The sequence below is a fragment of the Phacochoerus africanus genome, chromosome 9 (genome assembly GCF_016906955.1).
Source record: "Phacochoerus africanus isolate WHEZ1 chromosome 9, ROS_Pafr_v1, whole genome shotgun sequence".
Classification (NCBI taxonomy): domain Eukaryota; kingdom Metazoa; phylum Chordata; class Mammalia; order Artiodactyla; family Suidae; genus Phacochoerus; species Phacochoerus africanus.
In genome coordinates, this window is record NC_062552.1 from 95,442,432 (window position 1) to 95,665,835 (window position 223,404).

General features: G+C 47.9%; 2 protein-coding genes across 4 annotated transcripts; both read left to right on the top strand.

The window, feature by feature from the left end:
• Positions 1 to 2,582: 2,582 nt before the first annotated feature.
• Positions 2,583 to 62,443, top strand: EXD2 (exonuclease 3'-5' domain containing 2). Of its 3 annotated transcripts, none has more exons than XM_047796168.1 (8): positions 2,584 to 2,677; positions 42,244 to 42,500; positions 47,370 to 47,496; positions 53,785 to 54,116; positions 55,436 to 55,542; positions 55,793 to 55,928; positions 56,479 to 56,835; positions 60,981 to 62,443. In XM_047796168.1, the coding sequence occupies exons 1-8, from the start codon at positions 2,603 to 2,605 to the stop codon at positions 61,195 to 61,197; spliced, it is 1,608 nt and encodes a 535-aa protein (XP_047652124.1). In that variant the 5' UTR covers positions 2,584 to 2,602; the 3' UTR covers positions 61,198 to 62,443. The 3 variants fall into 3 exon arrangements, with proteins under 3 accessions (XP_047652125.1, XP_047652124.1, XP_047652126.1); XM_047796170.1 differs by lacking the exon at positions 2,584 to 2,677 and adding an exon at positions 23,667 to 23,829; XM_047796169.1 differs by lacking the exon at positions 47,370 to 47,496 and having other exon boundaries at positions 2,583 to 2,677; positions 53,859 to 54,116.
• Positions 62,444 to 85,133: 22,690 nt separating this feature from the next.
• Positions 85,134 to 197,441, top strand: GALNT16 (polypeptide N-acetylgalactosaminyltransferase 16). Its single transcript, XM_047796136.1, has 15 exons — positions 85,134 to 85,650; positions 157,617 to 157,774; positions 162,316 to 162,414; positions 164,040 to 164,107; positions 164,756 to 164,821; positions 168,464 to 168,585; positions 171,871 to 171,958; positions 173,717 to 173,801; positions 174,093 to 174,196; positions 179,908 to 180,034; positions 182,017 to 182,109; positions 184,725 to 184,808; positions 188,384 to 188,525; positions 189,173 to 189,295; positions 195,307 to 197,441. Exons 1-15 carry the CDS (start codon positions 85,474 to 85,476, stop codon positions 195,442 to 195,444), a joined length of 1,674 nt encoding a protein of 557 aa, XP_047652092.1. The 5' UTR covers positions 85,134 to 85,473; the 3' UTR covers positions 195,445 to 197,441.
• The last annotated feature ends 25,963 nt before the right edge of the window (positions 197,442 to 223,404 follow it).

Sequence of the window (223,404 nt, forward strand, 5' to 3'; positions counted from 1 at the left end):
TGGTCAGAATTTGTCAGTGAGTCAGCTTCCTTATATCTTGCCCCCTCTGCCAACACAGGACCAAAGAGAGAAAGCCAAACCAGTCCCATAAGAAGCCTGGCTTCTGGTTAACCCACTGCAATGACCTCCATTCAGAGCATATCTAAAGCCTTCCCTTTTTTTCTGCTGTGAAGCTTTCCCACTTCTCTGCCTGCCTTTGAGTCTTGGCCAGACGCAAGTGATGGTGGCGGTTCCCTGCTACAGCAAGTTCTGAATAAACAGCTTCTGTTTTTTCTCATTTGGGTGTTCTTCATCTTTTTCTATACCTTTTTACCTTGAAGCTCTATGTTTTCTCTCTTTTTTTTTTAAAGAGGGTTTTCAGAAGGAAGTGGAGTTACAAGTGGCTCAGTCCATCATCTTCAACTGGAGATCTCTTTTTGTGCTCTTTTCTCTGGGACCTAGATGTCAGAGACTACCCTTTAGTTCCCACCCCCACCTCCAGTAAGCTCCCCACATAACCTTTGTTTTTTTCTCCTTCTTGCAAACCTAGATGCAAAACTCAATACCATAAATTCAAATTCCTCCAAAGAATCTACTGGAGGCATTCTGTCGTGGCTCAGCAGTTAATGAACTGGACTAGCATCCATGAGGCTGCAGGTTCGAACCCTGGCCTTGCTCAGTGGGTTAAGGATCCAGTGTTGCCGTGAGCTATGGTATAGGTCACAGATGTGGCTCGGATCCCGTTTGCTGTGGCTCTGCTGTAGGCCGGTGGCTACAGCTCCGATTTGACCCCTAGGCTGGGAACCTCCATATGCCACGGGAGTGGCCCAAGAAATGGCAAAAAGACAAAAAATAAAAAAATAGAATAAAAATAAGGTCCTGCTCTGTTACACGTTGACTTTTTTTTTTTTTTGGCCACTCCATTCTGTATGGAGTTCCCAAGCCAGGAATCAGACCCCAGCCACAGTTGCAACCTATGCCACATCTGCGGCAATGCTGGATCCTTTAACCCACTGTGCTGGACCAGGGATCAGACCTTCAGTCCCCATTGTGCTACAGCAGGAACTCCTACACATTGGCTTCTAACAGCACAGATATTTGGGTAGTTCCAATTTAGGGCTATTATTAAGTACAGGTATGAGATTTTTTTTGTGCGTGTCCTTTTAGTGAATGTATGTACACATTTCCCATGGATATATACCTACGAGTGAATTTGTTAGTTCAAAGGCCATGCATATTTTCAGGAGTTCCTCTTGTGCTACAGCGGAATTGAATCCAACTAGTTACCATGAGGTTTCGGGTACGATCCTTGGCCTTGCTCAGTGGGTTAACGATCCCGCGTTGCTGTGGCTGTGGTGTAGGCTGGCAGCTACAGCTCCGATTCTACCCCTAGCCTGGGAATCTCCATATTTCATGGGTGAGGCCATAGAAAGCCAAAAAAAAAAAAAAAGCTTTGCATATTTTCAGCTTTAGTCGATACTGTGAAACAGCTTAACAAAGTGACTGTACACTGCAGCAGCGCTGGTTGCTCCCGTCTTGCCAATACTTGGTATTTTTTGTGTTTCATTTTAGCCTTTCCGGTGGTATATAATGGTATCTCACCGTGGTTTTAATTTGCATTTCCTGTTTACTTTTTTGTTTGTCTTTTAGGTGTTCAGGATGGAGCAATGAAATGCAGGGGGTTCTCTATACCTCCCAAAATATTTTCCCTTATGGATAATAATCTAATAATACGTAGAACCTTTTTCCTGTATTGGAGGCAAAACAATATAGAGGATGAGGGCAACAAGCTTTGCAGTTAGACATACTGAGGTTTGATTTCCAGCTCCAATTCTTACTTGTTGTTACCTGAGTAATTTATTTGACCTTTCTCCATTTTATGTAAAATGGCACTAATAATAGTACTGTCTCATGAGGTTGTGAGGATTAAAGAGATAAAATATGTAAAACGTTTTGCAAAGTTCCTAGTACACTGTAAGCACATAATCACCAAGTGGCAGCTATTATTATACCTTACATCGTTTCTGTGCAGCACATTACATTTCTCCTTCTATTTTACACATTCTATGACAAAGCAACAGCACATGGCATACATTAGCTGCCTCACATATAAAAGTTAATGATAAAGACTGGTTGAATTAAAGATTTTAAATAGAAATAGAAGGTACTGTGGTTATCGTTATAAAACATGGCATAATGGCTATAGTAACAAAATGCACTCCTAATGAGGAATACATTATTTAAACAAGTGTTTCTTCTATTTACCTTCATCATTTAACAGTTGAGGAAAATAAACGCGGTAGAGAAACACCGCTAATTAGTAATTAGTAATTACATATCCCATATTGCATTTGTGAGGGTTCCAGAGGCTTCCTTAAAACCAAAACTCTAAAATACTACCCAGAAACAAACGCAAAAGCCACTTTTCTGAAAAGATTTTTAAGCTTTTCTAATTTTAACAGACCCTTTGTTCAGCAGTGGAGAAACTGGGGAGGCAACAGCTGCCCCAGCTGCTTCCGTACAAGATGGCGTCGCCCAATTGTACACCCCAGCTGGGGTTACGTCCTCTTAGCCGGTCACAAGACCGGAAGTGGTTTCGGTCCTAGTGGATCCGGGTGGGTGCATGCAGGTGGCCAAAGAGGTTCCAGTGCTTCAGCGTGAGGTGCCGCAGGTGTTCCAGTCGAGTCCGGGGCCGCAGGTAAGTGAGAATTAGCGGCCGGCAGGGCCTTTCTCCACGCTCGTGCAAGCAGCGGAGAGGGATTCCTGTGCAGACTAAGGAGAGGGCTCGTGAAAGCTGGCGACATCTCCGTGTGCGGGGGCGACTGATTGCGGGGACCTCGTTGTCCCCAAGCGACTTGGCCCTGCCCCTCTCCCCGCCCCCCGGCGCGGCCTCCGCTCCCTCCTCGCCCGCAGCGGGGGCGGTTCAGGGTCCAGGTGCGGTGCGGGGGCTCTCTCCTCCTTACGTGGCCTCCCATGACCTTCCCCGGGCTGCCTTTTCGGACCTCTTTTTGTTCTCTCTAGGGATACCTGCTAAACCTTCGTTATTTCTTGACCCAGTTAGCAAAAAAGGAAGCACCACCCGCAGCTTGTGGCAACTTATTGGGCGCTGCATGTTGCAGGCGTCCACTGTTACAGTTCCGTCCCCTTGGTTCGTGGGGACCTACCCCCGCCCCCATTGTTTTACCCCTTTTCCCCCAGACCACACCCGCTTCTCTGGGTCTTGCTCGGAGCCACTTCTTTCTCTTTTCATATCCCTGGGATCGTTGAAAATTAAACCCTTAATGATTATTTATTACAAAATTGATACATGCTTGTTGAAATAGAAACACCCAAACCTTTATAAGCTTTTGATATACGAATGAACACAACCTCACTTAGGTATGCACTCCTTGAAAACACTTTATTTATACTGTGATTTTTTAGTTCTATCTTTATAAAGATAGAAGAAACTGCACTGAAAGGTTTTGTTAATATCAAAGTTATGAAGTGTAAGAGAAAGAGGTTTAATAGGGAGAAGGAATTACTCATTTTCGTCAGGTTGAGCTTGTTTTTTTTTTTTAAGTGTTCTTTTATATTTATTTGAATTGTAATCAATGCATACAATCGCGTCAAAAATTTAAACAAAATAGATCTTTTTTTGACCCATCTCTTTCCATCTCCATCTTTTCTTCTTTCCCCTCAAGTAAAAACTGCTATTTGGGGTGGTTTTTTTGTTTGTTTGTTTTCTGTTTCTTTTTCCTTACATCTGTTGACATGTGTTTGTATATAAGTATGTAAGATTTTGTGTTAAACTTTTACAAGTGCATATTTTGCAAATGTGACCTTTTGTACCTATCCGACAACTATTCTTTTTATGCCTAAAAGTGGGTCTTGGAACACTTTCTTTGTCAATATGTAGACATCGACCATGTTCTTTCTGCTTGCTTTGTAAACTCCAGAGTATGTTAAGATTCCGCAGGGAGTTCCCGTTGTGGTGCAGCGGAAATGAACTCTACTAGTATCCATGAGGATACGGGTTCGATCCCCGGCCTCGCTCAGTGGGTTAAGGATTCGGCGTTGCCATGAGCTGTGGTGTAGGTCACAGACACAGCTCAGATCCTGTGTTGCTGTGGCTCTGGCATAGGCCAGCAGCTGTAGTTCCAATTCAACCCCTGGTCTGGAAACTTACATATGCCGCCACGGGTGTGGCCCTAAAAAGCAATACATAAGTAAGTAAGTAAGTAAGTAAATAAATAAATAAATGAAATTCCATGGTATGTGAGATTCTATAGGTTGCTTGCAGTTTTTCACTTTTAGACACTTCCACCCTCACACTTGCGGGAGCATTTCTCAAGGCTAGAAACCTGCAGGTGGACTTGCTGGGTGGGAGGGTGTGGATATTTCATGCCGAACTGCCCACTAACAGTGTATAGCGATATCTATTTTCCCAGCTCTTTTACACATTTGATATCAGTATTTTTTACTTTTACCAATCTGATGGGTAGATAATGATTCTAGTTTGGTGTTTTAATTTGTATTTCCCTAGTTATTAGTGCAATTGAACATCTTTTCATGGTTGTTGGCTGTTTGTATTTACTTTTTTGAGAAAGTCTCATTTCTTTTGGGTTGTCTTTTTCTGTATAGTAGTGTTTTATATGTTCAGGATATTACTCGTTTGTCGCTTAAATATGTTTGAGATATTTATTCACAACATAGTGCATTTTAAAGTTACTTATCTTTTAACCATAGGGCGTCTTTGTTGAACCAAAGTTGTAAATTTTGTGTTGAAATGTATCAGTCTTCTACTATTCGAATTTTGTATTTTGTGGCTATCACCCCACCCCAGTGTTCTTCTCTCTCTCTCTCTTTTTTCTTTTTTTTTTTTTGGTGGCCCTGCCACATGTGGGATCCAACCCACCCACAGCTGTAATCATAGCCACAGCAGTGACAACACCGGATCCCAGTGAGCAACAAGGGACCTCCTCCCATTGGTTCTCAAATGGGAGATATTTTGCTTTCTAGGAGCCATTTGGCAGTGTCAGGAGACCTTTTTTGGGCTGTTTTCTAGTGGGTAGGAGCCAGGGATGCTGCTAACCCTCCTGAGTAAACAGGAAAGCCCCTGCAACAAAGAATTTTTCTGGCCTAAAATGTCAATAGTACTGAAATTGAAAAACTCTGTTCTACCTTAAGGCAGAGCTTTCTCTTATAACTATGCTTTCTTCTTTAATTTCTTATATGTTAGAGTTTTTTTCTAATTCTCGTGTGTTTGTGTGTGTGTGTGAGAGAGAGAGAGAGAGAGAAGGATGTGTGCATAATTGTTCTTTTCTAAATAATGTCACTGAATATTCAGTCCATTCTTGACCTATTAATCTAAGATTCCACATAAATCGTGTACTAATTTCTCACCCCATGCACACAGATTCTGGAGTCAATCTTCTGTTCTTTGTCCTAATTTCCTATTTTGCTGGATCAATACCACAACATCTAATATTCAATATGTATTATACTTTGATATCTAAAGTCTATTTAGGTCTATAAAAACCTAAGTAGGGTAAATAGTCCCTAATGGTTATTATTGTTATTTTAATGGAAGTCATATGCTTTTTCAGCTCACAGATTTATTCTTTATGGTTTTGGGGATAGTCTTACAGTTTCTTTGCCAGACTAATTTTAGAATCAGGTTGTCAAATTCTTCTTCCTTTTTTTTTTTTTTTTTTGGTTTTTATGGCCTCACCCTCAGCATACGGAGATTCCCAGGTTAGGGGTCTAATCCGAGCTACAGCTGCTGGCCTTACACCACAGCCATAGCAACACAAGATCCGAGCCGTGTCTTCGACCTATGCCACAGCTCAAGGCAATGCCAGATCCTTAACCCACTGAGCAAGGCCAGGGATCGAACCCACAATCTCATGGTTCCTCGTCAAATTTGTTTCTGATGCGCCACGACGGGACTCCAAATTCTTTTTTTTTTTTTTAATGGCTTTATTGAGATGTAATTCACGCGATTCATTGTTTGAAATGTACGATTCAGTGATTTTTAGTATATTCACAGTTATGCAGCCATCACCACAATCTAATTTTAGAACATTTTTACCATTTCGCATGGAAAGCCATACCTATAGCAGTCACTCCCTTCCCATTCTCCAATACCCTAGCCCTAGGCAACTGCTAATCTCTTTGCCTTTGTAGATCTGGGTATTTCCTATAAATGGAATCATACAATTTGTGGCCCGTTGTGACTGGCTTCTTTCACTCAGCACAGTGTTTTCAAGGTCCATCCGTGTTGCAGCATGTGTCTGAACGAGTCTTTTTTATTGCCAAATAAAATTCCATCCTGTGGTGTGTTTTCCCTAGGGCTGCAGGATCAAAGTAAGACAAACTATGGGTTAGAATAACAAAGGTATTCTCTCACAGTTCTGGAGGCTTTAAAGTCCAAAGTCAAGGTGTGTGTAGGGCTGTGTTCTCTCTGAGAGCTCCGGCAGAGAATCCTTTCTTGCCTCTTTCTAACTTTGGTGGTTGCCAGCGGTCCTTGCCATTCTCTGGCATTCCTTGGCTTGCAAGTACATAACTCCAGCTTCTGCCTGTCCTCACATGGCCTTCTTCCCAGAGCATCTGTCTTCACATCGCTATTGTCTGTGTACAGGTCTGTCTCTGTGTCTCTTCTCCCCTTCATGGAAGGACACCAATTATATTGGATGAAAGGCCCTCTACTCCAGCATGGCCTCATTTTAACTTGATTAGGTGTGCAGAGGCCTTTTCCAAACAGGGTCACGTTCATATGTACTGGGGGTTAGGATTTCACTGTTTCTTTGGGGAACACAGTTTTGGGGGGAACCCATAACTTGTGGATATGCTACTTTTTAAATTTTTTTTAAAATTTTTTGTCTTTTTAGGGCTGCACCTGTGGCATATGGAGGTTCCCAGGCTAGGGGTCGAATTGGAGCTGCAGCCACTAGCCTACATCACAGCCCACAGTCACTTTGTCGGGTCCAAGCCGAGTCTGTGACCTACACCATAGCTCAGCAACACCAGATCCTTAACCCACTGAGCAAGGCCAGGGATTGAACCTGAGACCTCATGGATGCTAGTCAGATTCGTTTCCCCTGAGCCCTGACGGGAAATCCCCATGTTACATTTTATTTATTCATTCATCAGCTGATAGACATTTGGGTTGTTTCCATATTTGGCTTTTATGAATAATGCTGCTTTGAACTTTTGTTTGGACATGTATTTTCATTCATATGGCAGCTCTATGTTTAATTGTTTTTTAAAGGAACTGCCAGATGATTTGTTCAAGCAGCTGTGCCATTTTATTTCCCATCAGCAATGTATGAGTGTTCTAATTTCTCCATTATTGCCGTTCTTATCATCGGGTCTTTTTAATTAGAACCATCCTAGTGGGTGTGAAGCAGTATCCTTTGTGGTTTGATTTGCATTTCCCTAATAGCTAATGATGTTGAGCATCTTTTCATGTGTTTATTGGCCACTTGTATATCTGCTTTGAAGACATGTCTATTCAGATCCTTGCCTATTTTTAATTGGTTTGTCTTTTTATTACTGAGTTGTAAGAGTTTTTACATGTTCTAGATACATGCCCTTACCAGATATATGATTTGCAAATATTTTCCCCCATCCTGTGGCTATTTTTCATTTTCTTGATGGTCAATTCACTTTTTTAAAAGTTTTTTAAAAATTAAATTTGTGTTTAATTTATTTACCTTATTTTGAGTATTTCTGTAAACGATCTTCTTTATTAAAGAAAATAGGGTGATTATAGTACCTTATGTAGAGAGTTGTTGAAAGGATTAATGTATACATGAATAAACATGAGCATACATGAGTATGCACCTAAAGAGCCCGGCACAGGTACATACTCTGTAAGTGATAGCTGCCGTAATACGTCTCTGCTCATCCGTAAAGTTTACGGTAAAGTTTTCTGTTTTTCTTTGTATTGATCTTGCACATTTCTTGTTGAGTTTATACCTAGGTTTTGTGTGTGTACATGTGGTGGTTGTTTTAAAACATGTAGTTTGTATTTTTATTTTATTTTTTATTATTTATTTATTTTTGCTTTTTAGGGCCGCACCCACGGCATATGGAGGTTCTCAGGCTCAGAGTCTAATCGGAGCTACAGCTGCTGGCCTGCATCACAGCTACAGCAATGCCAGACCTGAGTAGCGTCTTGGACCTACACCACAGCTCACGGCATCACCCGATCCTTAACCCACTCAGTGCGGCCAGAGATCGAACCTGCGTCCTCATGGATACTAGTCAGATTCTTAACCCACTGAGCCACAGTGGAAACTCCAGGATTTTCTTTTTTTAAGGTTCCAATTTTAATTTTTAAAAATTTTTAATTTTTTTTTTGCTTTTTAGGGCTGTGCCTGTGTCATATGGAAGTTCCTGGGCTAGAGGCTGAATCAGAGCTGCAGCCACCGGCCTGCACCACAGCCACAGCAGTGCAAGATCTGAGATCTGTCTACGACCTACACCGAAGCTCAGAGCAACGCCAGATACTTAACCCACCGATCGATACCAGGGATTGAACGCACATCCTCATGGATACTAGTCAGGTTCATTACTGTGGAGCTACAACAGGAACTCCTAATTTTTTTTTATCATGGAGTATAGTTGATTTATAATGTATTAGTTTCAGGTGTACAGCAAAGTGATTCAGTTATACACATAAATTGTCTATTCTTTTTCAGATTCTTTTCCCATATAGGTTATTACAAAACATAGAGTGAAGTTCCCTATGCTATACAGTAGGTCCTTGTTGATTATCTTATTTTATATATAGTAGTGTGTTTATTTAATCCCAAACTCTTAATTTATCCCTTTCCCCTGTTATGAATGGGATATATATATATTTTTTTCCCTTTTTTGGCTGTCCTGTGGCATATGGAATTCCCGAGCCAGGGATTAGATCCAAGCTGTGCAACCTGTGCCACAGAGGTGGCAACACTGGATCCTTAACCAACTGTACTGGGCCAGGGATTGAACCTACATCCCAGCACTGCAGAGATGCTGCTGATCCTGTTGAGCCACAGCAGGAACTCCTTCATATTTTTATAATGGATTTGAAAAGCTTGATTTTGGAGATTTGAATCTGACTAGGAACCATGAGGTTTCGGGTTCGATCCCTGGCCTCGCTCAGTGGGTTAAGGATCTGGCTTTGCGGTGAGCTGTGGTGTAGGTCACAGATGTGGCTCAGATCTGGTGTTGCTGTGGCTCTGGTGTAGGCCGGCGGCTACAGCTCTGATTAGACCCTTCGCCTGGGAACTTCCACATGCGAGGGTGCGCCCTGGAAAAAAACAAAAAGACAAAAAAAAAAGCTATGGGTTTTATATTCATCAGACTTTCAAAACTTCAAGTTGTAAAAGTTGTGACTTGTTTACTTCTCCAGGTGATTCTGATGCCGCCATTCTCTTAGGTTCTTTTCCATTCTGCCTTCTTTTGCCCTGATTTGGGTCTCCTTCCTCTCTTGGCTCTACTATTGTGAGTCTTCTAATGGGTCTGCCTACCTCCAGCCTTGCCCTCCTCCAATCTGGCAGCCACACTGCCACCATGGTGTTCTTTAACTATGAGCCTGAACTTGTCACTTCTCTTATAGGTCTGTTACTGGCTCCCCACCACCTATAAGGTTTTATCTTACAGGGTAAGATAAAGCTCCTCATGACTTGGCCTGTATTCACTCCTTCCAGCAGCATCCGTCTCTGTTTCCTTACTTACACATTATGCTCTTGCAGGGCGCTATCCAGGAGACATATAATGTGAGCCCATAAGTAATTGAAAGCTTTCTAGTAGCCACATTACAAGCAATTTTAACAGGGTTTAAAGTTATAGCCAGTATATCCAAAACATTATTTCAACGTAAGATGTAAGAATTTAATATGGAATTAATTGAGATAGAAAGTATAATGGAGGTTACCAAGGGCTGGGGAGGGAGGAATGGGAAGTTATTGTTTAATGGGTACAGAGTTTGTTTGGGATGATAAAGCAGTTCTAGAAATGGATAGTGGTGATAGTTGCATGATATTGTGAATGCAGTTATGCCACTGAATGATCCGCTTAAAAATAGTTAAAATGGTTCATTTCGTGTTATGTATATTTTACTACAATGAAAAAGGTCACCTTAAAAATCAATACGGAGGAGTTCCCGTTGCGGCTCAGTGCTAACAAACCCTACTAGTATCCATGAGGATGCAGGTTCAATCCCTAGCCCTGTTCAGTGGGTTAAGGATCTGGAGTTGCCATGAGCTGTGTTGTAGGTCGAAGACGTGGCTTGGATCTGGCGTTGCTGTGGCTATGGCGTAGGCCAGCAGCTGCAGCTCCTATTCAACCCCCAGCTTGGGAACTTCCATATGCTATGGGTGCAGCCCTTAAAAAAAAATATGAAAATTATCAGTAAGATATTCTTCCTTTTTTTCAAGAGTAAGTTTTCAGAATTCAGTATTTTATGCTTAAAGTACATGTTAAATTTGCTTGAACTTTTTCACCTGTACCATGATGCTTCGTGCCTTTTGTATCCTTGCACATTCTGTTCCCTCTGCCCAGAGCACCCTTCCCTCTGCCGGGTGCACCTGGAGAATGTTTGCTCATTTTTTAATGCCAGTCCCAATCTCAGTCCCAATCCACCCACTCTTTCCTCTTGGCCATCCTTGTACTCGCCTGTGTCTCTGTAGTTGGTGTTATCCCACTGTATTGCAGTTTCTTCAATATACACGTTTCTACTTTTCTGAAGCCTGCATTTTTTTTTTTTGTCTTTTTAGGGCTGCACCTGAGGCATATGGAGGTTCCCAGGCTAGGGGTTGAATCAGAGATACACCACAGCCACAGCAACACAGGATCCAAGCCTCATCTTCGACCTACACCACAGCTCACAGCATTGCTGGATCCTTAACCCACTGAGCAAGGCAGAGGATTGAACCTGCATCCTCATGGATGCTAGTCAGATTTGTTAACTGCTGAGCCAGGACGGGAACTCCTTGCAGCCTGCATTTTTGAAAGCAGATTGTGCCTTTTAACTCTTTTTACCCAGAGTCTAGCACAATATCTGGTTTATTGAAAGTGCTACATACATGTTTGCTGAATAAATCCTTTGGGAATCTCTCCCCCAATCTCTCCATATAAAAATGAAATAGTCAGGTCTTTTTGTGTTGCTAAGACTTCCTTCACATGGGGGTACCCCACTTGCTCCTTCCATTTCTCCATGTGGCCCTTGTTCACAGGCCATGCATGATCAAGAGTAAGTAGGAACCTGACTGTGTGCTTTGGAATTCCATGTCTGAGGGAGCCCTTCTCAGTGGAAGCAAATTAATAATACTCTGTTTTTTAAACTTTTCTGCTTTAATGTAACCTCATTTTAGTGTTAAGTATAGAGATAGAATGAAATACAAAAATAAATTTGAAAAATGAATTAATAAAAACATGTTAGGAGATGATAATTTCTTTGAAAACAGAAATTCACTTTTTTATACAAAAACATGTTTAAGTTGGGAGGGAAGGTGCAATCAAGATGTAAGTTGGTCAGGGTTCCTGCTGTGGTGCAGCAGGTTAAGGACCTGGTGTTGCCACAGCTGTGGCATAGGTTGCAGCTGTGGCTCAGGTTTGACCTTTGGCCCAGGAACTTCCATGTGCTGTGAGTGTGGCTAAGAAAAAAAAAAAAGATGCAAGTTGGTCTCAAGGGATAAAATGTTTGGATAAAACAAACAAAAGGAAATTTAGAAGAAAGAAATGTAAAATTTATTTGTTTATTTGTCTTTTTAGGGCTGCACCTGAGGCATATGCAAGTTCCCAGGCTAGGAGTTGAATAGGAGCTATAGCTACCAGCCTGCACCACAGCCACAGCAACTTGGGATCTGAGCCACATCTGTAACCTACACCACAGCTCATGGCCATGCTGGATCCTTAACACACTGAGCGAGGCCAGGGATTGAACCTGCATCCTCATGAGTTCCAATCAGGTTCATTACCACTGAGCCATGACGGGAACTCCAAGAAATGTAAAATTTTGGATTTAAGTGCAAAATATAAATTACAAACATACAAAATGTAAATGCAATCTGATTTCAGTGAATTTTAATTTATCACAAATTTGATATGACTTATCAGTTTAATTCTTATCTTCAAAAATCTGTCATTTCATCTAGCATTACTAAAATATAGGGTCCAGACACTGCAAAGTAATAGTACCCAGGAAGTCCACACACAGTTAAAGTTATAGCCAGTATATCCACAAACATTATCAAGAATTGAATACAGACCTGGGTGTGTACATGTGGTGGTTGTTTTAAAACATGTAGTTTGTTTTCCATGTCTCAAGAATTGAATACAGACCTGGGTGTCACCTTTAAGAAATTCCCGTTGTGGCTCAGTGACTAGTATTCATGAGGACTCAGGTTTGATCCTGGCCTTTTTCAATGGTTAGGGAACTGGTGGCGTTGCCATGAGCTGTGGTTTCGGTTGCCAACGTGGCTCAAATCCTGGGTTGCTGTGGCTGTGGTGTAGGCCAACAGCTACAGCTCTGATTCGACCCCTAGCCTGGGAACTTCCACACTCCACCAGTGAAGCCCTAAAAAGCAAACAAAACGAAAACCAAAAAAACAACCACAGGCTTCAGAAAAGTAGAAACATGTGTATTGAACAAACTGCAATACAGTGGGATAACACAACTACAGAGACACAGGCGAGTACAAGGATGGCCAAGAGGAAGAGTGGGTGGATTATATCTGAGATTGGGACTGGCATTAAAAAATGAGCAAATTCTCCAGGTGAACCCGCAGAGGGAAGGGTGCTCTGGGCAGAGGGAACAGAATGTGCAAGGATACGAAAGGCTGTTTAGAAGATCTAGCCACAACGGTGAGTGGCCTATAAACTAGTGATAAGCTAGGTCACAGGGAGGCTGGTTGGGTTAAGTAGAAGGTACTAAGGGCATCTAAAGCTGTCTTCACATGTTTCACATGCTCTCAGGAGGGATGAACACTTTTGTCATTTCAGAGGCCGGCCGAACATCAAAAGAGCAGTTTCTGTGTAGGGAACTTTACAGAATGCAAGGATTTTCCAAAAAAACTGCCTCATAAGATAATGAACTCTCTCTCTCGAGCTATTCAGGTAGAGCCCAGGTCATGATCCGTCAGGATTACCAAGGAAGGAAATCTTGAATTGTGTGGGAGCTGAATCTGGCTCCTAAATTTTAGCTCGTGATCTTTTTTTCTTTTCTTTTTTTTTGCTTTAAAAGAGTTCTCTAGTTTATGGAGCCCCAGTAGTACGCCAAGTGCTAGGTAAAGTATTCTTTTCTTTTCTTTATTTTCTTTTCTTTTTTTTTTTTTTAAGGCCTCACCCTCAGCCTATGGAGGTAGGTTTCCAGGCTAGGGTCAAATGGGAGCTACAGCTACAGCGTACACCACAGCCACAGCAACACTGGTCCTTAACCCACTGAGCAAGGCCAGGGATCTAACCTGCGTCCTCATGGATGCTAGTTGGGTTCGTTAACCCGAGCCATGACAGGAACCCCATATTTTGATCATCTTACTTAAGCCTCACCATATTCCTACATGGTAGATATGATCTTCCCCATTTTACTGATGAGGAAACTGAGGCTTAGAGAAGTTCGTAAATTGCCCAAGTTTATGAAGCTAGCACATGGCAGAGGCTGGATTTGAACCCGCAGTATTTGACTCTAGGGCTCATGTTATTGTGCTACTCTCTGAACAACTTAACATATTTAATTCATTAAAATGAGATTTGTTTCAGGAATATAATCATTATCTTAATGTTAAATGGGATATTTACATTGTCTCTCTCTCTAAAAGCACCACTAAAAAACTTATATTTTTCTGGTATGGAATTTGAAAAACCAAAACTATTTATAATCCTGCTCCCATTAGTACCCTATTGTCAGTTTGTGTTCAATTCTTTCTACAGTTTTTTTTTTTTTTTTTTTTTTTTTTAGTAAGCAGGGCAATTCCTTTCAGTCACTGGAGATGGCGAGCATTGAAAGCTTTGGATCCCAGAGCAAGTCCTTGGGAGGTGTTTAATTGGTTTGGGTTGCTGTAATAGAATATGAAGACTGGGTGCCTTATAGACAGCAAAATTTCTCATGATTCTGGAGGCTGGAAGTCCAGATCGTTTGCCAGCGTGGTTGGGTCCTGGTGAGAGCTCTTTCCTGGCTGAGACTGTCCACACTCTTTTTTTTTTTTAAAGGGCCGCACCCATGGAATGTGCAAGTTCTCAGCGTAGGGGTTGGATCAGAGCTGCAGGGGCTGGCCTATACCACAGCCACAGCAATGCAGGATCCAGCCATGTGTTTGACCTACACGACAGCTCATGGGATGCTGGATCCTTAACCCACTGACAAGGATCAAACCCACATCCTCATGAACACTAGTCAGATTTGTTGCCACTGAGTCACAATGGGAACTCCTATCCACCACTTCTTTTTTTTTTTGTTTTTTGACATTCTCGGGCCGCTCCTCGTGGCATATGGAGTTCCCAGGCTAGGGTGAATCAGAGTTGTAGCCGCCGGCCTACGCCAGAGCCACAGCAAGCGGGATCTGAGCCGAATCTGCAACCTACAGCACAGCTCATAGCAATGCCAGATCCTTAACCCACTGAGCAAGGCCAGGGATCAAACCCGCAACCTCGTGGTTCCTAGTCGGATTCGTTAACCACTGGGCCACGACAGGAACTCCCCTGTCCACCACTTCTTATTGTATCCTCATGTGGCAGAGATCAGAGGGTAAGCAAGCTTATTCTGAGTGACTTTTTAGGCACTCATCCCATTCACATGCCTCTTCTGGTCTGAATTACCTTCCAAAGCTCTGCTTCCTATACCATCCCACTGGAGGGTGGATTTCCATATAAATTTTGAGGGGCATAGACATTTGGTCCATAACACGAGGTTTGATTTTTTTCACTCTAGCCCATTTGAACCATATTGCTTCTTTTAGCATCAGACTCAATAAGGAAAAAAAAATTTTTGTTTCCTATGAATAAATAGATTTTGATGATTGAATTAGAAACATTTATCATAAAATGTTAACATGCAATACCTTGAATTGAGTTTTTTTCATTCAATAATATTTATTGTTATTAGCTCTGTGCTTAGTTGCGAGGAAATTAATAATAAATAAGCCATGAAGCAGTAAGTGGTGAAAAGCAGTTAAGGTCCCTGTTTTCATGGGGTTTACATTCTGTGGGAAAGACAGAAAGTGAATAAACCAACAGTCATTATTCATCAGGCCAGCGGGAAAAAAATCAGAATATCCCTAATTTTGATAATTACATACAACCGTGTAACCCAAGCCTCTTCAAGACATAAAACTTTACCACAATTCCAGAAAGTTCCCTCATGCCTGAAATGCTTCTCCTTAGAATTTGGCATCCCTGGCTCCTTTTTGTCATTCAGTGCTCAGCTTTTAAAAGTCTCTTCCCTGTATCCACCCCTCCCGAGGCAACTACTATTCAGATTTTTTTCCCCACCGTTGATTGGTTTTAGCTGTTCTAGAACTTTATATAAATAGATTATACAGTATCTCTTTTGTATCTGGCTTCTTTCACGAAGCCTGATGTTATTTGAGATCCATCCAAGTCACATGGACCAGTATTCATTCCTTCTTATTACTGATTAGCATTCCATTGTATGGATGTACACTTGGACTGTTTCCAGTTTGGGCGTTATGATATTCTTTTCTTTTTCTTTTTTTCTTTTCTTTTCACATCCGAGCCTGTGGCATATGGACGTTCCCAGACTTAGGGGTCAAATCTAAGCTGCACCTGCTGGCCTACACCACGCCACAGCAACACCAGATCCGAGCCACATCTGTAACCCAACCGCAGCTTGTGGCAATGCTGCATCACCCACTGAGAGAGGCCAGGGATTGAACACAGATACTATGTAGGGTTCTTAACCTGCTAAGCCACCAGCGGGAACTCCTGAATATTCTTATACAAGTTTTTTCGTGGATAAATTTAATTTATCCAGCTTGGGACGCAGAGAACTGGACCAAAGCTGACCTCCTCATATTCCAGATCTCATTATGTGGATACTGAGTTTCTCATCCATCCTCTGTGTCTCTCCTCTCATATTTGCTGTCTCTTTATCTCTGTGTGGCATTCTGGGAGACCTCCTCAGATTTATCCTCTCAGTAACTCTTTATGTCTGATCTACTGTTTAACCTGTGAGTATTGAGTTTTTAAAAAAATTTAACAAGTACTTTTCATATCTAGAAATTCTACATTTAGTTGCCTCCTGTTCATGTTTTTTATCTTATTTTCCTGATTGTTACTTTGAAGTCTCTTTCAGGTCTCAGTATAGATTTTTTTTTTTGCTGGCTCGTGAATGATTTTTATTGGCTTTAGAGTCTTGGGGTTTTGTTGTTTGATTTGATTGTTTGTTTGTGAGCACTCTTCCAGGGGCCGATCTTCGTAAGAGTCCCGCATGTCTCCTGCAGGGCAGAAACACAGCATTGAGTGGTCAAACAGTTTTATGATCAACTCTGCCTTGTTCCAACAGAACGCACCAGTTCTGAGCATTTTAGTTTTAGTTCCTTGGCAGAGGGTTTCATTTTGCAAGGATAATGTGAACTGGGGCCCTGTATCAGTCCAGAGTGCAGATTTGAGGGGGTCTGCTCATGAGGAAATTGTTCATCTTAATTTTTAAAAGTAAATGAAAGATTCTTTATGTTCTCTAGTCTTTATGATTATTAGAAGTTTCACATACATGATTCCATGTGTAACTCCTCCTTTTTCTCTCCTCTTCCTCTATTGACCCCCTCCCTTCTTTCTCCCCACTGGTACCCACTAGTTTGTTGTCTATATAATATGATTCTGCTTTTTTTTGGTTATAGTAACTATTGGTTGTATTTTTATCATACAGTATTTGTGTTTCTCTGTCTGACTTATTTCACTTGGCGTAATGCCCTCCAAGTCCATCCATGTTCTGCACATGGCAAAATTTCCTTCTTTTTAATGACTGGGTAATTTCCAATGTATATACCATATCTTCTTTATCCATTCATCTATTGATGGACATTTAGGTTGCTTGCAAACTTTGGCAGTTGTAATAATGCTGCTGTGAACACTGGGGTGCGTGTATCTTTTCAAATTAGTGTTTTTGGCTATATCCCAGGAATGGATTGCTGGGTCATATGGTAGTTATTTTTTAGTTTTTGGCAAAACCTCCATGCTATTTTCCACAGCAGCTGCACCAATTTACGTTCCCACCAAGAGTGTATGAGGGTTACCTTTTTTCCATTATTGCCAACATTTGTTAATTGTGTTCTTTTTGATTTTTTTTTTTTTTTGGCTATGCCAATGGCATGCAGAATTCCCAGGCCGGAACTGAACCTAAGCCACGCAGGGAGGTAAAAGACCCAAATAAACATCCTGGAGTTTCTGTTGTGGCACAGTGGAATGATCCGACTGGGAACCATGAGGTTCGGTTTCGATCCCTGGCCTCGCTCAGTGGGTTAAGGATCTGGCATTGGCTGTGAGCTGTGGTGTAAGCCAGATGTGGTCTCAGATGTGGCCCGATCCTGCGTTGCTGTGACTGTGGTGTAAGCCAGCAGCCTGTAGCTCTGATTCGAGCCTGGGACCTACACCACAGCTCATGGCAATGCCAGATCCTTAACCCCCTCAGCGAGGCCAGGGATCGCACCTGCATCCTCATGGATCCTAGTTGGGTTCGTTAACCACTGGCCACAAGGAAACTCCATGTTGTCATTTCTTTCATTCTTTTTTTTTTCTGTTCTGCATCAGTGTTTCCACTCTCTGTCTCCATATCACCAATCAGTTCCTCTTTATTCATTTAGTCTATTATTGATTCCTTCTAGTGTAGCTTTCATTTCAGTTACTGTATTCTTCATCTGTTTGGTTGGTCTTTATAATTTCTAACTCTTTTGGTAAAAACTTTTGATTTTTGCTCTGGGCATCCATTCTTCTCCTGAGTTTTTTCATCTCTTCAGGTCATTACTCTGAACTCTTTGTCAGATAGGTTGTCTCTCTCCACTTCACTTAGTTCTTCTGTTTTGTTTTGTTTTTTTTTTACTCAAATGAATTTATCACATCTGTAGTTGTAAATGATCATAACAATCTGATTTCACAGGATTTCCATCCCACAGCCCAGCACATCCCCCCACCCCCAAACTGTCTTCTCCGGAGACCATAAGTTTTTCATGTCTGTGAGTCAGCATCTGTTCTGCAAAGAAGTTCAGTCTGTCCTTTTTTCAGGTTCCACATGTCAGTGACAGCATTGATGTTGGTGTCTCCTGTATGGCTGACTTCACTAGCATGATAGTTTCTAGGTCCATCCATGTTGCGAAAAATGCTGTGGTATTGGTCTTTTTATGGCTGAGTAGTATTCCATTGGTGTATGTACCACATTCTTGATCACCTCCTCTGTCGATGGACATTTAGGTTGTTTCCATGTTTTGGCTTTTGTAAATAGTGCTGCAATGACATTGGAGTACATGTGTCTTGCGAGTCATGATTTTCTCTGGATAGATTCCAGGAGTGGGGATTGCTGGATCAATGGTAGTTCTATGTTTAGTTTTCTGAGGCATCTCCATAACTGCTTTCCAGTGGTTGACCAATTTACAGTCCACCAACAGTGACTAGGGTTCCTTTTTCTCCACACCCTCTCAGCACTTATTTTTTGTAGACTTTTGGATGATGGCATTCGTCTGGTGTAATGGTGGTACCTCGAGTGGTTTTGATTTGCATCTCTCTAATAATGAGTGATGTTGAACATCTTTTCCATGCGTTTTTTGGCCAACTGTTGTCTTCTTTGGAGAAATGTCTGTTTAGATCTTCTGCCTTTTTCGATAGGTTGTTTGTTTTTTTGGTATGGGCGCTGCAGAAGTGTTTATAAATTTTGGAGATGAATCCTTGTCACATTATTCACTTGCAAAGATTTTCCCATTCTGTGGGTTGTCTTTTTGAGTTGTTTAGGGTTTCTTTTGCTGTGCTTCTGGGGTTTTATCTTTTACCATCTGGAACATGTTCCCCACCACCTCATTCTTAGTTGCTATTTGTATTTTTATGTCTGCAGTAGGTTAGTTAAAATTCTTGATCTTGGAGAAGTGGCTCTCTGTAGGAGACATCCTGTGTGTCCCAGCCGTGCACTCCCCTCTATCACTAAACTATGTGCCTAAAGGGTTCCTAAAGAGGGCTGCATGGGTCCTTCTGTTGTGGTGGGTTGACTCTGTGGCTGGTCTGGTAGGCTCGTTTGGCCTCTGATCTGGTTATTGCCAGGTCCTGCCTTGTGTGGATGCTGCTGGCTGCTGTTTGCAGGACCTTGTCACAAGTGGCTGGCGCAGAACCTAGGGTGTCCCAGGGCTAGGGCTGGCTCACTGGTGGGCACAGTCAGGGTCCTGAAAGCTCTGGGGCTGTTGTCTGCCCATTGGCAATGAAACCAGTTCCCAGGGTTAGTGCTGGACTACGGCAGGCAGAGTAGGTTCCTGGAGTCGGCTTCAGGGCTCAGGGATCCCAGAACTTGTTCCATATCATTGGTAGCGGGGAAGGGAGATGATCTGACACAGTCGGGTGTAGGGTTCGGGGTGTCCTGAAGCTTGCATTGGCTTGCTAGTGGACCAGGACAGGGCCCAGCTGGTCCCAGGTAGGGTCTGGCCTGCTGTGGGCAGGCTGGGTCTGCAGACTGTGGGAATGTGTTTTCCTTGTGTCTGGTGTCTGCTCCTTGTGAGTGAGGCTTGTCTGACATAGTGCTGGCTTCCTGAGGGCAAAGCTGTTACTGCCCCTAGTGGGTGGTGCTGGTCTTGACCCTCTGGTGGTCAGGGCCATGTTTAGTGCACTGTGGGCCCACAAAGTCTTTAGCTAGCCTATCTGATGTGGGTGGGACTGTGTTAGTTGTTTGGCCTGAGGCATCCCAGTTCTGGGTGGGGTCAGGTCTCTTGAATGAGCTAGAAGGAGAGCCCCAAGTCATGCCCATGGGCACTGGCTCCCAGATATGACTGCACGTATCTGTGTCCCCAGGGTGAGCTGCAGCGATCTGCCCCTCTCCAAGGCCAGCAGGTGGGTCTGACCCAGGCTCCTATCAAAGTACCTGCTTTTGTCCTGGATCCCAGTGCGTGTGCCTTTTGTGTCCACCCTTTAGGAGTCACGTCTGTATTTCTCACAGTCCTTTGGGACTCCTGAAATTAAGCCCTGCTGGCCTTCAAAGCCAAATGCTCATCTTCTGGCACAGGACCCCCTGGGTTGGGAACCCAATTGGGGCTCAAAACTTTCACTCCTGGGGGAGAACTTCTGTACTTATATTATTCTCCAGTTTGTGAGTAGCCCACCTGGAGGTGGGACTGGTTATAAGGTTGGCTTTCCTACCCATCTTTTTTTTTTTTTTTTCCCCTTCTTTGTGTCTTTAGTTGTGAGATAGAAGATATTTCTGGTAGGTTTCAGTTTTTTCGTAGTGGTTCTTCTGCAGATAGTTGTGGTTTGGTGAGCTCAGGGTCTTTCCCACCACTCTGGCTGATCTCCAAGGGACTTTTCTATTCTCAGCCTTGGGCAGGTGGCTTTCCTGGGCCATATAGGTAAATGTTCAAGGTCCTTGCTCATGGACAAAGCAGCACTTTCCTGCATCCCAACTGTGTCCTGGCCTATGGGCCAGACTTCTGTCCTGGCGTGTTGATATACCAGCATTGGAGGTGGTATGGTTCTGGTCTCTGCCCGCTTTATCTCCTACCTACTGTGGTTCCTTTCTTCCATTTCTGGCACCTTTCTTTTCTTTTTTCTTTTTTTTTTTGTCTTTTTGCCTTTTCTAGGGCCACTTCCCTCGCATGTGGAGGTTCCCAGGCTGGGGGTCTAATCGGAGCTGTAGCCCCTGGCCCTATGCCACAGCCACAGCAACTCGGGATCTGAGCCACGTCTGCGACACCGCAGCTCATGGCAACACCGGATCCTTAACCCGCTGAGCAAGGGAGGATCGAACCCGAAATCTCATGGATACTAGTCAGGTCTTTAATCTGCTGAGCCACAGTGAGAACCCACCTTTTTTCTTTTAAGATTAACTATATATTAAACTTTTATTATCTTTATAATGTTTTCTCAACATTTGTATGTTTAGAGTGGGAAAGGAAGGGTTTTCATATCTTCCAGATTATTTTAAGAAATCTCTCTTGCAGATTCTTTAATCTCGTTAAGTTTCAGTCTCTTCAATAAAAGTATTGGGGAAAGTACCTATGATACTTAACCATAGTGTTTCTGCAAAAATAGATATTTTACTTTTTTTATTGTCTTTTTGCCTTTTCTAGGGCGATCCCATGGCATATGGAGGTTCCCAGGCTAGGGGTCTAATCGGACCTGTAGCCCCAGCTACACCAGAGCCACAGCAACACGGGATCCGAGCCGCGTCTGCAATGACGGATCCTTAACCCACTGAGCAGGCCAGGGATCGAACCCACAACCTCATGGTTCCTAGTCGGATTCGTTAACCATGAGCCACGCACGGAACTCCAAAAAAAAAAGATTTTAAAAAGAGCATAGCCATTTTATATTTTCCTTGTAGTGTAATAATTGTTGTCAATCCATTTTTCCTTCTCCAATGCTGATATCTTTGTAGGCATAATTATAGCCCAGAAAATTATTTAAAATTTTTGTTGTTGAAGCTTTTTAAACTTTTATAAACGAGTACACACTTAATAGAAACCCTGTCATAGAGGAGTGTAGGCGGGGTCCTGCAGATCACTGTGTCTTTGGGCAGTATAAGTTTTAGGTCAGGGCCTAAGATGGGTAGCCCAGAGCCCAAAATGTATTTGGCTGGCACGGTGTTTCCAAAAACTGTAAGTTTGTTGATGACACTTAGAATGGTGACATAAATTCAGATATCTGACTTCTCTTGAATATGAAGATTTATATTGGGCCTTCTTCACAGACAGGATCCAAACTCATACTGAATGGTTGCTGTCCCATGTTTTCCCCCTTTCTCTCCAAAGACCACTTATCATGTATATTTACACTTTTACTTGTTTTTTTAATAGTACAGAAATATAGTATATACCTATTTTTCTGTCAAAAATAGGAAAAGAAAGATGGATGGGAAAAGAACACATGTGAGTGTCACAACAGCAAAAAAATCAGTCAATCTAGAGAGAAATGGAACATTTTATTCAAGCAAGATTTCAGATTTGACTTGGGAAGAGCATCTCAGAAAGCTCTAGAAACTGTTCCACCCCTTAGAAATCAAAGCACAGGCGTTCCGGCTGCAGCACAGCAGGTTAAGGATCCAGTTTGTCTCTGCAGAGCCTCAGGTTGCTGCGAGGTGCAGATTCAATCCCCAGCCTGGTGCAGTGGATTAAGGATCTGGTGTTGCCGCCGCGTGGGCACAGGTCAAAGTTGGCCCAGAGTCGGACCCAGCCTGGTGAGGCCAGGGATTGTACGGAATCCTTTTTTTTTCTTTTTTTTTTTTTCTGTCTTTTATCTTTTTAGGGCCAAACCGTGGCATATGGAGGTTCCCAGTCTAATCGGAGCTACAACTGCTGGCCTACACCACAGCACCAATGCCAGATCTGATATGTCTGCCCTACACCACAGGTCACGGCAAACCCCGATCCTTAGCCCACTGAGCGAGTTCAGGAATCGAACCCGAAACCTCACGGTTCCTAGTCAGATTTGTTTCCGCTGTGCCATGACGGGAACTCCCAAACAATCCTCATGGATTCTAGTCGGGTTCTAACCTTCTGGCCACAATGGAACTCCTCTTTTTCTTTTCTATCCTGGCTTCCCGTTTTACTGCCCTAGCGTACCCTCAATAACTGAGTTGCTTTCTATGGAGAAAACTAATGAGACTTCTGCAGCAATGGAAAATCCATGTTTACTCAAGCCTGTTTGCTCCATCCCCTACAGCCCGTGCCTCCTAGACAAGTAAAAACAAAACAAAACCACTCCCTGACAACTTGCTATGAGTAGATATTTTGATTTGAAAAGCAAAGTCTCCATTTAACTGAGATTGAAGGTTTAAAAGTGCCAACACCCTAAGAAAGGTCTCAATACATCAACAAGTAGAAGTGAAAGTTTAGTTTATTCTATTTTGGTTGATAGGATTTCATAGCATTAAGAGAGCCCTGGGCAACTGGCAGAGGGTGAGGGATGGAGGGGGTTCTTAGGTGAGAAGAGGAGAGAGAGATGGAGGAGTGCCTTTTGGGGCTCAGCCTCACTCAGTGGCTTAAGGTTCCAGCATGTCTGCAAGCTTCGGTGTAGGTCGCAGATGTGGCTCCGATCCGAGTTGCTGTGGCCCTGCCTGGGGACTTCCATATGCCGCAGGTGCAGCCCTAAAGGACAAAAAAAGGGGGGGGGAGATGCTGGAGTACAGGAGGTACAAAAGGAGCAGAATTAATATCACTGTTTCATGTGGAAATTTGTAGCAACTTTTTGTTGTGTGGGCATGTAGATTGGACTGGACATTCCCCCCAGGGAAACTTGTTCCGTGTACTTTCATTCTGTATGTAAATATGTTATTGCCATTTGTTTTGCAGATTGTGGGATTATGTGTATATGCTTTCCTTCAACAGCAGAAAAGTTGAAGATGTCTAAACATTTAGTGGCTTTGAACTGTGACCACCCTTCTTGGCGTGGCTGTTGGGGGGTTTGTCCTGTGGAAAGGCATCCAGCGCCGGAGGAATAAACGAGCCATGTGACCGGCAGCAGCTGCCACCACCGCCCACAGCCAAAGCGCCAGGCAGGGGGAGCTGGCCGCCCCCGAAGAGGATCAGCCCCACTCGAGTGCCCCCAGAGCCTCATGGGAAGAAAGGATCCTTAGAAAAGGTGGTGACTGTGTCTCAGGAGGAGGATGGGATCCAATCGAGCCTTTGCTTAGGAGGGAGTATAAAAGATTTTCCAGTACTTGGAATCGACTGTGAGTGGGTAGTGAAAAGCAAAAATAAAACAAATCTTTTCTGCTTTTCCAGCTAGGGACCTTGACTAGTCAAATAGAGGATAGATATTAAAGGAGAAGTAGCTTGTTCTCAGCTTACTTGTAAATAGATTTTAGCAGAAGGAGAAGCAGCTTCTCAGGATAGGAGAGTGCTTATAATCATGGATTCTGGGGTCAGAACTCTATCAGTCCTGTTCACCACTTCCATTCTGATCTCGGAGAGACAGCAGTGACTGTGGCTTGAGCGAGATCTTAATTCTCTGCTCAGGAATTGAACCTGGGCAGCCTGAGTGAGACCAGGAATCCTAGCCCCTAGACCGCTAGAGACTGAAAGCAGAATTGCCCTGATTCTTGCCCCCATTGAAAGCAGAATGTTTCAGAAAGCAAAGACTGTGAAAACAGGTACAAAGTTTCTTAGAAACACGTACAAGCTGTGGGAGAGCACACAGGGCAGTAGTCTGCTTATCTGAGGCAGAAGCACAGCATAATACATGCCCAAGGGGGCATGGGTGCAGGTGGGCCATCTGAGGAGACCACCTGAGAGGTGATTTAAACCACTTAATATGGTGCCGTTTTTCCGGGTCTTTGTTTCCTTTGGCCAGTTTTTTGTTTTATTTTCACACCTGACCAGACCCAGGGCCCTCCCGCACTTGCATGCACATCTTTTGGCCAAAGCAAGGCAAGATTTATTGTGGTTGGCACCCCTCCCCTTTCTGACCCAGAGTGGTTCTCTTGCGCATGTGTAGTTGGGTCTCCCTGACCCCATGATGGAAAGTATGTGACCTCTTGGTCTTGGTCCAAGTAGGGCTCAGTCCCCTCTTTTAATCCTGTCATTACCACTGTTTACAACTCGAAGAAGACAAAGTACCAATTATTTGCCTTGTGCCTGTCCTATTGTATCTTGAAGTCAGGTGGCTGTTATAAAGTCTGTCCTGGAGCCCACCTATCTCCTGCCTCAATTCTGTGAACTTGGGACAGCTGCTTAACTCTTTGAGCCTCAGTTACTTATCTGTAGTAGGGATGTAATGTATTTGCTGGCCCGGCCTTTTTAGGATTCAAATAGATGTCCGTGTTACAGCTTCAACACACTTTTAACTATAGTAATTGCTCATTAATATTAGCACTGTTTATTTTTATAATATTTTTCATAGGATGCCATGGCGAAGAAGTTGGAAGTCGGTTAAAGAATGAGTACACATAATAATGTTTTAAAAAATAATTTTAAAATGTTTTTTAAAATATGTAAATATGATTTAAAATAATAGTTAAAACGAAAGAGTTATTACTCTAAGCCGGTACTAGGCTTTTTTTGTTCATTATCTCTTTTTTATATTTATTTTTGTTATTTTCTTTATCTCATTTATTTTTGACAGTAATCCTCTGTAGCGAGTGCTTATTGTCTTCCCTTTAGAGATAGGAACATAAAAAGATTTGTTTTACTTGCCCAAGACTATAAGCTAGTACTAGCATTTGCGCTCTCTTTCTAACCATATGATTAATTTTTCTAATAGCTGTTATTTTGGGGGAGTTCGTTCTCCTGCCATCTTCTAGGCCCTGACTATCACCTCGACCCAGAGACAACCCCAACCTCTCGAGCGCACTCGCCCCCTCCTTCGCCCTTCACCTCCCTCTTTCCCCGTCTCCACCCTCGTACCCCCTCTTTCCCCCGTTCACTGCCATTGTTGTCCCACCCCCCCAACTACCACCCACGTTCCACTCGCCCCTGCAGCATCTTCACCCATATCCCAGCACGACGACGACCGACAAACACGACCAGACATCTTACCCACACCAACACACATGTCCAAAATCACCCCCACCCCTAACCCAAACACAACCACCAACATCTTAACACCACCCCACCACAAAAGGACAACAACCAAACCACCCCACCCAACAACCCACCAAAAACAAAACACCAAACACCACAAACCACCAAACACCCCAAAACCCAAGAAAAAAAAAACACCACAAACAAAGACCAACCCCACCCAAAACCAAACACACACACCCCACACCCCCAACCACCCCCACCCACCACCCCCCAGACAGAACCCTAACTCCACCCAAAACCCAAAAACAAAACTCCACAACAACCCCCAGCACACCCACCACCATTTCCTGACCTCATCGTCCTCCTACTGGCCCCTGTCTCGGCCCCTCCCTCCACCCCCCACCACGCCCTCCACCCCCCCAACCCCCACCCACCACCGACCCACACCCCCCCCGACAGGGACCCCCTCCCACCCCCACACCCCCCCACCCCCCCCCCCCCCCCCAACCCCCCCCCCCCCCCCCCCCCACCCACCCGGGCCCACTAACCACACCTGAAAGCGGCCCCTAAGCCCCCGCCTAACCCTCGCACCACACCAAAATCCTGACTCTCGCACGGTTGGCTATAGGAGGGACCTCCGAGATCGCCCACTACCCACCTGCTGACCACCAGACACCCCCAACCCACGGCCAACACACCCCTCACGACCACCATCGCCTCGCCCCACCCCCACAACTCGCTCCAACCCCCCCCCGGTAAGACCACCCCACCCCCCCCCAAGCCTTTTACCGCCGTCAACACGTCCTGACCGATACTACTGCGATGTTTATATCCGTAACCACGCGACCCCTCACCGCTCACGTCAGCCTTCCCTACCTACCAATGACCTTGCCCGACCACAACTTACACACCGCCGCCACACCCCACACAGCGCCCTCGCCGCCGCCCCCACCTTTTAGTTTTCTCAATACCTGCCATGGCCCCAGCCATAGGCCTCATCTGATCATCCTATATCATTTTAGAAATAGTAACATATTTCTATATCATTTAGAAATATTTACATGAGCAATAATAGAAGAAAACATCGTAAAACAATGAGCTTTAGTAGATTAGGAAAATTCACATTGCCAAACAGCTTGATTATTCCAATCAAATGAAGTATAAACTGCAGCAAAAAACGTAAGGTAGTCTGAAGTGATAGTCATTACCGTAGTGATTTATATAATAATTGTTTAATTACCATAGCAGAGGCACAGAAGTGAAAGTGGCAAAGATCCAAAACCCACTTTGGTTTTTTTTTTGGTCTTTTTTGTCTTTTTAGACCACACCCATAGCATGTGGAGGTTCCCAGGCTAGGGATCTAATCGGAGCTGTAGCCGTCAGCTACACCACAGCACAGCCAACGACGACTCTAACCCACTGAGCAAGGCCAGGGATCGAACCTGCAACCTCATGGTTCCTACTCAGATTCATTTCTGCTGCACCACGACAGGATCTCCAGATTTGGCTTTGAATGTATTGAGCTCATGCTCATGCCAAATCTCCCTTCAGGTGTGATTGCATTTTCCTGATTGCTGCCACAGAAAAATTCATTTATCCCTCTTTCTTCATTCTTCATTTTTAATCCCCTTTTCTTTCATTCACTTCTGGGTATTTGCTTAGGTGTTGTTTTTTTCTTGTTTTATATTGTCATGTCATATTTTAGATTTACCAAAATGTTTACCTTTTCTTTGCTCCTTTCCTTATATATCAGATCTTTCTGGCATCATTCTCTTTAAAGTCGTCCTTTAGAAGTTCATTTCTTGAGGGCTCATTGATAATAAATATTATTGTTTTGAAAGTGTCTTTTTCCCCCCTTTTTGGAAGCCCTGTGGCATATGGAGGGTCCATGGCCAGGGATCAGATCTAAGCCATAGTGCAACCTAGCCAGCTGTGCGAAGTCTGGATCCTTAATCCACTGTGCTGGGCCGGGGTTCAAAACTTGTGTCCTAGCACTCCCAAGATGCCGCCAATCCATTGCTGAGCCACAACCGGAAACTCCTGAAAGTGTCTTTTTTTTGCTTTTGATCTTGGAAGTTATTTTCATGATAGAAAATTCTAGTTTAGGAGTTCCCATTGTGGCTCAGTGGTAACAAACCCAACTAGTATACATGAGGATGTGGGTTTGATCCCTGGCCTTGCTCAGTGGTGTTAAGGATCTGGTATTGCTGTGAGCTGTGGTGTTAGGTCACAGATGTGGTTAGATCCCATTGTTGCTGTGGCTGTGGGCAAAGCAGGCAGCTGTGGCTCCAATTCGACCCCTAGCCTGGGAACTTAAATTGCCTCGGGTGTTGCCTTAAAAAGCAAAACAAACAAACAAAAAATTCCAGTTTGCAATTTATTATCATTTTCAAGATTGAATTCCTTTCTTCTGGCTTCCATTGTTGCTGTTGAAAATAACTGTCAGTCTAAATGTTGATTCCTTGTAGGTAATCTAATTTTTTGTAGCTCTTTGTAAGATCTTCTTTTTGAGTTAGTGGTTTCAAGATTCACTGTGATGAGACTAGGTGTTGTCTTCTGTATTTCCTGTTTGGGATTTAGAGATATATCTGCATGTAAGATGGATATCTTAAGTCAGTTTTTAAATTCTCTTTGAAGATTGCCTTTATGCTGTTTTTTCTTCTCTTCCTCTTCTTCCCCTTCCTCTTTCACCACCTTCTTTCTTGCTGGAATTTGATCAGCTATATTCTGAATTTTTTATGCTCTCCTACATTCTTGGTAATCTCTCTTTTATATTAACATACCGTGGTGTCTCTGATTCATTCTGTCGCAGTTGCTTCAGGTTATTTACAGTTTCCTTTTTCTGTCTTTAGTTTTTTTGTCTCATCTCTTGAACTTGTCCCTTGAGTCTTCTTTAATCTTTTTAATTGTGAAATAAAATACATCAAGAAAAGTGCTTGAAACAAAAGTAAACAGCTAAATGATTTATCTAAAGAGAACAGCTTTATAACTAGAAACTAGGTCAAGAAAAATAATTTTCTAGTGCCCCGAACTCCCCTGTGACCCATAGTAACCCTCAGGGTTACGATTATCTTGTTTTATGGTATTTACTTTCCTGTTTTCTTTTAGTTTTACTACTCAAACATGCACCCCATAGGCACTGTAATTGAGTTTGTTGCTTTTTAAATTTAATGTAAGTAGGGAGTTCCTGTTGTGGCACCGCAGAAATGAATCTGACTTGTATCCATGAGGATACAGGTTCAATCCCTGGCTTTGTTCAATGGCTTGGGGATCTGGCGATGCTGTGAGCTGTGATGCAGGTCACAGATGCGACGCAGATCTGGTCTTGCTGTGTCTGCGGTGTAGGCTGGCAGCAGTAGCTCTGATTCAACCCCTAGTCTAGAAACTTCCATGTGATGCAGGTGTGGTCCTAAAAAGCCAAAAAATATTTTTTTAATGTAAATAAAAATATCAATTGTGTATTTTTTCAGCTTCTTTTAACATTATGTTTGTGAGATTTACCCATGTTGTGTATGACCGTGATTCATTGCCATATGTTCACTGTGTAAATCTATCATGATTTATTCATCTATTCTAATGTTGATGGACACCTGGGTTGTTTACATTTTGGGGCTCTTACCAAAAAATACTGCATGAACAAATGTACCTATTATTGTTGGGCTTATGTATCTATGAGTGGAGTCCTGGGTCATAGTTTGTATAAATGTCTCAATTTTTATAAATAATGCTGTTTTCCAGGCTTTATTTTTAATTTTTTTTTTGTCTTTGTCTTTTTAGGGCCGCACTCACAGCATATGGAGGTTCCCAGGCTAGGGGTCTAATTGGAGCTGTAGCTGTGGGCCTATACCACAGCCACAGCAACACCAGATCCGAGCCACATCTGTGACCTACACCACAGCTCACGGCAACACTGGATCCTTAACCCACTGAAGCCAGGGATTCGACCCGAAACCTCATGGTTCCTAGTTGGATTCATTTCAGACAGGAACTCCTTTTTTTTTTTTTTTTCAGGCTTGTTTTAGTGAGCTACCTTTTATCAGCAGTCTGAGTGTACCCACTGTTTCCAGCTGTTTTCAAAAGTGGTTCTACTAAGCAACCTCTCATCAAGTCTATATGAAAAATGGCCTTTGTCTTATATTGTGATCCACATTTACTATTCTCAGATTTTAAAATTGTAGTCATTTTATTATTTTAAAAATTATTTATTATTAATTTTTTCAGCGTTTTCTCCAGATATCTAATGCAAGATGCAATGTAGCCACAGTCCAAGAAATGTAATTGCCATTAGGGAAATTGTAGCCCTACTGGATTGTGAGATATTGATATTGTGATACAGCTAAAAGCCTTATGTATTTCTGTTCTAATTATAATGTAGCCAGTTTGATAAATAAGGCTGCCTCTTGTGCTTTTCTACTTTAGGTTATATACTTTATAGATGAGACACACATCAACTTTACTGGTTTAAAATGAAGTCATTTTATGGAGGTCCTGTCGTGGCACAGTGGTTAATGAATCCGACTGGGAACCATGAGGTTTCGGGTTCGATCCCTGACCTTGCTCAGTGGGTTGAGGAATTGGCGTTGCGTGAGCTGTGGTTGAGGTTGCAGCGTGCTGGATCCGTGTGCTGTGGCCTGGAAGGCCCGTGGCTGCAGCTCTGATTTGACCCCTAGCCTGGGAACTTCCGTATGCCGCAGGAAGCAGCCCTAGAAAAGGCAAAAAGACCAAAAAAATAAATAAATAAATAAAATTGAAGTCATTTTAAATGTATGCAGAATATTTCATTGTGGTTTTAATTTGCATATCCCTGATTACTATGATAGGAACAAAGGGTGAGAGGGGGGCGATATAATGAGAGTGGCGGAGGGCGAGGAGAGGGGAGGAGAGTAGTGGGAGGGCAGGAAGAGGGAGAGGTCGGAGATGAGAGAGGGAGCGTAGAGATGGAGGCGAGGGAGCGAGGGAGATGCTAGATGTAGATCTAATTGGCTACGTGTATGGAGATGAATAGGGATGACTGTATTCTCTCTACTCTGGAGCTCTTTTTATCGTAGCTTATTAGTCGTTTATATATGCTATATGGTATCTCTCTCTTTCTCTCTTTCCTTCTATTTTCCTTTGTGTTAACGATCTTTCTTTCTCTCTCTTTTCTTTTCTTTCTCCCTCTTTCTTTCTCTCTTTCTCTCTCTCTTTCTTTCTTTCTTTCTCTCTTTCTCTCTTTCTCTCTCTCTCTCTTTCTCTCTCTCTTTCTTTCTTTTCCTTAGGGCTGAGCCTGTGGCATTTGGAAGTTCCCTGGCTAGGGGTAGAATTGGAGCTGCATCTGCTGGCCTGTGCTACAGCCACACCAACGTGGGATCCGAATCTCATCTGCCACCTACACCACAGCTCATGGCAACACCAGATCCTTAACCCACTGAGTGAGGCCAGGGGTCGAACCTGTGTTCTCATGGATACTAGTCTGGTTTGTAACTCGCTGACCCACAACAGGAACTCCCTTTTTTTGTTTTTTTTAGGGCTGTATCTGGGACATATTGAAGTTCCCAAGCTAAAGGTCGAATTGAAGCTGCAGCTGCTGGCCTACACCATAGCCACAGCAACATCAGATCTGAGCAGCATCTGTGGCCTATGCTGTAGCTTGCGGCAATGTCAGATCCTTAACACACTGAACAAGGCCAGAGATTGAATCTGTGTCCTCAGGGATACTAGCTGGACTCTTAACCTGCAGAGCCACATGGGAACTCCCTAGATATCTTCTTGTATTGAGTTCCTGTTCAAGTCTTTTGCCTCTTTTTCTTACTGTTTAATAGCAGTTCTTTAAGTATTCTGGATATGAATGCTTTGTGAGTTAAGTGTATTGTAAATGTCTTCACCCATTCTGTAGATTGCCTTTACATTCTTTTTTTTTTTTTGTCTTTTTTGCCTTTTCTAGGGCTGCTTCCCGTGGCATGTGGAGGTTGCCATGCTAGGGGTCAAATCAGAGCTGTAGCCACTGGCCTACACCAGAGCCACAGCAACGCGGGATCCGAGCCACGTCTGCAACCTACACCACAGCTCACGGCAACGCCGGATCCTTAACCCACTGAGCAAGGCCAGGGATCGAACCCACAACCTCATGGTTCCTAGTTGGATTCGTTAACCACTGCGCCATGACGGGAACTCCTGCCTTTACGTTCTTTTAATGTTATCACTGCATGATCAGAATATCTATATAGTGCTGTTTAACAAATCTGTTCTTGCCCCTTGCATATTTAGATTTACAATCCACCTAGATTGGTGTGTGTTTGTGTGTGTGCGTGTGTGTGTGCACGGGAGATGTGAGGTAGGCTTGAGTTTCATTTTTTTTCCCTTATGGATATCCAATTGTCTTAATGCCATTGATTGAAACGATAACCCCTTCCTCACTGCTGCACAATGCCACTGTATTACAAAACAAGTATCTGTATATGATTAGATCTATTTCTGGGCTCTCTAGGAGTCTATTTTTCTTTTTTTTCTTTTTTTTTTTTTTTTAGCTATTTCTTTGGGCCACTCTTGCAGCATATGGAGGTTCCCAGGCTAGGGGTTGAATCGGAGCTGTAGCCACCGGCCTACGCCAGAGCCACAGCAATGCGGGATCCCAGCCTCGTCTGCAACCCACACCACAGCTCACGGCAACGCCGGATCCTTAACCCACTGAGCAAGGCCAGGGACCGAACCCGCAACCTCATGGTTCCTAGTCGGATTCGTTAACCACTGTGCCACGACGGGAACTCCCTATCTTTCTATTCTTCCACAAGTGATCACAAACTTAGTTACTGTTGCTTTATTATGACTCTTGATATCTGCGACAGCAAGACTTTCTATCTAGTTCTTTTCCTAGAAGGTCATAGTCCTTTGCATTTCCTGTGCATTTTAGACTCAGGTTCTATAAAAAAATTTTTGATGTTTTGAATGAGATTGCATTGGATAAATAGATCATTGTGTGGGGTATTGACTTCTTTCCAGTATTGAGTTTTCTAATCTAAGAATATTAATTTAGATTGTCAACTTCCCTTTTCAAATAATTTTTAATTTTTATTCAAGTATACTTGATTTACAGTGTTGTGCCAATTTCTGCTGTTTAGCATAGTGACCCAGTCATACATATATATATACATTCCCTTTCTCATATTATCTTCCATCATGGTCTGTCCCTAGAGACTGCATGTAGTTCCCTGTGCTGTACAATAGGACCTCATTGCTTATCCATTTTGAATGTAATGGTTTGCATCTACTAACCACAAACTCCCCATCCATCCAGTCCCTCTTTCCTCCCCCTTGGCAACCACAGGTCTGTTCTCTATGTCTGTGAGTCTGTTTCTGTTTTGCAGATAGGTTCATGAATGCCATATTTTACATTCCACATGTAAGTGTAGATCTTTAACTTCTCTTAATAATGTATTTGTAGTTTTCTGTGATTTAAAAAATTCTATTATAAATGAAATCTTTAACAATGTGTTTCTGGAGTTCCCATTGTGGCACAGTGGAAACGAATCTAAGAACCATGAGGTTGTAGGTTTGATCCCAGGCCTCGCTCAGTGGCTTAAGGATCTGGTGTTGCTGTGAGCTGGGGTGTAGGTCAAAGACGTGCCTTGGATCCTGTGTTGCTGTGGCTGTGGTGTAGGCCGGCAGCTGTAGCTCCAATTAGACCCCTAGCCAGGAATCTCCATATGCCGCGGGTGAGACCCTAAAAAGAAAAAAAAAAAATGGTGTTTCTGGTATATAGAAATGTAATTCTTTGATATATATATATTTCTTATAGTAAGGAACTTAAACTCACTTATTAATTCTAATTGTAGGTTTTTTGGATTTCTCTATAAACTATTATATCATCTGTGATGTGACGGTTTTATTTCTTTCCAGTCCTTATACTTTGTGTTGCTTTTCTTGCCTTGCTGTACTGGTCGGGGTCACAATATAGTGCTCAGTAGGAGTGGTGATAGTAGGCATCCCTGACTCCTTCTCTATCTCAGAACGACAGCGTTCAACATTTCAGTATTTTCGTACTGCGTTGATATCTGCAGTAGATTTGTTTATGAGATTAAATACATTCAGTTTGTTAAGAGGTTCTTTTTTTTTTCATTTTCTTTTCTTTTGTCTTTTTAGGGCCACACCTGTGGCATATGGAAGTTCTCAGGCTAGGGGTCGAATTGCAGCTGTAGCTGCCGGCCTGCACCACAGCTGTAGCAAAGCCAGATCCGAGCAGTGTCTGTGACCTACGCCACAGCTCATGGCAATGCCAGATCCTTAACCCACTGAGCGAGGCCAGGGATCGATCTGTGTCCTCATGGGTACTAGTTAGATTCGTTTCCGCTGAGTCATGATGGGAACTCCAAGGGGCTCTTTTTTAAAGAATGAAATATTGCCATTTGCAGCAACATGGATGGACCTAAAGAATATCATGTTAAGTGAAGTCAGAGAAAGACTAATATTATAGGATATTACCTATATGTGGAATCTAAAAAATGATATAAATGAATGTATATACAAAATAGAAATAGACTCACAGACATAGAAAACCAACTTATGTTACCCAAGGGGGAAGGGAAAGGAGAAGGATAAATTAAAGAATTTGAGACACACAGACACAGACTACTGCATGTACAATAGGTAAGCAACACGGATTTATTATATAGCACAGGGAACTACATTCAGTATCTTGGAATAACCTATAATGGAAAATAATTTGAAAAATTGTACATACTGCATCATTTTGTTGTACGCCTGAAACTAACACAGTATTATGAATCGATTATACTTCAATTAAAAAATAGGGTTTTTTTTTTTTGAAAAGTCATGCATGGTTGAATTTTATCAAGTGCCTTTTCTGCATTTCTTGAGATAAGTGTGTAGTTTTTCTCCTTTATTCTATTGTGGTAGTGAAATACATTGATTTTTGAATTTCTGGAATAAAACCAACTTGGTTATGATGTCTTATTCTTCTTATACATTACTGAATTCATTTTGCCAGTTCTTTTTAGAGAATTTTAGAAATAATCTGTGTATATGAGGGATATTGGCTTATAATTTTCCTCTGTAGAACTATCAGATTTTGATTAAGAAATTGTGTTGGCCTCATACAGAAAGTTAGGACTGTTCCTTATTTTTCTCTGGAAGAGTTTGTATAGAATTGTCATTCTTTTTTCCTTAAGTGTTTGATTAGAATCTACTGGTGAAGCTATCTGGAGTTTTCTCTTAGGGGAAGTTTTTGAATTATGAATACAATTTAAAAAATAGTTTGGGGGCTATTCGTATTTTCTATTCTTCATGTCTGTTTTCATAAATTATATTTTTCAGATAAATCTATCTTCATTCAAAAATTTAAAGTACTGACATATATTTGTTTATAATATCTTGTCTGGTAGATATGTAAGGATGTCTCCTTTTTCATTTTTGACGTTGCTATTTTTTTGTGATTATTCCTTCCATGGGTTTATCGATGTTATTAGTCTTTTCAAAGAACCAGCTTCTGGTTTTGTTGATCTTCATTGTGTGTTTATGTTCCATTATGTTGATTTTGGCTCTTTATTATTCCTTTTCTTGTCATTTGGCTCTAATTTGCTATTCTCCATTTATGCTTCAAACCTTCTCTAATCTGACATCCTACCATACTTCTCCACTGAAAGTGATCAGGCTGATGGCTTTCTTTTTTTCAACCCAGGGGTCGCTTTTTGGACTCATTCTAGCTCTCAAAAGCATGTGCCCTATTGCTACATGAGACATTCTCTTCTTGGCTTTCATGCCATCACACTCTCCTATCTCCTATCTTACTGTTCTCTCCTCTTTTTCCTTTTCTGATTCCCCTTCTACTTCACATCTAAATATTGAGGTGGCTTTGGCTTGGTCTCTGCTGTATCCACCCCAGGGATTGCAAACTCAGATGTCTACAAGGTCCAGATGGGAAATGCAAATGAGTGATGTAGAGTGACTGCATTTTTGAACGCATAGGGATATTCTTCAATTTCATAAAGAAATATGCACCCTCCCATTTTTCTTTAAACACAAGACCTCTGTGGTTTATCTTCCATTTTCCTAGGTTTGTTTTTTTTTTTGTCTTTTTAGGGCTGCACCTGTGGCATATCGAAGTTCCCAGGGTAGGGATCAAATCGGAGTTGTAGCCATGGCCTACACCACAGCCACAGCAACTCAGGATCCGAGCCGCATCTGCCACCTACACCACAGCTCATAGCAATGCCAGATCCTTAACCCAGATCCTTAACCCACTGAGCGAGGCCAGGGATCGAATCTGCGTCCTTAAGGATGCTAGTCAGATGCATTTCCGCTGAGTCACAATGGGAACTTCGTTTTTTCCTAGTTTTGATAGACCTGTATCCTGAGAAATATTTCTTTTTTTTTTTTTTGTCTTTTCTAGGGCTGCTCCTGCGGCATATGGAGGTTCCCACGCTAGGGGTTAAATCAAAACTATAGCTGCTGGTCCTACACCGGAGCCACAGCAACACGGGATCCGAGCCGCATCTGACCTACACCACAGCTCACGGCAACGCCAGATCCTTAACCCACTGAGCAAGGTCAGGGATTGAACCCGAAACATCATGGTTCCTAGTTGGATTCGTTAACCACTGAGCCATGACGGGAACTCCATGAAATATTTCTTTGTATTAGAAAAACAGTGGTTTGCAAATACAATGATAAATGGAAAATGACATTTGGCTTCAGTGTTGAGAAGACATTGTGGAGAATTAGAGAATTCATGCCTTATGTAAATGAGGAAGCTGTTATACAGTTCAAGCCAAGTGTTGCCAGATTGTCCAGTTCTTTAAAAAGAAACTTGACATATAGATTTTTTTAAAATGTGAACTCCACTAATTTTAAAATTCTGGCACAAGTTTTAAAAAAGTGGAGACCAAAAAAATAATAATATTAAACATATAGGTGGGTCCGCAGATGGGTCCATGGACCACTGATTCATGTCCTCTAATTTGTATTCTTTTCCTAAGTGATCTCATCTAAGTTTATAGTTTTAAATATCATTGGTAGGCTGACGGCTCTCAACATTAGAACCCCAGCCTTTTATATCTACCTGTCTACGTGACATCTCCCTCACATGTCGAATAGTCATCTCACTCATGACATGTTCCTAATAGTCCTTTTGATTTTTCTTCCCAAACCTGTATTATCCCTAGTCTTCACCATCTTTAAGATTAAAATCAGGAAGCAAAAAAAAAAAAAAAAGAGAGAGAGAGAAAATGGAGTTCCCGTTGTGGCTCAGTGGTTAACGAATCTGACTAGGAACCATGAGGTTGTGGGTTCAGTCCCTGGCCTCACTCAGTGGGTTAAGGATCCGGCGTTGCCGTGAGCTGTGGTATAGGTTGCAGATGCGGCTCAGATCCCGCATTGCTGTGGCTGTGGTGTAGGTCAGTGGCTACAGCTCTGATTCGACCCCTAGCCTGGGAACCTCCATATGCCGCAGGTGTGGCCCTAGAAAAGACAAAACAAAACAAAAATTAAAATCAGTTCCCATTGTGGCACAGCAGAAACGAATCCGACTAGGAACAATGAGGTTGCAGGTTTGATCCCTGGCCTCACTCAGTGGGTTAAGGCTCTGGCGTTGCCATCAGCTGTATTATAGGTCGCAGGCATGGCTCGGATCTGGCGTTGCTGTGGCTGTGGTGTAGGCTGGCAGCTGTAGCTCCATTTGACCCGTAGCCTGGGAACCTCCGTATGTCACAGGTGCGGCCCTAAAAAGACAAAAGACCAAAAAAAAAAAAAAAGATTAAAATCAGAGTGGCATCCCCTCCCTTAAGGGTTTTCTAACAGAAGTGCTAGGAATGGAAATCACAAGCAGGAAGTTACATTAAATTTCTTTTATGGCAAAATATTTGGAAATTCAAAAGAGTGGTTTCAGAAAGCAGGAAATAGCACAGCGTTCTACCAAATAGAGGTATGTGTTTCCAGATTCCTCTGAGTTACCCGTGGTGATGTATAATTACGGATAAATTACCTGTACAAAATGAAGATTCTCCGTGTTTCAGAAGCTGTTATTGCCTTTCTCCTGGGAAGTGGGGATGGAGATGTTAAAAATCTTTCTGGCGCCTGACTTCTGTCTGATTCTTTTTTGGCGTCTCTAGCTATAGACTGCCTTGCTTAACAGGTGCAAATAAATTAACAGGTGCACTAAAGATTGAATGAAGCGAAGGTCATTTTCCCAAGAACATCCTTCTGCAGGTCCAGGCTTCTGACTTGCCTGAAGTCCCTTCCTTTTCCTTACTGTTAACCCTTCCCTTCCATTTAGGAAGTATCACCGGCGCCATCTCCAAAAGAGATTCAGCATCTATCTACTTCTCTACACCTCTCCCAGTCCAAAGCTTCAAGTGTCTCTCATCTGGACCTTTGCAAGAACCTCTTGACTGGCCTCCCTTCTTGGACTCCTGTATACCTACAATCCCTTCTCCATACAGTAACCAAAGAGACCGTTTTTGTTTTTCCTTTTCTTTTTAGGGCCACTCGTGCAGCATATGGATGTTCCCAGGCTAGGAGGTGAATTGGAGCTGTAGCTGCCGGCCTACACTACAGCCACAGCAACACCAGATCCTTAACTCACTGAGTGGGGCCAGGGATTGAACCTGCAACCTCACATATACTAGTCAGATTCCTTATCGCTGAGCCACAATGGGAACTCCCCAAAGAGATGTTTTAAAAATGCACATCATGTCAATCCCCCGCTTAAAATGTTTTTATTGCTTCCTGTAAAACAAAGATGTCTTGGGACTTCCTTGGTGGTCTAGCAGTTAGGAATAGTTGGGGTTGTCACTGTTGGGAACTCTTTGATCTCTCCCCTGGGAACTTCTACATGTCGGACTTAGCTAAACCCCCCCCAGACAACCGGGATGTCTTAATTACTAATTTAAGGACTCACACTCTCTCCTCTCTCAACATCTCTGATTTTGTCTCTTGTTCTTTTCCCATCTTCCCCTTACTACTCTCTGGCCTCCTTGGGCCTTCATTCTGTCACTTGAACAGGATAAGCTCATTCATGTCTTCAAGCTATGGTGTAATTTAACTGATAAAGAAACTCCACAGATGGGGTGCTCATTAGCTAACCTTGTTCCAGCCTAGGATATGGTCCCAGATTATTCTTTGCTCCCTGCTGCCATCACGTGGTCATTTAAAGAATTATGGGCTTTTCAATAAAGTTTTTATCTGCTCTGGACTGAAGAATCCTGAAGTTAAAATGGATTATACATTGGCCCTCAGAAAGAAGGATATCTAAACTGATCCCCTCTAAGGATCACTGAAAAACAGAAAAAAAGTGTTAGAAATTTTGTCCACAATGACTGATGGCATCATTCATTTAAAATTTTTACTTTTGTGTGTATTTATGTCTGTAACACATTAGTATAGTAGTACATTTATATGATTTATAAATGTGTATATATATAGCGTTATATTGCAGACATTTTTTATGAATTGTCTAATCAAAAAAAAATCTGTGACCACTGGATTACATAATGCTAACAAAATTAAAATGTGTTTTTTCTTCCCCTATTAAATATAACATTGGTAAGCCAAGAGTTTTGTTGTTTTCCATGAGTAGTAAGTGGTGTCAAGGCAAAAGGATGTTGCCAAAGGGGTAAATATGAGAAATAAAGACTAGATAACTTATTCTTTTCTTTTGTTTTGTTCTTTGTTTTTGTTTTTTCCAGGGCCATACCCGCGGCATATGGAGGTTCCCAGGCTAGGGGTCTAATCGGAGCTGTAGCCGCCAGCCTACGCCAGAGCCACAGCAACGTGGGATCCGAGCCACGTCTGCGACCTACACGACAGCTCACAGCAATGCTGGATCCTTAACCCGCTGAGCAAGGCCAGGGATCGAACCCACAACCTCATGGTTCCCAGGCAGATTCATTAACCCCTGCACCACGACAGGAACTCCTAGATAACTTATTCTTTAAGCCAGACTGATTCTGCTAGAAGCAGTATTCGTCCAATTATATATTTAGTATACATTGGGTACCTCTTGGAATCATAAACATTTGGATTCCTAGTGGAAAAACCTTAATTATATAATACAATGTATCTTAAGCACAATCCATAAAGAGTTTTAAAAAGACAACTCACCTAGTTAGCCAGCTATTTATTTAATGTATTTTATGGTTTTCGTTTGTTTGTTTGTTTTGGCTGCACCTGCAGCATGTGGAAGTTCCCAGGCCAGGGATAGAACCTGTGCCACAGCAGCCACCCAAGTTGCTGCAGTGACAACACTGGATGCTTAACTGTGCCTCAAGGGAACTTGACTGAAAGGATTTTCAAAGATCCGGCCTTAGGAATTAGTAGTAGGTATTATGTCAAACTAGCAATGCTAAATATTAGAAGTAGAGATTTACAGCTTTTTCTTGGAAAAGACCTTAGGAAATAGACTCTTTTGCGATCAAACTGCTATGCTTTCATTTTAGGATACAAATAGCCTTCATTGATAAAGCAGTGCCTGAGAAGGGAAATCCTAAGTCTTTTGCAAGTTAAACCATAGTTATTTAGCATCAAAGCAGAGTTGAGGTTGAAGGCCCTCCTGATATTTTTTTTTTTTTTTTTTTGCTTTTTAGGGCCACACCCTCGGCATATGGAAGTTCCCAGGCTAGGGGTCGAATCAGAGCTGTAGCTGCTGGCCTACGCCAGAGCCACAGCAATGCAAGATCCGAGCTGCATTTGTGACCTACACCACAGCTCACAGCAATGCCGGATCTCTGACCCACTGATTGAGGCCAGTGATCAAACCTGCATCCTTGCAGATCCTAGTCGGATTCGTTTCTGCTGCACCACAGAGGGAACTCCCTGAATTTTGTTTTTAATAGCAACTCTCTGTGATCCTGACTTGACTGTTTCTTCTCTGCTCTACAGATTTGGAAATTAAGGTTCCAGTACTGACTTTGCCATTATCTCTCCATGTTTAGGCAAACTGCTTCACCTGTAGCCCTTAACTTCCCTCTCCTGAAAAGTGAAAAGGATTGGAATTTATTGGGTGCTTAACCTGGGTTCCATGGATAGCTTTAGGGAACTTTTAATTATATTGTATGTAAATTTTTCTGGGTATAATTTCCTTAGCTTTCAGCATTTTCTTCAACTTACTATTACCTCAAAAAGCTTAAAACTAGATCAGTTAAGGAGTTCTTGTCATGATGCAGCAGAAACGAATCCGACTAGGAACCATGAGGTTGTGGGTTTGATCCCTGGCCTCCTTCAGCGGGTTAAGGATCCAGTGTTGCTATGGCTGTGGTGTAGGCTGGCAGCTGTAGCTCTGATTCGACCCCTAGCCTGGGAACCGCCATATGTGCTGGGTGCGGCCCTAAAAAGAAAAAACAAACAAAACCTTATCAGTTAATATATAAAGTTATTTTTATCTCTTAAGATATAAGGATCCTAGCTTATGTTCAACATACTTTTTTTTTTTTTTTAAGAACAACACTTCTGACCATAAAATGCTGAGAAAACACTTTTTGTGCTACCAGGATTTATTATATTGGCAGGTACCACTTATTAATAGTACTATATTTCCTACCTCTTTTTAAAAATCAGATCTGGAGGCAGTGAAAACAGGTAAATGAGTCAAGTTAAAGAGTACATTATCATTTGGCATGCTGCTCCTTAGCCTTTTATTTCCTTAGCTTTTTATTTATATTTTTATTTTTGGTCACACCAATGGCCTGCAGAAATTCCTGGGCCAGGATAGAACCTGTGCCACAGCAGCAACCCTATGCCACAGCAGTGACAATGCCAGATCCTTAACCATCAGGCTACCAGGGAACTCCTTAGCTTTTTAAAACCAGTGTGTTTCACGTGACTGTCAGCATGTGTCTCAGAGCTCCTCGGTGCCAGCCGTTATTTATGGCCTGCTCAGATTTCAGGCTCGTATTTGGGTTCTCAGTAACCTCACTTTAGGCTGCTGCTTCACAGAGGCCATTGCATTTGTTAGGAGAGGATAACAAATCCTTTGGTTTGAGCCAAACTCCGGTCACCTGTTCCCTTTGGGAAGTTAAGATGTACTTCTTGGAGTTCCGGTCGTGGCTCAGAGGTTAACGAGTCCGACTAGGAGCCATGAGGTTGTGGGTTCGATCCCTGGCCTCTCTCAGTGGGTTAAGGATCCGGCATTGCTGTGAGCTGTGGTGTAGGTCGCAGACGTGGCTCAGATCTGGCGTTGCTGCGGCTGTGGTGTAGGTCGGCAGCTACAGCTCCGATTAGACCCCTAGCCTGGGATCCTCCATATGCCTCGGGTGCAGCCCTAGAAAAGGCAAAAAGACAAAAATAAATAAATAAATAAAGATGTACTTCTTATGGAGTCCCCATTGTGGCGTAGTGGAAATGAACCCGCCCAGTATCCACAAGGATGCGAGTTTGATCCCTGCCCCCGCTCAGTGGGTAAGGGAACTGGTGTTACCGTGAGCTGTGGTGTAGGTCACAGACCCACCTCAGATCCTGGAGGCTGGCAGCTGCAGCACCAACCCTCCTATCCTGGGACCCTCATATACCTCGGGTGCTGCCACAAAAAACAAAAGGAAAAGAGAAGAAAGAGGTGTACCTCTTAGATATTTTTTGGCCATAGTTTCATGTCGTATTTGGTGCTGTGCTGAGGTGTGGACTGTGGCCCTGTTTTCCTCTGTTGCAGGTGAATTTGGAAGGCAAAGCCAGTCCTCTATCACTCCTTCAAATGGCCTCTCCAAGTGGCTTCTGTGTCTTGGTTCGCTTGCCAAAGCTGATCTCTGGAGGAAAGACACTACCAAAAACATTACTGGACATTTTGGCAGATGGCACAATCTTAAAAGTTGGAGTAGGATGTTCAGAAGATGCCAGCAAGCTTCTGCAGGATTATGGCCTCGTTGTTAAGGGGTGCCTGGACCTCCGATACCTCGCCATGAGGCACAGGTATGGTTTGTATGAACACTGGGACTCCTGTAGCTGTGGGGCAAATATTTTAGCAAGAATTGCAGATTGCTGAGAATCAATAATGAAGCCTCTAAAATTCTGTAGAAACCTAATGGCTTCTGAGATACATATTGAATTTGTAAGGAAATATTCCAACTTCTGGGAAAACTTCAGTTACCTAGAATTGGTCTTTTTAGATGAAATATTAATAAGGTGTTGCTATAAGCTACAGGCTATAAACTGATGGGTCCCCTTGGCAAATTAGAGTTGCAGATCTTTTGTTTTTGTTTTTGTTTTTTTCCCCATATGGTATTTTGGGGAAATTTTAGATTAAATCCAGAAGATTTAATATAAACGTCTGTATTTCTGGCTTCTCTTGAAAAATTAGGAGGAGTTCCCATCGTGGTTCAGTAGAAATAAATCTGACTAGTATCCATGAGGACGCAGGTTCGATCCTGGGCCTCACTCAGTGGGTTAAGGATCCAGCATTGCCGTGAGCTGTGGTGTAGGTCGAAGACGTGGCTCGGATCCAGCGTTGCTGTGGCTCTGGTGTAGACCGGCAGCTACAGCTCTGATTAGACCCCTAGCCTGGGAACCTCCATATGCCGCGGGAGTGGCCCTAAAGAGGCAGGAGACCAAAAAAAAGAAAAAAAAATTATTTGGTATCAAATGAAATTTTATTTTAGCTTAGTAGTTTGGCTTATGTAAATAAAATTCGTACACATAAAGTAATTGATTTTTTTGCAAGCAATGCATTAAAATATTTGCTGTAAAAATTGTTTAGCTCCGTAAAAGCATTTGGACCACAACAACAAAAAAGCCACCTTTCATTTCGCCCTCCTCCCTCTGGCACCGCCTCCCCTGAGGCACCTGCTGTTCCTCTGCTGTTAGAGGCTGTATGTACCGTGGCCACGGTTGCCTCTGGAGAAGACTGTGTGGGTGGGAGTCCCAGTGCTTCCTGTTACCAGCTGCGTGTGACCTTTGGCAAGTTACTGAGCCTCACAGTTCCTCAGTTCCCTCCGCTGTGAAGTAGAAATAATAATGCTCCCACCTCGTAGGATGGATACGGGGATTAAATGAGTTAACCTACAAAGAGAAACTTAGGAGTAGTGTTTGGCAGACAAGGAGTGTGGTGTACCTTTCAGCTGTTGCTGTCAGTCGGCAGCATCGTTGTCATTACCACCTTTACCGCTGTCCTCATCCACTGCTTTTTCCTTCCAGAGCTCTTCCTATCCAGTTACAGTTCTTTCTAAGAGTGTATCCAAATTACGAGTGCCTTTCATTATCTGGCTAAGTGCAGAGTGGCCAAATGTCAAAGTAAAAATTCGGCCACAGCCGAATATTACCATGAACTTCTCTAGAAATAAGAATGAAGCAGTCATCAGGTGTTTGACATTTTTAATGCTCTTTATTAAAATGGCCAACATTCTTAGTTTATTACTGAATACTATAGTAGTAAAATTAATTTTTTTCGACATTATAGTAGGGAAAATTTGACCTTATAGTGCAAGAATTATACTCCGTACTTTTATTTATTTATTTATTTTTGTCTTTTTGCCTTTTCTAGGGCTGTTCCCACAGCATGTGGAGATTCCCAGGCTAGGGGTCTAATCAGAGCTGCAGCCACCAGCCTACACCAGAGCCACAGCAACTCGGGATCCAAGCCCGTCTGTGACCTACACCACAGCTCATGGCAATGCCGGATCCTTAACCCACTGAGCAAGGCCAGGGATCGAACCTGAAACCTCATGGTTTCTAGTCAGATTTTTTAGCCACGGCACAACAGGAACTCCCCATACTCCGCACTTTTAGCCATAGGTTTACTCCCGCCGTTTGCTGTAAATAGTTGTTACTTTCATTTGACTTTGGAGTGGAACACACATTTTCTTGCTAATGTCTTCTTTTCTTCATACTCTTTATATTTTTTATTGTATGTTAGCAGAAGATAATATATTTAGAGATTGCTGTATATTATTTCGGACTCTTTTCCTAGGGAAACTTTGAAGTGACAAAGGTCACATCTTTAATTCATCCTTCAAAAATGGAAAACCTTCCCAAATAGGATGTTTCAAAAGACTAATGACCTAAATGGAATTAAGTAACTAAAAACTAAGTGCTGTAATTGAAGGAAGGTAGTGATTTCAAGAATCATGGCATACTCAGGCTTGAGAAACTGCACAACTGTTAAAAAGAATGAAATAAGTACATTCGTGCTTACAGTCCTGGAAGGAGGTCTCTGGTACATTAAGTGGTAGAGCAAGTTGCAGAACAAAAAACAAAACAAATACGGAAAAAAAAACCCTATATATCTGCTCCTACATCTAACCATCTGTTTGTCTGTAGAAAAGCTCTGGAAGGGCCGCAGCACACTTCCTCGTGTACGTTATTCCTGAGACATGGAAGGAGAGAGGGGTGGGGTGGAAGGCCTTCACTTTTCACCCATTACTCTTCCCTCATTTGAATTTTTAATTTTTTTTTTCTTTTTACAGCCACACCTGCAGCATATAGAAGTTCCCCCAGGCCAGGCATCAAATCAGAGCTGCAGCTGTGGCCTATACGACAGCCACAGCAGCGCGGGATCTGAGCCCTGTGTCTGTGACCTACACCACAGCTTGTGGCAACGCCAGATCCGCAACCCACCGAGCAAGGCCAGGGATCGGACCCACATCCTCACGAAGACCACGCTGGATTCTTTACCTGCTGAGCCACAACAGGAACTTCTGAAGTTTTAATAATAAGCATTCATTGCTTTATAATACTAACATAAAGAAAAACCTAAAAAAGATTAAAAAGTTTAAAGATTAAAAAGAAAGTGGTTTGTCTCCCCCTAATTCTTTTTTTTTAATTTTTATTTATTTATTTATTTTTGGTCTTTTTGCCATTTCTTGGGCCGCTTCCGTGGCAGATGGAGGTTCCCAGGCTAGGAGTCCAATCGGAGCTGTAGCTGCCGGCCTACTCCAGAGCCACAGCAACCTACACCACAGCTCATGGCAACGCCGGATCCTTAACCCACTGAGCAAGGCCAGGGATCGAACCCGAAACCTCATGGTTCCTAGTCGGATTCGTTAACCACTGAGCCACGATGGGAGCTCCTCCCCCTAATTCTTAATTTCCAGGAACTGAACCATGACCTTCTATATTTTACCGAAATGTGTCTGGACCTCATTTTTTTTCCACTTTGGTCAATACTAACTTTTGGGGGTGATGAAATCCACCACGTTACTGCTTGTTTTTGTAAGGAAAGACTTTTCATCGTTATAATGATTTCCTTTTCTACGGTACCTGGGGGAGTCCCACTTGTAACACTGACACGAACCTCCTCCGCTGAGGTTCCTGCTTGCAAACTTCGAGTCTCTCACTTGGTAACTAGGAAGTGAGCTGCACGTTTGTAGACTGATGTTTTCTTAATTTTATATTAGCTTTTGTTTGGACTCTCCAATCCTTGGGTAGATGAGTTTTTTTTTCACCACCCCATAGCTGTTTTCATCAGAAAGTGGTGAAAGAGCAGAAGATTGTTTGGTTTTATTGCACCTTCACCCCCTCAGTGAAAATAGCCTTATCATATTTTTCAGATTTGAAGAATGATGCACAAACACTAGCCAGTTCACATATAAAAAAAGTACAGATTTATGATCACCTCAAACCCCACACCCAGAGATAACATCACTAACATTCGATTAATATCTTCCTAGTTATCTCTCTGTGCTTCTTCTCTCCCACAAGCCTAGAATCGCATACACACATTTATTATGTGGTACATACATTTTAATATAAAGGGTTCATAACATGTTTTCTTGTATAATCTCTTTTTACTTAACTAATATATCATGGATATCTTTTTTTTTCCTTTCTTTTTTTTTCAGGGCTGCACCGGTGGCATATGGAAGTTCCTAGACTAGGGGTTGAATCGGAGCTATGACTGCCCACCTGCACCTACACCACAGCAACTCAGGGTCCAAGCCGCATCTGCAACCTACGCCACAGCTCACGGCAACACTGGATCCTTAACCCACTGAGTGAGGCTAGGGATTGAACCCTCATTCTTATGGATACTAGTTGGATTTGTTTCCACTGCACCACAGCGGGAACTCCCTGTCATGGGTACCTTTTCACATCAATGTAAATGCACATCTTTTTTTTTTTTTTTTTGGTCTTTTTAGGGCCGAACTCACGGCAGATGGAGGTTTCTAGTCTAGGGGTCAAATTGGAGCTGTGTTGCTGGCCTATACCACAGCAAGGTGAGATCTGAGCCACGTCTAAGACCTACACCACAGCTCATGGCAATGCCAGATCCTTAACCCACTAATCGAGGCCAGGGATCAACTCCACATCCTCATGGATGCTAGTCAGATTCATTTCTGCTGAGCCATGACCAGAGCTCCCACATCTTTATTTTTAGTAGCTGTATGGAATTTAATTACACAGATATTAAAGTCTTCTATTGAGGCTGTTCATGTTATTTCCAGTTCTTTGCTACTATAAATAGTGCTGTAATGAAGATTGTTTTATGTACATTTATCTTAGGATAAATTCCTAGAAGGGAAGTTATTGAATGACAGAATTTTCCTGTTCAAAGTTTGATAGCTATTTATTGTTAAACTGTTTTTCACAAAGGTTGTACAAATGTTCAGTTCACGAATTTAAGGTTAGACTGTCTTATTCTTCCTGCTCCACCAACAATAGATATAGTTATTTTTAAAAATCTTTGCATTCTGATAGATTTAAAAATTGTGCATACTTTTTACCTGATTTGATGTAGTGAGACTGAGTATCTGTCATTTGTTTGTTGGCCATTTTTATGCCATTTTTGATTTGCCTGTTCTTGTCTTTTGCCCATTTTTGATACATAATTTTATTTATTTCTTGTAGAAACAATTTGCTCTCTAATGGGCTTAGTCTGAAGTCACTTGCTGAGACTGTTTTGAACTTTCCTCTTGACAAGTCCCTTCTACTTCGTTGTAGCAACTGGGATGCTGAGAATCTTACTGAGGACCAGGTACTTGTTATCAGAGTAGTTGAAGAGTGGAAGAGTCATTGCTTGTGAAGTATGACTATTTAAAAAATCCTAGTCCTCCAGGATGATATGTGTTGGGTGAGAATGCCTTAAAATAGACTCATTGGTGATACCCAAGATAACTGGTCTGTGTAATATGGTCTTTGTAGATGCCACTTCAAAAATGCAAGAGTAAGAGTCCCTATTCTCTTTCTTCCTTTTTTTTTTTGTCTTTTTGCCATTTCTTGGGCCGTTTCCGAGGCATATGGAGGTTCCCAGGCTAGGGGTCCAATCGGAGCTGTAGCCACTACGCTACGCCAGAGCCACAGCAACATGGGATCCGAGCTGGGTCTGTGACCTACACCACAGCTCACGGCAACGCCGGATCCTTAACCCACTGAGCAAGGACAGGGGTCGAACCCGCAACCTCATGGTTCCTAGTCAGACTCGTTAACCACTGAGCCATGACAGGAACTCCTTGATGGAGTATATTTATAATAACTTCCTGAGAAAGGGAGCATAGAGTTAATTTATGACACCCTGAATGTCTGAAAAGATACTGGTTTTCTTCTCTATTCATTGATAGTTTGGTTGAGGATAGCATTTTAGGGTGGAAATCATTTTCCTTCAGAACTTGGAAGACAGTGCTCCTTTTAGGCTTCCAGTGTTGATGTTGAGAACATGACCTGTTTTTATTTCTGGAAAATCTTCTCTTTATTGCTGGTTTTAAAAATTCATAGTGATATGCATTAATGGGGGACATTTTTCGTTATAGTTTAGAATTCAGTGACCCTTTTAGTCTGGAAACTCATGTCTTTCAGCTCAGGGACATGAGCTTATTCTCATAATATTTCATGAAAAATTTCCCTCTCTTTTCTTTCTAGAATTCATATTATTTTAATATTGGATACCCTGAAATAATCCTCTTATTTTCTTTTTTTTTCTTTTCTTTTTATTGTCTTTTTGCCATTTCTAGGGCCTCTCCCTCGGCATATGGAGGTTCCCAGGCTAGGGGTCTAATCGGAGCTGTAGCCGCTGGCCTACGCCAGAGCCACAGCAACGCGGGATCCGAGCCGCGTCTGCAACCTACACCACAGCTCACAACGCCAGATCCTTAACCCACTGAGCAAGGCCAGGGATTGAACCCACAACCTTATGGATACTAATCAGATTCATTAGTCACTAAGCCACGATGGGAACTCCATCCACTTATTTTCTTAGAAAAATATTTCTCTTCGTTTTTTTCCATCTCTATATTTTTTTGTTTTACCATCTGGCAAATTTCCTCAAGTTTATTTTTCAATATTTCAATCAAATTTTTAATTATTCCTCTAATATTAGGTTCTAAGAGCTCCTTAGTCTTCTCTAAGTATTCCCTTTTAAAATAACTTTGTCTTTTTGTTTAATGGTTGTATCTTCTGTTACCATAGAGTCTTAAAGAGTTCTGAAGTTTTCTTCTTCCTGCATTGCCTCTTTTTCCTCTGAGTTACTTATTTTAAATGTTTGATTTGGTCATTGTCTTTTTTGTTTCTTTGCTTGTTTGGCTTTGAACTTAATGAATTTTATTACATTGATAGTTGTTCAACCATCATCACAACCCAGTTTTACAGCATTTCCATCCCAAACCCCCAGCCCATCCCTCCCCCTCCCACCCTGTCTCCTTTGGAAACCAGAAGTTTTTCAGAGTCTGTGTTGGTGGTTGTCTTTCACATCAAAGATTTTTCTCAGATGTTTAGATCCTTGGCTATCCCTTTATATTCATGAAGGAGACATTAAAACACCAAATGGAAAGTTCCCCTTGTGGCTCAGCGGTAGCGAACCCAACTGGTATCCATCAGGATGAGAGTTTGATCCCTGGCCTTGCTCAGTGGGTTAAGAATCCAGTGTTGCGGAGTTCCTGTCGTGGCGCAGTGGTTAACAAATCCAACTAGGAACCATGAGGTTGCGGGTTCGGTCCCTGGCCTTGCTCAGTGGGTTAAGGATCTGGCGTTGCCGTGAGCTGTGGTGTAGGTTGCAGACGCGGCTCGGATCCCGCGTTGCTGTGGCTCTGGCGTAGGCCGGTGGCTGCAGCTCCGATTCGACCCCTAGCCTGGGAACCTCCATATGCCGCGGGAGCGGCCCAAGAAATAGCAACAACAACAACAACAACAAAAAGACCAAAAAAAAGAAAGAATCCAGTGTTGCCATGAGCTGTGATGTAGGTCGCAGACGTGGCTTGGATCCAGCATTGATGTGACGGTGGCATAGGCTGGCAGCATGGTTCTCATTTGACCCCTAGCCAGGGAACTTCCATATGCCACCCTAAAAAGCAAAAAAACAAACACACACCAAATGAATCTATAAGCTGATGAATGAATAAGTAAAGTATGGTATAACCATACAGTGGAATATTACTCAGCAATAAAAGGATTCGTGCTACAATCAATCTTTTAAACATTAAGTTAAAAGAAGCCAGTCACAAAAGATCACTTATTGTATGATTCCATTTATATGAGACGTTCAAAACAGGCAGATCTGTAGAGACAGAAAGTAATTTAATGGTTGCCTGGGCTGGGAGAAGTAGGGGACGACTTCTGAAGGATATGAGGTTTCTTATCGGTGTGATGAAAATTTCTAAACCTGATTGTGGTGATGTTTGCACAATTCTGTAACTATACTAAAAATCTTGAATTGTGCACTGTCTGGAAAAGTCATCTTTGGGACAGTTGAAGACATTCGAATACACCTTTGTATTGTATTCTGCCCACGTTAAATTTCTTGGGTGTGGTAATGGTGTCATCATTATGTAGAAGAGTGCCCTTGTTCATAGAAGATGCCTACTAAAATGTTTAGAGCCAAAGTATCATAAAAGCTGCAACTGGAGTTCCCGTCGTGGCGCAGTGGTTAACGAATCCGACTAGGAACCATGAGGTTGCGGTTTCAGTCCCTGCCCTTGCTCAGTGGGTTAACGATCTGGCGTTGCCGTGAGCTGTGGTGTAGGTTGCAGACCCGGCTCGGATCCCGAGTTGCTGTGGCTCTGGTGTAGGCTGGTGGCTACAGCTCTGATTGGACCCCTAGCCTGGGAACCTCCATATGCCGCGGGAGCGGCCCAAGAAATAGCAACAACAACAACAACAAAAGACAAAAAAAAAAAAAAGCTGCAACTTACTTTGAAATGTGTTGAGCCGAAAAAGAAGTATTGCTCCGATTAGACCCCTAGCCTGGGAACCTCCATATGCCGCAGAAGTGGCCCTAGAGATGGCAAAAAGACAAAAAAAAAAAAAAAGAGAGAAGAAGTATTGTGTTGTATGTCTTATAAAGAGATTAAAAGTGTGGACAGTTGTAAATGTCCATTGTCATTCTTTTAATTTTTCTGTAGGTTTGAAAACTTTCAAAATAAAACATAGTGAAGAAAAAGTTAATTGCTACCAAATTTGAAACCAAATTTGTGATCTGTTTTATTGTGAGAATTCAGAATTTCCAAAGACTCTTACTCATTCCTCATTTTTAAAAATGTTATTTTTTGGAGTTCCCATTGTGGCTCAGTGGGTTAAGGACCTGACATCTCTGTGAGGATGTGAGTTCGATTCCTGGCCTCGCTCAGTGGGTCAAGGATCCAGTGTTGCAGCAAGCTAAAGCATAGGTCACAGATGCAGCTTAGATCTGGTGTTGCTGTGGCTGTGGCAACACCAGATCCTTAACCCGCTGCACCACAGTGGGAACTCTTATTTCTTTGCGGGTTTTTTTTCTAGTTCCCTGGTATCCAGTGATGCTGAGAATCTTTTATGTGCTTAATTAGCTGTTTGTATATGTTCTTTGGAAAAATGTCTATTCATATCCTTTGCTCACATTTTAATTGGGTTGTTTGTCTTTATTATTATTGTTATTTTGTCTTTTTTAGGGCTTCACCCACAGCATATGGAAGTTCCCAGGCTAGGGGTCAAATTGGAGCTGTAGCTGCCGGCCTACATCACAGCCACAGCAACACCAGATCCGAGCCATGTGTGCAACCTACATCCTACATCCAGATCCTTAACCCACTGAGCAAGGCCAGGGATCAAACCCACGTCCTCATGGATACTAGTGGAGCTGGTTACCACTAAGTCACATTGGGAATTCCTGTTATTTGTTTTTAAATTATTGAATTTTGGAGTTCTCGTCGTGGCTCAGTGGTTAACGAATCCGACTAGGAACCATGAGGTTGCGGGTTCAGTCCCTGGCCTTGCTCAGTGGGTTAAGGATCCAGCGTTGCCGTGAGCTGTGGTGTAGGTTGCAGACACGGCTCGGATCCCACATTGCTGTGGCTGTGGCATAGGGTAGTGGCTACAGCTCTGATTCCACCCCTAGCCTGGGAACCTCCATATGCAGCGGGAGCAGCCCAAAATGGCAAAAAGACAACAACAAATTTTTTTTGAATTTTAAGATCTATCTATCTATATATTCTTTATATATTCTGGATACTAGTCCCTTATCAGATATATAATTTATAGATATTATTTCCCCTTCTGCAAATTGTCTTTTCACTTACTTGATGGGGTCATTTGAAGCATAGAAGTTTTTAATTTTGATAAACTACTGTTATCTATTTTTTCTTTTATTGCTCATGCTTTTGGTGTCATATCTAAGAAATCATTGATTGAGTTCCCATCATGGCTCAGCCGAAATTAATCTGACTAGCATCCATGAGTATGTGGGGTTGACCCCTGACCTTGATCACTGGGTTAAGGATCTGGCATTGCTGTGAGCTGTGGTGTAGATCGAAGACACAGCTTGGACCCCGCATTGCTGTGTCTGGGTGTGGGCTGGCACCTGTAGCTCCAATTCAGCCCCTAGCCTGAGAACCTCCATATGCCTTGAGTGGGACCCTAAAAAAATAAACAAATAAATAAATAGAAAGAAGTCATTGACTAACCTAAGGTCATGAACATTTACTCCTATGTTTTTTTCTAAGAGTCTTTTTTTTTTCCTTCTAAGAGTCTTAAGTTTTAGCTCTTACACTTAGGTTCCTGATCCATTTTGAGTTAATTTTTATGTGTGGTGTGAGGTCGGGGTCGAACTTTATTCTTTTGCATATGGACATCTAATTGTTCCAGCACTATTTGTTCCAGCCTTCATTTTCTTTTCATTTGAAAACAACTTGTTAAAAATAAAAAGCATTCTGAACTCTTCACATTCAAGCACCCTCTTTTCCTGTGGGAGACAACTTACTGATAGAGATGTAAATTGTGGGGTCTAGGTGGAAAAATTTTTTCTATTATTTTAGGGTTTTTTTTCCCTCTTATTATAAAAGCAAAACAAAACAAAACACCCCACCAACCTAATAGTGTTATTTACTATCAAATTTAGGCTTGATTACATTAAAGGTGAATTAAAGAGACTTTTAAGTCCTCACACGCTTTGTTGAGAAAAGCTTTTTTTTTTTTTTTTGTCTTTTTAGGGCTGCACCCTTGGCATATGGAGGTTCCCAGGCCAGGGGTTGACTTGGAGCTGCGGCTGCTGGCCTGCACCACTGCCACAGCAATGCCAGATCCAAGCTGCACCTGTGACCTACACCACAACTCATGGCAACACTGGATCGTTAACCCACTGAGCAAGGCCAAGGATCAAAACTCAGTCTCATGGATACTAGTCAGATTCCTTTCTGCTGAGCCACGATGGGAACTCTGGGAAAAGCTATTAATTATAGTTTTGATTACTTGTATTTATGACCAGCTTGCTTGTGACCAGTTGCTTGGGAGAATGACTCACCATTATTAAACACCTAAATTCCAGAAATGGGCCCTTGTGACTTTTGACTTGAGATCGGTGTTTGAAACCATTTGTTTTCTTTGTTTTAGAAATCATATTATTATTAAGTACAGTGGTTCATTTCTGATCAGTAGTCACACAGGCCTCTTAATGAATCTTGGTTTCCATTGTTCTAGATGACAACCATTTCCAAAGTGAAATTCATGTACCAGTTGTCAGACCTGTGGTAACTGCCCTACCCTACCCTGAACTTGAGAAAAATCTGTCCAGCAAGTTTGGTCGCAGAAAGAAACTTTGCTGATTCATACAGATTAGGAATTTTGAGCCTTTAGAGTAAGCTTTTATCTTAGCTATTTTACTCTAAACTTAGGGAACATTATACTATTCAATTTATTTTTGCATAGTTTGCGCTTTTTCATAATACAAAGGTTTTAAGAAGTACCTGGTGCCAGCATCTCCAATTAGAACCTGCAAGTTGTCTCTGTCTTTGTGATTGATTGACGTTGCAGTGGCTCCCTCTGGCTTGCCTTCCAGATCCCACTGATCTCTGACTTTTCTCTTCAGGTCATTTACGCTGCCAGGGACGCCCAGATTTCAGTGGCTCTCTTTCTCCGTCTTCTTGGATACCCTTTCTCTAGGAATTCAACTCCAGAAGAAAACAATGACCGCACCGGCTGGCGAAGAGTCTTGGAGAAATGCCAGGATGTGGTGGACATGCCATTCCGAAGCAAAGGGATTAGCAGATCGGGAGAAGAAGTTCACGGGGAAGCAGCAGAAGCTCCGCAGAAGCCAAGAAACAAGAAGTCCAAGACCGATGGAGCGATGCCCGGCACCCACCAAGGGAGAGACCCCAGAAAACATAAAAGAAAGCCCCTGGGAGTGGGCTATTCCGCCAGGTACCTGACTTGTTCCTTGTCTAGTCGAATCGGAGGCCCAGCCTCTAACAAAAGGTGTGATGTCTCACCTGGGTCTGGGGAGAAGGCTCCTGTGGTAACGTAGGGTAGCAGAAGCTCTCTAGTGATTAATTTTATTTTCCCTTTCCTGCAAAGACATTTGAAGGTATCCTCGAATTTATTTGTCTGTTTTTTCCTTTTGCCCTTCTACTTTTTTATTTTGGGGCAGTTGGAGTGGAAATGAGGAGAGATTAAACTAGCTTTGTCACTGACCTTGATGTGACCTTAGACCTGTACTTCTTTGGTTATAATTGAGGATATAATTGTTATTCCTTGCTGGCTTCAGGATAGCTGTGAAAGTAACGTGAAGTGTCCCATATTTTGCAGGAGAAACACATCATCTGATTTCTTTTCTTTTCTTTTTTTTTTTTTTGTCTTTTCGCCTTTTCTTGAGCCGCTCCCGAGGCATATGGAGGTTCCCAGGCTAGGGGTCTAATCGGAGCTGTAGCCACCAGCCTACACCAGAGCCACAGCAACACAGGGTCCGAGCCGCGTCTGCGACCCACACCACAGCTCATGGCAATGCCGGATCCTTAACCCACTGAGCAAGGCCAGGGATCGAACCTGCAATCTCATGGTTCCTAGTCAGATTCGTTAACCACTGCACCATGATGGGAACTCCACACATCATCTGATTTCTTGTTCACTTAGTATTTGACTGTTTAGAATAGCATCCAGCTCTAAGCCGATATTATTCTCTAGCCAGTGAGGATTTTCCTGTGCAGCTGATGCCTCTATTGCAGAAAGATGACTAATACGTACTTTGGAGGGGAAGTTTGGTCCCTGAAGGAAAGTGCCTTTGGGAATTGGATGATTAAATTGAGGCAACTCTTACGTATGAGCCAGAAATAAATCCATGCAGCACTCATTACTTTAGTGTGAAGTTCTTTAGTTTTAATTTACTTTGTTTAAACCCATGATTACAGGGAGGTTTTCTTGGTGCTCTGTTCCTGTTCCTTGGTGCTCTGCCTTCATCGTAGAACTGTGTAAACACTACCCAACTCACTCCCTAATGTCCCAATCTCTACATGTAAAAACGAATACTAAGAACCCGTTCCTTTTAATTTCCCTTTCCTAGCCCAGTGCAGACAGAGGAATAAACATGGTTTCTTGCCCTGTGGATCCCCCCCGCCGAAATGTAATGTTTTAGTGTCGAAGATAGCTTGGGTCGCTCAGAAGAGAACACGGGAGGGCAGCTGATAGCTTGCTAGTTATCCGTTGTAAGTTTCCAGTTTTAAGATTGATCTCTCCCTTCCCCACAGAAAGTCACCCCTCTATGATAACTGCTTTCTCCACGCTCCTGATGGACAGCCCCTCTGCACTTGTGATCGAAGAAAAGCTCAGTGGTACCTGGACAAAGGCATTGGAGGTTTGAGAGTCAACTGTCATATCTAATCTCTAATTAGGTGCATGTGGGCACTAGCTGGAGTGGGCGTGAGATTAGGCAGAGGGGTGGAGAGAAGGAGGCCGAGAGACTGAGGGACGCGTGAGAGGGACTGTTCAAAACCCAGAATTAGGGCTCTCTGCCAGGACACTGCAGGAAAGAGTTGAGGGGCTGCTGCTTCTCTGGGGAGAGAGGTGGCCAGTCATATGCTAAACGCTGCTTCTTCCCTTTTAAGAGCTGGTGAGCGAAGAACCTTTTGTGGTCAAGCTACAATTTGAACCTGCGGGGAGACCCGAGTCCCCGGGAGACTACTACTTGATGGTTAAAGAGAACCTGTGCGTGGTGTGTGGCAAGAAGGACTCGTACATTCGGTGAGTGGGGGGCAGGGCCCCCCTGTCGCCTGCCTTTGGTGGAAATTGCCCTTCAAGCCACGTGCACAGCCCTCGGCAGGCTCAGTTGAGTTTTTGGCTGAGATACTGGTCCCCAGGTTGCGTCCCAGGGTCCCCAAGAGCTTTGACACTGCCTGGCCTTGCTGTAGTGGCTCCTGCCCCTCCTGAGCCAGTTCTTAGTTTCTGGAATGAAACACTCTTCTCGGTAACAGCTTAGCCCTTTTGCTCATGAAGGAAAGGAGACCAGCTTCTCAAAGGTCATTATTAGCCTCCCTACCTGGCCCCCCAGGGAAGTCCACCAGCCGGTGGTCTGCACTCACTTCAAGGCGAGGGGACCCTCAGGCCCGTAGGTGGGTGGGCCGAGAGCGGGATGGGTAGCATGGCCTCTCTGTCATCGCTGTTGGGTTGTGGGGCCCAGGGTTCCTCGGTCGCGTTGAGGCCCCAGATCAGGATCCCAGAGGCGGCCTGCCAGCCCCACGTCCGTCCTCTGCCCTGTGCTAACGGGCGCCGCCTCCCGTGTGCGCCCGTTTAGGAAGAACGTGATCCCGCACGAGTACCGGAAGCACTTCCCCATCGAGATGAAGGACCACAACTCCCACGATGTGCTGCTGCTCTGCACCTCCTGCCACGCCATCTCCAACTACCATGACAACCACCTGAAGCAGCAGCTGGCCAGGGAGTTCCAGGCCCCCATTGGCTCCGAGGAGGGCTTGCGTCTGCTGGAGGATCCCGAGCGCCGGCAGGTGCGCTCTGGGGCCAGGGCGCTGCTCACCGCCGAGAGCCTGCCTGCCCAGCGCAAGGAGGAGCTGCTGCAGGCCCTCAGAGAGTTTTATCACACACACGCTGTCACGGAGGAGATGCTTCAGGAGGCTGCCAGCCTGGAGACCAGGTACGGCCTCCACTTCTACAGAGGGGTTCGAGGACCAGCGCAGCGACTTAGTCCCAACCACTCAGTGAGGACACTTGCTGGCGGGGGGCATTGGTCGTCTGGTGCCAAGGCACAGTCTCGGGTGAATCCCATTCAGTCTCTGTGGCTTAAGATACCTTGTGGGTGGGATAGAACATTCTCTTTGCTAATGCACCTTCCATGGGAGACGTGCCCTCTGTCCTTGACCCTTCCAGGTCATGTACTTGTGTCGAGCCATTTTCATGATTAGCAGGAGAGTTCAGATGCAGTGGCGTTGTGCCGTATACATTTTTTTTTTTTTGTATTTTTGCCACTTCTATGGCCGCTCCCGCAGCATATGAAGGTTCCCAGGCTAGGGGTCGAATCGGAGCTGTAGCCACTGGCCTACACCACAGCCACAGCAATGCGGGATCCGAGCTGCATCTCCAACCTACACCACAACGCCGGATCCTTAACCCACTGAGCAAGGCAAGGGATTGAAACCCGCAACCTCATGGTTCCTAGTCAGATTCGTTAACCACTGCGCCACGACAGACACTCCTGTGCCTTATATATTCTATGCAGAAGGAAATCCTCAGGTCAGCACATAAGATGAAAATAAGAGTCAAAAATGCCCTCCAGTCTCTGGAGTTGCCTTGGAAGTACCACGCATGTGCTTTTGCAGCTCTTCCCTCCTCCAGGTCTGTAGGAATTGAGACAAATGGAGTCATTTTTCCTGTCTCACCTGCACTCAGAGGTATTGGCCTACTGAATGAAATGTTGGCTGGAATTGCTGTTGCTATTTAATGTGCTTTTTACCTTTTTTCCTCCCCTGCTTTCTCGCTCCTTCCCAGTGAGTACATGGTTGAGTTCATATCATTTGATTCAGTGTTCCTCAATGAGATTTTATGGTCCTGAGGAATGAATGGGTACATGGCCCAGATGGTAAAAACTCTGGGCTACTGCCATGGTTTTGCTTCCCAACTTGCCACTTCTTTCAGTGGAACTAGGGGTTGAAATAATTGAACTAAGTTTGTGAGTCCTGATAGTGATACTGGTTGCCTATAGTGTTTTTTTATAAAAAAAAAAAAATTACAAAAAAAACCAGAGTTCCCTCATGGCTCAGTGGGTTAAAGATCGGGTATGGTCACTGCTGTGACTCAGGTTTGATCCCTGGCCCAGAAACTGCATGCTGCAAGTGTGGCTAAAACAAACAAACAAACAAACAACAGGGAGTTCCTATCATGGCTTAGCAGTTAACAAACCTGACCAGCATCCATGAGGTTGCGGGTTGGATCCCTGGCCTCACCCAGCAGGTTAAGGATCCAGTGTTGCTGTGAGCTATGGTGTAGGTTGCAGATGCAGCTTGGATCTGACGTGGCTGTGGCTGTGGCATAGGTGGGTGGCTACAGCTCCCATTGGATCCCTAGCCTGGGACCTCCATATGCCACGGTGCGGCCCTAAAAAGACAAAAATAAATAAATAAATAAAACAAATACACAAACAAAACCCCTCACAAATTTAATTATAGCAGCAAATATTTATTGAACAAATTTTTATAGATATCCTAATCTAACCAAGTTAATAAACATTATATAAATTGCCTTAATTATTTCTTATAGCAATCCTGTGAGATAGTATTTAGATTTCTTACTAGTAACTGCTAACATTATATCCTTTATTTTTATGTATGTATGTATGTATGTATGTATGTGTGTGTGTGTGTATTTTTCCTTTTTCGGCCATACCTGTGGCATACGAAAGTTCCCAGGCCAGGGATTGAATCTGAGCCATATCTGCGGCCTACACCTGCCACAGCTCCAGCAACGCCTGATCCTTAACCCTTTGCCCCTGGCCGGGTGGGATCATTCACCCACTGTACCACAGCAGAAACGCCTATCCTGTATTTTTAAAATCTTTCAAAGTTTAAAACAATTACTATTGAATTTTGTCTTTTTGCTATTTCTTGGGCCGCTCCCGCGGCATATGGAGATTCCCAGGCTAGGGGTCGAATCGGAGCTGTAGCCACTGGCCTACGCCAGAGCCACAGCAATGCGGGATCCGAGCCGAGTCTGCAACCTACACCACAGCTCACAGCAACGCTGGATCGTTAACCCACTGAGCAAGGGCAGGGACAGAACCCGCGACCTCATGATTCCTAGTCGGATTCATCAACCACTGCGCCATAACGGGAACTCCTGAATTTTATCCTTATAACTATTTTCCAAGTTTTATATTAGGTACCCTGAGGTTAAAGTTAAGTAACTTGCTAAGGTCCTATTAGAAATTAATGAGACAGACTCCTTTAAGCAGTTCCCAAATGTATTTCTTAAAACAGTTCAACTTTGGGAGTTCCTGTCGTGGCTCAGTGGTTAATGAATCCAACTAGGAACCATGAGGTTGCAGGTTCAATCCCTGGCCTTGCTCAGTGGGTTGATGACCCGGCGTTGCCGTAAGCTGTGTTGTAGGTTGCAGACAGCCTGGATCCCGCGTTGCTGTGGCCGTGGTGTAGGCCGGCGGCTATATCTCCGATTAGACCCCTAGCCTGGCAACCTCCATATGCCATGGGTGCAGCCCTAGAAAAAGACACACAAACACAAAACAAACAAACAAACAAAAAACAGTTCAACTTTGGAGTTTCCGTTGTGGCTCAGCAGTAATGAAACCAACTAGTATCCATGAGGACACAGGTTTGATCCCTGACTTCGCTCAGTGCATTAAGGATCTGGTGTTGCTGTGAGCTATGGTGTAGGTCGCATATATGGCTTTGATCTGGCGTTGCTGTGGCTGAGGGGTAGGCTGGCAGCTAGAGCTCCAGTTCAACCCCTAGCCTGGAAACCTCCATATGCTGAGGGTGCGGCCTTAAAAAGACACACACACACACACACACACACACACACACACACAAAACAAAAACCCAACACAGCTCAACTTTCCCTTTCAGTGACAGACCTTTCTAACAAATTCATCGTCCTGATTTGGATGGAAAGGTGCTGGGTGTGGATGTTTGGGACTGAGAAGAACAGCTATTTGGGGAAAGTTAGGCAAGTTAGTAGGATCTTATGGGCTAAATAAGAAAATGCCTAAAAGGCCCCAAAAAAAAAAAAAAAAATTTCCGTCGTGGCGCAGCGGAAAACGAATCCAACTAGGAACCATGAGGTTTCAGGTTCGATCCCTGGCCTTGCTCAGTGGGTTAAGGATTCAGTGTTGCTGTGAGCTGTGGTGTAGGTCACATGCGGCTTGGCTCTGGCATTGCCGTGGCTATGGCTGTGGTGTAGGCCAGTGGCTGTAGCTCCGCTTAGACCCCTAGCCTGGGAACCTCCATATGCCGTAGGTGTAGCCCTAAAAAGCAAAAAAAAAAAAAAAAAAAGAAAGAAAGAATGCCCACCAATGCCCAGAGGCAACACGGCTAGACAGGGAGCGGTCTTGGGGTGGATAATTTAGAGGGGGGTGGTGGATACAGGGAGAGGAACTGAGTCCACAGGAGGTAATCTTTACCTACAGGAGCTCATGACTATTTCCATGGTATCTTAGTTAGAAAGGAGGCAGGGATTCATCTTCTCATTAAACAGCACTAGCTGTGCAGCCAGGCAACCAGGGTAGCATTTCATTGTGACCAAAACATGTCTCGTGGATATTGTTTGGCATTCTTTTTACGAGAAGCTACCAACAAAATATACCGTCTTCATATTGCATTCAGGCATTACACCGTGCTGAACACCTGAAACACGTGGGCTGATCGAACAGCTCATATAAATACTGAGAATGGTTCAGAATGAGTAACTTAAAAGGAGGCTGAGCCGGTAACTGAGTAACCCCACAGTCAACGAAAGATCAGCAATCCTCATCCTTCAGACAGTGGCGCCCTCTAGCGGGGCTGAGCATTATGCAGTGGCCTTCCCACACGTACAGCTCAGGATCCCCAGCTGCCTTTTGTTGGACTGTGTGCGGTACACCCAAGCTCTCATTAAAAGGGCAGATACGGGAAAGAGGATGTTTTAAAAAGCATCACAGCATCTAGCCCTTTGGGAGTCCAGCACCCTCTCCGTATACCTCTGGGGAAGCCTGCTGGCCCATAACCCTGGGAGCCATTGTGGGACTGTCCTGTGCTTGTTTCCCTCAGCCCCTCGTACTTTGTGTCTTGGCAGGATTTCCAATGAAAACTACGTTCCTCACGGGCTGAAGGTGGTGCAGTGCCACAGCCAGGGCGGGCTGCGCTCCCTCATGCAGCTGGAGAGCCGCTGGCGGCAGCACTTCCTGGACTCCATGCAGCCCAGGCACCTGCCGCAGCAGTGGTCGGTGGACCACAACCATCAGAAGCTGCTCCGCAAATACGGGGAAGACCTTCCCATCAAGCTGTCGTGATCGCTTCTTCCCTCCCAGGTTAGGACGGCTGGGCAACTGGAGCCAAGGGTGAAAAGTCACCTCTTCCTCTTTTAATGTCCTGGTCAAAGCCTGGTGACACAACTCACAATACTAACCGGTATTGATCCCAGGATGCTTCTGGGGGAGCTTATGGTTTTGAATTGTAGGTGGGCAGGGTGAAATCTTTTTTCCACTCTCTTACTTTCTTTTTGTGGACAAGTCGGGGGCTTGGCCTTCATTTTACTCTCCTTCTGCTTCCCCTGTGCAGACCACAGTGAAAGGCTCTCCCTGGTGTGTCTTGTCAAGACTCTTAGGTTTTTAACACTTTTCTTCCCAGGCCAGCAGGTTGGTTTTATCTCCAACAGGAGCCATCACATATTTCAATGCCATCAGGCTAGGAGGGGGAAAACGTTCTTTCAGAAGTTGGGGGTGAGCAGGCGTCCGATGGACTTTCCCAGTTGAAGCCCCTAGTTAGAAATCCTTTGGCTTAATGCTCTCCCACACCTCACCTGGTTGGGATCCAGCCTGGGTAGGTCTCTGGGGTTTCTGTGATGTGCTTGAAAATGTTCCCCTGCACACATTCGGGACCAAAGCAGCTACTTCCTGCCACACGCTCCCACCCTAACGCTGGAGGGAATCCTTTTCTGGAAAGAGGCCTTCAACTTGGGTGGGGCAGAGAGAAGCACAAGCCCCTTCTCCCGAAAGACCTGGGATAATTTGCTCAGCTTTCCCTTTCGTGCTCTTCGTCGTCTGCTCGTTTGCAATCCTCCTGCCCGGAACTGTAAGGCTTTTAGCCTAATCCCCTTCTGAGAGGAAGATTATCTCTTCTCAGAATCTGTACCACATCCCATCAGTGGTCTGTCTTCCATCATATTTGCAGCACTGACCTCTTTTAAGCTCTTAATTCCCCCCCAGGGTTGTTTGGTCAGGTTGCAGTGAGGGTATTTCTCCACCTCCCCTCACGCCCCCTCATGCCCTGAGATTAATGAATACCTTTCAATGTTCAAAACGGCGGTGTTTCGTCCTTCCACATGGGAGGCCACCACTTTGAGCATGAAATCAGTTTACTAGTGTTCAGTATTTTTTTTAAACGATTTGGAAAACTTTCTTACCTTACAAGATCTTCACAAGTTTCAAAATGACTTTTATGGCCAGAATCCAACAAGAGCTCTCTTTTCGGAATTGTGCCTGAGTTGGTGATGGTTGCTCTAACATTGATAAATAAAACTTCTAAGCACAAAGTTCACAGATGGTAAATGTAAAACTTTTTTCTTCATAATTTTATAAAATTAGCAATATCCTTGGGGAAGGGGATCTTTATCTTATGGGTCCCTGATGCGCTCATGGTACGTGTGCACAGACGTCCTCCCGCCCCAGCTTCCTCGTCACCAGCAGCCCAGAGTACCTGCACATCCTGCATTTTGTTCCTCTGCCCCTTCATTCCCACATGTCCTCAAACAAGTATTTCTGGGGTCTAAACTAGAAAAGGAGTAGTGCCGGCCACACTGGGGGCAGTATGTTCAACGCCCTGTGTGGTTATGGAGCGGGTGCCTCACGTGGAACCCAGGGAGGAGAACTGTGGAGATGGCTGGCTGGTAATGGTCAGAATGGCCACAAGGGGGCGCGCGTAGCTCTCCTTGTATATTCATTCTTGCAACAAGGGGCTTTTTTATACAGGGTACCTGAACAAAACTCATGACTTAAGTTTCTGATTGTGTGTATCTGATTTTCAGTCATTTTGATAGCTTTATAAGAAAAATGCCTTCCTTTGAAACGAGAGTAGGGCTCTTCCTTTCTCCTTCCCTGTGATCCTCATACTAGGGTGAGAAACACGTAAGAGGTGTTTGAGGTGCTGTGGTTGCTGTGGGAAGCACGAATATGTTCTCTGGTAGAACTCCCTGCAAAGCTTAGTAACTCGAGCCAGCAGCCAAGATAGAGGAGAAATCTGGACTGTGGCATACGTGATTTCTCATCCTCTTGGGAAGAGTTACTGTATAGATTTGAATCTTTGTTTTCTTGAGCAGCTTTTCTCTAAGACTGGCAATTGCTATCTCAAATGAGTTATTTTAGGGTAAGCCTATTTTAAAATAAAGTTTCTTTTTCTGATATAAAAGTAATGTGCATGCTTGTTAGAGACGAATCTAAAGAAAGAATAAAAGTCCTTCTTCCCTCCATGTAGAACAAAGCTAATCGCTGCTGGTATGTTTTATGAATTTCTTTTTGTATTTAAACTGCATCTAATGTATGTAATATTTAAACAAAGTTTGGAGTCATATATACAGCGTGGTATCCTGTTTTTTTCCTATTTAACATGGTATCACACATAATTTCTTGGGTCTTTAAATCTTTGAAAATAGATTTCCAGTAACTCTACCTTCCTTTTTTTAGGGCCACACCCTAGGCACAGGGAAGTTCCCAGGCTGGGGTTTGGATCAGAGCTGCAATTGCCAGCCTACGCCACGGCCGCAGCAACACTGGATCTGAGCCTCGTCTTCGACCTATACCATAGCTCACGGCAACGCCAGATCCTTAACCCACTGAGCGAGGCCAGGGATCAAACTCGAGAACTCATGGATTCATTAGTCGGGTTCGTTAACCGCTGAGCCACGACAGGAACTCCCTACGTTCCTTTAATTATGCATTCCCACACTGTTGAAAAGTTTGGGTATTTCAGATCCTTTGTTAATATCAATGATGTCGGGGTGAACTCTTTTTCATATACATCTTTGATTCTATCTTTGATAACTTATTTGGGATAGAAGCCTAGAAATTGGATTGCAAGGAGGGGGAGTCCCATTCCCAGAGGGAGTGCAAGCCGATATCGCCTTTTAGCAGTTTCTGTGAAGAGAAGGCTTCGTGTTGACCCTTTCACATGTGTTGTGTGTTCGCTGAGCCTCCTTCTGAGTAGCAGAGGGAGGAGAGTGTCGCAGCACAGGCCCCTGTGAATGTGTTGGTCATGACCGTGGCAGCAGGCTCGGCCTCCTTCCTCCTCCTCCCTTACTGCCTCATTGCTCCCTCGCAGCAGCGCTCTTTGGAACTATTGTTTATTTTAAAATAAAAAAGTAAAAACATTGGAATTAAAAATAAAAATTTTTATTTTAAAATACAAGTTACGGACCTTTTTTTTGCCCTCCCCTGATAGACACGCAATCAGTGACTTGCCATCCTGAAGTGAACAGGGCACAAGGCTCAGGGCTTCGTTGCCTCTTGAGAGTGCGCCGTAAGTTACTTTTTCTTATCCATGTCACAGACAGAGATCAGACGACAAAATGAGTTCTGTTGAAAGCAGGCCATTTTAATCCCTCATTTTAGACCCCTAGGAACCTAGCAGGCAGAAAGGGCTTTTTGTTCAGCTTCTTATTGTACTGGTTCGCTTGGGGCCCTAACATTGGACTGCAATTGAGATTCTCTGCTGCCTTGCCTCCCATTCATTCATTCATTTTATCTTTGCTTCCTTTTTCCCCTGCTTCATGATGTCCCATCCTTATGAGGGGTATCCTAGTTTCTGCGTTTGCTAGTTTGCTAATTATTTAATCTTCTAAATGGGTCCTTCTTTCTGGTCTCTTTGTCCTTTCTGTTGTTGACATGGTCATTAAGAGACACCTCATCCCTCAGGAATACAGTGAGAATCAGCTTTTCTTGGATGAGATAAGCTATGAGGGGGTGTAAGAGTGACTCTTCTTTGGTTAACTTTATTTATTTATTTATTTTTTTGCTTTTAGGGCTGCACCTGGGGCACATGGAAGTTGCTAGGGGTTGAATTGGAGGAGCTACAGCTGCCAGCCTACACCACAGCCACAGCAACTCGGGATCCAAGCCACGTCTTCGACCTACCCTGCAGCTCACAGCAATGCCAGATCCTTAACCCACTGAGCAAAGCCAGGGATTGAACCCACATCCTCATGGATCCTAGTCGGGCTCGTCACCACTGAGCCACAAAGGGAACTTCTTCTTTGGTTCATTCTTGATCCGAGTAACATAAAAATAGTACATAAGCCTCAAAATACTTTTGTTTTGGAATTCAGCTGAACTTTTCAGGTATTCACCAAGTTGCCCCCGCATGCTGGAGCCTAATACCTTCTGCCCGTCCCCAGTCCTGGGGCAGGTTTGCGTCAGATGATGGAGCAGGGCTGACACGCAGCCCAACATTCCACTTGTTCAAAAGCACCAGTTCCACCCACACTCCCGGGGACATGCCTTTGCCTGCGGCACAACGTCCTTGCTCAACTGGCATCATGTTATTTGGGAAGAAGGGAAGTACGTTAAACTGTTTTTCCCTTGTACCTGCTTCGTCTGTGGCCAGACCTGGTTGTTGGAGTCCCAGACACTGTGGGTACTGGACCAAATAGCTAGTCATGGGGGAATAATCAAGAACTGGCGTCCGGAGTCCCCACAGTGGTACAGTGGGTTAAGGATCCAGTGCCATCTCTGTGGCAGCATGGGTTCAGTCTATGGGCTAGGATCTGGCATCGCCGAGGCTGTGGCGTAGGTTGCCGCCGTGGCTCAGATTCGATCCATGGCATGGGAACTTCCCTGCGCTGCAGTGGGGCCAAAACAAAAAACAAAAAAACCCATGGAGTTCCCATCGTGGCCCAGTGGTTAACGAATCCAACTAGGAACCATGAGGTTGGGGGTTTGATCCCTGCCCTCGCTCAGCGAGTTAAGGATCTGGCGCTGCCGTGAGCTACGGCATAGGTTGCAGATGAAGCTCAGATCCCATGTTGCTGTGGCTCTGGCATAGGCTGGCAGCTTTAGCTCCCTCCAAGTGGACCCCTAGCCATATGCCACGGCTATGGCTCTAAAAAGACAAAAAAAAAAAAACCTGAAAGAAAAAGACAACCCTGACTTTCTGTGCATAGCACGAGGGACTGTCCGAGGACCTACCTAGTTCACACATCCTGGGTTGTTCCCCCTCAGGACGTACACGCTGCCTTCAGCAGTCCTTCTCTGCTCTGCCTGAGTGGAGATAGTTGGTCGCATCCCTTCCAGACTGAACCCAGAGCATCTGCTCTCCTCGCGTTTTCCTTGTTATTGATTCTTGAATTTTCCTCTCTTGTTGGATGAGTAGCCTGTGGCCTTTCTGCCGGCATGAGCTTCGAGAGCTGCTGCGTTGACAGTCAGCATTGTTATAAGCACGATGTGTGGTCCAGATCCCCCTGAGGTGGGGAGGCTGCTTAGTTTCTTCTCCTGCTTCCCCAGGATCTTCCTCGTCAGGCTGCAGCATGCTGGGCAGAGCTGGGGTTCTGACTACCCAGGCCACCAGGGCATCTAGTAAGTATTGAATAAGAATTGAAATGTGAGCTCAGTAAGCTAACGGGGCTGAAAAGAAAGGGGAGACTGAGACACAAGTGGTTTTGTCTTTTTTTGTTTTGTTTTGTTTTGTCTTTTTGCCTTTTCTAGGGCTGCTCCTGCGGCATATGAAGGTTCCCAGGCTAGGGGTCGAATCAGAGCCGTAGCCACCGGCCTACACCACAGCCACATCAGATCCGAGCCGTGTCTGCCACCTACACCATAGCTCACGGCAACGTCGGATCCTTAACCCACTGAGCAAGGCCAGGGATCGAACCTGGAACCTCATGGTTCCTAGACAGATTCGTTAACTGCTGTGCCAGGACGGGAACTCCCAAGAGTAGTTTTAAAGTAGGTACATTTATTGGGTGGTGGGGATGATGGGGATGTAGGCCATGGACTTTACATTTTGCTTTTTACTAAATTCAGCCGTGTAGTGTGTTGGAGGATCAGAGGTGTGGGTTGGGGACCTGGGTTCTGGTTCTGGCCATCAGCTGGGTGTTTTTGGACCAATCACCTAACGTCGTGTTTTGTTTTGTCTTTTTTTTTTTTTAGGATCGCACCTATGGAAGTTCCCAGGCTAGGGGTTGAATCAGAGCTGTAGCTGCTGGCCTACACCACAGCCACAGCAATGCCAGATTCACACTGCATCTGCAACCTACACCGCAGCTCACGCAACCCCAGATCCTTAACCCACTGAGCGAGGCCAGGGATAGAACCCACACCCTCATGGATCCTAGTCGGGTTTGTTACTGCTGAGCCGCAAGGGGAACTCCCCAATCACCTAACTTTTCTGGGTTCCTTTCTGTACCTATGAACTTAGGAATCTGAATTAGATGTGTGGTGCCTGCTGGTACAACATCCTGTAATACATCCCACTGTGTCTTTGTGTGGTGCTTTCCCTTGGGTGTCACGTACCTCCTGCTTCGTGGAGGCACCCCAGCCCCAGCCCTGGGGGTGGAGACTGGGCACGGGGAGAAGGAGGGAAGCAGGATGCCACACTGTGTCCTCCTGGCCTCGTTGACTGGGGGACGCCTGCTCCCTCCATCTGCGGTTCCACCTGAGGTCAAAACACACCCCTCACCAGAGCTGTACTGCGTGTGGCCTTCGGGAACTCCCATTTCTCTTCAGTTCCCTATTTAACCATAAAGAAAGAAAAGAAATCCACCTTTACCTGCATCACCAGTGTTGTAACGTTTCATAAGAGATAAGCATAGAATAGAAATGAGGCAAGTTTGCCAAGTGTTGTAAATGGAGAATGTCGGGGTAGGGGGGAGTGTTTCTCATTTTAAAGATAGGAGAGATTAAGGCTAGGCCATAGAGGATTGAATCGAGTTGGGTGGTTTAAAAGGAAAACATTAAACCAGTAAGTTAAAAATAGTCTCTCTTATTTTATGTTGTCAGAACTGCCTTAGAAAATTTGAGGATCCACGGTGTGAACACATTGTTTTCCGACTGAGTCCTAGGACGTGAGGCACTGGTACAGGGGCCTGCCCTTCTATAGCTCTGACTTGCCTGGGACTCTGTCCTGCTTCTGTCCTGCTTGCCTTTGTCTGGCCACCAGCAAGACAGGCGTGCAAAATATAAAGTTTGTATTTTACAAGCTGCCAAGAGACATTTTTCCCTCTATATATTCATTCCCTGTGACCTGGCAAAAAATACATTTTCCAGTCCATCCTTGGGCTTAGTTTCAATCCCGAAGAGGTTTGCTGGATTGGCTTTTCTTTGTGTAGCACAGATTTGTACCCAGTGTGCTAAACTTGAAGCTCTTTTCGCAGGAATCGCTTTGTAGATGTGACATGAGCCCTCGTTTTCTATCAAACTTGGGTCATTTCGTTGTCGTCGTCGTCGTTTTTGTTGTTCTGGAAATAAATGCCCGCATCGCCAAAAGGGAGGCTACAGTCTATTTCTCTGCCCTCTCCTAGATGGACCCTAACTTCACCTAAGATGTTGACGTCTTTTGTTATATCCCGGAGAGCCAACTGGAGCCTGGGTCGGCTGGCTTAGTTCTTTTTCATGGAGAGCTTGTCTGTTTGGCCCTGGAGGTTTGGGAGGCCTGATGTGTAGCACATATGGCTTCCTCCGAGTTCTTGGATGCCATGAGCAAGACTAAAGTTGGCTCAGAAAAGGAACAGACGATGACTTGGGGTTAGTTTTTCTTTTTTAAATGTTATACAAGTGCAGAGAGTTGGCTGCCATTCCCCTTTCAAACCATCAGCAGAGCTTGACCTTGGCCAAGGTTTTGCCTCATCCTCTCGGCATTTTAGCATAGAGTTGCGTTTCAGCCATGGAATGCTTAACCAAAAGCACATGCTATGGGGGTAGTTTCCAAGGAGCAAGTTTTTGCAAAAAGTCCGCACCGTGTTGTTTTCTCAAAGCAACAGTCTTCTTTGAACCACCAACCCAGTAAACCCCCAAATGGTAATTCTCTGGTGTATTTGTGCACAAGGCTGGGATCTTTGTCGCTGTTAATAAGAGTTTATTGAAATGCCAGATAATAAAGTGTACAAAAAATATAATAAAGGGTACAGATCTTAAAAATACAGCTGAGTGAACTTTGGCAAATGTATACACCCATGGAATCATTAAAGGCTGGGGTTTTTATATGACATGAAACATAGACCTGATGGTGTGTTTCATGATGGGGTGGGTGGGAGATTGCTCAGCATCTGGCTGAGCAGATTACTGTAACCCAGCAAATCCAGGTCAAAACATGGCAAGATTCGCTGGCCTGAGTCCAGGCAGTTTGCCCTCTTGTCACACCTATGGGTACGGAAAAGCTTCGTGGTGTTTTGGTTTTGTTTTTCCTTTTTTGGCCACACCTGCCACATATGCAAGTTTCCAGGCCAGGGATTGACTCTGAGCAGCACTGTGTCCTTAACCCACTGTGCCAAAGCGGGAACTCCTCCTGGTGGTTTTTTTGTTTCGTTTTTTTGCTTTTTAGGACAGAACCCCGCAGCATATGGGGGTTCCCAGGCTAGGGGTCAGATCAGAGCTGCAGCTGCCGGCCACAGCCACAACCACAGACACTCCAGATCTGAGCCGCATCTGTGACCTACACCACAGCTCACAGCCACACTGAGGGAGGCCAGGGTTTGAACTCACACCCTCATGGATACTCGTCAGATTCATTTCCACTGCGCCACAATGGAAACTCCTTATGGGTTTTTTTTAACAAGTTACTTTTAAAAATAGGTAGTAAGGAGTTTCTGTCGTGGCTCAGCAGTAATAAACCTGACTAGTATCCCTGAGGATAGGGGTTTGATCCCTGGCCTCACTCAGTGGGTTAAGGATCTGGAGTTGCCGCATGCTATGGTCTAGGTTGCAGACACGGCTCAGATCCCGTGTGGCTGTGGCTGTGGTGGAGGCCAGCAGCTACGGCTCCGATTGGACCCCTAGCCTGAGAACTTCCATATGTTGCAGGTGCAGCCCTAAAAAGCAAAAGTCATTTTAAAAAATAGGTAATATGTACAAAATTTGTTTTCAAATCTATAATGAAAGGGAGCTCTCCTCCCCAGGCCTCCCTCTCTGATGCTGACCACACTGTCACTATCACTTGTGCACTGTGCAGCCCTCAGAGAAAGACAGGGGCATAATATGCATGTATGTAGTTTTGTGGGGGTTTTTAAATGATTTTAGTTTTTCCGTTATAGCTGGTTTCCCGTGTTCTGTCAATTTTCTACTGTATAGCAAAGTGACCCAGTCACACATACACATATACATTCTTTTTCTCACATTATCCTCCCTCAGGCTCCATCGTAAGTGATGCGGCGATATAGTTCCCAGTGCTAGAGAGCAGGACCTCATTGCTTATCCATTCCAAAGGCAATAGTTTGTGTAGTTTATTTTTGGTTTTGTGAAGTCCCTGGTTACTTCTCTGCCCTTCTCCTCATACTCTAGGCTCTAGGGCATTCGTGTAGAAACTTGGATCCCACGGCCTCAGGAGGACCGATCCTGTATATGTACCGTGAAGTTCATACTCTGTATCTGTCATCAGGCTCCAAAGTCCATGTTTCTCATAGGATCGGCCATGAGTTGATACTTGTTGAGGCTGGGTTTTTTTGTTTTGTCTTGTCTTTTTACCTTCTTTGAGCCACTCCCACGGCATATGGAGGTTCCCAGGCTAGGGGTCAAATCGGAGCTGTAGCTGCCAGCCTATGCCAGAGCCACAGCAACTTGGGATCTGAGCTGAGTCGCTGAGTCTTCGACCTACACCACAGCTCACGGCAACGCCGGATCCTTGACCCACTGAGCGAGGCCAGGGATCGAACCCACAACCTCATGGTTCCTAGTCAGATTCGTTAACCCCTGAGACACAACAGGAACTCTGAGGCTGGGTTTTTAATATATATTGGAAAATTTCCATAATAAAATGTTTTTTTTTCAAATTCTTGCATCTTTAGCAGCCGCCCCTGCAACACACCTACCTACCTGCTGAAGCTTTGTGTTTGTTTTAAAGTACTGATGGACAGTGTTCCCGTTGTGGCTCAGCAGGTTGAGAACCCAGCATAGTGTCTGTGAGGATACAGGTTCGCAAGCTGTGGTGTAGGTTGCAGATGTGGCTTGGATCCAGCATTTCTGTGGCTGTTGTGTAGGCCAGCAGCTGCAGTTCTGATTTGACCCCTAGCCCAGGAAGTTCTATATGCTGCACGTGTGGCCCTAAAAAGAAAAAAAAAAAAAGTAGTGTTTGATTGCAACCTAAAGGCAATTACAGGTGGATCTCTAGAGAGCCCTCCCCAAGCCCCCATGGCCACTGAAACCAGACATTCAAAACTCCAAAATTACAAACACAAACTGGCACAATTATTCACCTTCAGAAGCCATCTTTCTCTTTCAACACAGGATTGACCTCAGATTTATTTTGAAAAGGCAGTTTTGCTGGCAGGCAAGATTTGTTTGTTTGGTTGGTTTGTTTGTGTGTCTTTTTGTCTTTTCTAGGGCTGTACCCATGGCATATGGAGGTCCCCAGGCCAGGGGTCCATTCAGAGCTGTAAGCACCAGCCTACACCAGAGCCGCAGCAATGCCCCATCCAAGCCGCGTCTGGGACCTACCCCACAGCTCACGTCAATGCCAGATCCTTAACCCACCGAGCAAGGCCAGGGATCGAACCCGCAACCTCATGGTTCCTAGTCAAATTCGTCAACCACTGAGCCATGACGGGAATGCCAAGACTTGCTTTGTACACTAAGTTTTTCAAGCAGGTGAGTCTCGTGCAGAGCAGAGGACTTCTGTTCAGCCTTGAATGGCATGTGACACCATTGGTGGCTTCCAGAGCCAGGGAAGAATGACCCTCTCAAACCCATCGTCTCTCAGCTGGGAAAACAAAGCCCGTGTGGATGCTTTCCTGGCCATTTCTCCCAGCTGCCACCTAATTTTGTGTTCTGTGCCAGGCAGATGAGGAGTCGGGTCTTCTCCAGATCAGAGCTTCCCCAATGATGCTCAGCCCAGGGAAAGATGTTTTCCAATTCGAGTCCCCTATGGCTTCCCTAGGGCCATTTTATCCTTGATGTCCTTTCATGCTCTCTACTTTGTCTCCCTGTAATCTCATCACCCAAGGCCTCTCCAGGCGTCGTTAAGGGTATTCCCACTGGGCATGGAGCTTCCTTTGAGCATCCCTTTCGAGCAGCTGTCACATGTGAGCAGCATCTGTTTTCTGACAAGCTTGAAGACAGAACGAAGGAAGCCGTTGAGCGTGTCCCGGTGGCAGTGGCTAACACAAGCAACCTTCAGGACGGCCATCCACATGCTGGGGGTGGAGTGGCCTGGCAGCTCGCGTGTGCAGGGACGGTGGGTGAGTCCCAGACCGGGCAGCCCTCTTCACAGCCCCAGCCCTGTGGTCCGTGCAGGGTCCTGAGGCTGGAATGGTTCCCTAAGCCTTTGGCTCCAGCTTTTTCTGGGCAGGGAATCTGAACGAGGCAAAATGCCTGGGGTGTTTTAAATAGATCCTGCTTGCTGCAGCCAGTAAGCCCAACAGCTTGGGGGGTGAGTGACCCTTCCTGAGAGATGTCTGTTACGCCATTCCTCCGGCTTCCAGCCCCGCAAATGCCGACCACCCCCGCCCCTCCACCCCCACTCCTCCCCTCTGACCTCACTCCACTGCTCTCTGGATGGTTTCTCTTCAGGCCTTTCTGGTTTTAGTATTTATTGCACTTTTATTGGTTTTCACTCTCTGCTTTTTCTTTCCCTGCAGCGGTTTTCCCTCACGCTCTGTATCTTTTCATCTCTTGGGGTCTGCTTGTGTCCACTCTACCAAGAGCACTTCCCCATCTGCTGCTCCTCGTCTGACTCTGTCATGGCTTCTCAAGGATGGAGAAGCCCCCCCCCCCTTCCTGCTGGCTGCTGGGGGACCACCTGCCCCTGCCTGGGCTTTACTGGCCCAGGAAAGAGGGAGGGTGGAGGAGCCTGCCCTGAGCAATCCCAGTGGTGGGACAGGTGGCAGCTGCAGTCAGGGAAATGAGCCTTAAAGATGGCAGCTGTGGGAGTCCCCGTTGTGGCGCAGTGGAAACGAATCTGACTAGGAACCGTGAGGTTTCAAGTTCGATCCCTGGCCTCGCTCAGTGGGTTAAGGATCCGGCATTGCCATGAGCTGTGGTGTAGGTCGCAGACACGGCTCGGATCTGGCGTTGCTGTGGCTGTGACGTAGGCCAGCAGCTATAGCTCCGATTAGACCCCTAGCCTGGGAACCTCCCTATGCCAGGGTGCGGCCCTAAAAGGACAAAAGACAGAAGACAAAAAAAAAAAAAAAAAGATGGCAGCTGTTTTCTGGGCAGTCAAAGAGGTCAGCCAGAGGAGTCAGAGATGACAGGAGGAGTGGGGGTTGGGGACACAGAAGTGATGGGCCAGCACCCATCAAAAGTGAGAATCAGAAAAGGAGGTGGGGGAGTTCCCGTTGTGGCTCAGCAGTAATGAACTGGACTAGTATCCATGGGGATGGTTTGATCACTGGCCTCGCTCAGTGGGTTAAGGATCTGGCATCGTGAGCTGTGGTGTAGGTCACAGACGTGGCTCAGATCTGGCGTTGCTGTGGCTGTGGTGTAGGCTGGCAGCTGCAGCTTCGATTTCACCCCTAGCCTGGGAACTTCCATAGATAGGCTGCGGGTGTAGCCCTAAAAAGCAAAATAAATAAATAAATGAATAAAAGAAAGGAGCTGGAAGGCTAGGGGGAGCTGGATGTTCTGAAGGAAATCGGAGGAGGAGCTGGCGCAGGGCGGGGCCTTGGGGGGAGGAAACCAGGGGCATGGACCCTGCCAGAGATGCTACAGCCCAGCTCTGCCAGCAGAGGCGGGTGCGTGGGGGTGGGGCCGGGAGAAGAGGGAGCCTTCAAGGCCCTTTCTCCCCCCTCATCTCATCTCCGGGCCTTTTGTTCTTTTTTTCTTTCATGTTTCTGTCTTCATGTTACATTAGTAGCAGGAAATGTTCTGTCTTTGAAAGAGAAGGGCAAGATCTGGAGGATTGAAAGCTGGATGAACTTTCGACTTTGCTTAACTCTTAGGCCCCTTTGCCTGTCTGGCTGCTGGAGCCATCAGGGCCTGCCCCTTCCTGGAACACCTTAAACAGAGTCCCTATACCAGCTTGACAGCCCAGCAGGAGTGCCAGCAGCAAGGGCAGCCAGCAGTGGTGGGCAGCCACAGATCCCCTCCAGGCACGTGGGGCAGCCATGGGCTGTTGGCCAACCCAGCCAGAGGGCCTGGGCTGAGGGGCGGCTTCCAGCATGTGATGCCAGCCCTATCATGGGCTCCTCCCCACCAGGGACCGAGCTGCAGACAGGCCTATGGTAGAAGGAAAGGGAAAAAGCTTTTCTTAAAAATTTTTTTTAAATTGAAGAGGTAATAAATGCATGTGGCAAAAAAAAATTCAAAAGGTTCAAAAGAATATGCAGTGAAAGTCTCCCCCTCCTTTCAGTTCAGGTTCCCTCCTCAGAGAAATCCCTGGGTGTAACAATTTCGCTTTTTTTTTTTTTTTGTCTTTTTGCCATTTCTTGGGCCTCTCCCTCAGCATATGGAGGTTCCCAGGCTAGGGGCCTAATCGGAGCTGTAGCCGCCGGCCTACGCCAGAGCCATAGTAAGGCAGGATCCGAGCCGCGTCTGCAACCTACACCACAGCTCATGGCAATGCTGGATCCTTAACCCACTAAGCAAGGCCAGGGATCGAACCTGCAACCTCATGGTTCCTAGTCCGATTCGTTAACCAACTGAGCCACGACGGGAACTCCTGGGTGTAACAATTTCTTGTACAGTCCTCCAATGTCTCCTTTTTAGGTCTGCTGTAATCTGGAAAATTTCAGATTTTTTTTTTTTTTTAAGTTAGAAAGTAGGGGACCGTGAGGCACTTTGTTCTGCAGAACAAAGGCTCTAGGCTTTAGCTCACAGGAAAATTTCAGATTCTTGATGCAATGGAACATTTTAAATTGTTTGAAAGTACATGTGTGTGTGTAATATGTGCCGGGGGACCCAATGATAATAAAGAAAATTGTACCTTGGTTTATTGCCAGTAATTCTTGCTAGGACAGGGAATGGTTTACAAAATTAAAATAACAGAACCCTGAAATACTAGCACTAGAAAGGACCTTCCAAGTCCTTTTATACCAAGGCTCTCATTTTAAACATGAGAAAGGAGTCCAGATAGGTGACTTGTCCAGGGTCACCAAACTAGCCTATAGCACACCTGGGACCAAAAACCAGGTTTCCCACCTCTTAATCATCCTAGTTGCCCAAGAAAAGACTGAGTGCTCCATCTTTAGGTAGTGGCCTGTGTAAAGATAAGCAATTCAGGGAGTTCCCCTTGTGGCTCAACGAGTTAAAAACCTGACTACTATCCACGAGGATGTGGGTTTGATCCCTGTCCCCACTCAGTTGGTTAAGGATCCGGTGTTGCTGCAAGCCCCTAGGTCACAGTTGCAGCTTGGATCCGACATTGCTGTGGCTGTGATGTAGGCTGGCAGCTGCAGCTCCGATTCAACCCCTAGCCTGGGAACCTCCATATGCCACAGGCATGGCCCTAAAAAAAAGAAGATATGCGATTCAGAAATGGAAGGAAAGACTAATGAGTGGACATGGATTTGGAAATTTCCTCCAGTGGTCAGAAATATGGGGAAGGAAATCAGTAATTCCAGGAAAAACCTGAAGTCCAATTCCAACTGAAAAACAGCACGTGCATGTATACACGCACGCATGCACGCAGGCATTGGCAAGAACACGGAACAGTGAGCCTGTAAAGTCTATTGTCTGACTCTCCTGCCGAGCCCAGCAGAGGCCATGAGAGGTGGTGTGAGATCCCCGCTCAGCTGAAGAGCCTGTACCCCTCAGACCTGCCATCACTGGGCCAGAGGCAGAGGCAGGCATTTTTGCTTGGGCAGGAGGGAGGAACTCCAGCCCAGACTAGAGTGAGAGGATGTTCTATGCTGGGACCCGGGGTCAGGGACGCCAAGGGAGAGTGGAAGCGATGCGTGGCCAGGCCACCCATGGAGCCCTGCCACCACTGGCACGAGCACTGGCAGCCCCAGCTGTTTATACCACCTCCCAGGACGAGACACCCCAGGATTTATGTGCTGACCAAACAGCAACATAATTTTTAAAAATTCTCCATGCTTTGACATCAGTTCCAGACACTGAACAATTTCAGTGTCCAAGCCAGATTGATGGGCCTTTTGATGGTTTCAGAGGGTGCCTTCCGTGAGAGGGGACATGTATGACTGTAACCATTGGTTGTAAAAACCCTTTGCTTTGAAATGGTAAATTTCCAGGCAGTGTGGCTCTGATGCCACACACCTCCTGCATGAACAGCTTTTTTCCTCCTGTTCAATTATGTTGGCTGGTAAGGGAGTAGAAATTACGCTTCAAAATATACGGATGGGAATTTTCAGTCTTGCTGAGAGCTTCAAAATATATACCAATCCTGGAAACATTCCCTTAATTTCCACTTCGTTTCTCAACGAAAATGGAGGTTTCAATTATAGGCACCATTAGACAGAAGGAAATACAGGACCAGGACCGGGGGTCTCTTTTCAGTTCAGATGCTCTCTGGTCTTAGCATCTGACCTCTTTCTGAGCCAAATTTTCTTCCAGCCCTAGGTGTAGAGGTCCATCCTAACGTGTTCCAGATGATGAGGTCCTTGATAAAAAGAGGAGTATTTCTAAGAACCTGAGTCCAGGGCCTTGAATCAGGGAATCTGACAGGCAGGAAAATAAAGCCAGTTTTGTCTCTTCGTCTTCACAGGAGGGATCCAGAAATCCTGATCTCTGATGCACCTGGCATCTCTCCCATGCCTGGGTACTGGGTACACGTGGGCAGCCACCCAGCTATGTCTTTGCCCCAGTTGTGTTCTGGTTTTCTCCTCTCTGCCTGCCTGGCCTCTTCTGCTCTTCCTGAGCAGCAGACCTGGATTTATAGCTACCGTCCTGGTTGGACCACAGACAGCTCAAGTTCAGCTGAACATGTCTCCCAAACCTGCTTCTCCTCCTGTGTTCCCCATTTCACTTAGTGGTTATCTAACACCAAAGCACTTGTCCCCTATGCTTGAAATTTACAGGCTAGTCTCAAATCACTTCTCTCAGGGAGTTCCCATCATGGCTCAGTGGTTAACGAACCCAACTAGCATCTATGAGGACACAGGTTCAACCCTGGGCCTCGCTCAGCAGGTTAAGGATCCAGCGTTGCCGTGGGCTATGGTGTAGGTCACAGACGCGGCTCGGGTCCCGCATTGCTGTGGCTCTGGTGTAGGCTGGCCGATATAGCTCCAATTGGACCCCTGGCCTGGGAACCTCGCTAGGCCACAGGTGCCACCCTAGAAAGACACAAAGACCAAAAAAAAAAAAAAAAAATCTTGCTTCTCTCACCTTTGCCTTCTACTGATCACCAAACCCTTTGAGGCTACCCTCTTTCTCTTCCGCTCCAGTGTTTCTGCCCTAATCCAGACCCACGGTGTTGTTTGCTCGGACTATTGCCAAGTCCTTGTCATCCCCTGCCATTAGTTTCCAGCCTCTTCCCTAAAATGTGTAACGGATCATGTCACTCCCTGTTACAAAATCTTGGCTGGTTCCCCATGGCTTACCAGACTAAGTCCAACTCTTACCAAAGCGTGCCAGAGGTCTGTTGGCTGGGCCATGCCTACTGCTCTAACCTCGTTACCATCCCCACTCCCTACCCCACACGCACTGACCACTGACCGGTACCTGTGCTCCCATTCGCTTCCACACATTCATTCCTGTGTTTGCTTCTTCCTCTGCGCAGAAGGGCCTTCCACATCTTGCCGAACATGCTTATCCTCTAAGACTCAGCTCTCAGATGACCTCTTTCTGGTCCTGAAGCCCCCCTTGGGCTTGTGTAGGGGTCTACCACGCTGCGACCATTTATGCCTGTTTCCCCATTATCAGTTCCTGGGCTTCTCGGAAGCTGCATTCGGGTTTTGTTCATTTTTATATCCCTGGAACCTAGACGTGCCTGGCACAGTAAGCATTCAAGAAGGCAAGGGAAGGAAGCAATTGGAAATATCACCGTAATGGGCAAACAGGCATTGGTTTGCCGTCTGAGTGGGCTAGGTGGCCTTTTAATGGGACGGAATGGGGAGTAGCAGCAGCTTGCTGCCCTAGATATTTATTCGTTCATTTCCTCATTGCACAGCTACTTAGTGCTGCCATGATGCTGTGCTAGAAACTGATGACACACAAAACAAGGCTGCCAGGCCCTGCTTAGAGGGACTCCCATTCAAGGCCAAGAGTCAGGCATGTAGCAGGTGCGGGCTTGATACATTGGGCCATCTGGTCTGCTCTGAGGACCTCTGCCACTCAACTCTGCAGAGGTCATGGAGGAGGGCAAGGGAAGAAGAAGGCAGCGAGATGAGGTCAGGGAGGTCTTGCAAAGGGCTTTGCCTCTGGGATCAGTTTTGCTGACCAGCTGGCTTTATTTGTGCATTTCTCTTTTGCAGGAATTCCTTGCTGTTACGAAAAAGCATTTGACACATTTCTAATTAGTCCTCAGACTCTGCAATCCTTATTCCCAAACGTAGCAGCTGGCTCATTTCATGATCAGTAATAATATTTGTAGCCCTGCAGTTATTCACCAAGATCAGGGCCATTCCTCCTCTATCTTCTGATGGGACCACAGAGGACTTTCTCACCCCCTCATTTGGGGCAGCGGGATTTGGCACCTGGCCCTGTGACTAGGGGTCAGGGAGCCAGCTGCTCCTGCACAAGCAGCACTGCGAAGGAACAGGGGTTACTCCCTACACCAGCCCACATGGACCCAGAAGAGTCGTGTCCTCTCTAAGTTCTAGACCTGCACCGTCACGCAGGTGCTTGACTTAAAAAGTGCAGGTTGGAGTTCCCGTCAAGGCGCAGTGGTTAACGAGTCTGACTAGGAACCATGAGGTTTCAGGTTTGATCCCTGGCCTTGCTCAGTGGGTTAAGGCTCCGGCGTTGCCGTGAGCTGTGGTGTAGGTCGCAGATGCGGTTTGGATCCCGTGTTGCTGTGGCTGTGGTGTAGGCCGGTGGCTACAGTTCCAATTAGACCCTTAGCCTGGGAACCTCCACGTGCCATGGAAGCAGCCCAAGAAATGGCAAAAAGACAAAAAAGACAAAAAAAAAAAGTGCAGGTTTCACAGAGCACCCTCTCCTCTTCCCTCCTTCCTCCCAGCAACAAATACTCAATGAGCATGTACTCTGTGCCACTATATACCATGCGCCGCTCTAAGCACTGGGGAGATGGCATGGACAAAACATAAAGACCCCCTGGCCTCATAGAGCTTACACTTCAGGGCAGAAACTGATAGAAAAAGCCAGAGTTCTCAGAAAAAAACAAGCATGATGACTGATGAAGAAAAGACTTCTCAAGCTCCTTTCAAAGAGCCTGTTCCTCTCCTTGATCTATAATGATTTGTAGAAACATAACTTTTTCTCTTTCTTTTTAGGGTTGCTCCCACGGCATATGGAAGTTCCCAGGCTAGGGGTCAAATTGAAGCTGCAGCTGCCAGCCTACACCACAGGCATGGCAACACAGGATCCGAGCTGCATCTGTGACCTATACCACAGCTCACGGCAATGCCCCTCTTTAACCCACTGAGCTGAGTGAGGCCAGGGATCAAACCTGCATCTCCACAGACACTAGTTGGGCTTGTAACCTGCTGAGCCACAAAGGGGACTCCCTAGAAACATAACTTATAAATAACTGTTCCTTAGACATGCTGGTGCACCAAGTGGGGACAGCTGACAGGAGGTAGCACATGTGCCGCTTGATGGCTGGGTGACCTCTGCAGGGATTGGTCTTTTCAGCTGGGTGGTGGAGGTGGCCGAGCCTTCCTCACAGGGTCATCGTGAGTATGCCGAGATTGTGTGTGTTCACTGTGCCTGTTTCGTAGTAACAATACATTCTTTTTTTTTTTTGTCTTTTGTCTTTTCTTTTTTTTTTTTGTCGTTGTTGTTGTTGTTGCTGCCATTTCTTGGGCCGATCCCGCGGCATATGGAGGTTCCCAGGCTAGGGGTCGAATCGGAGCTGTAGCCACCGGCCTACGCCAGAGCCACAGCAATGCGGGATCCGAGCCGCGTCTGCAACCTACACCACAGCTCACGGCAACGCTGGATCGTTAACCCACTGAGCAAGGCCAGGGACCAAACCCGCAACCTCATGGTTCCTAGTCGGATTCGTTAACCACTGCGCCACGACGGGAACTCCAACATACATTCTGCTTAGCACCCCTGCCTCTTTTCCTGATTAGAGCAGTCCTGGGGGTCTCATCAGTTCTCACCCACCTTCCACACCCCTGCTGCAGCTGCAGATGGGGCAAGAGGCTTCTGAGATGAGCCAGTCTCAGGGGTAATGGGCATGCTGGCAAAAACAACACCTAGCAGAGGCTGGGGCCCCACGCTGCTGGGGCTCGTCCTGCCCCCACCCCACGGAACAGAAGCTCTGGAAGGGGCAGCCACCCCCCTGTGGGGCAGGACAGTCATCCTTGCTGGATGCTGGGTGTGGCTGAGGAGGTCTGTCCAGGGTCCGTTCTCCTTCACAGCCCTGCTGAACAGTCCCCTGCCGGGCCCCGCAGGCCCTTCAGGAGCACCCCTCACCCCAGCCTAGCCGCTGTGTCCCAGTGTCCCTGTGAGCAGGCCTCCGGGGGAGCGGGGGTGGTTACCAAGCGCTGGATTTTATTTGCTTCATTTCATCTTTCCTTTCCTAACACTGCCGAGGGGCTGTCCCTGCCCCATTTTACAGCTGAAGAAACAGGCCGGGACAGGGAGTAAGAATTCGCCCAGGCCACTCGGTGATGGGACCAATATCTGAGTTCAGGCTGTCCAACGCCAGAGCTAGGGCCCCACACAGAGCCATGCCCTTTCTCCCCTCTGTTCCCCACCCCGCCTCCCACGCCAAGTCCCCACATCAAATGCTCAGGGGCAGACAGTTCCCTGGGGCCTCCGGGAGCACCAAGGCCCCTTGGCCCTTTGCCCAGCTTACCTGAGTGCCAGCCTCAGCAGTTTTAAGGAGAGTGATGCCACAGGGGAGACAATGCCCAAGGAACTGGAAGTCCAGAGTGGCACAGCTGGCGCGACCTTGGAGGTCATGTCTCTGCATCCCTCCTTTTACAGAAAAGAAAATGGGAGTTCCCATTGTGGCTCAGTGGTAATGAACACGACTCGTATCCACGAGGACGTGGGTTCAATCCCTGACCTCACTCAGTGGGTTAGGGATCCAGCATTGCCGTGAGCTGTGGTGTAGGTCACAGACACAGCTCGGATCCCAAGTTGCTGTGGCTGTGGTGTAGGCCTAAAGCTCTGATGCGACCCCTAGCCCGAGAATCTCCATATGCCTCAGGTGCAGCCCTAAAAGGCCAAACAGAACAAAAACAAAAGAACAGGGAGGCCCAGAGGGGGAAGTGAGGTTCCTGCATAGAGGACTTCTGACCACCCTGCAGACTGCCCTGTGACTCCAGAGGCCTGGCACGGCTACCCAGACACTAGCATGGAATGTGGGTTTGAACCCAGTCCCTGACCCACCAGTTGTGTGCCTGTTGGCACCTGAGGGCTTCGCTGAGCCTCAGCGTCCTCATCTGCAGGTTTCGGGGCTTTAGAGAGAATGCTTGTGAAATGCGGGCACAGCAGCTGGCACCTGTTAGGTACTCAGTGAACTGTAGCTATTATTATCACTCTTGTTGGTTTCAAAGTTCAGTATGTTCGGCAACACTAAGTCTCTTAGGTGTCACTTTGATTCTATGGGTCTGGGGTCTGCTGGAATCATTCCTAGGACCAGAGAGGGAGCAATGCCCACAGTCATCTCTGAAGACTGGACTCCATCTCGGGGAGGGCTGGGGCCCAGCTCTGCGCCTATTTGGGATTAGGGTCTGGAAGAATGTCCGTGGGCCGTCCCCGACGTGGCAGCTGTGAGGTCCCAACTCTTCCAGCGTGCCTGTGGTTTGAGACCCATGGCTCATTCTCTGTATCAGATTTCTCTGGGTCAAATGAGCATAGTAGGAGTTCCTGCTGTGGCACAGCGGAAACAAATCTGACTGGTATCCATGAGGATGCGGGTTCAATCCCTGGCCTTGCTCAGTGGGTCAAGGATTCGGCATTGCCCTAAATTCTGGTGTAAGTTGCAGACATGGCTTGGATCTGGCGTGGCTGTGGCTGTGGCTGTGGCTGGCAGCTGTAGCTCTGTTCAGACCCCTAGCCTGGGAACCTCTGTATGCCATGAATGTGGCCCTAAAAAGCAAAAAAAGAAAAAGAAAAAGAAACCCATCAGTCTGATTTCCATTTAGCAGGGTCCAGCTTCATCCCCCATGCCTAGGGGTGAGTTTGGAGCCTCTCACTAGGCATTGATGTTATGCCTCTGGCACCACATCCTTTCACCTGGTTCTCTCAAGACCAAAGGCAACCAGACATGCAGACTGGGATGAGGGGAGCAGCCCATAGCAACCGAGGGTCGTTCTCCAGCTCTTTCTACCTGGCTGAGCTGAGAGCTTGTCCGTAAGTGCGGATGAAAGGAGAGGGGTTCCCTTACATTTTCTCATTGTCTGCAGATACCTGTGGGGCCTGATTCCTAAGGACCAAGGTCTTCCTGGCTTTCCACAGAGGACAGAACCCCTGGGTCTACTCCATGATTCCTGCAGAAACCAGGCAATGACTTGACCACGGTTTTCTCCATCTATGGAAATGAACCCTGGCCCCCTAATGCAGTCTGATTAAACTCCCCAAGCAAGGGAGAGTAGGAGAGCAATGCTGGCCAGCATCTCTGACTGTTCCTGATTGCCACACAGCTCATGCCTCAGAGTCCCAGCTCCTCTTGCAGATCTTTTTGTGAGTCTTTCTTCTGCGCCCCCTTCTTTCTAGGATCACATTCTTTTATTATTAATATTTTTTAATTTTATGGCCACACCCATGGTAAGTGGAAGTTCCTGGGCTAGGGATTGAATCCAAGCCACAGCTGCAGCAATACCAGATCCTTTTAACCCACCATGCCCAGCTGAGACTCAAACCCCCCACTTCTGCAGTGACCATAGCCATTTCAGCCAGATTCTTTTTTTTTTGTCTTTTTTTTTTGCCTTTTCTGCAATATGCTTTTTTTTTCTTTTTTTGTCTTTTTGCCTTTTCTAGAGCCACATGCACGGCATATGGAGGTTCCCAGGCTAGGGGTCTAATTGGGGCTGTAGCTGCCGGCCTACGCCAGAGGCACAGCAACAAGGGATCAGAGCTGTGTCTGCGACCTACACCACAGCTCACAGCAACATCAGATCCTTAACCCACTGAGCAAGGCCAGGGGTCAAACCCGAAACCTCATGGTTCCTAGTCAGATTCGTTAACCATTGAGCCACGACGGGAGCTCCATTGCAGCCAGATTCTTAGCCCACTGCACCACAGCAGGGACTCCCAGGGTCACAGTCTTGGTGGGGTCATTTTGGGTGTCCTAGTGGTTAGTCTTCTGAGTAAGGAAAGGGTATTACAGTCACAACGATGAACTTTCTGCAGCAAAAAACCTATTAGGGTTTCCTTTCTTCATTTCACTTCCTTCTAACAGAAATGCATTGAGCATCTATTACATGCTTCAGTCCTGCGGGCTGGGGAACCAGGGAATTGAGTGATGCTGATGGGGGCGGTCAGAGGAAAACATGAACTGTGATTTCACCATTTGCCTGATTCTCGAGGCAGCTTCATTTAGAGGCCAGGACCCACATGAACCAGTGTCCAGGGGCACCAGCAAGATGCAAACTCCCTGACAACCATGCCCCTCACCTTCAAAGGCCTCCTGAGTCCAGACTCGCCCAGCCTGGCCAATCTTAATTCCCACCAGGAACTTCCCAGCACCCCAGGCCCCAGTAATGCCAGGTAGCTCTCTTCCTTGAAAACATCAAGTGCTTTCATCCTCTGGACCTTTGCTCAGGCTGTTCAGGCAGCTGACACCCTGCCCTGTCCTCGCCTTGCCAGCCTCTTAAGAATCTATTCAGGAGTTTCTGTCGTGGCGTAGTGGTTAACGAATCCGACTAGGAACCATGAGGTTGCGGGTTCGGTCCCTGCCCTTGCTCAGTGGGTTAACGATCCAGCGTTGCCGTGAGCTGTGGTGTAGGTTGCAGACGAGGCTTGGATCCCGCGTTGCTGTGGCTCTGGCGTAGGCCGGTGGCTACAGCTCCGATTCAACCCCTAGCCTGGGAACCTCCATATGCCGCGGGAGCGGCCCAAGAAATAGCAACAACAACAACGACAAAAAAAGGACAAAAAAAAAAAAAGAATCTATTCAAAGGATTTATCCACCTTCTGTGAGAAGCCTTCCCCTAAGACACCCTTGCAATACATTATGTCTTCCTCTGTGACCCCTGCTTGGTTTATTTAACATCTGTTCACTGAGTATCTGCTCTGTGCCCGACCCTGTGCAGGTCTCCTGGAACAGGGGTAGTTCCGCCTGGGATGTCAGTAGTTAACATCATAGTTAACATCAGATTCTCAATGCCACCAGGGATGGGACCGAATCTCAATGATTTCTGTGTCTGTGTCTCTCACTCCCGTGTTTTGCACTTTGTGGAAAGTGTCAGACAGAGAGGTGGCTTCTAGACTGGGCTCTGCCCACTAATTAGTCGTGTGATCTTGGGCGAATCTTCCGGCCCCTCTGGTCTCCCTTCTTCCTGATGATAAAACCCCAGCGTTGTTCAGGGGACAACGAGACAGGGTACAGGGAGGCATCACGAAAGCTGGGAGCTCCCGGCCAGTGAAAGAGGTGGGGTGACGGTACCCTATTCTCCGTTCACTGGCTCTGAAGCAGCGCCGCTTCCCCTTCGCTCTCTTCGAATGTCAAGTGCACCAGCTTCCAATCCCTCCTCGGGGCGGGCCCTCTGGCAGCTCGGAATCCTAGGCTGCGGAGGATTCCAGTGCAAACTCCAGACTCTCCTCCCGCCCAGCCGCCCCTTCCCAAGGACTCGCCGAACACACCTTAAACCTCGCTCCAGAGCGCAGTTCAGAGCGCAGTCCAGGACCGCGGCTCCGCGGCGCGGGCGCGGGCCGGGGTCGCGCATCTCCGGTCGGTGACTCAAGGCCGCTGGGTCCGGGGGGTGGGTGAAGGTAGGCGGGACCGACCAGCGCCGCGCGGGGGCAGCCGCCGGGAGCTCGGCCGCCCAGCAGTGGAAGCCGAGACTGGCTCTGGCCCATCGCCATTCCGCCGCGGGCGTCTGCCTCGCCCGGCCTTCCTCCCGCGCGGCTTCGCACCCGCCGCACTCCTCTCCCTGGGCGCAGCAGCCCCGCGGCCGGCGGGGGCTGGAGTTCGGGGCGGGCTCTGAGCGCGAATGAATGGGCGCTCGGGGGACGCGCGCGCCTGGGGCTGAAGGGCATTAGGACCATGAGGATCGCTCCGCGCTCCTGTCTCTCCCTATCACCCCCCCACCCCCACCTCTCTCCTTTTTCTGCGCTGCAGGACTGAGCAGCCCGGCGCGAGCGAAAACAAACAGCTGGGGCTGCGAGTGCCCCCTTTCCGGCCCCAAGAGCACGCCGGCCCGGGCCCCTACTCGGGGCGCTCGCCCGCCCACCATGAGGAAGATCCGAGCCAATGCCATCGCCATCCTGACGGTAGCCTGGATCCTGGGCACTTTCTACTACTTATGGCAGGACAACCGAGCCCACGCAGCATCCTCCGGCGGCCGGGGCTTGCAGAGGGCCGGCAGGAGGCCGGAGCTGCTCCGCGAGGACCGCACCATCCCGCTCATTGTGAGTACGCGCTGTGCGCGGGGCGGCCGGCAACGGAGGCGCGCTTCCTAGCCCCGCGCGGCTGCAGAGGGCGCGGGGCCGGGCCAGGGGCTGCGTGCCCGCCGCGCCCCGCCAGCATTGTATATGTTGGAGCATTCCTGTCCGTTGTTATGGCAACCGTTCTCGGGCTAGCGGGGCCAGGGCGCAAGGATGGAGGGAGGGTGACAGCGAGTGGGGGCTGGGAGAAAGTGCTGCAAGTTTGGTGGGCCCGGCGTCCGCGCACGACTGGGAACGTGGCCGCTTTCTCAACACTGCGCCGCCTGGGCCGGGGGCTGCCGGTGCGTCCCCCCGCCCTGGAAGGCAGCTGAACCTTGAGCGCAGACAGCCGGCAGTGGAAACCGCTGGGTGCTGAGCGCGTAGGTGGCCACGCGCACCCCCTCTCTAGCCTCCTGGGGGCAAAAGATGTGTGGCGGGGACGCGGGGTGAGGCTGGGTCACTAGGGGCTGTGCTGGACTTTGAGCTCCTTTTTCAGCCCGGGTAAACTTGAGTTTGCTTCTTTGGCACGGAGGACTCCCCGCTATTGGGGATGTCAGGGTCGCGAAAAGCTGTTGTCCAGTACACGTCCCCCACCCCCACACCAGTCCATCACGACGAGTGAACCAGCAGCGTCTGCGCCCAGGTTCGGAGATAGCCTCTCACGAGGTGGGCCCCGCGACGTCAATGCGAGCCGGGAAACCAAGTCGGCAGGGCAAGCGGGGTGGGGGGGCCTCCGCGGAGGGGCAAGGGCGGGAGCGCCCTCCAGGCGCTCTGGGGACCTGGGCCAGCGCGTACTTGTCTCGGCCTCCGCCCAGGTAGCAAGCAGCTCGTGTGGCTGGGGCACCTGTTGAGACGGGAGGCTTGGGGACCCGCAAGAGGCTCGCTCCAGGCGGGCCGCGTTCTTCGGCTTCAGGGCTGCAGGCGAGCGGTGGGCGAGACTCTTGGGCGACAGCCGGGACGAATTGCTGGGCGAGGGCAGTCTAGCCAGGAGGAAGGAGAGCAAAGGGGCTGAGAGTGGGAGAGTGGAGCCGGGTGGCCATTCTGGAAGATCTAGGCCTGGGGCGGGAAGGCGGTGGGAGCTCCTGGAGAGGCGCAGAGTCAGGAGGGCCGAAGGCTGGTGTGGAGCAGAATCTGAGCTATTTGTACCAAGGCAGCTGAGCTCCAGGAATATAGTGTGTCTGTCGGGGCGTTGTGTGTGTGGAAGTGCTCTCATATTCCCATCTTGCGGCAGCTTCCGTGTCTTGTTACCCACCCAGAAAGAAGTAAAAATCCTCTGCCAAAGAATCGTATTTCCAGGCTTTGCCTGAGGAGACCTTGGGGTTTGCAGGGGAGTTTTCCCCAGCTCGACACCCACCCTCCCACCCCCCGCTTCCCAGATCCCTGAGGTCTCTGGGGGCAGCCTTATTACGTGGAGTGTTTCCTTCTAGGCTGAGGGTTCCTGCCACTAGGGCACTGTTTCCAAAGCACTTGTGGATGTTTGGACAGAAAGGCTGATGAAGAAAAAGCCTCCTCTGTAAAGATCCTGGAGTGCTGGGTTAGAGACACATTAGACAGATTAGAGTCGGAACTGGGCACTAGGGCTGTGGCCTGGGACCCTAAGGGAGGGTCCACAGCGGGGACTCTTCCCAACTGAGCTGCCTGGTTCTTACTCTCTGAGAGGGGCAGCTCTGGGCCAAGGTAGGCGGGCTTGGAATGGCAGGGGAGAGGCAGGCTGGCCAGATGTTCTGTCCTTCTCTGTGGTGACGTGATGGAGGAGGTTCTGAGCTGGAAGAGGGGGAGGAGGGGAGGGAGGAGGGGGAATGGAAGGCAGGAGCACCGGGAAACCGCAGCTCAGGAGCCCGCGGCTGGTCTCCTCACAGGTGCTTCGGTTTCAGAATCCTGGAAGACCATTCAGACCTGCGAAATGATGAAAGCCTGGGATTGGGGTGTGTGGGTGGGTGGTGGTGGGGGTGTTGGGGATACTGGTGGAGGCTGATGGCACTTGTTTTGAAGGGTAGAAAGTGGAGGTCATGGGGCCTCCAGTGAGCATCCTCTCACCCTCGCCTTTTTCCCATGGGGTTTCACTTGCTGCAGATTAGAGAGGGCTGTGAACTGGAAGCCAAGTTTGTTTGTTTGTTTGTTTTGTCTTTTTAGGGCCACACCTGCGGCATATGGAGGTTCCCAGGATAGGGGTCAAATCGGAGCTGTAGCCGCCAGCCTGCGCCACAGCCACAGCAATGCCAGATCCTTAACCCACCGAGCGAGGCCAGGGATCAAACCTGTGTCCTCACTAATGCTAGTAAGATGCGTTTCTGCTGAGCCATGATGGCAACTCCTGGAAGCCCAGTTAAAAGTGTGAAGGGGCGTTCCCGTTATGGCGCAGTGGAAACGAATCTGACTAGGAACCATGAGGTTTCGGGTTCGATCCCTGGCCTCGCTCAGTGGGTTAAGGATCCGGCGTTGCAGTGAGCTGTGGTGTAGGTTTCAGACACGGCTCAGATCTTGCATTACTGTGGCTCTGGTAAGGGCCAGCAGCTGTAGCCCTGATTTGACCCCTAGCCTGGGAACCTCCATGTGCCACGGGTGCGGCCCTTAAAAAAAAAAAAAGTGTGAAGGACTCAGAGTTCCCATTGTGGCTCAGCATGTTAAGGACCTGATGTTGTCTCTGTGAGGATGAACGATTGATCCCTGGCCTCGCTCAGTGGGCTAAGGAGCCGGCATTGCCGTGGCTATAGCATAGGGCCCAGCTGCAGCTCAGATTTGACCCCTGGCCAGGAAATTTCCATATGTCTTGGGTGTGGGGCCATAAAAAGAAAAAAAAAATAAAGTGGGAAGGACTATTGGGGAGCCAGGAATGGAGGTGTAGGAAGAGAAGGAGAGAGGCAGTTCCTGGGAGTGAGCCACAGAACCTTCTCTGGCCACTCAGGGACATAGCCAGCTCCCTTGCTGTTTTTAAGCTTTAGTCTGTCTGTTCTATAGGCATTGATCCCCAGTCACACCCCACCTTTGACACAGCCTTGCATGTCTTCCGGGGTATTTCACTTCAGTGAGATTCTCTGTCATCAGCCTGCCTCCTCATTGAGTGGAAGCGATCACGCAGGGACTATGCAGGAAGCTTCTTGCGTGCCCACATTGATGAGCACAGCAAGACTTAATAAGCACTGTTAGATGAGTGAAGTAGGATTTCTGCCCATCTCTGGGAGCAGTCAATGGTCCAAGCTTCATATCCCGCTAATACTTTCTTCCAGCTCTAACTTGACTATAACTAGAGAGCCCGGGGAATGTCTATTCAGCGTTGCCAGGAGGTAAAGCCTTTGTTCAACTTAAAAGGGACAGGTGCAGCTGAGGATTTGCCTTCTCCCTGAAATCCGTGGTTAACCTCTCCCTGGTCTTCTCGCCATCCCCAAACACATCTCTGTCCCCTTGGGCCAGGACATTGCATGTGGATTTTCAGATGCTTAGGGAATGATGTGGCCAGCCCTGCTGACAGAGGCTGAGAAAATTCAGACAAGCGTCATCATCGCTCCCCTGGGGAATCAAGAGAGCTGAGCTGGAAAGGGAGGGTCTGCGTGACAGCCTGGGCCAGGAGGCAGCTCTGCCTTCACAATGTCTGGGTGATTCGAAGCCAGCCAAGTTGCTTCTGGACCTTGGAGGCACTTTGTTTGGCATTACGGGGTGTCGGCATGGCAACCGTATGGCCCAGATTTCTCGGGGAGGTCCTGATTTTTAATATTCTGTCCTGCTGTCAGCCCATGTGTCATAAATTTTGATGTGAAAAATTGGTTATGGAACCTGTAAAACGAAAGGGAGATACTGACTTCATCCCTAAATGGCTGCTCAGGATGTGGCAGGGTTTGTGATTTTTCCATGCTGGACTTTACGGGCAAGGCAGTGGATTTGGGGACAGCCAGTTGAATCCACCTTGATGCTCGCTAGCTCTGGACAGCAGCCAAAACAGGAGGGGGGACAGACACAGCTTGGTCTTGAGTCTTCAGGCCTCACAGTCGGGAAGAACATTTGCAATTGGTTTGGTTTTCCATATGCTAATTCTCTAATAGGCATGGGTGTGATGCGAAAGTGTTACACGGAATTTCACTTTACAGACATCGAAATTTTTTAATTTTATTGAAGGAGAGTTGATGTATAATGTTATGTTGATTTCTACTGTATAACAAAGTGACTCAGTTATACATATATACATTATTTGTCATATTCTTTTCCATTGTGGTTTAATCATAGGCTATTGGATATAGTTCCCTGTGCTGTACAGTAGGACCTTGTTTATCCATCCCACATATATCATAGTTTGCATCTGCTAATCCCAAACTCTCACTCCATCCCTCCCCCTGCCCCCTTGGCAACCACAAGTCTGTTCTCTGTGACACTACCTTTTTTAGGCTGCCCATTATGGGTATTTTCAGCCTAGATGTACTTATTTGCAATGTTTCCTATTTGAAACCATGAAAGTTTTAGGCAAGAGTTTTCCTAAATTGGAGATTTTTTTGGTTGTTGTTGTATTTCTTTCTTTCTTTTTTTCTTTTTTGGCCGCTTCTGCAGCATATGGAAGTTCCCAGGTCAGGGAGTGAATCTGTGCCGCTGCTGTGACCTACACCACAGCCATGGCAATGCTGGATCCATAACCCATTGAACTGGGCTGGGGACTGAACCCACACCATCACAGAGGCAGTGCAGGATTCTTTACCTATTGCGCCACAGCAGGAACTCCCACCCAACTAGAGTTTCTTATCCTGCGGTTGGGATACTGCTGAGTGACCATGGGCAAAAACTCACATCTCTGGACCTTGGTTATTTTATATTAAATTTGGATGAAATGATTTGTAAGGTTTGTTGATCCTTAGATAAGCTGGTGATAGAAGCTAATCAGTGGCTTTAAGGGAGCTCTTTTTTGTTTGTTTGTTTTTTTAGGATGTCTCTAAGGCCTATGGCGGTTCCCAAGCTAGGGGTCCAATCTGAGCTGTAGCCGACGGCTTACACCACAGCCACAGCAACGTGGGATCCAAGCAACGTCTGCGATCTACACCACAGCTCACAGCAATGCTGGATCCTTAACCCACTGAGCAAGGCCAGGGATCGAACCCACGTCCTCATGGATGCTAGTTGGGTTCATTAACCACTGAGCCACGGTGGGAATGCCCAAGGAAGCTCTTTTGAAGAGTGTTTATTGCTGGAGGAGGAAACCTCTGTCCAGAGTAGGTCCTGTAGCAACCCCTGAGCCGCACAGGGCTCCCCACTTCTCTAGCGGAAGGGATCACAGATGATGGCTTCTCCAGCACTGTTTTCTGAGAGCAGAGGCTTCAATCTGATCTGGATGAGTTTATATTTTATTTATAATGTATGCGTTTCAGAGCTGTGGGAATATAATTTGCCTAAATGACAGAAAATGATTTGTATTTAACTTGCCTAGGTGCCACACACAAGAAAGGGGGTTGGGGAGTTCCCATCGTGGTGCGGTGGTTAAAGAATCCAACTAGGAACCATGAGGTTGTGGGTTCGATCCCTGGCCTTCCTCGGTGGGTTAAGGATCCGGCGTTGCCATGAGCTGTGGTGTAGGTCGCAGACACGGCTCAGATCACAAGTTGCTGTGGCTCTGGAGTAGGCCAGCGGCTGCAGCTCTGATTCGATCCCTAGCGTGGGAACCTCCATATGCTGCTGGTGCAGCCCTAGAAAAGGTAAAAAGACAAAAAATAAATAAAAAGAAAGAAAGGGGGTGGGGAGGGAGAAGCACAGACAGCCCCAGACCCTTTGCCAAAATGTTCTGATCAGAAGGGCCTGACTTCCCAACACGGGGGTCCCTGCCCGGGTCCTGTTGAGACCTGCCCGTAGGACTTGGGGACAGCACAGAGGAAGAAGCCTGGTAAGGCCCCTGACAGCTCAAGAGTTCCCTCCCTGGGATACCTGAGGGGTAGTGGCACAGGCTCAGTTTTAGGGTTCTGCTCATTCTCCTGCTGGGCCCTCTCTTTCTGTGTTGTAACAGCAGTTCCCTCACCGTGGCTGCTTCAAGGGCGTTGGGCCTGGCTTTCTTCTCTGGTGGCCCTGTTTGTCAGCTCCGTGGGCACAGGAAATCTGGAAGTGCCATTTAAGTAGATGGAGGGGCATAGATGGAAAGGCTGGGCCCCAGGCCTGTCTTGCTGTGATGGAGGAGACTGCCCTGGGGTCCGAGGGGAGCCCGGGGCCCAGCAGTTCATCGCAGTTAGAAGATCTCAGGTGTATCCCCAGCTGCTTTTTGAGGAGACCTGAAATACCTTCCTAGGGCACAGGGGGCAGAGACACAAGAAGGCCAGACAGACAGGAGACACAAGGCTTTTGGAAGGGAGCGGGGAGTGGAGCTTTCAGACTCAAGTCCATGGTGATTACACCCAGGCAGCAATTCAGTTCACTCAATCAGACAGTGTGCTGGTACATGCCAGCCATAGACAGCATACGGCCTGCTTCGGAAACAGTCTCAGGTGATCAGGTGGCTGGGTCTCTGTCCCCTAAATGCTGTGGTCTTTGATATGTACCTGTTGAGCCTACATAATCACATATGTGTGTGTGTATTTTTTTTTAGGCCCACACTTGCGGCATATGGAGGTTCCCAGGCAAGGGGTCAAATCAGAGCTATAGCTGCTGGCCTACGCCAGAGCCACAGCAATGCCAGATCCGAGTCGTGTCTGCGAACTACACCACAGCTCACGGCCACGCCAGATCCTTAACCCACTGAGCAAGGCCAGGGATCGAACCTGCAACCTCATGGTTCCTAGTCGGATTTGTTTCCTCTGCACCACCATGGGAACTCCCTATATATATATATATTATTACAGCCACTGCACCGTGGCATATGGAGGTTCCCAGGGTAGGAGTCGAATCAGAGCTATCGCCACCAGCCTACACCACAGCCACAGCAACAGATCCAAGCTGCCTCTGTGACCTACATCACTGCTCATAGCAACGCTGGATCCTTAACCCACTGAGCAAATCCAGGGATTGAACCTGCGTCTTCATGGACACTTGTCAGCCTCATTTCCACTGAGCCACCATGGGAACTCCTGTGTTATATGTCTTATGGCTGCATTTTTTGCACATGTCAATGCCGTGTGAGGTATTTTGCAGATTTTTACCTCTTTGAATTCCTTCAATAACCTAATGAGGTAGGTGCCACTATTGGGTCCAGGTAACAAATGAGTGAACTGAGGCTGAGAGAGCATCAGTCACTTACCCATGACCTTGAAACTAGTATTTCTGCCTCTGAAGCCCATACTCTTATCTTTTCCCTGAAGCATCTTCTGGGCAAGGTCCAACTCTGATGCATGAGTATGACTATCCTGGAGCACCTAGGTCAGCACCTTGCTTTGCCTTCATTCTGTAAACATTTCTTGGGGGTGGGGGAAGCAAAAACTATACAGAGGAATTCGCATCATGGCTCAGCGGAAATGAATCTGACTAGCATCCATGAGGACCCAGGTTTGATCCCTGGCCTCACTCAGTGGGTTAAGGATCTGGTATTGCCGTGAGCTGTGGTGTATGTAGGTCACAGACAAGATTGGATCCGGCATTGCTGTGACTGTGGCGTAGGCCAGTGGCTATAGCTGGATTCAACTGCTAGCCTGGGGGGAAGGAAAAAAAAACTATACAGAACAAAATGTTAGCACTAGGAAAGTAGGATTATGGGTAATCCTTCCTTCCATCTCTTGGCTTTTTCCACATTTTCTGTAAGAAATATCGATTGGGAGTTCCCATCGTGGCACAGTGTTAACGAATCTGACTAGGAACCATGAGGTTGCGGGTTCGATCCCTAGCCTTGCTCAGTGGGTTAGGGATCCAGCATTGCCGTGAGTTGTGGTACAGGTTGCAGATGCGGCTTGGATCCCACGTGACTGTGGCTGTGGTGTAGGCCAGTGGCTACAGCTCCGATTCAACCCCTAGCCTGGGAACCTCCATATGTCACGGGAGTGGCCCTAGAAAAGGCAAAATATATATATATATTGATTAATGTTATAAGGATAAAGCTAATCAAAATAATTACTTTAAAATTTTTAATGACTGAATAAAACCCCTCTTGACTGCTGGATTAAAGTGTAAACTTCCTAACCTTGTCTCACGCTTCTGAGTCCCCCATCAATGCTTAGCACTGAGCCAACAGAAGAGGCAAGAGACTTCTTTGAATTATTCTATAGGGTTCCAAGGAATAGAACTGGCACTAGTGGCTAAAAGTTCAGGGAGAGCGAGTTCTTTTCACTAGCAGGAGCCCTTTCTCACCGAGCCGTCCATCCATCATTGCAACAGCCCAGACCCTGCCCAGGGGTTTCTCTTCACACTCCCTGTCACCAAGGTCAGCGCTTTCTTCCAACAGCAGTGGGAGGAGGAGAAAAAAGCTCAGAGTCTTGACTGTCTTGGATGATGTCAGGCCACTCTGTTACCGAGTTTGAAATGGGGTCCAATTATTAGACCAAAAGAGAACTGGTGCCCTGGGGAAGCAGGGATGGCTGAACACACCAAGGCCAGGAAGGAGGGTGATGAAATTAAACCCATAATGGCCACTGGGCTGTCGCTCCCTGTTCCTTTGGAGCTGCCAAGCAGGGCAGGAGAGGGGGCCAAGGCTGGACAGAGACAAAGCTTCCAAGTAGGAAGTGCTGTCTTCAGTATCTTTCCTGCTCCCCAGAGCAGGGCCCGCAGAGGTGGTCCTGCCCACCTGGGTGCACGCTGACCTTCCCAGATGCCACTCCGTTTCCCTCATCCAGCCTAGGGAGACTTTCTGGGTGACCTGTCCTGCCGCCCAGGGCCTTGCCCATTGCTTTCCAGGGCGGTACCAGCTGGCAGTGCCCCTGAGCTGTGTTTATAGAGGAGGCTGATGCCCAGGCCTGCTTGGCGCCCCACTGCCCTGAATTGCCACCACACCCCTTACCAGTATCTGGTTAGAGACAGTCAGGCCACCAGAAGACTTCTGGGAACATGACAGAGCAGGTAGAAGTGGCAGAGGGGGCCGTCATTATACCCTGTAGCCAAGAGAAGGCGCTTATCTGGAGACGCGGAGGCAGGTCTGCCCCAGGTATGGCCTTTCCACTTTTCTAGACCCATTAGGAAGAGCTTCAGGTTTCGCTGAAGGCACCTGTGCTGCCCTCCTACCCATTGCATGAAGTGAGGAGCGGCTCCATGTCGCTCAGGGACCACACGGTCTCAGATCTCAGCGCTGCCTGACATCTCTTAACATGCTCAGAATTGTGAGCCCTGCTCTTGTGGGATTCCCTGGGCCCTAGCTGGGCCAGGGCCAGGGAGAATGGAGCAGCCCAGGATGGAAACTGATGTTGGCTGCCAGGGATGAGGAACCAAGTTGCCAGGAACGCAGGCCAAGTGACCCTCCCTTCTTGGCTCAGCCCTGCTCCCAGGGGGCTGTGTTTCCTTAGGTGAGTCACTTCCACTCTCTGGGCCTTAGTGACCCCATCAGGTAGATGAGGGTTGAACTCTGGGGTCTCCGAGGTCCCTCCCAGCTCAAACCATCCCTTGTTGACCCATTCCTGCAAGATGAGGTGGCCCAAAGCCACAGCTCATGGTCTGATGGTGACTGGGTTAGGGAGAATAAGGCCAGAGGGCGAGGTGTACAAAGACCAGACCACTTGAGTTCAAAAGAGCATGAAATCAGTTTTCATTAGGAATAAACTGGACCAAACCCACTCCATTCTCTTGTCTTGAAACATCGTCTGACAGAGGGACACAGCTTGCCTTCTACTGAGCGAGAGGCTGAGGGTCTTTGTGCGTGTCTGGGAGGCTCACAGACATATGCAGGAGTGTCTTCAGGTGGACTCCCGCTCTCAGTATTCTAGAAGACCAGAAGCAGACTCAGAAGGCCCTTGAGCCAAGAATGCAGTCTCCAAGCTCTTGGACTTTATTCAGAAGACAGGTATGGAATTCAGGCCACAGCCTAGAATGCCACATTTTGTATAAAAATCAGTGTAAGGGGTTCAAAAGGTTGTCCCTCCTCTGGTCACCTTCAGCTTTTTATAGGTTACATATACAGCAAATTAGAAGGAGCAAGATGAGGGAATTGCTAGGAGTTGTTGATACACTGAGGAGGGACCATTGATAGCAAAGGACCAATCAGGAGGGTCCCTGTGGGGGGGGGGGGTCCCACAGCCACACCGTGGTCAGAATGCTGAAGACATTGTCTGTCCCTTCACTTGACAGTTATCTGCTGAGCACCTACTGTGTGCCAGGACTGTTACAGGTTCATGGGATCATCAAACAGGCAAAACCCCTGTTCTCAAGGAGCTCCCATCCTAGTGGGGGAGACAGACCATAAACAGATAAATATACAATGGGTTAGGTGGTGGCAAACACTATGAAAATAAAAAGCGGCAAAAGAGGACAGAAAGATGAGAAAAGGATGGCCAGGAAAGGCCTGCTGAATAAGATGGCGTTGGAGCTGCAGCACGAATGGAAAGAGTGAGCCGTGCAGGCATCTAGGGAGCGAATGTTCCAGACAGCCAAGGCCCAGGGCACCAGCCCTACAGCGAGTGTGTTCAGTGCATGTGGCTGGGGCAGCCTAAGCAAGGAGAAAAGTGGCCCAATGTGGAAGTCCTAATAGACCGCGGTAAAGACGGGCTCACAGACGTGTTCCTGAGTCACCAGGAAGTGATCAGTTACATTCAGGGTTCCAGCCTGGGATGTCAGGGAGCTTATGTCATTCAGTTCAGAAAAATTTCCAGCAATATGGTCAAGTGCATTAAGTACTGGTTCTTTTTTTTTTTTTTTGTCTTTTGTCTTTTGTCTTTTGTCTTTTCAGGGCCATACCAGCAGCATATGGAGAGTCCCAGGCTAGGGGTCTAATCGGAGCTGTTGCTGCCTGTTTATACCACAGCCACAGCAATGCCAGATCTGAGCCTTGCCTGTGACCCACACCACAGCTCATGGCAACGCCGGATCCTTAACCCACTGAGCAAGGCCGGGGATCGAACCCACAACCTCATAGTTCCCAGTCGAATTTGTTTCCACTGCACCACGACAGGGAATTCCCCAAGTACTGGTTCTTAAAGAGGTCAACCTAGGTTCCTTGAGAGATGTCCTATGTCTGGAACACTTCATTTCCCTACAATGAGAGATCAGTCAAGTACTTTTGTGTGTGTGTGTATGTGTGTGTGTGTGTGTGTGTGTGTGTGTGTGTGTGTGTGTGTGGTGAGGCGAGGCTGGTGAGGCAGAACAGAGGACACTAGTGCCTGAAGAGATGTAAAAGACAGAAGATAATGCAGCTCTTGTTGAAATATGGGAGTAGGGCAGGATGGGGAGGACTCTGTCTCCGGGGGAGAGTTTTGCGTGGGAAGGAGAATTCCTCCGGGTGGCGGTACCTGATCAAGCAGCCCTTTGTTTCTTCGGCTGGTTCCTTGTGTTCTCTTCAGATGCATTTGGGACTCTGGCGAGGATGATTTCTGGCAATGCAGGAACTTGGAATTCTTGCCCTTTCCTGCCCCTTTCTGTACAAACAGAAGCCTCCAGGGTCTGCCCTCAGACACAGAGGTGGGCACCTGTGTCTGGTGGGCCCCCAAGGCCTGGCACGATCAGTGACCCCACACAGCTTTTTTTTCAGACAGGAGGCGGATGCAGAGGGCTGCTCTCAGGCAGTCGGCTCTGCCTGGGCCTGTCTGAGGCTGTGTGCTTGGACCCTCAGTGGCTTCCCCAGTGCCCAGGCGACTGGTAGACTGGGGCTTCATGTGTCACCCACAAGCTGCGGGCATTCTGTTTTTGTGGTTCAAGTCCCACACACTCAGTCCTAGACCCCTGTCAGTTAGGCCCTTTTATTTTTTTAATTTTTTAATTTTTTTTATTTTTTGCCTTTTCTAGGGCTGCTCCCATGGCATATGGAGGTTCCCAGGCTAGGGGTCTAATTGGAGTTGTGGCCACTGGCCTACGCCAGAGCCACAGCAACACGGGATCCGAGCTGCGTCTTCAACCCACACCACAGCTCACAGCAACACCGGATGCTTAACCCACTGAGCAAGGTCAGGGATCAAACCCGCAACCCCATGGTTCCTAGTCGGATTCGTTAACCACTGCGCTACGACGGGAACTCCTCTTTTTTTTTTTTCTTTTTTTTCTTTGGTTCAGGCCCTTTTAGACACAGCTTTTCAGACTTCAGATTTCCTTCCCTATATTTCCTCCCAGCGGTTCTGGCTTTTCGGTTCTTTAAGCCAATTGTTGGGGAGGGCTTCTGACATGTCAAGGGCTTTCATTTCCAGGGAGACTGGCCTTGGAAAGCCATGCTGCTTCCCAGTGTCGCCAAGTCAGTTCCACGGGGGGTTAGTTTCTGCCTCACAAGTCTGTACCTGGCTTCTTTGCTTGGAAGCTCTCTTTTCCCCTTCCTGTGAAATCCCTCACTGGCTGGTGGGGGGCAGCTGAGGAGAGTGTGGTGGGGGGCTGGGGCATCATCCCAGGGTTTGGGGTAGAGCCTGGCCTGAGGCTCTGGAGAAAGAATCTGTGATCGATTAGTGATGTCTGCTGTGGTGTTGGATCCTTAAAGGAGTGAACTGGTAGGACTGAGCAATAATCCCCAAACAGTTCACCAGTCCAAGGGGCCAGAGGAAGAAGGGGAACCAAGGGATAAAGCACACACACTGCAGGGACCAGGGAGGGTGATGGTGGGCCTCCTGGAGCCACAAGCCAAAAGGGATTCCAGGTAGAGAGTGCAGAGCTGCCCATGGTAATATTTTAGTACAGCCTTTGTGCCACCTGGTGGGGCATGAAAATGGCAAGGGTCTTCTCCCCAAACACCAAAAGAAATGGCTTGCCCCTGCCTGGATGCACCCCCAAATCGCCCATCCCTGGCTTTTTGCAAAGCAGAGAATATAGCATCAGCTAGGCAGCCCTTCTCGTCAAGCAGTGTCCTAAACCGCACTTGGGCAGGGGCTCAGAGCCAGCCGGGGGTGGGCCAGCTGGAGAACCACAGAGCATGAAGCCTGGGAGATCTGAAAGCCTGGGGCAAAGCCGAAGACAAGTCATACAGAGAGAGTGAGAGAAGGCTTGATCAGAGAGTGAAAGCAGCTGTGAGACCCAAGTTGGAGCAAGAGTGTTGGGAAGAGTCAGGCCACAGGTTCCCTGAGGGTGGTCACAGGGACCCTGATGGGAGAGGGCGTCTGCCCACAGGTAGGGAGAGTCCTGCACTGACCAATACAGTAGCCACCAACCACATGTGGCTATGGGGTGCTTGGAACGTGGCTGGTGCCACAGGAGGAACTGAATTTTTACTTTTATTTGATGTTAATTGATTTAAATGTAACAGCAAACACTTATTTCAGTTATTGGATAACTTTTCGGAGTGTTTAAAAGAAAATTCAATGCGGAATTCCTGCTGTGGTGCAGTGGGTTAAGGATCCAAGTGCAGCGGCTCGGGTCACAGCCATTGCTCAGATTCAGTCCCTGGCTTGGGAACCTCCATGTGCCGCGGGTATGGCCATTAAAAAAAAGAGAAAAGAAATTCAGTATGTGGAATCTACATTTTCAGCTGTAAATTTTAATGACATCTCAATACAGATCAAGTATTTCTGGTAAAAATTTAGTATCTGAATTGAAATGTGCCGTAAGTGTAAAATATACACTGGATTTTAGAGGCAAAGTACGGAAAAAAGAATGAAAATTACTTACGAATAGTTTAAAATTATGTGCTGAAATAATACTTGGGTATTTGGGGCCAGATAAAATGTTGTTTAAATGAATTTTACCTGTTTCTTTTTACTTTTTTTTGGGGTCTTTTTGCTATTTCTTGGGCCGCACCAGCAGCATATGGAGGTTCCCAGGCTAGGGGTCCAATCAGAGCCATAGCCACCAGCCTACACCAGGGCCACAGCAATGCGGGATCCGAGCCGCAACCTACACCACAGCTCACGGCAACGCCGGATCCTTAACCCACTGAGCAAGGGAAGGGACCGAACCCGCAACCTCATGGTTCCTAGTCGGATTCGTTAACCACTGCGCCACGACTGGAACTCCTCTTTTTACTTTTTTAATGTAGCCACCAGAAAGTTTCAAATTATATATGTGGCTTATATTCTATTTCTTTGGATGGTTCTGGTCCCTCCATGTGTTCATGACCCCTTTCTAAAGTGCTAGAAGGTTGTCAACAGGTTATATGGAGTAAAGCATGTGGCTACTTTCCTAGTTTACCTTGACCTCAGGATGAGTCCTTTCTGCTCCAGTTCTGCTGGTTCTTTCTGCTGAGTCTTTGGTTGCTAATTCACCATCATCTATGGGCACAAACACATCCCAACCTGGGCTCTCATCCTTATACCGTCATTAAGACCAAGGTCAATGTTTTCTTGCAGTGTCCTCTCTTTTTAAAATCCCTTCTAAGCTCTCGCTGTGATGAAAATGGGTTTTGTAGGAGGGGTAAGAGCAGAGGAGGCAGGGAGCCTTTTACTCCCTGGGAAACTAGAAGGATTAGTTCCAGTCTGTTGCTTTTGGTGTTTCGTCTTTGTCCTGTTAGAGCCAGAATGACAGATAGGTCTCAGCTCTACTCCAAACTTCAAACCTGTGGAAGTGGCATCCTGGAGCACTGTGATGAGAAGGATTCTGAAGCTACATCACAACTGAGTGGGAAAGAGGTGATTGATTAGCCATGTCTGTAAAGGGCATAGAGTTGGGGGGGGTTATAGAACATGTGTATTGTATTTACTGATCCTGCATTGATTAGTTGTCTTCTTTGAGCAACTTTTCTCCACTTGAAATACTTGATAAGTTTTAAGACAGTACTTTGAAGAAGCAGGGGCAAGGCTTGGATTGAGTCACATTTGCAGAGGAGAAACTGATCATCTCCGTGGATCAGAACCCTATCTAAGGAGATGTGACAAGAGCTGTAAAACACCGGGCAAAGTTTTAGTAACATTTTTCACTTTTTTTCTTTTTTTGTCTTTTTGCCATTTCTTGGGCCGCTCCCATGGCATATGGAGGTTCCCAGGCTAGGGGTCTAATCGGAGCCATAGCCACCGGCCTATGCCAGAGCCATAGCAACGCGGGATCCGAGCTGCGTTTGCAACCTATACCACAGCTCACGGCAACACCGGATCCTTAACTCACTGAGCAAGGGCAGGGACCGAACCCGAAACCTCATGGTCCCTAGTTGGATTCGTTGACCACTGCGCCACGATGGGAACTCCCATTTTTCACTTTTTTAGTGGAGTTGAGTTGGCTCTGATCTCTGGCCAGTGCACTGATAGCCTACGAGGGGGTTAGAGCTGAGACCCAAGGAGAAAGGTAAAACCTGGAGGGTCTAGGAGAAGAGAAGATTGACTCTTTTCCTTTTTCTCTCCTTCCTCTTCCCTCCCTTAAAGAAAGCAGGCTGTGTGAATTTGAGAACATGTCCTGCTTCTTGGTGCCACATTTCTGGGTGTGGGTTTGTTCAAGATGCAGCATGAGGGAGTGGTTATAGGCACAGCTGCTGGAGCCAGGGGCAGGGTGCTCTGGCGCAGGCTGGCAGCTACAGCTCTGATTAGACCCCTAGCCTGAGAACCTCCGTGAGCCGCGGGAGCAGCCCTAAGAAAGAAAGAAAGAAAGAAAGGAAGAAAGAAAGAAAGAAAGAAAGAACAATAATAATATGCAAGTTAACAAATAATGATAACCTGTTATTTTCAACTTGTATGCTAATGATAATATATCACTTCCTATGTGCTAGGCACTGTTCTAAACATTTTATGTCACTGAAATCCAGTGTGTATTTTACACTTACAGCGCATTTCATAGCAACCATCGGAAATGGGAACTACTAGTAGCCCCATTTTACAGATAAGGAAACTAAGGCACAGCACATTTAAATAACTTTCTAGTAAGCCACAAGCTGGAACAGGCAGTGACAATGCCAGATCCTTAATCCACTGTGCCACAGGAGAACACCTAACTTGCATATTATTTATTTAATGCTGCATGCTGCATAACAAATCACCCTAAAACATATTGGCTTAAAACAACCATAGCCATTCATCATCTCTCATTGTTTCCGAAGTCAGGCATCTGAGAGTGGGTTGTCTGGGTGGCTGTGGCCCAGGTTTACCAGGTTGAGCTTAGATGTCAGCTGGGGTGCAGTCATTGAAAGGATGGAGAGTGGCGCTCTCGTGTGGCTGGGGAGTTGGTGCTGGCTGTTGGCGGGAGGCCTTAGTTCTTCCCCATGTGGGCCTCTCCAGAGGCCTGCTCGAGTGAATGCATGGTGTGGAGGCTGGCTTCCCCCAGAGCAAGCAGTCCGGGAGCCCAAGATGCTTAATGCAAAGCCTCCTTGACCTAACCTGGGGATTGACATAAGCAGAGCACTAGTGAGGTCTGACTAACATTTTGAGAGACCCCTGTGGCTGCTGGTTGGAGAAGAGACAGAAGAAGGGCAAGGGCAGAAGCAGTTTTTGACTGTCTGCTCTGTGCCGGGAGCCTGCCAGTTGTTTCTTATATTTCAGCCTTCATTAGCATAGCAGGCTTAGGAGCTGAGTGTTCCTCTCTCCACTTTTCAGATAAGGGATAAGAACCTGACTCAGAGAGGGCAAGTTACCCGCCAGCTGAGCCAGGACTTGATCAGGTTAGCTTAGCACCAAAGACTGAGGAAACACCAACTTCTCAGGATGCCCGCTACCCTGATGGCATGGCTTACGGGAGGAAAGCAGACTTTGTGAACAATCTTCATTCCCCTCTTTGTTGCAGTCAGGATGGGAAACCTAAGAAGGCCAAGAGATACTCACAGGTCAGACAAAAGGGTGGGGTGGGGACCAGGTGATCTGAGCACCTGCCGCAGCCAGGTGAAAGATGAGGGCCAGCATGGGATTTGGAAGGTTTTATGGACTAGAAGGATGAGGGCTGGGGAGAGTTCCTGCAATTGGCTAGGCGCTCCAAATTAGCAGAACCTCGGGAGTTCCTGTCATGGCTCAGTGGTTAACGAACCCAACTAGGAACCATGAGGTTGCGGGTTCCATCCCTGGCCTTGCTCAGTGGGTTGAGGATCCAGGGTTGCCGTGAGCTGTGGTGTAGGTGTAGGTTGCAGATGCGGCTCGGATCCTGCATTGCTGTGGCTCTGGCGTATCCTGGCGGCTACAGCTCTAATTAGACCCCTAGCCTGGGAACCTTCATGTGCCACGGGTGCGGCCCTAGAAAAGGTAAAAAGACAAAAAAAAAAAAATTATCAGAACCTCTGAGGTCAGGGGAAGCCTTGGCTTTACTTGTGTTCAGAGAGTACCCTGCCAAGCATCAGGCCCACCCACCTGGGATAGAATACTATTTGCCCTAGTAAAATAAATGAACTTACTTGATCAATACGATCAGTATCAGCACGAATGGGGCTTAAAAATATGATGTTAGCGATGAAAAGAAAACCTGATTATAGATGGTGTGGCACAATACATTTACGCAAATTAGAGTAATAATAAAACAATTGTGTCTCTTGTTCCTGTGTATGTATGCCTGTGTATCTCAAAGTGTAGCAATGGACCAAAGAGGTGTGAGCATTGCATTAAAGACAGTGAGTGTCCCTGGGGGAGATGGCGGAGGGGCCTGTACGGAGTTTTGACTGTAATGTGTTGTTTCGGTTGTTTTTTAATGAGAGAGAGAGAGAGGCTTGAGGCCAATCTGATAAAATGCTAAGGAGTTGTTACTTTGGAGGGCAATGCCGGTGATTCCTAGCCTTTGCACTTTTTGTAATTAAAGAAGAAAATCTTGGAGTTCCCGTTGTGGCTCAGTGGTAATGAATCCAACTAGTATCCATGAAGATGCGGGTTTGATCCCTGGCCTTGCTCAGTGGGTTAATGATCTGGCATTGCCGTGAGCTGTGGTGTAGGCTGAAGACATGGCTTGGATCTGGCGTTGCTGTGGCTGTGGTGTAGGCTGGCAGCTGCAGCTCCGATTCGACCCCTAGTCTGGGAACCAGGCCATGGGTGCGGCCCTAAAAGAAAACAACCCCCCCCCCCCAAAAAAAAACAAACAAACAAAACAAAGCAACTTAACTCTAAAAACATTTTATGGATACTAGTCATTTAGTATCTAAAACATTTTAGTTATGTTCTATCTAAAAACATTTTAAAAGGAAAAGAAAGAGCTGGTGCCCCGGGGGTTGCAGGGTCCCAAGTGCGCCAAGACGGAGAAGGAGGTTAGTGGAAGACAGAAGGCAGGATTCCTGCTCCCCCTGCCCCTTGCATATCCTGTCACCCCATAGAACTGTGTTCATTTGCTTGGGAGACAGCAAAGCGATTCTGCATTCTCAGGGCGCCATGCTTAGGTGTGTGTTCCCTACTGAGGATCAAGCCCTGGGGCAGGGGTGGGGAGGGTGGGGGAGGAAGGGGGGTCCTGGCGTTGGAGGCCATGGAGGTAGAGAAAGCACTTACTTCATCAGGCTCCGAGTGTTGCAGGGAACTGGAGGACAAGAGGGTCAGGCAAGTACGAAGGGGTCAGGGGAAGAGGATTGAGAGCCAGCCCCACCTGCGAAAGGACATGAGTAATAAAAATGGGGTGTCCCTGTACCCCTCTCAGGATGAGGATGTGACAGAGTCTTTGGATGAAAAGGTCTGCGATTAGTCAAGCAGGTTTTTATTTATTGTTCTTTTTTCTCCCTTTAGACATGGTACATGTTTAATATACAAGACTCAGGAAATCAAAAAGGACATGAAAATCACCCCAAAACTCACCACTCAGGCTTATCACTGTTAACATTTTGGTGAACAATCAATTCAGATCTTTTTGGTTGACACCATACATTTTATCCTGTTTGGTACCCGGTTCTTTTCATGTAACACTTTATCACGAACACTTTCTTTCTTTTTTTTTTTTTTTGCTATTTCTTGGGCCGCTCCCTCGGCATATGGAGGTTCCCAGGCTAGGGGTCGAATCGGAGCTGTAGCCACCAGCCTACGCCAGAGCCACAGCAAAGCAGGATCCGAGCCGCGTCTGCGACCTACACCACAGCTCACGGCAATGCTGGATCGTTAACCCACTGAGCAAGGGCAGGGACTGAACCCGCAACCTCATGGTTCCTAGTCGGATTCGTTAACCACTGCGCCACGACGGGAACTCCAACGAACACTTTCTATGTCTTTGTCATCTTTCAGATATTTTTTAATGCGTGCCTAGAATTTCGGTGGCTGCATGTTCTACAGATTATATATAATTGCAGTTCATAAATGCTGGATATTTAGGAGAGATTGAACAATATGAAAATGTTCTTTTTAGGTCAACAATGGTCAAGTATCAGCAGTTTCATACAGGTCAAATGTTCTCCATTTTTCCTTTTCATAAACAACACAACAATGAACATCCTTGCGGGTAAATCTCTTTTTTTTTTTTTTGCGATGCAGCATTGCTTTATTTTTTTGTTTGTTTTGTTTTTCTAATTACTCAATGAATTTATTGCATTTCTAGTTGTACAATGATCATCACAATCCAGTTTTACAGGATTTCCGTCCCACACCCCCAGCGCATCCCCCACCCCCCCAAACTGTCTTCTTTGAAGACCATAAGTTTTTCAAAGTGTGTGAGTCAGTATCTGTCCTGCAAAGAAGTTCATTCTGTCCTCTTTTCAGATTCTGCATGTCAGTGAAAGCATTTGATGTTGGTGTCTCATTGTATGGCTGACTTCACTTAGCATGATAGTTTCTAGGTCCATCCATGTTGCTAAAAATGCCGGTATTTTGTTCCTTTTAATGGCTGAGTAATAGTCCATTGTGTATACAGTGTACCACATCTTCTTGATCCACTCCTCTGTCAATGGACATTTAGGTCTTGCAGGTGAATCTTTACACAGAGCCGTGATTAATTCCTTAGAAAAATACCTGGAAGTAAAGTTGTTGAACAAAATATCAAAAAATAAAGAAAGAATATGATAGGCCAGTGATTAGGGTGAGATGAGTGAGACGAATGGTATAAGTGCAGGGCTGGATCCTGTCTTTACCTAAAAGTTTAATATGTGATTAAAAAAAATATTTCATAGAAAATGAATTTATGGTTGCCCAAGGAGACGGGGATGGGGGGAGAGGGGTAAATTAGAAGTTTGGGATTAACATGTTCACACACTACTGTATATAAAATAGATAAGCAACAAGGACCTACTGTATAGCACAGGGAACGATATTCAGTATCTTGTAATAACTTATAAGGGAAAATAATCTGAAAAAGAATATATAAATATATATATGTAGCTATATATCTTATATAGCTGAATGGCTTTGCTGTATACCTGAAACTAGTACAATATTATAAATCAATGATACTTCAATTAAATTTTTTTTAAATGATACAAAAATAATGAGACTCAGATACAGTTTTGGATTAGATAGACTGCTACTCTTCAGTTTGTTTTCTTTGTCTTTTGTCAGTTTTTTTTTTTAGTGCCACACCCGCAGCATGTGGAGGTTCCCAAGCTAGTGGTGGAATTGGAGCTGTAGCTGCCAGCCTACACCACAGCCACAGCAATGCCAGATCTGAGCTGTGTCTTCGACCTGCACCACAGCTCATGGCAACGCTGGACCCTTAACTCACTGAGCGAGGCCAGGGATCAGACCTGCATCCTCATGGATGCTAGTTGGGTTCGTTAACCACTGAGCCATGGCAGGAACTCCTATTTTTTTTGTTTTTTGTTTTTTTGTTCTGTTTTTGTTTTTCCAGTTCCTTATGGACTGCATTGCCTTTCAACCATCAGTTGTATTTATAAGCCTGAAATTTCAATATCTCTTAGTTCTGTTGCTCAGTGTTACCTTTAACTGCCCCTTAATCCTGTGGCTCTTTTGAAGCTTTTCTGGACTTAATCTATCTCCTTTCCCCAAGGGTTGTTAGATTTTCATTCCTTGTTGATGTTAATCAAATTACCTGGAGTTTAAATAATGACTGGATTCTTTTGATGCCCTACTGCGTATTAACTAAACATATATTCCTCATCATTGATCTGGTAAAAACTATTTTAAGACAGTTATGATTCACCCGTATGTGGTTGGCATTTGTTAGACACAGCATAAATCACAGATAAATAGAAACATTCCTGGGGAAAAATATTTCATTAAAATATTATCGGAGTTCTCATCGTGGTAATGCTGACTAGTATCCATGGTAACGAACTGACTAGTATCCATGAGGACGTGGGTTCAATCCCTGGCCTCCATCAGTGGGTTAAGGATCCAGTGTTGCTGTGAGCTGTGGTGTAGGTCGCAGACACGGCTGGGGTCCCACGTTGCTACGGGTGTGGTGTAGGCCAGCAGCTGTAGCTCGGATTTAACCCCTAGCCTGGGAACCTCCATATGTCGAGGGTGCAGCCCTAAAAAGACAAGAGACCAAAAAAAAAAAATTATCTATGTTGACGCCTGAGTTTTTTGGGTGCCCCTTTACATTTTGCACCTGTGCTGAGTGCCCCACTTCCCTGAGCCTAATCCCGCTCTGTGTAACAGTAGCGTGCACCTCTTTGACTTGTCATGATAAGAGACTGTACACTCAAACCTCTCAGAACAGCATCCACTTGAAGCGTGCTCAGTAAATGTTCGTGTCCGTTTCCACTCCAAAAGCATTTGTTTTCTAGTGTGTGACAAGCACTGAGCTCAAAGCTGGGGTTCAAGGGTGAAGAAGTCGCTTGGACTTGGGAGGGAGCTGGTGAGGGTGGGGAAGGCTGTGGGTGCATCACAGGGCAAACGCTGAGTAGAGCTAAATCTTTGCTGGCTTCCCTGGGGTGTGATGATGGAGCTGAGACTTTTTTTTGCTCTCTTTTTAGGGCCGCACTTATGGCCTATGGAAGTTCCCAGGCTTGGGGCTGAATCGGAGCTGTAGCTGCTGGCCTATGCCACAGCCACAGCAATGCCAGACTGAGCCACATCTTCGACCTACATCACAGCTCATGGCAATGCCAGATCCTTAATCCACTAAGCGAGGCCAGGGATTGAACCTGCGTCCTCATGAATACTAGTCAGGTTTGTTACCACTGAGCCATGATGGGAAGTCCGGGGCTGAGACTTTAAAGATGAGCATGTGTTGGCTGGACAGGGAGAGAAAGGACCATCCGGCAGGAGGCATGGCCTGAGCAAAGGCACAACCTGATATGCCCAATTGCAAGTCACTTTGTAAGGTTATAGCCTGGAATGGGGGGAGGACTAAGTCAAGAATGAGACTGGGTAGGTGGCGAGATCCTGGGATTCTGCCCTGAGCCCAGTAAGGATTCCATTCTCAAGCCACACTGACTGCAGGAGAGCCGCCTAGAACCATCCATCCATGCTCCCAGGGGTGCCATCTTCCCTATGTAACAGATAATGTTAATGCCTAATATTAACTTCTTATTTCTTACTTTGAATTGTAATGAAATACATATAACACGGACTTGACCATATTAACCACTTCAAAATGTATAGAGTGGTTTCTATCGTGGCTCAGTGGTTAACGAACCCAACTAGCATCCATGAGAACGTGAGTTCAGTCCCTGACCTCACCCAGTGGATTAAGGATCTGGCTGTGGTGTAGGCTGGCAGCTACAGCTCTGATTAGACCCCTAGCCTGGGAACCCCCATGAGCCGTGGGTGTGGCCCAAAAAAGACAGAAAAAAAAAAGTATAGAGAAGCATTAAATACATTCACATCATTTTGCAACTGTCACCAGCATCCATCTCCAGACCCTTGTCACCATCTTAAATTCAAACTCCATGCCCATTAAACACTAACTGTCCATTCCTTCTTCCCCAGCCCTTGGAAACCACTGTTCTACTTTCTGTCTCAATGAATATGCCTGCGCTGGGTACTTCTTCCAGTGGAATCATGCGGTACTTGTCTTTTTGCGACTGGCTTATTTCACTTAGCATAATGTCCTCAAGCTTCCTCCATTTTATAGCATATGTCAGAATTTCCTTCCTTTTTTGAGCCTGAATATTTTCTGCTCCATGCATATTCCACCTTCTGCTTATCCATTCATTTGGTGGTGGGCACTTGGGCTGTTTCCAGCGTTGGCTCTTGTGAATGATGCAGCTATGAATGTGGGTGTACAAATATCTCTTCGAGGCGCTGCTTTCAGTTCTTTTGGGTACATACCCAGAAGTGGAATGGCTGGATCACATGGTAATTCTATGTTTAATATTTTGAGAAACGGCTGTACTGTTTTCCTCTTCTTCTTATTTTTTACCAGAGAGGAGAGCTGAGGCACCCCCAGCACAGTGCCTGCCCCTAGGAGGTATGCAAGAACATTGGTTGATTGCATAAGGCTCATGAAAGTTAAATATCTTACCCAAGGCCCCACAGCTGGCGACAGGGGAGTGAGGTCCGAACAAATTCAATCCCAGGGGCCAACCCCAGGGTCAAAGTCTCTTCATCTTCAGGCTGATCCTGCTCCCTGGCTCTCTTCAGTCCTGAGAAGAGTCTCACGCTCCCTTTATGCTTCCCTCCCTTCAGAGCAGAAGCAGAGGCTATGGCCCTTAGAAAGCCCCCAACCCGGAGTTCCCGTCGTGGCACAGTGGTTAACGAATCCGACTAGGAACCATGAGGTTGCGGGTTCGGTCCCTGACCTTGCTCAGTGGGTTAACGATCCGGCGTTGCCGTGAGCTGTGGTGTAGGTCGCAGACGCAGCTCGGATCTCGCGTTGCTGTGGCTCTGGTGTAGGCTGGCAGCTACAGCTCCGATTGGACCCCTAGCCTGGGAACCTCCATATGCCGCGGGAGCAGCCCAAGAAATAGCAAAAAGACAAAGACAAAAAAAAAAAAAAATAGAAAGCCCCCAACCCTTTGCAGCCATCAGTTGCAAAGTTGCCAGTGATGGTTGTGACTCTTCAGGAAGGAAAGAGGCAGGCAGGTCCAGCTTCAGTCACCCAAGTTCAGGAGAAAAACAGCAGCTTGGGCTGCTCATGACCAACAAAAACTTGGAGCCTTCGCCACATGCCCGCAGCCCTCCCTGAGTACCCGGGTACCTGCCACTGTGTCGCCACCCCAGCCATGCTAGACATTGCTCCTCCTTAGCTGTTCCTGCACACCCAGCAGATGGGTTAGCGTTTGCACCTGACCTCCACGGCGCCTGGTCCGTGGTGAGCATTCTGGCTTGGGCGTGATTGTGTTGGGCCCGGGGTGAAGAGCTTGACCTGTGATCTCTGACTTGACTCTGTCAGCTCAGCTCTGTTAGTGTCTCATTTGACAGATGACAGAACTGAGGCTCAGACAGCAAGAGATGCATTTGCTGTTCTAGCCAGTCATTGGAAGCGCTGGGGTGTGAAGCCTGTCTCTGGGCTCCTCACCGGAGACTCGTACAAGGAGCATCCATTTCAGCTCCAGACTCGTTAGGTTTGGGAGGTCTCACCTGAAGCCCCGTCTGGAATCCCTGGAGTAAAGGGGAGGAAGAGGGGGTGATTCCAGCGCTGGTGGACCCCAGTGCCCTGCTTGTCTGCCCTCCCCTCTCTGCAAAGCTCTGAGAGCTCCCGGGTGGAAAGGGCTCTCCTTTGTTGTGCGCAGGGCTCTGTGATCATGATGCCAGCCCAGCCTTCCACCCTTCTGGGCTCCACAGGCTCACGTGACCCCGGGAGCCGGGGCTGCTCCAGACACTGACAGCTCTTTTCTCAAGACATAGGCCTGTGGCATTTTGGCAACTCACTATTTTACAGGCCTGGAGAGCCCAGTTCAGTCCCCTGTCACTCCAGACACAGTCCTCTGCCCCAGAGGGGGGCTGTTGGTAGCAGCTGAACCTGTCCCCAGGGCCCGTCTAAACCCCAAGCCACCGTGATGGTCATTAGCGAACCAATTTTCCTTCTGAAATTGCTTCCTGCTGGTGAGTACTTGCATTCACAGAGCACTTCAAAGACCAAGTGTTAGGACTATTAATTTTCCGTAAGTTATGCGGTGGGTTCACCCCAAAAGACCTCTGAGTGATGTCAGAATTGACAAAGATTATGGCTGCACTCGCTTGTTTTTGGTTTTTGTTTTTCTTTATGTGCAGACAATTCCAGCTGCTTGGCGAGGTCTGTAGTCTTCAGAGGAGCTTGGAGCTTTATCCTTTAAAGGGAATTCCGGAGTTCCCGTTGTGGCTCAGTGGTTAATGAATCCAACTAGGAACCATGAGGTTGCGGGTTCGGTCCCTGGCCTTGCTCAGTGGGTTAAGGATCCGGCGTTGCCATGAGCTGTGGTGTAGGTCTCAGATGCGGCTCGGATCCTGAGTTGCTGTGGCTCTGGTGTAGGCTGGCAGCTACAGCTCCGATTCGACCCCTAGCCTGGGAACCTCCATATGCCACGGGAGCGGCCCTAGAAATGGCAAAAAGACAAAAATAATAATAATAATAATAATAAAATAAAGGAAATTCCTTGCACCCTGCCTGCCTGGACATGTTGTATATTGGAGCTCACAAGCCTGGAGTCAGCCAGGCCCAGGGTCAAATCTCCCAATTTCTTGGTCTCTAATTGTTCCCTCTGTTCACTGCGCCCCAGCCATGCTGCCCTCCTGTCTTTATGAAAGCAGATCAAGTTGTCCTGCCCCAGGCCCTTTGCATAGGTGATACCGTCTACCTAGAGCCTCATACCTACCCCAGAACTGACCCCAACTGGCTCCTCTCTCCAGCCTTCTTGCTTTATTTTATTTGCTTTATTTTATTGCCTTCTCCATGCTGATCACTCCTGGAAAACTTGTTTTGCTTTTTAGGGGTTCCCAGGCTAGGGATTGAATCAGAACTACAGCTGCCAGCCTACACCACAACCACAGCAACGCAAGATCTGAGCTGCATCTGCGACCTACACCACAGCTCATGGCAACGCCGGATCCTTCACCCACTGAGCAAGGCCAGGGATCAAACCCGCAACCTCATGATTCCTAGTTGGATTCGTTTCTGATGCACCACAACGAGAACTCCTGGAAATCTTGTTTATGTGTTCTTTTCAGCTCTTCGGTGCACCCCCTTCACTAGAATGCGCAGCTCCTGAGAGCCCACTCTGGACCACCAGAGCAGGGCCTGCCATGCAGGTACCTGTAAATACGTGTAGTTCCCATGGGGCAAGTGACCTGATCTCTCTAAGCCTCTGTTTCTTCATCTGTGCAGCGGACATAATTAGTCACGGGAATTACAAAGACAGAAAAAAATTCAAAGACAGACCATACACCTGGGGTGTGGCACAGAGCAGGCATGTCACACATGATGGATTGCTAATGTCACTCGCTCGGGTTTCTTGAGAGCAAAGACCATGTCTTGTTGTACCCGAGAGTCTCTGGAACCTACCAGTAAATGCTGACCCAATTGGCAGGTGGGTGTCTGTTACCGATAAGGCCGCTGTTTCTTTGCTCACAACTTAGTCCTTCATAGGCTGCATCACCCGTGTCTTGGTTGCCAGGATGTTGACATGTCTGCCAGATTCATGCTTGGCGTCTTACAGGTCCGGGTTCTTCGGTTCAGGCAAGTAAGGAGCTTGGTGCAATATTCCAGGAAGCTTTTCTGGGGTAGGAAGGATGGGCCGATGATCATCACAGGCGTTAAGACCATGGACTCTGGAGCCTAACTGCCTTGGGCTCAAATCTAGCTTCCCTGCTTGCTACCTGTGCAATTCTGGGCAAGTTACTTAACCTGTCTGTGCCTTGGTACCTGTATCACAGGGTAGTTATGAGGATTTGACTGTTTACTGTAAGCAGTGCACTTAGACTGGTGCCTGGCGCTTAGTAAGTGCTGTGTTAAGTCTGTCGTTATTGGAATTCCTGCTGTGGTGCAGTGGGGTAAGAATCTGACTGCAGCAGCTCAGGTTGCTGTAGAGGCATGGGTTCAGCTTCCAGCCCTGCGCGGTGAGTAAAGAATCTGGCATTGCCACAGCTGTGGCATAGGTTGTGGTTGCAGCTGGGGCTTGGATTCGATCCCTGGCCTGGAAACATCCATATGCCATGGGTGTGGCCATCATAAAAAAGCACATCATTGTTGCCGTTATCCCTCTGTTTTCTCAGCTTCCCTGTGTTGTACCTTCACTCACTTAAGATATAGTCATGAAGCACCTATTATGCATCAAGGACTGTGCCAGGTGCCAGGGAATCAAAGATGAACCAACCAACATCCTGGTCCCTGTCCTTAAGGTGCTCAGTCAGGCAGGAGAATAGATGATGACAGAGGTGTGGGTAGAGGCCAGGGGAGGAGAGACTTAAGAATGATTCAGCTCAGGAGTTCCCATTGTGGTGTAGTGGAAACGAATCCGACTAGGAACCATGAGGATGCAGGTTCGATCCCTGGCCTTGCTCAGTGGGCTAAGGATATGGCGTTGCCGTGAGCTGTGGTGTAAGTCGCAGACTCGGCTTGGCTCTGGTGTTGCCGTGGCTGTGGCTGTGGCTGGCAGTTACAGCTCTGATTCGACCCCTAGCCTGAGAACCTCCATTTGCTGCAGGTGTGGCCCTAAAAATCTAAAAAAGAAAAAAAAAAAGATTCAGAATGATTCAGCTCATGGAGTTCCTGTTGTGGCTCAGTGAGTTACAAACCCAACTAGTATCCATGAGGTGTGGGGTTCAATCCCTGGCCTTGCTCCGTGGGTTACAGATCTGGCCTTGCTGTGAGCTGTGGTGTAGGTCACAGATGTGGCTTGCATCTCGCGTCCCTGTGGCTGTGGTGGTGAAGGTTGGCTCTGATGCAACCCCTAGCCTGGGAACTTCCATATGCCTTGGGTGCAACCCTAAAAAGCAGAAAGAAAGAGAGAAAGAGAGAGAAAGAGAGGAAGGAAGGAAGGAAGGAAGGAAGGAAGGAAGGAAGGAAGGAAGGAAGGAAGGAAGGAAGGAAGGAAGAAGAAAGAAAGAAAGAAAGAAAGAAAGAAAGAAAGAAAGAAAGAAAGAAAGAAAGAAAGAAAGAAAGAAAGAAAGAAAGAAAGAAAAAGATTGATTCAGCTCAGCCATACTCCATACTCCTCTTGGTTTGGAAAAATAGATTATCCTGCTCAGGGTGCTCACACCTGCCCTACTGAACCTCTCTCTGACCCTCTCCCAGGACCAGAATCATCCTGACTTCTGAGAGCTGGCAGGAGCTGTAGAGACCTGCACCTCTTCCTTCTCTCCCACCCAACCCCCATTGCAGTTCCTCTGAGGAAGGGCTGCCAGCTCTTCAGCCACAGGGAACAGAGAGCACAGCCACCTCCTCCAGGCTGGCAGTAGGGCCGTCCTGCTAACTGCCAGCCTCAAGGGTCCTGGGCTGTCCCTGTCAGCAACGCCAGAGGAACACAGCTGACTGCGGAGCGGGAGTGGAGCAGTGGTGGCACACAGATGGGTATAACTGAGGTACCTCCAACCCCGAGGCATCTCCCAGGCTGCCACTTCAAGTAATTCTCCCTACCTGGCATGTTCCAGGAAGTGACACCTGGGAGCCAGAGCTACTCATTTGTGACAAATGCTCTAGGGCAGAAAGCTCGTCCTGCTGCCCTGCATCGAGCGCACCTGCCCAGGCACTTGCGCAAATGCCGGGATCCAAGACTCCCTGCTTGGTACCACAGCTCTGGGTCCACGGCTTACCACGAACTTGGGCAGATTCTGTCTCTGTCCCATGCCTGTTTCCTCAACGGCAGTGGGGACAATGAGCGTCAAGTGCTTTCTCCAAACAGGAGAAGACGGTTGTGAGGATCGGGTGAGATTATACATCCAAACATGCAGTGTTGGGCTTGGCTTTATTATCACTGATTATGATTATGCTGGTGTCATTTATTATTGTCATCATTTTCCAAGGACATTTAGGATGCCGCCGCCAGCCCCTCCCACACAGAAGCAGGATAGCTCTTGTGTAATAAAGATCCTTTCATTTCCTTAAAAAACTGTCCTATAGGCCATTGTCTGCATTTCCATTCTAGGGGAGCTATCATAGTTGCAGAAAGGAGAAGCCCCCAAGTTTCTGCAGATCCAGACACCTGGAATTGCAGCTGCTGCTAAAGGAAGCTGAGCCTTCCCTCCTGTCTCGCCCTCAGGGACCACCCGGCCACACACCCCTGCTCCTCACTAGCCCTGGCTTCTCTGAACTTCTGCTGGCAGGTGGCCTGTGATCAAGGTGACCCAGCCCCAGATCTGCCTCCTGGCCCTGGCCTTCGGCTCGGTGTCTTTCCTCAACCAGTGCAGTCTGTCGTTGTTCTGTCACCCGAGACTCTGATTGGCCCAGCTAATGCTGCTGAGCCTGGCCACACTGGCTCAACATCAGTAGCCAATACCTAGGTGGGCTGCTGTTGGTCAGGGGCCCACCCTGGTCAAACAGCTGTAGCAAAGCCCCTAGAGTCATGGGGCACAGATCACCCAGTTGAGGGCAGCAAGGGTATGAGGTAGGGAGTGGGTCCTTTAAAAGGAGGTGGACAAGGGAACTCTGTGGAATGATACTAATGTGCTATTTCTCAGTAAGGATGTGGTTGACACAGGTGTATCATGCATTTATCAAAATTCATCTAAAAGTAATGCTTAAGATCCGTGCATTTTGCATCTATATACACATACAGAACCTTAAACAAATTCTGAACTCTGGTTAATGATATGCAGGCTGAAGTGTTTAGGGGTGAAGTATACTGAGCTCCACAGCTTTCTTAGAAACATACCAAAAAAATGAAGGTGAATTGATTGACAGATGAATAGAGGGATGGCAGGAGAGATAGATGATAAAGCAAATATGCAAAATGCCGTAGAATCAAAGTGATGGATACATGGGTGTTCATTATATAATTCCTTCATCTTTTTAGTACATTTGAAAATGTTTACAATAAAATGTAAATTTGGGAGTTCCTGTTGTGGCGCAGTGGTTAATGAATCCGACTAGGAACCATGAGGTTACAGGTTCGATCCCTGACCTTGCTCAGTGGGTTAAGGATCCGGCGTTGCTGTGAGCTGTGGTGTAAGTCACAGACGTGGCTCTGATCCTGCGTTGCTGTGGCTCTGGTGTAGACCGGTGGCTACAGCTCTGATTAGACCCCTAGCCTGGGAACTCCATATGCTGCAGGAGTGGCCTGAGAAAAGGTAAAAAGACAAAATAAAATAAAATAAAATGTAAGTTTGGAGTACCCGCTCTGGCACGACGGGATTAGCGGTGTCTCTGCAGCACCAAGACATAGGTTCTATCCCCAGCCCTGCAGCTACCAGATCCCCAGTGGGTTAAAGGATCTGGCAGTTACTGCAGCTGCGGGGTAGGTGACAACTGCAGCTTGGATCCCTGGCCCAGGAACTCCAGATGCCATGGGGTGGCCAAAAATAGAAGAGAAGAGAAGAGAAATAAAATAGATAAAATAAAATAATAAAATTTTAATAAAAGAAAGGAAGCGTGAGCAGGCAGGTGCTGCCTGGCATTTCAGCAGGGTTTGCTCTTTCTCCAGTTAGGAACACAGGACACTAGCACCTGATCATTCTGGGCCTGATCCGGAATGCTGAGCATCTCTCAACCAGTCCCTGACTCCTGTCAAAAGCTGAGATAAGTTGATGAATAATTGAGAGAGTCTCCAGGATATGAGTCGAGTCACTCACCACTCAGTTTTCCAGATTGAGTCTCCACATCAAGCCAGGTCGCTGGAAAGTGGCAACTGGTGGTAATTTGAGATTTTGCTCACTGTTAGGAAGTCTTTGTAGAATTACAGCTCTGCGTCACACCCTCACTTTTTTTTTTTTTCTTGTCTTTTTACCATTTCTTGGGCCGCTCCCACGGCATATGGAGTTTCCCAGGCTAGGGGTCAAATCGGAGCTGTAGCCACCCGCCTACGCTAGAGCCACAGCAACGTGGGATCCGAGCCACGTCTGCAACCTACACCACAGCTCACAGCAACGCCGGATCCTTAATCCACTGAGCAAGGCCAGGGATCAAACCCGCAACCTCATGGTTCCTAGTCGGATCCGTTAACCACTGCGCCACGACGGGAACGCCCACCCTCACTTTTATAGAGCGCCTCTCAGCATCTTTTGTACCATCACCACCAGCATCACTGTTCTATTTCCATCATGTGATCATCTGCAGGATTAAAATCCCCAATGCTGGAGCCTCAGGTCTGGTTGCTGTTGTAGGCCCAGCTCAGTGGGCCTCTCCTAGATGCTCCGTAAAGGTTTACAGGCTAATTGCAAGATTGAGTGAATTGCAGAATTCCATGGAAGAAGAAAAGCATCCCTCTCCTGACTGATGGATAGGCTTTCTTTAAGCAAACAGTGAGAACTCAGCCACACACAGTGCTTTCCTTTAGGTGCTGCTTGAAATTCAACATAGCAATTGCCTCTGCTCTTGCAGCTTGGGGTCCCTCACTAGGAGTGGGAGGGCTACCCACTCCCTCCCTTTTATGACTCTGGACTTTTTTGTCTTCCTGTGTCTAACGCTATAGGGAATACCTAATAAATAAATGAAGTCAAGTCCAATTCTTTCATGTTGCTATTGAGCAAAACAACTCAGAGAGGTTAAGTGACCTGCCTAAAGGTGAACAGCAATCTACTGGGCAGCAGAGCCCACACAGATCCATCCTTTCTTTTTTTTTTTTTTTGTCTTTTGTCTTTTTTGTTGTTGTTGTTGTTGCTATTTCTTGGGCTGCTCCCGCGGCATATGGAGGTTCCCAGGCTAGGGGTCTAATTGGAGCTGTAGCCACCAGCCTACGCCAGAGCGCAACTCGGGATCCGAGCCGCGTCTGCGACCTACACCACAGCTCACGGCAACGCCGGATCGTTAACCCACTGAGCAAGGGCAGGGACCGAACCCGCAACCTCATGGTTCCTAGTCGGATTCATTAACCACTGCACCACGACGGGAACTCCCAGATCCATCCTTTCTTACTTCCACAATTCTTTCTCCAGGACCACACTGCCTCTTGTATTCAGATCTGAGGTGAAGCTACAGCTTGAAAATGGTGCAACTGCCTCTATGGGAGAGACACCAACCAAAAATCCTAACTGTGGGGTCCAAATCCTGGGGAAAATCCTCCACTTGATCCCTTCTGGGTATTGAGGGACAAATTCTGAGGACTCACAGAAAGCCGTCCATAGCACCACGAGCTCTGAATTGCCCCTGAAGTCTCCTGATTCCTGAAAGACTGTGGTGCTAAGACGCCAAAATGCTTCTTGGAATCAGTGACCCTGCAAGTCTAGAGTAAACTAGCAAAGGGATCTGCCACTGCCTCCCTTAGGTTCCGCATCCTGCTTTCCAGCAGTGCCTGGAAGAAGGGCCAGTCGGATCTGAGGAAATGACCTGAAAGGCCCCCTGGAAGCCTGACTTCCAGGGGAGGAAGGGAAAGACAGAGATAGCATCACTTGGTCAGAGTCATGCATGGCTTGTTTGTGCAGATGCGGGCTGGGATGCAGGCCTCCCAGCCCCCTGGCCTCAACTCTCCTGCCACACCATGCTGCCTCTTCAGAAAGCCACAGGACAGTTGTTTTGCCTTAGCGCAAACCAGAAGGCAGTCGGAACAGGCTGACAGTTGGCTGTGAGCCTCCGAGGCGATTGGTGGCAGATGAATTTAGTGGAGATGCTATGAAATCAGACCTGTACCAACACTTCAAGCCCACGGGACCACAGCGCTCCTGCCAGTAACCCCAGCACCAGTGCATCCCCAGGCCCAGCCTGCCAGTGGCATTGCCTTTATTTCTGTACTGAGTGAGCACTAGCCTGGCCTAGTGCCTTGTGGCCCCAGCCCTCACTACTTTCCCACCTGGAATCACTTGGAGATAATGAGATTCGTGGGCCTTTCACCGGGAATGTCCTCAAGGACCAGAAAGTTCCAGGAGTTTCCATCAGCCCAGAACTCTGTGGGTTGGAAAACAGTCTCCACAGCACTGGAAACTTAAAAACTTAACCCAGGGTCTGGAAAAGTCAGCACCTAGAGAAAGAAAGAGGGTAGGTGTGGTCTAGGCCCATGTTTGGATCTGACGATGATGTGGCTTTTTTCTTGGCCAGTGGATAGAGGTCTTTAATTTTTTTCCTTTGGGGCCACTGAGGGCTGCTGAGGTGCTGGGAGCTCTTGGACAGACTGAGTGGCTAAGCCCATGTTTTCCCTTGGAGGGGATCGCCATTCTGGAGCCTCCGATTGTAACTTAGCATGATGACTTTAATTTGTAAGCTCATGGACTGCTGGGATACCCGAGAAGCTGGGAACCAGCCACTGCAGGGGGTCAAAACCTCTGCAGGCTTCACCTGGCTAGAAGGCTCACACTTCACACTCTCTGTTGCTGTTCTCGAGCCTAAGGGCTGTGTTGGCCCCCTTAAGTGCCATGGTTGCCCTTGGGTGGGAAGAAGTGGGATGTGTCCCAAGGGGGCTGAAAGGACCCCGCTGGCTTCCACGGTGATGCTGGGGGTCGGGGAGGACGAGACCCTTGGATTTACCTTCCCAGTGAGGGTGTCCTCAGAGACAAGGAGCAGTTCTCTGAAAAAGGAACCAGGGTGTTCCTCGGAAGGGGTCATGCATGCTGGGCTCCCCCAAACAAACGCTGTCTCCCAACATAGAAATGATTAAATATTTTTGTTAATCGGTTTAATGTGAACACATGTTTTGTTGGTCATTGTCAGTGATCTCATGTGGAAGATTCTTTTAAGTGAGAGACAGTGCCACAGCGCTAGCTATTACTGCATCCCCATATGTTCCTCTTTGTCCTCAGAAATCATATTTGTAGTTTGCCCTTTGACCCAACACCGTCTCCCCTGATCTTTGTAAGGGTCTTGGGAGGCAGTTTTACCGGATTCAGTGCTCCCAGGAGAAGGAGGCTGTACTTCAGGAAACCAACATCTTGGATGGCCTCGCAGGCAAACAGGAAGACGGGGGAAGAGAAAATTGTCTCAAGACCTAAGAATTGATCCCAGGCCGCTCTCGCTGGGAAGAGCTCAGCAGGGGCGGACTCCCAGAATCACCTGTCCTTGGTGCCTCCCCAGAGGATCCGAGATAAGACATCGTGTGGGCTTTTTAACCTTTGGTTTCACTGTTCATGATTTTTAAACTGACAGGCACAAATGAAAAGGTTGCAAAAATAATAAGGCTCTCACTGACCCCCAGATGCTGCGGTGGAGCGTGATAGAAAGTTTCATGTTGAGAATGTGGGTCCTGGAGTTCCCGTCGTGGCGCAGCAGAAACGAATCTGACTAGGAACCATGAGGTTGTGGGTTCGATCCCTGGCCTCACTCAGTGGGTTAAGGATCTGGTGTTGTCGTGAGCTGTGGTGTAGGTCACAGATACAGCTTGGATCCTGTGTGGCTGTGGCTGTGGTTTAGGCCCACGGCTATAGCTCCAATTCCACCCCTAGCCTGGGAACCTCCATATGCTGCAGGTGCAGCCCTAAAAAGCAAAATAATAATAATAATAATAATAATAATAATAATAATAATAATAATAATAAGGGTCCTGAGGGCACTTTCCTTCATGCAAACCTGCTGAGGAAAATTCCCCATACGCTTCACCTCTGGGCTGGGCACAGAACCTCAGCCCCAGTGGTAATGGTCTCAGAAATTCCCCACCCTTGGAAATGAAGGTGGAGAATGAAAATGCTTTGGGCCCTATCCGGAAAGAATGAATGCCCACCTCTCCATCCCACTTCCATCATGAACGACAGTTAAACTGTGTTGGAGGTGCAGATGGAAAGGCTCCATGCAGCTTCCAGGACACATGGAGCTCCAGACACCTGTGATTCTCCGAGGAGGATGGTCCTATGTCCGCAGGGCAGGAAAGAGGGGGTAGAGGCTTACAAATCCATTGGGGCTCGGCGATCCTCTGATCATATTTAAATTCTCAACTCTGTGATCTTTTACCTTAGGGTTAAAGGATAACGAGAGAGATTGTTTTTGGAAAGGCTCTTCTTTACTTTTTTCCATGAGACTTAGTGAATTTAAAATTTACATTGGAGTTTCCATATTGGCGCAGTGGAAACGAATCTGACGAGGAACCATGAGGTTGTGGGTTCGATCCCTGGCCCCGCTCAGTGGGTTAAGGATCCGGCGTTGCCATGAGCTGTGGTGTAGGTTGAAGATGCAGCTGGGATTGGGCCTTGCTGTGGCTGTGGCGAAGGCCGGCAGCTATAGCTGCGATTAGATGCCTGGCCTGGGAAAAAAGCAATAAATAAATAAATAAAAATAAAAATAAATTTAAAAATTAAAAAATTTATGTAGATCAGGAGTTCTCTTTGTGGCTTGGCAGGTTAAGGTTAAGGACCCAGTGCTGTCTCTGTGAGGATGCGAGTTGGATCCCTGGCTTTGCTCTGTGAGTTAAGGATCCGGTATTGCCACAAGCTGCAATGTAGCTTGCAGATGCAGCTCAGATCCAGCGTGGCTGTGGCTGTGGTGGGGGCTGCACCTGCAGCTTCGATTCGACCCCTAGCACAGGAACCTCCATATGCTGCCACAGGTGCGGCCATAAAAAGAAAAAAAAAAATTTACATAGACCAGTACCTTGCAATAACCTGTATGTAAAATAATCTGAAAAAGAATATATATATGAACATATGTGTTTGATATATGCATATATACCAGAATCACTTTGCTATATACCAGAATCTAGCACAACACTGTGAATCAACTATACTTCAATAAAAGTTGTAGTCACTATAAATATTTTAAAGTATAGAAGGTATAAAAGAATAAAGAGCACCTAAAATTCTATCAAAAGAAATTTTACGTAGAAATATTTGAGGTTTGTCCCCAAGATCTCCCAGGAGGACATAACTCCCATGTCTCCATGCTGTGCTGGCCGCTGAGTTGGTGAGGCTATAAGCAGTGAAACCAGGGCCTGTCCCCACCTCTTTTGCTCTTGGCCAGGGCATTTGGAGGGGGTGCTTCTTCCACAGACATACACCAAGCCCTGACCTTGTGTTCATTGCCCACTGGGCACAGAATCTCAGGCAAGAGAGCAAGTATGTGACAGCAGGACAAACTCTTACCTCTGCCAGGAAGACTCAGAATGACACAGAACAGAAGTCCAATGCCTTGGGTGGTTTGTCTCCCTTCACTAGCTGTGGAACCCCCCTTGAATCTCTCCATTTTTCAACCTCTAGAACTGCAATCCTGGAGTTCCCTTGTGGCGCAGTAGGTTAGGGATCTGCCATTGTTACTGCAGCAGCTCGGGTTGCTGTTGTGGCTCAGGTTCAGTCTCTGGCCCAGAAACTCCCACATGCCTTGGGAACAGCCAAAAGAAAAAAATCTAGAGTTGCAGTCATAATATTCACGGGCTTATCAAATGAAATCACTTTACAAGCTGTCCGAAGCTGTTAAAGCATAAGGCGCTCTGTCGTGGATATGGTGGATGGGACCCCCACAGGCACTGCTACTTGGCAGGGGGGGTACCCCTCCTGGGTATAGACCAGATAGCACCCTGCCAGGTTCCTCTTCAAGAGAGGCACCTGCGTGGGAAAAGGAACCTCTGGATGGCTTTGTCTCAGCCTCAAAACTAGCTTAATAGTAGCGCTATTTGTGGAGCAGTAACTCTGTGCCTAGCACCAGCCTAAGGGTTTTATGCACACCATCTCATTTTCTTTTCCCAGCATCCCTGTGGGTAGGGACTGAGGCACAGAGAGGTTAAGTAACTTGCCCAAGGTTCTACAGCTAGTAAGCAGCAGAGCTGGGACTCCCACACAGCTTGTCTCATTCTTTTTCTTTCTTTTTTTTTTTTTTTTTTTGGCCCTGCCCTCGGCATCTGAAATCTCCCAGGCTAGGGATCGAACCCGTGCCACAAAGGCAACCCAAGCCACTGCAGTAACACAGATTGTCTCATTCTTAAATTATTGCTCTAGGCTTTCGGCCAGACCCCCCTCTTTGTTTCCCATTATGGCCTTTGTCCTGGGACAGAAGGGCAAAGGTGGGCCAGCTACTTGATGGTGTTGCCCATGCTGGGCCCTGCTCCCCCTTGAGAGAGGAGATAGAAGCCAAGGTAGGCAGGGGAGGGAGTGGAGGACCATTTCAGAGCCCAGCGGAGCATATCCGACCACTCCTCAGCCATCCCCCGTCCCCTGAACGCACCGTGGTGGGGTCTCCTCCACACCTTTTGCTGGTCTCAGGGCCACAGAAAGTCCTTTGTGCCTAACTTGGCCCTTCTCCCGGCCCAGCCGAGATCCAGCTGATCTTTCTTTGCTCTCTGGGGAGATAGAGAATTAGTCCATCCTGCCTATAATAACCTTGCTTCTACCCAACACAGATCCACGTAAAGCCTCTCCTCTTTTTGGTCTCCAGTCTAGTGAGGTTGGCTTCTGCTCATCCATCTGGTTGCAGGGGCTCCGTGGAGAGGCTGGCCAATGTCTCTGGGGACAGTGGCTGCAGTTCCTGGCTCCCCTCCAGGATGAGGACAAGGTTAGCCCACTGGGCAGCCTTTTCCTGATGTGGAGAGTCGATCACAGGGCTGGGAGCCCAAGACGTTTGGTTAATCTTCCTCTATAAGTGCAATGCTTCCTTAATGATCTGCAGTGAGAAATATATTCGTAGGTCACAAGAAAATTAAAGACAAACACCTCCATTTGTGAAGTCCTAAGTACATATTGTATACTGATCACGTTATATATTAAAAAAAAATGTAATCTTCACATTCCCCAAGTTGGTCCTTTGTTTTTTCAACCTATTTGACAGATGAGGAGGCTGAGACTTAATGGAAGTTAAGTATCTTTCCCCTGATTGATGACCATATTGGTAGAAGAGCAGATATCAAACCCATTCTGTCTCCTCTCAAAGCCTAGGCTCCAAGGAGTTCCTGTCGTGGTTCAGTGGGTTAAGAATGCAACTAGTATAGATGCAAACTACTGCCTTTGGAGTGGATAAGCAATGAGATCCTGCTGTATAGCACTAGGAGGAACTATATCTAGTCACTTAGGATGGAGCCTGATGGAGGATAATGTGAGAAAAAGAATGTATATATGTATGTGTGACTGGGTCACTTTGCTGTACAGTAGAAAATTGGCAGAACATTGTAAACAGGCTATAATGGAAAAAATAAAAATCATTTTAAAAATTAAAAAAATAAAATCGGGGAGTTCCCGTCGTGGCGCAGTGGTTAACGAATCCGACTAGGAACCATGAGGTTGCGGGTTCGGTCCCTGCCCTTGTTCAGTGGGTTAACGATCCGGCGTTGCCATGAGCTGTGGTGTAGGTTGCAGACGTGGCTCGGATCCCGCGTTGCTGTGGCTCTGGCGTAGGCCGGTGGCTACAGCTCCAATTAGACCCCTAGCCTGGGAACCTCCATATGCCGCGGGAGCGGCCCAAAGAAATAGCAAAAAAAAAAAAATAAAAGCGAGAAAAGGAAGAGAAAAAATAAAAAATAAAATTTACCAAAAAAAAAAAAAAGAACCCAACTAGTATCCATGTGCTTGAGGGTTTGATCCCTGGCCTTGCTCAGTGGGTTAAAGATCTGGCATTACCATGAGGGGTGGTGTAGGTCGCAGATGTGGCTCAGATCACGTGTTGCTGTGACTGTGGTGTAGGCCGACAGCTGCAGCTCCAGTCTGACCCCTGTCCTGGGAACGTCCATATGCTGTGAGTGCAGCCCTAAAAGGACAAAAAATAAGAGTATATATACAGACTTAAAGTTCTAAGCTGTATTAAGTGAAAAATAAGTTTTAGAATCAATGATCACATTTGCATAAAATAATGTGTGTATATTTATAGACAGATAGGCACACATATGTTGGGGAGAAAGGGCACATTTTACTTGATATATTTCTGTACAATATGAATGTTTTGCCAAGAGAAAAAGTTAATAAAAGATATCTTCATCCCCCCGAAAAAATAAAAATAAAAAGACAAAAATAAATAAATAAATAAAGCCTGGGCTCTGAACTCAGCAGTGTCCCTCTGCCTTGCAAAGAAACCCAGGTGCTTAAACACACATTCAGAATAGCAGTAGCTTCTCTACTCTCTCCATCCTTCAATATCTAAACCATATATTGTGGCTGCTCTGTAGGGTTTAGCACTTTCCTTTAAGACTATTTCTTAGACAGGCTTGGCTTTTTATTCCCTGAACATTTCAAAATACAGTTGGACAAACCCAAGCCGTTTGAATCAATTAGATGGTGGTTTCTTCTCGGACCCGCATTTACGGCATACTTCGTGCAGGTCGAGCATGTTGTATAAATTGTTTTTGTTTAGTTCTCATAATAACCGGAGTGTCGTGAGGGAGCGCGTTGAGGTGGTTAAGCACTTGGCCCTTAAATCAGGCTACCTGCTCGTCTGCTTGCTAGCTGTGTGACCTGGAGTGACCATGGGCAAGTCACTTAACCTCTCTGTGCCCAGTTTCCTCATCTGTAAAACCAGGTAAGATCATCACCGCAGCAGAGTCGTGAGACCTATTGAATGGGTAACCATATGTGAAGCACTTGGAATGATGCTATTTCAAATCTGCTTTACAGATGCAGACGTTGAAAGGTAAGTGGCTTGCCCGGCTGAACTGGGAGAGCTGACATTTCTACCCAATGAGTCTAATGCCAGGACCCATGCTCTTAACCACTGCCACCCCTTTGCAGCCCCAATTCCTTCACTTTTTTTTCTTTTAGGGCCACACGCATGGCATATGGAAGTTCCCAGGCTAAGGGTAGAATGGAGCTGCAGCTGCTGGCCTACACCCCAGCCACAGAAATGCTGGATCGGAGCCACGTCTTTGACTTATGCCACAGCTTGTGGCAAAGCCAGATCCTTCACCCACTGAGCGAGGCCAGGGATGGAACCTGCGTCCTCGTGGATACTAGTTGGGTTCTTAACCCACTGAGCCACAAATGAGAACTCTCCTCACTTTTTTAAAAGCCGCTCTATGGAGGCATACTTTACACACCATAAAATCTATTCATTTGAAGTGTACAATTCAGTGACTTTCTACTACATTTTTAGAGTTGTCTAGCCATCACCATAACCAAGTTTAGAACCTTCCTATTATCCTAGAAAGACCCCTCCTGCCCATTTACAGCCCCTTCCTTCTTCCGGCCCCAGGCAACCACTTATTTACTCTCTGTCACAATGGATTTGCCTTTTGGGGACATTTCATAGCAATAGAATCATACAATATGTGGTCGCGTGTCTGCCTCTTTGACTCTGCAGGATTTTTTTTTTTGTCTTTTTTTGCTTTCTTTGGGCCGCTCCCACGGCATATGGAGGTTCCCAGGCTAGGGGTCAAATCGGAGCTGCAGCCGCCCGCCCACGCCAGAGCCACAGCAACGCAGGATCCGAGCCGCGTCTACAACCCACACCACAGCTCACAGCAACGCTGGATCGTCAACCCACTGAGCAAGGCCAGGGACCGAACCCGCAACCTCATGGTTCCTAGTTGGATTCGTTAACCACTATGCCACGACGGGAACTCCTGCAGGATGTTTTTGAGGTTCATCCACGTTGCTGTTTGCTTATCAGTAGTTTGTTCCATCCTATTGATGATTACTATTCTCTCATGTGAATAGACCGCATTTTGTTCAGCCACATACCAGAGGATAGATATTTAGATTCTTTCCAACATTTGACTGTTATGAATACCTTTAAAATTTTTGACAATTTATTATGAAAAATTCTCAAACCTGCAATGAACTCCCACAGACCCATCAACCACCTTCAGTGTTTAGGGAGAACAATTCACCATCATGGTCTCAGCTAGACCCCTCCCAGACATGATAACATTTCACTCTTTAATTTCTTCCTTGAAGCATGTGAATTTTTATTTACTTTTTGGAAATCATACCTTCATAAGATTCTAAAACCAAAGAGTATAAAAGGAGATACCAGGCAAAGTTTTACTCCAGGAAGTTCTATTCTCCATCTGCTCACTTTTCACTCAGTGCCCTCCAACTTCTGTTATTTTCATGTATTCTTCCAAAATATGTACGTAAGAAAGTAGGAATATATAGTCTTTGCCCACATTTTACATAAAAGGTAGCATTTTTACTATAATGCCGTTTTGTACCCAGATTTTTTTTTTTTTTTTTTGGCCACACATGTGGCATGCAGAAGTTTCTGGACCAGGGTTCAAACCAGCACCACAGCAGCGACCTGAACTGCAGTGGTAACAATGCTGGATCCTTAACCCACTGAGCTACCAGGCAACCCCTGTGCCTTGATCTTTTAACTTAATAATATAGCTTAGAAATTTTTCCATATCAGAACATAGTTTCTTTACTTTTTAATTTTATTTTTAAAGCTTCATATTATTCCATGATATGGATGTACCATAACTTAGTTACCCAGCCCCCTGCCAGTGGACATTTGGTCTATTTCCAGTTTTTGACTATTAACAGGCAATGCTATGGTGCATAAACTTGTACGTATATCATTTCTCACAGAGCTATCTATAGGATAAATCTCCTAAAATGGAATTGCTGGGCTAGAGAGTATATGCATTCATAGCATTTGTAATTTTCATTACAATTTGCATAGCATTTGTAAATTTCATTACAATTTGCCCTGTTTGGCAGTTGTATCAATTTATACCCCACCAGCAGTCTATGTAGGTACTTAACTCTTAATATAACCAATAACATGAGTATTCTGACTTTTTTTAATGGCCAGCTCAGGGATTGAACCTTGCAGCTGCAGCAACACCAGATCCCTTAACCCACTGTGCTGAGCTGGGGATTGAAGCTGTGCCTCCTCAGTGACCTGAGCCTCCTCAGTGACCTGAGCCACTGCAATCGGATTCCTAATCCCCTGACCACAGTGGGAACTTGTTTAGGTATTTTTATGTTAAGAATTTTTGCATGGGTTGTTGCCTGCACACCTCGGGTCATTTTTAAGGCTTTTTTTTGGCAACAGCTCTTTGAGATATAATTCACACACCATACAATTCATCCATTTAAAAGTATACCCTTCATTGGTTTTTAGTCTGTAGCTCATTTTTAATGCTCATCTCTAACCTTTTAAAAAAGTGTTTTTTCTGATTACCGAAGTGATACCCGTTCAGGACAGAAAACTTGGAAACACAAAAAGCAAAGAAAAAAAGAAAAATAATGTAGCACCATCACCTGAAGATATCCGTTGTTAACATTTAAAAATTTTTTATTGAAGTGTAGTTGATTTACAATGTTATGTTAATTTCTGTTGTATGGAAAAGTGTTTCGGTTATACACTTATATATATTCTTTTTCATATTCATTTCCATTATGTTTTATTGCTGGGTATTGAATATCATTGTTAACATTTTTTAAACAAAAATGGTACTTTATATTCTGTGCTGGGGTTTGCTTTTTTTTTTATTTCTTTGGGGGCTTGCTTTTATCATTCTCAGTTCTTTTAAGTCCCTCACTTATTCACGTTCTAGGACTGCTAATTAACATAACTATTATTGATGATGATAACAAGAGCAATAATAACTACAACATTATCCCCACCCCAACTTACTGTGAGATTGCTGTGTTCTAGGCACTGTGTGCTGTATAACTTTATGGGCTCAGTCTCAATTAATTCTGGAAATAATTTAGGGACATTGGTTCTATGCTCATCCCATTTTACAGCTAAAAAACTGAGGCTCAGGAAAGTTAATTTGCCTAATGTTTAACAGGTAGCAGGTGAAGGAGCCGAGGCTTGGACTCTTATCTTATCTGTGCGACTTCAAAACCCCTGGTTACTAAACTATATTTCAGATGAAATATGTTCCAGGATTGGTTCAGCAAATAGCTTCTCTCAGGATGAGTCAGGAGGATGCAGGGATTATAGCATCTCAAGAGCAACCTTGGGGCCCACCAACGCCAGCCCCTACTCTGTCTCGGGGTGAGGTTGTCTTAGGCCCAGTGCCCTTCACCTGCATTTGCAAGATTTTCTCCTAGCTGTGTGTGGTCCCCTCTCTGACCCTGGAGGATCTCGTTTTCCTTCAGCTTTCAGAAGGGCCATGGAAGGTGTGTGTGGGGGGGGTATTGCTGGAGAAATGGCCTATATCAAAAACTGATCGGGGACCCCTCTGGCACAAATCATTTATAGCTCTCCAACCTATTGGTGGAAAATTATGGAACAATTGCAAAACCACTGAGCTCTGCACCTCACAAACGCCCTCCTGCCCCCCCTTCTCACTTCCCACGTCCCCCCAGAATGTTCCAGCCTCTCGAATCCTTTGAGGGTAACTTCTCCTGGGTTCGTCAAGCCAAGCCAATGGGAGGCTTGTGGCTGTTAGCTAGAACAGCAGGCTGGCTGCTTGGTTGTCACGGCAACGGCTGTTGTGAGTAAGTGGTCTTTGTGGCAGAAGATTTAATTTAATAAACTAAATTCGGGAGCCCAGTGGGAAGATCTGGTACAGGCTTTATTGGGTATCTTCCATGGCACTGGGGCTGCCGGCAGGGAATGTGTTGGAGGAGGGCTGGAAGCTTTTGTCCTACAGAGGTTGGCCTGATGATGGGAGCTGCATCCTGTGTCCTCAGAGATCCGGAGGCGTCACCCATGAACCACTGGCTGAGACCTTTACTGCTGCTTCCAGTCGTGAGGTATTGGAGCAGCCCTCCCACTGGGAACTACTGGGAAATCTGGACAAAGCACGCAGAACTTCTGCATGAGGTCAAGACCAGTGGACAAGGCAGATGTCCACACCTAGGGACCCATTTCAGTGTGAGCAGTGGCCCCAAGGAAGCAGCCTACTATTTCTGTGTCTCTGTGCTGCCGTTAAAATAGTGAAACTGGAAGGAGTTGTCTGTGCTTCCATTCTTTCTTGATCCACTTCAACCAGGCTTTTGTCCCTACTATTCCTCTGAAATGTTTTTGTCAAGGTCACGAATGGCCTCCATGGGACTTGGTCCCATCGTTAACTCCTGGTCATTGTCCTGCTCTTCTGTCAGCTGTTTTTGATACTGTCGGTCACTCCCTCTTTTCCTTGTCACTCTTGGCTTCTGAGAGACCACACTTGGCCAGCCATTCCCTCCCCTCTCTGTGCTGGATCTTCCTCCTCCCTGACCCTTAAACTTTGAAGGGCCCAGGGCTCAAGGGTTAGTCCTCTTGTTTGTTCTGTCTCCACTGGCTCCCTAAGAAACCTCCCCTAGACTCTTAGATTCTAAGGAAACAGGCTCTGAGCCAGAGCTTTGCAAGCAGCGTGTTCACTGGGAGTCCCTGGGGATGAACACCTGTGAGGGTGTGAGGGATGCTGGGGCTCAGAGGGTGATATTGAACAGTGATGCTGATGCAGCAAAGGCTTCGGCCAACAGCACTGGGATCCTGGCAGTGCCAGACACTGCTTTGCAGGAATTTTCTCAGTGAATTCTCCTAAAGCCCTCGTGGAAGAGATTCTGCCATTGTCCCCATTCTGCAGGTACGGAGATTGAGTCTGGGTAAAGTTATCCAGTGTTCCCGCCACGAGGAGCTGGGACTCAGACCCAGTCTGGCTGCCTCCCAGAACCCTACAAAGAACCCTTAAAAAGCATATTGCATAGGAGTTCCCGTTGTGGCGCTATGGTTAACGAATCCAACTAGGAACCCTGAGGTTGCGGGTTGATCCCTGGACTTGCTTAGTGGGTTAAGGATCTGGCATTGCCGTGAGCTGTGGTGTAGGTTGCAGATGCGGCTCGGGTCCCACGTTGCTGTGGCTCTGGCATAGGCCGGCGGCTACAGCTCTGATTCGACCCCTAGCCTGGGAACCTCCATGTGCCGTGCATGTGGCCCTAGAAAAGGCAAAAAGACAAAAAAAGAAAAAAAAAAGCATATTGCAGAAACTCTTAGGCCAGGTCCTTGGATGTCTGGAGCTCTGCCACTTACTCCCTTCAGCACTGGCATTCTAGAATCACCCCTGCAAGGCTCCGGGGTTGGGGGGAAGCTGTCCCCAGAACCCAGCACTTTTCTGAGGAGGGGACACATCCCTCCGGGGGTCTGGGGCACAACCTGTGGCCCCACAAAGCTGTAAGAGTCTCCTGCCCCCTTTAAAGATGAGGGACTTTGTACCTGCTTCTTGTGTAACAGAAAAATAATGTTCGGAGTTCCTGCTGTGGCGCAATGGGATCAGCAGTGACTTGGGCGCACTGGGACACAAGTTTGATTCCCTGGCCCGACACAGTGGGTTAAGGATGCAGCGTTGCCACAGCTGCAGCTCAGGTCGTGACTGTGGCTGGAATCTGATCCCTGGCCTGGGAACTCCATATGCTGAGGAGAGGCCAAAAAAGGAAAAAGAGAAAGAAGAGTAATGTCCTAGCTCCCAAATCTTGGAACAAAAGGAAGATACTTCTGATCGTCTCCTGGCTGTGTATTCCTGGCTGGATTACTTTATATTCCTGAGCTTCACAGGCCTTCCTTTGATGAGCACAGACCCCCCCCCCCCTCCGCCTTTACTTAAAAGACGGGGCTCCCAGAATGAAGGCAGGCGGACAGATTCGCCCTGCCCCCAACCTGGTCCTGGAGCAAGTGTGCCCCGTACCCCATTCTTCTTTTCTTTTTTTTTTTTTTTGTCTTTTTGCTATTTCTTGGGCCGCTCCCGCGGCACGTGGACATTCCCAGGCTAGGGGTCGAATCAGAGCTGTAGCCACCGGCCTACGCCACAGCTCACGGTAACGCCGGATCATCAACCCACTGAGCAAGGGCAGGGGTCGAACCCGCAACCTCATGGTTCTTAGTCGGATTTGTTAACCACTGTGCCACGACGGGAACTCCCCATTCTTCTTTTCTTTCCCTTATCTCCAGGCACTGTGACTCATACTGCCCTGGGCTGGCTGCCGAGGGAACCTCCCGCTTCTTTGTGGGGCTATCAGGCTGGGGTCGGGTGGTAGGGTGTGGTGCCAGAGGGGCCTCCCCTGGCAGTCCTTCAGGGTCCAATGGAGCTGTTCTCAGCTGAGGAAAGAATTCAAGGAGCCCCAGAGGCAAAATGAGGGGATGAAGATTCAGATGGTGGCTTTCAGCACGGATGGGTGCAAACTTCAGGGAGGGACCTTTCTGAGGGTGTGGCCATAGGTCACAAACAGTTCAGAAATTTGCACACACAAAAAGGCAATGCCACAATAAGCAACTCTCAGAGTTCCCTTTGTGGCTTACGAACCTGACTAGTATCCATGAGGATACAGGTTCGATCCCTGACCTCACTTAGTGGATTAAGGATCTGGCATTGCTGCGGTGTAGGTCGCAGATATGGCTTGGCTCTGGCGTGGCTGTGGCTGTGGTGGAGGCCAGTGGCTACAGCTCACCTTCCACCCCTAGCCTGGGAACTTCCATATGCCACAGGTTCGGCCCTAAAAAGAAAAAGTTGAAAAATCAATAAAGTAGATGTGCGTGTGCCACGCATACACAAGCACACCTGCACAGGCACTCATGTATGCCTCGATGCCCACGAACATGCTGACGTCCTCACAAAAGCTTGTGCCCATGTCTGTACATCAGCACACCCGTGCCACCCAGCAGCATGCTGGTGTATGCACACAGGTGCACCCATGGACTCTCACAGACCTACAAACCCAGAATGATGCCCTGACCAGAGTCAGTACTAGAGTGAAGCCATTCTCGCTCTTGCTGTCCCTGGGGTCGCCAGGAGTCGAAATGGCATTCTTTGATCTCAGAACACTATTCTTACCTCTGTCCCCTCAGAGCCCAGTGTGATGTTTGAAGCCTGCAGGAGAAATGGAATGTAGATTTGGGGGAGGCGCCTGCAAAAGGTTCAGAGCATCTGTTGTGGAGCTGGAGGGGGAGTGGAGTGGGCTGGCTTTCTTTTATGTTTTTATTTTTTTTGTTTTTGGGGGGTTTGGGGTTTTTTTTGTTTGTTTCTGTTTTTTAGTCTCACACCTGTGGCATATGGAGGTTCCCAGGCTAGGGGTCAAATTGGAGCTGTAGCTGCCAGCCTGCGCCACAGCCACAGCAATGCCAGATTCTTAACCCACTGAGTGAGGCCAGGGATAGAACCTACGTCCTCATGGATGCTAGTCAGATTCATTTCCGCTGAGCCATGACAGGAACTCCATGGGCCGGCTTTCGATGCCATCTCCCGACTTTTGAGATGCTGGGCATCTGTGTGGGGCCCGTGGGAGGAGGGCTGAGGACTGGGCTCTTGGTGGGCGGTGGGAGGTGAGGTGGAGGAAGGGCTGGTCCAGTGTGGAGCCTCTGGGGTGGTGTCATTCCCAGAGAGGGGAGGGAAGGAGTGACTGCCCAGGGGCCGAGGCCAAGGGCATTGGGGGGCCCATCCCTGGAAGGCCAGCAGCAATGCTCAGTTTTAGGGCTGTGGGCTGTGCCACTAACCTTGATCCCACTGGAGGATACAGGAAGGACTGGAGCTTGGCACATCCCTCCAATGGAACAAGAGCTGCACAAGGATCCGGGGAGAGGCACACACCTGAGGACAGGGGACTCTGGCAGCTCCTAGTTCACTCCCTTATTCACAGCCTCGCATGAAGCATCTCTATCCACTGGGCTTCATTTTCCGGGGCTGGTGTCTGGGGCAGCTCTTTGCTCATGGGACTTCATTTAATCCTCCAGGGAGCCTGAGGCAGAGTCAGGGATTATTTCCATTGTAGAGCAAGAGTGTCAGGTCAGACAGCACGAGAGGGGCAGAATCAAGAATTATAGGCCATATTCTTTCTTCTTTAAAAAGGATTATTTGATATTTACAAGTCACAAAAGCAACATACACCTGTTTTAACAAGTGCAATAATATAGGACTATCTAAAGAAAAAGTTGAGGGGGTCCTATCGTGGCTCAGCGGTGACAAACCTGACTAGTATCCTTGAGGACGTGGGTTCCATCCCTGGCCTCACTCAGTGTGTTAAGGATTGGGAGTTGCCTTGAGCTCTGGTGAAGGTCACAGACGCGGCTCGGATCCTGCATCGCTGTGGCTGTGGTGTAGGCCTGCCGCTGCAGCTCTGATTCGACCCCTAGTCTGGGAACCTCCATATGCTGAGGGTGCAGTCCCCCCAGAAAAACCTCTCTACCCCTTCTCCTCTACCCACTCCAATCCCAGCTCCCTGAGCTAAATATTAGCAGCCCTGTAGAATTTCCTATCCTTTTCTCTACATCATAGAAATGCATATACGCATACCTAACTCTCTCTCCCCTGCTCTCTCTTTACGCAGAAAATGGAATCTTACCTCATAAATGATTCCTCAACTTTACTTTTCCCTGAAAATTTTGGGGCCATTTCTTCTGGTCATTGTATTTAGATCTGCCTCTTCTGGGAATTACCGCAGTTATTCACCGATTTCCCACTAATCCACATTCAGATATCGCATATCAGTTTCTGATATTTGCCAGTATACACGAGGCTGTAAGAAACACTTTTTTTTTTTTTTTGGTCTTTTTGCTATTTCTTTGGGCCGCTCCTGCGGCATATGGAGGTTCCCAGGCTAGGGGTCCAATCGGAGCTGTAGCCTCCGCCAGAGCCACAGCAACGCCAGATCCGAGCCTTGTCTGCAACCTACACCACAGCTCGCGGCAACGCCGGATCGTTAACCCACTGAACAAGGGCAGGGATCGAACCCGCAACCTCATAGCTCTTAGTCGGATTCGTTAACCACTGCACCACGACGGGAACTCCAAGAAACACTCTTATACACAGGACTTTACACACCATGCTTTTATTTCTGTTGTATAAAGTTCCCAAACAGCTTATTGGTCAAAGCTGTGCGAATTTGAAATTTAAACAGACCTTGCCAAATTATTTTCTCCGAGGAGGTGGAAATGAATTCTTCTGCTAGCTGTTCTGCAGCCTTATCAGCACTGGATGTTATTATTATTCTTTTTTCATTTTTTCCCCCTCTGATAATGAGAATGGTATCATATTTTGATTTTCTACCAATCACTTGTTTCATGTGTTCACTGGCAATTTGTTGTCCATGTCCTTTTCCCAGTTATTGCGTGGGCCTTTTTCATATTTCAGGGAATAACTTTTATCTGTCAAATGTAGCCTAAATATCGAGTTATTAAATCATGGGATAGGAGTTCCCATTGTGGCTCAGCAGTTACGAACCTGACTTAGCATCCATGAGGATGGGGGTTCGATCCCTGGCCTCACTGAGTGGGTTAAGGATCCGGGGTTGCCATGAGCCGTGATGTAGGCCAACAACCTGGGAACTTCCATGTGTCAAAGGTCTTCTTTTGGGGGGTGTGGGGGTAGAGGGCGTATAGAAGTCAGAGCATTTTTCAGATGTTTGTTCTTCCAAAAACTTTAAGATCTTTGTCAAGATGAAAGCAAAGAGAGAAAACATCTGGTGTTCCCACTAGAAGGATGTCTGTGTTAATCTTACATGAGTTTCTGGGAGTTCCCATTGTGGCTTAGCAGGTTAGGAACCCAACTAGTATCCCTGAGGATGTGGATTCCATCCCTGGCCTGGCTCAGTGGCTTAAGGATTTGGCATTGCCGTGAGCTGTGGTGCAGATTGCCGATGTGTCTCAGATCCAGCGTTGCTGCGGCTGTGATTCAACCCCTAGTCTAGGGACTTCCATATGCCGCAGGTGCAGCCCTAAAAAGCAAAAGTAATAATAGTAATAATAATCTTACATGAGTTTGCAAGCCAGTGCTTCTGCCACTGTGCAGGGCTGTCGTAGGCACTGACTGGTCTGTGATTCTGCCAGCACATAGGAAAGAGGTGAAAAAGACAAAGGCAGCTTTAGCCTGAGCTTGGAATGTTCCCAATGCAGAATATTGGTATGTTTCGCCTTTGGAAAAGAAATGCAGATTCATATTGTGTTCATAGGACTTGGTAATTATGTTTTGGTTTTAAATGTATAGTGGACCAGAAATAACTTTATGTTGGACTTTATGTTAGTTAATAGATTCCAAAAAAATTAAAAATAAAAATAAAAATCTCTGTACCTGTCTCCTTGGATATATAGGTAAGTTTTTTGTTTTTGTTTTAAAGAGATCCCAAGAGATAGAATTGTTAGATGGGAGGGTGTGCTTTTTTTTTTTTTTTTTTTTTGCTATTTTAGGGCCACACCTGCGGCATATGGAGGTTCCCAGGCTAGGGGTCGAATTGGAATTGTAGCCGCCGGCTGATACCAGAGCCACAGCAATGGGGGATCCGAGCCACATCTGCAACCTACACCACAGCACATGGCAACGCCGGTTCCTTAACCCACTGAGTGAGGCCAGGGATCGAACCCTCATCATCATGGATCCTCATCAGGTTTGTTAACCACTGAGCCATGAAGGGAACTCTGGGTGTGCACTTTTAACAGTCTAGCAGTCACTGCCAAATTACCCTGTCCTCTACGGGGCTGTCCTCCCAGGCTCCCAGCTCTCCCACACCTTGTCAAATTGCTGCCCCCCCATTCTTGCCCCCCCCATCCCCCGCGCTTGGTTTTCAAGGCCATAAGAGAGGCTGGTTCACGTTACAGCTGCTTAAGAGCTATTCAAAGGAGTGGGCAGCCCCCTTGAAGTTGACACAATGCTCTCTTGCACTCCCACCCCCTCTCCCTGCCCAGTCAGCCATCCCGCAGGCACAGGTCATACTAAGCAAGTACCACCAGCTCTGGCTCTCCCTCCTGGTTCTTCTTCTTGTCCATGGAATTCTCTCAACTCTAACGCTTTTCAGCAGCACTCAGTGTGCAAGAAATTCTCCCTCTGTATCATGCTCTCTCTCTCAATCTCTCTCTCTCTCTCTCTCTCTCTCTCTCTCTCTCACACACACACACACACACACAGCTTTAGACATGCTTGCTGTGTGACAGGGCCCTGGGAATGCTGAGCTAGATTCTATCCCTGGCTCTGTCCCTTTTTTCAAAATCTATATTTATCCAGTTTGGCCCTAAAGGAAATTAGCTAAGTCGGGGCTCCAGTGAGTGCCAGAGGCTTGCAGTTACACCAGAAGTTCTGACCTGGAGTCTGAGAATGGACCTCGGGAGTCTTTGAGCCTCAGAAATGGCCTCTGCAGCATTTGGGTTCATGTGTGCTTTTTTCCCCGAAGTGAGTCCTTAGCTTTCAACAGGATCTTAGAGCAGCTGTGAGACCCCCACCCCCACCCCACCAAAAGAGTTAAGAACAACTGCCACAGGGACGGAGCTTTATGAGCAAGCAAAGGAACGGCGTTCTAGAATCTCAGGAGGAGTTTTAACAAGAAGGGATGGGAGGGGGACTGTATGTAGACTTTTCTGTGAATATACCTTTTGAGACTAGGAAAGACATTTCATTAGGTCCCCAAAGGGTTCATAACTCCCAAATTGAAGAATCACAGAGAAAGAGGCTTAAGGAATTTAAAGTACGAATACCATCTGAGAAGATAGATATTACTAATAGTGATTTTTCAAAATGTAAATGCACTTAGTTCATTATAGAAAATCCAAAATGATCTTCTAGGAATCTTCTAAAAATCACCTATAATCCTGATACCCAGAGGTAATAACTTAAAAAAAAAAAAAAAGAATTCTTAGAGTTCCCACTGTGGCACAGTGGGTTGAGAGCCCAACTGCAGTGGCTCTAGTTGCCAACGAGGCACAGATTCCACCCCTGGCCCAGGAACTTCCATAGGCCATCGATGTGGCCATTACAAAAAAAAAAAAAAAAGAATTCTTGGAGTTCCCATTGTGGCACAATGGAAATGAACCCAACTAGTATCCATGAGGATACAGGTTTAACCCCTGGCCTCGATCAATGGATCCAGCTCTGAGCTATGGTATAGGTCGTAGATGCGGCTCAGATCTCACGTTGCTGTGGCTGTGGTGTAGGCCTGCTGCTATAGCTCTGATTTGACCCTAGCCTGGGAACCTCCGTATGCTGCCGTGGTGGCCCTAAAAACCAAAAAAAAAAAAAAAATTATTGGAGGAGTTCCCACTGTGGTACACTGGGTTAATGATCCAGCTTGTCTCTTTGGAGGCACAGGTTTGATCCCTGGCCCAATGCAGTGGGCTAAGGATCTGGCATTGCTGCAGTTGTGGTGTAGGTCAAAGCTCCAGCTCAGATTCAGTCCCTGGCCCAGGAACTTTAGATGTAGTTAAAGTGCTGCAGGTGCGACTGAAAAAGAAAAAAAATTCTCAGAGTTCCCTGGTGGCCTAGCAGGTTAAGGGTCTGGTGTTGTCACTGCTGTGGCACGAGTTCTATCCCTGGCCCAGGATCATCAGGCCCATGGGCACAGCCAAAAAAAGAATTCTTCCAGAGAGTCTCTATCTTTCTCTCTTGCTGTCTCATTCTCTTGGTCTCCACATATGTGTAAACCTAGAATCATACTGACTTTTTCCCCCCCTTTTTTTTTTTTGGCTGTTACTTGGAGTTCCCAGGCCAGAGATCAGATCTGAGCCAGGGTTTCAACCTATGCTGGAGTTGTAGCAATGCTGGATCCTTAACCCACTGTGCCAGACAGGGCATTGAACCTGCATCCCAGTGCTCCAGAGATGCCCTGATCCCATTTTGCTACAGTGAGAACTCCTCATACAGTTTTTAACATGAATTTCTCTTATTATTTTAAAGTGCTATCTCCTGTTGTTAAGTAGTCTTCTAAAACACTGTTTTTCAACCTTCAATGGAACCCTTATTTTCAAACTAAATCTTATATGAAAGGCTAAAATATAAAATAAAGATACGACATTCTTTTTTTTTGTCTTTTGTTGTTGTTGTGTTGCTATTTCTTGGGCCGCTCCCGCAGCATATGGAGGTTCCCAGGCTAGGGGTTGAATCGGAGCTGCAGCCACCGGCCTACGCCAGAGCCACAGCAACACGGGATCCGAGCCGCATCTGCAACCTACACCACAGCTCACGGCAACGCCGGATCGTTAACCCACTGAGCAAGATCAGGGACCGAACCCGCAACCTCATGGTTCCTAGTCGGATTCGTTAACCACTGCGCCACGACAGAAACTCCAAGATACGACATTCTAACTAAAGCATGGGGGGAGAAGCAACACAATTTGAAAGCCACTGCTCTAAAGATAGGAGGTTTTTTGTTACTTTTTAAAAATTAAAGTGATTTACAGTGTTGTGCATAAAAATATGAGTTTTAATGGCTACGTAGTATTCTATTATACGAACGTGTGGGGTGGCCAAATTTAGCAAATAAAAATATAAGACGTCCAGGTAAATTAGAATTTCAGATAAACAGTACGTTTTTAATATAACTATGTTCCAGTTTGAATTTCAGATAAACAATAAATACTTTTTTTTGAATAAGTATATCCCATTCAGTATTTGGGATATACTCATACAAAAAAAATTTGTTGTTTATCTGAAATTCTTTTTTTTTTTTGGTCTTTTTTTAGGGTCGCACCTGCGGTACATGGAGGTTCCCAAGCTAGGAGTCGAATCAGCCACAGCCACAGCCACACCAGATCTGAGCCGAGTCTGCAACCTACACCACAGCTCACAGCAACGCTGGATCCTTAACCCACTGAGTGAGGCCAGGGATCGAACCTGCAACCTCATGGATGCCAGTCAGATTCATTTCCACGGAGCCGCAATGGGAACTCCTATCGGAAATTCTTATTTAGCTGGGCATCCTGTATTTTACATGGCAACCTTATCATGTGTCATAGTTTATCTAACCAAGCTCCCATTATCAGACATTTAGATTATTTCCAGTGTTTTACCGGTAAGAAAAATACCCAGCAGTATGTCTTTGTACTCCCATCTCCCTATGCTTATTTTATAACAGCCTAGGATCAGAATTGCTAGACCAAAGGTGGTAAACATTTTAAAGGCTTTTGATACTTTTGCCAAGTTGTTTTCCCCAAAGGAATGTCCTCTCTAGAGAGCGGTGTATGCAAGCACCTGACCCAGGAGAGTTTAAACACGTGTCGATCCATTATTAAATGTATGTGTTAGGTATGGTGGTTCTGCCCTGGCAAGACCCTAAGTCCTTCAGGTTCGAAGGTGGTGAGTGTGATCCATGGGGTCCAAAAGAGCCCAAAGGGGGCTGGTCAGCCTAGTAGCATCCGGGTGCTTGGGTCAGGGTTCAGAGCTGATAAGCAATAGGGTAGAGGTGGCCAGGCCGTAAAAGGAGAAGGGGTCACCATGATAGATTTCACCCAGCAGAAGAAGTAAAGGAAGCTGCAAAGAGCTAGGCCCCTTGTAAGGCATTATTTTTAGTAAGCAGCCTTGTATTCCCTAAAGACAACCATTCCAAGCAGGGGAGAGGCTACAGAGGAAAAAGTCTCAAAGGAGTTTTTTTTTTCACTTAAAAAAACAAAAATTACACAAACATAGCAATAACCAAAAGGATGGAAAATCACCCATAATCTCCACATCTTAACAAATCTGTTTTTATTTTTCAATATGCCTTTCTTGTCAAGCGCCATAATTTTTACATAGCTGCAATCACAGAGTATATACAGTTTTTATCCTTCTCTTTCCTCCCATTATCGTGCAAGTAATTTTCGGTGCTGCTACACAGCTTTCATAGCTAATATTGCTAGTGTTATTTTTTCTTGATTTCGCAGGTAATAATTATTCATTAAGACAAATTAGAACATCTAGATAAACACAAATGGAATCGCAATGCACACATTAATTTGTAGCGTGCTTTTTTTTCACTTAACTGTGGATGGTGAACACCTTCCTATGGTAAAAAAAAAAAAATGCATTTCTACATCTTTTAAAATAATTGCAATGTGTTCTATTGAAGCACTGTGTCAAAACTTACTAAACCAATCCCCTGTTACTGGAAATCTTGGAGGTTCTCCTTCACAATATTTTTTTTCCGGTCATGCCTGCAGGATGTGGAAGTTCCTAAGCCAGGGACTGAACCCGAGCCATAGCAGTAACCCAAGCCACAGCAGTGACGACGCCCGAGTCCTTAACTGCTAGGCCATCAGGAACTCCTCCTCCACCAATCCTTTGCTATTATAGGAGTTGCCGTCGTGGCACAGTGGATTTGAATCCGACTAGGAACCATGAGGTTGCAGGTTCGATCCCTGGCCTTGCTTAGTGGGTTAAGGATCTGGTGTTGCCGTGAGCTGGGGTGTAGGTCACACACACAGCTCGGATCCTGTGTTGCTGTGGCTGTGGTGTAGGCCGGCAGCTGTAGCTCTGATTAGACCCCTAGCCCAGAAACCTACATGTGCCTCGAGTGTGACCCTAAAAGCAAAAAACAAACCCCCTCAAACCCCAATCCTTTGCTATGATAAATGGAACCCGTGTTTAATCATTTCCTTAGGACAGATTGCTAAAATTGAATCATATGTATACATCCTTCTCAGGCTCTTGATAAGTACTGGTAAATCCACCTCTAGAAGATTTGTATCAGTTTACACTCCAATAACACTTACGAGTGTACTTATTTCCTCACAGCCTATGACAGTTATTGTAAATCGTTGCCAGATATTCTTTTTAGTCGATGAAACATAATTTATATAATCTTTTTTTCCCCCTGCCGTTGACATTTGGATTGTTTTCAAATGTTCATCCTTAATTTTAAATAAGACTGTTAAGAACAGAGAGTTCCCGTCGTGGCGCAGTGGTTAACAAATCCGACTAGGAACCATGAGGTTGCAGGTTCAATCCCTGGCCTTGCTCAGTGGGTTAAGGATCTGGCATTGCCGTGAGCTGTGGTGTAGGTTGCAGACGTGGCTCGGATTCCATGTTGCTGTGGCTGTGGTGTAGGCCGGTGGCTACAGCTCCGATTGGACCCCTAGCCTGGGAACCTCCATATGCCACGGGAGCGGCCCTAGAAAAGGCAAAAAGACAAAAAAAAAAAAAGACTCTTATAAACATCTTTATGCCAGTATTTGTCTATAACTAATTATATGATTAAAATAGGACCCCTGAGGCGTTCCCATCATGGCACAGCGGAAATGAATCCAACTCGTATCCATGAGGATGCGGGTTTGATCCCTGGCCTCGCTCAGTGGGCTGGGGACCCAGTGTTGCCATGAGCTGTGGTGTAGGTTGCAGATGTGGCTTGGATCTCGAGTTGCTGTGGCTCTGGTGTAGGCCGGCAGCTGTAGCTCCAATTCCACCCCCAGCCTGGGAACCTCCATATGCCGTAGATGAGAAAGTATGTTTACATGCCTCTCCCTATTCCAGAGGTTAAATATAAATCTTCTGGGTATGTGGGAGATTTGGGGCCCTATCGGCACCCTGCCATGACGAGGGGAAGGTAATGGACAGACCGAGACATAAAAGGCCATGTGCCAAAGGATATAGCACTAGAAATGTACGGCCAGACTGTTTTCCGAAAGCGTACTAATTTAATAACCATTCTGGTGACTTAAAAACAATTTAATATAATACTCAAAGACTTTAGTCAAGGGAGAAAAGCACTCTCTGCCATTAACCCACCCTAATGTCATTTCCCACAAATGACTCTCAGACCACAATAAAATACACGTTTCTGTCCCTCCCAGACCCAGAGCTGGCATGCCCATCTGCCGAGCTCATGTTCCTGGCAGAAGCTGCCATTGGGGGCCTCCGGTTAACTCGCTCCCCGCATACCCCCCCATTCTAGAGATCCTTTGTAGCCTTAGCTCCTGTCCAATCATGGGGCCCCAGAGGGAGCAAGTACCATTTTGGTGACACTTAATCAGAGATGCCGACCATTCCTGCAGCTCCCATGGAACCAGAGTCTCAGGGACACCATGCACATACCTTCCTAACGTGACAAACTGTGAGCACCTACTGTGTGCCAAGAACAGTGATAGGTCACATAACAAGAAGCTTTTGGCCCTTTAGAGATTCTCCATGATCTGCAATAAGTATGTGTTGAAGAATGATGACGTCAGTGGATGTAGTTAGAGATCACTTAATGCTAGGAGTTCCCGTCGTGGCTCAGTGGTTAACAAATCCGACTAGGAACCATGAGGTTGCGGGTTCGATCCCTGGCCTTGCTCAGTGGGTTAAGGATCGGTGTTGCCGTGAGCTGTGGTGTAGGTTGCAGACGCAGCTCAGATCCCGAGTTGCTGTGGCTCTGGTGTAGGCCGGCGGCTAGAGCTCCAGTTATATCTCTAGCCTGGGAACCTCCATATGCCGTAGGGAGCGGCCCAAGAAATGGCAAAAAGACAAAAAAAAAAAAAAGAGAGAGAGAGATCATTTAATGCTAGAGATGGAAGAGGTCTTGGAAACTGTCTTGCTCGATCCCCTCCTTCTATACACTCATGTAGTGAGGGCCTCCCATAGCCTGGCTGTGATGATCTTATCTCATACGCTTGACACCTCCTTTCTGCAGCTGTGCAAACGGCTGTGCTCAGAGGTTAACTCAGGCTGTGCAGCATGGCCTGCAGGCTCGCCTGAGGGACTTGACCATCAGCCCTTCCCAGCGCTCCTTGGCCTGCCTGTCCCTTTCAACCAAGTTACTAAGTTAAGCATTTGACACCAGGCACTTTTGAAAAGGTTAAAAGGCAGTGGGGGGCGGGGGGGGGGCAGCTTAAAATGGACAAACTGAAAAGGAAATGACACCAGTTGTCCTGAGAGTCTGAGTACCAGCCTCGTCAGTGTATTTCCAGGGTCCATACCTGTAGAAGAGGTGAGGTGAAAAGCCCTTGACTAGGGTTTGGCTTCTTAGCATCCTCCCTGCATCCCATTTTCAGGTGTTAGACTCATGCTGTGGGGAGAAATCAGGAGGAGTCAAGCTGGGTCTTGAGCATACCCTGAAGGTTGAATTCACCTGCGACAGTCCCCCCACCTCTGCCACCTCCTTCCCGCCCCCACTACACCCTCACTGCATGTACTATTTCTTCCTCTGGCTGTTGATTTGTATCTTTCAATATCCTTTGTAATTAACTTGTAACTGCTCTAGCAAATTAATCGAACCTAGTGAGGGGTTGTGGGAAACTCTGCTTTTTATTTTTTTAGTTTTATTTTATTTTTTTGTCCTTTTTGCTTTTTTCTAGGGCCACTCCCACGGCATATGGAGATTCCCAGACTAGGGGTCTGATCAGAGCCATAGCCACCGGCCTACGCCAGAGCCACAGCAATGCGGGATCCAAGTCGCGTCTGCAACCTACACCTACACCGCAGCTCATAGCAATGCCGGATCCTCAACTCACTGAGCAAGGCCAGGGATCGAACCCACAACCTCATGGTTCCTAGTCGGATTCGTTAACCACTGCGCCATGACCGGAACTCCGGAACCTCTGCTTTTTAGCTAGTCAGTCAGAAGCACAGGTAACCATCTGGGCTTGCAGTTGGCATCTGAGGTGGAAGGCAGTCTCGTCATACTGAGCCCTTGGCCTGTGGACTCTGTTACTGCCTCTAGGCAGAGAAGGTCAAGAACTGAGTTGAACTGTAGGACCCCCCAGTTGGTATCTGAGAATTGCTCTTTGGGGCTTGGCGCCACACCTTGGCATTAGGTCGAACCCTTTATCTGTCCTTTATTACAGGGGTCTCTGCTAAGAGCTCAGAAGGGTAGAGGACAAATTATTTTTCCTCCGCCCAGCTTCCTGTCCCCTCCTCTCCAATGGTCCTTCTCTTCCTGGTTGGTACTTCTGCCCCCAAGTGTTACAGCTGAGGAATTCATCAATTTATTTATATCTGAGATTCACACAGAAAGTATTAATGTTGATAATGATAATAATTAGCTCAATGCATTTAGGTAGAAAAGAATTAAGTTTCATCTGGTTGTTGTCGTTGTTGCTGTTTTGCTTTTTAGGGCTGTGCTGGCAGCACATGGAGGTTCCCAGGCTAGGAGTCGAATCAGAGCTACAGCTGCCAGCCTACGCCACAGCCACAGCAACATGGAATTCGAGCCGCATCTGTGACCTACACCATAGCTCATGGCAACGCCAGATCCTTAACCCACTGAGCAAGGACTGGGATCGAACCCGCAACTTCACGGTTCCTAGTCGGATTCGTTTCCACTGTGCCATAATGGAACTCCAAGATCCATCTCTTTTTTAAAAATAATTTTATTGTAAGGGAAGTTTCTAACAGGGCTTTGGGATTGAGTTCTTCATTGCTAAGAAAGGAATTGGGAACACAAAGGGTGTGGGGCCAGGGAGTTTGGGGGAACTGGTTAGAGGGAAGGTGAAGTTCAATGATGCTCTTGATTTTAATCCCCACATCACTTACTACTTTGTTCTTAAATAAAGGAGATTGGGACACACACCCCCAATAATAAATAAGTAAATACTTATTTACAAAACACCCCAGATTTGTATAAAGGAAAAGGGAAAGTTCTGTGGTCTCCCAGCCCATTCCTGTGCCATCTCTGGAGGGGACTACTGTTTGGCAACTTGCCATATATTTTTGCAGATAAATCTGTGCATTTAGATATGCACATGTTTATAAACTCTTTATATGAAATGAATGACAGTATTCATGCATAACTTATTCCTTCTAACATTTATTTAGAATTCTACTGTAAGGAGAAACTAATTTATTCAATCAGTCCTCTACTGATGGGCATTTAAATTATTTCAGCACTTTTAATAAAGGCTGCTGTAATTAAGATACTTGTACATTTCAAATACTCATGCCAGTTTAATTGTAGAGTAAATATCTAGAAATGTAGGGTGATCATATCCATCACCTAAGCTGAGACTAATTCTGATTCAGATCCTAAGAGCACAGGTATATATTGGGGCTGTCTCTGGAAAACCAGGTATATGTTTAAATAAAATTGGAACTTCTACTGTATCAAAAAGTCGTATCTAAAATGCTGATGTTCGTTACCATTGTGGCTCAGTGGTAACGAACCTGACTAGTACCCATGAGGATACGGGTTCGATCCTTGGACTCGCTCAGTGGATTAATGATTAGGAGTTGCTGTGAGCTGCGGTGTAGGTCACAGACCTGGCTCAGATCTGGCGTTGCTGTGGCTGTGGTGTAGGCTGGCAGCTGCAGCTCCAATCTCACCCCTAGCCAGCAGTGTGGCCCTAAAAAGAAAAAAAAGAAAATGGGCTGCCTAGAATTAATTTCGATTTAAGAAATGAATTCAGCTTTATTTGTTACCACATTGTCTAGTCACTGAAGGGCACATTTGAAATGCAGCTGTACTTTATGCCAGCCCTCTATTGGGTCTATTTCTGACCTCACTTTCTTTTATTGATCTGTTTGGTGTTATGCCAATAGTATCTTGCTATATAAAATCTGCAGTCTTTGATATACCTTAATCTCTGGTAAGTCTATTTCTCTGTCTTTCCTTTTTTTCAGATTTTCCCTGATTGTTCACTCCCATTTAAACTCTTCCAGCTGAATCCTTACCCCACCACCCACCTCCCAGCACAGTTGTTATTTAATCAGGATTGCACTGAGTTCATAGATTAAGTCAGAGAGGATTTATAACTTAATAGCACTGACGCTTTTTCAAGAACGGAGCTATGTCTTCCCTTTAAGATTCTGTTTAGCTACAGGGTGGCCATCAAGGAAAACATGGATGGACATATACAGTAAGTGATTTAGTTAGATTACATGATAACACATGACACAGTGGTCATCTTGTTGCTCATTAACAATGTATGTTTCTGTGTACTGTGCAAAACTGCAATGAATATGTACATGAGCCCAGATTTCCATGGATCTCAGCACACGCATATGTGATACGCTGTGATCAGATGATTTGTGTCTCTGATTTCTCACTGAATAAAACTGCATCTCTTTTTTAATTAAAAAAAATTTTTTTTCTTTTTTTTCTGCCGCACCTGCAGCACATGGAAATTTCCCAGCTAGGAGTCAAATCAGAGCCGCAGCTGCTGGCCTATACCACAGCCTCAGCAACACCAGATCTGAGGCACATCTGCAACCTATGCCACAGCTCAAGGCAATGCCAGATCCTTAACCCACTGAGCAAACTCAGGGATCAAACGTGAATCCTCACAGACACTATGTCGGGTTCTTAGCCCACTGAGCCACAATAGGAACTCCAAAACTCTGTCTTTAGCATATCTCAGAAGAAGTCATCCAAAGGGCTCTATTCATTAAGAAATATTAGTATTGGCGTTCCCATTGTGGCTCAAGCAGTAATGAACCCAGCTAGTACCCACGAGGACACAGTTTCAATCCTTGGCCTCACTCAGTAGATTAAGGATCCAGCGTTGCTCTGAGCTGTGGCATAGGTTGCAGACATGGCTCAGATCTGGTGTTACTGTGGCTGTGGGGTAGGTTGGCAGCTACAGCTCTGATTTGACATCTAGCCCGGGAACTTCCATATGCCGTGGGTGCATCCCTAAAAAGACACCCCCCCCCCCGCCAAAAAAATTGCTATTATCCATGTTTGCAAATTTTATAGCCACTTTGTTGTTGTTGTTGTTTTTCTTTTTATGACCACATTTGGAAGTTCCCAGGCTAGGGGTTGAATAGGAGCTGCAACTGCCAGCCTACACCACAGCCACGGCAACTCAGGATCTGAGCCGTGTCCATGACCTACACCACCCCTCATGGCGATGCTGGAACCTTAACCCACTGAGCAAGGCCAGAGATAGAACACACATCCTCATGGATACTAGTCGGGTTTGTAACCCTCTGAGACACAATGGGACCTCCCTCTAGCCTCTTTGTATATTGTACCTAAATAAAATGCTGGGGTGCGGGGGACGTGCCAGTCCTCGGGCGTAGTCCTGTTGAGGGGACAAATTGTACCTACCCCAGCAGTGGGCATTGCAAAAAGCCACTCATGAGGCAGGCTGCTTTCCCCAGTTCTCCTTCTCCTTCTCTTTTTTCTTTTTGTTTAATCTGATTTTAAAAGTCAGCCTCTGTCAGGCTTTCTTTTCTTGATGGGTATAACCTAATTGCTTAATTATGCTAGTTGTGAACCACAGGTAATACACTTCTGAACTTGACCCATCATGCCGTAATGTGCTGCATCAGCCACTGCTCTAATTTGGCTCTCTCTTCTGGAAAGTGTTAAATACTGAGGTCCTCTGTCCTTGGTCAGGGCCTTGCTGAGTGCTAATGGGTTGAATGCGATCCTGGCCCAGCTGGTTCTGATCTCAGTGATGAGACAGGAGGCTGTTGCCACCCTCAATATTGTCATAGTCTATGTACTCTATGTGTTACATGGCCCCCTTTTTTGGTCTTTTTAGGGCTGCACCCATGGCACATGGAGGTTCCCAGGCCAGGGGTCAAATCGGAGCTGTAGCCGCTGGCCTACTCCACAGCCACAGCAGCACCAGATCCAGGCCGTGTCTGTGACCTACACCACAGCTCACGGCAACGCCGGATCCTTAACCCACCAATTGAGGCCAGGGATGGAACCTGCATCCTCATGGATGCTAGTCAGATTCATTTCCGCTGAGCCACGACAGGAACTCCACATGGCCCATTATTGCGTTATCTTTCCAGTTAATATCTGACAGGTTCAAGTTCAATAGTTTCTGAGTATTGAATATCTGAAATGCAATGGTAACTTAGAAATGTTGACATATTGCACTTGTGTGACTAGAGCAGAACAGGGTGTGACCTGCATGGTGGGTTGGCCGGCAGGGTATGTGTTGAGCCCGGAGAGCCTGAGGTTGCCCTGTCATTGCAGTGCTTCTGCTGGCTTCCTTTTTCTCATCCACACAACGTGGCAGTGTTGTTTGAGGGACTGATAGGATCAAGCAGACGAGAACCAGAACAGGAGTTGGCTTTGTCCCCTTTGGCTGTAACTACAGTTGAAGGTCACTAGGACCCTGAGGTTGTCCCTGGCTGGGAAGACCAAGGAGCACCTGGGCTGACCCCAGGAAATCTGGTTATGTGCTGTTTTGGTCTGAGTAATACAAACTCTTATACTTTTCATTTGTTCCATGTTCCTTCTAGCCGTAAACAGAAAAGTGTTTCCATGCCTGTGTCAGGCCAAGAGATGACAGCACTGGGCAGGTCCCCATCAGAGCCATGAACTGATGCTCTGAACCCTGAGCCCAGGAGGGAGGTGGCCTCCAGCCTGCACTTGTCAGGGCCTGGTTGTGTTCTAGGTGCCAGAGGCTAGCTTGCTTTAGAGCTGATACACTCAGAGATGGGGGGGACAGGGTGGTGCCAAGCGCATCTGGCCCAGGAGTGGTTTGAAGGCACACAGAGGAAGCATTGTGCTTAGGCTTTGCAGCCAGACTGCCTCAATTCCAGTCCTAGCCCAGCTACTCAGCAGCTGTGTGACCTTGGGTGGGTTATTTTACCTCTCTGGGCCTCAGTTTCCTCCTCCATAAAATAAGGATAAGAAGAGGCTTGGCAGGACTACTTGAAGATATAAATAAGCACCTCATATAGCATCCAGCTCATTGCAGGCCCTCAGTGAGCAGATACTCTTGGCTCAGATTAAAAGAGGCCTAATCTTTCCTCTTACTCTGTAGCAGCTGTGGTTGGGAGGGTAAGACAGAATTCTGGTGCCCTTCACAGACTCAAGAGCACTCTGCTCACACTGGGTAAACTGAGAAGCAGGTAGAAACTAAGCTATCACTCCAAATTATTTCTAGCATGGACCACTCTCAGAATCCCTCCATCCCTAGGTGGCCTCTGGGCTGGGCAGAGAGTGTGAAATGAGACTGGAGAGCTTGATTGGGCCGAGGATCTTCCTGGATCTGAGCAGAGATGATTTGGAACAGTGGGCTTGGTGCCTTGTCCCAGCCTGGAATAGAGGACTCTAGTTGGCTCAGATCCCTAAGGGAATGGGGAAAGGGACCCCTCTCTTTCTTGGTGAGACCACCAGAACCACTAGAACTCTTTCTTGGTGAGACCACTGGTGTCATAAAGCTGGGCAGTTTTCAGCACCCTAGAGAAGTCAGGTCATGGTGGGAAATCTAACTGATAGCCCAAGATTGGCTTCCCAGGGAGCCCCTACCTTGTGCTCCTTGGTATGTAATTGAACTTGAACCTCCCAGGCCTGTGAGCATAAGCATTGCAAGGTGCAGTTTCTATAGTAACCTTGCAGGCCCTGGCTGAGTTGCAGATGCCTCTGCTGATGGTGAAGCTCTGGATCAGTACAAATAGAGGCCAAAAACCCAGACTCACCGTGAGGCTCCTGGGAAGGGGTCAAGGGAGGTGGCCTAGGTCCCTCGAGTTCTTGGTCCCGTGATTTCAGCAGCCCAAGACTGGCAGTCGCCCACCATCCTGCATCCATACGAAGTGACAGCTCAGCCTTGGTAGAGCATTGAGAACCCCTGATGCTTGCATCCCACTTTGAGAAATTCTGACTTAAGTGGTCTTGAGTAGGACCTGGACATTAGGAAATCGAAAATCTTCCCAGATGATTCCAGTGTGCAGCCAGAGTTGAGAGCCACTGATAAAAAGGCACACAAGCTAATAATAGTTAATAACTATAAGTTATGTGCCAGTTACTGTGCTAAGCACGTTATCTACATCATCTCCTTTAATCCTCACCATGATCCAGATGAAGAAACCTGCTCAGAAAGGGTAGAAGTAAGCCCTGGCCCTCCATCCCAGGGCCATCAGATTTCAAAGCCCAGGCTAGTAATCCCCAAAGTAACTACCTTTTTTTTTTTTTTTTTAACCCCAGCACATGGAAGTTCCTGGGCCAGGGATCGAACTCGCACCACTGTTGCGAACTACACCGCAGCTGCGGCAATGCCAGATCCTTAACCTGCTGCACCACAAGGGAACTTCCTATAATGACTTCTTTTGGGGCGATGTGTAAAGGAAGATGCAGACACATCTGGGACAGGTCCCTCAGAGACCCTTGGTTGCCCAGACAAGTTTCCCCTGTGTCCGTAAGGTCTCAGCTTGGTGCTGCCTCCAGCATCTTGTCTGATTGGGCAGGGACACTGGCTGTTTCCCCAGAACCCAGCAGCTTATGGGGAGACCCAGGGGACACGCCTTCTCATTTGGGAAAGGCGGAACCTGAGCCTGTGCTCTTAGAGATGGTGACTCATGCGCTGTTTCTCAGTTTGACTAATGAATGGCAGTCTTTCAACCTGGGACACAGCATCAGATGAGATTTTGTTCCCAGGGGAGTCAAGAGTGGTTGGGAAGCACATTTTGCTCACCAGGTGTTTTGAGTTTAAAGCAGACTCAGAAGAAAAAGTCAAGAGCCATCCATAAAATAGGACCAGAGACTTTTTACTTGCAGTTTCACTGAATTTCGTGAAAGGCAAACCCAGCGGGTACCTATTTTACTGGCAGTAAAAGGAAATTGGGCAGTAATTATTTAAAAGGAGTTCGAATTGTTTAAATCTAAAACTTTGGGGTCCGTGTATATTTTAAAAGAAGGTTTACAAGGCTTGGAGATTTGAGTTGAACTGTTTTTGATGACAATGACATGGAAAATATTTTCCTTTCTTATTTTAAACCTTCCCCTTGGCTGTTTGTTTCCTAAATTTAGCAGTCAAGAAGAAATAAGCAAATCTAGCTGGAAAAAAACTGATGCAAGTCAGGCAGATTTCAAAAGTTTAATCGAAATGACGGACTGAAAATAAAAGTCTCCAAAACTAAAAATAATTCTTTTCATTTAATAAAGCAGAGTCATTGTTTCGGCTTAAACAAGTTCTGATGTGATTGACCTTATTGGACACAAAAGTGCTTGGATTTGGCATTTCTGGTAAAGCCAGACCAGGGAGGAGGCGGCCACCTATACATCCCTGAGAAGTCTCAGCAGGAGGCTGGAGGGCTGTGGGAGGTGCGTTGGACTGTCACTCACCATCTCCCCAACCTTTGTTCCTCACCATGGCAACCCAAGAGCCTCTTAAACCGTGGTCCAGATGGAAGCCACCCCGCTTCCTGAAGCCTCTGGGGAAGGTGGGAATGTCTCACCCAGCTCTGGGCTCAAGTCACTGGGCCAGATGCCAGGGACCAACCTGATATCTTGGAATGGGTGGCTTCCACCCACATCGTGTCATTGCCATTGGTGGCTCATTTGTTTGTTTTCAGTTTCGATTTCTGTTTCTTACTTTTGGAGAATGATTTTTCTTTCATTGAAAGGACCAAAGGACTGATATCTCTGAACTTTTGGTTGTGAGAGAAAAATAGGCAACTCAAACTAGTTCAAGGGAAAAAACAAAAGCAAAAGACAGGTAGGTAGTAACTAGATAGATACAGAGAGGCAGAAGAAACAGCCAACACGAACTAGTTCGAGAGAGAGAGAGAGAGAGAGAGAGAGAGAGAGAGAAGACAGGTAGGTAGTAAGTAGATAGATACAGAGAGATAGAAAAAAAACCAAGTGAATTTGGATCAGATATAACTGGCTCCAGGGATCCCAAACAGTATCATTAGAGCTCTTTCTTTCCATCTCTTGGCTCTGATTTTTTTCTTCTTGGGTTCTCGTTCCATGTGACAGGCAGGAAGGCTCCCACCTCCCAATTTTAGCAGTGCAGATAAAAAGAGCTCATCTCATAGAAAAATCTCAGAGTAGATGCTGATTGGCCCAGATCGAGTCAGATGACTGTTCCTGAACCTGTCCCCTGCATCCGGGAGTGCAGTGATAAGATCAAGCTTAGCCTGGGTCTTGTGCCCACCCCATGATGTGATGGAAGTGTTGGTGGGATTGGCAGTAATTAACAGCCCTGCCAGGAGCACATGAGTGAGAAGGAGTCCCTAAGACAGGGGCCTCCCCTTCCACCTCTCGGTCCCCCTCAATTCTAAGTGTTGTGTTAGCCAAGTGGAGCTTATCATCATGACAGCTCATCCCTTGCTTACGCATTAGCCATTGTTTTTTTTTTCTTTCAGGTGCCTTTCATATGAATATCCATTTATTCATTATTACATATGTGCTCTACTGTGCTAGTGTCTTATGTCTAGCATAACACCAAAAGAAGACAAAATTATTATATAAAAATAAATATAAATAGCAGTTCTCTTTTCTTCTTACATCCTAATGGAATCTCTTGTACTCCCCAACTCCCACATCCAACCCTCTAGGCATCTGCCACAGACTCAGCTGGCACACAGGGCATATTGTAGGCATCAGGCAGACAGCCATTGCTTTTGAGTTCCATTGAGCGCTGTTCTGGGCTTTGGGATCCAGCATTCAGCGAAACAGACAATCCCTGCCCTGGTGAAGTTTATATTCCTGTGGGAATTAGCAGTCAAATAGAGAACATAAAGAAGCAAAATACCCATAGAGCATCTCATGGTGGGAGTTCCCATCGTGGCTCAGTGGAAACGAATCTGACTAGTATCCATGAGGATGCAGGTTCCATCCTTGGCTTCGCTCAGTGGGTTAAGGATCCAGCATTGCTGTGAGTTGTGGTGTGGGTCACAGATGAGGCTCGGATCCCACGTTGCTGTGGCTGTGGTGTAGGCCAGTGGCTATGGCTCTGATTTGACTCCTAGCCTGGGAACCTCCATATGCCAAGGGTGCGGCCCTAAAAAGACAAAAAAAAAAAAAAAAAAATCCAATGGCGCTAGACGCTATCCAAGAACACATCAGGCAGGAGGAGAGGGAAGATGAGGGCAGTGCTGGGCCCACAGTTTTACAGATGGTGGGTGGGACAGACTCACAAAGAGGCGAGGTTTGAGCAGAGCCGTGTGGGGCAAGGTGGCTGGGATGGAGGGAGCCATGCAGACATCTGGGAGAAGAGTCTTCCAGAAAGAAAGCAGAAGGAACAAAGGAGCTAAGGGGAAGAGTGCTGGCAGGCTCAAGGAACATCAGGAGGCCAGTGCGACTGGAGCAGAGCCAGGGGTGGGGCAACAGTAGCCTCTGAGTCTAGAGAGATGACGAAGCATTAGCTCATAAAAAGCCTCCTGGGCCACTGTGAGTACTGGGCTTGTACCCTGAAGGAAAGCGAAAGCCACCAAAGGTCATGTGTTGTGTCAGAGGATCCCATTTGTTCACCGTGGTTTTTCTCCCAGTTGATTATAAGTAGGTGAGAGCAGGGACTCTGTCTAGGGATCTATTCCTTCATTCACTCACTCACTCATTCACTCCTTTGTCCAATAAACATCTGTTCACTACCTACCATGTGCCAGGTGCTGGGAGCTCATGATCCCGTGGAAAAGAAAGCCCAGTCAAGCACAGGTGTCAGTGCCATGTGGCCTAAGAATCCCACAGACAGCCTCCAGTGCCCTCATCCGCTCCAGAAAGGGCAGCAGTGTGAGTCCCGTCCAGCGGCTCTGACTGGCTCCAAGCCCAGGACCTCAGGTCTCTCGGGCGGATCCAGATATAGCTCCTTATGGGCCCGCAGCCTGGAGCCAAAGGATGCGTTTTCCCCTTGCCGATATGCTTCGTAAGCAGTGTGGCTGGGAGGACAGGACAGGACAGCACAGCACGCTTCCCGTTTAGAGGAGGGGAGAAGGGAAGCAGCATTCATGGGTCACCAGCATGTGGTGCCTGCGCCAAGGTGGACTCCTGCCCGAGCTGGGGTTGCAGTGGGTGAGGTTCCACAGCCAGTTCTCCGGTTACCTGTGATCTAAGTTTGAAGGTGGGAGTTTCTTCATGATCCTCCAAGGCCACACCTGGCATGGGATGGAGGACAAAAGGAGGTGATCTAGTGTCCTAGATTTCTCTTCTGGGGCCATACTTTTTATTTATTTCCATCCTCCCAGATTCATGGTATCTGCACAAAGTAGACTTTCAGTAAATAGTTTTTTTTTTCTTTTTGTCTTTTTAGGGCCACACCCGCAGCTTATGGAGGTTCCCAGGCTAGGGGTCGAATGAGAGCTGTAGCCACTAGCCTACACCACAGTCACAGCAATGAGGGATCTGAGCCAAGTCTGCAACCTACACCGCAGTTCATGGCAACGCCAGATCCCTAACCCACTGAGCGAGGCCAGGGTTGAACCCTTGTCCTCATGGATACTAGTTGGGTTTGTTACTGCTGAGGCATGATGGCAGAACTACATTTTGTTCTTTTCTTTTTCTTTTTTTGTCTTTTTAGGGCCAGTAATCTGTTAACACTAGTGGTCTGTGCCTAAGATGCTGCCTGGATGCGCAGGGCAGGGGTCTGCAGCGGGCTGCGGAGTATGGGGGAGGGCACCGGGGATGACCCCTTAGTTTGTTACCTGGAGGACCAGGCTGGTGGGACTTCCCATCATTGCCACAGGCAGTACAGACACGGCTGCTTTGGCGGGGGGTTGATGAAGAATTCATTCTGAGGCGTTGAGTTAGAGATACCCCTGGGACACTCAAAGGCCTGGAAGTCTCAAGGTCAAAGACCAAGGGCTACAGGAAAGGAGAGTTCAAGAGCTGGAGGGAAATGCGCTGTGGTGTGGGCATGAGAACTGGTTAGATACCAGGTGGAAGAGCTCAGGGTGGTGACGGGGCGAGGCTAGGGAGGGGCCAGATAGAAAGGTCACATCCTACCCGTCCTCAGCATCCCCTCCCCTTGGCTGTCGCAGGGCTAACAGACACTTCCTACAGCATCTTTGAGGAGGTCTAGTTCAGTTTTGAGGCCTAGAGGAACTGCTTTCGAGATGCTCTTCCAGGACATTCTCTGTGGCCCTGAGACGGCTTTGGATGAAGGGCAGGAAGGCAGAAGGCTGGGGATGCAGACGGTATCAGAAGCATTCCTTCTACTTTGGGGCATGTAGGTAGTGCTCAGTGGAGCTTTGCTGAATAGGTGGATGGATGAAGGAGTGAGTGGATTCAAGCATCCGTAAACAAATGGATAATCAGGCGATCCTTGGAACTTGCAGAGAGGTGTTGAAGTGCCTGGTAGACGGGTGGCTTTTTTTTTTTTTTTTTTGCTTTTTTAAGGGCTGCACCCGCCCTCTTCAAGGGCCTCCACCTGCCTATGGAGATTCCCAGGCTAGGGGTCCAACCAGAGTTACAGCCACCAGCCACAGCCACAGCCACATCAGATCTGAGCCTCTTCTGCAACCTACACCACAGCTCACGGCAACACCAGATCCTCAACCCACTGAGAGATGCCAGGAATTGAACCCCCAACCTCATGGTTCTTAGCCAGATTTGTTTCCACTGCTTCACAACGGGAACTCCATCTTCTTTTTCTTTTTTTTTCTTTCTTTTTTTTTTTTTTTTTTTAATGGCCTCACCCAGCATATGAAAGCTCCTGGGCCAGGGATTGAATCCAAGCCAGAGCTGCGACCTACTGGATCCTTAACCCATTGTGCCAAATGTCAAACCCACACCTTTGAGGCATCCTACACCACTGCAAGCAGATTTTTAACCCACTGAGCCACAGTGGGAACTCCAGATGTTTGATGTTTGCTCTTGATCAGTGTTTATTGTGCAGTGGAGGAGTGTGGGTTGAGGGCTCAGAGGTTTCTTGAGCCCACGGAGTGACCACAAGCCCTAAATAAATGAACATGGGTATTTCCCTCTGTTCACTTGCGGGATATTCAGTGGCATGCACTCCCTTTGGAAGCTTCTGCAGATTTTCTCTTATTTCAGCTCCTCTGTGATCAGCTGGAGGCCACTTTCCGTTTCCCTGATCCGGGCTGGGTGGAAATGAGGGAGAGAGGAAACCCCCCCACTTTTCCTGAGTGGGAAGGACATGAAGGCGTTCTCATCCTCACTCTCGCAGGTGACAGCTCGGGTCCTTCCAGCAAACCAGGGTTCAAGCCAGAACCTTCTCTCTCTCTCTCTCTCCTTCCTGCTCCCTCCTTCCTCCTTCCCTCCTTCTCTCCTTCCTGAGGTGCATTTCGGGTCCTTGGGGGCTCTGCCCCATCTTTCCAGCCCTTGGCGTGGCACCAGCCGCTGCCATTGTCACCGTCCTGAGCATGCGTGTGGCACGGGGCTGGGCTCAGTGGTCAGGGGAAATCCCTCACTGGCTCTGACTCAGGGAGCTTAGGGACTGGTGGGTTGGAAGCAGAAACACCACAGAGAGGCAGCCCTTAAGGAGCTAACATGCCCTGAAGCCTTCACATCCCTGGCCCCTGAGGCTGGGACCTAGGCTCTCAGGGGACTGTGGAGGCCCCGGGCTGCTGGATATTCCTCAGCATCACCCAACACATCAGTCTCCTCTCCAGGAGTCAAGCTGCCTCCCTGGGACCATCCCTCTGGAGACCAGGCCACGATGGAGGGTTTCTGTTTCTGGACAATTCTCACCTGCCTTCCTGCTGCCCCTGGGGGCCCACAGCTCCAGCCCGGGCTGCTGGTCACGTGGACGGGGTGGAGTGGGGATGTACTCACAGTTGATGATATTTCCAGGCACTCTGGGGAACATCCGGCTGGCGATGTGGTTCGGATAATGAGATGTCGGGATCCATCTATCTGTCCATTCATCTCAGATGTGTCCTTCTCCAGTGTCTTTCACGGCGGGACTTTGGGAGCACAGAGCAGGTTACAGCTAAGAGGAGGGAGGCTGAGCCACGACATCTGTCATCTGTCACTCCCCAGCACTTAGCACTGGAAGGCCCTGGAGGTCTGACATAGGCTATTTCAGCAGTAAGCACATGTCTCGGAGAAGATGCATTACTGTCTGTGTGTTTTCAGCCTAATGGCCTTGGCATTACCCTGTGAGGGCCTGTCTGTCCTCACAGGCGGCTGTCTGGGCAGCAGCTTGTCCAAGACCTGGGGGTTTCACTGATCAGGTACCTCCTATGTGCTTAGCCCAGTGTCGGGCCCAAGTTCATCCCTAGGAAACTGTCAATCAGCAAGTCACATGGTGACCTCCTGGCGGGTTGGCGGTCCCCTTAGGACACCTCATCTTGGGAAGTCTCGTGCCCTCTAGGTGTCACCATCTCTGTACCCAGCAAAGAGGGGTATGGTCAACAGTATGGACTTCAGGATTTCCCATCGTGGCTCAGGGGTAACAAACTCGACTACTATCCATGAGGTTGTGGGTTCAATCCCTGACCTTACTCAGTGGGTGAAGGATCCAGCGTTGTCATGAGCTGTGGTATAGTTCACAGATGAGGCTTGGAACCATTGTCGCTGTGGCTGTGGTGTAGGGTGGCAGCTGCAGCTTCTATTCGACCCCTAGCCTGGGAACTCCCATATGCCATGGGCGCTGTCCTAAAAACCAAAAGCAAACAAACACAAAGGAGTATGGACTTCAGAGTCTGTTTGGCTCCAGAAATCTTCAACTTACTAGCTCTGACCTTGAGCTTTTTTATTAACAGGCATTATTGTGTGTGTGTGTGTGTGTGTGTGTGTGTGTGTGTGTGTGTGTGTGTGTGTCTTTTTAGGCCCGCACCCGTGGCATATAGAGGTTCCCAGGCTAGGAGTCAAATCAGAGTGTGGCCGCCAGCCTACACCACAGCCACAGCAATACCAGATCCAAGCTGCAGCTGCGACCTATGCCACAGCTCACAGCAATGCCGGATCCTTAACCCACTGAGCGAGGCCAGGGATTGAACCTGTGTCCTCATGGATGCTAGTCAGATTCGTTTCCACTGAGCCACCATGGGAACTCCAACAGGCATTATGTTTTAAGAGGAGTTTTAGGTACATGAAATTGAGCGGAAAGTACTGAGAATTCCCATACACTCCCTGCTCCCAAACACACAGGTGCCGTCTCACCTCAGTTTCCTCATCTGTACAATGGGGGTGATATCTGCTCACAGGTGCAAGTGGGGCAATGCAGGTGGCTCCCGCCTGGCAATAAGTGCTTGCCACATCATGGCTCCTTTAACCTCTTGCCCATGGCCCCTCTGATGCTGACTTTTGTCTCAGGTGACAGGAACACCCTCGAGAGGCTTCGATGAGAAGGCCTACCTGGCAGCCAAGCAGCTGAAGCCTGGAGAGGACCCCTACAGGCAACATGCCTTCAACCAGCTGGAGAGCGACAAGCTGAGCCCTGACCGGCCCATCCGGGACACCCGCCATTACAGGTGTGGCCTCACTGTGCCCGTGGAGGAAGGAGGGTGGAGGGTGGGGCCCGCACCGCTTGGCTTTGAGAAATGATGGAGATTTTCTCAGACTCTTGAACATCTGCTTGACACAGTCAAACCCTTACACCTGTTGTTTTCCTGATTCTTCTAGTTCATTGACCTCCTGAAGGCCTGAGCGGTCCAAGGAGACCTCCCCATGGGGCCAAAGAGGCCCCTCGGTACCTCAGTCTGGAAAGAGGGACCTGCCAGGGGACCACAGGCAGGATGGGCAAGCCTGGCATTCTTGGTGCCCCACGCTGGTGGTGCCGGGGGTGAAGAGGATGCAAACAGTGGAAGGCTGTGCGCCACCCTCTTAGCGTCCCTTTCCTCCCTCTCTTCCGGCCCCACGGCCCCCTGCTTCCTTGGCAGCTCCCGGAAAATCCTCCCAGTCTTGCTCTCTGCTCTCCCAGCAGGGTGGGTGGGAGAGGCTCTAGACCAGGAACAAGGATGCCTTCCGCGCCCGATCCCAGCTCAAGTGAGTGGCCTTGGGCAAGACATCAGCCCGCTCCCCGGTTCAGGCCCTCGGAGAGTCCCGTCCAGATGATATGAGTCTCCACCTTCCACTGCGCCTCTGTCTGCCCCCCCCCCCCCCCAAGGGAACGCCTAAGCTCCTTTCCCTGGAGCGCAGCCCGGTCCCGCTCTGCGCCTTGCTCCTTTGCACCTAGCACTTCGTGCTCCCACAATCCCCGACTCCTCCTGCCTCCCTCCTCTTCCCTCTGCCTGAGTGCACCCTGACACACCCTTTCAACCCCCCAAGGGTCCTCTCCTCCAGGGAAAGTTTGTTGCCAACCCGGGCTGGTTTGAGGGTCTCCTTGGTGTTCTGTGCAGACAGCGAGGGGTTGTTGGAGCTGATGCACCCGTGTGCCTGCAGCTCTGAACAGCCAGCTCTGAATGGTCAGCTGTGTGCCCAGGACCGGGGGGCGTCCTGGTTTGAGGGTAGGCGACCATGACTCAAGTCAGGATTTCTTTTCCTTCTGAAATAGCTACTCTGCAGCACAAAAGATGTATGTGAGATGAAAGTGCAGAAGAGGGCCTGCTTCCAGCACCTTCCTTGTCACTCCTGGAAACCCAAAGGCCAGTGGTCTTGGCAGCTTGTTGCAAAGTGAGAGGGGGTTACAGGTTTCGGGGAGCCGGGACTGTCACCCTTGTCCTATAACCCCAGCACTGTCAGCCTTCAGAAACCATCAGGCTACCAAATAGGGCAATAATCCTGCTACCCGAAAAGGCCCCGTCCAGGTCTAACAGCCAGGTCAGCCTTGGAAATTCTTTCTCAGTCATGCCAGGGCGGTGTTCCCTGTCTGTCGCTTCGGGGCCTGTAAGGTTATGTCCACACAGCTCCACCTGGAGGCCTTTCCTAGACCCCAGGGCCTAGAGGTTCCACTGGCCCAAATCTGTGCATCGAGGGGCTGGCCTGGATCACCTCTCCCCTCCCACCACCTTCCCCCAACTGAACATTCTCACATGTTCCCTGAGGGGATCAGGAATTTTTTTTTTTTTTTTTTAAGGTCTGCACCTGCAGCATATGGAAGTTCCCCAACCAGGGTTGAATTGGAGCTGCAGCTGCCAGCCTACTCCACAGCCACAGCAACACCAGATCTGAGCTGCATCTGCAACTTACACCACAGCTTGTGGCAACACTGGATCCTTAACCCACTGATCGAGGCCAGGGATTGAACCCACATCCTCATGGATACTAATCAGGTTCTTAGCCCACTGAGCCACAATGGGAACTCTTCACTGATGAATTTAAAGAGGGAATTCCTCTTGGGGCCACACACATTGTAAAATGAGACTCTTCAAATCCAGAGAAGTGGTGGGTTGGTGAGATGCTCTGCCCAGCCCTCAGAACCCAAGGTGGATCAAGGGGTGCTTATGTGTGCACGTGCGCACGCGTGCGCGCGTGTGTGTGTTTGTGTGTGTGTGGTGGGGCAGCAGAGGAGGTGCTGGGTGTGGTGGGCAGGGTCTCCCCTGGGAAGCCAGGTGTGTGGCCTGAGCCCCATGCTTCTCCCCTTGGCGCTCCAGGTGGCAGCTTCTGCTAGACTCCAAACTGCCGAGCCCTCGATCTAGGGAGCCCCCTGGAGGCAGGGCTCCCAAGATGCCTAAATCATGCAAGACAGACCTACCAGCATCATAGAGAAAATCCCATCAGCCCCAAACTCAAAACACAGGCATGAGACAAACCTCTTCAGAGGCCCTCGGCTCCTGGGAGCTGGATAAATTCCTATCATCATGGATATAAATCCCTGGGAAATGCAGGTGGAAAGGGTTGGAGGGGGCATGTGGGAGGAGGTCAGGTCCACCGTCCAGAGAGGCTGTGGTCGGTTGGCCGCTTTCAGGTGGAAGATGGGCATTGCTTTCCGGATTCCCTCCTTCCTGGGCACTAGCTGGTGGGGTTCGAAGATGGGGCCCTAGAGGCCAGTGCAGAGGGGGTTGGGCGCCCGGGGGTGACTGCTTTTCCCAGCCCTCCCATCTCAGCGGACCAAGCCCTCCCACCCCCAAATCCACATGCTTCTGGGAGGGCAGGCACTTGGGATTCCTGGCTTCCCCGGGAGGCAGAGGAGAATTTCCTACCCCTCCTACGCCCCCATTTTCCCTCTCAAGGAGAATTATTTTAAGGGCTCTCAGGATCTCTCCTGCAGGGGCCCCAGCCTAGTGGAAATCCTGCCCCTCTGACCCGGGGCCACTCTGCAGGGCAGGAAATGGGCCTGGGAATTCAGCTATAAGCCGCTGTCAGTGGAATGAATGCCGTAATGAAAAAATAGTCACTGCTGGCATAGTCAGAGAGCAGTTGTAATAAAGAAGATTGCCATGAAACCAGCTCTGCGGCTGCCTTCCCGCCGGCCCCAGGCATTCGAATAAATGCATTCACAGAAGCAGTCACCAAAATGACGGGAGGAAGGCCAGCAAGGATGGATTGTTCTAATTCCTTTTCCTGAGGATGGGGGGAGACAATGGCCCCAAAATGTGGCGTCTGGAGAAAGCAGAGCACAGAGCTGCTGGGGGGGAGGGGGGGCGGTGGCATCAGAACTGACTTGGTGTCTCCTCAGAGACTCAGTCCCCTCTGAGGTGTCCTAGTGCCCACGGAGGAGGGAGGCTGCTCCTCTGCCTGGTGTCACCAGCTCCGCCGTTAGCCCTGGGCAGCGAGAGGGAGCAGTTCACAGGAGGGCAGCATGCGCACCATTCCTCTCCAGATCCTACCCAATGTCAGGAGCCAGGAGGTGGGGTGGAAGAGGCCGTGGCAACTCTGACTCCTTTAACCCACCCCTCTGGGCCAGGGATCGAACCTGCACCTCTGCAGCGACTGGGGCTGCTAGAGTCAGATTCTTTTTTTTTTTTTTGTCTTTTTGCTATTTCTTGGGCCGCTCCCGCGGCATATGGAGGTTCCCAGGCTAGGGGTCCAATCGGAGCTGCAGCCACCGGCCTACGCCAGAGCCACAGCAACGCGGGATCCGAGCCGCGTCTGCAACCTACACCACAGCTCACGGCAACGCCAGATTGTTAACCCACTGAGCAAGGGCAGGGACCGAACCCGCAACCTCATGGTTCCTAGTCGGATTCGTGAACCACTGCGCCACCACGGGAACTCCTAGAGTCAGATTCTTAACCCACTGTGCCCTAATAAGAACTCCCTGGAGATTTAATATGAATTGTTACAAAGGGAGTTCTTGTCGTGGCTCAGCGGTTCATAAATCTGACTGGCATCCATGAGGACGCAGGCTCGATCCCTGGCCTTGCTCAGCGGGTTAAGGATCCAGTGTTGCCGTGAGCTGTGGTGTAGGTTGCAGACGCTGCTCAGATCTGACATTGCTGTGGCTGTAATGTAGGGCTGAGGCTCCGATTCGACCCCTAGCCTGGGAACTTCCATATGCTGTGGATATGGCCCTAAGCAACAAAAAAAGAAAAAAAAGAAAAAAAATTGTTATAAGGAACAAAAATTTTGGATTCATGTAGTGCTTCGCTCTTCTATTTTTTGTCTGTTTACATATAAATCCAATATTAATGTGTGAATAAAAGCATATAGAAAAGAAAGGCCAGCCATGTTTCAAGATTTTTGTGCTTAACCAAATATGCCTATGAAATAAAGGCGAATTTTCATCAGGATTTTAAAAGTAGCACCAAAGACTAAACAGAAGACATCTTCTTTTACTAAAATTAGGATTGAAAATATAAAATCTAATAGCAGGGATTCAGAATTTATTCTGCATCAATTTAAGTATCCGGTACTACAGCAATCACCTAAATTATTGACTATATTTAGGAGTCAGTTCAGTGACTCTGGGGCTCTGAGTGCTAGGCTTTGGTAAAGAGCCCCCGGCCCCAGGAAGTTCCCCCAATCTGTGCTTCCCTCCAAGGACTCCAGGCGGGGTGGCCTGAGCGGGGTGGGTGTGGAGGGGCAGGGCCTGCGTCCAGCTTCAGGAGGCAGCAGGCTGGACAAAGAGAAGCCTGAACCTGCCCTGAGGATGCTCCCACAGCTGCCCTCTGACCTTCTGCTCTCTTCTCAGTTGCCCATCTGTATCCTACTCCTCGGATTTGCCAGCCACCAGCGTCATCATCACCTTCCACAACGAAGCCCGCTCTACCCTCCTGCGCACGGTGAAGAGGTAAGCCCTGCCCTGGAGCGATCATCTCATCATCTCAGCGGTGCTGCTGCCCCAGGCCTCGGGGATCTGCTGGATCCCGGCAGAGGGGGACACCGAGACTCGGTGCGGGGGCCAGATGTTGTGAAGACTAGTGGGCCCTGGAAGGGGGCGTCCTGCCCTTTTTGAGAAGCTGGAGCTGGTAAATCAGGGTCAGGGAGACCCAAGAAATCCAACTGTTAGCAAGATGCACAAACATAAGGTCAGGTCCCCAGGATGAGGGCAGAAATGCAGGTGTCAGGAGCAGAGGGAGGCGAGAATGGGTGGCTGGGGTGAGGCCTCAGATGGATGATGTCAGCCCAGTAGGCACCTGTCAGCCTTTCAGAGAGAGGGGCCCCATCTGTCCTCCTGAGCGTGGCCCTGTGGTCAAGTTTGACTTCTACTAGCTCCATTTCTTTCTTTCTTTCTTTTTTTTTTTGCTATTTCTTTGGGCCGCTCCTGTGGCATATGGAGGTTCCCAGGCTAGGAGTTGAATCAGAGCTGTAGCCACCGGCCTACGCCAGAGCCACAGCAACGCGGGATCTGAGCCCCATCTGCAACCTACACCACAGCTCACGGCAACGCCGGACCCTTAACCCACTGAGCAAGGGCAGGGACCGAACCTGCAACCTCATGGTTCCTAGTTGGATTCGTTAGCCACTGCGCCACGACGGGAACTCCTAGCTCCATTTCTTTAATGAACTTAGGTAAGAATAGGATTCGGAATGGAGTACCCAGTGGGATTCCAGGGATTAAAGTAACTTAGGGGGAGTTTCCATTGTGGCTCAGCGTGGCAAGAATCCAACTAGTACCCATGAGGATGTGGGTTCAATCCCTGGCCTCTCTCAGTGGGTTAAAGATCCAGCGTTCCTGTGACCTGTGGTGTAGTTTGCAGATTCATCTCGGATCTGGAGTGGTTGTGTCTGTGGTGTAGGCTGGCAGCTGCAGCGCCAATTTGATCCCTAGTCTGGGAACTCCACGTGCCACAAGTTGTGGCATAGGTCGAAGACACGGCTCAGACCTGGCATTGCTATGGCTGTGGTGTAGGCTGGCAGCCACAGCTCCAATTCAGCTGCTAGCCAGGAACTTCCATATGCCACAAGTGCAGCCCTTAAAAAAAAAAAAAAAAAAAAAAAGCAAGAAGCTTAGCTTTCCTTCAGCAGGGAATGAGGGAAGAGGGGTGGGGGTAGGGGTGCTTTCTGAGAACACGTCTCCTGACCCATCAGGCCAGAAGGAGCCTCACTAGCTTTCCAGGCAGGGCAGCTCCAGGACCAGCGGGGGTTGCCTCAGGCAGGCTTGTTACACCTAGGCAGCCAGAGCACCCACAGACCCTGCCTGGACAGCTCAACTAGGACAGCCCCCACCCTCCATCTGGGGAGGGTCCCAAGTGCCTGAGGGTCCAGGTGGTAGGGTCAGCAGATTCTTGGAGGAGCCTGAGGATCAGACTGCCCCTCGACCACTGACCAGGGCCTGGAAGGTTTGCAGCCAGCTGCCCATGGCCAGGGTGCTGGCTCCCGAGCTGGGCGCTGGGTGGGGAAGCCCACAGCAGGAAGAGGCAAGTGGAAGGTGGCCCCTAAGTCTGGGCTTCTCTGTCCCTGTCCCTGCTCCAGCGTCCTGAACCGAACTCCTGCCAGCCTGATCCAGGAGATCATTCTAGTGGATGACTTCAGTTCAGATCGTAAGTATCCACCTTTTTTTGCACCTCTTCACACTGTGTTTCTTCCAGAATGCTTGAAGGAAGCAATCTTGAGGTTGTCCTGACTGACCTCTGCCCTCCACAGGGATCTTTTCTAAGAGTCCACCCCGGCTCTGCTCCCTGGTGCCAAAGAAGTGGTGTTGCTCTGATGGGACACCAGCGAGATGACATTAAAAAAATTAAACAGCATCAGCAGCATCCTTCATCATCACAACTTCTATGTGTAGCGTATTGTCCCTGGGGAGTTCCCCGATGGTCTAGTGGTTAGGATACGGCACTTTCACCACTTCTGCCTGGGTTCCGTACCTGGTCTGGGAACTGAGATCCCACATCAAGCCACTGTATGCTGTGGCCCAAAAAAAACAACCCAGATTATTGCTGGACTGGTGACGGCGCTGGTGCTCTCTGGCGCCCCCTGCAGTTAAAGCTACAAATACAGGCATTCCTCAGTCTAGCCTGGCAGTGGGGCCCGGGGCAGTCCTTTGGCCAGTAGAGATGACCTCTCCTCCATGCCTCCCCTTCCCAGGCCCTCTCCCTGGGCCTGGTCTGGGACAGTGCCTGGGCCATTCTGGTAGTGGTCAAACGGCATGTGGTCTGATGAATGAGCTTGCTTCCTTTCTCTACCCCCAGCTGAAGACTGTCTGCTCCTAACTAGGATCCCCAAGGTCAAGTGCCTGCGCAATGACCGGCGGGAAGGTAAGTTCTTGGACCCTGGGTGCTGCCCCAGACCTATTTTGGTCTGGATTTCTGCACCTCCCCGTTCCCTTTTGGTGCCACGTTATACCAAGCCAGCATGGTCCGGCTGGGTTCCTTGTGGCCGGGACCAAGGTCTGGGGAAAGACCCTCCCACTCCCTCAGGACAGCCCCTATCACAACACGACTGTAGGCAAGTAGCTCGGCTCCTGGCTGCTTTAGTTGTCTCTTTTGAGAAATGGGAAATGTCCTTTCTGCCCTGCATGGTTATTGTAAGGATTAAATGCTTTGAGAAAAGCACAGAGCGGTATAAAGCAGATGTGACCTCACTTCCACTTAAGAGGAATTTTGGACTGTGGACCATGGCATGGGGGTGTGCCTGGCACTCTAGGGGACACAGAAGGAGTATAAAACATGATCCCTGCCCACAGAGAGCTTATTATGGAGCTAAGGCTGGTTATACGGGGGTAGAATGGAGATGGGGGAGAGGGGCCAGAGGAGCGGGGCGTGATCAGGGAGGGGCCTGGATTGGGTGAGGGGGTTGGGAGACAGATGAATGGGGTGGTCATTCCAAGCGGGGGGGCGGGGGGCAGGGCTGGGGGGGGGCACTCTGCAAGCAGAGGCATCAGTCAGGCATGAGGACAGGTAATACTAACTGCCTCTTCCCGCCTTTCCCATTGCACATCTTGTGGCATTCTCTCTGCTCACGTTCTCACGTTCAGTCAGTCCTCATAACAGCCTGTCCTTCCTTAAGCAGGGGTTGAAGAAGATTCCATAGTTTACGAGTAGACTCTCGTACTAAGTGAGAAAGAGAAAGAGAAAGACAAATACCATATGATATCACTTATATCTGGAATCTAATATGTGGCACAAATGAACCTTTCCACAGAGAAGAAACTCATGAACATGGAGAACAGACTTGTGGTTGCCAAGGGGGAGGGGGAGAGAGCGGGATGGACTGGGAATCTGGAGTTAATAGATGCAAACTATTGCCTTGGAATGCATAAGCAGTGGGATCCTGCTGTATAGAACTGGGAACTATGTCTGGTCACTTTATTTATTTATTTATTTATTTATCTTTTTTTGCCATTTCTTGGGCCACTCTTGCGGCATATGGAGGTTCCCAGGCTAGAGGTCGAATCGGAGCCATAGCCGCCAGCCTACACCAGAGTCACAGCAACGCGGGATCCAAGCCACGTCTGCAACCTACACCATAGCTCACGACAACGCCGGATCGTTAACCCACGGAGCAAGGCCAGGGATCCAACCCGCAACCTCATGGTTCCTAGTCGGATTTGCTAACCACTGCGCCACAACAGGGAACTCCCTATATCTGGTCACTTATGATGGCGCACGATAATGTGAGAAAAAAGAATGTATATATGTATGTGTGACTGGGTCATCTTGCTGTGCAGTAGAAAATTGACAGAACACTGTAAACCAGCTATAATGGAAAAAAAAAAAAGTAGATTCCATAGTTTGCCCTGGATGATGAATAGATAAGCCGGGATTCACTCAAGGGTAGGGACACCCACCCGGAGCCAAGCCTCTTAGCCTCCCTCTACTTAGATGTCCCTGCCTAGGAGAATCAGGCCTGGTGGGCACAAGGACTGAATTGGGTGAGGATAAGTGACAGAGGGCCGTGTAAGCCAGAGAAAGGCGTTTATACTTGATAAAGCTGAGAATAGGGAGCCACAGACAGATGTGATGAGCATATTTAAGAAAGATCAAGAGGGAGTTCCCATCCTGGCTTAGCGGTTATGAACCCGATTAGGATCCATGAGGATGTGGGTTCGATCCCTGGCCTCGCTCAGTGGGTTAAGGTTCCAGGGTTGCCATGAGCTGTGGTATAGGTCAAAGACAGGGCTTGGATCTGGCGTTGCTGTGGCTGTGGTATAGGCCGGCAGCTTTAGCTCTGATTTGACCCCTAGCCTGGGAACCTCCATATGCCAGATGAACAGTGCTAAAAAGCAAAAAACAAAAGTAAGAACAGGGGACCTTCAAACTGGAATAAAATAAACCACTGCAGCTAAGACTGCAGCAATGCTGAATCTTTTAACCCACTGCACCAAGCCGGGGATGAAACCTACTCCTCCACAGGGACCTGAGCTGCTGCATTCAGATTCTTAACCCAGTGTGACACAGCGGGAGCGCTTTTTTTAAAAAATAGACGTAAATTTATGATTAGGCGCTTTATAGCTCCCTATGGTGTGGAGGGATGGGCAGATGGCCTTTTGCATAGATGGATAGAGGCAGAGTGCTGGACAGAGGTGTTGCCAGGGCAATCTCTCCAAGAAGCGACTCGTTTTCCTAGCTCTTAGGGTGAGGTTGTTCCCAGAGCAACCAATGGCTCCTCTCTCCTGACCAGGCAAGTCCCCGGCCCTGACCAGGGAGCTGCCCAAAGTGAGGCCATTTTCCCACAGTTGTTGAGCCATCAGTGAGACTCGGGGATGGGGTGGAAGCAGACAAGGATCTAGCACATGTAGGCCCCCTGGGCACCACGCACCGTCCCCCACAAACAGGGATTATGCTCTCTGAATCTTGCAGATAAGAAAACCAAGGCTCAGAGAAGTTAAATAATATGCTAAGGTGAGTGAAGGGGCTGGCCTACCAGCTCCAGCCTTCCTTAGTCTAGAAGATTCTCTCCATGTCATACAGGATGGTGCAGCTGGAGGGGACTGCCCTGAGGTATCTGAGTGGTGGCAGAGAGAGGGTTTTGGTTTCTGATTCTTTTTTGTTACCAAACCATACTTTATTACCACTCCTGTTCCCTAAACTCTTGACTGTTCATCACTGTGTCCCCAGAGCCCAGTGTGGCACACGGAGGGCACGCAGAGAATAACCTCAGAGTGTTGATGGTGGATGGATGGATGAGAGAAAGAAAAAGAGACAGGGAAGAAACCAACAAAGTGAAGTGGGAGTTCCCGTCGTGGCTCAATGGGTTAAGAACCCGATTAGTATCCATGAAGATGTGGGTTTGATCCCTGGCCTCGATCAGTGTGTTAAGTATCCAGCATGGCTGCAAGCTGCGGTGTAGGTCACGAATGTGTTTTGGATCTGGCGTTGCTGTGCTGCTCCGATTCCACACCTAGCCTTGGATTTTCATATGCTGCGGGTGCAGCCCTAAAAAGACAAAAACCAAAACAAACCAGGCGCAGCGGAAACGAATCTGACTAGGAACCATAGGGTTGTATATTCCATCCCTGGCCTCGCTCAGTGGGTTGGGGATCCAGCGTTGCCGTGAGCTGTGGTGTAGGTTGCAGACGCGGCTTGGATCCCGAGTTGCTGTGGCTGTGGTGTAGGCCAGCAGCTGTAGCTCCGATTAGACCCCTAGTTTGGGAACCTCCATGTGCCTCGGGTGCAGCCTGCAAAAGATTAAAAAAAAGAAGAAGAATGGAGAGAATATCTGTCTTATAGTTGCTGTAGAAACTAAATGAAGTCATGTATGCGAAGTGCTTGGCACAGTGTTGACATATGACAGGTGCTCAATAAATATTAAAAAAAAAAAACAGCAAAACAAAGTAAAGTTAAATCCCAGTAACTCTGAGGAAAGCTCAGCCCTAAGGGGTGGGGATCCCTGAGTTTGGGGGACGGCTGAGCCAACTGGCTCTGCCCCAGCACAATGCCTGTCCACTGCCGTTGCAGGGCTGATCCGATCCCGAGTTCGAGGGGCAGATGTGGCTGCAGCTGGGGTCCTCACCTTTTTGGACAGCCACTGCGAAGTGAACACCGAGTGGCTGCAGCCCATGCTGCAGCGGGTGAAGGAGGTGAGTGTGTCTTCCCTGGGGGAGCTCTGTCCTTCCGGACGTGCCCACTGTGTTCTCAGCATGAGGGCATATGAAGGGTCTCTGGAGTTGGGCAGGCAGAATAGGAAGCCCAAATGGTTTGTTCCCTCCTGAGTGACGTCACCTCATTGAGCTTTCTCATCTGAAAACGGGGTAAGTGTAACATTTGTCCTACTAGGTTGTCATGAGAATTGGCTGAAAGCCTGGGCGAGCCATGAAGCTCCTACTGCAAATGGATGTTTTCTTCTTCTTCTTTTTTTTTTGTCTTTTTGCCTTTTCTAGGGCCACTTCCCGCAGCATATGGAGATTCCCAGGCTAGGGGTCTAATTGGAGCCGTAGCCACCGGCCTATGCCAGAACCACAGCAACGAGGGATCTGAGCTCTGTCTGCAACCTACACCACAGCTCACGGCAACGCTGGATCCTTAACCCACTGAGCAAGGCCGGGGACCGAACCTTCAACCTCATGGTTCCTAGTCGGATTCGTTAACCACTGCACCACGACGGGAACTCCTATTTTTCCTTCTTGAGGGGAGGCAGGGTCCTGGGATGGGGCTGGAAGGTGGGTCAGCCTGAGAAGGAGGGAGGAGAGGATGGTGTTCTCAAGGAACGAGGGCAGATGGGCCTCCTATGTGCCTGCTGTTCTCTAGAATGGGGAGAATTTGGACACATGGAGCAAAGGATGAGGGGATTGCAATGCAACCACAAAAAGACCAAGAACCCACTTTAAAAATGGGCAAAGGATTTGAATGGGCATTTCTTCAAGGAAGATAGACAGATGGTCAACAAGCACATGAAACGATGTTCAACATTCATTCCTTAGGGAAAAATGCAAGTCTGAACCACAATGAGGTACCACTTGATACCTACTAGGCTGGGTCTAAGCAAAAGGATGAGCAGTACAAGTGCTGGTGAGGATGCAGATAAATAGGAGTCTACGTGTTTCTGGAGGGAATGTCAAATGGTACAGCCACTTTGGAAAACAGTCCCTTAAGGAATTCCCATCGTTGCGAAGTGGTTAACGAATCTGACTAGGAACCATGAGGTTGTGGGTTTGATCCCTGGCCTTGCTCAGTGGGTTAAGGATCCGGCATTGCCGTGAGCTGTGGTGTAGTTTGCAGACGCGAATCAGATCCCTCATTGCTGTGGCTCTGGCGCAGGCTGGCAGCTACAGCTCGGATTCGACCCCTAGCCTGGGAACCTCCATATGCCATGGGAAGCAGCCCTAGAAAAGGCAAAAAGACAAAAAAAAAAGAAAAGAAAAGAAAAGAAAACAGTCCCTTAATAGTTTAAATGTAGAGGTTCCATATGACCCAGCAATTCCAGTGCTAGGTATCTATATATACCTAAGAGAAATGAAAACAGAGCCTGTCACAAAGACTTGAACATGAGTGTTCATAGCAGTATAATTCAGAATAGCCAAAACATAGAAACAAACAACTATGTATCAACTGATGAATGGGTAATGAAGTGTGATATATCCATACGATGGACTATTCTTCAGCCATCCAAAGGAAGGACGTACTGATACATGCCTTGGTGTGGATAAGCTTCAAAAACCTTATGCTAAGTGAAAGAAGCCAGTCACAGAAGACTGCATGTTATGTGATTCCATTTATATGAGATTTCCAGAATAAACAAATCTATAGCAGTACAAAGTAGATTGGTGATTGTCAGGGGCTGGAGGGATGGATGAATAGGGAGTGACTGCTAGTAGGTACAGGGTTTCTTGTTGGGATGATGAAAGTTCTGGAATTAGGTAGTGGTGATGCTAGCACAACCTCGTGAATATATTACAAACCACTGAATTGTACCCTTTACAGTGGTGAATTTTACGGTACAGCCATTATATCTAATAAAATTGTTATAAAATGTGAATTATATCTCAATACAAAAAAAAGTCAAGGGTGAGTTCCTGTCATGGCTCGGCAGAAATGAATCTGTCTAGCATCCAGGAGGACACAGGTTTGATCCCTGGCCTCGCTCAGTGGGTTAAGGATCTGGCATTGCTGTGAGCTGTGGTGTAGGTTGCAGACGTGGTTCAGATCTCATGTTGCTGTGGCTGTGGTGTAGGTCCGCAGCTACAGCTCTGATTGGACCCCTTGCCTGGGAACCTCCATATGCCATGGGTGTGGCCCTGAAAAAAGAAAAAAAAAAACTCTAGGGAGTTTCCATTGTGGCTCAGTGGATTAAGAACCCAACGTGGTGTCCATGAGGATTCAGGTTTGATCTCTGGCCTCACTCAGTGGGTCAGGGATCCGGCATTGCTGTGAGCTGTGGTGTAGGTTGGCAGCTGTAGCTATGATTCAACCTCTGGCCTGGGAACTTCCATATGCTGCAGGTGCAGCTTTAAAAAAAAAAAAATCTAAAAAAGGATAAGGTGAGGCGCCAGTACAACACTGTGAGAGACCATGGATGGTCTTCCCTGATCTGTCACGTCCCACATTTTTGTCATCCTGAGATGGAGTGTGAGCTAAGGGGGCAAAGTTGGATTCCGAGTTGCAGTCAAGAGGATTTTGTGGGTCAGGAGAGTGCTCAGAGAGAGAAGAAAAAAGAGGCTTTGTTGCATGTCCCTCTATGGAGGGAGAAAAGAGAGCAGCCACTCTGCTGATGGAGGGCAATTAAGTTTTGCATGTGGTATATGTTTTATATAATTCACCACCACTACCACCACCTCCGCTACCCCCACCTACCCCCAAAAAAAACCGTTAATAAACTTGGCATTACCCACCAAGCTTTTGGAGATGGATTTGCATCTGGGAGGTGATGAAGGAAGGGAGTACGAGTCTGACCTTGAAGCGGATGTGGCGTGAGAGGAGTGTCACCCAAGTTACACAGGGACTGCAGGGTCCCTACCCTCAAGCTTTTAGTGGTGCAGCTGGGAAGATGTGGCCCCAGCTTGTACGAAGGTAGATGACCATTAGTAAAACAGCAACAGAAGAGTCACTTCAGACAGCCTTTCATTCATTGTCTCAGGACTTGTCTGGACTATAATAGTGAGAGCAGCTTGAAAGAGGAAGAACTCCTCAGCCTGTAGCCATCAGGGAGGGCTTCATGGAGGAGGTGAGAGCCCGGTAGTGCTCAACGTGATGCGAGGGGAAAAGGCTTGGCAGAGCATCATGCCCATGGGACTCAAGCGGCATCTTCCTGGGGCCTGGATGTGGATGCAGGATGGCTCCTGGGAGCCTGACCTGTCCTGTGGGAGAGGCTGTTGGGCCTTTTTTCACAGAGTCCCTGACCTCAAACCATCTTGTGTGTCCCCTCCTAGGACCACACCCGTGTGGTGAGCCCCATCATTGATGTCATCAGTCTGGATAATTTCGCCTACCTTGCTGCATCTGCTGACCTTCGAGGAGGTGGGTCCGGCTCCCCGGGGAGGGGCTCTGGACCTGAAAGGAGGCAGGTGATGACAGACAAAATCCCTGGCTTGGTGCCCTCCTTCCCAGCTGTGCCAGTGTTTCCCACCGCTCTTACTTCCAGAAAACAGAAAGGGATTGTGTAGAATCCTGGGGTTGGAGACGAAGGGCCAGAGCTGGCAGGTTCAGGCTCTTGGCCAACCAAGGGCAGAGCCAGGCTAGTCTCTGGTTCTTTCCTTAGCTGCAGACATTGACACATCCTTCTCAAATGTGGCCAGCCCAGGGACCGCGGCCACAAGTCCTGGCAGAAAAACATGATATGACAACTGTCTTGGGGTGGGAGAAGGGGAGCCCTCAGCTTTGCATGGATTCCTAACAGGCACACCTGAAAATGGTCCAGACCGGGCTTTATACAGCAGTTATTCGCCACATTGGGCTGCTGAGCTCTTGAAATGTGACCAGTCTGAATGGAGATGTGCTGTAAGTTAAAATACATGCCAGGTTTTGAAGACAGTAGGAAAGAATAAAATACCTCATTAGTAATTTTTTGTATTGATTACATGTTGAAATGATATTTTGGATATATTGCATTAAAATACATTATTCATTGAAGTTCCTGTTGTGACCCAGCAGAAACGAACCTGACTAGTATCTATGAGGATGTGGGTTTGATCCCTGGCCTTGCTCAGTGGGTTAAGGGTCCGGTGTTGCCATGAGCTGTGGTGTAGGTTGCAGACATGGCTTGGATCTGGTGTGGCTGTGGCTGTGGCGTAGGCTGGCAGCTGCAGCTCTGATTCTGCCCCTAGCCTGGGAACTTCCATATGCTGCACCTGTGCCCCTCCCTGCCAAATATATTGTTCAAGGTAATTCATATGTTCTTCTTACTTTTTGATAGGGCTACTAGAAAAATTTAAATTATATATGAGGCTTACATTGCTGTCTTGCATGGTATTTCTTTAGGACAGCGGTAATCCAGGCTTAAGAGCTGTCCAGTATGGTAGGCAATAGCCACATTTGGCTATTTACATGTAAATTAATTAAAATTAAATAAAATCCAAAACTCAGTTCCTAAGTTGCACTAGCCGCATTTCAAGCGCTCTGTAACCACATGTGGCTCGTGTCTACCATGAGGGACCAAGCAGATACAGAACATCTCCAACTTGGCAGGAAGTTCTAGTGGGCAAGGCTGCTCTGGGGACTCTGTTGCTGGGAGCTCATGGGCAAAGTGAGTTTCTTATGTGGTGGCCAAACTTCCAATAAATAGACAGAGTCAGTAGTTAGAGCTTGAGGTTGAGTGGGATTCTGAAGGGAGCCAGGCATTTCTTCTTTGGGAAAGCACCTCAGGGCCTTTGCACTTGCTGTTCCCCTGCCTGGAATTCCTTTGCCTGAGACAACTGCACAGATCAGTCCTTCGCTAGGTCTCTCCTCAAATGTCGCCTCTTCAGAGAGCCTTTCCTGGTTACTCTTACTAGAATAGCATGGGCATCCCCTCTTTTCTTTTCTTTTCTTTTCTTTTTTCAGCACTTTTCATGCCCACTGACATATTATCCATTATCAATTTATCTTTGTGGTCTGTTTTACCCAGTAGATTGAAACTCCCTAAGATAGGGACCTGTCTCATTCTGAATGAAGGAATAACTGCACAAATTGCCCAGGGCCCTGCGCAAGCTGGGTTCTGATCACGGGAGATTCTGAGGGATGGCAGAGCGAAGGGACAGCAGCCCCCGAGCCCTGTCCTCACCTTGCTCTGTCCCTTAGGATTCGACTGGAGCCTGCATTTCAAGTGGGAACAGATCCCTCTTGAGCAGAAGATTGCCCGGACAGACCCCACCAAGCCCATAAGGTCAGGGCTGCTGTGGGCTCCGGGAAGACCCCTTCCTTCCCTGAGTCAGGGGCTTGGGAGGCTGCCGGGGGTCTAAGTCACTGGGGTTCCTGGGGGTGCATGACCTAAGGGCTGACTCTGTTCTGGGCCCTGGAAACAGAGAAGCCAAAGGGCAGGGAATGAGCCAGACATCCAATCCCAGGGACTCTGCAAGCAGGCCATCCCTGGGCAAATGGCCTGGGTCCTGGGGCCATTTAGAGGGGCCCAGCTTCTCCAGCTTGCGTATTATCTCTCTCCTCTCCTTGCTCCCAGGACGCCTGTCATAGCTGGAGGAATCTTCGTGATTGACAAGTCCTGGTTTAACCACTTGGGAAAGTATGATGCCCAGATGGACATCTGGGGGGGAGAGAATTTTGGTAAGTTGGGAAATAACCACAATAATAATAATAATAGGAAAGCCAGATTGAGTACTTTCCATGTGTGAGGCCCTAAGGACTTCACACACGTTAACTCCTTAAATCCTCACAACGAATCTCTGAAGAAAGTACTATTCTATCTCCATGCTACTGATAAGGAAATTGAGGCACAGAGAGGTTAAGTAATTTGTCCAGAGCCACACAGCTAGTCAACAAAGAGATTGGGTGGTCAGGGGAATCTGTGGCCACATGGCTAGACGCATGTGTGGAGGAACATTCGAAGTGGACTGCAGCTTTTCCACGTGGCTGCTTCCCAATAGGAAAGGCTAGTGGGGGTGGGGGTGGGGGCGGGGACTCGGGTGCAGTAGCGGGTGGTGGTTAAAGGTAAGCAATGGGTGCAAATCCTGGCCCTTCCACCTACAAGCTGTTTGATCCTGAGCAAGTGAAAGCCTCTCTGAGCCTGAGTTTCTCCAAGAAGCAGTTGTAAGTACTAAGTGAGATGAGGGGTGAAGATGCTGGCGGCCGTTATCATTACTTGTGAGGCCATTGGAACCGTCTAGTCCCAGAAGGAAAGGGAAGAGCCAGTGAACCCGCACCCCCTTCCCCATCCCCCCATCCCCTGACCCCGCTGGGTCACTGATGAGGCTCAGGTGAGATAAAAGTCGGATAAAGATGGAACATCTGCTGTGGGTTAAAGGCAGTTTGTGGAAGGGCCTATTTACACAGTGTGGGCAAGTTATAGGGACCCACGAGGGCCAGGGTAGGGCTGGGCTGGGAGTGCATGAGCTGAGAGCTGCCTCTGTTCTGGGCCCTGGGAGGGGTGGCCACCCCTCCGTCTGAAAGATGGGGAGGAAGCACGGAAGCTGTCAGGGGATAAACACCCACCCTCCCTCTCCCCTTCAGCTCCTAGGTGAGCGTGTCCTCACGTAGGAAGGAAGCTCAGTGGTGTAGCCCACGTGGGCAGCCCCCCAAGTTGAGGAGTGGGGTGGCGGAGGGCAGAAAGCGATCCCAGAGGTCTGGGGGAGTGGGGGGCAGGTCCCTGGAGGCTTGTAAAACACAAAGGCTTGTCCTTGCTCCGGCAGTGGCCCCAGTCCGTCCTTGGCAGAGCCCTTTCCCACGGCTTCCTTTTGGGCATCCTGACCAGGTTTTCTTGCCAAGCAAATAGCGCTGGTGGCATCTCACCCATCCGGCAGGTGGGCAAACTGAGGTGGGCGCCACCTTCCAGATCTCTGTCAGGAATCTCCACATCCGACAGGTGTAGCTTGCGCCTTTATGGGAGCCACTGGAGTGTTGTGCCGTGTGAGCCGGGTCGGAGTGTGTGTTCGTGGCGTGGGAGGACCAGGTCTTTCTCCCCTCCCTGATGGGGACAGCGGGACAGCGGGACAGCGGGAAGCGTAGCTCCAACTCAGAACCAACCCGAGTGGAAACAGACGCGGGATTTTCTCCTTTTTGTGGCTTCCTCTTGGAAACCGTTTCCAGGCAGGCACTTGGAGGAGTAAATTCTGGGAACTGAGGTGCAGTGACCCTTCCATTTTGACCTCCTTTCATGCATTTTGGGCCCAAATGCCCTCCTTTGTGTCCTCAGTCTCAGCGTGAAAGGAGCTTTGGCAAAACTGGTTTCCTGGAAAGACTGAGAGGGCTGGGAAACTAATGGTCTCTCCAGCATCCAGTGGCCTTTTGCTTTCTTTTTCTTTTTTCTTTTCTTTTCTTTTCTTTCTTTTTTTTTTTTTTTTTTTAAGGCTGAGGCCTGACGGAGAAACAAGTGAATGATCAAATAGCTCACTTCAAACTCTGCCTGAGGCCAGGGCTCAGGGGTTGGGGAACTTGAAAGGTGAACCGTGCAGTGGTTCCAGAGAGGGTTTTATTTCTTCGAAGAAATTCGAAGAAATTCCTAGGCTAGCCGTGGTGCTCAGATGTTCAGCTGCCGAGACTGGTTTTGAGCCAGGAGATCCCTGCTGCTGGTGGGTTTGGGCCTTTTGTTCTATTCTTTTGTTGAAGGAGGGGAAATGCCCAAATTGAGACTCATTCCTGTGCCTCCTGAGGGAGCCAATCACAGGAGCCCAGAGGCCACCTTGAGCCCAGAGTGGCGGAGGCGGGGGGGGGGGGGGGGGGGGGGGGGGGGGGGGGGCGGGTATGTGCGAACGTGAAAACCTTGCGACTCATATCAGGGATCCTTTTAAAATGTAGTTGGGGAGTTCCCGTTGTGGCTCAGTGGTTAACGAATCCGACTAGGAATCATGAGGTTGCGGGTTCGATCCCTGGCCTCGCTCAGTGGGTTAAAAGGATCCAGCGTTGCCGTGAGCTGTGGTGTAGGTCGCAGACGTGGCTCGGATCCCACGTTGCTGTGGCTCTGGTGTAGGCCGGTGGCTACAGCTCTGATTTGACCCCTAGCCTGGGAACCTCCATATATACCACGGGAGCTGCCCAAGAAATGGCAAAAAGACAACAACAACAAAAAATGTAGTCAAATCGTGTCATTCCACTGCTCAAGACCATGAAAGGGCTCCCGAATTACTCAGAGCAAAACCCAAAGCCCTTATGCTCACAAGCCCACACCAGCAGCTCTGCCCTCAGCGCCTGCTGCCCTCCCCCCACCTCACTCCACCGCTGCCAACTCTGTTCTTATACCCCCTAGATCTGTGCCCTTGCTGATCCCTCTGCCCAGAATGCTCTTCCCTAAGAGCCACCTGACCCTTCCTCACCCCCTTCAGGCTTCAGCTCAAATGTCCCCTTTCACTGAGAACATCCCTAATCAGCCTCATCAAAATTGCAGCCCCACCTCAGTTCCACTAACCAGATCCAATCTGCCACCTGCTTCATCGTGCTTATTACCATCAGCAGACGAGGCATCCTCCTCTTTTTCTCATCTAATTGTATTTTCGTTTCTTCTTTTCCTGAGTTTCTCTCTTATCCTACTAGCATAAGGGATTCTACAGCAGTGTTGTCAGTCTGTCATAAATAGGTCCTCAGGGAGTTCCCGTCATGGCTCAGTGGTTAACGACTCTGGCTAGGAACCATTAGGTCGCGGGTTCAATCTCTGGCCTTGCTCAGTGGGTTAAGGATCCGGCGTTGCCATGAGCTGTGGTGTAGGTTGCAGACACGGCTCGGATCTGGCATTGCTGTGGCTCTGGTGCAGGCCAGCAGCTACAGCTCCGATTCGACCCCTAGCCTGGGAAGCTCCATATGCCGAGGGTATGGCCCTAGAAAGCAAAAAAAAAAAAAAGTCCTCGGTAAAAATCTGTTGAATCAGCTAAAGAATCTGGTTCACAATGTCGCTTGCCAGACAATGTGTGAACTTGACATTGCAATTCTGCAACTGAATGAGCATATGACCTTGGAGAGGTTATTTAACATCTTTGCGTGTCCATCTTTATTCAAACCGTGGGGATAATGGCACCAACATCGCATGGATGCCGTGAGAATTAGACATCAATCGTAAAGAACAGAGATATGTGCTCAGTGAATGCGTGATGGTCACTGCTTTGACTGTCGCTGTCATTGATCGACCATGACAATAAATAATAGCAGCATGGAGAGTGTGAGCCGAATGGGATGAAGTGACCTAACTAGCATGACAAAGTTAGTCTAGCAGAACTGGAACTAGAAGACAGATCTTCTGTCCCCACTTCTAAATATCAGTGGCTGAACCAACTGCAGAGCTCTGGCCAGGAGAAGAGACAGAGGCCTGGCAGTTTGCAGGCAGACCTACGGCAGCGCATACCATAGCCAGCCCTGGGTGTGGGTCCACATATGCCAAATATCCAGTCCTGGTCTCTGGAGCACATGGGGAAGTCACCTGGTGCACAAAGGCTGGCCAGGAGGTGGGCCCTGTGGAGCTGTGCCAGGTGAGCGTCCCCAGGCCAGGCAAGGGACTACAAGTGGTCCTTAGAGACAACTGAGGAGGGGGAAGAAGGACCAAGGCTGAAATTCATAAAAAAATTGTTTTTTTAAAATTATTTTTATTTTTTCCATTATAGTTGGTTTACAGTGTTCTGTCAATTTCTACTCTACAACAAAGTGACCCAGTCACACACACATGTATACATATACATTCTTTTTCTCAAATTATCCTCCATCATGTTCCATCACAAGTGATTGGATATAGATAGTTCCCTGTCCTATACAGCAGGATCTCATTGCTTATCCACTCCAAATGCAACAGTTTGCATCTATTAACCCCAGATTCCCAGTCCATCCCCCTCCCTCCCCCTCCCCCTCCCCCTTGGCAACCACAGGTCTCTTCTCCAAGGCCAAGAGTTTCTTTTCTGCGGAAATGTTCCTTTGTGCCGTATATTAGATTCCAGATATAAGTGATACCATTCGGTATTTGTCTTTCTCTTTCTGACTTACTTCACTCAGAATGAGAGTCTCTAGTTCCATCCCCCCCCCCCTTTTTTAATGAAAAACAAACATTAAAAAAAACAAGGGCTATGGACTTTCTGGGACAGAGGGAGATGTTTTGATGTCACCAGGTGTCCAGCTGTAGGTTAATAGGAAAGAAAGTAGAAACTCAGAAGACTGTGAGGGTCAGCTAGCTGCTAAGGTGGGTCTTTGCCAGAAGTGACATTTGTTGAGTGGAGAAGAGAGTGGGTGACCAGTGAGCCCCCTCCTGGGAGGCAGAGTGGCCACTGCTCACATCTCCTGATACTCCCCGCATCTGAGCCCTGAGAGAGCAGTGGGGAAAGCTTTTGTTTTTAGGGACCACGGTCATCTGTGAAAGCTCATTCAGGGTCACCACCATCACCAAAAGAAGTGTGTCTCAAGAGGGCCAGCGGTAGCCTGTAAATGGAGACTGCAGGGGCCAGGAGGGAGGTCCCAGCAGCAGAAAGGTGCCAGCTGGAGCAACCTTTTGCTTGGTTGGTATTGGTTTTCCAGCTTTTCCATTGTCCAAATCTGACTGACAAGCAGATGTGTTTTTCTTTCTTTCTTTTTTCTTTTTTTTTTTTTTGTCTTTTCTAGGGCCACTTCCCGTGGCACATGGAGGTCCCAGGCTAGGGGTCTAATTGGAGCTGTAGCCATCGGCCTACGCCACAGCAACGCAGGATCTGAGCCACGTCTGCGACCTACACCACAGCTCACGGCAACCCCGGATCCTTAACCCACTGAGCAAGGGCAGGGATCGAACCCGCAACCCCATGGTTCCTAGTCAGATTCGTTAACCACTGTGCCACGACGGGAACTCCGCAGATGTGTTTTTCTTTAGTGTGTTTAGGACTTTGCAGACAGAGGTGGAAATAACTGATACTGCCATTCGATTCCGTTTTCCTTCTACTCATGGTTTCGGTGTTTCTGCAGAGCTTTCCCCACTGCTCTCTCAGGGCTCAGATGTGGGGAGTGTGTGCGGGGTGTGGTATGTGGTGTGCATGCAGCGGATGTGTGTGTGGTATCTCTGTGGAGGGGATGTGTGTGTGTGATGTGTGTGTGGAGGGGGTGTGTGTGGAGGGGGATGTGAGATGTGTGTGTGTGTGTGTGTGTGGAGAGTATGTATGTGTGGAGTGTGTATGTGTGTCGGATGTGGGTACACGCATGGAGGGAGCAGCCAGGAACATTGAGGAGTGGGTGCACCCCATGGCAACAGACCCGGGAGCTCTGCCCGCAGCATGAGCCTCCAAGGAGACCCCAAAGGCAAAGGAAGCCAGCACCTTCCCACCCCCACTCACGGGGGACTTGCCGAGGGGCCCTTCCCACCCCAACGGCTGCCGTCTCTGCAGAGCTCTCCTTCCGGGTGTGGATGTGCGGCGGGAGCTTGGAGATCGTGCCCTGCAGCCGCGTGGGCCACGTCTTCAGGAAGCGGCACCCCTACAACTTCCCTGAGGGCAATGCCCTCACCTACATCAGGTAAGTCTCAGTGCAGAGAGCACTGTACCAAGAGCCAGGACGTAGATCCCAGCCCTGTCGGTTACTCATGTGACTTGCAGAGCAGCGACGCCACCTCTCCGGACCTCATTCTGCCCCTTTCCATCCACCCCCATTCTGGGATTCTGGTACTTTGAGGGCCAGAAGAGTGAGGTTGGGAGTGTCCCTACCAGACCCCTCTTGCCTTAACTGTCTTTGTCCATGAGGGTCTTGGAAAACCGGCCAAATGACCAACCTGGAGTCTCCCTGCACTCACAGGATCCCAAGTACTGCTCAGGGACGCTATGTCCCACCCGTGACTCCATCAGTGTCTGCCTATCCTTGTCCCCAGCCACAGCGGGCACTTCATCTTGATGGGGATTGGGCAGGGCCCTGATGCCACCCCCATGGTCCCACTCCCCTGATGGTGGCAAGGGGGCGGATAGGAGGAGGGCCCAAGAGCTTCCCTCCCAAGGATGAGCTTCATCTTGTCAGGATCTCTTGTTGGCAGTGGCACCTTTCCTTGTCTAGTTCATCAAATGGCCTGGTTTTTTTGCTTTGCTTCTCCCATCCCATTTTTATTGTTTTTATAATTATAAAAGTAACACATGTTCACTGTAAAGATTCTTATATATTATCTACATACATATATGTACATATATTGTACATTCTCATTTTTACCTTTTTTTGTTTTTTTTGTTTTTTAGGGCCGCACCTACAGCATGTGGAGGTTCACATGTGGACAGCTCACTGCCACAGTGGATCCTTAACCCGCTGAGCAAGGCCAGGGATGAACCCACATCCTCATGGATACTAGTTGGGTTTTAACCTGCTGAGCCACAAGGGGAACTCCTCATATTTACTCTTTATATCATACAGAGAAAAAAGTGAAAAACCCTTTTATCCTGTCTCACTCTTATCCACTTGTGTCTCCAAAAGTAACTATGCTGGAGTTCCCGTCATGGCTCAGGGGTTAACGAATCCGACTAGGAACCATGAGGTTTCGGGTTTGATCCCTGGCCTCCCTCAGTGGGTTAAGGATCCAGCGTTGCCGTGAGCTGTGGTGTAGGTCGCAGGCTCAGCTTGGATCCTGCATTGCTGTGGCTCTGGTGTAGGCCGGCAGCTATAGCTCCAATTACAGCCATAGCCTGGGAACCTCCATATGCCACAGGAGCAGCCCTAGAAAAGGCAAAAAGACAAAAAAAAAAAGTAACTATGTTAATACATTTCTAGTCTATCATTTCAGGCCTTTTTTGGGGCCACACCCACAGCACGTGGAAGTTCCTGGACCAGGGATTAAACCCGAGACACAGCAGTGACAATGCTGCATCCTTAACCACTAGGCCACCAGGGAACTGCCATTTCAGGCCTTTTAATTTATTTTCAAATATATAGAGTCTCCGTGTAGAGACACATGCATTTGTGTTTGTTTGTCTATAAATGAGGCCGTGCTGTGTGTTTTTTCTGCAGCCTGCTTCTCTGCCACTCAACACCAAATGATGGCCATCCTTCCATGTCAGTACGTGCTAACCATGGCATTCTTTTTCGAGGCTATCTAGTACTCCATCATGTGAACATAGTTCATTATTGTCCTATTGATGGGCGTTTAGATTATGGCCAACATTTTCTTACACAAAGATTCTTGGACATGCTGCCCGCATGCTGGTATTTCAGTAGAATAGATTCCTTGCGGCCAGAGGGTCAGAGAGCATCCATACCCATAGAGTTGGTGGATATGGACAGACTGCCCTCCAGAAAGACTACTTATAACACAGCATTGTAAATCAACTATACTCCACAAAAAATTAAAATGGAAAAATCCCCCAAAGCCTGCTCATGGATAAGCACCCCGATCAGTATTGTTTTGCCTATTCTCCTGACCATGTCCTTACTCTGTACTGTACAGAGCTGATCTTGATCCCAGCCCTAACCCTGTCACCACCCTGGTGACATTATGCCTCTCCTGCTCCTTCCTCTCCTTTTAGGAATACCAAGCGCACTGCAGAGGTGTGGATGGATGAATACAAGCAGTATTACTACGAGGCCCGGCCCTCAGCCATCGGGAAGGCCTTCGGCAGGTGGGTCCCTCCCCCAGTCCCCCTTTGCCTTCTGCCACAACCTTAGCAAAACACGAAATCGTGTGTAAGCCAGGGAAGCTTTCAGCATCTGCTTAGTAACTGGGCTCCATGCCGCTGGGCTCTTGGGGCCCTGAAGGGATAGACAGACAAGGTTCTGGTTCTTGGGGTGGATGTAGCCTTGTGGGGGGACGCAACCAGACAGGGCTCGCTTATGGAAGTGCGGCCCAGCTGCTGGCTGCCTGCAGGACCGACATCTGTATGAGTACTTAAGACTGACTCGCTGCAGAAAAAACTGGGGGTTTTGGCTCTACCACTTGCTGCTCAAAACCTGATGGTGCTCTGTTAGCCAGTTTTTCTGCCCTGGACTGTTACGACTACAGACTAGTTAAGTAGTTTCAAGATGCAGATTGGGGAGTTCCCATCATGGCACAGTGGTTAACGAATCCGACTAGGAACCATGAGGTTGCGGGTTCAATCCCTGGCCTTGCTCAGCGGGTTAAGGATCCGGTGTTGCTGTGGCTCTGGCGTAGGCTGGTGGCTACAGCTCTAATTCGACCCCTAGCCTGGGAACCTCCATATGCTGCAAGAGCGGCCCAAGAAATGGCAAAAAGACAAAAAAGACAAAAAAAAAAAAAAAAAGAAGGGATCCTGAGTTGCTGTGAGCTGTGGTGTAGGTTGCAGACGTGGCTGGGATCCCGCATTGCTGTGGCTGTGGCTGTGGCTGGCAGCAACAGCTCCAATTAGCCCCCTAGCCTGGGAACCTCCATATGCCACAGGAGCGGCCCTAGAAAAGACAAAAAAAAAAAAAAAAAGCAGATTGGTTGTGAAACCAATTTAGTGGGTTGGAGCTAGTATTTTTTTTTTTTTAAGTGATCGAAAACTAGAACATTACAGATTAGTACAGAACAGAAAGTAGCAGTTGACTGCAGTTAAGGATAGGTATTGTTTTTTCTTTATAATTCAATGAATTTTATTACATTTATAGTTGTACAGCCATCATCAAAGGATAGGTATTTTTTAATGGAACTTTTTCTTCTTTTTACGGCCACACCTGTGGCACGTGGAATTTCCCTGGCTAGGAGTTGAATCAGAGCTGCAGCTGAGGCCTAAACCCCAGCCACAGCAAACACTGTATCCAAGCCATGTCTGTGACCTACACCACAGCTTATGGCAATGCTGGATCCTTAACCCACTGAGCAAGGCCAGGGATCGAACCCGAAACCTCATGGTTCCTAGTCGGATTCATTAACCACTGAGCCACAACGGGAACTCCTGTTTTGTGAAACTCCTGTTTCACTTGCGTGTGTATGTAGCCATATATGCACATAGGTATACTGGATCACAATATAAGATGTCTGTCTTTCTTTCTCTTTTCTTTTTTTGTTGTCCTTTTAGGGCCACACCCTTGGCATATGGAGGTTCCCAGGCTAGGGGGCTAGGCTGGAGATCAAATCGGAGCTGTAGCTGCCAGCCTACACCACAGCCACAGCAACACCAGATCTGAGCTGCATCTGCAACCTAGACCACAGCTCATGGCAACGCTGGATCCTTAACCCATTGAGCGAAGCCAGGGATCGAACCTGCGTCCTCATGGATACTAGTCAGATTCGTTTCCACTGAGCCACGGCAGGAACTCCTATTTCTTAATGTTGTGGTCTGAAATGTTTGAAAACATTATTAGTGATCCTCAATGGATCTCCTTCTATTTACTTATGTCTCTCGCTTAAAAAAAAAAAAAAAAAAAAACAAGCCATGTCAGTTTTTCTTTGAGTGGGGAAGGAACATTTGCTGAGGACACACCTGGGCTAGAAACTTACATCCCCCTAATTCATCTGATTCACTTTACAGAGAACAAACAGGCTCAGAGAAGCAATGAATTCATCTGTCTGTCAGTGGCCCTCATGGTCTGTGTCACTGAGGAAGGTGTCCATGGACACATCAGATGGTTATTATTTGCCAAATTTTGGAAAGATGCTTAAAGCATGGTTTTCCTGTTGGTCGGCTCTGCTCAGCTGGAATACAGGAAAGGAAATCTTCTAGTTCTCTGTGAAAATAAAGGTCAGGAGTTCCCGCTATGGCTCAGCAGATTAAGGACCCAACATAGTGTCAGTGAGGATGCAGGTTTGATCCCTGACCTCGCTCAGTGGGTTAAGGATCCAGCACTGCCGCGAGCTGTGGTGTAGGTTGCAGATGCAGCTTGGATCCACCGTTGCTGTGGCCGTGGTGTAGGCCGGCGTCTGTGGCTCTGATTCAGTTCCTAGCCTGGGAATATCCATCGGCCACAGGTGCAGCCCTAAAAGGGAAAAAAAAGGAAAGAAAGCCCAGGTAGGGGTATACTACCTGAGGTCTCAAGGACTGAGAAGCTGAGATTAAAGCGTGGTCTCCATGGACTGGGCTGATTCTGAAAGGTGAGCAGGAATTGGAGGAGATCGATGAAGCCTGGCCAGGAGCCCTGGAGTGTGCTTGCAGGTCAGAGAATGACTTAAGGCTAGTGGCTAAGGCTGCAGGGCAGGCTCAGACAGCCCCTGACCCTGGTGGCCTGGGGTAGGTGGAAAGAGGGGGCTGGCCTCCTGGGGTTTCTTCCCACCCCCTCTGAGCCTTGCCACCTCCTCCAGCGTGGCCACGCGGATCGAGCAGAGGAAGAAGATGAACTGCAAGACCTTTCGCTGGTACCTGGAAAATGTCTACCCGGAGCTCACGTGAGTGCAGCCCTCAGCCTGTATGTCCAGCCTGGGTAAGGGTTGGCGGCCTGGGGGCCTTTCAGCCTGCTGTCTCCCCAACCTGGGCAGCCTGTCTCTTCCTAGCTGCTGGTGTTTGTCTTTGTGTGAAGGGTCGGGAGGAACCAGGAGGATGTTACCAGAAATTAAAAGTGAGGTGTGACAGGGGCCGAAGTTTAACACACTGGGCTTTCGAGCTAGAAATGGGCACTGTCCCCTTAAGAAACCAACCACGACCTGTGGAGCCAAGGCTGCAGAAAGAGTCATCTACTCCGACTCTCTCCTCTCCCTTCCGGGAGTTTATCCTAAGGAAATAAAGCAACCAAAGCAGAAAAAATAAAATAAAATAAAAAAGCTATTAACAAATGCATGTCCACTGTAGGTTTCTCTGCTGCTGTGAAAAAATTGAACAACAACTAACAATAGGGGCTGAGTTTAGTGAATCACAATGCATTGATCTAAATAAATATTTTGCATCCATTAGTATTAGAATTAAAAAGACTGTGAAAAAAATATGGGAAAATATTTGCTTTGGCAAATGAGAAAGCAACAGGCAGATGGTGCCCATGTGCGGGCTATAGAACAGTGGACACAAGCTGTAATGACCAGGAGCAGCAGAGTCAATTCTTTTCTTCTTATGTCAGCATCCTTCTCCACAGCCTGGCGACATCATTCCTTACCTCCTCCGGGTCTTGACTCAACTGTCCCCTTTGGTGGGAGACGCCGCTGACCTCTGCATTCCCTGCTTATTTTCCTCTGTCACCCTTTCCGTCCTCTGGCATATATGTGGCCAATTAATTTTCTTGCCATCTCCCCACACTTGGTAGTCATGTCTGTGAGGGTCGAGGTGTTTCTCTGCTTCATTCACTGCTTTATCTCAGCCCCTAGAACAAGGCCTGTCCCCCAGTGGGAACTCAATAAATTGTTTTCATTGAATCAATTACAGAGGCAATAAGCCTCAGTAACAACTTCGACATTAACATCAGACCTTCCAGGAGTTCCCATCGTGGCTCAGTGGTTAACGAATCCAACTAGGAACCAGGAGGTTGTGGGTTCGATCCCTGGCTTTGCTCAGTGGGTTAAGGATCTGGCATTGCCGTGAGCTGTGGTGTTGGTCGCAGAAGCAGCTCAGATCCAGCGTTGCTGTGGCTCTCGTGTAGGCTGGTGGCTACAGCTCAGATCCGACCCCTAGCCTGGGAATCTCCATATGCCGCGGGAGCGGCCCTAGAAATGGCAAAAAAGACAAAAAAAAAAAAAATTATTCCTTCTAGACTGGAGCTGTCACTTTGGGGAATGGCTTATTCCACTGCTTTTCCCCAAAGATGTGGTGTTGGCTTTCCAGAACGCTCCAGTCCTCAGAGCCTGCATATCCTCAAAGGAGGGCACTCTTGGTGCTCTGAGGGCAGATTTGATTTTTTTTGGAAAACTGCCCCAGTTAGGTTGCAGCCAAGTCCAGTGAATAAGCTAGTTGATGAACCTGGATAATACAATCCTGGGTCCCAAATACAGGGTGACAAGACTGAAATAACAGAACACACTGACTCTGGGTGCAATATTCAAGGGATTCCAACACTATTTGAGCAACAGCAGCATCCTTGAAAAACGTTGGCAGCCTGGATTTCCGCAGCTCCCCAGACAGTTGCTGTGAAGGAAAGAACATTAATTTATAAAAGTGTAATAAATAAACAGCTCCCTCGAGCGGCCACTTTGAAGGGGACAGTTTCTTTCTGCAGTTTGTGGCACAGCAGAAACGAATCTGATTAGTATCCATGAGGAGGCGGGTTTGATCCCTGGCCTTGCTCGGTGGGTCGGGGATCCAGGTTGCCGTGAGCTGTGGTGTAGGTCACCGATGCAGCTCAGATCCCCAGTTGCTGTGGCTGTGGCATAGCTGCAGCTCTGACTCAACCCCTAGTCTGGGAACTTCCATATGCCTCGGGTGTGGCCCCTAAAAAGCAAAGGAAAAAAAATTGTGTCTTTTCTGAGGGAAAAAGGCATAGTCGTTTCTTTACTTTCTGTCAGAGTGCATGAAACATCTGGTTAGAGCCATGGACTCTAGGCCTCCGGGGAGACCAGGGCTGTGCCCCTCCTCTCCATACCCCTGTCCCCACGCCGTGTCCCACATCATCCCCTGAGGTCCAAGAAGAAGGAGTTTATAACTCATGAGCCTCAATCGATCACAAGACAGGAGAGTGGATGAAGCCAGTCGTGTTAAAGGAGGAGCATAAGTCATCTTCTGTTGGTTTTGTCGCCGTGTGGAAGTTTAAAAGTGATTTTTTGTTGTTAAGGTAGAAATTGCATACTTCGTTTCTGTCCTCTTTGGTTACACATCCTCGGTCTGCTCATTTACGTTCCGCCTCAGTTCTCAGGGTGCAGGATCAGGAGCTGATCAGGCTGTTAGTTAGAAAGGAGATCTGTGGGCCCCAAAGCTACCAACTTTCCTCCAAACAGGGGATCCTAATAGGTGGGCCACACTTGCAAATGGTCAGTGGGGACACTGAGGGGGCTGAAGGGCGAGGCTTTTCTCTCCTAGGTCTGTCTGCAATCCTGCTATAGCTCTGCTGCTTTTTCAGATCAGAGTTCTGCAGCTGGCCTCAGCCATTGCTAATGTATTACTTTAATTAGGATGGTCAGGAACAGTTGTGCAAGCTGCGCACTGCACAAGTACACCACATTAGTAGACATGGTACGTTTATTTAAACAACTCCTGGCAGATGGCAGTAAAGTCCTTCTTCTAACAAAACCGATGTATTATGATGATTTTAGAAAGGAATGCCTATTGCTATTTCTACAAAGGCATCCTAAGAGCTAATGTAAGCCCAGCTTGGAGGTGGTCCATAGAGAAGAAAGCAGAGGCAAACTTAAGAAGGCTACTGACATGGAGTTCCATCGTGGCTCAGTGGTTAACGAATCCAACTAGGAACCATGAGGTTGCTGCTTCAATCCCTGGCCTCACTCAGCGGGTTAAGGATCCGGGGTTGCCGTGAGCTGTGGTGTAGGTTGCAGACGTGTCTTGGATTCTGCATTGCTGTGGCTCTGGCGTAGGCCGGCAGCTACAGCTCCGATTGGACCCCTAACCTGGGAACCTCCATATGCTGCGGAAGTGGCCCTAGAAATGGCAAAAAGACAAAACAAACAAAAAAAGAAGGCTACTGACAAGCAGGACAGCTTAGCCTGGCTCTGCCAAGGAGCAGAGGAAGGGTGGTGATGGTCATCCCAGCCGCTCCAGGGATGCTACTGCATAGATGCCACAGGAGCTGCATCTGGTCTTGATGGGGAGCCTTGGTTTCTGGATTGAGCCCTGTCTCCACCAGGTCCTCTCAGGCTTGGTCTCCAGGGCAGTCCCTGGGGCTCCCAGAGCTGCTCAGATCTCAGTGGAGCGGGGCCCAATCTCCCCAGAGGCACCCTTGCCTCCCTCCCCATCCCCTGCTCCCCTCCCTCTGCTGCTAGGCCTCCCCCCAGTGCCCCTCCCCACAGAGAGCTGGGTGCTGCCCTCTGGGTGAGTGTGGGTAAGCCCGGGGAGGGCAGAGGACAAGCCTGATTGCTGCCTTTTCTCGCAGTGTCCCCGTGAAGGAAGTGCTCCCCAGCATTATCAAGCAGGGGGCTAATTGCTTAGAAACTCAGGGCCAGGACACGGCTGGTAACTTCCTGCTTGGCATGGGGATCTGCAGAGGGTCTGCCAAGAACCCCCCAGCGGCCCAGGTAAGCTGCGTAGGACTTCCGGGTCAGGACCGGGAGTGGGATGAGGGGCTTTCCTCTGCCCAGCTTCATCTCCTCTCTGTCTACACCCTCTACAGACCCATTTCCCAAGGACTCTGCAAGCTGCCCCCTCACACACTGTTCCTGCCACATCTGTCCCCTTTGGAGCCTGTCGCACAGTTGCCCTCTGTGCATCACCTGCTTCCTCCTTGCAGAGGGAGAAATGCTGCCCAAACAGCGCCCTGGGTTATAGACCGGCAGCAGGAAGGCCAGGACTCCTGTGTGTACGCACATGTGTATGAGTGTCGATGCACTGGCGTTAAACTAGAGCAGGTCGTGGAGACCCCATGGACTGGGGTCCCTGGCTGCCCTGCTCTATGTCCTGTCTTTCTCCCCAACCCTCAGCATCCCCTCCTCCATCCCTGATTGCCCTCTGCCCAGCTCCAGCTAAGCTCCCCCACCCCAAGATTGTACTATGAAAAATTTCAAACATGAAGAAGCATTGAAATAATTGTGCAGTGAGAACCCATGAAACCCACCCCTACTATGTGTAGGACCTTCTTCCAAAATACACAGCATGTGTATTTGCTTTATCACCTGTCTTCCCCTCTGTCCATTCATCGTTGAACTTTTTGCTCCCCGTCTTGCAGGCGTGGCTGTTCAGTGACCACCTCATCCAGCAGCAGGGCAAGTGCCTGGCTGCCACCTCCACCTCCATCTCCCCCGGGTCCCTGGTCGTACTGCAGGGGTGCAACCCGAGGGAAGGCAGGCAGGTAAGGCTCCTCGCTCCTGGGCACAGGATGGCCAGCAGCCCTGGGGAACACACAGTGGGGGTGTGACATACAGACTCAGGCCCTCCAGTGTGAGGATTTGTGGGGGCCTAAGCCAGTATCAAGCTCAAGGCCATCGTTTTCTTCATGAGGAAGTACTTCGGGTGAATAGTTGGTACATGTCCATCCTGCATCCTGTGAAGTTCCGTGAGGGCAGGGACTGTGTATCCTGTCAACGCTGTATCCCTGGCCCCTGACAACCGGCACAGCCACAATGAAATGTTACCCTTACTGAGAACCTTGCTGGGGGCGCCCATAGATCGTCTCATCTAATCCTCCCAGTAACCCAGCAGCGTGGGTGCTAGTGCTAACTCCATTGTACAGGTGAGAAAACTGAGGCTTTCTGAACTTAAGAAACGTAGCAAGGGCATTCCCTTGCTACATTTCTTTTTTTTTTTTGTCTTTTTGCCATTTCTTGGGCTGCTCCTGTGGCATATGGAGGTTCCAAGGCTAGGGGTCTAATCGGAGCTGTAGCCACTGGCCTACGCCAGAGCCACAGCAATGCGGGATCCAAGCCGAGTCTGTGACCTACACCACAGCTCACGGCAATGCCAGAGTGTTAACCCACTGAGCAAGGCCAGGAATTGAACCCACAACCTCATGGTTCCTAGTCGGATTCGTTAACCACTGAGCCACGACGGGAACTCCTACATTTCTTGAAAAAAGAAAAAAAAAAAGAAATTGTAGCATAGTGGAAACAAATCTGACTGGTATCCATGAGGATGCAGGTTCGATCCCTGGCCTTGCTCTGTGGGTTAACAATCTGGCATTGCTGTGAGCTGTGGTGCAGGCCAGCAGCTGTAGCTCCGATTTGACCCCTAGCCTAGGAACTTCCATATGCTGCTGGTGCGGCCCTAAAAAGCAAAAAAAGAAAGAAAGGAAGAAAGAAAGGAAGAAAAAGGAAAAAGAAAAAAAAAAAGAACTGTGGCCAGGAGTTCCCACTGTGGCAAAACTGGATCAGCGGCGTCTTCACAGTGCTGGGACACAGGTTTGATCCCTGGCCTGACACAGTGGGTTAAGGATCCAGTGTTGCTGCAGCTGCGCTCAGATCTGACGCCTGGCCAGGAAACTGCATATGCTGTGGGGTGGCCAACGAGGAAAAAAAAAAAAAAAAATGCATCAGATCACATAGCTGGGAAGGGGTAGAGCTGAGGTTCAAATCCAGGTCGGTGGCTAGCTTCTATGGACCTCATTACGAGTTACGGTGTGACTCGTAAGCCCACAGCCTTACCCCAGCACAGAGGAGATGCTCAGGAAGATTTCCTGACGCTGCCTGCCTGGGGAAACTGCGATGCAGACACAGAGCTTTCCAAGCTGCAGTGTCAGGCTCACAGGAGCACTGCCTTTTCCATTTGTCAAACACTCTCACCTGCCCTATTTTCATTAATCCTGGGAGATGGGTGGGGCCCACCTGTTGAGGAAGAAACAGATGCTCAAAGCATTGAAGTCACTTGCTCAGGGGACACAGCAGCCAGTGACAGGGTCAGCCCCACTCTTGGGAGGGCCGCCCCCTGCCGAATAGACACAAAGGCCAGAGTTCTTCTCCAGCCCTTCTCTGCCCACCGCCCTCTTTTTTGTCTTTTTAGGGCTGCACCCGAGGCACATGGAGGTTCCCAGGCTGGGGGTCCAATCGGAGCTACAGCTGCTGGCCTACACCACAGCCACAGCAAGGCAGGATCCTTAATCCACTGAGTGAGGCCAGGGCAAACCCGCAACCTCATGGTTACTAGTTGGGTTTGTTAACCACTGAGCCCCCCGACGGGAACTCCTGTCGGCCCCTTCTGTGGGCAGGTAACCCCCACTGTCCCTGACCCTGGCCAGCCCCAGGGCCAGCCTTCAGGGCAGCACTAGGGGCAGGGGGCTCTCCGATGCGGCCTTCAGGGCTTTCCTCCCACCCTTGTCTGTAGCCTGGGTCACTGGGTCAGCTCTTTCTTTAGGGATGACTCTCGGTTTGCTCTTTTTTTCTGGAAAATCAGCCCAGACCCTTCCTTTCCCTCCAGCATGGGGCGGGGGCGGGGGGGGGGGCGTATGGGGAGCAATTTGTGTCCCACAGCCTGCTTGCTAGGCCTGCGGACACATCTGAAGCACTTCCTGGTCGGGACTGGCGACTGCTCCTGCCCACCTCCACTGCCTGCCCTCTGCCCCTGTGCGGCAGAGAGGCAGGTCCTCAGGCTGCCCTTCACCTGGAGCGCTGACCTCCCTGAGGGTCAAGGCTTTAGCCCCCTCCCACCCCCTCCTTGATGAGGCCAAAGTCAGAGGAGTAGCTCCTAGGGCAGCCGCCACTCAAATACATCCCTGGTGATTTTGCCTTCATGCTGACCCAGCCTCAGGCAATCCTAGGATCTCCCTCGGCTCATTCCTCTGTTCCTGCAAGTCCTGCCAGCCCCCCCAGCAGCCGTACCCTCTCTTCCAGGAGGACAAGATGAGCAGCTCTCCCGGGGCAGAGGCCTTCTTGGGTCTTGGCCTCCATTCCTGGTCTCCCTTTGCCCCTGTTTCTGAAACCACTGCGGGGTCAGTTATAGGAGAGAGACCTATGCACAGAGCTGCTCTGATGGGGTCAGCAAGTCCCAGCTTGGTCACCCTCGCACCTCTGAGCCTCAGTCTCCTCACTTAAAAAATGACGAACTCGGAAGTTCCTATTGTGGCTCAGGCGGGTTAAGAACCTGACTAGTATCCATGAGGATGCAGGTTCCATCCTTGGCTTCGCTCAGTGGGTTAAGGATCCAGCATTACTGTGAGCTGTGGTGTAGGTTGCAGATGCGGCTCGGATCTGTTGTGGCTGTGGCTGTGGTGGAGGCCGGCAGCTGTAGCTCCGATTCAACCCCTAGCCTGGGAACCCCATATGCTGTGGGTTCAGACCTAAAAAGACAAAAAGAAAAGAAAAATGTCTGCCTTATAAGGAATCTGCAAGAACCAAGACCCTGGCGATGGGGGAATGCTGTGAGGTGGTATGGTTTCTCTGGCCAGGCCAGAACAGAGGCTGGGAGCATTGGGGAGACCCCAAGACTGTGCCTGATGGCACTGGTAGGCAGTAAGGAGCCTGTGACTTGGAGGGCACATCCTGATGCCTGGGTGATTCATTCATTCACCCATGCATTCATTCTTCATAAACAGAGCTGCATTGGCTGCCCACCTGGTGTCAGGGAAAGGGCAGATCACGTTGGTCACAAAGATTAAGGAAGGGCATGGTCCCGGCAATGCCCAGCTGGGAGAGTGTGGCCGAACCCTCCCAGGAGGTCCGAGACTGGAAGAGCATACGGCCATAGGATGCTAAGAGTGCCGGACTTCCCGTCGTGGCTCAGTGGTTAACGAATCCGACTAGGAACCATGAGGTTGCAGGTTTGATCCCTGGCATTGCTTAGTGGGTTAAGGATCTGGCGTTGCCCTGAGCTGTGGTGTGGGTCGCAGACACGGCTCGGATCCCGCGTTGCTGTGGCTGTGGCATAGGCCTGTGGCTACAGCTCCAATTAGACCCCTAGCCTGGGACCTCCATATGCCACGGGAGTGGCCCTAGAAAAGGCCAAGAGACAAAAAAATAAAAAATAAAAAAATAGGTTGCTAAGAGTGTCAGAGGGACCAAAGGCCCTGTCCCACCCCTCCCCCACCCCCATTGCCCAGGACCTTTTAAGCCAGAGATCCCTCTCTGCTGGAACCACATGGACCAGAGAGACGGGTTCCCAGCCCCACACCCGCAGCCTGGCATTCCTAAGGAGAGTCCAGACTCTGCATCCTCCACCTTCCACCCTGTGTGCACATTGCAGTTGCTTCCTCTCTCTGCCCACCCCGCCTCCCCCCTGCAGCCCCAACCCTGGCCCTTTCAGTCGCTCTGTTGCTCCAGTGAGAACGTAGCCCCGCCCCTTCAGAGCCCTGTGGGCTGCAGCCACGTGGCCCTGAGCAGTCCCCACTTCTTAGGGAGGACAGAGGACAGGATGGATCTAGGAAGAGGGGAGATGGATATGAGGGAGGAAGTGAGGAGAAAAACCAAAAATGGACCTGTCTCTCTGTTTACTCTTCCCTGAGCCTTGAAACCTGGGTCTCAGCCTCCCATCCCTTTCAAACCACACTCCATCTGGCCACTTGCAAAATGTTCTACAGGAACCATTCTTGTCCCCCTTATCAAGCCTGGGACAGGGAGGTGCAGGCAGGGAAGGCACTGACCTGGGCGCTCCGTTATGACTCTGATAGGGGACTCAAGTGCCCCTGCCATCCCACTGGCCTCACTCTTCATCTCTGCTGGGATGGCAGCCAGTTCCCATGAAAGGGTGTAGGTAAACGGCCACACAGCTACCGGCCAGGGCAGAAACTTGGGGCTGCAGGAAAAAGAAATCTTGTTTGAAGGAGTAGAAGATTCGCCTAAAGCATTCTCATTGTGGCTCAGTGGGTTAAGAGCCCGACTAATATCCATGAGAATGCAGATTCGATCCCTGGCTTCGCTCACTGGGTGCCAGCATAGGCCGGCAGATGCGGCTCAGAAATGCGGTTTTGATCCCTCGTTGCTGTGGCTATGGTGTAGGCCAGCGGCTGCAGTTCTGATTTGACCCCCTAGCCTGGGAACTTCCACATGCTGCAGGTGCAGCCTTAAAAAGACCAAAAATAAATAAATAAATACTTTTTTTTTTTTTAGGAGTTCCTGTGGTGGCACAGCAGAAACGAATCCGACTAAGAACCATGAGGTTTTGGGTTCGATCCCTGGCCTTGCTCAGTGGGTTAAGGATCTGGTGTTGCCGTGAGCTGTGGTGTAGGTCACAGACTCGGCTGGGATCCTGCATTTCTGTGGCTGTGGCATAGGCTGGCAGCTGTAGCTGTGATTGGATCTCTAGCCTGGGAACCTCTATATGCTGTGGGTGCAGCCACCCCAAAAAAAATTTATTTTATTTATTTATTTTTGTCTTTTTTTTTTGTTGTTGTTGTTGCTATTTCTTGGGCCGCTCCCACAGCATATGGAGGTTCCCAGGCTAGGGGTTGAATCGGAGCTGTAGCCACCGGCCTACGCCAGAGCCACAGCAACGCAGGATCCGAGCTGAGTCTGCAACCTACACCACAGCTCACGGCAACGCCGGATCGTTAACCCACTGAGCAAGGGCAGGGACCGAACCCGCAACCTCATGGTTCCTAGTCGGATTCGTTAACCACTGCGCCACGATGGGAACTCCCCCCAAAAAAATTTATTTTAAAGATCCACCTAGGTCTAAATCTCAAGTGCCTACAGGGCACATGTGGGGAGGCTCTGGAGGAGAAAATTTGGGCCCAGGTAAAACTCTGGAAAGTGGACACCTGGGCCCCACATGCAACAGAGAGCAGATCTTCAGCTGGAACCAACTGATGCCACCAAAGAAACTGCGTCCATGTCTAAAGGAAGCTGGAAATGCAGGTTGTTTTGCTTTGTTTTGTTTTTTTAGCTGCATCTTCGGCATATGGAAGTTCCTGGACTAGGGGTCAAATCGGAGCTGCAGCTGCCAGCCTATGCCCCAGCCACAGTAACACCAGATCTAAGCCTCATCTGTGTCCTACATCATAGCTTGAGGCAACGCCGGATTCTTAACCCACTGAGCAAGGCCAGGGATTGAACCCGCAACCTCACAGACACTATATAGAAATTCTTAACCTGTTGAGCTACAACAGGAGCTCCTGGAAACGCACATGTTTATGTGACAACTAAGTCAAATTTTAAATAAGTAGGATTCAAGCCAAAACAAAAAACTATCTGAGTTAGATTTCAGTTCATGAGCCTCTGATCTAGACAGTAACTTCATGCCAGCCTACAAAAGCAAGAACAGATCAGAACAGACAGGCTTCAAGCTTGGGGGTGGGGTGGGGGTGGCTCTTCTGTAAGGGACACAGACGATTTAAACAGATGTGTCCTAGGGCCACTTGCATACGTGTGTAACGAAGATACCAACATCGTTATTAATCATTTTTCTCTCTTTCCCCTCCTTTCCTGCCTCTGTCCGCAGAGATGGAGGAGAAAAGCCTCTTTCATCCAGCATTCAGTCAGCGGCCTCTGTCTGGAGGCCAAGCCCGCCCAGCTGGTGACCAGCAAGTGCCAGGCCGACCTCCCAGCCCAGCAGTGGCAGCTGTTGCCGCACACATGACCGTAGCCCCGGGCCTCCTGTACCTTTTGCATGAGACTTTGGGACCGGAAGGGGGTTAGGGTGGGGGAGTGTAAAGCGGGCCGTTTCCATCTCCTCACATTTCTGCAAACAGAAGTCATCGGCAAACACCGCTGCCACGATACACGATTCTCCAAAGCTTGTACCGGGAGGACGCAGGCGAGCTGCCCCGCGGCCCTGGCCGCCATCCCAGCCTTGCCCGGGGAGAGGATCAGGTCGGGGTGCCGGACTGCTATTGGGCAGAGATGGGGCAGGTGCCCTGGCCCCTGTTACCTCCCTCCGCCCTCCTGGGCGGTGTCAGCCGGGGAGGGCAAAGGCAGCCATCCACACAGGTCCCGCTGGGTCAGGGGGCCTGTCTGGGGAATCGGGCGTGAGAGGAGAAAGGGGGCAGCGTGAATGGGAGGCAGGCTGAAGATGGAGGAAGGAGCAGCCTGTAGGGCACGTGGAGAAGGGGAAGAAGTGAGCAACTCAGTGGCCTGTTCCAGACAAGTGCAGGGCTGGAGGGAGGAGGGATGGGATCTCGGGCAAAGGATGGCTGATCTGCAGAAGGACGTGGACGGAAGAGCAGCAAAGCACGGAACCAGTGGGTCTCTCCCCAGGGACCTAGTTCCTCCCCCACAAGCCAGGCCCGGGGTCCAGTGCCTCCAGCCCTGCACTCTGGTCCCCACGTTCTCAGCAAGGGGCAGTAGGGGGATCTCCAGGGGCAGCCTCAGGACAGTTTATTAACAGATCCCACTCCTGTTTGGATGTGTGTGAGGACAAGACCTCTCCTTCGGGCTTTAGTGACCAGCGGATGCCCTGGCCCCCTGCCTGGGTGCTCCATGGGGACTCTAAGGACGGGCAGCAGAGAGCCACCCCACTCTCCATCCTAGTTTTTGACTCCTGCCTTCTCATAAGCCCCTGTCTCTGTAAATACAGCAGAGGGTCCAGTGGCCGGTAAGAACGGGACCTCCATTCTGGAGCCTCCCTTAAGCCCTCCAGGCTGGGACTGTTCCTCACGCTTCCCCACTGCAGGAGGCAGGCCCTCGGGGCTCAGCCGCTGCAGTGGCCGGGAGGCCGCCTGGTGGCCCCTGTTTGTGCTGAGCTCCCAGTTCCTTCTCATAGCCACTGGGCCTCTCTCCCCCTCCCCCAGGGCCCAGGCTTGGAACCACTTCTGTTCCCCATGCTCATCTTTCCCCCGCCTCACTGGCTCAGGCACTGTGATCTTAGGCAAAAGATTGGTGGTACCAGGACCCTCGAGGGGGGTCTCCCACCCAAAGCAAATCAGCCCGGGACCCCTAGGGAGCTTATGGATTCCAGAGGGCCTAGGAATCTCCTGAAATGGTCCCCCAAATAGTGTGTGTGTTTGCATATATGAATTTTCCTGGGGAGAGGGTCCGTGGATTCCCCCAGCTTCCTACAGAGGCCCCTGATTCCCTAAGGGTCTGAACTTCTGCTCTAGATTGGAGCCGTCATACCCCTCCCCCTCCCAAGTGTGCCTAAACTGCTGTGGGCCTGCTCCCTCCACCCAAGGGCTGTGGTCTGCAGCACCCACCCTGGAGGGCTCTCCGTGGTTTCCCCTCACCTCTAGCTCCCACTGGTGCCCTCTCAGCAGTGCTCCTGTGCCCCAGCGTTCACCCCCTGGGCTCACCAGCAGGGAGTCCTTGCCCCCCACCTCCCGGGGCCAAGCTTCTCCTGTCCCACGTGATGTTTCATCTGCTGCCATCTCTGCTGTGCGTGTCCACCCCAGCGGGCAGCGTGGATATTTAGGGACAGGGAGCTTGGGCACCTGTCGTCGAATGCAAGAGGACGCCTGCTCTGAGAGTCTTCAAAGGGCCCCTCCTTGTGACCAGCCCAGGCTCGGCGCTCGTCAGCCATCCTTTGGGACTCAGCCCTGTTCTGTTTTCGCTTTTCCTCTTCTTGACCAAAGCATGTGCCACTAGCTGTCCCTGAGGACCTCGTCTTTATGAAAAACATCTGGAATAAAACCACTTCTCACATGCAGACGTGCACCAGAGCCTTCCTTTCCGACTCCAGAGCCACGGCCTCCAGCGCCGCCTTCCCTCCATTCTGGAAAAATGAAGGTGAGCCTGCTCAGTTCTCACATCCCCTCCTGCGTCTGGTACCTCGCTCCTTGGCCTACGTGCCCCCAGGGGACCCCAAGGACTCTAGATGACAGGTGGCTGTGCTGGGAGGAGCCAGCAGGTAGGGCAGGCTGGGACCAGAGCCCAGGCTCCGTGGCCTCATCAAGGGATCTTACGTGGGGCTTCGACACAGAAACCAAGGGTTTCTCTGAATACTTGCCTAGTGCCAACCCTCTTTCCTTCCCTGGGTGCCAGCCCGGCCCCTCGGAACTACGTTTCTCTTTTTCTGCCACACAAAAAGTAGTGGCAAGAATGCAGGTGAGACAGTTTTCCGAGGTAGAAACAGCAAAGACATTCCAGAAAGAGTCCTCCCAGCCTAGCCTTGTTTGATCGCGTAGCAGACGCTCAGCGTAATGTTTCCATGGAAACCAGTGGAAAGCCCCCACCGTTTCTGTGATCAGAAGCTGAATCTTCCCAGGAGTTCTCCTTGTGGCTCAGCAGAAACGAACCCAACTGGTATCCATGAAGATGTAGGTTTGATCCCTGGCCTCGCTCCATGGGTCAGGGATCTGGTGGTGCCGTGAGCGAGCTGTGGTGTAGGTCGCAGACTCAATTCGGATCCCCTGTTGCTGTGGTGCAGGCTGGCAGCTGCAGCTCCAATATTGACGTAATTAGATTGATTACAGTTGTAATTGATCCAATTAGATCCCTAGCCTGGGAACTTCCTTATGCCTCAAAGTTTACACTGCCCTAAAAAGACAAGAAAAGCAAGCAAGCAAGCAAGATGAATCTTCCCAGGTGAAAATAAGCACCGCCTCAGTGCACACAGGAACTGTAGACAACAGGCCAGTGTCTGACCAAACCTCCCCCAGAACAGCCACTCTGCCTCCGTCCCCACCTTGCCTCAGGGCCATTCATCCAGGACCTACCACCAGGCCTCAGAGGCCCAGAGCAGAGCCCTAGCTGGCGACAGTTCTGAGCACACAGCCTGGCTGCACAGTCCGTCTGTCCATCTGTCCTCCCAAGGAGCACGGCCCACTGCCCACTGCTTCTCGGGCCTCCCTCCCAGCCAGGCTGAGCCAACTTTCCACGCTCATCTTGTTTTACTCCCTGCCTTGAAGGGCTCCCCACCTTTATTCCCTGGGAACTAAGGCTGTTTGAGCTTGGCCAGCCCCGGGGAGGAATCAGCACAAGTCCTGAGGCTGATCATTAACCATGGCCTTGGGCCTGTGTAACCTGAACCCAGCAGAAAAGAGCCTTCAGACCAGGTGGGGGAGGGGGGCATGCAGGGCCCGCCTCCCCATGTCCAGCAGGGTGGGGGCCCCCCTCTGTGTCTTGGCTACAGCTTTCTCCTCCCAGGCCCCTCAGTATGTGGGTCTCCCCAGTCACAGTTGGGAGAAGTAACTCAGGCAGCAGCTCAGTCTTCCCAGGGGTCTGGCACCCCCAGGCCTGCGGAGGAGGAGGAGTGGGGTGTGGTCGTCTCCCACCAGGGGAGCAAGGGAGGAAAGCTGGAGAGGAAGGGCCGGCGTTCATAATATCCACCACTTCATTCCCGACAATGCTCCCAGTGTCTGTGCTGTTTGTGTGCGTGTCCCCTGTGATGGTGTGAGTCAGTTTCCTACAGAACAAGGGAGGGGGACCCTCATCTTAAAAGGTCTTCACTGCCAGGCACTTAGCATTGACCTGGAGAGGGAGTGGGGGCTTCGGCTCTCTCCTGACTCGGCAGCCAGGCCATGGGCAGCCAAGCTGGACTGAGGTTCCAGAACCATCCAAGGACAGCCCTCTGCTGTGGAATTCAACCCCATGGAGTGTGAGGAAGAGTGTAGCAGGAGCAGGGATCCAGAGACCCCATCAGCCGGGTTTATCCCGCTCTGCCTCATACGAGCCACGTGGTCTTACGTGATTTCATCTCTCAGCCTTGGTTTCCTCACCTGGAAAGGGGTACCCATCGCTCTCCAGGGTCTTCATGGGGCCTGGTTTATTTAACAGCTCTGAAGCACCTGGCCCTTCCTAAATGCTTAGTCACTGTGTGTTCTTTTTTGTTTGTTTTTTGTCTTTTTAGGGCCGCACCCGCAGCATGTGGAGGTTCCCAGGCTAGGGGTCGAAATGGAGCTGCAGCTGCCAGCCTACATCACAGCCACAGCAGCGCCAGACCTGAGCCACGTCTGTGACCTACCCCACAGCTCACGGCAACGCCGGATCCCTAACCTGCTGAGTGAGGCCAGGGACCGAACCTGCGTCCTCAGGGATACTAGTCAGATTCGTTTCTGCTGAGCCACAACAGGAACTCCTCAATGCGTGTTCTTAATTAACAAACATTTTATGGTGCCTGTTGCAGGCCAGGCACTTTGCTAGGGGTGAGGACACAAATGTAAACAAGACAGCAATATTCTAGAATGAAGGTTCTTGCAGGGGAGATGCACAAACAAATAGGCAGCTGTAATATCACATGATGAAAACTACAGGGAAGGTGGGAGCTGTGGGAGCGACCCAGAGGGGCCTCTCACTGGGCCTGGGTGCCAGGGGGTCATGAAGCTTCCAGAACAGCTGGCAATGACATTCTGGACAATGCCTGTCTCTGGCTGGGTGAAGGAGGGGCTGGGAGTGAGGCCTGATGAGGTCAACTGGCCGTATTAGCTTAGCTTAGCATGTTAGGCAACTGCCAAATTTCTTTTTTCTTTTTTCTTTTTTGATCGCACCCACGTGGAAGTTCCAGGGCCAGGGATCGAACCCATGGTGCAGTTGAGACCTACACCACAGCTGTGGCAATGCTGGGAACTTCCTTGCCAAGTTGCCTGGGCTTTTTACCCCAGTGCACACAGCACCGTGGTGATGCTGAGCAGTCTGTAAGCATAGAAGAATCCTAGATAGAAACTGTGGGAGCCATTTAAACCCAAACAGATGCACCTATTGCTTCTTGAGCCAGTGACCATTCACCCAGGGCTCAGTTAGCTTCGCTTGGGGAGGGTAAAAGAAAGGGTGGGACTAGATGGCATGGAAAATTCGGTGCTTCTTATCTGGAAAGAATGACTACAAATGACCCAGCGGTGTTCAGAAAGACTGGCTTTCTCCTTGCTCCCTGGCTCAGGTTATCTCTGACCCCTCAAGCCATGTGAAGACCAGTCAGGTTAGTCTTTCAACAATTCTTGTTTCAAATAGGTTGTCTCCCAAGCTGCATCCAGATAACCCTCTGGAATCACTTGAGGTGCTTGTAATCATGTTTCTCTATGGCAGGGGGCGGGCGGCTGCTGACTCCCAGTTTCTGCATGTGTGATAACGGGCGCCCAGGGCCACACGGTACAGGTTGAGTCTGTGATGCTCTGAAGTAGGAAGGAGGGAGAGGAAGCCGTGCAGGGTGATTCAGGGCAGCCCCCGCTCTGGACTGAATTCACGGACCTCAGCGAGAAGGAGAAGCCAAGAGATGGCAGGCCACCCCCGGGTTCCCTGGAAGCCCTTGGCATGTGTGGGCCAGATCTGGGAGCCGGAACTGGAGCCACTTAAGGAGAAATGCCCCCAGCTGGGAAACCCTCATTTGAAGGGAAAACCAGGGCTAGTAGGAGAGGCTGGGGCTCCAGGTCCTCTCCAGAGGTGGTGGCTTACAGCTTCGTCAGGGCCTCTGCCACCGTCTGGATGAGAGGCAGCTGCCGGCGTGGCAGGAGGCTCGCTGAAGCATGGTGGCCTGCAGGCCCCCAGCCCTCTCTGCAGCTGCAGATCTCTGGTCTCCTCTGCTCTCCAGAGCCTGCTCACCGCCAGGGTGGGAGTGGAGAGGGTTGTCAAGGTTAAATCTGGTCACGGCTAAGCAGTGGAGGACAGCGCAGCGGGTGAAGCCGCGCGGAGGTGCTGGGGGCCCTCTCTGGGGTGTGTTGGGGACCTTAGCCCTGGGCTCGCAACCTGTGGCTGCGGGGGTTGGGGGAGGGCAGGGGACTGATGTTTTTGCTCTGACGGATGTTGAGAAGGTGAGCAGGCTCTGGGCAGTGGTTAGGGGCTCCTGGAGGATACCCATCATGGGTCATGCAGGCTCTCGCCCCCGTGGTCTCTTCGCCGTAAACATCAAGCCTGTGACGGGCTGAGCACCTGCTCCACCGAGGACATGAAACAGGCTCAGGGGAGCCCTGTCAACCACCGATGGGCAAGGCCATCCCTCACCGGCCACTGGGCAGCCCAGCTACCCTCAGCCCCACCCTCTGTTCTTCACTCTGCAATCCAGCCAAATGGGCCTGCATCCTGTTTCTGGAAGTTATGAAGTTATGATCTGCCTCCTCTTGTCTGCCCTTTTTTTTTTTTTTTTTTGTCTTTCTGTCTTTTGAGGGCCACACTGGCGGCATATGGAGGTTCCCAGGCTAGGGGTCAATCAGAGCTGTAGCTGCTGGCCTACACCACAGCCACAGCAATGCCAGATCCTAGCCGCATCTGCGACCTACACCACAGCTCACAGCCATGCCGGAGCCTTAACCCACTGAACAAGGCCAGGGATCGAACCCACAATCTCATGGTTCCTAGTCAGATTTGTTTCCGCTGCACCACAGCGGGAACTCCTTGTCTGCTTTTACTGTTGCTTCCACCCTTTACTTGTCATTTCCATGGGTGGAATGCTACCCATTTTTCAGACAAAAGCTGCTTCCAGGAAACCTGCCCTGAAAGTACCTCTCGGGCTTGTTTCTTCCACATCTGGGTTGTTCCTCCCCAGCTGCCGTGAGCACCTTGCCCCCTAGGCTGAGAGGGAGACTTGTCTTTCCTATTGGTCTGTAGCTCCTTAGTTACAGGACCTATGTTTGCTCCAGCTTCAGGCTTCCCACAGCCACAGCACAGAGCCAGTAAATATTGGTTTGCCCAGTGAACGAGATGAAAGAGCCTAGCTAGGGCTTGTCTGTCTTTGTTTCGTCTGGGTTTTAGTGATGAGGCATTTTTGCATTAGGAATCAGTACCTTGCGTTCAGAAAGCGTCCAGTCTCTATTTGTTCATTTTCCCCTCGCTCCTCTCGGGATCCCACAAACTCCAGCCTGCCCTTTTATTTGCTGTCTCTGAGCCCTCACCAAGTAAGCACTGGTGATGTCGGGGGCTCACACGGATTGAGCTTCCCTGAGCTGAAGAGGGCCACCATGCACCGTTTCTCATTTGGTGCCCACACCCCCATGACGTAGGTTCTGGGGCCCACTTCAGGAATGAAGGAGTGGGAGCTCCGTCAGGAGATGAAAGTTGCCCAAAGACAAATAGCAGAGCGTATGCTCTGTCCCACAGAGGTGCACGTGGGTAGTTCTCAAAGTCTGGACCCATGGACCAGCAGCATCAGCAGCACCTAGGAACATACTAGAAATGCAGATTCTTGGACTCCACCCAGACTTATTGAATCAGAAACACTGGGGGTGGGGTTCAGCCACATGAGTTTTACCAGCCCCCAGGGGATTCTGACCCACACTCAACAATGAGAGCCATTGGAGTTTCCATCGTGGCTCAGTGGAAATGAATCTGACTAGCATCATGTTGACGCAGGTTCGATCCCTGGCCTCGCTCAGTGGGTTAAGAATCCGGCATTGCTGTGAGCTGTGGTGCAGGATGCAGACTCGGCTCGGATCCCTCATTGCTGTGGCTGTGATGTAGGCCAGCAGCTGTGGCTCCAATTCAACCCCTAGCCTAGGAACTTCCACATGCCATGGGTGTGGTCCTAAAAAAAGACCAAAAAAAAAAAAAAGAAAAAGAAAGAAAGAAAGAAAGAAAGAAAAAATAATGAGAGCCACTGGTTTGCTGATTGAGAAGGGTCCTGGTCTCCTGCTGGAAGACTTGGGTCACCACCTGGCACAAAGAGGCTCAGAGAGCTGGCGCCACGTGCAGCAGCCTTTGCCTCTGCTAAGCAGGCTGCCTCCCGCCGAGCTCGGGCTGTGATGGATATCTCCCGGGCAGAGGGTGGGTGGGTGTGAGGCGGGGCCAAGGTTTGCCGCTGAGCCAGATGCCACATGCCAACCTTGCTTGTGTGATTTATGAGTTTCTTCCCCAATACCAGCCACAGATGGCTGACTTGGGTATAGGAGAGTTTCCACTCCAGAAGATTCATTAATCAACAAATCAGTGCTGCACCTCCCGGCCCACAGGATGGACATGTATTTTCCCATGAATTACATGCTGAGTCCTTTCTATGGATCATCCAACTGATGACTTTCACAGCCAACACTGCCACTTATCCACCAGTCATTGAGTCACATATTTTAACCTCTTTAATCCTATAACAACTCTATCAGGTAGATTTTTTTTTTTTTTGGTTTTTTTTCTTTTTCGGTTTTTAGGGCTGCACCCACGGCATGTGGAGGTTCCCAGACTAGGGGTCGAATCCGAGCCACAGCTGCCAGCCTGTGCCACAGCCACAGCAACACAGGGTCGGAGCCTTGTCTGCAACCTACACCACAGCTCATGGCAACGCCAGATCCTTAACCCACTGAGTGAGGCCAGGGATTGAACCTGCAGCCTCATGGTTACTAGTTGGATTCCTTTCCGCTGCTCCACAACAGGAACTCCAGGTAGGATTTTTGTTGTTGTTGTTGTTTTTAATTTAAGGCTGCTCTGGCGGCACATGGAAGTTCCCTAGCCAGGGATTGAATCCGAGCCACAGCTGTGACCTGTGCTGCAGCTGCAGCAATGCTGGATCCTTAAGCCACTGCGCCAGGCCAGGGATTGAACCCACACCTCTGCAGCGACCTGAGCCTGAGCTGCTGCAGTCGGATTCTTAACCCACTGCACCACAGCAGGAAATACAGGTAGGTATTTTCTTATCACCCCGTTTACGACCTTGGAAACTGAAGCCCAGAGAAGCTAACACACCTGTCCGAGATTACCCAGCTAAAACAGAGATAGAGCCAGGATTTGAACTCATGAAGTCTAACCCAGGGTCCAAGCTCCTTACTGTCCTTCATTGCCTTTCACATATTAGTTTGTCTCCTCGTATCAAACCTGACACATCTGTATTGTTATTTCCCCATTTTGCACTTAGGAAAACGGAGACCCCATGCACAGCTCTCAGTCTTACTGCAGAGCCCAGGGTTTGTCCTCTTACCCTGCGCATCCTTTCTTGGCTGATTCTTAGACGCCCGAGAGGTAGGGTGGGTCAGAGGTGACTCTGCTATCATCTACAGATGTAGAAACAGGCTGAGAGGCCGAGATGCCCAACGTCACAGAGCAGGAAATTGGGAGCCTTAAGACCCAAAAACGTGGCGTTCCACCACCCAGTGACAGAGGCCATGGCTGAAGGCTCTGCCTAGTACCAGGTGTCAGGAGGCTGAGACCCCCTGAATGATCAGGCCCCTAGGCCAGGGCTCTTCTTCGCTACATTGCTTTCTTCGCTACATTGTCTGCTTTCTCCCTGCATCCAGGACAGGATGTTTTCTTGTTTTGCACATACATTCCTGGCATGAAAGTACTCTGTTCTGCATGATTTCTCCTCAGACACTAGTTTTGTACTGGTGTTGGGATTGTTCAGGGGGAATCTCCTTTTGCACCTCGGCCCCTGTGGCTTTGTGCATCCAAGGTAGGGACCTGAGGGTGCTTTGTGGACCCTGGTGGGTTCATCTAGTTTTCACCAGATGCCTGGGCTATTGTGTGCTCATCAAGCCTCTGGGCTTATTTTAAATTCATTACAACCGAACGCATCCGTCCTAGCTGCTGGCTGCTTTACCCTGTGCCAGCAGGAGTGGAGAGGAGAGTGCTGGCCTGGCTGTGAGAGAATGATTGCTCCAGCTCTGGTTCAGCCCGTTATGAGCCAGGTAACCTCCAGCAAGTGACTTGGGCTTCCTGGGCCTCAGGGTCCTCAATTGAAAAATGGAGGTGATGTGGGGGAAGGTCCAGGGAGAAAAAGCCTGGCCGTGGAGCCTGGAAAGCCCATGCAGCGAGTGGTCCAGGAACCCTTGGGCAGTGCTTCTCTGGCCCTGTGGTGGGCCAGGCTCAGGGCGAGGCCTCACGGCTCAGATATGGGAGCCCAAGGGAGAGGGAAGCGAACCAGAAAAGGAGAGGTAGGCATCCAGGTGTCCACTTTGTCCCTGAGCTGGAGATTGCTGATCTGGCTCTGAAACCTTTTGTGGTGGCACTTCCTTTGACCTTGAGAAGCAGAGAAAGTCGATTCAGCAGGGTACCTGATGTTCCAACAATGAAAAGCTTCAGGCTGGAGTTCCCATCGTGGCTCAGCAGTGATGAATCTGACTAGCATCCATGAGGATGCAGGTTCGATCCCTGGCCTCGCTCAGTGGGTTAAGGATCTGGCATTGCCGTGAGTTGTGGTGTAGGTCGCAGAGGCAGCTCGGATCCTGGATTGCTGTGGCTATGGTGTAGGCTGGCAGCTGCAGTTCCAATCTGACCCTCTTAAAAAAAAAAGCTTCAGGCCAGTGGGGAGGGTGGGGATGGGAGCTGGGAGAGGGGGTTATGAGGCAGAGGGTACTTCCATCTGGGGTCCTGGGGCAGAGCTGCCCCTCTCTCATCTGCCTCCCCTGCCTGACATGGGTCAGGGCTCGCTGGGCCTGCCCCACGGAGCAGAGGAAATGGAGGCTGTGGTGACAGTCCTAGGCCAGTGGCCTCTGTCTGTGGAGGCCACACAGGGCACGGCCTTGCCACTCTCAGCAGGCCCGAGGGAGGGTGACAAAGCCACACTGTTGAGAAGATATTTATCAGCGACACAGAGAAAGGTCCGGTTGGGAGGCCCCTTCCCAGCCCAGGGGTCACTGCCTTGTGGGGCAGCAAGAGCAGAGGCCAGGGGCCCACACCTAGAGCTGAAGCCTGGCTGTTTCTCTGACTAGCTGGGCGACCTGCGGCAAGTCGCCTCAGCTTTCTGAACCTCAGTCCCCTTCCTGGTAAAACAGGGATAATACCACCTGCTCTTAGGGATGCTGTGAGATCTGAATGAGGTGACATTGGTGAATGGACCAGAACAAAGAAAAGGGGGCATAGTGCCTAACGTGGCGCCCAAGCTCTGTGGGGGGCCCTAGTCTTGTTAGCAGGTGGACCCCCAGAGCTTGAGCCAGAGGATGTGGTCAGTAAGCGCCCATGAAGAAATGAATGACCGTAGCTCCGGGTGGGGCAGACGAGTGTCCCTGGGAAGGTCTTGACTCCACCCTCAGCCCTCGTCCTGGTCCAGGGTCCCCAGGACGCCAAAAGCGGGCATGTGTTCGAGAGAGGTACGTGTCGCCTTGTTGACTTTGCAGACAGAGGAGTCCTGGCAGGCACGGGGCTGAGAGATGGACAGATGGATGTAATTCACGGGCAAGAATGCAGGGAACCCTGAGAGGGTCCACCTCCACCCCTAGACACTGGGGGAGGGGCCTTCCTAAAGGTTCCCTTTTACCTTGAATCAGGGTTGTATTAAAATCGCCTGGGGCATTCCTGTTGTGGCTCAGTGGGTATTCAAGAGAATGCAGGTTCCATCCCTGGCCTCACACGTCAGGTTAAAGGATCTGGCATTGGCCCAAGCTGGGGTGTGGGTCGCAGATGCGGTGTAAAACTGGGGTGGCTGGCAGCTGCAGCTCTGATTCAACCCCTAGCTTGGGAGTTTCCATATGCTGTAGATGCGGCCCTAAAAAGACCACAAACAAAAAAAAGCCTGATTTTTCTGCATTCCATTAAATTGCAAACTGCATGAAGATAAAGACACGCCCACAGCAGCTAGTAGAGCGCCCAGCATGTAATAGATGCTCAATAAATGTTTGTTGCATGAATAAATGAGGGCAATAAAGCTGCGGTTCTCAGTTCCGAAATTCTCTGGTCTTGGAACACATGTGTTTGGGATGCGTGTCAGTTTGTTTTCAGCCTTCTCTCCTAACCTGGCTGTTGATTTGGGTTTTCAGGGAATCAGGTGACGTTTGACCACTGAAGATACTTTTTCATCAGGCACAGGAGACCCAGCATTTGCAAGTTAATGCCAAATCAGTGCCTGATTAAACCGACAAGGATAACACAGCAGAGATGAGGCAGCAAATACAGATGTGGATAAACCTACCTTGTTAGAAAACTGCCTCACATACTAATGAATTCATTAAAGGCTATGGCAGTGAAAACTGCAGCTTTGGGATTATCTAAGGTTTTAGTTGAAACTGGCAGCAGAGAGCACGGAAGAAGGCTTCTCTGAGGTCCAAGCCTGGTCTTCTTGAAGCTTTTTTGCCCAGGGCCATGTCTCCACTCTGGGTGTTGGAGTCTTTAGTTTATTTGCATACAAATTGCAAATGTCTACAAAGTCTTTGCTCATGCAATTTTTAAGTAAAATATTATTGCTTCCCTGAAGGCTCTACTTTCTGAGTTTTTCTCCTCAATATTCTTCTCACTTAGCAATCACTCACTTCGACCCAGATTTTCCACCCTGGGGAGTGCACAGGAACATGGCAGGAGCCAAAGGAAGGGGTGGGGGAGAAGTGAGTCGGGGGCTGGGCCATGGAACCCCCTCCTCAGGACATGCAGAGCTGGACCTAGTATTTTAACAATTATTTTATTTAATTCTCAAGCCAGCTCTGCAGGGGTTGATGTTATCATTATTATCTCCATTCGTAATGAGATGTCATATAGTTTGCTCAAGGTCACACAATTAGGAACTAGGAGGGCCAGGACTCCAAGAATATAATTATGTTCAGAATTATATTCTTTTTTTTGGGGGGGGGTCTTTGTCTTTTTAGGGCCACACCCACAGCATATTGGAAGTTCCCAAGCTAGGGGTCCAATCGAAGCTACAGCTGCCGGCTTACGTCACAGCCACGCCAGATCCAAGCTGCGTCTGCCACCCACACCACGGCTCACGGCAACACCGGATCCTTAACCCACTGAGCAAGGCCAGGGACCGAACCCGCAACCTCATGGTTCCTAGTCGGATTCGTTAACCACTGTGCCACGATGGGAACTCCGGCAAGGACTAACTTTGGATGGAGCAGGAGTTGGCATCTGATTCAAGACCAGAGTGCGGGGAGCCAGCCACTGGATTGTCTGGGGATGGGCATTCAGGCCGAGGGAGCAGTGAGTGTGAGGCCTCACAGGGGACGCATTTGGCCAGAATGAAAGAGCAGGCATAGGTGGATGCACCCATCCTGGGGTTTCCTGTGTGGTAAGCTAGAGTCCTGAGCTGAGCCCGCTGCCAACCTGTCCCTCCTCACTTTGTGCTGCTCCTCCTCTGTCAGTGTCAGTCTTCAAATTCCTCCAATGCACCAACCCCTTCCTTACTAAGGGCCTTTGCACAGCAGAGCCCCTGCCTGTAACACGCGACTCCACTCTGGCTGGCAAGCTTCTTCTTATGCTTCAGATCTCAACTTCATGTCAAGCCTTGGAGGACCCTCTGCCTCTCCAAGCTCTAATGACTTGAAATGCTGTTCTCCTTCATAAAACTAACGATTTCCTTCACAATAGTAACCACATTCGTTTTTAGTTTTGACTATAAACACCATGAAGGTATCATGGATTGGGGTCATGTCCATTTTATTTGCAAACCTTAGCTGAGGTAATAAAATGAGAGTTAACCCCTGCAGTCCCCACCCCTTTATAATGGAGCCAGATGAATAGGCAAGTGCAAATAAGAGTAACTCCTTGATACCATAACTCAATGAAATAGCTAGTTGATTAACTAATTAACAAACATTGAGAACTTATTTGGAAGGCACAGGGGATTCCAATACGAAAGATTTTGTTCCTCCTTCAAAGAGCAGAGGGTTGTTTGGGGTTTTTTTTTTTTTTTTTTTTTTTTTTTGGTCTTCTTAGGGCTGCCCCCGTGGCATATGGAGGTTCCCAGGCTAGGGGTCGAATTGGAGCTATAGGTGGTGGCCTACGCCACAGGCACAGTGATGCCAGATCCGAGCCGCATCTTCAACCTATACCACAGCTCACAGCAATGCCAGATCCCCAACCCACTGAGTGAGGCCAGGGATGGAACCTGCATCCTCATGGATGCTAGTCAGATTCGTTTCTGCTGAGCCACGATGGGAACTCCAAAGAGCAGAGATTATTGAGGGAGGTGGACAGTTACACCAACAATTCCACACAGTGTGATTAAGAGCCATGACAGAGGATAATGCAGTAGAACTCAAAAGACAGGAGTGGCGGCATCAGGTGATCAGGGAGGGCTTCCTGGAGGAGGTGATACTGCGTCAAGCCTTAACCTATGCTTAGGGCTTAGCGTGTATGGGCCTTGTGGAACTAGACCTGCCCGTAAAAAGGAGGGCCTGAGGCAAGGCAAGCAAGAGGTCACGTGGTATACTTAAGGGGCTGATGAGAAGTGTGGTGGGAGCAGGAGAGGGACTGGTGGGAGCTGACTTTGATGGGTGGGCAGGTGCTAATCATAAAAAGCCTTGGGAAGTTCCGTCGTGGCACAACGGAAACGAATCCAGCTAGGAACCACGAGGTTTTGGGTTCCATCTCTGACCTCGTTCCATGGGTTAAGGATCCAGGGTTGCTGTGAGCTGTGGTGTAAGTTATACACATGGCTTGGATCTGGTGTTGCTGTGGCTGTGGTGTAAGCTGGCAGCTGTAGCTCCAATTCGACCCCTAGCCTGGGAACCTCCATATGCCACATGCGTGGCCCTAAAAAGACAAAAAAGACTTAAAAAACAAACAACAACAAAAAAACGAAAAAAAAAAAACGGGCATCAAGGTGAAAAATCTGGATTTGATTTTAAGAGTGATAGAGAGCTTTAAGAATTTTAAGCAGGAAAGGAAGGTAATCAGACTTTGCATATAGAAAAATCTCAAGAAAAAGGGCAGACTAGACTAAGAGAGAGCAGTGGTGGAATCTGTTCTCTTGTTAACAGAACCGCCCCCTCATTTTCCTGGGAAATGCTCCTTCTGGTAGTTTGAATAGAAGCTTCCATTTTGTCAGACTGGATCATCTACAGCCGTGTAACAAACTTTCTCATGACTTAGTGACCAAAACAACTCTTAATTATTATCTCACAGTTTCTGTGGGTCTGGGATCCAGGAATGGCTTAGCTCAGGGATGGCAGGAGGTGGCAATCAGGATGTCAGCCAGGGCGGCAGTCATCTCAAAGCTCAACCAGGGTTAGAGGATTCCCTTCCAGGCTCACTCGTGTGGCTTGAGGCAGGCCTCTGAGGATCTGCTTTCCAGCCCACTCACAAAGGCCTCTCCACGGGGTAGCCTCACAACAGAGCAACTGGCTGCTCCCCAAGTGAACAACTGGATAGAGAGCCAGAGTGTGTGCTGAAGATGGCAGCTACAATGTTTTTATAACTTAAGATGGCAAGTGAGTGTCCATCAGTTCAGCCTTATTCATTTTTGTTTGTTTGTTTGTTTTTGCATTTGAGGGCCGCACATGTGCCGTATGGAGATTCCCAGGCTAGGGGTCCAATCGGAGGTACAACTGCCGGCCTACACCACAGCCATAGCCATGCGGGATGCGAGCCACGTCTACAACCTATACTACAGCTCACAGCAACGCCGGATCCTTAACCCACTGAGCGGAAGCCAGGAATAGAACCCGCAACCTCATGGTTCCTAGTTGGGCTCGTTAACCGCTGAGCCAGGAAGGGAACACCCAGCCGTATTCTATTTAGTAGAGGTGAATCCTCCCATCAGAGTAGGGGTTAGTCAAGAGAATGACTAGCAGGAGGTGGAGATCACTGGGGATCATCTTGGCGGCTGCCTTCCACACAGATCCGCCTCCTCCTCAGGTCAGGTGACCCAAGCCGGGCCAGCCAGAGCATTTCCTTGGGATCTGTGCATTCAGTCAGAAAGAAAGCATCTTTCTTACATGCTGAAGCTGGAAGACTGTGGACAGCCGTGTTCCCCACCAAGTAGAAGGAGCTGGTCTGTGGGAAGAATGAAGGTGGCACTGAAAGGAGAGCAGAGACCAGATTGCCCGTGTTTTTGGTTGCATTTGACCCTGATATTTACCTGTCTATACGAGTCAACACGCTACATCACCTCTAGTGTTGCCTAAGGTAATTCAAGGTGGGTTTTTATTTTTATTAGAGTGTAGTTGATTTACAGTGTTGTGCCAATTTCTGCTACACAGCAAAGTGACCCAGTCATACATATATATAAATATATATACATTCTTTGGGGTTTCTGTCATTTGTAACCAGAGAAAGACCACTGACTGATGCCGAGTTGCACTGAGGCAGACAGATCAATTAGGAAACTTGGAGTAAATCAGGTAAAACCTGACAGAGGCCTGAACTAGGGCACTGGGAGTGGTGATTAGGGACCAAACAGGAGAATGTACAAGAACGGAAGGCATGGATCTTACAGGACTATCTCAAGGTTAACATAGAGGCACAAGGTGTTTGGCACATGGTGGAAGTGGATGATTAAATGAATGAATGAAGGCAGGGAGACAAGGGAAAAAAGCAAGACTTGCTGACTGATAGGATATGGAGAATGAGAAGGAGGGAGAAATAAATCAGGTCTCAGGCTTGAATGGCTGGCTGGCTGGCAGCCCTATTTAAGACAGGAAATGCTGCTTTGGATGGGGTTGGGGAAAAGGGATTGAGTTTGGTTTTGAATTATTGGCATGTGTTTTTTTGTTTGTTTTTTCTGGTCTTTTTGTCTTTTAGTGGCATATGGAAGTTCCCAGGCTAGGGGTCCAATTGGAACTGTAGCTGCCGGCCTATGCCAGAGCCACAGCAATTCGGGGTCTGAGCCTCGTCTGTGACCTACACCACAGCTCATGGCAATGCCGGGGATCCTTAACCCACTGAGTGAGGCCAGGGATAGAACTCGAGTCTTCATGGATGCTAATCGGGTTCACTAACCGCTGAGCCACGACGGGAACTCCTACTGGCATGTGTTTTCAAGATGAGTGGCTGGTTTTAGGGAACCAAGATGTTACCCCGTCTACACGAGGAACATCTGTCGTTGGCCTCCTCAACTCTGACCACCTGAGGGATGCAGCTATACACACTCAAAGACCACTTACTTGCTAGGGAAAGACCTAATTTGGCAAATAGGCAATGATCACAACTGCCTGGGAACTAGTGGTTCCGGATCAGGAATGGTCTAAAATGAGCATGACGGGAGTTCCCGTCATGGCGCAGTGGTTAACGAATCCGACTAGGAACCATGAGGTTGAGGGTTTGATCCCTGGCCTCGCTCAGTGGGTTAAGGATCCGGTGTTGCCATGAACTGTGGTGTAGGTTGCAGACGCAGCTCAGATCCTGCATTGCTGTAGCTCTGGCGTAGGCTGGTGGCTACAGCTCCGATTAGACCCCTAGCATGGGAACCTCCATATGCCACAGGCGTGGCCCTAGAAAAGGCAGAAAAAACAAACAAAAAATAAATAATAAATAAAATGAGCATGACAAGATCAGCTGTCAAGTATCAGCCCAATGACTCCTGATTCCGAGCACAGTTCTCCCGGTGCCCTGTTTGACAGCTTACTCCCAACCAGAATGGGGGAAGATTATGGAAACAGTTGAGAAGCTTGAAACTGGGTATTCAGGAAACACATTTGCTTTCCTCTAACAGGAACAATGTGTCAAATGCAAATACCCACACTCAAGCTGGGTGTAGTTGGCAGCTTTTTAAAAACTGGCAGTGGAAAGCTGTCAGAGGTGGGAAAGCCCCCCCCCCCCCCCTTTAGAATGACACTGTGTCCAGCCAGAAGCAGTCTGGAGAGATAGCTTAGCAAAGGTTGTTAAATTTCACCAGAATTCAGTTGGAAGTGCTGCCTCTGTTTACATCCCTGAGCGAAGCTCATTAGCATGTGTCAGAAATGCAGCTTCAGTGGCTCCAAACATCCCAAGCTGTTCCTGGGCTTGCAGGAATGCCAGTCCCATGCAGCACAACTAGCTAGGCTTCCTTGTCTATGCCTTCTACCCCAGTGACCAAACTGTACAGAGCAAAGGCTTCTTTTGTGATCCAGATATGTCCTGCTTTAAGAATGAGGCATGCTCTCTTCTGAGCTCAGGTTGCAAGGAGAGAGCTGGGCAGGTTGAGTGGAGCAGTGAACACGAGGTGCTGTAAATGGCAAAGCACTCCAGAGGCGTAAGGCACGAGGGCTTCTTGCCAGCCTCACCAACGATCTGCATTATACCCATAGCACCCTGGCATAGTAGTCAGGACAGTGCGTTGTCAATTTTTTTTTTAAGGCTTTTCATTATGGGAAATCTCAGGCATACAAAAAAGCAGAGATTAATGCTTACCAGTTTCAAGTTATTAAATTATGACTACTCTTATTCTACATTATTCCACTGGATCATTTTGAAACAAATCACAGGTATTATGTCATTTACCTGTATTTCAGTACACATTCTAAAAGATAACAACTTCAAAAAAAAACCAAAAACAAAAAACCACAATACCATTATCAAACTTAAGGAACTCCACAACAATTCCTTAATACTGATGGAATCGTATACGGGTGAGCAAAGAAGGCTCCTGCACGTCCATTTCTTTTACCTTTCATCTCTCGCAGGACTCATGTTAAATGCAAAGGAACAAAAAAGGCAAAAGATCAAAGCAAGGCAGGACTGTGTCCACACTAGGATTGTGACTGATGTTTTAGCAACTCGAGTAGGTTTAAAACATTTCTTGAAGTAGACTAAAAAAGAAGTTAAAGAAAACAGCAATCCTCACATTTTTATCAGACATTTTAGCATTTCCCAGGGCTACAAGGACAGCCCATGAGCCCATCTGGGAACCAAGACTGTTGGAAGGCGAACGAGATTCTCTGATCAGCTGGTGGTTGGACTGCTATAGAGTCCTAGGCTTCTACTAAGGTATAGGGATAACTTCATGGTAATGTGAAATTTTTAGACCTCTTTCTGGGAGTATTGTTTTAATAACAATATTAAATACTAGCGGGGGATACATTTTATTCAAGTATAACATATGTATATATAGAAAATTGCACAAAATTCTAGCATTTTGTTTTGTAATAACAGTTATCACTTACTAAGCTCTACATTTGTCCTGAGGATTACGTTCAACATTAAAAATGGGATGTAAAAAAAAAAAAAGGAGTTCCCATCGTGGCGCAGTGGTTAGCAAATCCGACTAGGAACCATGAGGTTGCGGGTTCGATCCCTGGCCTTGCTCCGTGGGTTAACGATCCGGTGTTGCCGTGAGCTGTGGTGTAGGTTGCAGATGCGGCTCGGGTCCCACGTTGCTGTGGCTCTGGCCTAGGCCGGTGGCTACAGCTCCGATTCGACCCCTAGCCTGGGAACCTCCATATGCCGTAGGAGCGGCCCAAAGAAATAGCAAAAGGATGAAAAAAAAAAAAGGGATGTAAACAGCATAGCAGCTCTTAGGGCAGTCAGTCCTATAAGTGTTTACCATGTGAAATCACCTTTGTGGATGAGCAGGATGAGAAGGGGGTGGGAGTCGGAGCTAAGCAGAGGGAGATGTGTTTGCAGAGGGGAGGCAGGTGGGGGTTGTCAGAGCCCAGCTGAGGGGAGGAATCCGTCCCTGTGGGGAAGCCTGAATGATCCTCCTAGCCACGGACTCTCAAAATGCTCCATGTTGATGCCAACACTGGACTCGCTGCTGGGCAGTCCCTAGAAGTACCGATACAGGATCTTTCACACAACGTGCAAAATCTCAATGTCTAGGGTGGTCAGTTGCAGGAATTACTGGGCAATATTACAGAGCTGGTCATTGTTCACAGAGGTCACACAGGTCTCAAATGCTCTGTCGTGTAAGTAGTGATCATCAGCCTTTTACAGGAAGGAAAGATGTACTTTTTCAATCCAAAGGACTTGCATAGATCTAGAGGGCCTGGCTCAGGAGCCACCAAATACTGGGGTATCAAGGCTTTCTATCTTAAATCCCTTAGAGCTGCATCAGAACCTCCCTCTATGAGCATTTGCTCTTTCATGTACCAGTACCTTCAAACCCTTCTGTAACACTCCTCTGAAGGGAGTGCAAGGCTAAGTCCTCTCCTGTCACAACTGCCACTTCACACTGGTATTTGCTTAATAACTGGGAAGGGCATTATGGTAATCCTTTCTGGCATTGCTTTGTAGGTGGAAGGAAGTGGGTAACCATGCTTCTAAGGGGCTCATGGGCGGTATCAAGGACAAAACAATCTCTGGAACGGCCAGGCCATCGGAGAGAAGGCGCCCAGCATTGTTGGGTGCTCTTCAAACTGTTCACCCTGCAGCAGTACTAACAGTCTCAAACCCTCTTTCCCTCAAAGACTAGAGGGCAACATAGTTGGCCAAGCCCAGGCGATCTTGAAACAGAGTAGACAGTCCACAATCAATGCTGGTAAGTGAAGGCAGCAGTTAGCATCACCATGGCAACCCCTCCAACCATGATCTTTCCCATTTCTCTTAAATTACAGTCCAGAGACCTTAAATTCAAACATCTGTTGACAAGGCCAGAGGGCCTGTCTCAGTTAAGTGATGAAATCAGTCCTCGTTAGCCTTCTCCCTACTCTCTTGAAAAGCTTAAAGAAAAATTACCTTTGGCACAGAAGAGACTTTTAAACCAAGCTCTTCACAAGCCTTCAACGGAACATCTCGTTAAAGCATAGAATTACAAAGCAGAAATTCAAACCAGAAAGCTAGATAATGATACAGAATCTCTAAATGTAGCTGAAGAGATTGCTATTGTCTCCAAAGGTAAAACATCTTCCTTAAATCTGGCTTACAAGTCAAACTATGTAGTGGAGGAGACAGGAAAGTGAATCACTAAGAAGTTATCACCCTCTAAGCGTTTTTTAACTGAAGTCCCCCTTAGACCATCATCTAGCTACTCCCAACTTCTCCATCAATCATCCTCTTGACTTCAGTCTCTCGGGGCCTCCTTAGCCCTTCATCTACTTGCCTTGCGTCTAGTCTAGCATAGACCTTGGTTAGCCTTTCGATATCATGCTTGTTACCCATGATTCCTTGTCACCTTAATTCTGCCCTCCCCTACTCAAGCATCCCCCCATAACAATTTTATATTGCTGCTGTTTTTTTTTTTTTCTCCTTTTTACAGCCACACCTGTAGCATATGGAAGTTCCTGGGCTAGAGGTCAAATAGGAGCTATATAGCTGCAGGCCAACAGGCACAATAACACAGGATCCAAGCCACATCTGTGATCTAAGCCGCAACGTGTGGCAACGTTGGATCCTTAACCCACTGTCCTACATCCTCACAGACACCATGTGGGGTTCTTAACCTGCTGAGCCACAATGGGAACTCCTCCTATCAATTCTTGTACTAAAGATATGCTCTGATCTACACTCTACTAGACGTGAGATTCATACTGCCTGAATCACTTTGTTCATACTGCCTGAATCACATTATCCTGTTTTTGGTTTTTTGGCTGCGGCATGCAGCGGCTTGATGTGGGATCTCAGTTCCCAGACCAGGGATTGAAAACAGGCAATCAAAGGTGTATGTGAAGGTGTACTGTGAAAAGTTGCAGATATTTGTAAACCTGAGTGCAATCACTTAAAAAATCTCAATTCAAAAGAAAGCAGGACAGCGAGTTTTAGCCTCATGGTTAGGATTCAGCATTTTCACTGCTACAGCCTGGGGCAGTGCAGTCTCACTAAAGTGCAACACTTCTGGGGTCTCCAATGGATGTCACAGATGATCATCCACGACCTGTAATCTATTTTACATATTTATTTTTTTGTCATTTTTCTATTTCTTGGGCCGCTCCCGCGGCATATGGAGGTTCCCAGGCTAGGGGTCGAATCAGAGCCGTAGCCACTGGCCTACGCCAGAGCCACAGCAACTTGGGATCTGAGCCGCGTCTGCGACCTACACCACAGCTCACAGCAACGCCAGATCCTTAACCCACTGAGCGAGGCCAGGGATCGAACCCGCAACCTCATGGTTCCTAGTTGGATTCGTTAACCACTGTGCCACGACGGGAACTCCCTTTTTTTTTTTTTTTTCTATTTTACATATTTAATGAATTGAGAACATCTAACACACTTGCACACTCTCAACTTTCCATCTTTTCCCTCTGAGCTTCTTCCTTCTACCAGTACATCTTTCAGCTGGCACTACAATTTTCCAGTAGCAATTATCTAATTATAATACATTTCTTAATCCTAGACTCTTCCTCTTATTGCATTAAAAAAAAAAAAAAGTGTCTTTCTCCTTGATGTAGATGGAGAAATAGGAGGCAACCTCAGTATGATAGGAACTGCCACTTTGGCTTTTTCTTTAAGACCTAAACTGTTCAATCTAATGCCAAGGGGAGAAAAATGAGCTGGAATGGTGCCAACCCCCTCCCCCCCGCAAAAGAAAACACTATACCAGTTATGCTTATTTTGCCGATATCTGGTGGTTCTATAGTTTAAAGCAGCTTGTGAAATTATCCAAGTGGACTCAATATTGTTTACTTTTCTATAAGTTAATTTTTGCTGTATAGCATTGGCAAAACTATGTACAAATTGACCTCTGCTCTTCCTATTGTGAGCATTATAAATGATAAGCTCCTGGGTAAAACCTTGCTCTCAGATCACTAAAATATGTATCACAGCACAGCCCAACAGCAGCTAATGCTCAGCTGTGGGGACCATAGGAGCCTTTTGAAGATGATGGAATTGCGCTAGGGTTGAAACTGATGGCTGTGGAGTTAATTGTGTTTTTGAGGTTGAATCTCACCTGTGATTAATTTTTCATTGTTCTACGTTCTTTCATGACTTGATTTTTCTCATATGCCAATGTATTTGTAGGTTTACTGGATTTTATTTTTAGGGAGTGGGGTGGTAATATCTTCCCATTTTTGATTAAGTTGGTTCAGCTATGGTGCTATTCAGTAGGTATCTTCAGTGTCAAGTCCCGTGGCTGAATGCCACTGTTATTATGATTATTTGTAATCACATTGTAAGCTTGAATTTGGACTTGTACCTGCATCTTTTGTATTTTGTCCATTTTGTTATTTAGACTTTGGGAGTCCTCTTTGGTTTTGGTCATGTATGTCTGCTTTGTAGATCAAGTAGACTTCATCAACTATGGTCTATTTTGGGTTCATAGTTTAATTTAGAATTGTGTTAAATTGATGTTTTGCATTCGACTTCATTTTACATTAGTTTGACATAAATTATTTAATTTTTGAATTCTGGAACTTTGAACATTTACTGTAATTTGTAATATAACTGCTGTGAAGTACTTGAATAAAGATGATGAGAAAAACAAAACAAAAAAAACCTAACATCATTCCACATTAACACTTTTTTCTTTCAGGTTTCCAATGAACTTTGCCTTCTCTGTCTACATCATTTTCCTTACTCTTTATCTGCCAACTTTTGTCTTTAATAATATGCCAATGAAGAGACTTCCTAAACTTTAAATCCAAAGCATTTTTTTTTTTGTCTTTTTGCCTTTTCTAGGGCCGCCCCTGCGGCATATGGAGATTCCCAGGCTAGGGGTCTAATTGGAGCTGTAGCTGCTGGCCTATGCCAGAGCCACAGCAACTCGGGATCCAAGTCGAGCCTACAACTTATACCACAGCTCATGGCAACGCCAGATCCTTAACCCACTGAGCAAGGCCAGGGATTGAACCTGCAACCTCAAGGTTCCTAGTCAGATTCGTTGACCACTGTGCCACAACGGGAACTCCCCAAAGCATTCTTATAATTCCTCACCTTACCTGTCTCACTGAAAAATTCCCTTGACTTGGCTTCTGGAACATTTTATTTTCTAGCTTTCCAATTCAGTTTACACAAAGGAGTGAGTTTAATTCTCCTAATGCAAAGATTTGACAGGTTATGCCTTAAAAACCTTTAGACTGTCACAGCCTATGAAATTAAACTCTGAAGGTACTCCAATACTAGATTTCCTGGCCTTTAAACCACATACCACCTCTCCTACTAAGTTTTTTACCTTGTTCCAGCCATGATGGCTTATTTGCTGGTCCTCAAATACTTCCAGTTCTTTTCCATCTCATTACTCCTGCCCTGTTTTCAAAGCTTAGCCATTTTTCAAGGCCCAGCTTAAATGTTACTTCCTTCATGAGGACAGCTGGATATGCCATCTCACATGCCTTAAATAGCTGTGGATAAATGATTAACAAAACTCCTTCTGCTCTATGGATAAATTTGACCTTGGGTTAACTTTCTAGCTCTCTTCCTAAAGAAAAACGATGGTGGAATGTATTACTAGGCAAAACTGCTGAAGGTAAAAACGACCTGTAATTGGTAATGCATACTTAGAATTCTATAAACTGTAAATATCTGGTGGAAAGACAGAATAGCTTTGTCCTTCTCTAAATGCAATTTGTTCCTGTAACTGTGGCATGTCTCTTGCAGCAACTCAGAAGCTCTATTTACAGTCACATTACAACAGGTAGTGGCTCCTGCTGTATACGAGGCTAAGCCAAGGTAGCTCTTGTCCCTACCTGTCCAGTCTCTTGCATTTGAGCTATCATTTCTTTGTACACACAGAATAATTCTTAGATGGCTGGGGACTGTCATGAGGACTTATCACTCCTCCGGAGGAGGAACACTTGATGATGCTGCGCTGGGAGCTCTTTTCTTCCCTGTATGCTTTTGCAAACTGGTGACAAATGTGACCTATTCAGGTCTGGTGAATCCAAGTATTTCCATCTTTAAGGTTCCTTTGATAGGAGTTCCTGTCGTGGCTCAGTGGTTAACGAATCCGACTAGGAACCATGAGGTTGTGGGTTCGATCCTTGGCCTTGCTCAGTGGGTTAAGGATCCGGTGTTGCCCTGAGCTGTGGTGTAGATCGAAGACATGGCTCGGATCCTGCGTTGCTGTGGCTCTGGTGTAGGCCTGTGGCTAAAGCTCTGATTCAACCCCTAGCCTGGGAACCTCCAAATGCCTCGGGAGCGGCCCTAGAAATTGCAAAAAGACACACACACACACAAAAATAAAATAAAAAGGTTCCTTTGATAGTTACCAGAAATTCATCACCTGGTTCACAGCTACTTACGTTGAAGGGCTCCCTAATCCATTAAGATCTTTGTGGTTAAGACCATGTCTTTTTCATCTAGCGAAATCACTGTGGTATTGCTTGTGTGATCTGAGTCAATCTGAACCTATTTTTTCACCTTTAACAGAGGAGTAATTATTTCCTATCTCCAAGAGTTGTTGTGATGATTAAATATGACATATATAAAAATGTTTCCCAAGCAGTAAGTGCTATGCCTAAGTGGTTGGTGATGCTCATATCATTATGCTCACAGATAAACTAGTGTTTCCTCTCCTAAATGTATCATCCCTACAAATATAGTAATATTTATTAAACAGGTCATATATTCTAGTTTTCATTTCAATCTTAAAAATTAAAAACAATTTGATAAAGGAGAGGTCATACTGATATGAAGCTGATTTCACAGTAAGAAATGCCCCATCTCGTTCTTCAACTCAAACACTGGTCTTTAGGTGTAAAAAATTATCTTCTCGGGGTGGGGTTCCCGTAGTGGCTCAGTGGTTAACGAATCCGACTAGGAACCATGAGGTTGTGGGATCGATCCCTGGCCTTGCTCAGTGGGTTAAGGATTCAGAGTTGCCGTGAACTGTGGTGTAGGTCGCAGACACGGCTTGGATGTGGCATTGCTGTGGCCATGGTGTAGGCCGGCAGCTACAGCTCCGATTAAACCCCTAGCCTGGGAGCCTCTATATGCTGCAGGTGCAGCCCTAAAAAACAAAAAAGTCTTCTCAACCTTGCTGAAAGTAAACAGTTCACCACAGTTCTTACTCCAAACAACAGGAGTAAGATACACAACTTGTCCAAAAAATGCCCAAGGCATTTTAGCAATTTGCTGGAAACATTAAGCCTGAAGACTACAAGTGAATTGAGCTAGTTAAAATAGCCCTTTTAGGAGTTCCCGTTGTGGCTCAGTGGTTAACGAATCCAACTAGGAACCATGAGGTTGTGGGTTCGATCCCTGGCCTTGCTCAGTGGGTGGAGGATCCTGTGTTGCTCTGAGCTGTGGTGTAGGTCACAGACTTGGCTGGGATCCTGGGTTGCTGTGGCTGTGGCGGAGGCCGGTGGCTACAGCTCCGATTCAACCCCTAGACTGGGAACCTCCATGTGCCGAGGGTGTGGCCCTAGAAAAGACAAAAAAAAAAAAAAAAAGCCCTTTTATATTCATGGGACCTCTTAGCTCAAACATTAAAAAATAGAAGCAGTATTGTCAAGAACGTTATCTTAGAAATTTTTCAGATATATAAAATAAGGTGGATTAGAGAATCAAGAATTTTGTTAATTTTTCCGCTATGTTTCACCTTTAAGTAGCAGTATAAAATATCACTTTATAAGCAGAAATCAAACCAGTTTTACTTGTGGTTGGAGAAACGCCGCACAATCAATACTCTCTAATAACATGTAAATAGTGGCTGTAGCTTGACCAAACCACTGAAAGTTGTTTTTTTTTGGTCTTTTTAGGGCCACACCCATGGCACATGGAGGTTCCCAGGCTAGGGGTCTAATCAGAGCTGTAGCTGCTGGCCTATGCCACAGCCACAGCCATGCCAGATCTGAGCCACATCTGTGACCTACACCACAGCTCACAGCAACGCTGGATCCTTAACCCACTGAGTGAGGCCAGGGATTGAACCCGAAACCTCATGGTTCCTAGTCAGATTTGCTTCCACTGCGCCAGGATGGGAACTCCCGAAAGTTTTATCATAGACTTCACCTTAACAATGAAAAGCCTACTTCTGTTCCTCTTCTGTGTAATACTGGACATAGTTAAATGCATATTTTTCCATGTTTATCCCTGTCCCATTCTTCCCTAAGCCTCATAAATACGATTCAAAATACTACTCCTGGAGTTCCTGTTTTGGCTCAGTGGTAACGAACCCAACTAGTATCCATGAGGACTTGGGTTCGATCCCTGGCCCTGCGCAGTGGGTTAAAAGATCTGGCATTGCCATGAGCTGTGGTGTAGGTCACAGACAGGCTTGGAACCATTGTTGCTGTGGCTGTGGTGTGGCCAGTAGCTACAGCTCTGATTCGATCCCTAGCCTGGGAACTTCCATATGCATGGGTGTGGCCCTAAAAAGGCCAAAAAAAAAAAAATCAAAATATTACTCCCTTCCTTTTTGTTCTCATCACCCCATATCTAGGACCTAGATATTTTCTCACATTCCTTAGAAAATCTTATTTTCCTATGTCTGTAAGCCCAACACCAGATAAGGTATCTGAGAATCAAGGGATCCCATTCCTTCCAGATGTGTTCTAAAGTATTTTTCAAAAAAAACAAACAAAAAAAAGAAGCCAAGAACATAACTGTTAGAGAAATAAAACTATATTATTAGACAGGCCAAGTGAAAAGTAGGACTTACTAACTAAATATAACTAAAGAACATTTGTTTGCTTTTTGTTTTTCGCCTAAGACTTTATCTTTAGGACATTAACTCTGCTAGCACCCGCACCCCAATTTGAATCTGCTTCTGAATCTACTTATTTTTCTGTAAGAACAATTTGGATATAAAAATTGGCTGATTCACAGTGAAATATTAACTACAGCTATACATAATTTTAATAATCCTCCAATACAGTGATAACATTTCATTATTAGAGTGATTATTCTATAGAAAAAGTGAGCACACAAATATACTAACTCAGAACTTGGTTCTACATGAAACAAGAAAAATATTTAAGGCTCTAATGTCCAAGAGTGGGAAGTGACAAGGGAAATATAAGGCCAGTCACAAAGCCTCCAAAAAAACCAAAAAAAAACCCAAAAAACCCTGCCAATCTTACATTGTGTAAAGATATTATTAGCTATTGGTTAGAGTGATAATAGCAGAATCAGGGAATGCCCACATACTTGGCTGGAGATACAATATACTGTACGTTCTGGAGTTCCTGTCGTGGCTCAGCAGAAACATATCTGACTAGTACCCATGAGGATGCAGGTTCAATGCCTGGCCTCCCTCAGTGAGTTAAGGATCTGGCGTTGCTGTGAGCTGTGGTGTAGGTCCCAGAGGTGGCTCGGATCCCGAGTGGCTGTGTTGTAGGTCGGCAGCTGCAGCTCTGATTTGACCCCTAGCCTGGGAACT

What these genes read in the sequence shown, in the direction of transcription:
- GALNT16 (XM_047796136.1), top strand. Translation starts at nt 85,474, where the DNA reads ATGAGGAAGATCCGAGCCAATGCCATCGCCATCCTGACGGTAGCCTGG. An exon ending in ATCTGCTGACCTTCGAGGAG is followed by an intron (nt 171,959 to 173,716) that starts GTGGGTCCGGCT and finishes TCTGTCCCTTAG; the next exon opens with GATTCGACTGGAGCCTGCAT. An exon ending in AATGTCTACCCGGAGCTCAC is followed by an intron (nt 184,809 to 188,383) that starts GTGAGTGCAGCC and finishes CTTTTCTCGCAG; the next exon opens with TGTCCCCGTGAAGGAAGTGC.
- EXD2 (XM_047796168.1), top strand. Translation starts at nt 2,603, where the DNA reads ATGCAGGTGGCCAAAGAGGTTCCAGTGCTTCAGCGTGAGGTGCCGCAG. An exon ending in AGAATCTTACTGAGGACCAG is followed by an intron (nt 47,497 to 53,784) that starts GTACTTGTTATC and finishes TTTTCTCTTCAG; the next exon opens with GTCATTTACGCTGCCAGGGA. An exon ending in AAGAAGGACTCGTACATTCG is followed by an intron (nt 55,929 to 56,478) that starts GTGAGTGGGGGG and finishes GCGCCCGTTTAG; the next exon opens with GAAGAACGTGATCCCGCACG.